This window comes from Paralichthys olivaceus, chromosome 18 (genome assembly GCF_024713975.1).
Source record: "Paralichthys olivaceus isolate ysfri-2021 chromosome 18, ASM2471397v2, whole genome shotgun sequence".
Lineage (NCBI taxonomy): Eukaryota > Metazoa > Chordata > Actinopteri > Pleuronectiformes > Paralichthyidae > Paralichthys > Paralichthys olivaceus.
The window spans coordinates 13785358-14070593 of record NC_091110.1 but is presented as its reverse complement, the minus strand read 5'-3'; the positions used below and the strand labels follow the sequence as shown (position 1 = coordinate 14070593).

General features: G+C 41.1%; 20 protein-coding genes across 29 annotated transcripts in view; 6 read left to right on the top strand and 14 right to left on the bottom strand.

The window, feature by feature from the left end:
- Positions 1-2574, top strand: part of fut7 (fucosyltransferase 7 (alpha (1,3) fucosyltransferase)) — a 3027-nt gene extending 453 nt beyond the window's left edge. Inside the window, exons 2-3 of one of the 5 annotated variants that reach the window (XM_020108647.2) lie at positions 847-893; positions 1302-2574. In XM_020108647.2, coding sequence (XP_019964206.1) covers positions 862-893; positions 1302-2391 — 1122 coding nt within the window. In that variant the 5' untranslated portion in view covers positions 847-861 and the 3' untranslated portion in view covers positions 2392-2574. Of the gene's footprint in view, positions 894-1301 lie in introns of all 5 variants that reach the window. The other 4 variants (XM_069514303.1, XM_069514301.1, XM_069514302.1 and 1 more) reach the window with 4 other exon arrangements.
- A 2045-nt stretch (positions 2575-4619) lies between these two features.
- Positions 4620-7232, bottom strand: pou5f3 (POU domain, class 5, transcription factor 3). Its single transcript, XM_020108645.2, has 5 exons — positions 6330-7232; positions 6086-6197; positions 5605-5735; positions 5116-5280; positions 4620-5034 (listed from the first exon to the last, which is right to left on the bottom strand). Exons 1-5 carry the CDS (start codon positions 7086-7088, stop codon positions 4774-4776), a joined length of 1428 nt encoding a protein of 475 aa, XP_019964204.2. The 5' UTR covers positions 7089-7232; the 3' UTR covers positions 4620-4773.
- A 3854-nt stretch (positions 7233-11086) lies between these two features.
- On the bottom strand, positions 11087-30024 carry npdc1a (neural proliferation, differentiation and control, 1a). Its single transcript, XM_069514305.1, has 9 exons — positions 29611-30024; positions 20636-20785; positions 13790-13897; positions 13234-13458; positions 13046-13112; positions 12731-12821; positions 12524-12603; positions 12279-12378; positions 11087-12164 (listed from the first exon to the last, which is right to left on the bottom strand). Exons 1-9 carry the CDS (start codon positions 29714-29716, stop codon positions 12093-12095), a joined length of 999 nt encoding a protein of 332 aa, XP_069370406.1. The 5' UTR covers positions 29717-30024; the 3' UTR covers positions 11087-12092.
- Positions 30025-31623: 1599 nt separating this feature from the next.
- LOC109626468 (ER degradation-enhancing alpha-mannosidase-like protein 3) lies at positions 31624-41175 on the bottom strand. Of its 2 annotated transcripts, none has more exons than XM_020082453.2 (21): positions 40827-41175; positions 40264-40717; positions 40103-40148; positions 39121-39221; positions 38615-38654; positions 38396-38508; positions 38031-38184; positions 37695-37829; positions 37383-37488; positions 37102-37199; positions 36805-36930; positions 36607-36690; positions 36330-36413; positions 36027-36151; positions 35709-35874; positions 35397-35554; positions 35172-35289; positions 34772-34942; positions 34501-34666; positions 34205-34396; positions 31624-33941 (listed from the first exon to the last, which is right to left on the bottom strand). In XM_020082453.2, the coding sequence occupies exons 2-21, from the start codon at positions 40419-40421 to the stop codon at positions 33670-33672; spliced, it is 2613 nt and encodes an 870-aa protein (XP_019938012.2). In that variant the 5' UTR covers positions 40422-40717; positions 40827-41175; the 3' UTR covers positions 31624-33669. The 2 variants fall into 2 exon arrangements, with proteins under 2 accessions (XP_019938012.2, XP_069370399.1); XM_069514298.1 differs by having other exon boundaries at positions 35202-35289; positions 40827-41151.
- A 1759-nt stretch (positions 41176-42934) lies between these two features.
- On the top strand, positions 42935-47239 carry anxa3b (annexin A3b). Its single transcript, XM_020082413.2, has 14 exons — positions 42935-43067; positions 43467-43506; positions 43596-43643; positions 43842-43929; positions 44150-44244; positions 44369-44482; positions 44589-44679; positions 44787-44866; positions 45375-45431; positions 45513-45606; positions 45903-45998; positions 46133-46191; positions 46514-46636; positions 46782-47239. The coding sequence occupies exons 2-14, from the start codon at positions 43495-43497 to the stop codon at positions 46839-46841; spliced, it is 1017 nt and encodes a 338-aa protein (XP_019937972.2). The 5' UTR covers positions 42935-43067; positions 43467-43494; the 3' UTR covers positions 46842-47239.
- Positions 47240-47279: 40 nt separating this feature from the next.
- rcl1 (RNA terminal phosphate cyclase-like 1) lies at positions 47280-56545 on the bottom strand. Of its 3 annotated transcripts, none has more exons than XM_020082409.2 (9): positions 56326-56545; positions 55785-55856; positions 55012-55187; positions 54221-54295; positions 53944-54068; positions 53588-53713; positions 53317-53473; positions 48802-48905; positions 47280-47456 (listed from the first exon to the last, which is right to left on the bottom strand). In XM_020082409.2, the coding sequence occupies exons 1-9, from the start codon at positions 56453-56455 to the stop codon at positions 47303-47305; spliced, it is 1119 nt and encodes a 372-aa protein (XP_019937968.1). In that variant the 5' UTR covers positions 56456-56545; the 3' UTR covers positions 47280-47302. The 3 variants fall into 3 exon arrangements, 2 of the variants coding, with proteins under 2 accessions (XP_019937968.1, XP_019937970.1); XM_020082411.2 differs by lacking the exon at positions 56326-56545 and adding an exon at positions 56159-56269; XR_011239183.1 differs by lacking the exon at positions 47280-47456 and having other exon boundaries at positions 48802-49702; positions 49760-53473; positions 56326-56544.
- A 1222-nt stretch (positions 56546-57767) lies between these two features.
- ak3 (adenylate kinase 3) lies at positions 57768-62566 on the top strand. The gene is made up of 5 exons (XM_020081785.2): positions 57768-58176; positions 59887-60006; positions 60155-60327; positions 60933-61051; positions 61577-62566. The coding sequence occupies exons 1-5, from the start codon at positions 58029-58031 to the stop codon at positions 61686-61688; spliced, it is 672 nt and encodes a 223-aa protein (XP_019937344.1). The 5' UTR covers positions 57768-58028; the 3' UTR covers positions 61689-62566.
- A 142-nt stretch (positions 62567-62708) lies between these two features.
- On the bottom strand, positions 62709-72131 carry cdc37l1 (cell division cycle 37-like 1). The gene is made up of 8 exons (XM_020082148.2): positions 71996-72131; positions 70246-70494; positions 68688-68987; positions 68446-68539; positions 68172-68287; positions 67800-67922; positions 67410-67583; positions 62709-66667 (listed from the first exon to the last, which is right to left on the bottom strand). Exons 2-8 carry the CDS (start codon positions 70348-70350, stop codon positions 66551-66553), a joined length of 1029 nt encoding a protein of 342 aa, XP_019937707.2. The 5' UTR covers positions 70351-70494; positions 71996-72131; the 3' UTR covers positions 62709-66550.
- exd3 (exonuclease 3'-5' domain containing 3) lies at positions 71409-106742 on the top strand. Its single transcript, XM_069514059.1, has 21 exons — positions 71409-71716; positions 73262-73300; positions 76487-76551; positions 77339-77500; positions 77982-78167; positions 78299-78352; positions 78488-78627; positions 78725-78831; positions 78922-78995; positions 79606-79644; positions 79752-79918; positions 80231-80384; positions 80507-80705; positions 80802-80911; positions 81474-81657; positions 81825-81994; positions 82749-82967; positions 83081-83134; positions 83265-83396; positions 105092-105158; positions 105328-106742. The coding sequence occupies exons 2-21, from the start codon at positions 73273-73275 to the stop codon at positions 105696-105698; spliced, it is 2682 nt and encodes an 893-aa protein (XP_069370160.1). The 5' UTR covers positions 71409-71716; positions 73262-73272; the 3' UTR covers positions 105699-106742.
- A 5770-nt stretch (positions 106743-112512) lies between these two features.
- nrarpa (NOTCH regulated ankyrin repeat protein a) lies at positions 112513-116922 on the top strand. The gene is made up of 2 exons (XM_020082406.2): positions 112513-112686; positions 112887-116922. Exon 2 carries the CDS (start codon positions 113397-113399, stop codon positions 113733-113735), a length of 339 nt encoding a protein of 112 aa, XP_019937965.1. The 5' UTR covers positions 112513-112686; positions 112887-113396; the 3' UTR covers positions 113736-116922.
- A 12366-nt stretch (positions 116923-129288) lies between these two features.
- On the bottom strand, positions 129289-135992 carry ambp (alpha-1-microglobulin/bikunin precursor). Of its 2 annotated transcripts, none has more exons than XM_020081626.2 (10): positions 132092-135992; positions 131561-131703; positions 131106-131182; positions 130894-131010; positions 130597-130698; positions 130422-130477; positions 130175-130259; positions 129890-130057; positions 129543-129716; positions 129289-129432 (listed from the first exon to the last, which is right to left on the bottom strand). In XM_020081626.2, exons 1-10 carry the CDS (start codon positions 132209-132211, stop codon positions 129404-129406), a joined length of 1071 nt encoding a protein of 356 aa, XP_019937185.2. In that variant the 5' UTR covers positions 132212-135992; the 3' UTR covers positions 129289-129403. The 2 variants fall into 2 exon arrangements, with proteins under 2 accessions (XP_019937185.2, XP_019937186.2); XM_020081627.2 differs by having other exon boundaries at positions 129289-129429.
- A 511-nt stretch (positions 135993-136503) lies between these two features.
- Positions 136504-141396, bottom strand: LOC138405444 (protein AMBP-like). Of its 2 annotated transcripts, none has more exons than XM_069514060.1 (8): positions 141117-141396; positions 139847-140055; positions 138937-139082; positions 138766-138842; positions 138508-138627; positions 137482-137583; positions 137309-137358; positions 136504-137202 (listed from the first exon to the last, which is right to left on the bottom strand). In XM_069514060.1, the coding sequence occupies exons 2-8, from the start codon at positions 139964-139966 to the stop codon at positions 137140-137142; spliced, it is 678 nt and encodes a 225-aa protein (XP_069370161.1). In that variant the 5' UTR covers positions 139967-140055; positions 141117-141396; the 3' UTR covers positions 136504-137139. The 2 variants fall into 2 exon arrangements, with proteins under 2 accessions (XP_069370161.1, XP_069370162.1); XM_069514061.1 differs by having other exon boundaries at positions 139847-140020; positions 141117-141248.
- Positions 141397-141527: 131 nt separating this feature from the next.
- ptgdsa (prostaglandin D2 synthase a) lies at positions 141528-146742 on the bottom strand. Its single transcript, XM_020081843.2, has 6 exons — positions 145331-146742; positions 143209-143348; positions 142966-143042; positions 142213-142323; positions 141990-142091; positions 141528-141878 (listed from the first exon to the last, which is right to left on the bottom strand). Exons 1-6 carry the CDS (start codon positions 145421-145423, stop codon positions 141847-141849), a joined length of 555 nt encoding a protein of 184 aa, XP_019937402.1. The 5' UTR covers positions 145424-146742; the 3' UTR covers positions 141528-141846.
- Positions 146742-163949, bottom strand: slc27a4 (solute carrier family 27 member 4). The gene is made up of 14 exons (XM_020082522.2): positions 163516-163949; positions 161208-161369; positions 158348-158558; positions 158041-158224; positions 156458-156616; positions 155234-155303; positions 154969-155060; positions 154246-154355; positions 153788-153997; positions 153439-153565; positions 152875-153012; positions 152624-152788; positions 151677-151823; positions 146742-151240 (listed from the first exon to the last, which is right to left on the bottom strand). The coding sequence occupies exons 2-14, from the start codon at positions 161366-161368 to the stop codon at positions 151083-151085; spliced, it is 1932 nt and encodes a 643-aa protein (XP_019938081.2). The 5' UTR covers position 161369; positions 163516-163949; the 3' UTR covers positions 146742-151082.
- A 2100-nt stretch (positions 163950-166049) lies between these two features.
- swi5 (SWI5 homologous recombination repair protein) lies at positions 166050-170999 on the bottom strand. The gene is made up of 5 exons (XM_020082523.2): positions 170805-170999; positions 170121-170169; positions 169899-170002; positions 169534-169628; positions 166050-166738 (listed from the first exon to the last, which is right to left on the bottom strand). Exons 1-5 carry the CDS (start codon positions 170900-170902, stop codon positions 166674-166676), a joined length of 411 nt encoding a protein of 136 aa, XP_019938082.2. The 5' UTR covers positions 170903-170999; the 3' UTR covers positions 166050-166673.
- A 6446-nt stretch (positions 171000-177445) lies between these two features.
- Positions 177446-197852, bottom strand: fam163ba (family with sequence similarity 163 member B, genome duplicate a). Its single transcript, XM_020081677.2, has 3 exons — positions 197713-197852; positions 181040-181155; positions 177446-178032 (listed from the first exon to the last, which is right to left on the bottom strand). Exons 2-3 carry the CDS (start codon positions 181130-181132, stop codon positions 177595-177597), a joined length of 531 nt encoding a protein of 176 aa, XP_019937236.2. The 5' UTR covers positions 181133-181155; positions 197713-197852; the 3' UTR covers positions 177446-177594.
- A 5760-nt stretch (positions 197853-203612) lies between these two features.
- dbh (dopamine beta-hydroxylase (dopamine beta-monooxygenase)) lies at positions 203613-217563 on the top strand. Its single transcript, XM_020081821.2, has 13 exons — positions 203613-203886; positions 204003-204373; positions 206076-206222; positions 207245-207502; positions 207932-208108; positions 210704-210806; positions 211590-211756; positions 211867-212010; positions 213821-213859; positions 214329-214388; positions 214580-214707; positions 215047-215206; positions 216958-217563. Exons 2-13 carry the CDS (start codon positions 204005-204007, stop codon positions 217069-217071), a joined length of 1866 nt encoding a protein of 621 aa, XP_019937380.1. The 5' UTR covers positions 203613-203886; positions 204003-204004; the 3' UTR covers positions 217072-217563.
- Positions 217564-218928: 1365 nt separating this feature from the next.
- sardh (sarcosine dehydrogenase) lies at positions 218929-251877 on the bottom strand. The gene is made up of 22 exons (XM_069513594.1): positions 251641-251877; positions 249716-249906; positions 249203-249339; positions 248607-248785; positions 247642-247821; positions 246575-246698; positions 246250-246350; positions 244316-244420; positions 241546-241675; positions 239932-240018; positions 236530-236620; positions 236199-236340; positions 231821-231904; positions 231494-231607; positions 230876-231014; positions 229435-229548; positions 228863-229010; positions 224820-224913; positions 222572-222734; positions 222191-222359; positions 221716-221851; positions 218929-220851 (listed from the first exon to the last, which is right to left on the bottom strand). Exons 2-22 carry the CDS (start codon positions 249898-249900, stop codon positions 220723-220725), a joined length of 2751 nt encoding a protein of 916 aa, XP_069369695.1. The 5' UTR covers positions 249901-249906; positions 251641-251877; the 3' UTR covers positions 218929-220722.
- Positions 251878-253531: 1654 nt separating this feature from the next.
- On the bottom strand, positions 253532-262661 carry cercam (cerebral endothelial cell adhesion molecule). Its single transcript, XM_020082636.2, has 12 exons — positions 262299-262661; positions 260871-260981; positions 259978-260095; positions 259713-259847; positions 259409-259613; positions 259174-259293; positions 258928-259004; positions 258545-258651; positions 258158-258290; positions 257693-257820; positions 256820-257023; positions 253532-255499 (listed from the first exon to the last, which is right to left on the bottom strand). The coding sequence occupies exons 1-12, from the start codon at positions 262499-262501 to the stop codon at positions 255265-255267; spliced, it is 1776 nt and encodes a 591-aa protein (XP_019938195.2). The 5' UTR covers positions 262502-262661; the 3' UTR covers positions 253532-255264.
- Positions 262662-276192: 13531 nt separating this feature from the next.
- urm1 (ubiquitin related modifier 1) lies at positions 276193-285025 on the bottom strand. Its single transcript, XM_020081787.2, has 5 exons — positions 284944-285025; positions 284270-284340; positions 279932-280013; positions 278032-278080; positions 276193-277435 (listed from the first exon to the last, which is right to left on the bottom strand). Exons 1-5 carry the CDS (start codon positions 284976-284978, stop codon positions 277367-277369), a joined length of 306 nt encoding a protein of 101 aa, XP_019937346.1. The 5' UTR covers positions 284979-285025; the 3' UTR covers positions 276193-277366.
- Positions 285026-285236: the final 211 nt, after the last annotated feature.

Sequence of the window (285236 nt, the reverse complement as noted above, 5' to 3'; positions counted from 1 at the left end):
ACGATATCAAAATTACATTAAACAATAAAAAGACACCAAGAACTAATGCAGAGCCCTAAAGTCAATAAAAAGTATGGACAAGAGAAGTAGATACATTGATTCAAGTTGATTTACATCAATAATGGTTTATTTTCAAACTTGAATATAAAATGAAATCCTTTAACTTAGATTTAACATTGCTTCCTGTTGTGACTGATTGTTTTTACAAGCAGAGAACAGAGTGTCTGATTTAATGTTTCTCTATCCTGTACACACCTGTATCTTCCAGTGGGTCCCCTCGGGACTGTGTTCTTTCCTGCTTATTTCTCTTGTACACTAATGAGGACTAATGAGGACTATTACAGAATGAGTCTTTGTTGGTTCCATATTTGTATAAGGTTCATTTACAGGTTCTTATGCATAGTGAACTGTTTAACATCATTTTCTGTTCATCTTTATAATGTCCCATATACTTTTCCAAGAGAAAAACAGAGACAGCATTTAGCAAGTTTTAGAAGGAGGATAAGTATTACAACCACAAATTACTTTTTTCTAAGTTAGCCAGCAAATACGTTGAAATGTCTTTGTGCCACAATCTGATTGAAGAGAAGATTGATTGCTTCCTGGGTTATCAGGAAACATTTTTATTGTAATGGTGGATATTAATGCATGGTGATATCTGTGAGTACAGCAGTGGTGGCAATTTAGAGCTTCTCTAGAAAAGAAGAGCCTGCCCAGCAGTAATGTTGAAAAGTGTTGAAATGTGGTGGTCTCTGATGGGAGTATGTGTAGGTGACGCCTCTTCATACTGTAAGTCACAGGCAGATTTGAGGTGACAGCTCGTCTGTACTTTCACACACTTTACAGAAGTGAAGCCGAGGGATGGAACCTCCGCCGATACACACCAATTGCAGGTCAGTTGTCAACCAAGTTGTTTGACACCATTTGCATAGCATCAAATAACAAATCAAAACCAAACGTACTGGAATAACGAGCATGTGAACATAGTGTGATTAAAAAACTACATAAAATGACAAAAGCCATCTTTGAGAAAAGGTCATTTGTCGAGCATGTTGAATTTTTAATTTGGTCAGTCACTCACATGGAAGAGGCAATATTTATGACCAACTCTGCAGATAGAGATGATTTGGTTTCCTCCATCTTTATAGACATTTATCTGTGGTGGGGTCTTGTGAAAAACTTTTAGTTTCAGTAAACGAGATTAAATATTGTCAATGGATTGAACATTTGTTTCAGTCAAATGTTAAAGACACAAATATTACTCCCTCATAATCCTACTTCTTGATTCCCTTTTGTGACAGGGAGGTGATAACACTGAAAATGAAAAGGTTCATCCTCATCCCCATCCTTTGTGTTTTAATGCTCTGTCTTTACAACATCTGGCTGGGAGGGCTTGATGATCTGACAGCCAACAGCAGCAGCAGCAGCCGCAGCTGCTGCAGCAACAGCAGCAACAGCAGCAACAGAACTGTGACCATCTTGATGTGGTACTGGCCCTTCGACATGCATTATAACCTCAAGGGCGACGTGTGCTGGGACCTCTACCGCATCCCTCGCTGCAGACTGGTGGACAAGCGCACCTTGTTCTCTTCAGCCGATGTGGTGGTCTTCCACAACAGAGAGCTGATGCAGGGACGCCAGAAACTGCCATTAGCTCTTCCACGGCCGCAGTTGCAGAGGTGGGCCTGGATGTCCCTGGAGTCCCCAGTTCACAATGGAAATTTGCATCAGTATGCAAATATTTTCAACATGACCATAACCTACAGGAGGGATTCTGATGTCACGGTACCGTATGGCGAGCTGCTACCAAAGGAGACCAGAGGACATCTGGTGACAAACAACCTTCAGAATAAGAGCACTCTGGTCTGTTGGGTGGTCAGCAACTACCAGAAGCACCACAAGAGAAGCCAAGTGTACAGCAAGCTTAATGCTGCAGTTCCTGTGAAGGTTTATGGGCAATGGACAAAGACCCTCCTTTCATCCGCTGACCTCTTACCTACAATCTCTCGCTGCTACTTCTATTTGGCTTTTGAGAACTCAGTCTCCAAAGATTATATCACAGAAAAGTTGTGGAAGAATGCTTATCAAGGTGGGGCAGTGCCTGTTGTCCTGGGACCGCCGCTGAGCGATTATAAAGCTGTGGCCCCACCTAAGTCCTTCATCCACGTTGATGAGTTTGCATCAGTAAAAGAATTAGCGAAGTATCTGCAAGAGCTGGCAAAGGACAAAAAACGCTATGGTGAATATTTTACCTGGAAACAAGAGTGGAAAGTGAGACTGTACACCGACTGGAGAGAGAGACTCTGTAGCATCTGTTTAAAGTACCACAGTTTACCTCAGCAGAAAGTTTACTCTGATTTAACGGCCTGGGCCAATTCTGATGGCGTCTGAGTTGGAACAGTTCTGGCTCAGTATTAATCAATGAATGGCGAATTTAACCCTATTGATGACATAGACACCATGGCCTCAAATTCTGCAGCAGGGTGAATATAGTTTCTTTTTTATATTATTTTTAATGAAATTCTCATATTTTTTGCTGTGCTGCTTGAATAAAGAGAATTTGTGCAAAGTGAATTTTACTTGTAGAAATATGATAAATCACATCCTGGAGACATTTCACAGATTTATCAGTAATCCCTTACATACAGAAGTATTCAGATAATTTTCTGTGACAATTCTACTTGTGATCAGAAGCGTTCAGTTTGCTTTAATTATCCATAAGATCCACCACTGGCAAGTCCACTTAACTGGTTATGAATTAGAAAAGCACAGTCCTGTGTAAATGTTCCCACAAGTCACCCTGCATATCAGGTCAAAAACACACCATAAAGAGGGGATGCACAAGTCCCTAAGATGAAGCGTGGCAGTGGCAGCATCAGACAGAAACACAGGGGGCCTCATATTCAGCCCAGTAGGCAGAGGGTCACATGTCTCATGCACCCAGGGAGACTTATACCTGCTTAACTTGGTCTGGTGCTGAAAGCTGTTATACGATCATCTATACTTTATGTTATGTTCACCAAAGTTGTCACAGGCCCTCGTGGCACAGCAATCAGACAAGGTCATTAGGGATCGTCCCTTGATTAGCCACTCTGCCCAAGACTGGTCCAAAGCGAGCGGCGGATGATACATTGCCTATGTGAGTGTGAAGATGTGAGGAAGAGGTGACTAATGGAAAGGTACAAATAGTTACAAAGCCTGGAAGTGATGACACTACTCTGCACCGCCTCAGCATCAAGATTCAGTGATAAGCACATATTGCATGACAACACTGTGTTTGTCTCTTGCATTTCCTTCCTGTTTATTTTGTCTTTCTCCTCTTTCAAAATCAGTTTTCAGACATGCCTCATATAGATCAAATAAACCAGCTCACTCTCTTAATAATTATTCATAATTCATATTATTCAGACAAAGTGGATTGTAAGTCCACACTGGTCTAGTGAAGGACTAAAGAGGCACAGAATACAGGACAATTTACTTTTGGTGGGACATGTGCAAAGATTTACTGGGAAAAAGAACAATTTGGTAGTTTGCATATACAATTTTTCAAATAAAAGTGTCCGTTTTACATTTAGGTCTCAGGTGGTTACAGTCAAAACATCTCAGCTTAGCCAACATTTCAATAAATTATAATGAATCCATTTACAATCTGTCGAGACAACGTGTTATATTAAAAGTTAGAGATTAGTCCAATGTTAATGTGACATCTCCAAGTTGATTTGATGGTCACTTAGGGACTTCAGTCATGTGAGGTATTTTGAAGCAGAATGAGACATTTGATGTCTTCTTTCTAAAACTATGATCATTCCACTAAAAAGCAACTTCTTAAAATATATTTCAGTGAGCACTTGACACGGTGTAATTTCAACATTAACATAAAAACCTTTACAATAGGGTGGGAATAAAGAACACAGTCAGTCACATTGGCGATAGCTGAGTCAGGTCGGATATTTATCTCACTGCCACTCACCTGAGACATGAAGAGAAAATATTGACAGAGTGCAAATGGCAGATTTAGCAGCTAAGACACTGAACAAAAGATTCTTCACATTTCATCAAAATATTACTTTGAATCCCTCCATCGCTGCCAAAAATACTTGCTCAAGATGTCGATGACAACCAACAACTATAAGACAAAAAAATTGGTTTGGTAAACAAACGGGAACATTTTTGAAAAGAATGTTCAACATTACAAAAGCAACTTTGTGCAAAATAATATGGAAAAAAATTAACCCCAATAAGAAACTGTTCTCCATTTCAAATGGAAGACAAATACCGTAGCTGCTCTTTTCAGATTGGTGACAAGTATGGCACAAAATACTGACCCAACTCTAAAAAAATTATTCTATTACTCACATTTTGGTTCTCTTGATAACCTAGACCTGTTCTCACCTGCACCCCCAGAAAACCTACCCAGGATTTAGTATAAGTGGAAGGAACGTTCAGGTTCTTTACATCATTCCATAACTTGCCTTTGCTGTACAAAGCTAAATCTTAAATTGTTCTAAACATGAACTGAATAAAGCCAGTGGATTGATTTACTATGCTTAATCCAAGACTTGATCCAAAATTGTTGGTGTGGAGTTTCTGGTCATGGTTAGAGGATGTGGACAATGCAATTTGTGTAGTTTCAGAATAACAGGAAAAAGATCCTCCTCCCTTGAACGGTTTGTCCTGTGATCCACTGATCGTCCCTCTCCAGTTTGAGTTGGCCTTTGACAGAAAAGCTTGGGAAGGTTATCTGCGGGATTGGCTAGGCCAACCGGAGCGTGTTTATCCAGTCATGTGACCAATAAGTCCGGGGTGAAGGGCCTGTTTCAGGACATCGGGCCGGTGAAGGGGGGGCATGTACAGTGTGGTAGGAGTGGCTCCGGGGTAGCTGGACACAGGGTAGCTCTGACTGGGGATGGGGGAAGGGGCCATGTTCAGTGGGGAAGGGCTCTGCTCGTAATACTGGCCGTCGCACTCCTCATCCAGTGGCAAAGCCAGTCGTTTTCCTTTCTGTCTCCGGTTGCAGAACCAAACACGCACCACCTGCCAAGAACAAGATTTCTCGTTTACAACCACAACAAGACACATACTTTAGAAGGCAAACTACGTCACTTTTGTTCTTACGTCTCTCTCAAGGCCCAGGTCATCTGAAATGTGTGTAATCTCCTGGGTGTTGGGTTTGGGACACTTGATAAAGTAGGACTCCAGAGCAGAGCGCACTGCCCCCTCCAGACTAGTCCTTCTCTTCCTCTTTCTGGTGTCAACAAACACTCTCTCGATCTTGTACATCTGAGGAATAACACATAATTTGAGAATATGTAAGATGTACAAAAAAGGTATGACAAGCCCCAACTAGGACTACCTATGTACCGAAGCAATTTGTGTCCCTTTTGGTTTAAGCCTTGTATGGATGGTTATGGTTCAAATAATGTTTCATGTGATCTCTAAAGAGACCAAATTAATGTTGCCACTAGATGGCAGGTCACACTTCCTGAGAACAAAGTGCTTTGGTTAAAGTCAGCTCAGCCTGAAAAGACCAACTGATCCCATCAGGCTCAAGGATCATCTGTTGTCTTGTAAACTAGCTGGCAGATGTCAGTGTTGCAGACTTACATCCTGGGGATTGTCTGAGGTCTCTGCCTCATTCAGCCATCTCTGAAGAAGGGGTTTCAGCTTGCACATGTTCTTAAAGCTCAGCTGCAGAGCCTCGAAGCGGCAAATGGTCGTCTGGCTGAACATCTTACCTGCACGCAAATATAAATCATCAGATTTCACATGCCATTATCTCTGAATAGACAAGACTCATGCAACATGTATCTGTCCAAAAATCTCAACACATTGGATGGCTGATGATTCAGCAAGATTTCAGGAGTGGCAATCAGAGATACTTTGCCAAACCAGTGACCTCCTGCCTCAACACACAAAACATAACAAGTAACCTTCTACTGACGTAGATAAGAATCTGAACTGTGCAACATACAAAACCAATACTAGAAAGTCCATCATTATTACTTCAAATAAGAATCTTTGAAAGCATTAGGGAGGGAGTGCAATATGACCCAATAGGACGTTTCCACATGGGAACCAAACTTACCATAGAGGTTACCCAGGGCAAGGCCAACATCAGCTTGAGTGAAACCCAAAGTGATGCGTTTGTGTTTCAGTTCCTTGGCAAACTGCTCCAGTTCCTCAGTGGAGAGGTTCTCCTGTGAGACAGGTTGAAAATGAAAACCATATAGATGTAGAACTTACAGAAGTTGAACACATGTGTGTTTGACTTGAAGGCTCATATTACAACTGTTGGATTAAATGGTTGGTTGAAGGGATTCTAATCTTACCTCCTCTGAGTCGCTGCATCCGCCGCTGGAGGAACCGCTGCTCCGCGTGGAGGAGGCCGGGTTCTGCGTCTGCGGCCCGGGGGCGGCTTGGGTTGGGTTCACGCTGAAAAACGCGTTTCCTGGAAGCCCGTTGCTCGGGGGTGAAGGGGACATAGACGGCGACGATGCAGAGGATGTGGAAGGATTTTGATTACTGATACCGGGCGGGGTGATGTGGGCGATTCCAGGCCAGAAGGACGGGTTCCAGGCCGCGGGGTAGAAGACTCCATGAGCCATGGCGGCGGAGGCTGACGGTGTCAGATACTGTTGACCCTTGATCTCCGTTGAGTAGTCATCGCCGGTGTCCTTCTCGGTTTTGATCTCGGGCATTTTGATTTGCTCCCGGGTCTCGGCCATAGGGGGACTCAGGTTAGTAGGCTGGGTAGCTGCTGTTACGCCGGGTACCTGGCCGGTGTACTCGGGCGCAGCGAAGGGATACCAGTGTTTGGGTTGCCCAAACTCCCCAGCCTGCAGGTCGGTTCCCCTGTAGTCACTGGCCATGGGTGGGAATGGGAAGAAAGTCTGCGCAGAGGCCGACGTGATGCCACCATACGCCGTTTTGTTATAGAGGAGGCTCGGGTCTGGCAAAACGCCGTGAGGAAGCTGGAATGACGCAGCGTTGCCCAAACCATCTTGACCCAAAACCTGAGCGCAATGGCCGACGCGGCTGAAGTCATACGGCCTGCTTTGGCACTCCGGACTCTGAGATCTTTCAGACATCTTCCAAACGCTGTGGGAGATTATTTAACAAGAACAAGTCCGAGATAGAAAGTTTTAAAAGAAATAGTTAATGGGAATAAAGTTAAACGTGCACATCCGTTTCAAGTTTACGCACAAGTCAAAGAGGAACGAGCGGAGGACGCGCTCCAAAATTCCATCAACTGTTTGCTTGCGTAAAGTCCGTTTGGGGAGAGTTTTGCAAAAGGCCTTAGCAGCTGTCGTTTTGGTGCCACATTACCACCAACACGCCTCCGGCCTACTCCATGAATCCTTGCCCTTCACGCCGCTCCACCGTCAAGCTCAAATGCTGCTCTCCTCCAAGGCTCCACAGGTTTTCGTGGGCACAGCTACGGGTTTTGGATTGCGCCTTATCTCTTCGCCCATTGGCTGGCGCAGACAATTGCGCACAGCTGACGGTGAGTTTGTGAATGACCTTGATTCCTCCCAGAGTGGTGGGCGTGGTTTCACACAAACTCCGAGCAACTTCTTTTGCTGAAGAACAAATTCTGCTTTTAAAGTTACAACCTAAGGTTTTGAGGAAACTCGGGAAAACTTTAATAGACTAATTCAACATTAAAATACTTGTTTACATTGCTAAGTAGGCACGGGTCACAAAACTCATACTGTAACACTATAACATGCTCACCTCATACATTAATCACAATGTTGGACTTGTTTGAATTATTTATCTTCAAGGAGATGGCTTTGATATTAAAATCACCTCTAATGTTTAAATAAATGAAGTGAGCCTGTCACCCTGAATAAATGTGATAAAGCAAATGACCTTAATTAATTGAAAACAATGTTTGATAGCTCATAAATCATTCTGTCTAAAAGAGGAAAATGGCCTGTGAATTGTAGCCAACCATTTAGAAACAATGTGATCTAACAAATACTTTAATGATGATTTAAATGTTATTTTTATTTGTTCAAGTTTTCAATAGATAAAACACGTTTTTGCACCTTAAAAAGTAAATGTAAAGTGAGATTTGAATCTAATAAAGATCCGAGGATTCTTTTGGATCTGGGCACTGTCAGGATGTGTTTGGGTTGGATGAGGACGCACAGAGTTTTCTAGATTTCGGATGATTTTGGATGATAAAACCACCAACATCATTCAGGTGAACTTCTCCCGTTCCCTCATTGAAAAGCCTGGATGGTCGATCCACCGGTGCAGATGCGCTCCCCCCAGCGAGAGTCGTTGGCCGCAGATTGCGGCAGGAAGACGCACTGCGGGGAGGGAGGGAGGGTGCCATTGTACGAGCTGGCCCCGGGGCACCCCGTGGATTTCAGATGCCGAGTTGCGATGGCCGACCATTAGCTCCTTTTCAGATTGAAACAATAAGTCTCAACTCTTTGATTCCGCCCCACACCCACCACATCCCCCTCCTCATCCTCATCCTCCTCCTCCCCCTGAAACAAACACCAGACACAAGTTTCACTCTGGTCTGCGCAGAAAAGCCCTTAAGGTCCAAAACTGGTCTGAGGAGCACGGTGTTGTCTGCAGGTGCAATACCCAAGTTGTGAAGAAAACTTATGCAATTATGCATATTGGTGGAGTCCAGCCTGAAATAACAGTCTATCATATTCATTTTCAGATTCTTCGGAAGTTTTACCTCCTGGCCTTTAATAATGGAGTGGTGCCTGACTCCTGTACAAGGATCAGATAATATCTCACATTTAATTTCTCATTTTATAGAATTATTATTGGTTTAAATATTGATGTGAATTGTAAATCTGTTGTGTATATTATAAACTTCCCAGTTCACATCAGTAGTTCTATTGGACACTGATTACAACAGCCGCCTCGAAGTTTTCTACCAAACCACAAATCCCAGTGACCTTAAAAAAACTACAATGATTTGATATATAGTAAAAAACACTTGAGCGCTGGCATTTGATCAACTTATAAATTGTACTGAGGACGTTGCTGTTTCCTTGATGTTTCCTTTTTTGTAAATATATGTAAAATTTCTCTGTGACAAAAAATACAAGTCTGAATAAAAAGGATAAACACCAGAAAATTATGACAAAGCAGATGCCAGACAGAAATCTATAAATATGTTACACCTCAAATTTATATCGTGCCCTTATGGTGTCCTTGTGAAGTGCCATTGGCCAGAGTTACTTTTAAAAATCCTCCCTAACCAGCAGATCATGCTTCTCTCTGTCCTCTGATAAAGCACCCATGTAGGTCAAGGATCAGGGGACCTAGGGGATACCACAAGGGCCCTTGTCAAAAGCTTAAAAGACATCAAACCTCAGCCATGCAAGCATTGTCCTGGGCCATGGACTTGGGGGTATAATTGTCATGCAAAAGACAGGACAGCAAGAGAGATGGTAGACTTTAGGCTGTGCTTCAGAGAGAGAGAAAGGGGCAGTGGAGCACAACTCTCTCGGGGTGGAGGGGTCAGACTTGAATAGCTGGGTACAGTGAGGAGGAGATGTGTGAGAGGAGTATCTGGTCCCCCCCCCCCCACCGCCTTTTTCAGATGTCTCAGGTCTTGTCTTCAGTTCTTTTTAAGTGGCCTCTTCAGAACACCTCAGAGGTCTGCTCACTACCCGCAGATCAGGTCCAGTCAAACAGCTGAGGGGGGTGGGGGGTTGAGATAAAGGAAATAGAAGAAAGCCTGCTGGTGAAGTAGACTAGAGTCACACTAGAGAAGAAACAACGCTGCACCTCTGACATGACCAAAATAACGCTGTGAGACTGCAGCTGCACAATCATTGCCACTCACTCTTCTTCTAACCACACTGTACATTTAATGGAAATATTGTGGGCGTACAAGTGCTTTGTTTGCATGTGGGGCTTTTTAAATTTTTGCAGGAAACTTGCTGATGTGAACCCTGAGCAGGTTTTGTTGAGCTGTTGTTACCTCTGCCAAGGATTTTTCATTTGTATGTTTGTTTCTAAGCAAGATTAAGGAAATACTACTAAAGTTTTGTAAAATGTTTGGGGCATAACCTAACCCCTACATATTGAGGGAACTGATATCTATCATTGTGTAAAATATGGTTCAGATTCATTGAATTTGAAGGAATCTCTTATAGAGACTTAAAATTCACTATCAATGAACCTCAAGGGCCTTTTACAGTCATGTTCAGGAGGTATCAGTGTCCTGGATCTGGGGGATGGGGGAAAAAAAGGATTAAAAAAATGAAGGCTCTCGTCTTGTCCACCTTCTCAGCTATAGAGGGATTTACTGCTTAATAATAATAATAATAATAATAATAATAATAATAATGTTGTTTAAAGAAAACACATGATATCTAAACTTTAAAATCTCAGCCACTCACCCGACTGATGAAATAATAAGAGTGGAATTTAAGAGCCGCACCTCCTGTTGAGCAGCACAATCGTCTCCCACAAACAAGTCTGATGGCTTCTTGATTTCCTTCCTAACGGCCCTGCTTTTGACACCCACCTTCACCGACCCTCCACCCGCTCAAGGTTTTCATCTGACGGCCAATGGCTGCCTTCTTTCTACTGTGCGCCAGCACAAAGGGCTTTAATGGCCGTGTGTGGCTCAATGGGGACACAACACTCTCCATCCCCTCCCCAACACACACACACACCCTCTTTCTGGGTGTAGTTGCAGAATCGAAAATAGTTTATTGATCCCTGGGAGAAATTGAGTTTTGTTAGAGTTGCTCCAGTGAAGAATATATAAATATTACTGGTAAGAAGCATGTAAAATATGTGCAGTATACTACACTATATAATGAAATAATATGGATAAAAACATGTAAAATACATATAATCTTAAACCAAAATTGCCTCAGTGGACATAAAAAACACACTTTCATTACACTTATTGCAGGGACCTATAACCCCCCCCCCCCACCCCCTCTATGTTTTATTATTTCTTGTCCAGGGATCTATCTCTCCCTAATTTCCTGTAATTTCTACATCTCCTTCAAATAAATGTCCAAAAATAGTTTGAAACTATTGGACGCAAACCATGAATAACAAAAAAGAAAAGGTAAGAAAGGTCATGTTCACGTGTGGTAAAAAGTTTTATTTCCTTGGTCTGCATGTACAAATGTCTAGAAAAGGTTTCACTCTTCGTATGTACATTTTGCAGCACAAGGGTAACTTGGTACCGACAAGAGGAAAGAGGGACGATACAAGAGAGTGATATTTACCACCAACACATCCATCAGTATAGTTTGTCTCCAAAATTTCATTCAAGTGCTCAGAAGTCACCTTTTACTGTACATTCCTCCTCCGTCGTCAGGATGCGTACATACCGGAGGCAGAGTAACTTGCTGAAGCTTTGCCATGATTCAAACACGGTACAGTCAAACCATGCACACAGAGATCATCAAGTACTTCATTCTCATTTATTTTTATATATATATATATATATATATATATATATATATATATATATATTCCATTCTATCATCATAAAATCTTTATGTGCAGCTTATATGACATGAAATTCGCAACACCACTGGTGACATTCTCAATGCTTAACCTTGTTGTGTTAGGGAGCCTTTACAGAAGTGTCATCTTTTAAGTGTTTCCCTGGTATCTGTTGGGAATGTGTTTTAGCCACTAGCTATGCAGGATGAAATGCAGGGGAGGGCCCCTGGTTTTCAGCTTAGCCCATGTATGCGTGTGTGTCCGTAATGTTCATACGTTTGCTCCTGTATCATATTCTTTGGAAATAGCTGCAGAAACAAAGGAAAGTGATAAAGGAAGTTTAAAATCAGACTTTAACACATAAATATGATAAAACACCTATAGGATCAAACCTGGGTGGGGGGGCTCTGTAAAGCATATATGATAAAAGACAGGAAACAGAAAATAAATTAAAAGGGAACCCAACATATAGTACATTTGTGTTTAAAGCTGAGCCAGGGAAGATTATAGTAAAAAGGCCTACAGGAAAATTATCAATTTTATAAACCCCATCAGTTGTGTCTTACAGAGAAATCGCTATAATGCCTGTGCGTGTGTGTGTGTGTGTGTGTGTGTGTGTGTTGAGTCTTCAGCATTCACTTGTGAGTCCCCTGATAATGAAGAGTCGAGTCATCAAACAGAGGGTTCTTCACTTCCATCTCTCCAGTCTGTCGAGGAGGAAAAAAAGGAATAAAACAAACACCAGAAAAGATTAGTTTTTTACGTGTGTGTGTGTGTGCGTGCATGTGTGTGCGTGTGTGTGCGTGGGTGCGTCTACCCACTGGTGCAAGTCCAGGACACTCGTATACTGTGAAGTCTCCTCCCACCTCTTCCTCATCTGATGTGGCCTCATTGTCAAGGACTTTTGGTTCAGGTTTGTTACTGCAGAGGGAGAAAAACAATCATCTGAGGTTTTGCATAGAGGAACCACAGTGGTTAAAAATGTTGAACCTGCATGGAGGGGTGAGAGGCAGGAAAAGGTGACGTGACAGGAAGAGTGAAGACAAACAGACAGGCATAAACTCACTTTCCCATTGAGAGCATCTGCTGCTTCTGATGTTGGTAGTGATACATTTGAGCGTTCTGGGCCAGAGTCTTATCTCCCATCTGAGGGGGAAAACAGAAGAAATGTGGAAGTGTGAATGACACCAGACATATTTCAGGGTTATTTCAAAAGAAGTGAGAAGTGGCGAGAAAAGCAAGCGCAAAAAAAAGTAAACGTAAGATTGCTTACAGAGGAACCTGCGGCCGGGGCAGGGGGCTGGCCGCCCCCCCCGAAAGCAGGGTAGTCAACCTTCTGTACCAGACGCGCTTCTTTCTGTGTCCTGTGGGGGACATGATTGATCTGAGTCTCATGCAATACTGATGCTTGTTCCCTGCATCTGGCCTAAAAAAATCCTGGATGATGATACATGAAAAGCCAATGGACGCAGGCTCAAACCCACGAGTGATTATTATTTGGACAGAAACACGAAAGCAGATTGAGCTGGTTTAGTTATTAAGTAATCCTCGTCTTGCTTTACTTGTGTCTCAATGTGTTGAGACTTACTTGATGAAACAGACAGTTGCCAGGATCACTGCCACGGAGCCAACAGTGACACACAGCGAGATCAGAACTGCACAGCGATACAAACAAAACAGGGAGGGAGTAAATTTAATCTTTGCTGCTTTCAGTGCATTTGGCATTTATGGTCATCTTGAGGTGTCGCAGTGTTTAGGGCATCGAGTCGTACTCACCGACGATGATCATGTCATTCCTGGGTCCGGCGACCAGCGAGGGATCCGCTCGGTCATCAGCTACACTGACTCTGGGCTGTGGGGTCGGTGGGTCAGAGAGGGTGGGGCCTGGGGCAGCGGTGACAGCATGCAGTCTTACATCAGAGGGACGGGTCTGGTTTTTCTGGTCATGTCTGGGAGCATCTGTCTCTGTCTTTTTAACATCTGTCTTGGAGGTGATGGCACCTAAGAGAGGGAGAGGTGACAGAGTTATAATCAGAAAGATAAGATATTCCTTTATTAGTCCCACAATGGGGATATTTGCAGTATTACAGCAGCAAGAGTCAAAAAGGCATCAGCAGGTAATAAGTAATACTTGAGTGTAAGGGGATCAGGTGAAAAACCCAAAAGAGGTACTGGTTTTAAAGCAGCAAAAGAAAAGGTACTAACAAAAATATTATTCTATTCAAGAAAAACTGAACTGAAATAAAACATCTTAACTCAAACAGGAAGTGATTCATGTCTTGCTCATTTTAAACATACATTTTTATCTAAAGATCGTTCTCTTAGTTCTCACCAGGATGTTTGGACTGCTTCTTCGGAGTTTTGATCTCTGACACTTCCTGTTTTTCGATGACAGACTGAAGGAAATCGATCTCTTCGTCCAGGTCCGGGTAGAGAGTCACTGCACAGGACAAACAAGATTCAAACTTATCTACAATTTTCTTTTGAAGAAAATGTTGCCTGTATTAACAATGAAGAGTAACTGTGAAATCAGGAGAGAGTGGGGGAAGACATGCAGCAAAGGGCCAGGTCGGAATCGAACCTGTGGCTGATGCAGGGCAGCTCAACTCTCTACACTGTAGAGAGTTGAGCTGCCCAGTATGTATAAGTCTGGATAACACAATTATTGAGTCTTGTCCAAAACCCATGAAGAGAGAGAGAGAGAGACAGAGACAGAGAGAGAGAGAGACAGACAGAGAGAGAGAGAGAGAGAGAACACCTATGCTGAATCGGGCAGATGTATACATGTCTATTCTCAACAAGTCTGTTTCAGGGCCTTGTCTCTGAAGTGATGGACGGGGAGTGTGCCCATGTGTCTTGTTTGTTTGTGGACTGGTTAAAAAAGAGGGGACAATACTAAACGGTTGTTAACAGCCCTTAAGGCCAGACAGCGAGCCACATTCCTGCAGCGCTGTCGTGGTCACCAGGGAGACAACAGTGTGTGTGTGTGTGTGTGGCCACAGGAGGAAGCACCGCAGGGGGGCAGGAGCAATCAGCCAAACCTTTGCCTCACGGAGCTCGAGTCGCCACGCTCACAATAGTGCCCATAGCTCGCTGTTAGGGAGGCGATCAAAGTGTTGTTTTCCCTGTAATATATCAAATATCAAATCATAGGGGTTTGAACTAGAAGCTGATGACGCTGAAGTTTGAGATTAGGTAAACTGCAGAAAAATGAAAGGTGCTTGGCATTCAAAACAATTTTTTTGAATGTCAAGCCTTTCATATCATTCTGGACCAGTACGTGTACAGTTGATTGTTTGACATTGTGATTAAACCAAAAGTAAGAAGAATAAATGATAAACACAAATGTGTTCATACAAATGATTACAAACCACCTACATGACTTTTAATGATTACAGTGTCACCCTCCCTCCAGCAGGCTGGCCATCTGGCCGGGCTAATGTGTATATGATATGACATGCCAGCACTTTCGCTGTCGGCTTTGTTATTTTCTTACCCCCCCTCCACTAATGGCCATTTAGTGCACTTCATAGCAGGTGTCTGCGGAGGCGGGACGCACCATCTGTACTTTGCAGGTGGTGAGAGAGCTCCAACCGTGGCCGAGCGCTCGCCAGCAACGTGCGCTAATGCAGGTTTAAATAGAGGTGACTCGAGGAAAGAGGAGACATTTACTGGTGATGTGTCTGAAGAGCGGGCTGGTTTTAAAACAGCCTGATAAAGTTGAGAAATCACGCAACAAAAGTGTGAATTGTGTACGTGTGTAGTTTGTCACACACTGACTAAGCACGCACACCTCTCCTTGTGTAAGAGAGTTTTGTCACCAGCTCGATAATGACCCATAACCTCTTGAGAGGCTCCCAGGGGGCTGCTGGGTACAACAAACAAACACTAAACATCTCAACAGGGATTGTGGCTCACACACATCTGTGCTCTTTTACCACTTAAAGACCATTCACGTTTCTTCCTCCTCCGCCCCCCCCAAGCCACATGCAGGAACACACACACTATACTTTCACTACCCCCCGCTCTCTTCTGGTTTATAACAAAGACAGATACCACAATGATTTCGCAGATGTTGTATTTGTGTTGTCTGAGTAGAAATGACAGGATGCACTGTGATGTGATTATACGGTTTAGTCCAACACTAGAAAAGAATCTAAACAAAAAGGAAAATCACCTCGGATGAATTTAAACACTTTTAGATGAGATGAGTGAATCTGTACTAGAGTGTTATCTATAAGGCCAAACTAGTCACCTCAGCTGACAGTCACAAATAATAATGAATTTAACTGAAGAATATTATGAAATCTATTATTTAAGAAGATTTAAACTGTGGACATTAAACTACCTAAACGTGCCAGCGGTTCAAAATCGGTACAAAAAAAAAAAGTATTAGTAAAAGTATGACGTTTTTTCTGTAAATTGACTGATTGTTATAAAGACAAATATTTGATTGTTTCAAAACTAAACCTAGTTAATATTTCCTATGTTGACTTCTTGAATCCCCTCCCTCACTGAGACTGTCTTCAGTCCTATTCAGTGACTATTTATACTCTAGAATAGATTGTCATGCTGCCCTCTAGTGGGGAAGGTAATGCATGGCACACAGATCTACACATGATTAACACCTCTTGGTCATAAGAGCAGTTTGAGTGTAACAAAGATTTATTCATATAAGACAGCGTCACACGATTAAAATGTGCAGCGTGACTGTGACTCCTTCTCCCACATGCTATGAAAAGTTAGTCACAGCTGAACGCACAGAGCTTTGAGTCAATATGAGAAATCTGACCAGCGACGCTGTAACCTTTAATAAACACTCCCACCTGTCTTTGTCATTGTTTTAAGAATTAACTCACAAACCAATGGAACGAAGAAAGAATGTGTGCAATAAAATTCAGTAAATGTTTGACTGTGTTTTCAGGCTGTTACACACATTGAGACACTGGTCAGCTGCCAGTGTCACGTGCTGATGAACACATTTATTTTTAATTTCTTCAGTATAACTGAAATTAAAGGATAATGGTTGAAAATATGAATATCATTTCAATAAGGGGAATATTTAAAAGTAAAATAAGTATTGCAAAGAATTTGACTATTGTAATATATTCCATTTAATATTACAGAAGCACAAAGCCTATTATATTATACAGTTACACTCTGTGACAGTTTATTATGAAGGACAAAATTGATGTAAATATAAACAAATAATAACCAATTACATAAATACAGTTTATTTATTAATTAATTTACTTATTTCTACATTTACTTATTTATTCATTAATTTATTTATACTTTTTGTCTTTTAGTGGAACAACCACAAATATAAATAATAATAAATGTAACTTGTTAATTATTAAAACAGCACTATTAAGTGTTATAACTCAAAGGGTAAATAACCTCAATTACATTGTTTGTTTAGTGAATTTGTTGTTTGGTTTTACATCAGCTTATCTGATTGAGATCAGATAAGCTGACAGCAAAGTAAACGGCTGCCGGACGATTGTGTCAAATGTTCCTGTAGCTTAAAAAAACAGCTGTCACAGAGTGTCTTGGTCTATTGTCACTTCATTGACAGCTATATAGAATATTATTAAAATACAAAAACATAGGTAGACAAAAGAAGAGAAACAAGTTCAGTAGTGTGCAAAATATTCTTTGGATGTAAGAGTAAGAACGAGCAACAGGTAGAGAGAAACAAATGAGAAGCCACTTTTCAAGTTTCCACAACATTAAAATACATGTTAATAGGGACATATTTTATCATTTTTGTGTTAACACACGTCTGAGACAACAGGTTCTTCTGCTCACTACATATTAGGCAGAAGTGCTTCCTTAATGTCTGACGTTAAGTTTGTTATTATGATGTAATGTTTGTCTAATTCAATATCAATCATTTCCAAATCTCTATTTAATATGCACAATGACACCACTAGGTGTCCCTATTCTCATTCTCATGCTAGAGCCATCAGAGAACAGAGAGGAGTGAGGAGCAAGTAAGAGCAGGTGTAGTACAGTCAGGTCTAAAGCTGAACACCGGATCTTTAAAATCATATTTGTCGGCTATTATCGTTTATTTTTGTACTTTGTAATATTTTTCTTCATTTGAAGCAACAACTGAGGAGAGGGAACGGGGTAACTTCAAACAAAATGAGAAGCTCGTGCTTTAAACAGGGGCTCCCTTTGTCCCGTGATTGTTGTTTGGGTCTGGAAAGTCTGACACATAACAGAAAATAATACTTATTCAACTGGTCCCCAAAACAGACTCAAACAAACCCCAGACTCTCAGGAGGCTCCTGCCCGTGACACAACGTAGGGCTGAGAATTCCAAAAATGGAATCGGAGGTATCGATATCAAGATATCTTATGACCTCTCTCGGGAAATGAGATTTTGCTCATATCACGCAGTCTCACTCCAGAGAAAAATAAAACATGTTCTATGGTTTCTACCATCCTCATAGAGATGACACAGATTAAAGCTCTTGTCAACAATATTAATATAGAGGGATTTTGTCAGAAACACTCTCAGCTCCAATGTATGTCAGTCTTCACCAACTCCTGCTGAAACTTTAAATTCAATTCTTCAAAAACCACCACTCTGGACTTTGCCACAGATCATTTGCGGTGCATGTAATCGCCTGTTACGAGTGCCTTTTTAGCCCACATCAATAATTTATGCCTAAAGTGCTGTCTTACATTGTCGGACATCATTGATGGAACCCTACTCATCACGAGTTCCTCGAAAAAAATGACGTGTCTGGTTGTTTTTGATGTTAACCCATAACAGTAACGCCTCTTCACATGTACTTTGATGTCATCTAAACAGGTTATTTTACAAAAAGGTTCCACAGGAAGAGACAGTTCAATTTACCAGCATGTAAATATCTTTCTTACTGTGTTTATGCGTCTTCAGAGCAAAGGACATGGCTCTGAGGCATACTGTATGTTTACCAATGGCAGTGCACGCCTCCATGACAAACACAAGCAGGTCCTACTTGCAATAAAAAGAGCCGCCTGCCTCGCTCATTCCTCTGCCGTGCACTCTCATCCTCAAAGGAGTGGAAATATGAAACACTAGAAGACAGATTTTCAGTCAGCGCAAATATCCTTGAATTCCTAAAACGTCCAGGAAATTAAAATACATTACAACACTGTCGGGAAGAGAGAGCTGCACACTAGCCCTGCCTGACTGATCATTGGTCAGTAGAGCAAACCTGTAGTTCCACTGTGGAGGTAGAGAGGGCCGACTCTGTAAACACCGAGGCAGCAGCTGGACTACAGCTGTTTATTGTGTTTTAATGCACTCATAGATGCACCCTGCCACTGACAAACCAAACACTCCAAATACAGGTTATTCAGTGTGTTACACTCTGCGTGTATTTGTGTGTCTCCCATGTGCATCCCTGTGTTCTGTGGTCCCTCGGGGGTTTATGTAACCACTTTAGGGAGCTTATCTGAGGCCTGAGATCTGCTGGATTCACAACAACACACAGACACACACACACACAAGTAGGCTACACAACAGCAAGATATGTTATAGTCAGCGTCTTCATCCACAGACCAAATTAAAAAAAACACCCTCTCCTCATCCTTTCTCGTACGTTGCCACACTCATCTCCCTCTCATGTTTACTTCCATCTCTGGTGCTGCCCCCAACAACTTGAGCCAGGTCCATACTGTATCCTCTCCAGACCCATCTAAATTATTTATCCTGCAGAGATCACACACACACACACACACACACACACATGTGCCTGCAAATAGACATCAACACACAGGAAAGCCAGCGGCACTAAGACACCAACAGAAGATGTTTCATTTCCCTCTTTAATTGCCGGCGCACTGTGTGCGTGCCATGCCGTGGAAATCCGAATGATAAGATTTATTTGGCTCTTGCAATGGATGGCATTGGATGCAGTGATGGAGATGAAGGGCCAGAGAAAGAGAGAGTGAGTGAGAGAGATGCATGTCAGCTAAGTGATTAAAGCTGGCAGTGTGTGGGGGTGGTGCATGTGTGTGTGTTGCAGACACAGCAGGGGCAGGGGCGGATTAAAAAAACCCACAGAGGATCAGTCTGCACCATGGTTCTCAGAGATATGGATGGAGAGGACACAGGATGTAGATAGAAGAGCAATGGACAGAAAAAAGAATGACATTTATGACAGACTGACAGGAATCGGAAATAAAGACATGAAGCGCAAATTGATAGAAGAGGAGAGCACAGAATCAATAAGCAAATGAGAGAGAGGGTGGAACGGAAAAGGTATATAGAGAAAAGTGACTGTGAAAGAGGGGTGAAGAAAATACGAAGAGAGAAAGACATTTGTTCATGCACTTAGTTACAACCAGAGAGAAGCAGATGTTCCAGCTCTCAGTCATGAAGTGTAACATTGTGTGTTTTTGTAATTAATATTTTCATTTTAAAAAAGGGCTGCACATCAGAAAACAGTGAAAAATGCCAATGAGAATTTCTTTTAGCACAAAGTGACATCTTATTTTTCTTTCTTTGTTGTGTCGGTAGAGAAGTAATGCTTGTGTTAAGGTGCGTTACTGAAAACACCTGAGGAGATGAATAAATGAAATAATCCAGTACTCTATCTTTGTATCTCTGTCAAAGCCTGAGGTATTGTATTGTATATTATAAAAATACAAGAGGATGTCGTAAGCAATCCAGAGCAAACTAAATCACGACAGCTCTCTGAACTCATACGAGAGATTTAAGAAAGATAAAGAAATCAGTCAATCCATTCTAATTCTGGCAAAAGCTTCATAATGTTACAGGTTTGGTTGAAGAGTAGAACGTCTAAATGTGTGTGTATGATGTGTCTGGGAAACTTTACCACTTAAATATCATTAATGTATATCATGACCTTAGTTTATCATTTTGATACAAGTAGAATGTGGTTTGGTCATTTGGTTTGGATCGAGGTCGGCCCCTTCAGGCCCCTTTGGCCTGAGGCCCTCAAAGTCCCTTGGAACACTCCTGCATCCTTCCATTCTTCTCAACCTATCTAGTTATTTGGGTGAGAGACAGGAGATCTGGGAAAAGTTGCCTTCTCTCAACCTCAATTCTTCATCAGTGTCTATGTGGTCAAACTAACCAGCGTGAGTTTGTCTGTGGAGCGAATGCAGCGTCATTGGAGTGTGTTTCTGTGTGCAGTTATCTTCCTCCTCTTACCATGCTGATGGTGCCTCCTCCTCTCTACACAGCGTCCCTCCTCGTTCTCCTGCAGCGGGGAGAGGCAGGGGCCACAGTGGGAGGACCCCGGCTTGCAGAAGTGGCGTCCCTCTTTGGCACAGTCTAGATAGTGAGGGCATGTATGGCCAGCTGGGTGAGAGAGACAACAACAGTTTCATTAGTATCCCCGCCACACTGCTGCCAAAGAGAAACTACGCTTTTCACGAGACAATTGAATAACAGCCTTTGTGTGGGATGACGTTCTATGAAAATGCCTCAGAATTACAGATGATTCACCTTCATAACAGACACTCCTTTCATCTGTGGATGTGTCAGCTCCATTCAGGAATAAAACGTCTGAGTTACATCACAGCTTCTTTGCATAAACATTTGCTGGGACGTTATCAAGCCCTCCATCTGGGCAAGGTTTTGTCAGATAGGACAACAATGTTCGGACGGCAAGAAAAGTACATTTTGAATTATTCTCTGCATTTCGCAACGTGGCGAGCTCCACCTCTGTGTCAATATAGGTCAGGTTAAACCAAAGTAAAGAGTGAGCCACAGCTGCTCTCAGAAGGATCTGCCTGCAACCAGGTTAGATAAGCTCTTCATCTGATTACTGCCAGTTTAACACAAAAGTGGAGTCCAAACACACACACACACACACACACACACACACACACACACACAGAATTATATCTCATAACTTTGTGCTTTTGAAAATGAATATGTGTTGTTCAATGAACAGTATGGAATTGAGCTGTTGTGTAATTTAATAATTTGTAACTTACACAAGTTTTTGTTTCTCATATAGGTATTTAATGTAAATTGTATGAACTGAGGCTACTGTGGTTTAAGGTCATATATGTATTTGTATAATAGCTACATTTTCATTGAGTTAATCCATCCATCCATTTTCTATACCACTTATCCTGTGAGGGTCAGTGTGGATAATAGACGGATGTCAGCTGGAGCCAATCCCATCTGACATGGGTGAGAGGCGGGGTACACCTTGAGCAGGTTGTCATCATACAAACACACCAACATATAAAAATGTAGAGTCTCCAAGTAATGTATCCCCAACTTTGTCATGTGAACATGGGGAGATCTTTAAACCTCCACACGGAAAGGCAGGATTCAAACCAGCAACCTTCTTGCTGAGCACCAGTATGCTGCCCTCAGTTAGTTAACGATGCACTGACTCTGAACTACATCTGGATGAGTGATGATGATTTAATTTTTACCTGCTGACCCTTCCCTATACCAGGAATACTAAAAACACACCAGACTACAAGTGTGCAAACAGCACAGACAACAACATAAATACTAGGACACACAAATCCCAACAACACAACCATGAAAACAACTAAATCCACACTTCATGTTTGCAGCACATGGAGATCAGCACCCACGTCATCCACACATCCACCGACTGGTCCGATGCCCGGGGGAGCGAGCGGTGTAGTGACGCTGGAGGTAATCTGAGAAGCTTTGTTTTTCTTTCTCAGGCTGGTGATGGCAAATCATGAGCATTTCTCGATTTTGTGAAACGTCTGAGAGCCAACGGTTTAGTCACCGTGGGTAGAAAAAGCGAATTCCTTTTACTTTGTGCCACAACAACTAACACACAGGTGGACAACTCCCTCTGTGTCTTTCATCACTGCTGCTTCTTCTTTATTGACATTATCTGTCTCTGCTCCCACAGTCGCCTCTATAAAGTTTAACTGCTGCGTCACTAGCTCGACCGCGTTGCCAAGTTATTCCACATCCCTGAGAGTGTAACATGTGCCGAGGCAGGCGCCACTTATTCCTGATTCTCGCTCCTGTATTTTATTATCAGTGTCCTTCTTCAGCTGTCGTGGCTTCTATTTTTACCTGCCACGTGTCTTTCTTTCCATTTCCCTCAAGATATCATCCACTTATCCATCCATCAGTCTCTGTATAATCCATCCATCCATTTGTCTGAGTATGTGTGTGCATGTTGATGCCACGTGACAATGCAAAAATGAAAAAATAACATAGATCCTCTTACATTCAAAACATGTCAGAATCAGCTCATGTCCCTTGAGCCCTGTTACTGTCACACAGCCATGGTTGCTGGTTCAGTCTGATATCTAATGCAGTGTTTGCTAATGCAGTCATTTCATTTTTATGTTATGTTAAATTTTGCAACATTGGAGTGAGCGACACAATCAAGGCCTCCTTTAATTACAACAAGCCAAGGCTCAAGACATAGCACCCTTCGTTCTGCCCTTTATAAAAACCTTTCAACTTAACAAGCTCCCTCTCTCCTTTGATTCTCCTCCCCTCAGTCGTGATTCCTGTTTTCAAATCAGTCCATCATAAATTTTTTATGACTCTTGCGCTATCTGTCCGAGGATCACAGGCTGTTCAGGTGCAGGTCTGCTGCCGATCGCGTCAGATCCGATCAAACAACCCTACGACGTCTTAACTACAACTATCTGACCTTATCGCATCATGAGGATTAGAAGGCTCATGCCAGATCAGGCCTGTGTGTTTACATGTGTTTAAATGTCAGTTGGTCAGAACTGTCTGGACCAAAGTTAAATATCCTTTATTTTGGGGGGCGATGCCAATATCGAAATGAGAGAGTAAAACTTTCCAATACCGACATATCAGCCCCTATGAATACAGACTGTGTTAAAAATGGCTTAATTGAGACTCGATATTTTACAGTTTAAAAAAAATGTTAATATAAAATATAGGTATAAATGTCACATCTTTTCTCTTTGGTTCATTCTTTAAATTTAGCTTTCATAATGGTGCATATCAGCAAACATAGAGGCCAACAACTACATGTCTGTTTGCATCTTCTACACTCATCTGCCGAGATCGTAATGAGATAACTATAGTGAAAAATTACATCGCATGAGAGTCTCTTTGCATGTGCGTAATAATTTACTGTAATTATAAATTTCACTGTGCACAAAAGAGATGTAGAATTTTACATTTGTTAGTTCTGCCAAATGAAATGAATCACTGGTGTCTAGAACAAAACAGGAGGCATTTAAGCCCTGATAAGAAAAAAGAAACAGCAGGACGGCGTACTTTCTAAAATATCCGCATTGTTGAATATGAAAATGCAACTTGAGTCTCAACACCTCTGGTCACTGCTGCATCTGTCATTCATCACGTGGGAAGTTAATGTGGTGGAACTTATTGCAGTCTCAGGAATAGATGCAATTATTCTCCTCACGCACATCCAGCTCATACATAAACACAAACGCCCAGGAACAAAACCTGTCGTGTGTGTACTTTATAATGAACATGTGAGGCAGGGCAATGGCGAGAACAAAAAAAGGTGGTGTGAAAAAATAAAGTGTGAAAATCAGGGAAGAGCTGCAGACGAATAAAAACTGCATTCAGCCCCACTCACCTGTTGTTGTCATGAAAACCATTGTCACCGCAATAACATGGTTTTGGTGAATCGGTATTAAATGTGAAAAAGACTAAACACAGGTGAGTCGATGAAATACACTCATCGTGATAATCAGACGACAAAAGCAGCCCCACAACAAAACGAGTCACTGAAGTGAATGTGAAGTTGCCATAGGAGGCGGCCTTGCACCGACGAGCCTCCCACATGGTGCTAATTAGAGGGAGATGGACAGAGGAGAAGCTAAAAAACAAAACAAACATGTCACAGCAGTATATCAGGTTGATTTGGTGTCAGTGAAGTGTGATTAAAAAACATTGTGTAATGGGGGGGTTGAGAAAGTAGTCCTTGAAAAATGTCTTTACTAACCATCTGCTGCTGCTGTCTCCAGGCTGGTGCACACCTACACTCTCACACTTGTGCACAGCATCGTGTCACCGTTCACTTTGACTCCTACAAAATGTACTTTAGATGCAATGGAACAAATGTCCCCCCCCCCCCGCTCTGTAATTGTGTGAGGGAGAGATTGTGAGAGTAAAACAGGAAATGGGTCATGCACTCCCATTGTGTGCGTTTCCTGACCCTTCGATGGCAGACAGGAAGTAAGCCAAGCACTTCAAATCAAGTGGAAACCCGCTCCGCTGGGTGCTCTTCACTTGATACGTAACCACAGTGTTCATTTCAGTGTGGTATGTGTGTATGTGTGAACATTTGTGGGACTTTGTGTGTATCCATGCTCCTGATTGTTCACCATGCATCGCTCTCAAATGACAAAATCAAACAAATACCAAGCAGCTAGTTGTGAATGCTTTGTTTTCATCAGCTGACAGACTATTCTGTCGAAGCCATGAGACAATATGAATTTCTCATTGTCAGAGACTTCATTGTTTATTCAGTGTCAGTTTTCCTTTCCGCTCTCTGAACCTGCACTTTATGGAATTGATTTTTCTACCAAGATTTCTTTCCAATACACAAAGCTGTTTTTATAAATTATTTAATTTTTGTTGCATCAGTACGATGACGTTAGGGAGGTGTGATGTGTTCAATGGAAGGAAAAAAAAAACGGGTTGAATTGTTTTTCTGAAGTAACAAGATAGCAATCTCGATATTTATCTTGTTAATTCAGAAAACCATTCTTGGAAATATGAGGCGGTTGATTCCGAAAAACAGAGGAAGCGCCTGGATTTTTTTATAATTGGAAACAGATTTTTATATCAAGATCTCCTCGCTACGGAGTTTTGAACGAAAAAGATGTAACCCATATTATTTAATTTCTCAGAAAATGAAACAGACAAATTCGTCTAAAGTAGAGAGATAGTTTCATCTTGACACATTTCCCACTATGATCTGATGCAATGACTCCTACGCGTACATTTTTCTGCCATCGTGGCTTGAAAATAGGGCATGACTTTGCACCTGTTTAGGCACACGCACAGAGACAGACACAGTAAAGCTGAGGCAGGAAATATATGAATAGTTGCATTGTGCAAAAAGGTGAAAAGGAAGTGAGTGAAAGTTCCATCTCAGTGGAATGTAAGTTTGTAAAAGAACAAGCAGGATCCAGTCTTTGTTTTCTCGTCTTCTCATGGTGCTGTCATGTCTCTTTGTCCTTATCGCTTACAGCTTCTGTCAGTCGTCTTTTCTGTTGCAGTAACTTCTGTCAGAAAATGGCCGGCCTAATGCATTACACACAGGGATAATTACTGTGTCATTATGATGAGAGTGGAGCAGAGCAGCACACCCTGCAGCAAACAGGACATCAGTGAAAGCTCCTATACAAAGATGATTGAGTTAACCTTATTTTCATTTTGTTTGTGGCGGTCCTGTGACACTTTATTGAGTATTTCTTTCACTGGAATGATCACAATAAACTACTTTGTGAAATGGACTGGACTACTTCAAATATTTCACTATAGCTGCTTTCAGACATGTACTGAACTTGGATGTTCTCCTGAAAATACCCAGAGATGCTGTCTGTGAGAACGCAAATGTCTGAGTCATTAAAAACTGCCAAGTGAGCCCATGTGAGAATATGGCCGAGGATTTACAGAAAGCGAGCGGGCGTGTTGATGACGTTTCAAGATCTCTTGGTCATAATGGCTGACGCACAAAAATATGGCATTATCGCAGCAGGTTTCTATGATGCTTCCTGCGTGCTTGATGCCACATCTCTCCCCTGTGTCGAAAGTGTCTGAGCCGCACAATCTCCTGCTACGTTTACGTGAACGACAAAGTCCGGAGAAAGTGTCGTTTTCTCACTTCATGTCTGAAATTTAGATTCCTGCATATTTCTCTATATAAGCATTAAATAAAGAAGTGTCTTTCATGCTTCTGTTTAAACCTCACTGACATTCTTGGTGAGGATGTGGCTTCGCATGAATACAAACATTTGCATGCAAAACAGTTGACACAGTAAATTAGCTGTGTTCTGACTGGTAAAGGGCAGATGAGGTTGAGGCAGCAGAGTATTTCATTGCAGCTGAAACTCAAATGTCTGTGAGCAATCTGTGAGTTGATTAATCGTGGCCCTCTCATTTCCTGCAGAGCTCCGGTTGCCAACTGTTCACTCTCGGACGAAGAAGCCAAATGTTCGACCAAGCGAGAGAGAGAGATCAGAAACCTTGGCTGACCACCTTTCCCTCTGAGACCACCGAGGGACCACAATGACACCAACACATATTTCCTGCTGCGTAATTTCAACATGATGAATGAGTAACACCATGTGATTGGGTGGTAATTTTCCCTTTCTGGTCTTCAAACACCACAGGAGCAATACCACACCTCAAGTGCTTTTTCTAAATGACTTCCTGGAAACACTGAGTTCAAATGCAATATATAGTAAGTCAAAGATACCATCTGAAAAAAGATATGAATAAATGTGGATGTGTAGAAGACATTAAATCACTGTCCACAGCCATGTAGCACTAAAGTAAGCTCATTGTCAGCCTCTCTTTACAGCTTTGGAGAATTTGTAAATCTTTTGTTAAACCACTGCCTTGTTCCTCATTCCAGCCAAGGCACGATGTTCTGTTTCCTGAAGTCTGTCCGTGACCCTGCAGCTCACCAACTCTTCCTCGACTGGGACAGAGCACAGTTCAAACCCACTTCAACCTGACGCCTCTCAGGAGGTTAAAAATGACCCATAACCAGCCTCTTCATTACAAACGTACACTGCACTTATTCTCCAGTCATAAGTGTTGGTCATCCACTCAGTGTTTGTGTGTGCTCTAAATCCCTAACTACAATACAGGTGACTAATTTAGCTGCAGGGCAAAAAAAAAAAAGGTTGCCGGAAAACACTATAGCCATTAGCTGTGTTTGTGTGAGATATGGATCTTTACAGTTTAATCCTGGTGGAGGAAAAGGTTGGAGGCAGCAGCTCCCTAAAAAATCATCACACCGCTTCTATGTGGGTTTGCTGAACTACAAAGTTGAAATACAATCAGACTGAATTTGAATATTCAAAGGTGAAGATAGACACAAAGATGAAGCTGCTTCCAGACATGCACTTAGGACATTCTCCTGAAATTTACCAGAGGGGCTGTGTGTGAAATGTCGCTTGGACATTCTGTGGAGTTTTTTTCCTTCAAGCACCCCGTGCATAGTGTCAAGAGAAGACGATGCCGACGAAGATGTCAACTTGAAGAGAAACAAGATTCGATAGCTTGTATACGGTTAGATGATGGTGTCGATGAGCTGTAAACTATAATTTCCGCAAAATAATTTGTACATTATGTCCTGCCTCCTAACATGCAAAAGATTAAGTCTGGACAAATTGTCTGAACATTGTCTGAATTGTTTTTATTCGTGAAGAAAGTGACTATTCTGCTGCTACTAATTCAAAATGCACCACTGAACCTGAATCAAGAAACTAATTCTGCAAATGAAGGCAATTAATTCTGTTTATCAGCCTGCAGACCAGACACAGGTTTTGTAATTAATTTGGCTTTATGGAGATTTTGGATTCCCTCCATCCCACGAACCCAGTGTTCTGTGAAAACGCTCCCTATGTTTACACACGATGATGTGTCGATATTTGCTGAATCAAACACCTGACCTGCTATGCTCTTCATGCTGTTGCCACACTCTGGCATGATTTGCCCAGAGAGCGCTGACTCGCTGCAACACTGGACGTGCTTTTTGAGGCTTTCCAAGCGCCTCCAATATATTTAATGATGTTTAATTAAAAAAAAAAAGGAAATGCAGATACGACTTAAGGAACATTGCTCTGCAGCTACAAAGAAGCAATTTCAAATTCGAGTAAAAGAATATTGTTATTTCCCCTCGTTTTGTGTTTACAACACATCATAAACATACTGACATATTTTCACTAGATGCATTCAAATGTAACAGGTGTCATGTGGAAATCACAACCCCCTTCACACAAGCAGAACCCTATCACTGCAGATGAGGCCTAATATTATTCTTTTCAGCGAGAGACACAGCAGCGTATTCACGCTTTGTCTGTTTCCATCTTTCAGACACAACATGAGGAATTGAAATGAAAAAATCTATTAACATTTATAAGTTCACATTAATCTGTGCGCAGGCCGAAGCTGTAAGTGTGTCGTGTGTGTGTGTGTGTGTGTGTCAGATAAAGGCTAAAGATCACATGTGACAGTCCAGCTGTTGGTTCTCCCACACTGTTTTAAAGCCGAGATGCTGTTTATCTTAATGCCCATAAACATGTCCAGCTTCCAGAGGAACTAGTTGCTGGAATGATAAATAGTTGAATGTGTTCATAAATGTCACTTACAGTTAATATAAATACAGTTTAAAAACACACAAACTGAGATTAGTACTGTTCTTCAAATATACTATAAGATTCTCATGTTTCACAGGCATAGGGTTGAATTATTATTTGTCAAAACAAGACAAGCTTAAGCAAATAAAGAATAAAGTGCAGCCATAAATCACAACAATAAACATATAGCTATTTCAGAATCAGACCATAAATCCGATTAAGAAGAGAATACTGCAGTTCAATGAGAAGGAACCTAAAGTACAAGAGCAATAAGTGAAATGCTACAGAATAAAATCTAGTAAAAAGTATAAGAGTAAAAGAGTATTAGTAAAAGTAACAATGTTAAAATAAAGTATAAGAACCTTAAAAAGAAAATATGTACGTAATATGAAATATATGTGATATATTGCAGACAGATCTGCATATTATGGTCTACTACTACAGCACTAAGTGAAAAGCTGTTTACTAAAGTTAAATATATGAAAAAAGGAAATAAAAGTATAAGAGTAAAAAGAGTTCAAGCGTATAAGAGTTAAAAAATGTGTCTATACAATAAAATTAAACTTCAAGTAAATGTAGAAGAGTAAAAAGAGTAAAAGTACAAGGAAACGCACCAAGGAAGCACCATTATCTTTTCCTTTTCCCACAGAATGTTAGTAAAGTATGTATACAACAACACAAATGAAAAGAAACACAGAAACACGACTGCCTCTCCGAGAGGTTCACTTTCACAACAGCAAACTACTCCAGTGTAATGGACGTGAACTCTAAATCTACGGACATTGTTTTGTGCTGTGCTGGTTGTGTGTCAGTGTGAAGAGTTGTGTATTTTACCTGGAAGGCCACAGCTGACGGACACCACGCACAGCAGCACCGCAGCGAGCAGCAGCAGCGAGGCCCGGCGCAGGCGTCCGCTCCTCGGGCTGGAGAGCAGCAGCATCCTCGGACTCTTCTTCTCGGGCACGGAGAACCGCAGACGGAGGTTGTTGTCATTCCCCCATCGCAGCTCTCTGCTCTGTGTGGTTTCGACGCGTCGACTTGTTCTACGTGACGGAGGCTTCAGCGAGACGCGCGACACGGTTAAGCCGAACAGGTCGCACCGGAGCTCCGTCTGTCCACAGTGCGCACAGGGTAATCCACCGCTGCGCTAAAGATAGAGGAGGAGTGTGAGTGTGTGCGTGTGTGCGTGTGAGTGAGTGAGAGAGTGAGTGTGAGCGTGTTTGACTTGCTGCCTTCACGGTCTACTCCGAAAGCAGAGTAAGGTAAATAGAATAGAATAAATCTTCATAGGCCTGTCACAGAGGTATGTTTTATTTCAGAGGTATCACTTTATTTCCTTAAAAAGTTCAAATAGTAGAATTGTGAAATTAAATAATAAATATAATCAAACAAATATAACATTCTGGAGTTATGAAATACAAAATAATAAATATTAATATAAATTGAGTATAAAAAATGATTTACCTCAGACAGACAGATACTGGCGATCGCTCTGTAACGCTCTTCAGTCTGATTTGTTGTTCATGATGCTGTAGACAAAACTCTCACATGGATTATTCATTGGCGGTGAGGGGCACAGGCCCATGAAGGGGCCTGAGGGTGAGGGGCCCCTGTCTTCACCTGTTGGACATCCTTGGACACAAAAACATACAACAATGACCACAAACCATTTGACAGCTTGTGATCAGACTGTGCTCAAACAATATTTATTTAAAAGAAATTCAATCATGCATTTCATTTAAAACTTCAGTTGTTCAATGTATATAAACTAATACCCACTTCTACCCTGACAACTAAAACCCCAATAGAAGTTTCCACTTTTAAATTATTGTCTCGTAATGTAAAGTTCCTTTTTCCTTATAGCACCTGAATGCAGCACTTTAATGAGCGACAGGACAACGCAGACATTACGTGACGACGTGATGACGTAGAAAGACCGGTGACGTGCATTCATAAAAATTGATTTAATGGTTTATCAACTCATCATTCATTCATTTGTATTCATCAGTGTAACATGAAGCGGACGAGCTCATGATAATGAAGACGATGGTTAATGAGCAGATGAAGCGAGGGTTAGCCAGTTCAGCAGAATGAAGCAGGTGCAGTGAGGTGATGCCTCAGGAGACATTTTAAAGGAATGAATATACCTCAGATAAAGAAACAATACGTATAATCCATCCATTAACTCTGTTCTTCTTTCACAGTCAGTCAGCTGACAGGCCCGGCCTGTTTGTTTGGTCGGAGCTGAAAGACACTGATATCCAAACAAAGAGCAAGGACAGAATTAGAATAGAATAGAATGTATTGTCATGGTACAAGTGAAAGCAGTGCAATAAAAATTAGAGATGCTACTACAGAATCTGTGCAAATTGATAAAAATAAAAAACAAGCTTAAAATCTGATGAGACAACCAAATAAATACAATAAAACAGAAGAGCGGTTCCCTCTTTGTTATCGCACAGAATATAGATTGCACTTGAAGATGTTGTGAATCTATGAACTGGTAGAGTTTAGAAACTGGATACTTCCCTGTTCCAGGGAAAGAAACTGAACTTGAGTCTATTTGTTGGATGCTCCTGTAACAGAGGTGAACACCATGTGACCAGGATGAGGAGAGTCTTATACTGTATTACACAACCTTTAACTGTATAAACTAATATGCCAGAATTCATTATCACAGGAAGAGACAAAATTCCACGATCACTATGGCTACTTAATAAAAAACACAAGGTAGGAACACATGGAAACAGCAACTTATTGAAGAATAAGTCCTCAGACATGCAGATTTCTTGTCTCAAACAAAGCAGACTAAATCCTCAAATACAGAAATAAAGAGGGAAACAGGTGTGAAACTGGGATTTTTGAGTTTATTGACGGCAGCGCCTCAGCTCACAGTCAGAAACTGAACAGATAGACTATATGGAAATGGAAACCGCAGCCATGTCATGCATCTCTTTTGGCACTTATTCACCCTCAGCCACTGATCAACAGAAACCTTAGAAAACAGAATTAAAATTAAATAGCTTGAAATATAAGAAAAAAGAACCCCCCCCCCAACTTCTTATCCATGGTCCTTTTTCCTGTGATCACTTAGATACACAGTCCTGAGGTATACGGGTTGGGCAGTGCCCCACACAGGCTCAACACAAAAATAAAATGTCATGTTGGATTAAGACTAGAAATAAACTCAGCAGCATCGGGAAAAAGTCCACTGTACAAAACATGACAGAAAACATTCACTGCTTTTCCCACAAAAACTACAGCTCACATTTCATGTACCACAAAACCCCCCAAAACACATGCGACAAATTATTAGTGAGAAAAAAGTGAGTGAATATGAACAAACTAATTAAAGCATTATGCATCTTTCTCAACTGTCGCGTAAAATCATTATACTTAATAATGCCCCGAGAAACAATTACATTAGTGTGAATGAGCGAAAGACTAATATATTTCTAATAAAAAAAAAAAGTAATCTATAATTTAAATCTGGAAAACACTAGTTAGAAAATCCTTCCAAGAGATTGGAGAGAGTACAGTTGTATTAGTCATGGTTTTGAAACAATTAGATGACAACAATTGGTCTTTACAGTTTGCATTTTGCATGATGCAAAACTTGCTGTACTCCAGCATTCCTCACAGACATCACTACAGCAACACACGCATTCTTCTACTTCTATATTAGTGAGGACACTCATTGGCATAATGACCATCGCAAACTAAATGTCTAACCCTTAAAACCAAGTCTTAACCCTCAAGCAAGCCTTTGAAAAAGTGAGGACCGGCCAAAATGTCCTCACTTTAGAAAACTGTCCTCACTCAAGGTCTATGCTCAAAATGGTCCTCACACACACACACACGCACACACAGCAAAGACAGGCTGAATGGTCATTTCTGTTTGGATCTCACACAGATGATCATACCCGTGTTTCAAAGTGCAAAGCAGTCAGAGACTGCAGACCAACCTGTGGTACTGCATCTTGAGTGAAGCAGAGTAAATTCAACACTTCATATTTTTCAAGAAAATCAGCTTTGGTCATTTTGATGATGTTTTTAAAATGAGATGATTAATTACGACTTAAAAAAGATTGATGATGAATTCAGCGGATGATAACTTTGTAAAGATTTCAGAGGGTTTCCAATGATTGCAATGATGTTTTAGGTTAGATGTTTTCGCAGGTATTACAGTGGTTGCACATCTTGCACAGACATTATAGCAAAACACACACACACATTTCCCTGAAGTTGTTTACTGTTAAAAAGTAAAATAAACTTTCCAAATAGGCCCCAGTCCTTCTCCTTCATCTACAGACATTATAGTACTGTGAGCTAAAAGTCGCTAACACCACCTACTGGCCAAATAATTCATCATCACGGAAAATTTAACAGTACTTGTTCATGTGAAAGGTGCAATCGAGATCAAAAACAAACTGCATTGCATAAAAACATGTTTTTTGTTGCCTTATCTATGTTCTTCTCCTCCAAGGTGAGGTCATTTTTATTTTTTGTTTAATGATCTATGTCATAATCACCATGTGCACCTTCTATGTGCCTACAGTAGCAACACTACAGGCGAGGTTTAGGAAGCACCAGCCCACTCGTCCTACAGTTTTTGGCCTTTAAACTACTTTAGTTTTGTCTCATGAGATCATAAAACCCCTCACTTCCTGCTCCACACAGAATAAAAGCTACAACTGACCGACCGTCTAATAAATACAGAATCATGTATGTTTCAAAGTCAAGGCAGGATATGAGTGTGGCCATCACACTGCTTGGCTGTAAACATGCAGGCTGGGTCAGTTAGGGCTCCATGTGGGGCAGTGAGGGGCTCCGAGGCACATGCCAATCTGAACCTGACAAGGATCAGTGTTCAGAAACTTGGCTGCTTCATGGTCAGGGATTTGTGTCTGGTCCGGAGTTTGTGGGCCGAGATGAATCTGCTGAACATGGTTCAGTCCTGTCATTCTCTGTTGCCTGCGAGCAGAACTGCTGCGGCTGCTGCTGCTGCTGCGAAGCACCTCTGAGCTCATCTTGCTCTTGAAGAAGCACCTCTTCTTTATCCAAGATAAACTCCAGTGTGGGCCCTCGGGCTGCCCCATCCTCCAGCACCCCCTCCTCTGCGAGGCGGAGTTTGATGTTCATACCAAAAGGTTTGTCTGTCTTATCTGGACAAGGAGGAGAAAAGACAGAAAATTGCAAAACCGTATATATACATTTGTTGGATTTACGCAAAATAATGGATTCTCAACAATTATGGTATATAGATATATATATTAACTGTGTTTTAAGATGTAGGTCTTCAGTACAAAGGACCTGGGTGCTGTTGCAGGCAGGGAAGGTTGAAAAGTATTGAAAGACGCTTTGGTTGCATTTGTTTAAATAAAACAAATATAGACTATCATTAAATCTGCCTCCTCCTGCCTCTCACCGTGTCCCAGCTGCCTCTCCTTGGGCAGCAGCAGCACGTCCACATTGTGATGTTCCTCCAGGGCAGCAGTGAGGACTGCACCCTCACGGCTAAACAGGAAGACCAAAGCCAGGGTAATGTCTTCAGTGGAGTCTCCATCTCCAACCATCTGGAAGAGGGGAGTCTCCTCGCTATTACTTCCTTCACGGTGGTCTAAAACAAAAAAGAAATTGCTAGAGTCACTTTTGACAGTGTCTAGAAGTTATACTAAACTCTGCATACAAAGAGTTGAAGGTTATCTCATTTCAGGTCCTCACCTATAAAGATGACTCCTATGGCCCCGGCCTCTTGTAGCCAACGAGCCTTTGCAGCAAACATGCAGTCGCCGCGCAGCGCCAGAGCAATGTGGCCTTCAAGTTCCTCTGCGTTCTCTATTGGCCCACAGGCAGTGTAGGGGGAGGCTTTCACTATGCTGCCCTTCACCTGTGGCAGGATAAGTTGTTGTGAGTTATTGTGCAACTTAAATGGGTGGAGTTTAAGTGAAATGCAGGAGCTGCATATTATATTACTGTCACACTGGAAGCCTACCCCATGCTCCTGTTTGGAGAGGTCCATTCCAAACTTCGCAGGTCCGGCTGTGAGGACGGTCCGACCCAGAAACGGGGGTGATATGAGCTGAACAATATGAGGCACCACTTCTTCCTCCTCCAATGTCTGGCTCACCTCTGCCACAAGTTTTACCCTGTATACTCCTTTATGCTGCAGAAGGGATTCATATTTAAATTTCACATTCCAGGCATTTTTTTTTAAAGCAGTAGGTTCATCATCATGACCCAATTTTAATTTCATTAAAATAATTAACCCAAATACAGAGGAAGCATACACACTGATGAAGAAAACACAGTGCAGAGCACGGCTAATAAGATGATGAAATATTTTGATTATAATTTTGGCAGTACTTCAAGTCTTGAGACGAGCACACAAATACCTTCCGACTCCCAGTTTCCCCTGCTGTTACCTCGTTCAGTGGAGTGAGAGAGATGCCCATGCTTTTCAAAAACTCCACCGGCTCCATGCCATTATCATGGAGAGGCAGTTCGAATTCCCTGTAAAGTACAAACACACAGGTTACAACTCTAAATAATAACAACAGCTAACAAGTTCCTCCAATGATTTCACTCTAAAATCGAAAGCCCCATGTGACTGGACAGACCTGACAGGTAAAGGTCGGAAGACTCGTCCCACCCCAGTGAGATACTTGAAGCTGTCCCGGATGGTTTTGGCAAATGAAGGGTTATTAGGAAACAATGTTTCTGTGCTGGGGCAGGAGTGTGTGAACAGATCTTCTTCTTGGGAAACAGGAACAGTCTCCTGGAGAACATAAGCCACAGTTTAACAAACCTTTTCAGGTATTACATTCTGACACACGTCGATCTACTGCATTACAAATACAGCCATCAGTCAGAGATTCAACATTAAACCCTGCACTGTAATGTTTGGACCTGTGTAAGTGATGAGTTCTCACCGTAATGTTTCCTTGACAGGGCGGCTGGGTGATAGAGAGAGAGACAGGGAGGAGGTGAGCCTCTGTGGTGAAGATGTAGTCATCAATGTCGATGGGCAGCTGGCTCTTCTCCGAAAACAGCAGGTAGAGGTATTTAAACATCTCTGCCAGAAAGAAGGAGTCCATCCTACAGACATTATAATACAAAAACACAGAGGATTTTTAAACCTTCATCAGAGATGTTCTGAGGTTCGACAACAACATTTATATCATCAACTTTGAAAAACTACACATTTATGGTACATTAATGTCTGAAATGACAATTTTCTCACATGATACCTGTCTTCATGTGCCCCAGTGCGGACATCTTGCACAGCAGCAAACCCACAAGGCACCCTGGTGTAGGCATTGAGCTTTTCCACAATGGACTGACCCACCCTGAGGTAGTAGGGGTCACCAGTGGCCTGCAAAAATCAAATTCAATTCAAATAAATGTTTTTCCCCACCAATATGGACGAATACCTGCCTGTACTTTGCCTCTGAGTGGCTTATCCCAATATTGTTACCCAAACCTCCACCAAACATCACTGAACACTGTGGAGATTATCTCTGTCTGTGACACTGTCCAACCAGCTTCTTCACCTTATAGAGGTAGTAGGTGCTTTCTGCAAACTCTGGTCTCAGTAGGTGTTGGCCCCAATGAACTCTGAACTCTGTAGTGAAAGCCTGCAGGGAGATCCACCAGTAGTTAGTGATATTAGCTTCTTCTAAAATATTTTCCTTGTATTGATAAATATCTTCCCAAAAAGGGAACTACTAGAAATAAATGTCCACTCATTTGGTCAATTTACACATATAATATTAATATTTATAGAAATTTTAAATTTGCCAACTAAAACTCACTGAATCAATTATTTACCTCTGGAAGAAACTTGTGCTGTTTGGTCACTTGATAAAGCATCTCATGAGTCTCAATGGCAGGCTTCAGATCTCCTCTTAAAACCTGTGTAAAATAAAATATAATGTCACTCCAGCAACATGAAATAACAATCACTCCAGTACCATGTTTGAATGGATGTGATTAACCCAGTGCATGTATGGAGTGCACCTCTCTGACCTGTAAGCCGGGGAAGAATGCCAGGAGGGAGTCCATCCAGCTGCGCACGCTCACAGTGGGGTTGTGCATGTGCACATTGAGCAGCAGGGGAGGCTGGCTGATGTACTTCATAATTGCACTGTAGTGCTGTTATAGACAAACGTCATGAAAATTAGATTAGCAAACCTTAGGAAATGTCTCTAGTCAATAACAATGTGAAGAAAATCAATGTTGCAACACGGAGCACGAATACTTCAGGTGCCAGATGGAATGGACAAGAGAGTTATATACAGGTATGTGGAGGGATGGAAAACTTACAATGTTGAACCTCTGCAGAAAAACATTATCTCCGAGAAGAATGTAGGCCTTCATCAGATATTCATAGTACGAGTCGATACCAGCACCAACTCCACTCTCTGCAAACACAGAAGTGAGAGCGTCGATGTTGGACAAATATAGAGCTGTTTGTAATGTAACTATCAGTCTTCAGTATCGTGCTGAGTGTCAATTTAATGTGTTACAACATGTGTAGTTTTCATATCTGTCCTTTACCAAAGTTTTGATGTTACCATGTATGTGTGTGTATTAATTCGCCTCACCCCTGCGGACCCATTCTCCGTTATGGATGTTGATGACAGTCCCAACCAAGTCACTTCCTCTCTGTCTCCTCTCCCACAGGACATCCATAGCCTTCCTGGCATATTCCTATATAACAGAACGTATTGTATCCTTAAAAAAACAAGTCCCTATTTATTATGTAATTTTATCTTTGAAAAACTGGCATCCGTACTGTATATACTGTGCTGCATACTGTATTCCTAACTTAGATCTGTCTCTACACAGGTGTGTATTAGTAAAACACTGCAAACATAAAAAAGCCTAATTCATAGAGAGGCAGTGGGAGGTAATACCTCAAACACAGACTCTCCTGACATTCTGCTGAGGGCAGCAAACTCCAGGATCATTGTTCCTGCGCAGGCTGTGCAGGTGTCTGATTCAGTGCCTGTGCGTGAAAGTGGGTTTAGGACTCCATACCTCAGATTCACCTGATAAACCAAAGAAAGAAAGATTAATGTCTTCTCACTCAGTTCAAACTATTTTTTTTAGTGACTTACTAAAATAAGAAATGTGTTCTTCATTACTTCTGTTCTCTATCAATGCAATGAAAATGATAATGATGATGTTGTATTTGCATACTTAAGATCCAGAACGAAATCCTGTGATATTTATAAATAAATAAGCAGTACCTTAGGGTAGGGAAGGCCACTCGTGGTGTTGAAGGCAGGAAGTAATCGATGACCCAGCTCTTTGGCCATGTGCAGGAGCTCGTCTTGATACCACTGCATCCTGTCCCCGCGCTGACGGAGCAGGTCAGCCATTACATGGGCCCCCAAGAGCCCTCTGAGGAGAATTAAATGAAGGAACAGAAGAAATATTATGTTACATTAAGTACAAAATGCAGTAGAAAGATACAACACTATATACAGGAGGACATTTCTGTTAAATGGTATATTGTTGTACTGAGGTGGAATCAATTCCAAAACCTTTTACTTTTGTTATTAAAACGAATCTATTAAAAAGAACATGAATACATTAAAGACATGTTTCATACCCCAAAACCCTGATGTTGGTCTCAAACACTGACACCACCACATCGTTGTCTAGGCGTACTTCACTCACAGCCTTCCTCACTCCGTCCTCAAACTCATCAAGCTTGTTTAACACCTGCTCACACAGAAAGACAGGAACACATATATCTACTGTTAAAATGAGGGGGAAAAAGTAAAAAAACTACACTTTATGCTAGGGAACAGGAAAAGCATTTACTCACCACCAGGGTATCAAGGGTGTCAATCAATGTGAGAGAAAATCTACAGGAGAGGAAGAATTGTTATGATGGGGGTGGGGGGATTGCACAGTGGAGTTGGTGTCCCACTTTTCCATTGATCCACTTTAATTTATAATGAGCTACAGACTGTTAAATGTCAAATCTGTTGCATCTGCAGTGAAATTACATAATGATACGTGTTATAAATAAAGCATATAATTTACAGCCTTCAAGTAAATATAATTTTACAGGTAAGTATCATTTAGATCAGCATCTGCTTCAAGTTTTCTTGAAAAATGTAAATGTACAGGTGTTTTTATATGAGTTTCTTTGTGGTCTGCAAGACACAACTTTAAAACACTGTCGCACAGCACTTTGAAGGAATGCTGTAAAGAGACACAGCAGTCAAAGTGAAACCTGAACTAATGATGAAGGAATTTAACTGCTGTGACCTCATTAACCTCCCTGGATCTTTCTAGACTGGTGATACCAGTGGATGATGAACATACTTTCCCAAGGAGTCATCGATATCTCCTCTGTTGGGTTCCTTGCCACGGACTCTCCCCCTGCAGCTCAGAGGCATCAGTTCATCTGCTGGATAGGCATATTTCTGCCAAGGAAACAACAGTGACTGTTTAGGCTTCATATAATGGTATATTTTAAAAATGGGTCATTAAGGAAACATGGCTGGAGGGTTGAAAATTCTCTATAGGGAAAAAGGAAATGAGCAGTTGTATGCTAATGCAACTGCAGGATCACTAGTGGTACAGTTTTTTGTTTCTCACATATTCCAGCTGGTCTAGGAATAAGATTTAGGACAGGTTGTAACAGAGATTTAATTACTAGTATGTGGCTTGAATATAAATAATTAGTGATCTGGGTAACCTACAACAAACCACTTAACACGTGGCTTTTTATAGTAAATCCTTAAAGACGTGTGTTTCTTTTCTCACCTCTAATAGACTCTGGCATATTTTGTATTTACACAGACCTAGACTTAAAACTCTGAACCACTAAATGAATTAAGTCACACATGACCTGATCATCCCCTCACTGCTTGCTTGACGTGAGGAAAAGCCTGACTCCTGTATCACAGAATATTTACTAGCATCTGTTGTAACAGGCTAAGACAGCAGCTGTAATCAAATCCCACAGAACTGGGTCCAAAAGCAGTGAGGACTTTGTCCTGCCACTGATTCAATGTATAATGGATGTAACTGCTGAAGGCCACAGGGCACAATGTATTGGTTGTGAGCACTTTAAAAAAAAAAAACTTCCTTCCAGAGAACAGGAACATGCTTATATATAAATGTAAAAATAATAAAACCTTTATTTGTATAGCACTTATGTAAAAAAGGTTACTTAGTGCTTCAAAAAATCCATGGGAAAAAATGAACTAACATAAAAGTTATTCAATTTAGTTCAATTTCAAGTGTCAAATCTGAACAAATTATGGTTGAGATTTATATATTATACAGAGAGACACCTTACCATGTAACTCCCGTACGCATGATCAAACATTTCAACTATTTGGTCCCTGCAAAAAGTGGAAAACACAAATTAATCAAATGGGAAAATGCCAGATATCTTTTTAAATAAGTGCAGAGACTTTGATAACCACAGATTAGGAGCATCAATATGTCCTTTTTCACCTGATAACAGTCTTCTCCTCTGGTGTCATGCTATGGCTCTCCTGACATTTTACCCAGCCCAGAAGACTGGTGATCAGAAGGGTCTTGAACATCATCATCGTCATCGCTCCAGTGTCAGAAGGGTGGACCCTGTGATGTGTACTTCTTATCCCCCTCATGTGTTCTTGCCTCGGGGGAAGCTTTAATGTGGACAAAGAAGCTCCGGTCCTTTGTCCAACGCCCTCAGAAAGTCAAGCAGTCCAGCGGGCACAGGTGTCCTGCACGTCCCCAGTGTTGTTCATGTGTGTGGAGAGTCCAACTCCATCTCCCATGTCTCCACTGTGGTTGTCCTGTAGTTGTTGCTGTCTTGTTGCGTCCATCACACACACAGACACACACACCTCCAGCTGACCGTTCCCCGTGTTAGAACAACAGGCTACAGCTGATCCACGACAAACAACCTCTTAATGTTAGCCTGTGGAGAAAACCAGAGGCTAGCTGGAGGAAGCTAAAGCGGGGCTAACGCTCCTTAAATATATAAAACGTTAAGATAAATGGAAAGTATTGAATAATAAGGTAGTTACCAAAGTGATGACAGGGTGACACAGTGTGGATGCTAACACTGGCTAGCCACCACACCGCCGCTAGCCAGCTAACAAGTTGCTAGTTCAACGTCATACTTTTTTTTTTTTTCTTTTAGCAATGCTGCCGGTTAGCTTCAAGCTTATTTTTAGTTCACAGTTAGCTCGAGGGAGTTAGCTCCCCCCGAAAACAAACCGTGTAAACCGGCTGTGTCACACGGTTCAACGGTCGCTGACACGTCCGCACAGAGCTGTCAAAGTACGGGCAGGGTCTCCTCCTCTACCCGGAGGAGGCTGATGATGCCTGGATCTTTTTTTTCCAGCTCAGTTTACATGAAATGAAACCGCTCTCACTTCCGCATGAGTTGCTGATTGGCCAGCTGGTCCTGTCAACGGCTCCGTTATGCGGAAATGGGCGTGGTTTGTTCATAGTTTGTTCATAGTTTTTGACAAATGTCCTCAACTTGTCCTTCATGTGCTTGAACTTTAGATGGAGCGAGTTAAGGTTATAAACTGACACCTCACAAAATAATACAATAGAATAGAATAGAATAGAATAGAATAGAATAGAATAGAATGCCTTTAATGTCATCACACAATGAAGCATGGCGAAATTTACAGCAGCTACCACTGAAAGGTGCATTTTGTAAAAGAAGAAATAAAATATTAAAAAAAAAAAACTTGCTTACAGGACGTTAAAAAAGAGGTGCAAGAGGAGGTAGTTGTGGTCTGATATGTAATATAATATAAAATGATATAATAACTTGCAATTAAACGAAGCAATTCAATTATTAATAATTTAATAATAATCAACATAATCATTATTATTATTATTATTTTACTTTGTTTTTTTATTTCTTTTAGAATAGAACACATCAGATAAGTATGAAAAGAACCAGCAGTGCCAGTTCTGTCAATTAGAAATGTGTGACCAGTCGCAGGCAGCAGATAAATCAAGAACAATTCAAATAGAGAATTCATCTTTGTCTGCCCTTAGTGACTTTAAGCAATGCTGTTTCAATGCTGTGTAATTTCCAGACTGAAATTGATCAAAATGTTATTTCCCTCCACTAGCTTGACAAATCACAATATTATGTTTCTGTCTACATTTTTACACCCATTCTATATTATTCTGTAGGGTATTTGAATAAGAGCACGATTAATAAAAAAACAACCTTTCCTTACAGACAGACAGACACTCATGAAGTTCACTTATTCGTCTTATCTCAACACTTGGTCTGGTCAATGCAGTGCTCCTTTAGGGCCACATGATGTCACAACTGTTCCTCTTCAGTATCACGTTTATTCCTCATCTGGATTTTATATACATTTGCATATTCATATAGAGTGTTGACCTCAGGCTAAATACACCACTTGATTAATAAATAGCAAAAGCCGAGTAGTGACACACACGGTATGGATCTTCATGCTGATCTGACACTAGCTACATTATTTTGAATGATTGCCCAGTAGTCTGCATTAATCTAATATTATTTACACAGAGGCTTTTTTTGTTTTGTTTAGTTTTGCAACAGACAGTGACAATGATGCAAGATGTAAGTCAGACTGAAAACAAGTTCTTCTTTCTCTGACTCATACATGCCCCGTCCCTGAAATCAAACAAGACTTCAGACCCACTGTCACAGAGGTTAAAAGTTTATTATGACTTATGATGTCCAAATATAAAAAAAGGAACTAAACAGGATGAAATGCTTTTGTTTATTATTATCCAGTGCCATCACTTAATCATGCACTTTAATAAGACATGATCTGATTTGTAATTTGATCTTTTCTATACTTTATCAGAAATGTAATGTTTGGAATGTTTTTAAGCATTTCATCTGTACGTCTATGTTCGGTTTATTTCCCACAGAGCACAATGAATGACCCCTGTGTATGATAATAAGATGCAAATAAATTTGCCTTGCCTCCCCTTACCCCATTTGTCTTGTGTTTTAAAAGTAAAAAGAATATGAATGTGCAGCAGATGATGTCACTTTATAATCAGATCAGATAAACTGTTTCACAAGTGAGTCAAGTTACAGGATAGAAGTCTGTAAATCCTGTTGCTGGGTCCGGTGTCATAGCAGCTCTGTGCACACATGAGGAGGAGTCAAACGTCAACATTATTCACCTCCCTCTCGTGGGTGTTGCCTTCCGGATTTGTAGCTGAAAAAGGTGTGGTGAGTTGAGCAAACTGTGAAATTCCTCCTTGGACATCAATCGTTCATAATCTCGCTTTAGGTAAGAAAGAAAAATGTATTATCTGACTTCTGATCACAGTTTTTACGCACGTACACGTTTGTTCTCTGTCCTCCTCCATGGTTTGGTGCGTTTTTACGCATTGTTGATCGAGGAACATAATCATATTCCAGTTTGCTGCGATCGACATTAAACACGCCATGGGCTTGATTTTACTCCGCCTATGTTGACTGTGAGGGAAGTTATTTTAAAAGGATTGTCCAGTGTGATGTGTAGATTTGACATAAGTGGGGGACAAAAGTGACAGTTAGAGGAGGAAATGGGAGAAACGTGTGTGGAGAGACAATCACAAGCAGGAATCTACGTGTGAGAGAATATATTAGATCAGTGTGTAGTGATAAAACACATTTTAATTCTGTATCATTTTTCTCCTCCCTACAGTTGAAGACTTTTCTCTAAATACTCTACAATGTCTGTGTGGGTGAGTAACAGCCTATATGAGTGGTTTAAATTGAATATGAAAATGTATAGGTGATCATGTGTATAAATGTGTGTTGACTCATGCTGTAGGATGACTTGGATCTGCTCTTGGACTCCCCCTCCTCACTGACTGTGACAGTAAGTTCTCTTCCTTTTTGGAGATGCATTATAATAATGATGGTTCTAATTATTACCACAGTTTGCTAATGGTTTCTGTTAAACGTGACAGCGTCTCATATATAAAATTATCAACAGTGAAATAATATATTGACCTCTACATGCAGGGATGTGTTATTGTACTGTGGTGATCATGTGTCATGTACCTGTGTTTATCAGTCCGGTTCAAGAGGAACTGTGAAGGACAAGCCAAACTTTAAAGTGGATGAAGATGTGTCTGCACTGAGGAAGGCCATAGAGGGCCTCGGTAAGCTATTGATTTATCACTATCAGCACACTTTATATTATAGATACTAAACTAAATCAGAGAAAAATTTGAAGTACTTTAATCATATTAAGTGTTATATTTCAATAAGTGTCTCATTTTCTGGAACAAGCTTGACGTTTTATGAAATGTTGTATTAACTATAACTTTCCAAGTGCAGGGTAAGTCGTAAGCCTGTTTCGTGTCGTCCTCTTCTTTACAGGTACGACAGAAAAAACAGTGATTGAGGTGTTGACCCAAAGAAGCAATGCTCAGCGTCAGCTTATTGCCAAAGCCTACGAGAAGGCCACAGGAAGGGTATTAGGCCACTGCATGTTTATTTAAAACCTCTCATATTCTCCTGGTCTCAGAATGAATATTCATTCTCCGAGTGAATGAGAGGTGGAGTAATATTTGTGTATCATCAACCTACCTCCATCAGAAATTAGTAGATGACCTGGAGGGCGACACCCACGGAGACTTTGAGGACTTGCTGGTTGCCTTGGTAACGCCTCCTGCTCTCTATGACTGTCACGAAGTAATTGGAGCCATCAAGGTGAGACTGTGTGTCACAAAGTTTGGATTCATGAGTATTCACTTTTCTAAAGAACCAGATGATGTTTATTATCTCTATCATCTCCCGTTTTGTGCATCACATAAAGGGGGCAGGCACCACAGAGAGCACGCTGACAGAAATCTTCTCCTCGAGGTCCAACAGACAGATTAAAGCCCTGTCTGAAGCATACCTGGCAGGTCTGTGTTTGTAACGTCACAGAACTTTCCAATTATTGCGAAAACAGAAAACAGATGATCGTCATCGGATTATTTTAATCTGTTTGTGTTGTGCTGTTTCATTCAAGAGACGGGAAAATCAATGATTGAAGATCTTAAGTCGGAGGTTTCTGGAGAGTATGGAAAAGCACTGCTGATATTGGCTGAGGTATTGTACATTCAAATTAAAACATTGACATGGTATCAGCAGGTTTTTCCAGAAACACCAAAACAACACATTTTATTAGGAATCCTATATTAAAAATGTAATTGTAATAAATTCATTTTCATATTTTTCTTCAAGCACAATTTTAACGTAAGGGTTAGTAGGTACTGTTTACTGTAAACTAATACTGCACATGTAGAGAACAGCTTACAGTGCAGTTTATATAGTATTTCTACTTTATCTAATTTATTTTAGATTCTATTTTTATTCTTATTTTATTTCTAATTACATTTCCCCTTTTGCTGCTACTTTCCAAAGTGTCAACAAAACTATCTTTTTCTGATGTGACACGAAGTGATCAGACTTCAGTTAAAGGCCTCAATAGTAAAGAGAAGTTTTTGTCTACAACGTTAGAAATCTCAACCTCAGATGTTGAATTGTGACAAAGATATTTTTTATAAAGTCTCACAACATTCAATTCATTTCTGTTTCCCTCTGTTCCTTGTCACAGGGGAAGAGAGACGAGAGCCCCCATGCGGATGCTGCCAAAGCTCGAGCAGATGCAAAGGTACATTTACTATATTTGAACCATTGATATGTGTTTTTAGTCGACCCGTGTTTCTTCATCCCACCTTTTGTTGCCGCTCAGGTGCTGTATGAAGCAGGGGAGAAGAAGTGGGGAACGGATGAGGAGAAGTTCATTGACATCCTGTGTCACCGGAGTATCCCCCAGCTCCGACAGAGTGGGTCACGTTCTTTCACTGTCCATGAAGACTCAGTAGTTTTGAAGACATTTAACCAAAAGCCAAAAATATCTGCCCTCATGCTGGTGCTAAAGGTCACACAGTCATTAGGGTTCAACCAGTGAGATTATAAACATCTGTACAAAGATGAATGAAAGTTCATCCAACAGCCATAGAGATATTTTGGACTGGACCACTGATCAGGACAACACAGCCATTCCCCATAAATTCAAATCTGTCACATTTTCAACAAGACAAAAAAAAAATCTGTATTTAAATCTCTGTTGTTTTGGCAGCTTTGGTCGAGTACAAGAATATTAGCAAGAAGACTCTGCAGGAGAGCATTGAGAGCGAGATGTCTGGAGACCTGGAGAGGCTGCTGGTGGCTGTCGGTGAGAAAAATGTGTCACAATTTCTCCAAACAATATTTAGCTGTGGTCCATTTTTGCTCCTTTTTAAAAAACGTTGTAAAAATGAACCACAGCACGTGTGACACACATCTCACCCGACCTATTTGTCTGTGTAGTGAAATGTGTGAAGAACGTTCCTGCATACCTCGCGGAGATACTTTTCAAGAGCATGAAGGTAAGCTGGGAAATGTCCAATCAAATCCACACATTGTTTGGTTCCTCTGTGCCGTTTTATGCACAACAGACAGTTGTATTGATCACTGCTGGTGTGGAAGGGAATGTTAAGCCACCGTTGTATTGCTGCTGCTGCTGCTTTGACTAAATGCACAACAGTGGTTGAAAAGCAGATTGAAAATAATGCAAAGTTGTGGAGGCACAGAAGCAGAAGTTCTTGCACAGTACAGGGAAGAAAAATAATAATATAGGTCATTGCTACTTTTCATATATGGTCATTGCTGAAAGAGCAGACATTTGATCAAACCTTTTCATTTATCCAGGGTGCAGGGACCACGGAGTCCATCATCACCAGGATAATTGTCAGTCGCTCTGAGATTGATTTGTTGGACATCAGAGCCGAGTACAAGAAGCTGTTTGGATATTCCCTCTACTCCCAGTTAGAGGTCAGATTGAAATATCTCCATATTAATATTGATAATATGGCTAAATATGAATCGTCTTATTTTAAATGTTGGGCAAGAGTTTTGTTTACGTGTTCTTAAACCAGACACAAATCCCAGTTTTGTTTTTTTCCCTCCGTTTCTGCAGTCTGAAGTTTCAGGCAGTTACGGAGACGCCCTCAAGCATCTCTGTGGCCAAGATGACTAACTCCTCCCGACTCCTGTGATGAGAAACACGTGGTGTAGAGTGCAGCATTACTCCATTAGGAAGGAAGAACTACATGTCACTGACCGTTTCATGCCGATGATATATTTTTCTAACACTGGCGATATCTTGAACTGATCTAGAAATGCTTTTTAAAAGAATTCCAGTAATGTGCAACCAGACATTGATGTAACTTCAGTACTATGCAGAAAGCATCAAGAGTTAGGAAGCTGATGTTCATGGACGTTAAGATCCTGATAAATATCTAAATGTAAAGTTGTCTGTATTCCATGTGACTAATATAACAGATATCTTCTTGTATATTGTCAACAGTTGCACACGAATAGAGATTGTCCTAATTTTCACATTTAACTAAATAAAAGCACTATATTCTACTGTGAGATGTGAGTGAGCAATGTGATACAAGACAAGACCACAGTATTCATATAAAAAATATACCTATTTTATTTCAGAGTTTTGTTCATGTTGCTGTAACCAACTCCTACACAGGTCATCAGGACCTTGTCTCCTCCTTTCCTTTCGTCTTCTAACGGCTTCTGGACTTCGATCTTGAACATGATCTGGAAGAAATCTCTAATGTGTTTGAGGAACTCGATCCTGGAGAGAGGGCAAAAGAGAGAGAGAGAGACAGCAGAGTCATTAAGAACCAGGAATACATGGTTCCAAGTTGCAGGAAATACAGTCACAATCTATAAAACGTCATCACTTCATCATTTTATCCAATTTGACATTTGTGTGAAAATGTGTTAAAAAAATATGAAACTATATCTTGAATGATGGCGACAACCCAGTTTTGCGTTGTCTGAGTGACGATGTTTGAGGAAGCGAACTTGTCGTTTTTCCCCTGAAGATATCACGTTCACGAGAATGGGACGGACAACCTGAAGACGTAAGACATGCTGCCTCCGGCCGCGGCTTTTGCTGACATAGAGGCATTAACATAGGAAATTAAATTCCAATTTCATTTTTATGCATTACTGCTTAAGGCGAATTCCAATATTAAAACTTCATTGTCCTAAAGGAGAGGAGTTTACCCTGTGGTGGATAAAATATTTATTAAAACTATCAATAAATGAAATACACTGAGATTCCAGAACATAGTGTGCTGGTTCTACTTCAGGTTTTCTCTCTAATGCACAGTACATTCAAATCTTAAAATTTGGATGTCACACACTATATTACAAGACAAGGACATTCTACATTAACAGAGACAAGCAAAAACAAAGATTTAAATACATTCAAACTGTATTCAAAACACCAGTGACACTGTTACCTGTGTGACGGGAAGAATGGTTTGTGATGGCACTGCCAATCTTCAGTTATCATAGTACTGTACTTGAGAGGGACACAGCACCGGTACCATGATAACTGAAAATGGACAGTTCATAGTTCGCTGCTCGTTTGTGACGATGATGACGTCTGAAATTCACTGTGTTCATTCAATCATTAATCCCATTAAAAGATTTATTTTTCTTTCTGTCATTTATCATAGAAACGTTTTTACATGTAAATATCTTTCACACATTCAGCAAGAACCTTTGTATCTTGTACTGTAATGATGCAAGTGTTGGAAGCATGGGAAACATTTGCAGAGGAAAAAATAATTAAAAAATACATTTATTTTTTATCTTTACGTTTAAATAACTTTAATGTACATCAGCAACTCCTATTCATTTCATTTTCACTTAATTAGACTTATTCAGTTGTGCTTAGTGACGTGTTTACCAGGAACTGCACTGACAACTACAACAATCAATAATCAAGGCTTATGTATTACAAACCCATGTGTATTTATCTCTACTGTTGTTCAGTACATTGTGTCCGACAGTGGGACAACTTTTCAATCACTGTCCAGGAGAGGACGAGTAGAAGAATAACTAAATGTGAGGTTGTGCATTTGTTTATTAACTTGTTTGTAAAGTTCACTGGGACAATGACTTACGTGTACGGGGAGAGGGGTCCAAGCAAAACCTTTGACACGTCCTGCTGGCCAAGGGTCATCAAGAGCAGCGCCAGGCTCTGATTGGACGAATCCACGCAGCCACCCTAAAACAGAGATAAAGGAGGGGCGACCCGTTTCAGCAACAAAAACAACAGAGAGATACGTCATGGAGGTGGAGATGTTTAGGAAGAACTCAGCAACCCCCTGATGTCCAACAGTGGATATCTATGTTTGCAAAGCACAGTCGGAATCTCTGGACACAAGATTAATGTCTTCAACTCAAACACAGATGAACTTAAGAGAAAACTTAGAACCAAATTAAAGTCAAATGTTTGCCCGGAGCTTGAAGCACATTTGAGGAACATTTGTTTACGGTTTGATTGTGGTTTTCCTGAGGGGGACTTTGTGGCTTTAGGTCCCAACTGTGGCCGATCTCCTCACACGACACTTCCTACCTCTCCCTTCATTTATCCTGGAAAGCAGTTTCTAAATTTTTTTCCAAATAATAATTTTCCGGTTCCCTCAGACCTGACTTGTCCTCTCGGCCCTTTGCCTAATTGTGCCCATTTCCTTCTCCATATGAGATATTTAGAGGACAGAGGATCCACTCTCTGGGTCCAAATGATCACATGCCATCGTGATTACTCAATATGCTATTTCCCAGCCAGTATGAAGAGGAATGTTCAAGACCGGACACACCCAAAGAGCATTCTGGAAACTGAAAAATGGCCGTCCACTGATACACATGATGTGTAACTGCAGCTACACAGGATCACTGTGCATCCATTGCCAGACAGCATGTGGCGCAGTCACTAATTATTATGTGATAGGTTGTCAGCACAAATATGATTTAATTACATAATCAAATCACTGGGACAGCGACAGAAAAATGGCGATGTGGCTTTAAAAGTTGATGAAGTGGAGATTTTGATAAATTCATCCGTTCTTCGTTGATTACTTCTTAACAATATTTCTAAGCTGAGAAAAAAAAAGTCTGACAAATCCAATTCAACTTTTTATCCCTAATGGACAACTACGCCATTTACTATGAGAGTAAAGTATGATGATAATTGTATGATAATTTGATCTAATCCATCTGAACGATTATTACTTAATATTACAAATGATTTCAGTGTATATTTCCTATTTTCTAGATGCATTGTAAGCATTTATTTTCTAACGAGACATTTTAAATCAAACAAGCTGTGTTCCTGCAGTAAAAACTCAACTGAGAGCAACAATCTTAAACTGACAGGTGAGGGTTTATCCAGCTTCAACGACTCCTCGACATTTTCTACTACAGCACGTTGTGGTCGGCTATGGAGATAATGTTGTGCCCGAGCACCCTACCTTGCCGAGTTGCTGATCCAGGCTACACAAATAGAAACTACATTATCTTTTTTATCTCAAAATAGGTGTCTGGCCCTGCCTTCCATAGAGATGTCGTGGTTAAGATGTCCCAAGAGGCCCAGAGCCAATCAGGCACGAGGCCTTGTGGAAAAAGTCCCTTGACTCCCTAAAGGAAATGGCAAAGTCATTTCGAAACCATCAAAGAATATGTGGGTGCAGACAAAGAAAAGTAAAATAAAGTAAAACAGAATAAGGCACAATTAAGCGAATAGCAGCTCTGCAAAAGAAAAAAGGAGAAATCTGATGTTTGCAGTGACCATTAGAGTCCTGGTCAACAGCTTCTTTCTCAAACACCGACTTCAGTCCAATCCTTCAAAACGTATTATTTTACTACTGAAGCAAAACAACAACAGATGTTCTGAAAACAACAACGGAATTTTTTCCTCTCGATTAAAATAAAAACAAGAATCATGACCATCATCAAAACCTGGGTAAACCATGATTTTAGATTTGACCTTTGCATCCAATATTCACGGTCTTAATATTACTTATCTACTTATTTACTGCAAAAACACCAGAGACATGCAGATGAGAAAACTCTCATATTTAAAGACAAGATCTTGCTGTAATAAACGATTCCAGAGAGCACAACTTACATCAGCTCCTGTCCGGTGTTGACGTTACTTCCAAAAACAAAATGTCCATCGCGTAGCTTTGGTTTACTACAAGCAGACTGTACTGATTAACCACAAAGCAAACAGACCCGCGCACAAACACCGAACGCCCATTCCCTTTAATGCAAATCCAGCTAATTTCTTTCCCTTTCTCAGTTTTTTTTTAACTACTAGTCCGAGCTGGATAGTCACACGTCCATTTTCACTCTGGTGTCATCCTCTCTTCTCTCAGACGTAGGAATCACTCTGTCCTCCTGCTACAGTACGAAAATCATCAGATAGTTAAAAGCTGTTACATTTTTCAAACTTAAAAAAAAGTTAAAAATTGGCAGATTATTAATGATCCACCAAGCTCCATGTCGGCTGAACAGAAACGTTTGCTCCTTGCTCTGTGGCTTGGGAGTTAAGAAGATGCATCCAACAATATTGCTCTTTCAGAGTTAATCAGCTCTACCCTGACCAGCTAACTGGACTCACATGGCTCCTATGAGAAAGGGCTGAGAGGCAGAGCCATGCAGAAGCAAACTGAAGTCACAGAGTCACTGGATCTAATTGTGTATATTCTGATGAAGTGAGCTCTTTTTTCCCCCGTGTGACATTATCTGTGCCTGTCTGCGTTTATTGTAATCCCCTTTATCTTGCAGCTGTCGTGAGTCACACCTGAGGACACACGACATGAACAGAGAGATCACGGTACAAATAAAATGTGATTTAGTGAGTTTTCTTGTGCTGTAGCCTCGGACACAACAAAAGTCCACTAACAAACTTTAATGAAGTCTATTTGATCAAACACAGCTGATCCATCACCTCATCCACAGAAACGCTGGTTAATCTGATTATTTTTAAGAGCCCAGTCACTGACTGCGACTTCAAAGTGGACTCCTCCAAACAGCAGATTACAAGTCAGTCCTGGACGATACGGACCACGTTTATATCAAGGTAAAAATATTCAAATATTCCTCTTTAGCTGAGAATAACTAACACTTGATAAACAGCAAAACATTTGATAACTTTTGTTAAATTGCTAGAAACACAAATAAAGGGAAGTGTACAATTTATAAAACAAGGGTTCTCTTTGTTCATTTAGTTGACTTTGCTTTTTAAGAAAGGCCCCTTCAGTCGTATATTTTGCCCCGTCTGTTTAAGAGAGCTGCCAGTCGTCCTGATTCTGACAGAGAATAATTCATGAATTTAAAAGATAGCGCTGTAGTGCTCCTTCTAATATGAGAGCTTTTCTTCTTTGATTTCGAAACAGTAGCTTTATGCTGTCATTAAGCTTTTTGAGAGTTTTGCATGGATAACACAATTATTTTTATTTTATGAAAGAAAAAAACCCCTGGGTAGACAGCCTCCAACCAAAGTAGCAGATTAAATGTGTGTTCGTTCTTAGAGAAATAAATAAAAACATCTGCCATCTTCAGCGTCTCTGGATAAAACAATATAGTTTCAACTTTAACATCTGGACGATACCACAGATTTTTTCCAACACTTACACACTTACACGGCGGCTTCATACAATGGAAACACCCTTAAGTTGCTTTCCATGTCGTAGGTCCACCCACAAACTGTTTCTCAGTTGAATTCCTGACCAGGGTTGACGCTCATTATCCAGAGGATGCTGGTAAACAAGGGTCTTATAAGGTATCGTTGCACGTTGGGTTCATTATGTCTGTGCATGTCAGGTATTCCCCAAGAATTCTGAATTGTGCAGTGATGGAAAAACAGGTTCTCCAGCTGCTGCGTGCAGCGTCTTCATATCATCTTACAGAAATAATGGGTATTTTCCAGTAAACGAAATTAAAATTGTTATAAATTATAACACTATCCATATCAAAATGTATTTAATAAGCCTTTGGTGTGGGAATATTTTGTAAACCAATATGAGGCTTACGACAGTATGAATGGTGGTTGCCTAATAGATCAGTTAGTTGATCAAACCGACCTCAGCTGCCTGAAGCTTTAGAGAAACAGAGAAGCAGCAAATGCACCAATGAGCAAAGACTCTTGTTCACTAAAGCCCCCCTGGTTTAGTTCTGTCTCCCACCTTTCTAAAAGACAAACACAAAGCACATTCCTTTTAACTAAAGACGCTCCCCACGCTGGAAATCAAAAGAAAGACGTTCCTTCAGTCGACAGATTCATCCGGTCTGATATCTGGCATTTTGGCGTCTGTGCTCATGAGGACGATAAACACAAAATGTCTTGAGACAAATCTGAAGACTTCATAATAAAGATAGTTTTTTCAAATGTTTTTCAAGTTAAGATAAGTGGAGAGGAAATCTCATTTTTGTATCCATTTCAAAACAGATGATTAAATTATTAAATGTTCAGTTAATTTCAGCAAACTTGTGTCGTATTTGTAATAAGTATTATACTGTAGTATATTATTAGATTTGTTTGTTGACTGGATCTGATCAAATATTTTCTTTGAACTTTAAAACACAACAACTGAGAAATGTGTATAATAAATGTAGGACTTCACTGTTCTTACCCGATGAATCTCCTCCAAAAGCAGCTTGGCACAGTTCCTCCCGAGGTCCTCTGGCAGTATAGTGTCTCCCTGCCCCTGTGGCGTGGACGACATCTCGGCACTGAGGAAGGAGCCGTTCAGCGTCTCAGCAACTAGCGTCAAGCCGAAACCTGGAGACCTGAACGTTAACAGACATAAATCACTGAGCGGCTTCTTTAATGAGACTAACAGACACATACAGAAAGGCTGGAAATCACTAGCTAATGTATATAATGTACATTGAGGTACTCACTTGCCGGAGTTGGCTCCTTTCATGTGGTCCGTGTAGATGTAGATGTCTGGGATGAACTGGTTGAGGACGGCTCTGGTGGAGTCCACTATCCTGTTCGCCATCTGAGGAGAAACTCGCACCGAATATCTGGGTTTCGAAAGTTAAGGCTCTTTCACAACTCATTTAACAGAGTGAGTTTGTTCAAATGTAATTGTGGTCTTCTGGGGTAACAACATAATCATCACACACACACCAATATTCACTAAGCTCAAGAAACAACTCCCTGGCATATTGTATAAAGCAATTATTACAGGAAATGAATCACAATTCTAGCTTGCTTGTACAACTTTATGACTGTGTACAGATGACAAGGATACGCCATTCCTCGGATCCTCTTGATCTTTCCTGGGTCTGTGAACTGCACTGGTTTGATGGTTCTGCGGACAGGACATGTGAACACCACCTCTCCTCCCCCACCTGGTGCCATCCCCCTCCTTACCACCTGAGAGAGCAGAGAGAGAGAGAAGGGGATTGAGGCAAGCGTCCTATTTTCTTTATTGTAACAGGAAAACAATATATTTGCTGGAAAAATGAATGAATACAAAAATGATAATAATATGCCACCCTTTTTAAAAGGCAACACGATGTCTTCACCTTAAGATCAAAACCCTCTCCATCAATGCCAAACTTCTTCATCAGAGGAAGAGCGGTGGACTTCAGCAGGTCGACCTGAAGCAGACAAACAGCGTTAAAATCCCAAAATCCATACCAACGTGTCCGCAAAGGATTAAACATCGCAACTACCTAATGAAAAACCAAAATAAAAGTCTGCACTGGACCATTTCTCATCACGGCAACAACAAGCAGAGATGCTGCTCAGTGTTTCCATGACAACACGTCTCTTCACTTCTTACTGCCTTGTGTCTGGTTTGTTGACATTATGCACTTAAAAAAAAAGCAAAGAGCAGGAAATGGCTGATGCAGTGTCTGAGTGCTTCACTATAACGAGACATAAAACATTTAAACAAACTCAGTGGCCACAGATTTAGAGATAAAACTTAGAGTCTCAGCAAAGAATAAGGTACATTTTTGTGAAACAAAACTATTGGATGATTTTACAGTCAATATATCAACCTCTGAATTGTTTTAAATTCACCCTGGTGGTGACCCAGACTGTTGTGTTCCATTCTACAGACATCAGCTCTTCTCTGCAACACTGCTGACTCTGGCATATAATTGCACATAATGATGTGTGCACAAGAGGGCAGTGTCCTTTTGGATTTAGGAGGCGTGCACTTATCCACAACATAGTTTACATATTCTCTGCAGAGGCATGCTTCAGCGCCACACCCAGTTTGATCACGAGAGTTGAGTCATAATAAAATCAGAGGGACAAATGCGGGAGACGATGAGTATTGGTTAGAGGATGATGAGCGTGTCCTCACAGACGGGTCGACTGGGTCGTTGGTCACTCCCCTCAGAGTGGCCTTCAGGGAGTTCTTCATGAACGGAGCCAGCATGAGCAGCGCTTCCAGGTAGTAACCGATGGAGCGCTGCGGGTGACAGTCGTGTTCTACCGTGCCTCCATACAACAAGCCAGGCTGGTAGAATAACACAGTGCCTAGAGGGGACAGAAAATGAAGACAGTGAGCTGTATGTAAGAACATTGTCTTTAATTATTAATTCCTTTTAGCAAGTTGGTGTGTTGATGACTTTTCTAACATGTGACGGATGTGAAATTGACAGAATACAAATATCTCAGGATGAAAAAGTTGGTGTCATACACACTGAAGATGCAGATGAAGATGACAACTTGAAAACACGAGTTAGAGCCTTTGGTGATAAGCACCGATACAGAGCTGTCGTTTAGTTTATACAACATTTCCTGCCCCCCTGCCCCGCCTGAATATTCTGAACATTATCCCCTTGTGAATTTATATCACAATCTCCACCTGCGTTGGAAAAGCAAACACCAGAAAATATCCACATTTTCCAGACTTTAGGAAAAAGGCTTGAAGCCTTGAACTAGAAAAGAATGAGAATGACACAGCATGAAACTACATGATTATAAGAGGGAGAAATAATGGAAAACACTGCACATCTTAAAAACAAGTATTTGTCTGTCGGTGACTCCCTCAACACACTTTCACAACCTGACAGTAAACCCAGTTATTAGATGGACCCCATAGTCTGCAGCTTCACCTCACATCCTCTTTACCTGTTTGGTTGATCTCTATTCTGGAGCCGTTGGTCACTTTGTCCAAGAGTCTGATGAAGCTGGCTTCAAAATCTGCAGAAGAAAAGGACAAACACAGTGAATCAAACAATGAGACACGTTTTCTTAGTTTCAGCAAAGTCTACGATAACTTATTAAATGTCAGCAATAACAATAACAATAGAACAATAGAAGTGTTTTCCATATTTCCCCAGAACATATGGAGTCCGTGAAGTAAAATTCTGGATTCTGGTCATTACACTGGAAAAACTTCTGACGATGTTCACTCACATTTGTCGAGTTAAAGTCACACGGATGAAATCAAAACGCAGCTCAACAACATTTCCCTTTCGTGCAACATCACCACACAAACTCACTGCATCACGCCGTCGCTGCACTCGTCCCCCATTAACCACGCCATCACCCTCGCCTCCCCCACGCCCGACGCCCTGTTGACCAGCCTCACTCCCAACTGCGTAACAGCTAGCACGTTAGCCTCGGTGCTAACTGCGACGCCACACGCGGAGCGGGGGCAGAGACTCACCGCGCAGCCCCGGGTCGTCCTCCTTCCAGCGGATGCTCTTGATCTTCACCCGCTTCCCGCTGAGCGTGGACAGCACCAGCCGCTGCCTGAAGAAGTTGCAGCCGTCGTAGTCGAGCCCGTGGCTGGCCATGATGTTGTTTGTGTTCGAGCGTCAGTGGGAATCCACGTGTGTTTGTCCAGGAAGACGCGTGTGGTGGGAGGGGACGGGTACGGCAGAGCGGGAGGGACAAACGCGATTGTTTTGTTTTAAGGATGCCGTGCTGCGGCTGGACGCTAGGTGGCACCAGAGCAACATTCAGGAAGACAATATCATGTGGGCGTGGTTGGATTATGACGTTAAACCTTAAAGGCACAAAACCGGATTAAAATGTAAACAAAAGGAATTATCAATATTTACCCAGATTATTAGATTTGAATTGTCAAGGGCTGTAAACAGATGCACAATATAGTGACTTCAACTGAACATTTAATAAGATAGATAGATAGATAGATAGATAGATAGATAGATAGAAAGATAGATAGATAGATAGATAGATAGATAATTTCAATAAGATACAATAAAACTATCAATCACATGCTGGGAACAGTCACTTGTTACAGAAGCAGATATTCAAAACCAGGTCGACAAGAGAACATGTGAAAGTATAAAATATATATATATATAAAAAATGTTTTAAAGGAAAAAAAGAAAAGAAACAGAGAATATGTATAATATAACATACACAGAATATTAGGGGTAGAGAAAAGCAGGCTAATTGAACAAAGTGCAGTGGCACAGGATGATTACACAGTATGTTGTGTTTGTGCTTCATGTATAAGGAGATAATGATATGTACACAAGTGCATAGATAGATAGATAGAATATGAGTATAACAAAGGTGTGTATATGGGTATAATAGTGTATTTTATATTCATATTATAGTGTTTACTCATGTGAAATTACTTGTCTATATACTTGTTACGTTATGTTATATAGACACAATATAGATGTATGATATGTACTGTATATACATCGATATTATATTGGCATGATTTCACAATAATAACTAACATAATAATTAGAGCCAGGTTTTCTTAATGTTTTTCATTACTAGTAAAGTCATATTGAGATTAATGATGTATGAAAACTCCTTGAAAACACGTATCTGAAGAGTCTGTTTAATGAGAGAGCAGGTTGTAGTTCACCTCAGGTTGCGTGTAAACCTGCAGCTCTGTGCACTGTATCGAGGCTTGGAAAGGATTAATCAGATCAACCTTGCCAACAAGCTCTCCCCGCCAGTAGAAAAGACCAATTACATAACCGCATTATACAAAAAACACATCTCCACTAAACCGTAAACTGTGACCAAGCCGGCAAGTTTGGATCAGTTCAGTCCGTGTGCGTCAACAGGAGACCGTGACCGCATCCTCCTGTTCTTCTGCTGGTCACAGCTTCATCATCTTCCTCCTCCTCCTTCATTCTCCTCCTCCTCTTCCTCCTGTTTTCTGCGGAGCGGAGTGAAACACAAGTCAAGGTCCACGGAGAGTTTAGCTCCGGTGGAAAAGACGCGCCCACTCTTGGTTACGCTGCGCATTTCTTAGGAGAGAAACCTGCTCGGATCCGGACTTGGCTGCGCATCCAGAGGAGGAGGTGCTGCTCGGGGCTTTCATGGGGAATACACGGATATTCCTCTTATAGCAATTCGATAAGTAGTCGTTGAATAATGGCTCTTCAAAAGATTTTCCGGGCTGTCATCATGGGGCCTCCTGGATCGGGGAAAGGAACAGTGTCTGCGCGCATAACTAAAACTTTTCGACTGAATCACCTCTCGAGTGGGGACATCCTGAGAGGCAACATCAACGCTAAAACTGGTGAGACACGGGGGACATGTACACTAACAAATACCGATACAGTGTTTAAATGATCTGGAACAACATCTGCACATGTTTTTTTGCCTGTTAACCTGTTTTTAATAAATATTATCCTTTTCCTCCCAGAGCATAACAAACTTATCATTGTGCTCAAAACACAAAAAATATTACACTTAATTAAACTATTTATATTCACTATGAGTTATTGTGTCCAAAATACTAATACTGCTGTCTAAGTTTGTTTTCTGGGCTGCTGTGATAAAAGGTCCACTCCTAAACTTTCACATCTTATCTCTACCGCAGAGAAATAGGAGTAGAAAAGAAGCAGGCATCTCTTCAGTCAAGGTCAAAATGGGTAGCATGTACTAATAGAGCATGTTTGTACTGGAAACAGTTGAGCCAACATTACCTGGTACCTCTCAAATTCACCTTGAAGAAAGATAAAGGAAGGTGTAAAAAGATAAGGAAAGCCTGTGCACCTTTGTTCCCTGAGAGGAGGAGCAACAGATGAAGAAATGTGTGACGGAGTACAACTGCAGGAATGGTTTAACCCAGGGGTGTAATGCCAGGGTGAACTGAGGCCGTGGTGACTCCTGCAGAGATTGCTCAAGCTTTAATTATTATTTATGCATGCATGCATTTCCCCTCCTCATGCCCATGTTGTAGTTTCATACTGCAATGTCTCTGTGCAACAGTTCAACTGAAATTCAGCCGAGCAGCAGTTAGAGCAGTGGAAGCATTTTTCCTGTTGACTTTTCCCCCAAACAGTTGTTGGACCTGCAGCCGTGACCTTCCACTTCCTGAGGCCTGTGCCACACCATCCTCGTCTGCAGTAAAACCTCTTTTCGGTGTGAGCACTGCAGATAAACTCTAATCTATCAAATAGTCTAATCCATTTACTTGTAGAAAAAGTTATCTCTAAAGCAATATTTGTCTTGTTAAAGCCATGCAGCAATGTCTTTGCTTTCTAGACACCTTGCTCAGGGTCATGCAAAATGTATTATGCAACATATCATTTTCGTGTAGAACCAGATCAGAGGACGGATCAAGTATTTATCACATCCTAAACACAAAATAAGCATAAACTTATTTAGCAGTTTTTGTCAGAGCAATGCTGCAGAACACCATTAATTATTTTACCTGTAAAATTCTAGTCAACCTCTTTATGTAAGTTTCCTAACCAAGTTTTATAGCCTCTTTTACCCTTTGCTCTGTCTTACTGACAGAGAAGCAGTCAGGTCATTTCTCGAGGCTTGTCAGGAAATACCTTTCATTTGCTGGACTCAGACCAATTAAAGTGGAAGAAACAGGAAAAATATCTCATGCTTTAAAATCCTTACCCTGGATTATACCTTTAAAACGTGCATTTGTCAGTTTTGCAGTAAAGAATGTCCCGTTCTGTGTCAGAGTCTGTACTCAAATTCCTCTGTTTGCTTTTGCAGCTTGATTACAGCCACAATATAATGACATAAAAATATGCCAGATTTTCCATGCATCATTTCAAACACGTTCCCGGGTAAACATCTGGTTCTTTTTTTCACATTTTAAATACAGTTCTATGGTGTTGCCCAATGCTCAGCTGTACAGCATGCACTTATAATAATGGACACATGAACAGAGCTGAAGCAGCTTAATAATTTCTGCAGGGTGATTAAAGCATTAGCTTCTTCGTATGATCAGCATCTACCCCCCTCTGTGTTTTTGTGTCAGAGCTCGGCCTGTTGTTGAAGTCCTGCATCGATCAGGGTCAGCTCGTACCCGATCACGTCATGTCTCGTCTCATCCTGAGTGACCTGAGAGCCATGGGCAAGAGCAGCTGGCTGCTTGATGGTAGGTGTGTAGAGTCGTTTGGAGAATCCTCCATAGGGATGGGAGGATAAGTTCTCTTTGACCTCATTCACATCCTGGCACAGTTATTTATCACATCCCACGTCCTCGTCCCTTTGCTTTTCCTCCATCTGTCTCTCTCGCTCTACAGGTTTCCCTCGCACAGTGTCCCAGGCGGAGGCGCTGGACGACGCCTACAGTGTGGACACAGTCATCAACCTCAACGTTCCTTTCCAGACCATCAAACAGAGGCTGACCTCTCGCTGGACTCACCTTCCCAGCGGCAGAGTCTACAACATAGATTTCAATCCACCTAAAGTCCCAGTAAATACATCCTCTCTTACTTCATTAAACATAGATGTGTCTTTTCAAGCACAGATGTTTAAAAGCATTTTGGATATAAACTCAGAGACTCAAACTCTTGAGCAGAACATTAATGTTCACTCTGTCGCAATGAGGTCAACATTAGCAAGATGGCCAGCTGCTCTGCTGGGTATGTGTTTAAGCATCACAAGAATCCAATGGAAACACAGTGATGATGTTTCACACCGGGTGAAACTGCAAGAAAATCTAAAACTCGCTGAGAAATGTTTTGACATTCTTCAGCTTTACTACTGTCGGCACCTTCCCTCTGGCACCACTCTGTGTGTCTTGAGCAGTGTTTATATTCCACATTCTGTGTATCTGGCTTTGAGCTCGACACGTCCTGCTCTTTGTTGCACAACAGACATTCACATTTAGCAACTTTGTCTCAGCAGGTTCACTTCTCCTTTTCCCTCTGCAAAACCCCCACTGTATGAGATCGCTCATTATTCTTCAGCAGTTACAGAAGCATCTGAAAATATATAACATATACAGTGTGTTGTGCATGGGTCTTTTTTATGCAATTGGGTCACTAACAACATCATTTGTTCCTGTGTTTTCTCCAGGGTTTCGATGACGTCACAGGAGAGCCTCTGGTCCAGAGGGTCGATGACACACCAGAGACAGTAACACGAAGACTGAAGTCCTATGAAACCCAGACAGAGCCTGTGTTAGAGTACTACAGGTAGAAAAGTACAGACAAATCAACCCATGAACACTTTTTAAAACAGTATTAGAATACTAGGACTTATATCTCAACATAGGGTAAAGGCTGCAGCCAAATGCTATTGGGCTCTGACCTCTCTGCACATACCTCACAGTTGCTTATATAAATTATAAAAATATATAATTAATCTTTAAGGTTTACCAGAAACAACAAAAGCTTGCAGGCAAAAGCTGAAATACTAAACTTGTGAGGCTTCAGACCCAGTTCACAAGTACATGCATCATAATTTCTATTTCTGGATCAATTAGGGCAAGAAAACATATTACTCTGTGTTCCCTAAAACCACAGGGGTGTATGCTCAACTAGTGCTCCACTTATTCTTATTTGATCATAAAGTTTGAGAGGCCATTTATCATTTGAAGAAAGTACAGGAAACTACAGAAGAGAAGGATGCCTTTTATGGAAGTAATACTGATAGATCTATAGTATCTGCAGGTTTTTTCTGATTGTAAAAAATGATTTCCGTGTTCTTTGCCTCTCCAGGAGTAAAGGTGTGCTCGAGACCTTCTCAGGGACAGAAACCAACAAGATCTGGCCACACGTGAAAGCGTTCCTCCACAGAAAACTTCCCTCTATTAATCAGGAAGCTGCTTAGAAAACCTGAAGAGAAAAGACCCAGGAAGTCTTAACGTTTACCAGCGGGAAACACTCTGTACGCACTGTCCAATCAAAGTGCCACTTTCTGTGAAACAAGAGGAGTCATCCGTGTGGTAATATAACATGATGAGAGCAGTTTAAGTCAGGTAGGAAGGGTCCGACTCCATATTTCGTTGGGATCCACTTTTGAAGTGCTTATTGTACCACTGTTGCACTGCTTTCACAATGTTGCTGAAAGTAGTTCAACATACTCTCAGGACGTGTGTATAAACTCCTTCAAACGCTAGTTGTTAGAATTTACCCAGATTATATCTCTTCTATAATGTGCCTTTAAATAAGATTTGAGTAATAGATCTTTCACAGTGGAACAATAAGGTTCTTAAGATACGTTTGCAATATGATGATGGGGACAGTTGTAAATGTTAAAGCGTCTGTGTGTGAAGATACAGTATGTTCACATTTATAACTTTTAAGTTTCCTTGACAGCCTAGACTTCTCTCCTTAGTTGAAAATATTGTAGACATAACAAAGGTGTTTATATCTGTTTATGCCCTAAAGGGAAATGTGCCATGCTCTTATGTAAATTAAGTGCACTCAAGTGCCTTTAGCTGCTTTTGGAAAACGTACTGGTGAATGTGGACGACTATTTAAAATAATTTAATTTAACCTTACAACCATCCAAAGTCTTAAATTGCCTCTTAAATAACTGATCAAGCCTGTTTAATGTGACTTGACGAGTAAGAACCCTTATTGAAAAATGACTGTTCATCCACAGTCCTGTTTAAATGCACTGTTTCACCATCACAGTAATGTTAACCTGCCTTGTGTCATGAATTGTACTGTAAACACTTGAATAAAACACATCTCCTCTTCATAGCTCAACTCTAATAACTTGAGTATTTATCATGAATGACATTGAATCTCTCATGCTAGTTTCTGTATTTAGTGATATTTAAAACCAGACTGTTTCAATTTGACTGATTATGAGCGTCAGAAGTATCAAAATCAATGCAACAGATCCATATATTTATTTATTTATTCCACAGTTTTCTTTCTTAGCAAAACCTGGAGCCTACATTACCCACGATACAACTTGACAATCGGTTCATGAAAGCTTTTCAAATACAATTTAAATGTTTAAATATTAAGCACTGGTGGTTTTATATTTGAGTGTCTTACAGTGGAACAAGAAGCCAAATCTTACTGCCGCTTGCTGTCAGTGAAGAAATGTTACACCAAGATTTTTCCTAAAAGCTTAGCGCTGACTGACAGAGATACAGATACCAATTTTACACTTTGTGCTGATAGCGTCAAAAACACAGGATATATAGTAGAAAGACTCCAGAGACACTGGCCACAGGTTAAGTACAGCAGTTTAAGCCCAACAGTTGTTTTGCATAGTTGACAAGTCAATGTGGACCATATAAAAAGAAAAAAACATTGAAGTCCACTACGGCACATAGTTTTAACATCACTGCGCACATTACCTGTTTGCATTAACAGTATTTATGGTGCTTTTCACGTTTCACTGCAGAATCAACGATGCATCACACAGAAGCTTGTGATGAATTGTACATTAATGCATCGGAAGTTATTTCTAATGTTGCAGTCTTGTAAAAATCTTACTGTATGATTTCGTCTTTCAAAATAAAAAGCAGGATTGTAGAAGTTCCTTGGAAGCCTAATGAATGTGGCAAAAGCTCCCCTGAACAAAAAGAAGATGGTCAAATAACACAAGTTAAAACAAAAACACCACAATTCAACCCACAAGCTGAAAAAGAAAATAAAGATGTTCTGAGTTTCTGATTCAATTCTTGATGACTGGGAGCACAACAAAAATAAAATACAAAACTAAAATCTGCTAAATTTAAAGTGCAGGACATTCAAATGCAGAGAGCTTCCTTCTGCACACAAATATACAGTAGAAGTCTCTCGGTGGAGAACACAGCCCTTTTATTCCTCCCCTTCACACTCCAACTCAAACCACACACACTGACAACAGTCTGCACAGAGCACTCGCTACAACTGTGGTTGTGACTCTGTTTCAGATGCTGGGTCAAAGAGAGCAAGCTTGTACAGAAATATAAGTTAGTTTCAATCTAGAACATAACAGAACCACAGAAAAATAAATACACAAAGCCTACACAGACCTAGGAAAATAAAACATAGAGAATTTGGCAAGATTTGCACTTTATCTACTGTACTCAAGGTTGAAATTATATCATCTGTGTCACAGCAGAAATGTGAAAATAAGATGCACCGGATGGAAAAACTCCACAGGAGAACAATTCAACTGATGAATTATGTGACAAATGTAGTGCTCTCTTTACAGCTTCCACTGCCTCTTGCACAGATAATACCTGGATGTGAAATATTTATCATTACTTATAACTAAAACTGGGTTGTCACTTTATGTATTATTGTACGTCAAACTCTGAACGCTTCGTCATGTAAAAAATGCTGGGTTATCATATTGTGTCAAACATAATCTTTCACACGAATAACAAACAGTGTGAAATGTTGTTTTTAGTGTTTGTCGTTGCCTTATAACCAGCAGCTAAAATAAATGGAGACATAACAATAAGAGCCAGAAGTGCACAACACTGATCCCTTTTAAAATACAGTATATTGTTGAACTCTGTTGTTGTATGTTAAATGGAAACTCAAATGATTTGCAAGTGATGCTATGGTTCACGGTGGGAATACAATAGTGTATATAGAGTGAAAAATATACAGTTTAAATGTTTCCTAAATAAAATCTGTATGCCACAGATAGTTGAAGTTAGTTAGTGGCACATGTGAATGAGCTTCAAGTTGGATTACTGATTCACTTTAATAGCTTCTTAAGCCTCTCCAGACAACACTAGGAAGAACCTTAAACATTAAAACTCAGAATAAAACCAATACTGCTAATTAGCAAAGAGTTCAAAGCAAACCATGTAAGGCAACGCTGTTTAAAAAAAAAACAAACTCCCTTTAAAACTTGTAAAAGCTGTGTTGTAAGATAAAACCATGGATTTTATACAACGTTGGTGCTCTTGCTTCACTTTGAGCAACAAGTCTGGTTGGTCTTTGCAACTTTTCCGGCAAAAAAGAAGGAACTGCAACAAAATAACGTTTGACAAAAGCCAAGTGAAAGTTAAAGGTGCAATATGTAAGTGTACTCTGCCGTTGAACATAGTTTCTTGCAGGAAGCTGTAAGTGCTGAAGTCGTGAGGGGCGCTTGTAAAATGCTTTAGCACTACTTCTTCAGGACAGGCTGGACACTACAGTGGGTCACTGTTGGAAAGTTGTGAAGATAGGCCAGCTGGGCCAGAGCTAGCTGGTTAGCATGCTAACTTCAGTGGGAGCAAAGTAGTCATAACATTGGTGTTGCTTTCCACCTTTTCAATAAGTCTGAAGGTTTGAATTTGCAGCGTTTCTGCTAAACTGGCAGGTGAACAGCTGTTAATGCTCACACTAGCTATGAAGCAACAAACACTTACATGTAGCTCCTCTAAAACATTTACACCAAACATTACAACTCCTGTTCTAACCAAGTGACCTGTGCCACCCACACATGCTGCATTTTGAATCCTGGCCCAACTGTGAGCCTGAGAGACCTTTCAGATTGTGTTCAACTCTTTAACATGCAGATCAGTTGTAAGCCTGAACGAGCCGCAGGCATTTGGTGAATGTGACCCACTCCAGAAGAGCCTTCAATCTGATCTATAACTAACTGTTCCTTCTCTCTGGTGTCTTAGGTTGAAGAGGGCTTGATGGAAACATCCAGGTAACCACAACCGGAGCATCTTTACTGCCTGTTTATGTCAGATATTAATTATTAATTCATAATTATTATTCAGACATTAAATACATTCAGACTGCAGATTAGCATGAAGTCAGCAAATGTAGTGAGCCACTTTAAAAAAAAAAAAAAAAAAGAAGTCTTATGTAACACAAATCCTTAAGATGTGAGGCCGAGTCTTAACCAGATAGTGTATTGTTTGATCAGTTTACTTTTTTCATTTTTTTTTTATTTCTCTTCAAAGTGTAGTTTGAAACACTATGCAATTTTTGGTTTGCATTGTAACTGATAGTAAATGCATTCATCTGGCAGTCAAGAGTCTCTCAAACTTTCCATGTTTCATTTTAAGCATCTGTGACATTTTGCTGAGAGATTTTATGCAGACTTTGTCGAGTAAAATTGGTTTAACGTCCGGTTCGACTGATTCAGACACATGAGGATCCTCTGGGTAATGAACAGGGTTGCAGTGCATTCTTAAAAGCAGATTTAATCTCTCGCATACCACACACCCTCCGCCTGGGTATAAAACAGCTGCTCCTCTCTGGAACTCACTGAACAGAGCAGATGCAGGTCAACTCACAGGTCGATACTGGCAGCTCTCTTCTGGGGCAAGTAACTATGGTTTGACCAAGAAAGTGCTAAGTGTGTTACATAATAGAAACAATTCTCAGAGGCGGCCAATGAGGAGACTTCCTAAACTCAGCCGGTGGACCAACGGTGTGACTTGATCACAAACTAATTTCTATTACTCACTCACGGATGACACATACACAGATGCCAATAACCATCTAGATAATGAGAGGGTCACAAAACCAGTGTTATGGCACAACTCATTCATTTAGCTGGCAAAAGACACTGCAGGAGCGAATAGCCAGACGCTGCTAACGTGCTAACAGAAAACCTGTCATCAGTAAAACATTATTTTCTGCACTGAAAAATTAAATACTGATCATGTCTCTGTCAACTCCTGCTCTGCGTTGCTGTTTACGAGTATCTGCTGTCGAAGGAGGGCTTCAAACTCTTGTTCCTGGACAGGGAGACGATGGAGATGGAAGAAAAGCTGGAGCCAATCACTAGGAGGTCTCCATCATGCGTATGTCCTCTGTTTCTGTGGCGTCGTCCTTTGTCCACCTTCCTGTGCTTGTCCACAGTCCTGCCTCTAAACAACGCTTCATATGATACTCTGCCACCTGGTGGAGGGAGACAAAAGGAAGAGGGGTCAAATGACAGTAAACAAATGAGAGTAAATATCAAAATCGAAAATAGGTCAAAATAAACAGAGCTAGGGCGACAGACTCTGGGAGGTTAACATACTGCTGCCCAGTTAAAGAGGATTATAATAGTTATGTAACAGCACTCTGACTCTTAAACATTTCAAATCTGAGCTGACACTGAAGTTCTGATTTAAAACATTGCTCTGTGCTTTGATTTTATCACTAGCTACAGCAAATCTGTGAGGGTAAAACCTCGTGTTTTTCTTTTAAAAGCTGAGGTGAAGAGAGACGCTACAAGAGGAAAAAAAGCAAAACTGCAAAAGCAGGACCAGAACCAGCTTTAGGCTCGATCACATTCCTCTGTGGGAGAAGAGGAGGAGCTTTTTCTCCTCTTTTCTCTGGTGAGTAGATGTTTGGCAACTTTTCAAATTGTGAGGCCAACAGAAGGGGGAGGGTCTCATTCTCTCCTGCTTACAAACCAGAGATTAGAAAAGCCTGTGGAGTATGCCATTTGGAAACTTTCACACTAGACTTCATCTAAATATTGAAATCCTTGCCCTCAAATAAAAATCTCTCACCCTAGTTTAAGGGTTAGGAGAGACTGATGTTCTCGATGACATGTTCTATTGTTTGTATTGAGAAAAGGAGATCCAAGAAGAATACAGTAATCGCTGTTACCTGTGTTTCAATAGCAATGGGGAAAGTGAGAAAAACTTACTGGAGTTAAAGTGTCCAAGGAGTCTTTGGGGTCAGGTCTGCAGTTTGTGTCACTGCTCTGGATTTCAGTGTTGTTGGGGGTATCACCTCTACACTTCACTGCATATTCTTTAACTCTGTGTTTGAAGGCCTCGAGCTCTGTATGGAAGACTTCTAAGTAAACATCTTGTCCTTCCTGTAAAGTATTAAAGACAACAATAAAACAACATATATCTTGTCTTCCAGTTTCTATTCCAAAAACAACTAAATTCAAATGTTAAAAAAATCATTTAGCTATTTTCCTTTGTGGTCTTCTAAATGGACCGCTGAAGCTGATTTTCATATCCAACAGTATGAAAGCCTAAAGTAGGTACACAAGTAGAGGTAGGTAGCATCTTATCTTGCAGCTTACTTTGGTTTTGTGGAAGAACTGCCTGAAGCAGCCTCTGGGATCCTGCTGAGAGTTCTGGGCCATCTCCAGGATGAACTGCATGACGACAGCTTGGTGCGCCACCTGCTCCATCAGTGCTTCTTTCTGCAGGAGCGTTAAAAAACAACTGTTTCTCAACAGGTCACCCATTAAAAGCACTCAAATCGTTCAGTCTAAAGATGTTGATTCAACTGTGTGGTCATTCTGAAGCATTTACACACTGATGCTATTCAATTCTATGGAGTTATGTTGACAAATGTACCAAATTGCTTCGGTCTTGTGATGGTGTTGTTAAAAAGTGGTTGATGATTAAAAAGACAAAATAGTATGAGTCTTATCTCATCTGTACGTTACCCCTTCTTGCTGTAGTCTCATGCACCACAGAATTAAGTAGTTGGCTGTTTCCTCGCAGATGAGCTGAGGCATGTCTGCAAGGAATCGCTGACTGTCGTCCCATCTCCTCAACATACCTGAAAATGTTAGTTTGTTTTATGAAGATGTAAAAAGGTCCTTAGGATAGGAAAGACGGTATATTATTAAACTGAAAACAATGTAGTCACAGTCTTTTTCAACCGTTAATCTGCAGGCAAAACAATTCCTACTACATCTGACTTAGTGTGGGACTTACCAAAATGCCTGAGCTCATTCTCATACTTTTGGAGAAACGTATTGCACTTGTCCTGGTCCATTTCAACAGGCTGAATTTGGGCATTAATTATACTCTGTGAGAGAGAGAAGACATAACTCAGATTACAACGTTACTACATGGTGAGCAGACAGAAGCTAACCCACAGGAAAATAAGTGAAAATGTTAAATCACAACAGCAAAATGGATCTCTCTTCTTTAAATCTTCTAATAATGAATGCTACCTTATCAAAGACATCCCAACTTCCGACAGCTCCGACCACAGGACTGCGGTTTGGTTCTTGACCTCCCAGCATGCTCTCCTTGCGGCGCCACTCCTCCTCAGTGTGTGTGAGCTCTGTGGGACAGGCCAGTGTTCGAGCGCGTTCCTGCTCCAGGGACTCAGAGCTGTGGACCCCTAGAGAACATAGCTGGTCCTGTGCTTCAGCCAATCTCCAGCTGGAGACAATTGAGGCCTTAACACAGCGCTGCTGGCTCTGACACAGTGACGCCATAGGACAGTCACAAAGCTGCGATGATAATGTCTGGAGTGAGGTAAATGGAATAAAAAAAATTTTTAAAAAAAGAAAAGGAACAAACTGTCAGTGACTCAATAAAATTCGTTAAAACATATTCCTCAGTAGCTAACTGTTAATTGAGATTTTTAAAATCCTGCCTAGACCTAAAACAGCTAGAAAAGGTATCGTTGTTTATGTTTCGTGCGGAGAAAAATCTGACTTGTGTTATGAAAGAAACATGTCAGACTTTAAACAGGGGACGCTGAAAGGAAATATTAATTGTTGCCTCAGAGGCTAATTCAACATTAGACTGTAGCTGACGGTCTGATTGAGTTACTCCATGTATTGCACGAGCAGATTTGAGAAAAGTGTTTCAGACTTCAGACTTATTTGCTGATGCAGGCACATATTCCTGTGGTTGTGCAGGATTCTTATTTCAAATGCAGTCAGTCTACACTGTGTTAAAGAAATATGCAAAAGGATCCAAGATAGCTTCCTTCAGAGAGATGGATTATACCTCATTGGTTTCCCATCAACCAGTTTTTCCACAGATATATCTCCTATCCTCAGAGTGAACGGCTGGTAGCAACAAACTGTGGCCGAAGCACATAAAGCGCAGGCCCATTGGCTTTTAAACCCTCATCACCACAACCACGTTCTATTTAGGAGCAGGGTGGGGCGAGAGGGCTATAAATAAAATAAAACTTGTCCAAAGCTTCATGGCTACACAAACAACCAAATACCTTATCTAGTCCCCAACAGCAACCACACACAGCTGTCATCAGTGTCAGAGACCTAATGCAGGACCTGTGGGACAGTGAGCTGCTGCCTCACGTCCACTTCTGTCCTCTGATCTCACCAACCATCCCACACAGGGACGAGCTCTGTCCAGAGCTGATTTTAGCAGCGTCCTGACAAGATGGAGACATTGCCAGTGATCCGTTCACCTCAAGGCAACATGGTTAAACAGGTTATAAAGGGATCTGTGTTTTTAGCAGGTTAGCATTGACACTAGGATGAACACTGACGTTTACCGACCACACACACAACAAACTAACAGATTAAACAAACCCACTTTAAAGCGATAGAAACTGGGCAGCAGAATAAACACAAGACGCCATTGCAAACCCATCAGTTGCCCACACGTTGCTAACTATCAAGCTGTGAACTTCAGCTAAAACTCACTGCAAACATCTACAGGGTTAGCTAGCTAGCATGTTTTTAAAACCGTTAACTCACCGCTGACTTCAGACACATCTCTCACTAACAACACAAACTCAGTTACCTGCCGCTGAGGATCACCACCCCCGTGGACCCCGGCTGCTGAAGCTGGGTCACCGCCGGACTCTTCCACGGGGTAAACCTTGGCTCCGGTGCCCCGCCACTCCATCCCTGCTTAGCAGCTAGCCGTTAGCTCCGCCGTGGGACCCGCTAGCTAGCATACGCTAGCTGAGGCTTGGAGGGGATCAGAGGCAGAGCGGCTCTCTGCGCCGGGCGGTCAGCCACGTTTTAGACGAGAGGTCAGCGGGTCCGGCTGGAGGAGGAGGAGGAGAAGGAGAAGCACCAGCTCCTCAAACAACAACAACCAGAACCACACTGACTCCTGCTGGGACCGCTAGTTTATTCTTTAATAAGTGACACACAGAGCACGTGGTAAACAAGTTTAACCACGTGACAAAGTTTTTCTCACGAATGTATGATTGTTATTATGATTATCATTGTTACACGTACATGGTTTCCTCGTGGCCAGCATCGGGCGTAAAACTATCCCCAAAAACATTAACGGTAGAGTTAAAATAATCACTGTTGATGAATACATTTAGAAGGACCACCATTAAATAAACAGTGTTTGTAAATGCTTAAACGAAACAACTCTAATATCGTTGTGGCCAGATTCCAGAAGGGTTTGTTGTTGCTTGCTGTAAAGATTTAAACTTTTATTCCAAAGGCTTTACATACACTTGTATTTCATTTTATATGTAAGTAAGATATATTTTCTCATAGGCCTCTCTGGCTCTGATTTGAATCGAAAGCCTGACTGTTATCTAAATATTTATCCTAATAAACAAGTACAACCTAAGTAAAGCATGTTTTTGAATAAATGTAAAAATATATGCATAGTTAAGCTTGTGGTGGACTTATATATTCCATTAGTTATTTAAAACTGGAGATATAAAAATATAAAATCAAATAAAGATAAACATAGGCGATAGTGGTGACAGACTATACTAAGAACATGATCAATGCATTTAAAAGTATATAAAGGATAAATCTGCTCATATATATATATATATATATATATATATATATATATATAATATTAGTGAAATCAAATATTTCAATGCGCCGCTCATGAGAGAAAGAAGTCACTACAAGTACTATGTAAACAAGTCCAGTAGGGGGCGGTAGGTAATTTTGTACGAATGCATGAAAATAAGTAGTAGATGAAGAATTATGTTTGGTATTTTTAGCTCTACATTGAGACTTACAGGCCGTTTTATTTACAGTATATACGGTTTCTGGCTCAAGAGATCAATCTGCAGTGATTTGTGTTAAAGCCGAGAAATGTCTCAGTTGTTGTTGTATCCTGTAATTTATCGAGATTTGTGTACAGTGTGAGGTTTAAATCTGCCTGGCAGGTTTGACCGAGGGCACACTAGCGTACCACCAAAGTCCATTCAGCCTCAATAGCTAACCTGGAGAAAGTCTGGCACCAGTTTACCTGACAGGAGCTCACTGCGAGGAAGTGTCACACGGTGAGAACTTTCCTATCGATAATACACCATCACAGCAGTGACTTTAAAAACCCGACGCTTGTCGACACGTTAAAAACACAAATAAAGTCGACGGTGCAGTGGAGAACAACAGGGAAAGCTAGCATCGATGAGTGTGAGCTAGCTTAAAGTGAGTCGCGATATCTAATATTTACTCGTTTAATGAGGAACGTATCATCGCTATTGTGGGGTTTAGCTAGCTGCTGTAGCACAAACACTACGGGAGGTTCGAGATCGACATGCTAGTATCACGAGCCTTACCTCAGTGGATGGATCAGACAAGCTGATGTTTGTTAGCATGGGAGTCTAACGTTGAGGAAGTAGGACGTTCCCTTTCCTAACCTCTAGGTGGGGGTAGAAGATAACAAAAGTCCATTTTGCTTTAGGAAGCTTCCTGGCTGAGTGTGAAGACCCGGAAGTATTTATGCGGCTGCTTCAATAAAAGTTGTTCAAATTCTCTAAATGATGAGGAAAGGAGCATCAGTGCTTCCTAACTTATCTCCTTTAGCAGAGGAAACATCGGACCATCCTTTATGAAGTCAAGTAAAAAATATTAAAAACAGAACAGCTGTTTTTTCTCATGACACGATCCAACCATCTTCTGCTATAAATATATTTCTATGAAGAAAAAAAAATGTTGAGAGTGAGTGAAGTCAGATTTTCTTCGCACAGTGGTTCTCCATTCCTAACTCCTAACTCCTTACTCCTTACCTCTTCTCCTTCACATCTCTCCTTGACCCCGTGAGGTATTCCATCGGGGTCAAGGAATAGTGGTTAGGAAAGGAGATTATTTTCACATTACGAACGCAGCCTTTGACTGCAGGTGCTCTTCCTCTTCCTCCATTTCATCCATCCCGGTGCCAGGGCAGTGAAGGATGCCAAATCCCGCCTCTAGAGCCTGCAGACATTCAGACAGGGAGAAACAACCAGACTTCAGGCCGAATAACAAAACATCCTCAGCCTGAAATTTAGTCTCATAGCCAGCTGGCATCCTGCCCTTTCTCAGGCCGCTGTTCCCACAAGTTTTTCCTCTGTGTGTGTGTGTGTGTGTGTGTGTGTGTGTGTGTGTGTGTGTGTCAATCAGAGACATAGAGTCTGTGATGATGATCACTTTGTCTGCAAAACTGGTTCATGTTGTTGGATCGGCTTCCATGTTGTGGTTTTAATATGTACGTGACACTTCCTCATTTTCTTTTTATATGATTGTCATTTCTTTGCTGTTTTTGGTACCGTGACATCAGTTTAAAGAATTTTCTCCCAACACAGCTCAGAACAAATACACCAGGTACAACACAGTGTAGGGTGGGATATCATGACCTATTAGTTCAGTCTAAAGGTTTTACTATATTATGGCACATAATTACATGCTTTTAAATTCAAACAATCAAATCATACTTTCTTTCTAGATACAGCTCTACCCATTTTGTAAATGAAAGCATCTACACTTTTAAGTTATATATATTTGAGCAAATGTGGTGGAGACCTCCTATTTACCCTGTTGTGTTCTGTGTTCCCTCTTCTACATAGTGACAGCAGAAATGAACCGTCAGGCTCCACAGGCAGCAGGTTTGTGTCACAGTTTTTCTACACACACTTCTCTCTAGTTATAATGCAGAATATATGAGGGTTAATTCTAATTGCATGATGGGTACAGTGTCTTATATGTTGCAAGAACAATCCCTGGAATGAAATGCAAACTCTCTTCTAACTTTAAGGTCACTAAGGTCAGGTCACATAGCTTTTATACTGAGTGTTTAGTAAGCATTTGAATTCGTATACAATATATTTGTATATTGTTCAAAGAAACAATCAGGCTAATTTGCTGATTGCTTTGCTGAAACTGGTACCTGACAGTGTTAAATCAAGTTTATGTTTAATTTAAAAAGAAGATATTGAATTTAGTATGAAACTAATTGTGTTTCCACTTTATAGTTAATAACTTTGATTCATTTCTGCTTTGTAGCTTTGTTTACACATTATTTTTGGCTCAAGGGGCTCAGAGTTGACAATGATATCGACATCATCATAGTTGTTATTTCCCTGTAGAGGCTATAAGTATGTGTCAGTCCTCACTGGCATGGAAAACAAGCTGTAGTGGGTCACTTCTGGAGAGGTAATTAACATACAAAAGCTGAATCAAATTCTGTAAGTGCTGGCATGTTCCTCATTTTCAAGATTCAGTAGTAGCACCTTTTTTCCAGCACCTACAACAGAAAATAAGAAAAGAAGCACTTGTAGGGGAATGTTGTGGCATCCTTCCAGTGCAGTTGAGCGCAACCTCTGCCAAGTCACACTGGTGGCTGCAGTGACACTAAATGCCACATTTAGACACTTGATCTTTGTGTTTCCTTTATTTTGGCAGCTGCCTGGCAACAGGCTGTTAGACCTGCCTGTGGATTTAATCTCTGTCTAATTTTACTGAAATTTAAGTGTGACTTTTATTATTTTGTAAAGAGTGGGAGACGAGGATAGTGTCCGATTACTTTAAAATCCACTTAACGAAAACATAGTATTTTTTTCCTCATATTTCAAATTCTCTTGCATCAAAGAGTAAAGAAAAACATTTGCATTCCCAGAGTTGAGTGAGTGCATGTACTGTATGTGTGTCCATGTATTTGTATGTGGTGATGGGGTTATTATGTTGTAATGAATGGGGAGCCTCCAGCTCTGTCATTCACCCACCATTCAAGATTATAAAGAAACTACTTGCTGCACATTCCTCTACTCTCCTCTTTGCTACTTCACTGTCCTCTCCTCTCACAAACGGCAAGGCTGGAGTGAAGTGGGTTGTGCTGTTTGTGTTTGTGTGAGTCCCTGTGCACGTACGCATGTTCGTTAGCAGGATGAATGGGCTGGAGTGGGATTTATAACAGCAGAGAAACAGCAAAGGCAACTTTGTCATTCAGATGTTTGAAATTAAAGGCCCTTTCAGTGTTTTTGCACATCAGTGTATTTGCTACAAATCCGGTCCTCGCTGTTGTTGACCGTTTTCTATGGCACGCTGTATTGTTGCTGTCAAAGCTGTGACATCATGGTGAGATACTGAATGTAGGTTATTATGAAAAGCCAGCAACAATTGAGCATTTCTTGCAAAAATAAAAGCTGTCTTCTCATGCAACGTCTAATTAACTCACCATAGATTCTCATATCAAGTAAAACCACAGATTTCCTGGAAAAAGGACATTCATGAATGGCTTTATACTTTGAAAATGACTGACACCAATGTGAAGCAATGCAAAAGTCTGGCATTGGCACAACTGGAATATAATAAAAACACTGAAAATAATCACAGAGGAAATGATTCAGTGTTTGTTTTATAAAGGGGGAGATTTTTTCTTTGCTGTGATGTTAAAATGAGAAGGAAGGAAGAGAAACTCGGCACCAAGTGAAAAACAACTAACATCTAAGTGAGACAAAAATTTTAGATAATCTTACAAGAGTAAGAGAAGTATGATTTTAAATTGGGATTCAGGTGAGTTTGGAAAGGAATGTTCAGAAATCAAAGAGATGTACACTGTCTTGTTTGAATAAAGCTGAAAGAGAGGGTGTCTGGGAGATAAATACAAAACAAGGTTCTCTGGGTTCAAGTTTAAGAGACATTACATGGAAGACATGGAAAGTGTCATACCAGGACAGATGCAGTCAAGAAAGAGGCCACGGTGGAGTGAGAGAGGGAAAGGCTTTTTGGTCTGCGTTCCCAGGCTGTGCATCAGGAAGGCTGTATTTTTTACACCATGACCACCACATAGCCCTTTCCTGGGGAAATCCGAGACAGAATCGAGAGAGGCTGCTGTGGGGAGGGAGAGTAGAACAGGAAAACCAGCCCTGGGAAGGAGGGAGGGAGGGAGGGAGGGAGGGAGGGGGGCAGGTACCTTGTAGCCCACACAGCAAGAGTGACAAAGAAAGAAGCTGAAGCTTTTGGGAAGACTCAGTGGAACACACGCACAGGCAGATAGACACAAAACGTGAAACATGCATGTACACATCTCCTCTTTTGCCCACTGTGGCCTTCCAAAACAAATTCTGAAAGAGTCTTCTCTTGAGTATTTTGGCTGCAGATTCAGCTGGAATGCAGAGCCAATGCCGCGCTCGTCTTCTATCCAACCAGCCTCAGCTGTTAATCCGATGTTACGGCTGCTCTGTTGTGCCTGTTAAAGAAATAATATTTGACGTTATGGCTACTCTGCTATGCCTGTTTTAACAAACAACATTTCCAGTATATTGCATTACCTATAAGCTAAGATTTAGGTTGGACACAAAACAAGGTATTTCAAGACAGTTTGGCAAAAGGTTCGACATTTTATTAACATGACCAGTTTTTAGGAGCCAGGGCAAATCAACATAGTAGATTTCAGAATTATTATTGTATGAAACAGTGCAAGGTAACACTATAATACTCAGGAAGGAGTGTGGAGGAGTTGATAAACAATGTTAATTGTGCCGTTATTGGGATAAAGGAGACCTGTAAATGGTAGAAATATTAAGTTGGTTGTAATAATCACCCAAAGGACTTTGTACAAGATTTTTTTCAATTAATCATAATGTCAAGGTTTAGCTCTGGAGGTTTTAATCTTGCATTCAGTACATTTCACTTTGAAATCCACAAAATGAGCCTCTAAGATTAAAATATGAAAGTACTACAGAGGCCAAGAGGTTTGATTCCTTGTCAGGTTGACAGAGCTCAAAGGTCAAAGTGAAACTCCACCTCATCTGTGTGCGCGTGTGTGTGGGTGTGTGTATGTGATCCCACAGGTCTTGACCCTGCCGTGCTGAGAGACCAACTCTTCGAACTATGGAACCGGAAAGATCTGCAGACGGTCAGAGTCCCTTTCACAGCGTGTGTCACATATGCAATTTTGCCTTAGTGTGTTTACAAAGGTAGAGAGACATAGTCTTTGTGTCTCAACAAGGAACACTTGCACAGGAGAGAGAGAGAGAGAGAGAGAGAGAGAGAGTGAGTGAGTGAGTGTGTGAGAGAGTGAGAGAGAGAGAGAGAGAGAGAGAGAGAGAGAGAGAGAGAGAGAGAGAGACCATGTTTAAATAAAGTTCACCAGTGTGAGAACGCATGCATGTGTGTCTGTGTGTGTTAATGAGGAAACCAGAGTGTCTGTCAGTAGGAAGGAAGGAATTTGCGTTGCACTGAATGAACTTGAGATGTGTGTGAGGAGGATATTGAGTGGATGACATCTGTTTTGCAAATTAAGACATGGCGCGAAGCATTCTCACACAGATATTATTTTCTCATGTAGGAAATGTGTTATGCCAGAGTTTGCATTCTTAAGTTGAGACTCAAAATGTGTCTCAAGCCTGTGTCTGCTGAGCCCAGAGAGGGAAGTTAGTTTGTTTTCTTCATACTATTGTGTCTAAAAGTTCCCATTCCAGGGAAAACTGTGACTCAGTCGCAGATGATGATTTATTAGAAAATAGAGAAACACATAAAATCGTCCAACCTGGTTCCTCCTTTCATATTACACTCTAACATGATTGTTGTAAATTCCTCAACAAAAAAAACAAAACAAATAAATATAATACACATTCTTTGGAAAGTCCTTCCAACATGATCCTTAGTTGGTACTCACTCCCTCCCTCTCTATCCCCTCATAGCTCCATTTGGTGGCCATCCAGGGATTTTCCAAGCTGTCTGAGCCTCTGGAGGCCTTGCTAACAATTGTAGAGGGCTGTCCGGACAGACAGAGGGGTCGGAGCAACACCCTCGGCCACCACATCCTCATGGAATTCCAGAGGTGGATGAAGGATCATCCTCAGGTAGATGAAATTCATCAAAGTAACTGCAAGACTAGAGAGTCTAGTCCAATCAGTTTCAGATCTCTTCAGGACACTTCAGCACTTCCACTGCGATGTTTAGTACATATGTAGATGTGCATTATGTACAGACAGAAAAATATTTATTTCACCTGCATACACTGTACACATGTATGATATAGGTTATCTATATATCTATGAATTTAGCCCTTATTTAGGCAGATACCAGTTCCAATATTAGAGAGTAAAAATATCGATATATCAGCCGATATATAAACATATATTATTCCCAAGATTTCTTTTTTCAAACCATTATGACAAATGTAGTTGGAGTTTGATATTTTACTGTTTAACCATAAACCTTATCACAAATAACTATTCATAAAAAGAAAACACAAAAACAACCAAATATATAGAATTTGAATTAAGAACATGCTTTTTTGTATACAACATGCACTGTTTATTTGTTTTGTTTTGCCACCAGGTCACCCTGAGTTCACTCTCAGAGCATCAAGCACTGGAGCTCCAGCATCGTGTTCTGCGTTTACCTGCGGACACCCAGGTCAGCTTTGTTGAGAGCCTCATAAACATCTACCACCTTGGCTCCCTGGACCCAGCCGTGCTCAGACTGCACTTTGTGAAGCTTCAGGCTCTTAACTGCTACAAAGAGGTGGCGTGATATTGACCATTTTTTATGGCAGAAAGATTTCAGGCAAAACTCTAAGAAGTCAAATTAATGCTGACACTAAAGGTTCATTTTTTTAAGTTGCACTGAATTTCTCTCTCTTGTTTTTTTTACAGGCAGCTGTTCTCTGCATAAAGCTTAATTTGCAGAAGGAAGTGAATATGGAGCAGGTGAAACTAATCTTTGCAGCACATTGGTCCAAGTTACATTTGTGTTGAGTACATGAGCAAACTTTAGATTCGCTGTATCTGAATGTATCCTGTTTCAAGTCTTTAACCAAGTTTATTTAAAATGTTCCTCTGCAGATGTGCATACCGTTAATCTTGCAGGATAAGCTGCCACTGGCAGAGTCCTTCGTCACGGGCCACAATCATCTGGAACAACTACTTGTCACACTGCTGGACTCCTGGTGCCACCCCAGCTTCCGTGTAGAAGAGTTAAGCAAGTATGGAACATGCGTGAATGTATGATCTACCTATGTCGTACATGTAGGCATCAGTGTGCAAATGTATAAATCTAAACGTGACTGTGTGTTTTCACAGGCAGTTCCCTCGTCTCTCCCTGTCCAAACACAGCATGGGCCTCATCGCACCCAAAATGCTCACCAAACACATCTTAAGACTTGCAGAGAAATTCCACATCGACCAAGGTGTGTGATGAGGCATGTGTGCAGTTTTACATGAACTGTGTGTTTGAGTGCGTATAGAAGAAAAGATTATGATCTGTGTTTTTGATACAGGTCTATATCCCAATGCTCTTCACAAGAGGAGACTGGACTCTTTACGTTTCCTAATGTACAAGAGGTTTGTGGAGGTAAGTGATGCAGCACGCTTTCAAGTCTCATTTACCATCATAACATACACCAGGTACATAAGTAGGCTAGTACGAACTGGATGTAATAGTGGTGATAGTTTGATAGAAAGTATAGCCTCAACAGTACAAGTAAATATCCTTTTTTGTTTGGTTCACACTTTTCCCACTGTCTGTATGACACTTATTTTCATTGTTGACTGTATTATTTTTAATATTTAGTGATTAAGACCATTTGCAACACCTATATGGAGTAAATTATTAAAGTTTCATCAGCTTTCTTCACTTAATTCTTGGTCATACTGAGACCATGCTGAGAATGTTTGCAGTGTTGTTTCCTTCTGTTGAAAATGCAAATTAACACATAACTGCCAATTATCGCTGAAAGATCTGTCTTCAAACTACTAATCAGACCTTTGAATTAATAACAGCCTTTGATTCACTGGGGATCGTTTCTTAGTTATTACAGAATTTAGGTGAAAGACAAGCAGAGACTTTAATGAATGAGTGTAATATATACACAGATATGCTACAGAGTAGATACCTTCCCATCAAGCCCACATCCCTTTCTGTCATTTTCAATCATCTATATTTCATTATATTCTTCTTTCAGAAAAGCATGACCGAGGAGAACTGGAGTGACCACGTACAGGTGAGTTGTGTTTATAGCTTAGTCTTGGCACGACGATGTGTGGATAATCTGCACTTTAAATATACATCAGTTTAACATTAGTTCATGTGTGTATCATTTGTATGTAGAGTGTAGTGGCAGATGACCTTGAGCTGCAGATACAATTGGTGGAGATGTTGGTAAAGTACCACAGTCTCCAGAAAGCCTCTCAGTGGTCTCTGAATTACAACGTCCCCAGAAATCGACTTCCCTTTGGGGTGTGGGACACACAGCAGTGCTTACCACCTGATCTACAGTAAGTTGGCCAAAATAGATGATCCTATTACAACTTGTGGTATGGACAAGCTGTACTTTTTTTATGAAGAGGAATATTTGAAGCTCTAAAATGTTATCGAATTACTTTGACGACGTCTTGTGGCCACATTTCCCATATTTCATTGAGACACTATCCAATTCCATGTGATGTGTGACAGATGAGTCATTCCATATTATCAGCTTTTATTCGAGTCTTTACATCTCTTTCCTTCTTTATAATGAAGCAATCTATCCACTCCAATTTTTTCAGTCTCTGTCACTCACAATAACGCAGTTTCTCGCCTCTGCTCAGACAGATATGTCCGAGTGATTCAGCAAAAACTGAGGAGTGGATATCATCTCAGCATCATTGTCAAAGGTTCTACCAGGTGCCACTCACCAAAGACAAGGTTTCCTTTGTGGGCACGGCAGAAGCTCTCCAGAGATGTCGAAACATTGTGCTGAAGGTACAGAGATTTAAAAAAAAAGTTTTTGTGTTATTAGACTATTCTTATTATTTTTTGGTTAATCTGTTTTAAAAAATATATTTCTGTCGCTGACTTGCAAACCTGTCTTTATCCTTTCCAAGGACGGTGGTATAGTGGGTATTGACATGGAGTGGCAGCCCACATTTGGCTGCATCGTGACTCAGCAAGTGGCCCTGATACAGCTTGCAGTCAATGACCAGGTTTTTTTATTGGACCTTTGTGCAAATGGATTCTGTCAACACCCAGATACCATTAGTTTCATCAGGAGTTTGTTCTCAGAAAGAAATGTCCTTAAACTGGGTAAGAAATAGTCTTGATCAAGGTTAAAGCAGATTTATTTAAGGCCTTTCTCTTAATGCTTATATTGCTCACATTTCTCCTTTTACTTCAATTTAGGTTATGGAATGACTGGGGATCTCAAGTGTCTGTTGGCCACCTGGCACCAGTTTTCAGATGAGCCACTGAAGATGGAGGGGGTGCTCGATCTTCTCAGTGTACACAAAAAGGTAAAGTTATCTTGTCATTCAAACTTCAAACAACTACAGCAACAATAGATTTTTTAATTTTTTTTCTTTAATTAGTAGCGGTGTAATGTTTCTGATTTATTTGAAAAAGGATATTTCTAATTTATGACAAAGTTTAGCACACACAGCCCTGGTACATACACTGCTGTGGCCCAGCAGTTTGCCTTAGGTGAATGTAGCTGAACTTACAGTCTCTGAGGGGGGATAGGAATGTGGAAATGGTAACAAGGTCCAGTAACTGATGAGGTTTCTTCACCATCTGCTGGAGCAGGCTGCATGTTGCAGGACAGGAGGAATGCAAGACATATTTTGCAAAATCACAAAGAATGTCCGGTTGAAACAGGATGTTGTTGCAGGACATAAGAAGGGAGGGACTGTTAAAAATGAAGAAAAATATTTCTCCTTGAGCCTGTAGAACGTGTTGAGTAATACAGTCATGTACGGTAACAAACTCGTAATTGCATCCATGGAAACAGGTTTTAATGAAGACACTTCAAAGATCGGTCCATGCCATTTAACAAAAAGTTTATCATTCCATATGTAGATCCAGAGTAGTAAGGTCAAGAGGACTCAGAATGGCCCTAAAGAGGTGCTGGTTGGAGCACGCTCTGTAGAGAAAGGCCTCAGTCTGCTGGTACAACAGATCCTGGGAAAGCCCCTGGACAAGACAGAGCAGATGTCCAACTGGGAGAAACGTCCACTGCGCATCAGCCAAATTAGATATGCAGGTAAGTTATTACACATGCACGGACACACAATGACAGGGACACAGATGGTCACTGTTCTCTTCACAATATCACAGATTATTTTGTTTGCCCCCTGATGAACCACAAACCAATAAAGTCACCCCCTCCTTCGCTCTTATACTCTCTCTCATTTCTTACTTTCCCTCTAGTGGCAGATGCCTACTGTTTGCTGGATGTGTACTCAGTCCTCTCCAGGAACCCAGCACGCTTCGGGCTGCCGGCTGACCTGCGCAGCATTTCTTCAAGCCAGTCAGAGAAGAGCGGAGACAAGACGCAGAAGAAGAAACTGGCCAAGCAGAAGAAACAGACCCTTGAAGAGGTCAGGGGTCATTTGCTATTTCTTCATAGCAATTTATGCCATTGACAGAGTTCATTTATTTTTATGTGGTTGCTATTAACACCAAATGCTTTGAAGTGATAGAGTGACAGAGTGAAGATAAATTAAAGACAAACACAAGGTTCCTATAAAGTTAAAACCCAGTAGACGACTACTTTTTCTAGATAGCTATCAGACAGACAGATGTTTATCTAAAGAATGTTGATATTAGGAAATCTTTCATCATGAGAAACGAATATGTAGAAGCCAGATGCAATTGTGACTAATCCTGTTCTTGACCGGACCACGGCCATTTGTGTTTGATTCTAAATAAGTGTGGTTTTTGCACATCTGTCTGTTCAAACATGTTCCTGTCAAAAGTTAATTTTAAATCAACAGGGAATCTGTGAAAAAACGTTTAGAAACTATTTTGAATGAAAGGTACACAATGCAAACAAAATTTTCAAATTCTAGTCCTTTTCACAGGGTGCAGTCATGAATTTGAACCAGTCCTTTTTATGCTAATATATTTAACATCTCTTAGATATGCAATAACCTTGTATCTTCCGAATGATCCGACCTGCAGGGAGGGACAATGTGGGTTTGACTGAGACTCTTCAGCAGCCCCTATCAGCTCCAGGGGTGCACTTTTATAGCTCACCCTGTGCTTTGTCCTCCTTGCACTGTGATGCGAGTGAAAAGAAAATCCCCCTGTGGGGATCAGTTAAGTATCACATTTTTGTCTCTGTCCATTTAGGAATGTCAGGGGGCTCAAAGGGTCAGTCCCCCTCGCTCTGACATGGAGAAAGGCCTCCTGTGTGGCGAGAAGCCCTCAGAATACCCCCCTCCTCTGCTGCCCCAGCAGTTGCGGGTGGTGTGTGACAACATGCTACAGGGACTTGGGAGGTACCTGCGCTGTCTAGGAGTCGATGTGATCATGTTGGAGAACACTGATGATCACAGAGAAGCAGCAAGGGTGAATTATTAGTCTGGACTGAGAACATACAATTAAACACAATCAGAAAGAAGATAAAGTCAAACAAAAAGACACGTATTCATTTGTTTTGATGTGTATCTGTTGTGTGTCAGTTAGCACAAGCTGAAGGCCGTGTCATACTCACATGTGGACAACCGTTCCAAAGTGTAAGTAATAATTAATGTGACGGCAGAAACCAATTTCAAGTTTACAATCTTCTGATGCATTTTGCATGTGTGGTTGCATCAGCTTTTGTTATTTTGTTAAAATGTTGCCTCTGGCTTTCCATATTTATAGTTACGTTCCCAGGTGGGTGAGGGTCGCTGTCTGTCCCTAGAATGCACAGAGAAGGCCAGAGACCAGGCTGTCCGAGTCCTCAGACACTTCAACGTCCAGCCAACTCCCAGCGATATATTCAGCCGCTGCCAGGTAGGAAACTTCGGGCTGGCTCTGAATAGATTTCGTAAATGAATGTTTAAACTTTGTTGGGTGTTGTTGGGTGCATCCTAAATACTAGGATGTCCAGTTTGAGCAGCAGAATTTGTAGACACATCAGATGCAAAAACAATTCACAGCTCCACTGAAAGACAGAACTGTACATTTCTTCGTAGTTATCACAGCTGAAATTTTCTTTCTTACTTGTGCGATGTAAATGGTAGAAATACCATCTGGAATTTGTGTTTGCATAAACATGATGGCCCAGCACAGAGTGGATGATTAGTTAGAATGTCTTGCAACTCTGTTCAGTCTGAACGCAGCCTAAAACCGAACAGGCAGATAAAATAGGAAAAAAGGAAGATGATGATATACAGCTGGCTCCAAAGAGGTAAACACTGAGGGCGAAGTCTGTACACAGGATTACACAATCATTCCATATATCATACCACATATATTTAGCTGATGCTTATACACACAACAGTGAGAAAGAGGAAACTGCTTCTGTTCCTACACCCAACTAATATTTCTGTGATTATGAAACACTGCTGAACTGGACAAGTTCCTTACTTTATATAAGAAAGTGTGTGGTGGCTGTGGTGTTTTGTCTTGAATCCTGAATGAAAGGGGAAGAAATGAATAAACGATAAGGGGAAATGGAGAAACAGGCTTTTTAACAGCCCCCCCCATTGTACTTGTTTGTTTGAAGTGAACAAACACTGGCTCTTTTGACTGAGTGGAGTCATTCCTCCACACAGTTGATATTCATTAGTTAATCTCTATATTCACCAGAATCAAACTCATGCATAAAGCCTCTGGCTTGTTTTTCTAGTGTTGCCTTGGGGCAGATAGTTTTGCACCTCTGTGGGACTGGGTCTTGGGGTTGTATTTAGCTGAGGTTAAGATGGAGTGAGAGATAAGCAGGCAGTTTGGTATGGCAGTGACGTGGATGTGAAAGAAATTGCAGATTAATGCCGCTAAAGCTAAAATGGGCACTCTTTTACTGACGGGATGAGGGACTCGGACATTCAGAAAGAGCTGCTACACCTTCATGCTGAATGCTGCCAGCTGAGGCACTTTGGTAGTGTAATTATTAGACCTCCTGGTCCCTTCCCTGTGGAGGTATTCTGGACATTTCCAACTGGCAGGAGACCCCAGGGCAGACCAAGGAGACACTGGAGGAAATGCATATCCCATCTGGCCTGGGAGTCCCTCAGGACCCCCAGGAGGAGCTGGAGGATGTTCCTGGAAAGGAGGATGTCTGGGTAACATTGCTTAGCTTTGTGCCTCCACAGACAGGACCTGTGTTCAGTGTTGAACTATTTGAATAGAAGATGATAAGTTTAACTATGCAAGAGAGTTAAACCTGGAAATGATACGTTTCCTCAAAATCCTTCTGATATCATGTTCTTTCTTCAGAAACATTCATGTGAATGGATTTATATAAAGGGACCAGAATTACTGTAATTCAGGTACTATCAAAGGTTTGATTTACTGTACCTGACCAGTAGATCTACCTCCCTGGGTGGCTGTTTAGGGAAACCTGTGTGTTCTCTGACAGCTATGTTTGTGTGTGGTAGCAGTGGTGGTGATTGGGAGGTCATTTTCTTAACTTGGGTGTTCTGGTATGCTCCTAGTAGGGGGCCCTAAATGTGTCAAGATATGCCACTGGGTGAATTTGCATTAGACACAAAATGTTTAAAACCTGGACCACCTTGATGAGACCTCCTGACCTGACAACATGATGATGGCACAGACACACTTAATGGCCAATAGCCAAATGGGCACCCATCTACCTTCCCTATTTATTGGCCTCCCTTCACTTCTAGAGGAAGTCGCTTTGATATATTATGACCAAAGGAAGACCAAATGTGACTATAAAATCATTCTAGTAGCAGCTCCACCTGGGATCTTTCAGTAGAGTTGAGCAAAACCATTCTCCTGTGATGTATATGATTGTTTTTACAGCCTTGACCAGGGCTTAATATCTGCTTTAAAAATGAAAATGACCACTATCAGAAGACCCTACCTAATCTTCTTAATGTGAACATAATATTTACAATATTATCTAAAAGTGTCTTTTCTATAATTCAAGACCCAAATGAATGATACTCAAACACTTTGCCTTGAGGATGCAGGCTATACAATCCAATATTCAATTGAATGTTGATTACTGTTAGAAAAGTAAAATTTTGCATGGAAATTGTCTGATTAGAGTTCATACCAAATTAAGGTGGTCATGATCTGTGTGTATAGGTGTGAGTGACAGAGTGAGAGAGTGTGTGTCTCACCCTGGGGGCTGCTCCACAGCCCACCCAGGCAAATGTTAACCCCTTTGTTATCTGACTGTAGAGCTCTGTGATTAGCAATGGATGGGTTTGTTTCTCTCCCTTTGTCTCTGTGGGCTTCTCCCTCATGCACTCACACCATGGATGAATGTCATGAAGGCAGAGAAGAGGAGATGAAGAGGGAGATTAACCACAAACTTGTGTAAAGATGGTGCAGGCAAAGGGTTAATTTTTGTGTCTGTGTATCAATGGGCCACATAGAGATTTTAGATGCAAAGGAATGTGTGTCCACCATGGAGACCCCAAGAGTAAAGGGGAGATGTAGGAGGGCTTCATGTGTATTTGTCATTGTCTGGATATTTGTACAATGCATACGTGGTGAAAAAAAGGAAAAAACAGCATGAGCTTTTTTATATTTTATTTAAAATCTCGAGTTTGGTGTTTATCAGTTTAACAGTTTTATCTGCAAATTGCTTGTCATAATTGCGAATTCGAGAAAGTCTGGCCCGTCCATCAACGCACAGACATTGAAAAGTTGTCCAGGATGTAAGTGCTGTGATCCGTGTTATTGGTGCACTCTTTAAGTATTAAATAACATAAACATGGCAGAAGCAGTCAAGCAAAGGATGAACTGGATAATTCATAGAGAAACTTTTAATGACAAATGGAGTGTTGCAGGGAGAATAGTTGACAAAAAAGTAAAATACAGTTTTGTTTTCATCCATATTAATTTTCTGAATGCACCTGCTCCTAGTTCTCTGGCCACATTATCATTTTTTGCTGAAAATCAGTCTAACTGCAGCCCTAAAGTCTTGACTTGCTAAAAACTATCATTGTTGTTACGTGACTGTATTTTGAGCTTCAGTTTGTGATTGTTCATCTGAGTAGAATGTAGCTTTGTTGATCCCATCTGGCACAAATTACATATACAAGATGTGAACATGATTTAATACTAATTTGTGAATAAACCTTCTGTTTTTACTAAGAATACCGATACATTGAAAAAACACATGTTTGTTTATAGTTTATCCACAGAACAAGAAATGTTTATTTCTAACCGCAAATATGAAGTGAAGGATGAGGGGACAAGAGGGTGGAGTTGGGGATCTGTCTATCATGGTTTCCTTATTCAGCCTTATCCTATCCCCACCACCGACTGCTGCATCTATGCTTTCCATGCACACGCACACACACACTTCCGTTGGGTTGTACATTTCCATCAGATGTCCTGTACTGGCCTTTTATAGACATGTTGAGATAGCACAGATTGCCTCTGAGATAAACACACACACACACACACACACACACACACATACTGACAAACATACTGACACCATCATACACACAGACACAGTCACCTCAGCACCTTTACACACACACATACTCAGTCCAAGAACCACAAACATTCAGCCTCACACTCAGCTGTAGACACTACTGCAGCAGAAATGCTGGTTCCCACGCACCAGACTAATAGGGAAGTGAAAACAAGAGCAACAGGAACCGCCACACCATGAGAGGGAGGGGTGGGAGAGATGGAGGGGGTTAGTGAGAGGAAAAGAGTAGGGAGGGAGGGAGCGAGAGAGAGAAGTGAGAACAGAGGTGATGGCAGGGAGGTAAAAAAAAAAAAAAAAGACAGAGAGAGAAAGCAAACAGCGGTGAGAGAATATTCAAATGAGCATGTCAGTCAGAGATTAAAGAAATAACATGAATTAGTTGTGAGGAGGAAAAGCAAGAAATAAGCAAGATGAGTGAGAAGAATAGAGGTGGCCCTGGAGGAAGAGTAGGGATGGAAGAGAGTTAGGTGACAGAAAGACTTGATGTCTGTCCTTTTGATCTACAAAGAGAGCCGGGGGATAAGAAACAGGAATGTGAGAGGTTGAGACACGTTTAAAATTACCCTTCACTTCACTTTGTGTGAACGCTTGTATATTTATCCACATGAGAGTATGATTGACATATTCGTCAGTGTGTGAAAAATTCCGCCTAAAAACCGAAGAGGAAGTTCTTCTTATAGACTTGTTTGTTCTCAGACCTTAAGTCGCATACGCTGCTGCTTTTTAAATAGCATTTGTAGATGACCACAAACACACAGTGTCTCTCACACATTTTCATTGTTTGCAAGTGTGTTTGAGCCCTGTGGCTTCATCTGACGTCTCCTGTGAATGTACCGCTCTTTGTGGTGACAAAACAGGAGTCGAATTTGTGTGTCCCGCCTATTTCCCACTCTCCCTCCCCTCCCTCTCTCTCTCTCTCCGGAGACAGGAGGGGAGCGACAACATGAGAGGGGTGGTGGGGAGGGGGGGGCATTCCATAGGCACGCCAAGACATTCCGAGGGAAACCATCTCAAATATTTCCCACTGTGTGTGTGGCGAGGGCTCTGCGTCTCCTGTTACTTGTGCGCGCACACACACACACACACACACGTATAGAGTTTGAGAAAGTGCTAAAAGTAAACACACACACACTTGGAGAAAGTGTTGCTCACATTTAACACAGGTCACTCTCACAACCACTCTTTGACGTACACACATGTCAATAGTTTGTGGGGGCTGAAATGAGTGACGGATGATGTCCGTGTCCTTCGTCTGTTCTTTTTTTTTTTGTCTTGGGGGCGACGAACTGTCTGTCTTTCTGTCTGTAGGGGAACCAGATCAGGAAAAAAGCCATAATAGTTGTCGTGTCATTCCAGTTTGTGAATGAGTGAGCAAATAAGACATGACCACAAATATTAACTACTCAGGGTGTAATGTTTTCTCTGGAGATGAGTCATCCATCACACATGAAAGTATTCCTGTGTGCCTCACTGGGAAACTGCAATTCATAAAAGTCGTGGACAGGGGAAACAATGGTTCAGTCTTCTGCAAGGGTAAATATCAGTCATAGTTGGTATGATATGTACAGTACAGATATTTGTACAGTATTCGTTTGTGAATTGGATTAATTTGGGGTAATGTGGTTCAAATCAACATACCAGAATTAATATGAATATTCTTTGATATATGATATGCCAAAAAAATTAGACGACAAAAAAACTAAATGTGGCAATTAACATTGTACCACTAATGCACCTCATGTAAATGGTCTGTAGTTATATAGTGCTTCTAGTCTTGATAACAGTACACACTCACACTCACACACACACACACACACACACACACACACACACACACACACACACAAAGTACATACACACTTATATTTATATTATAATTATACATAAATTATATATTATGATGAATTGAATTATCCACGACCCACAACGAATTTCATTTGATGAAAACATTAATGCTTGTACTCAATAACGTTATTACAATTGTTTTTTGTCTTTATCTATTAATATTTTAGTTTTTTGTGTTAATAATAGATTTGTCTGTGTAACACTGCCACACCGTTTCATCTTTGACGTAGTATGTGAAAGATCTTTTATTTTGGTGGTTTAGAATCCCTGTGCAGCCAAACCTTTATTGGATGTAATTTTTACATTATAGATATTCACATTTGACCTTATGGCAGATATGAACTTGCTGTTGCTGTAGAATCACAGTTATGATAAGTCGTTAAATTTGATGAAAATCCCCCAGAAAAACCTGCAGCTTGTGACCTGTGGGAGGTGTCTGTAACAATCCCTGACTCATTTTGAAGTTGATTCTCATGGCTGTCTAAGCAGACACAAAAGCTGATACACACACATACAGATAGATAAGGAAGATGATGAGCCATCACTCACTGAGTGTCTGGCCTTATGAAATCATGCCTGCTCTCTCTTTTTTCCCACAGTCAATTTGGCCCCAGGATAGCATAGCAATGCAATGACACCTGTGTGTGTGCGGGTGCATGCGTGATTTGTGTCTTTGTGAGCGAGCATGTGTGAGTGAGTGCTAGTGTGTGGATTTATAGTTGCTCAAATACTGCCGAGGTTTTCTCTTCATCTTTCCATGGGGAGTGATTAGTATGTGCATTTTACATACTTTAATTATAGTTATAAAGATAACAATCGCTTTAAAAGGCATCTTCCTTTTCTAGCTTTTCCTGTCATGCACCTCGTTGGAAGATCTCAGGCTTAAAACATGGTTCCATTTGTTCCACAGAGGCCTGTCGATTTTAATTACACCAACCTTGATTTGTCAGGGATTATATAAAAACACAATGTTAATGTCAAACAAAAAGAAGAAATTTAGCTACTGGTGGATTTCCATCTATTGTGGCTTGGCAAGTACTCATCATATGCCTGACCTAATTATATCCATACCATAATAAAACGCATGTTCTCTTTGACACATGAGGACAGGGACTTCATGATAGTCTGTGTTACCTGTTTTACACGGTGTTCTGGGACATTCAGATTACACTTGCTCATCTGCCCCAATGTCTTTTTCCCATATGGTTTATTTTTGAGCTTCAGTGGCCGACAGATCAACAAATTTTTCCCAGCCCCCAAAAGTAGAGACCTTTGGAAACGCTGCTGGCCCTGTTTTTTTTCTTCAAAACCCTGTAGCTCCTTTAGTGTTAGGCAGAAGCAGACACTTTGGAAACAATGACACAGTATTTTCGGGAAATTAGCCATTGAACTGTAAATGGAAAATTCTACCTGCATGTGCATGCGAAGTGTGAACTTGCTAAAACTGGACGGAGATCGTTTTCCAAATAGGTATTAGTGTGGCCGTAGCTTCAACCTCTGCATAGCCCTGTCATTCTCCATCTCCCCTGCTCTCCCTCACCCACTGTTCTCACCCTGCTCCCTGCTTCGCTCCACTCCCAGTCTCACTCTCCGTTTCAGATTAGCCAAGGCGAGGAATCCGGTGCAGCCGGCAGCTGGAATGTCCTGTTTGTCTTGCTCTCTCTGTGTGTGTGTGTGTGTGTGCGTGTGCGTGAGAGAGTGCGTGTGTGTGTGTGAGTGAGAAGTTGGTTAGGCTGGTGCTGCTTTTTGATGTGTTCCATTGTCTGAGAGCCAAGCTGCTTCCTGCCCTGCTTTCCCCAAAAGCCTGAGAGAAACCTAGACAAGGAAAAAGAGATGGGAGAGAAACTGTAAGAAAACATGACTTTAACAGGCTGATATGGAGAGAGAGAGAGAGAGGCAAGAAGGGGGAAGATAGCAGAAGGTAATTAGAAGGAGATGTCCAGGAAGAGAAAGAAGAGGCAGGAAGTGATGGAGGGATGGAAAAAGGAGGAGAGAGTTAGAGAGGGAGGAAGAGAGGTGAGAAGGAAGGAGGGAGAGCTTCAATAGGGCTTTTCCTCCGAACACCAATACAATGAAGTAGTGCGTAATTTCCCATGTCCCCCACACCCACACACACGCACACACACACACACGCATGCATGCACGCACGCACACACGCACACACACACACACACACACACACACACACACACACACACATGCACACACGCGCACACACAAGTTTGTCATAGGTAACATAGTTTTATTCACTCAGGTGCTTTTACATGAACTAGCTCGTTTCTCACACTCTTGCTCTCTGTGTCTGTGGTCTACGTGTGGTCTGAAACTGTGAACTGCACCGGCAATGCAGATATGAGAGAATGAGAAATTATGGTGAAGAATGAACACAACACTGTGATAAAGATCTGGCAGGAGATACAGAGGAAGAAGAGGTCTGTGAACGGTGGAGAAATGAAAAACAATGGCCAAATAAGAAAATGTCTGAGGAGTGACAATAGCTCAAAATGCCATTTGGGTGTATGTTGAATATAGGATACATCTTCTCCGTGAATATGTAGACGTGCATAAATCATTCAACAATGTGTTTTTGTATGTGTGTGTGTGTATGTGTGAGTTGCTGGCTGGCGGAGGGGTTTTGACAGGGCAAAGCAGAGCATTCCTGCTGGGTGGTGATGTCATGAGAACTAGCTCTCTGCTCGCAGACAGACGGCCCTGTTTATGTTCCCCTCCAGAGGAGAAACCACACTGTGTGTGTGTGTGTGGGTGTGTGTGGTTGTGTGTGTGTGTGTGTGTCTCTCTCAGTCTCTGTCTGACTGTGTTATTGGCTCATGGGGGAGGTGGGGGAAGCCGAGAGGCACTCGAGAGGGTCTACTTTTCCCTGCCGCTCAGGGAGAGGGAAACACTTACCGATGCCTTCCTCTCAAGCGTACACAGAAAGAGGAAGTTTCTCATGTTTTGCGGAGCACAGTAGCTACACGGCTAGACTGGGCTGCTTTGAGTGATTGCCCTCTGCTTCTTAATAGTGTCCTAAGGGAGGCAGAATTTTTTTCTGTATAATAACAAAGCTTGGGTCAGCTAATGACAAAAGTACCACACAGATAGCAGGCATTTTATTAATAATGCATTATTTTTTCAATTTGTAATACAACTAGAAGGTTTATGCATTTTTTTAGGTGAATATGTTAAACATAATTGTAATATGTAATTATGGAATGCTGAGAACTGAACTAAATAAAACAAGGTGCAAAAATGCATCAAGATTTGATTATATTGCATAATATTGATTTTGAAGAACTGCATTCAATTGTTTTCCCTGACAGTGTATGTGCCCATCCAAATGGGTTGGCTTTATTTTCGTGAAGGTTATCCACAACCTTTGCTTCAATTAAGAAAGTGGAAATCATATTGTGAGAACGAGTCCTAACATCATGTTTTCCTCTCCCAGACACTGCTGGCATGAGCATCTTTGTTTCTGCGGCCACGGTATAATGGTTTCCCTTGCGATAGTGAAATACGATCTTTGGTCTTTGCAGCTTAGTGAATCATACATCATTCTCTCGCACTCAACACCCAGTGCAACATAGCAAATCATCCAAGCTCACTCGGCCAGCGCTGCACACAACTAGGGTAATAAAGATCTCTTGGCAGTCATGCTTAATACCTGCCAGTGAGAAATAGCTGAGAGGTTTTCGGTTGTTGTCACAACTCTGTGGCACATGGGCCAGCTTTTAGCCACTCAGGTCTCTATACTCCACATGCAGTCCTGCCATTCTTGTGATATTACGAATGAGCCCTTTCAGCAGAACCCCATTTTTACCTTTTTATTTTATTTTTTACTGTGATCTGTTTGCTGTGATTTTCCGAACCCAAATCAAGAACCAAATCAAGACTGCACAAGAGATGAATTTTAATGGTCATGTACTGGCGTGTTCCTCACACATTTAGGACGCCTGGATAAGCTCCAGCAGACAATTAACATTTATAAAACAATATTTGACTAGTAGAGAGATAGGCAGGTTTGTGCTAACGATAATATCCCCAGTGGCATGAAGGAGTTTTAGCAAGCAAATTATATGACCCTTCCCTGCTGTGTTCTGCTAATGTTAGGTTACTGGCTGCATAATTTTAGCTACCTTTCAGTTCATGATTGCTGTCTCTCTATGTGATGAATGTGTGTGGTCTGTTGTCTGTGTTTAGAGTCACACAAAAGATGGGGTATTGAAGGTCTGCAGTTGTATGGGTCTTCCTGTCTCCTGTTTATGGAGTTTTGCGACTATTGAGATGAGAAAAATACATGTCTGACATACTGGATGTTCCTCATGTAATTTGCGCTACTGTAGATTTGCTACTGCGTCTATGACAAAGTTGTGTAAAGAGCATCTCCTGGTCCACAGGAACCAGAGCCATGCAGGTTTTTGGTTCTGATCATCAATGGACAACTTATTTACACCTTCAGTGTCATGTGAATGTGATTAATGTAACTGATAAGGGAGAGGCCTGACAACACTGGGGAACCACTGACCTATTTATCTTTATAACAATAACCCCTTCCACTGTGGGCTGAGTTGTTTTATTTTTTTCCGACACCCCTGTGTATGTGCACGCTGTGTGTTAGTGCAAGCTTGTGTGTGTGTGCAGTTTCCGAGAATGAGTTGTGTCAACAATTAAATTTAAACCGCATGGAGACAGAGATAATAGATGCTAACCCCCCACATTGTCTGCGGTTTGTGAAATTCCACAACTGTACTTTTTATGTGTGCATTGTGTTGAGTTGATTTTGTAATGATGCCTTAATGTCTTTTTGTTTTTACTTGTCTCTCATGTGTAGAACTGCGTATGTCATCACTGTGATTGCGTGTTTTCACAGTTTACATTCTAAATGTAGGTCTGAACATTCTTTAAATGTCTGATCTGTGTTCATGTCCGCTGCTTGTACAAGCATGTGTAGGTCTTGGGAATGTGAGACCGGCTCAGCCTTAAAAGTTTAAAACTCTGTCTTGCTGTGGTCCTTTCCAAAGCCGGCACTTTGCGTGATGTGATGCTATCAGGAGGTTAGAAGTCTGTTTGCTTTGGGAGCTCAAGGCTTGGTGGGCATGCACGCACGCACTCACACACACTTAAAGACACACACTCTTTCTTGTTCTTTCTTTCTCCTCTGTTACCCACAGAGTCAGATTAAAGTGAAAGTTTTTGTGGGTTGGGAATGGTCGCAGGCAGACACCCCCCCAATCCACCCCCAGGGAGCAAAGAGGTAGAAAGCTGGAGAGGTCAGGCTTCTTGGCCTGGGAAAAGCCTGAAAGAGCAAAGGGTGGGGGTGTAGATGGATCAAGAGGGTAGATGAATTGATAGGAATTGGAAAGAAGAGAAGGAGAGAGTACAGAGACTTATATGGCAAACACACAGCTATAGTGGGGGAAGAAAGAAAATAAAATAAAGAAAATAGACTTGAGGTTGGTCCAGTGTACAGAATCACTATCAACAATATAAAAGATGAAATGTAGAAGAATCGTAGAGAAATGCTGTCAGTTCTGAGGTTAAGTTGAGTTGCTATTGAGAGACTTGAGAGATAAAAATGGAATGGAAAATTAGACCCACAGTAGGTATTTAAAAAAAAAAAAAAAGCCCATGATGCGCAACTTGCGTCTTTCCCCATTTCCTCCTCCTCCTCCTCTTCCAGGCCAAGGAAGGCCAGCATCTATGTTTCTCATCGGAACTGCACCCCGGCGTTTTAACTCATGATGTGAAGGTTAAGGCGAGTGTTTAGACTTGTGTATTCTTGTGTGTAGTCTCTGGTGACCAGCAGAATTCCTTATGGACAAAGTGTGAACATACCAAACAATTAGATATGAGATAATCTTTGGTTCCTGCAGAATAAAAAATCAACAATTGTGTATACAATTAATACTAGAGAACAATTGTGTGGGTATGTGTGTGTGTTTGTCATATTAGAAAAATGACACCTACTGTAGCAGGAACTAACACAGAGGTGATTTGAAACCGTTTATAAGTCTGTGGAGAGATTTTTGAATTGCAATAGAGTCACAAATGTTAACATGTGTGCAGCTAAGGTCAAAATGAAGGCCGAATTTGATGATGGGTGTTTACCGGACTTACTCAGTGTTCATGGGCCAGAAAATCAACATGTTGTCAGGTGTTGCAGCTGCTGAGATCCCATCGCTGGGCTCTGGTTACAGGAGAGCTCAGTGGTCATGGATTGGACTGCTCGAACTCAAACTTAATTTTGATCTCAACTACACACCTGTACGTTTTTGTGACTACATCTTGCACCGTTGGATGCCGGTCCACAAACGTGCATATAAGCACCTGCCAGTAAACAGCCGTCAAAAATCCCCCTGTGGTAGTTCCCACTACTGTAGGTATCTCTGGAACCGCACACTGCCTTAATATTGTGACATACTGTGTTACATACAAGATTTGTTCTCATTAAAGAGCATTTCAGTGCTTAAATTCTTTGCAGTGTTAAAACATTTTAAGTTAATCAGAGACGTAGTCTTTGCACTTCTACTCTAATACTACTACTATTTTTGAATGCCAACCATTCCACTCATCTCATTCCTGAACTTGCTATGTAAACTTTCAGTCTGAATGCTTGTATATGCAAGTGAGCCTTTAGAGGTGCGGGGTTGCGGGTGTGACTGGGTGTGTGATGGTGTCGTATTAGTATGCAGTTTGGGTGTGGGTGTTTGTGGTTAAGGGTGTAGCCTTTTTGCATGGTACGCTGTTATCTAGGAAATATTGGACCGTTAAAAGTGGGACTGTGTAAGTGTGTGAGAAGCAAAGCTTTCAACGTGTCTCACCGACTCAAACCAAAGCTGCATATCCTTTAATGAATTAACGCAGCATCTCAAGCCACCCATCATCCGTCTTTGTTGCCGGTGGAAACCAGAGGTGACTGGAGTGCCTGAGTACCTGTCTGTCTGGGTGATCCCATGAATCTCCTAACACACACACACACACACACACACACACACACACACACACACACACACACAGGCCTCCTTGGATGCAGGGAGCCCTTTCTTTCTTTCCCTCCGTTTTCCTGCTGTCTATTTTGGTCAACTGGTTGCCTGTTCCCACAGTGCTGCTGTTCCCATGGTTATCGCCGCGGAGATAGCGAATGGGGGTTGGGGTGGTGGTGGTGGGCTTGACAGAGAGCGGGAGAGACAGCGTTGCTCTGTTCGAAGAGATAGAGGACTCTGTGGCTGTAGGGGAGGCGGGGGTGAGGTGGGCTGGGGTGGAGCGGCGGGGGGGTGAATGAGGGGTATGGGGTTGAGTGTGTGTGTGTCGATGTGTGTGAGTGTGTGTGATGTGGGGCTCCCATGGACATCACAGGTGGTAGAGGAGTCAGAATGCGTTTTGGAAAGACTAATGATTTTTAATTGAGCTTGACATTAGGAGATATCATATCTTTATAAAATGTCACTTAAAACAATCGGTTGTCTGTATTTGAAGATATGTATTATATTAGAAACAGATTAGACATTCTTGCAACTATAATTATCTATAAATACCGATGTAGGTACAGATATAAGGTCAACCTCATATGTGACCATATTTCTTACCCATGTCCATGTGCGTCTTGTTTCTGAGGGTATGTAGCACTTCCTGAGATCAAGAACGGAGGTGGGGTACAAAATGAGAGGTGGCAAAGGAAGTGCAGGGGAAGGGTTGGGGCCCGGAGCTGTTTTGGGGTTGGGGAGGGTAGCACAGCAAAAGGAGGGAGCGAGGGAGGGAGGGGTGCGGGTGAGAGTGCGGGGCTCAGAAAGAGGGACGGATTCAGTTCCCACACTTCTAATTACTGTGTCACTGGAGACTGAAAGGGGACTGCCCCTGGCCCTAGGGAATTTGCTGGGGCTGGTCGCAGAGAGGGAGCAGCGGTGGCGGAGGGAGGGATGGAGGGAAGGGGACCGAACAGGGGAGGGGAGGAAGGGTGGAATTAAAGAGTGTGTATGACACAGGAACTCTCTCCATCCTCCTTTCTTTTGGTTTTACCTCATTGCATTCACACTAGAGGTGAACCCCTTCACCGGGAGTCCCCCTCTGCCTCCCCCTCCCCCTCTGCTGCCCACAACCTCTCACCTCCGACCCACTTCTCCTTAACCCTCTATTACCCTCCTCCACCTCAGGCCTCCCTTTCCCTGCGGCCTTTGTTCGCCATCCCACCATCATGTACTTCTTCCTTTTTAACCCCCCTCCTTTCTACCTCTCTGCTTTTCTAATGTTGTGTTCCTCTCCCGTGTCTCCTGTTGACATGAACAAGGCTCCCAGAGACACTTTGAAGTGAGTTTGAACTCACACACACACTCACACACACAGATGCCTCCTTATCCTGCATCATTACTGCCACTTAACCCCAAAGCCCTCTCCCTCTTTTATTTGGCTTTATCTCACCCTCCCATAGCTTGTCCACTGTGAGTTATGTGTGTGTGTGTCCTGATAATACCTGTGATGTCTGTGAGAGTTCCTACACAATCTCACTGTCGTCTGAGTTTGAAGTATGAAGCAGTAATGACGTGTATCTGGTACTAAATGTTTTTCCCATCAGTTGTGGTCTGAGTAAAATCACATCTTTACAAGGCCCACCATCCTTTGTTTACTGTGTTTGCCTGTATTCTCACTCTGACATTTTCAGCTTTTACTCGGGGCTGGCAAAAAACACTGCGGAGAATGTCAGCACCAACTGACTCCGACATTTGCATTATATAGCCCCTCCGAATAATTTCAGGGGAATATCTGGAGTTCAGCACATGTCAGAGCAGCGTCAGTCTACTGATTGTTCCATTTGATTTCACCAAAATGAGAAACCGTATTTGTATCACTTGGCTTCTGTTTAGGTGCCATATCCCACGTAAATCTCAAGCTGAGCAGCTAGAAATGTCTGCTTTTCCACAACAATGCAGCAGGTCAGGTTGAAATAACTTTAAAAGCACTTATACATGGTGCTGGATAGTGAAGTACAAAGAGAGGAATGAGGTTTGACGTATTAGTTTCAGTTCTGGAACATTTAAAGGGAAATCACACGTGTTTGAAACAATGTCTTCACAGAGGAACCCAATCATTTTCACCATCATTTAACTTTGTGGTTTCTGCTTAAATCCCGTTGTGACAGTGCAAGATATACTACCATGTGTTTGCTGTTAAGGAGAACACACATCTGGTTGTGCAGGCATTCAACTTTTTAACCAGTGGCCACGTAGGCCAGCCTGCATGTAAAATGATTTTCTGGTACCCCACCCGGACACCGACACCTTATCTGTCAAGAAGCCATGTGGGAGAGTCACTCCCTCCGTGTTCTCTCAGCTTTTTAGGAGAGAACAGCCCAGACCAGCAGTAGCAGCCACTGTCAATATTTACCAACCTGGATGATTTACTCTGCATTACAATAACATTCCCTGCATGCCTGCGTGCCTCTACATCAGGAGGAGATGAGAAAGATGGAAAAATAAGAGAAGCGGTGAAGATCGGGGCTTGGGGGGGGGGGAAATATGCACCAGCAGCGATAAACGTTGAGCAGAGGAATCTGCCGGTGGCTCTCCCATGACGAGGCTGTCTGTTTGTATTCGTGTCCACATGTAGTTCGGGCTGATGGATTCAGGTTGAGTGGGTGGAATTTCTGTTTGGGCTGCGTGTGGGCGTAGTGACAGTTTGAGAACTGTTCGCGCATGTCGGGAAAAGCTGTGGATGTCGTAATATGGGGTTGAATGGGTGCATTGAAGGCATGGGAAAAATGAGCATATTTAGACTGTTTTAGTTTGAAGTGCGTGTAAACGTCACACTTCAGCGACAGACGGCAGGGAGACATTTGGAACACCAGGTCTGACTCAAAAAGACAAATGTTCACTGGCATTTGTGTGTATGCTCTGCATTTGAGAGAACCACTTGTCTTTACTGCACATATGACAGCAACACAAAACCCACCATTTGCCTCAACATCAAACAAGCCCAGGTTTACCCCGAAAACATTGCAGTGAGGAAGGTGATGTTTTCTCTCAGGTTAAGTTCTACTTTGTTTCATGTATGGAACAACAAATACCCATGATTAATGATTCTTCAGGCTCAAAACAGTTTGTTAAAGTGGACCTACTTTTTACATTTGCAAGAATTCTTTCAATAGTTTTTCTTTTACAGCAAACTACAGCTTTCAACCATTTGTTTCTGAGACATGAGATAACTTCATCAGTCTAACATCTTTTAGCTGCAATCTCTTTTAAAGTGGTATAAAGATGTCTACAGATGCAGTTTTTTTAAAATTACTCTCTGTTCACTGTGTCCAGACAAGCGGAGTTTACTGCACTATAATCAATCTATTAATCTAATGTACAAAATGTCACAGTATCAATTAAAAGAATAATAATAATATGTTTATAAATCCCATCATAATGTCCTGAAGACAAATGTATCCAAATTATTTACATATATATATATATATATATATATATATATATATTAGACCAGTAGTTTCTGATCTACAGTTCTTCTCATAGATCATTCGCAGTTGTTGGAGGCTAAATTCTTAAAACAGAAATGCTTGCGGCTGTGATATCCCAACACTGAAATTCAAATGAAATAATACTTCAGTTGAAAAACACCTAAGGGTAAGTGTTTAATGTCATGTGCCATCAATCACATTGTCCCCAGTACCTGTTTAGCCTGGCAGTTTTATTTTTAACACATAAAAAGCAACACATCAATGTGGTTTAATCCAGCTTTTTATGCTTCTTACATGAGCTGTTTTTATCCCACTTCAAAACCCCATTGCCCAGTGAACACTATTGTCAACGGATCTTTTCAGCATGCTGTTTTCCTGAGCTGTTTGGCTTAGGCTGGCCCCAGCTATCTGGTGTCTGAAGAGAGAGAGAGAGGGGGAGAGAGAGAGAGAAAGAGTACTTGGAGATGGAAAGAGAGAAAGAAAGAGGTTAGAGGTGAGAGACAACCAGAGAGAAGGAGAGCCGGAGATTGAAGGGAAACTGCAAGGGGGTAGAGGGAGGGAGCTTCTAGCAAGACATTTAACAAGAGAGGAGACTTAGGTTTAACTGGAGAGACGGAGAGATAGGGGTTGAGGTTGGGGGTTGAAGGTTGAGTGGGTAAAAAACAGAATTAACTGACTGTGCCGAGCCAAGGGAAAGCATTAGTGCTGTTTGTGTGACCGCTAGACTGTTATCTGCTGGACTCTAGACTATTATCTTCTTCATTACCCGTTTTAGTGAGCAGCAATAAAGAGGGAGTGAGGCAGCAAGGGATAGAGGGAAGAATAGGCAGAAACGTTGGGAGCGAGTGGAGGGTGAGAAAACGGTCGAAAAGTGGAAATCAGAGTTGACAAGAGGAAGAAACAAAGAGAGCTTGAGCAAGAGTTAAAGAGAAAGAGAGCGAGGAAGCACGTGATGCATGAAATTAGAAACGTTTCTTTACATATTGTGAAGCAAATAAAACACTCTTTTATATCTGAGGAGTTTGTTGCTAAAAAAAAAAGCACAATGGCTTTGATAAACATAAATAACTGTAGCACCTTTTAAAATAAAACATATAAAGAAAAAGGTGCTGTTAAAGTATAACAGTGTCTTCAAATGTACATGATGTTTGAAAAAATATATGAATTTTAATGATTTTCCGTCTTACATCGTCGGGTCTGTATTTGATTTTCCAAAAGGTTTCTGGTTTTGTAATATCTTCTTCACGCACGCCAACATCCCCATTGCTTTCCTACACAGTACAGGAACAGTATCTGTGCAAACCTGCACTCGCCAGAAAGCTTTCACTTTCAAAACACAACTGGATGATTTATTTCCACTGGAAAATCAGGAAAGGAAATTATATGACTACTGTAGTTTGTGTTTCATGCAGGTAAAATTAGTGGGTGCAACATGAGTCAGGCACAGGGTGAGTGAGAAAGTTACATGTGAGTTTTTACATCTTCTCCATGCCTTTTGTGGTATGTGTGTGTGTTTGTGCATGTATGCGTGTGAGGGTGAGTCAGAGGAAGGTGTGTGTGATGTCAAGCCCAGACAGGCTCAGCTGTGGTCCAAGTTCAGGTTGCTGTCAGGTGGTAGTGGTTAGTTAACACAGTTCATAATTACCTCAGACTGTGGGCTGAGACACTGGCCAGACACCCTAAGGATACTGTGGGAAAGTACATTTACTGGGTCAAAGCAGCGTTTCTCTCATGGTTGATCCTGCTGCAGCAGAGAGTTGACCCCTATTCAAGGTATTTTATACCTTATTTACAGGAATGATTTTATTTTCAAAAGAATCGAGTGAAAAATTAAAAAATGCGCTAATAAGCTGCAGCGCATTCTCCATGCAAGTACAAGCTCAATAGTAATATAATAAAAACCGTTACCTGCACATTGAAGTAGTGCTCTGCTCATCATTCATTGACTTAATGCATTTAAGGGATCCACTGCTGTGTCCTCATATCGGATTCTCCTGACTTTCTACAAACTTTATACTAGGGGGGCAAGCACCTCCTCCGGAGAAAATATGGAGGTTCTGCGGAGCTCAGTGCAAATCTGAAAGCAGCTGTACAAGCTTAAATGATTAATTTCAAAGTCTCACACCAACATTAAGAAATACTAAAAGTTATTGAGTAAAGGAACACTTGCAAAGTAAAAGACATAGTTTGCGATTTATTTGTATTGTTCAGAAACTATGATATTAATTAGGAGCAATGATCATTCAGTCAAAAAATAAGATTTTGTGACTCACCTCTTTGGACCAACTAATCGTATTCAGGCTTGTTTTTTACACCATTAACATAAAATCCTCTCATGTGAATGTGATTGACATTGAAATCATGTGTTTCCCTCAGTGGGAGAGTGTTAAAAGTAAAACGTTCCCAGTCCCTTCTCCTTCCTCCTGTCTCACCCAAAAAACATTTACATTGGATTCAGACCTACATTATTTCACACCAGCAACGAAAAATGTTATATGTGCCCAACAGAATGACAGGGAAGCAAGAGACAGCACAACATCCCAGACATGGAATGATGGGAGCCAAACAATGAATCTCTACAGTTGTGCATTTAATTTTTCTGTCATTGGAAGGGATACTGTCATTTCTTTTTATATATACTGTGTATATGTTTTAGACCACAACCTTTTTAGACATTAGAATTAAGTATCTGCAACCTTTACTTGGAGTGGGTATTCATGTCGAGTAGGAAAAGACAAGAATTTCAAGGGTAACGACGACGCAGCTCTTGCTCTTCTTCTCTGTTCCCACGCTGCCCCTTACCTGACTTACCACAATTTGAATCAAATCACCAGTGCCCAATTGGCTGCTCTAACCATGTGACCTACATCGGCCCTAAAACATTTTCCCATGGGAGCTGCCTACAGGGCAAATGCACTGTGTGTGTGCGTGTGTGTGTGTTTGAGCACATTAGGGAAAAGTCTCCCACCTCCCCCCCTCCCTCCCTCTCTTTCCTACCTCCTCTCCACTATCCCCCTGTCTCTCCTCTTTTTTCCACCACCTCCCATCCTTTGAAACACAGTATCACACTTTAGATAGCCTTTGTTGTCACGGCAAGTAGCATTCTTTCTCTGGCTCGGCCACACGGAGTGTGAGAATGCAGGAGGTTCCCTGAAAAACACAGAGAGGGAACAAAGGGCAGACAGAGTAAGGAAATAAATCCATGTAGCAACTGCCTGAAATGTATGTAGGGTTGAATTAAAATTAAATGATTTTTTCTTATGTTTAATTTGGTGGAATTTTGATCTTAAGGCTTTTCTGTGCAGTTATATTACAAGAAAAATACCACCTTAAAGCTTTTGGAACGAAATATGTTGTTCAGTGAGGAGACGATTACGAGTTGCAGTCAGAGGGGAAATGCACTTCAAGAACATTCCTAAAACACAATCAGTAACATGGCCGTGCTTACCGATCGCAGGTTAGTCCAGCTGACCGTCCTGCACAGATTACGGTGACTGAAGCCACATGCTCGTCCTCATTATGATCACATACACAATATTTTCCCCCAAATCATCTGGTCCAACACAGTTTCCAGTTTTCAATGAAGGCACAGAATGACCATCTGTATTCATTCAAATATAATTCTTCACCACAAGGCTCATTTTGTCACATCCATTAATGCATTGAACCAGTGTGTGTGTGTCCTCAAATATGTTTTATCTGTAAATATGTTCATGTCATTCTGAGCTGTGTTATGTCACTGAGACATTTACCATACTCTCATTTATTCAGTTTCAGTTGTGCAGTGTATTTCTCTGCACATCTAACTCCCCGCGTTTTGATTAATTGCAGATAGAAATATTTACATCCATGTTGCGTGTGTGCGAGGCCGTGTGCATGTGTGCCTGCCTGTCCGTGACTTGAGAGTTCAGAGCAGGTTCTGGCTTGCTCAACTCTGGGAAACTTTGAGCTGAGCAAATAGCTGGGTCTGTTTTCCTGGCTGCAGCCACACACTCGTATGTGTGAGCCATGTGTATGCGCTGTGAGCATTTGCAAGCATGTGGTTTATGTGCACTGCAGTGTAACCTGTGTGAATCTTACAGTGTTTTGTCTGTGAATTGTGTGTGTGTGTGTATGTATGTGTGTGTTTGTGTGTGTATGCATGTTAACTGTGTGTGTGAGAGAGATTAAGTTCAGATACAAAGAGGAGAATACAGAATGTACTGAGGGACAGATGAGCTTCATTCCCACAGACAAGACAGGAGATGACACCTCTGCTATTCCCACACCTCCACTGTCTAGCAGCTTTCTCCAGTCCTGACCTCAGTCGCCACAGAGGCAAACACTGCTCTGCATGTGCACACAGAGGAGACAATATAATTTTGCGTTGGGTGGGTCACTGGGTGTATGCTCCCCATCCGCAGTCTTCATTAAACATTTTCTGGATAAAGAGACAAACTGGCTTTAGGTGAGCTCAAAGCTTTTGTGAGGTCTGCGAGCCCGGTCTGATTTACAGCCCACCTCTAAGTGGAATGCTGTTTGCTGGGTGGAGCTCAGGTGTGTTGACAAGGCTTTTAGCACTGACATGCTGTCAGGATGGCTTACAGACGAGTGTGTGTTTGCATGTTAGGGGCCGGCAAACAAGAGGTCACTAATGTCCCACCAAGGAGACCTTTTACTGTGGAGAAGGATAGGACGGCATGCACATGTGAAAGTTACTGAGGCGTAAATGCTGTCTCTACACACACACTCACACACTGATCTGATCTTCCTGTAACACTTAGGCCCCTTGACACCGAAGCAACAACCAGGGAAAAATGTCTGTCTGCCATCAGTCTGAACGGATCAACATGTGTCAGGTCCTGCTTTAGACCAGGGCTTTACACAAGTCCAACACTTTTTGACTTGAACAGAACGTTTGCCTGCTATGACCTTTACTGGCATGTAAATTGTGTGATTGGATGTATAAAATAGAGCGTGGGTACCCGGGAGAAACAGTTTGAATTAATATTCGAGTTTGGACATGTTGGCCGGGCTTTCGTTTCTCTGGCTTGGTTTCGGTTTGGTCATAAAAAACAGAATGCCTGTCTGGTTCGGGGCTGGCTCTGTTAGCTGTCTCTCTGCCATGGTTGGATTCCGACTGAAAATTACGGCTTGAGCCACAATCTAGTGTGAAAGTAACCAATGACTGAAGTGATCATACTAAATATTTCATAATCGATAGTCTATATATCGATTATCTACATCGGACTCCATCATATAATGTGTTCTGGTAATAGGTTTAGATGACACTGTATCTAATAAGTTGGCGTCCAGTTCTTCTCCCGTTCATTCGAAGATGATCATACCACATTTTGAATAATAGTACTTTTTTCAACAATAGGGAATTTGAATTTGAAATGTGCCAAAGGACTTTGTGTACTAAAGCTTTGACTCACTTCTTTTATTACAACTTACTTTCACATGTTCTCTCCAAATTACAAAATAAAGGTTTTACTGATTTGATTTGATTTTTCGAGGGGGTTTACCACCTCAACACTACTTTTGACATTTTCTTAGCAATGGAGCTAGTTGATAATGCTAGAATTACAAATCATGACACAACTTTATTTGAATGTGTTTGTTTTTGCCTAGTAGAACACAAACCTGCACACGTCCCAGTAATTATTTACAAACCATGTAACTACATTATAGGGGAAATTCCTAAATACCAACTTTTCTTCAAGCCTCTTTTGTGGAATGGAAGCTCATTTCTTTTAACCTTGCTTCTAATGTTTTCTTCTCTTTGTCCAGGCGTGTAACAGTGATCAATATGTGGCAGTGCCCAGAGAAGACATGGTCAGGATGCTTAAACAGAAAGGTCAGTGACACCTCAACTCTCTCAGTAATTTGGGAAGGGCTTTATTTTTACTGGGCTCCAGATGTTACAGTACAGAATACATGAGGACATATCTACATGCCCCAGCTGTCAGCGTGTCCGTCTCACTCCATTTTCAAGAAGTCACTTAATTGTCATGTTTTGCCTGCAGGATTTCTGCAGGACCAGGTGGACACTGAACACACACAACAGACGTCCCGTCAACAGGAAGACAAGAAGCTTGGTGACATCTTGACCCCTTGCATGACCCCTGAACTCCCCAGGTATGCTCTTCAGTGTCGTTGGGCCCCCCTCTCAGGGCTGGACCCCGACACCCTGACCTTTCCCGGGGGGGCACCCATACAGCTCCATACCGTGCCCCCTGCCCTCCTGCCGAGAATACCACTCTTCTATGTCTGCACCAGATGTGGCAAGGTGTTCTGGGAAGGCTCTCACTTCGGCCGCGTCCTCTCCATGTTTCAGGAGGTCTTACATGTAACAGCTGAGGACACTGATTCAGTTGCAGCAGCACACCTGAGCTGACTGATACAGAGCCCATGCAGTTTACCAAACCAAAAACACATCCAGAATCATACACATCATACACATACAACCAATTCAGTTGCCTCTTACTTTGGTTCTGATAATTGTAGTTCTTAATTTACTTGATATCATAATAATAAAGGAGGCATAAAGACAACAGATTAACACCGATGTTTCAAATGCATCTTTAGATTTGTGTCGCTTAGAGAAAAGGTGAGTTCAAATATTTCTTTTCTACACCTGAATCAGCTGACTGCCCTCAGAAGTCGTACCTCCTCTTACCCATCAGGTACTGCTGCAGTAAAAAATCTCTTCCACACCTGAATGTTCCTTATGATAGGTGCGTGGGGCAGAGCAGACACGCCCGAAGAAGAATTAACACCCACACACTTGCTCTTTAAAGAACATTTAATGCAACGTTATAGTCAGGTATTGACTGAAATGTTGAATTAAATGACTCATCTGGAACTAAAGCCTGACAGTCATACAAAGAAATGAAAGGTTAATCATTGTTATTATTTACTTTTACGGTTATTTTACATATCTTTTGTCATCCCCAGCTGCTTTTCTATAGTGTATATATTAATGTGCACATTGCAAACGGTGGTGTTTTTAATTTCAGTGATCCAAAGATGGGTCATGATCGCATTTTGAGTTTTCTTATTTATTGTCTTCATTATTGTAACCTGGCACATTCATTGTGATTCACGGTTTGAATCAGATTGAGATAATTTCTGTTTATACATTAATCTTTCAAAAAATGCTCTTCAGGTTATTTAATCTTCAAAATTTGAAAGCACATAAAGTTTTTACAGTTTATAATGTTTTAAGTTTGTTCCGAACAAGAGTGTCAATTACATTCTTTTTAATGAAATTGTTTTGACTGTAAAGCTAAATAATGCCAGGACTCAGTTCTTCTGCATATTTAGCAGTCTGGTACTGTACACGTTCATTCTCTATTATAACATTTGTATATATTTTTTTATTATTTAGGTGTAAACTAAGTATGTGTTAATAAACAAGAGTTTTCATTTAAATGATCAATCTGTGAGGAGTTACTATAAAGGTATTGGTATTATCTGAGAAACTGGAAGACACTGACGAATGTGTCAAGAGAGTTTGTGGTGATAAGAGCTGACAACGGTGTTGGGTTGCTGTAAACAAAATCCTCTCTCGAGCTGATAGGTCACAGAGAAACCCAACACATACTCCACCTGAAACCATTCATATTTTCTCATGCTCCCCTCTCCTATGTTCACAAATCCCATGTTGGATTTTGTGTAATCGCAGGAAAATGCGATTGCCCAAAAGGGTTTTAAGACATCTTGAGTGGAAAATTCTACAATTAAAGATTTTCCGGCGTTTTGTCGAAACTCCAGCAGAAGGCTGAGTTTGAATCTTTTTACACTCATAAAAGAAGCTCTAACCAAAGCCAGATGTGCAGTTTATTTTATTGATCACTTAACTTGCATCAAAAAAGCCACAGCCGTTTCCAGAGACAGGTCATACTGTGAATCACTGATGTAAGTGTGTTTTCCCTGACTGCGTTTGAAGCACAGCAGCTGCAGTGGGAAGTCACACATTTGAATCACAGGATGATAAAAACATCTTCTTTTGTCTAATCTTGAAGCCTTTTTAAAAACATTGCATAACATTTTTATCTTTAAGGAGGGAAAAGTTGCCACATTGAAGCTACAGATTCGAGTCAACAGGACCAGTTGAATAACCTCAAGCAGAAAATGGAGGAGGGGGGCCGTTGAGCTTTTTGTTGAAACAGGTAATGTGACACCCTCCATAATGCAGTTATCTGTACGGACATTATACTTATTGTCACTTGTTAAGAACGATCATACAAAAGTGGGCGTCTGTAGCTGTGAACGTGAACTTCACTGCTCATTGTTGTGAGTGATGGGTGAGCTCTTGTGCTCTGGATGTGAACCTAAGTGAAAATCTATTGGCCGTCACTCCGACAAGAAAGTGTCTCGGACAAAGATCATGCGGCTTAGTCGTGTCTCAGACAGGATTTGTGACCTATTTTCTCAAGCGCAGCATCCTGTGATGAAATGAGAGGTTTTAATTACAATCCTTAAGCTTGAATGTTTTAAGGATATTTGTTGAGTTTGTTTATTTGACCAATTATGTCATATCTTGTGTTAGCTGTGGTTGGCTGCAGCCCTCCTGCTACCCTCAAAGGATAAGCTTGATTGATGGATGGATGATAACAAACCATTTGCGTTATTTTACGCTAAAATGTGATAAAGTTGTTAATATGATGGAATGGTTCACTGATGGTTTGCCTGGCAATCAGAGTGGATTATTTTGTTCCTGTTATGAATTTGAATAACTGTAGATTTGGGCTGTAAGGTGCAAGGAACCACACTGTATGATCTTCATGATATATTCAATATCTTAAAGACAAAGCAAGTTGGAGGGCAGGTAGCAGTTAAAGGCTTTTGTCACAAGTATTGATGATTTGTATATCTATACAAACCCAAAATGCACAGTACTGAAAAGTGACATTATTGCATCATTGGAATAACTGATCATGATGGTATTTGACTGCAGGCACTGCTGAAGCCACTATGAAAATGAGCAGTCACTCTTTTTGTAAAATCCTTGTTCAAGCAGGAATTTGCGTAACGAAAACAGATTTCCAGCTCTTCCAGTTTCAAGTGATCTCACGTCCGACTGTCAGGTGTGAGAAAAAGCTTGGTGATAACCCGGATGCGTGACTGATCCAGCCTGCAGAAAAAAGGTGGTGAAATCAAGCTGTCTGATTCTCATCCACAGGGAAAATAGCTCCACAAAATGAGGGTTGAAAAAGACGCCTCTGGTTTTAGTTGACTATAATAATGTAGTCATATTTATCACCACCCCCTTTTTTTTTTAGCTTAAACATGCATCCAGGAGGGCAGAGACATGTTGGCATGTTGCCATGCATGTTCATTTTTTGAAGCAGACCGTGTAACAACTACAGTAACATTAAGCTCCTCATGAGTATTTTTATTGCTATGAATGAAGCAGAAACCCAAACTCCCCAATAAGCCCCTCAGTGTGCGCCCGGTCCCGTCCTTGTCCGGGTGGTCGCAGCCCCTGCCTCTGTGCAGAGCGCGAGATTTCTGCTGCAGCACCGTGTTATTTGATCCTTGCTCTTTCTTTGCTGGGAAGAAAAGCTCGCCTCTTTCCCACGCTCTGAGGACACGTGGTGCCCGGAATGAATTGGATTCATAGGCCCCTCCCTCCCGGTAAAACGTCACCCACCTCTCTCTCTCCCTCTCCCTCCTCTCTCTCTCTCTCTCTCTCTCTCTCTCTCTCTCTCTCTCTCTCTCTCTCGCTCTCTCACACACACATCACAATCCGAGTTCAGTCCAATCTGCTCCCTGGCAGGAAAGTTAAAACACACTATTGCCAAATCGTAATGATGAAAAATCGACATATTTTCATGACATCTCCACATTTATTTTCCGTGCGCGTCTTCCTCTCTGCGCTCCTCTCCAGCGACGCGCACGCACACATAAAAACATCCCGGGACGCGACGGGACGGGGGGCTCCTCCTGTCTTGTCTGGCCCCGGCTGCCCCGGGTCTCGGCGCCAAAAACCCGGCCCCTGCGCACCGACACTGCTCTCACGGCTCTGGCTTCTTTTCTGTCACTAAATAAAACACACGTCTTGTTTATCAATACACTGCAACAGAGGGGAGATATGTCTGCACAAATACAACCAGGATACACTTTGATTTTCTGTGTGTTACGTGACAACTTTCCATTTTGTAGTTGGCGGAGAGTTGGTGCACCCACTGTGCCTATGTGATTGGCGTGCGTATTTACGCACAAACGGAATGCGCGTTAGTTCGTTTGAAATCGAACTTTTCTGTTTCTCTGATATGTATAAATATATTAATAATCATATAATATTTAGATTATCAAAGTAGCCTGTCGTTTATTTCATCTCTACTTACACCTTTACAATAATCTCAATAACTGTATCTGGTTTTGGATTCTTTCCAGACAAACTTTAGCCAAAAGTGTGTCTGCGTGTGCGTGTTAAGGGGCATTTGCTCTCTCAAGAGGGAGAGGAGCACAAATGCCACAGAGTTTGGGGAAGAAACTCATCCAATCAGAGAAACTTTTGGCTCCTGTGGTCTGTGCAAATGTTTTCCAAGTGTCCAGACGCTCTGCAGCCAAAGCTCTGATAGTGGACAGATGTTTCTAATTTTCCAGAAGATTTTTTGTACCATTCAGTAACTGTAGGAAATAACCACACACACTGACATCATTTAAACAATAAAAACCTACACTGATCCAGTCAAGTCTGAAAGTAACCATAACCTTTGTACAGTTTCTTATGCATGTGAAAGTTTTGAACCCTAGAAGAGGCGCACAACCAGTGCTGTGTGACATGAAGAACATGGAACACACATCTGTTATGGCGGCCTACGTATTCACCACATATCTATGAATGACTCAGAGCCACCGTCTTTGTTTTGGAGCATTTGCAGCTGTGGGCCACTTGTTGCAGAGGAACAAACAAAAAATCTGTAGCACACAGTCACCTGCAGTTAACATTCAAAACAGATGCAGTCAGTCCAACAAAGAGTTTGACCTTATTGTCCATCCTTTAATTCTTTAAAGAACGTGTCCTTCAATCAATTCTGTAAGATAGGGACGCCTTTAACCAAAACTCAGGCCAACAGTCAAACCACCTTTCCAGATGTATAAAATATATGTTGTCTTTTTAAATGTAATGTGCAAATAACATAAACTAGACACAGTTTGGACAATGCTCCCAAGGCTCCACTGTTTCCTGTTATTGACAATAATGGATCCCAAACCATCCAGTTGGACCTTTTAAACAAACTCTGAGCAAGAGTAATTGGTGTAGGTTGAATGATTGATGAGCTCTGACAGATGAGCTGCATCATTTTGTGCTTTAACCAACTTGACCCACAAAAATAAGGGACGATTATGATGTATGAGATATTGTGTCACTTTTAAAGTGTGTGTCTTTACTTTAAAACATGTGGCTACGTAACTTAAAGCACAAGTGGAATGCATTGACTTGGAAAGTTTACTTTAACAGATCCAGACAGTTTGTAATGTTCTACAAATGTCTACATGAGTCAACCTGATTTTATCTCAATTTTTTCTGCTGCAGTCATATATATATATATATATATATATATATTATTTTTTTTAATGAAGTCAAATATTCTGTGAGCTTCGTGGGATCTCTGCTTCCGTTTCTCCCACGCTGATGCGCAGGCCCGGTGCACGGCCTTCACACTCACATGCAGGCAGATGCAGCCACAGACGTGCGCCAAATGTAGAGCTCAGGCTGTGGGAAGAGAGGACAGTGTGAAAGCCGCCGATCCACCGGAGCAGGGAGCGGTTTTCATAAAGTGTCACACGCAGATGCAGAAGCAGAAGGCCCCATGAAAGGGAGGATGACATACGTGTACCTGGTACGTGTGGTTGACACATATCTCAACCCGCTTCACTCTGAGTGTCCTTCTCTGTCACGTTCACATGCATTCTTCTCTGTGAAGCTGTATATCTATCTATATCTATCACCACCTCTCTCTCTCTCTCTCTCACACACACACACCCACACCCGCCCGCTCTCTCTCTCACACACACACAGGCGCCCAGTTCCCACGGTGGTGGGGGTAGCTGAGCTTCGTGTCAATCTGCGCACAGCGTCACCTCTTTTCACTTGCAAAAAGGAAGTAGCGCAGGGCTTTTGTTATTTGAAGTCCCACCATAGTCATTCAGAAACAACTGGAATATATCCGCAGTTTATGATTTAAACAACCTCCTCCGAGGTGTTTCTTTATGGAGCGGTGCGTCTCAAAGACTCCCGGCCCGTTGGAGGGTTTTTATGATTATTATTTTACCATTTGGTTCAGCAGACAGGCAGACGTTTTAGATATTTGGCTGTAAAAACAAAACCCTCTCTTTAGATAATGTAACTAAACTTTAAATGCACCTGCAGCCTGTGGGTTTAGAATAAGCATTTTTTGTTTCATTTCATATTTGCCCACAAGTTAAACCAGATGTTCACAGTTCGCTGGATTGGGTAACATAAGCAGCAGCACGCAGCTGTAAACCATACCCTCTGTTGGATAGTGTGTCATAGTAACCTGTCACCTTTTCTGCCCCTGTGTAACATGAAAGAGTGTGAATGAGTCCACATGGTTTTCACTTTGAAAAGAGACATTTATGATCAATTTCGGAAAATATTCAGGAAGCAATAGTTAGAGAAATGATTTCCTTAAGTAGTGAAATTCACATATTGTATGAGTCAAAATAACAGCGAAAACTCAAAAAATGTCACATATTAGTTTGTGCGTAAAACGTGCCATTCCGAATATATGATTTTTTTAAAACCAACTGCCCATTTTGGTTCATTTTTCATTATACACGTGCACAGGCTGAGGAAAACCCCTCGGATGCCAGAGAACATTAACATCCCTGCCTCTGACATCTAACTTGACTTTTAGTTTCAAGATCTGGTTGATGTTGAATCCACTGGACGATCTTTCACATGCACGTCCTCTCAGCGGTTTACAGCCCTGACAGCATCGTGCCTTCTGGCTTCGAGTCCACATCCTGGGGTCGGCTGCAGGAGATCTGATACAGCGCTCACCATCACACTGCTGCGGGCGGCTTGGTTAATATTTCTGCAGTTACGCTTGGCTTCCCACCCCCCAAGCCCCATCAGAAGAAAACCCGCCCCTTCCTGCAGATTCACAGGGCACTGGTCCCTCCCACTAACCATGCCGGCAGCCTATAACCTCCCCGGGTTTCCGCCCATTCCTCCACAGTTGATTCTTTGGGAAGGTATTGTCATGCATATAAAGGACGCGTAAAATATTCCCCCAGAGCGCAGCGCAGGGCAGAGACTCGAGGACCGCACGGAGGACACAGACCTGGGCCACACGGTGGATTTCTATCGCTTTCGTCGCCACCGACCCGTCCATCTGTCACAGGTAAGTCAAACATCCGCAGCGGACCACACTTCCAGACATGTTTAATGGCTAAATCGAGCAGTGTGTCCGTGCGTAAAACGTGCGCTCGGAGTGCTCCTCTCTTGCTCTTGGATGTAGCGGTATGTGAGGTCTCTCCTGCAGCCTGTAGGTCTGGAATCGGGATTCATGCGGACTTTTCTTGTCTTTTTTGTCTTTTCCAGACACCCTGGCCACATAAGCAGCGACATATAGCCAGGACGTGTAGCCAGGAAACAGGTGGGACCGTTTAACTAAAACCTGTGGGGACCCGGCAACGAGGAGGCTGCCCTGTGGAGATCCTACTTCCAGTTTCCCCCAAGTGAAGTCGGAGGTGTCTCTTCTCCATCTCCTGCGATAGGCGACCTGCTGCTGCTACAGAAGGGGAACTTCATCCAGAGACCCTGGACCTCTTGAGAGCACCCCTTAATGCTTTAGGGATTTATAGGATCTCTCAATTTATTTACATTTTTGCACACCGAGTGTGTTATTTTCCCTATTGTCCTTTTTGGGATATATACAGTGATCGTTTTTGTCTTTTAGTACCTTAAAGTGCCTTAATAACTGGTTGTAATCCAGTGTAACTGTGGCATTGTTACCAGACCAGAGACGCTCAGCAGGGAGAAGACGTTACTATCCGCTTTAGAGCTCCGGGCAGGATTACTGGTTCCCCCACCATCCAGCGCGCTGCAACCATGAGCCAGGCGGATGTGTCGACGTGCTCCGCGCCGCAGAGGGTTTTCCAGGAGGCGGTGAAGAAGGGCAACACCAAGGAGCTGCACTCGTTGCTGCAGAACATGACAAACTGCGAGTTCAACGTCAACTCCTTCGGGCCGGAGGGACAGACGGCCCTGCACCAGTCCGTCATAGACGGCAACCTGGAGCTGGTAAAACTGCTGGTGAAGTTTGGCGCAGACATCCGACTGGCCAACAGGGAAGGGTGGAGCGCTTTACACATCGCCGCCTTCGGGGGCCACCAAGACATTGTGCTATACCTCATCACCAAGGCCAAGTACTCCTCTGGCGCCCGGTGATCTGTCTCTGCTGTCAGGTAAAAAAAAAATAAGACAAATAACAGAACAACAGCAACAATAAGTGGAAAAATCAAACTGCAACACATGCGGGAAAGCCAGGCTCTTTTTCTCAAAGCGTTAAAAACTGCCATTATCTACATAGTTGTGCCAAATTATATATATACATATATAAAAGGAAATGCATAAACAGGCCTGCACAATAACCTCCCCTCACTGTAAACCAAACGGGGCCCTCTCTGCACTTCTGAGTGAAGCCACCACATGGTTCACGCACACGCAGCGCTTCAGCACGAATCTTTAACAAAAAAAAAGAAAACGCCACTTCGGTGAGTTTGTTGGTACTAAAGCTTTTACTCTTGAATGTGTCTACTATAGATCGTGTGGTCCACTATAAGAGCAGCCTGTGTGTGTGTGTGTTAGGACTCAGGAGTGCAGATGGTCCAGTTTTCTCTCCTCTATCCATGACCTCCCATCCTCAGTACAGTTGAATAGTTTCTTTGTGGGGGGGCCACAGATCTGACCTGTTGCCCCTTATGCATTGTTCACTTGTAAAATCCTCTTAAGTTATTTGATATGAAACATGGCACTTGATGCTATATGGCTGCATGCTGGAATATCTGAAAGGGAAGACACACGAGCAAGAGAAGAAGGGTTGCCCTCTGTTGGCTACCAGAGGCCTATATTTCTTTAATGAATCTTTATTTTTTCTTTTTCTCAAAGAGCGGCATTATGGCTATCCAACACGCTTTCCAGATGTGTAATCATGATGTAACAACAACTGGCTTCATCAATGTTGTGAAGTACTGTACACAATAGCTTTACTATTTTTTTTTTTTAAGAGAAAAAGAAAGAGACAGTAGCTGAGTGCACTGTGCCTCCTCTGCAGGCAGATCTTGCCGTGCTGGCGTCCAACTCTTTCCAGGCCAGTGCGACCACTTTGCCAATGGTCACTGTGTTACTAAAAAGAAAAACCGCTGCTTTCGCTTTGTATCAAAAAAGAAAGAAAGAAAGAAAGAGTCGCATTTGGAATTCACTTTATAATCTCCTTTCAGTATTTTATTAACACCCTAGTCATCACTGTGAAAGCAGGCTGGGTTTTTTTTTCTATTTATGAAGGTACATTGAGAAGATGCATTTTTGAATATGTTGTGGTTCTTCTTTTAAAAAACAAACAAAAATCTATGAGTGTAAGAATATCTATAAGGGTGACTCAAGCTGCTTCAGACTCGTAGTATATAAACTGTCCCGTGTGGAGGTAATCTCGCCACCCTCACCCTCCTCACCCTCCTCACCCACCACCAACACCACCCCAGAAACCCAACTCCCCCCCTCTGTTATAGCCTGTTGACCCACCAGAGGACTTTCTCTCTCCCCTCCTCCCATTTAAAGGACTTTGTTTGGTTGCCTTTTGCCAGCTACCTCGACTTATAAAGTATTCTCAAGTTGTTCAGCTGTCTCACCACTCTGCCACGTTGTTTTGGAGTCTGAAGAGATTCACTATTTGTTTGTGATCATCCGCATGCCAGTATGTTTTGTTTTCTTTTTGCTATGAAGCCTGACAGACAGACGGACTCCAGAAGATGCAATGAACCCATCCCTGCATCCTCAGTCGGGACAGTTTTATTTTACACTACAACCAAACCAATTCTCACAAGCAATGTGTGATTTTCTGCAAAGGAGTCTGTGGTTTCTCTCTCTTTCTGTCTGTTGTGTTGTTTTTCCCTATAAACCTCCACCTCTCTGTCTCTTTCTCTCTCTCTATCAGCCTGTTTGGTCATTTTTTTATTTTCAGTCATACAAAAAAATGGAATTGTATCGCATGACTTATAAATGCAGGGAGTTTTATTGCACAAAAAAATGCGGAGCCTTGCGCGCCCCCAGTGTTTGTACGGGGTAACTGCAGGAGCCAAGGCTTTGGAATAGTTACTACTACTGAGCAGGACCCTAATACTGTTGGACGATGAAGACAAAAAAAATCACATGACTGTTGCAGGATGTCACAGAAAAGGAAAAAAAAAATGGTTCCATCAACTTGCCTGCTGCATTTTTGAAAGTCATGGCACCCTAACATTTGTATCGATGCTGCTTGTATGTTTTCTTTTTATTTTGTTGGTGTTGTTGTGTTGTTTTTTTTAAAAGCCTACTGCTCAAATGGCCAACAGTTGTGTAGAAGCTTCACAGCAGCACTAGTTCACCTCATGAGAAGCTGCTGAGAGAGTGTGAGTGTATATTTTTTTGTCTTTTTAAAATTGAAGTGTGTGTGTGTGTGTGTGTGTGTGTGCGCTTCTCATGAGGCTCCGTGCCGCTGCATTGAACAGTCGTCCAGACTGAGAACTTCCCATTTTCAACAACCACAAGTAACGGAAGCGATAGATCCACAACATCAAGGTATAGATTGGTTATCAGGCAACAAATGAAATATGCATCGCTTGTCTTAAACTTGATTTTTTTCTTTGAATATTGCACTGATGACTGTTGTTGAAACGTTGGCTTTTATGTGTCAACATTTTTAATTTTTTTTCTGAATAGAAAAAAAACAAACACAACAAAATACTATTGTATAAATATATGCTCCAGGTGATAATGTCCTAATGTGTGTGTCACTTTGTGGAAAAAAAGAACATGATGTTTTTTCTTTTTGACAAAGATGCGTGTATCTCTGTGATTGGGTGTATGTATATATACATATGGATATATATATATCAACGCTGATGATGATGATATCTTGGGGCACTTTCTTTTCTGAAGTGCTGTCTTCCTGTTTTTTTTGAAAGGGGAATAATACATTTGATGGTAAGATCATTGTAACATGATTAAAAATTGCACGGTTGTGTGGTTGTCTGGCTCACGATGGTCATAACATTTATGACGTAAGGAGCCAGCTGCCGGATTGGTGTACATGAGTGAGAAGATTTTTGTTTTTTTTAATAAAAATAAAAAAAAGTGCTGACTTCTTTGGACCAAGTTGTGTTTCTGGTCTTGCTTCATTTCAAGCAGGAGAGAAACAGCTGATTTTATCATGAGTGATGCAGATGTTCCATCATGTTTCATTTTTGTTTGTTTGTTTGTATTCTTTTATTTTTGAACGTTTGTAACACTGTGATGATGACGTGACGTCATGTGGAGATGAGTGCTGTATTATTTTTGTACGTTTGTGTACAAGCCAGTAAAGAAATCATTAAACTCACTGGTGTATGCATACATTTCTTCCTCATCCTCCAAAGCACAAGCTACGTTTTCTCGGCCTCGACACCCCCCCGTCCTCCCTCGCTCTCCCTCCCTCCTCCTGCATTTTTAGTAGAAAAGGTTGGTTTGGGAAACACCACCCCCCCCCCTCCTCCTTTCTCTCTTTTTCCCTCCCTGTCTTCCAAGCCCGGGCCCAACCCAGATCCCCATTCTCTCCTTTTGTCATTCATCTGGCCTCATCCTTTCACTGCCGGGATAAAAGAGCCTGGTGCATTGTGGGTAGGTTCGGTTTAAAGAAGGGTCCCCTCCCCTGTGTCTGTTGTGGGAGAGCTGGTTTTATGTTACACCCCCCCACCCACACACACACATACACACCCTCAAAAACTTTCCAACACACACTCGTCTCTTGTGCTCTCTTTTCCAACGATTGAGGCTTTGCTCCCTGCTAACAGCTCTGCCTCTCAAACTTAGCTCCCGCATGCACTCGAACGTGTCTTGTATTCATTATTTATGATCTTTTTGTTTTTTTCTGTCTTTGAATTTGCTCACCTTTTCTCCTGAGCTCTATTACTCTACGTCTGCAAAAGATTCCCCCATGATTTCACTAGAAAAAAAAATTCCTTGTAAAAATTTCAATGGCTGTTTGATTTTTTGTTCCTGTGAAATGTGAACTTTGAAGCCTCCTGGCCTGCTGTGATGAAATGGACCTGAAAATGTCTGGTTGCACTGTTAACCTCTCTCACTTTATTTGGAGCGGTCATGAGTCAGAAAAGGTCGAAGGGAAAAAAAAAGCTGGAACACACTCACTCATTTGCAGCCAAAAGCGTTAAACAATGTGTGCGACTAAAAAAAGATTATGAGATTTTTTAATGTCTGACTCGGATCCGACATAACATGCACATGATATGTTTGGACTATATTTTGGTCTCAGCACCTGTTTCATTTGAAATTTAGCCTTTGAACGGGTCGTGATCTCCCTGTTTCACAAAAATGCTGATACGACTGCTGGAGGATCGTGGGAAAAGAGACGCGTCTCTACATCTTTCTCAGTCCTATTCCCGTTGCAACATCTACTGGGTGTTGACCCAGCAACTGCTTGAGGATTGCAGATGTGATGGGAAAAGCTTAACGGCTGTTTTTTTTGTGCAAGTTTTCATTTCAGCAAGAGCTTGAGTTTGAATTCCGAATAGCGGCTGCAAACGTCTGGTTTTCACCGACAAGTAAAAGTTTGCGCTATTGTTAGAGCAGCTGTTGAAGCCGCCTCTCAGAGCTGCAGCTGAACCATCTGTGACCTCAGCGCTGACCACATCAAGTGCACTGGACTGATGTATTTCTTTGTCAGATACAAACTCAACACCAGGAGAGTCCGCTGCACTAAGCTCCAGCCTCTCTGTGTTTTGATACCGTGGCAGCCCAACAAGCTATCTGGCCTGCTGCTCGCTTGTCCTCCCCTCGCCTCCTTCCCTCCCTCCCCCCCAGTCTCTCACTTCTGCAGGATGTTTTTGTTGAGCTGGGTTCCCATTGTTCACACACTGAGTTGGCAGGCCTCCCAGGGTTGCTGCTGGCTGCTAGGCCCCCTAATAGGTTCTTCATGTGCCTTGGCTTTCCTCACCCCGTCTTGGGTCTGGCCTTTTGCATGGAGCGGCCTGCTTTAGTGAGCCAGACAACACAAGGCATTTTTCGGATTTTGCAGAGAGGACAGAAAAATCAGCTGAAGAATTGTTCAGGGAATTGTATCAGGTCCAGAACACGTAGGGGAGCATCATCAAAAATCACTTAAGTAAAGACGTAAACAGGCCGAATTGGCCAACGTGACCAGTTGCATGATAGTGTGTGTATGGAGGCATCGTCTGATTGTTTTGTATTTTACCAGTAAACGATATTTAGTGTCGTTGGAGCGTCTATGTTGCAGCAGCTGTGTGATTATCTTTCATCGCTGTTCAAAAGACCCTCATAAAATATTCATACCTCATTCAAAGGGGTGCACTCGATCTGTGAGACACAAGCTTAAGAGAACATGTTGTGATACGTGTGAAAACACAATGTAATTGGACAATTAATTCAGTATCAGCTTTGATTGTGAAATCCTGCACTTCCCCAAAGTCGCTGTCTGATTTGGGACAAGAACACACACGAGGAGGTTTTTACAGTTGCTGCAGGAAAACTTTGATTGACGACACCAAAAGAGGAACTCAGAGAAACGTTTAACTGTCTTTCCCCTTGCTCGAACCACAGCCCTCACGATTGCGTTGTGTTTTCGTTTGTTGTTGCCCTCCACATGACGCCTGCCGTGCTCTTTTAATGACCCAGCTTGTGAAATCGAGACTTGTATTTCCTCACATAGTTTGTAACATGCCTCTTTCGTGACTTGATTCATGGTTGCGATAGGATTTTGCTGCTTGAATGTGGACACGCTGTCAGCCTCTTGGATTTCTGTGTTTTCCATGAGGACATTTCAGAAAACACTGAGGCTCAAGATCAACTTACCAAACAACACTTAACCTAACTTAATATTACTTATCAGACATATTTAAAATAATTCATCTGTGATGGCTCAGGAGTTTAGAAGCTCTGGCTGGTGCACATCTCTCAGCTGTTGTGAATTGTCCACAACACACACTCTCTGTCTGAGGTGACACGTTCTTAGACACCTTGATTCTGTTGTGAGATGAATGACGTTTGTTTACTGACTCTTTGGCCGCATGTTGGCGGCAGCACCGGAGCTCTGGAGACAAAGTTGATATAGTGAACTTGTTGAATCAGTTGTGTTTGTTTTCACCTGACAAATTCTCCTTTCAGCTCTGTTTTGGTCTCCATCGACTCCTGAGGGGAAACAGTGTTTGGCCTCTAAATGCTCTGTTATGTTCACCAGCTCATCTCTGACTCTGTCTGGTGTTTGCTGACAGTAGAAGTGGCCTTTTTCGTAAAAAAACAAAAAAACATCTGAGAGCAGCGTTAACTAAAACAATCATTTAATAAGAAGCTAAAGGCTAATTTATTTTAAATTGTGCTGATTATAACAGCTTTAAAGATGATGCTTATCCACGATCCTTAAAACACTCAATCATATTGTTTCATTTTCCCTGGAGCCCAACAAACAAACTGTTTATATTATCAGCTGATCATAGTTCGTATCTATAGGTTCTTTTAGCATTGAGATCAACACAACACAACTCAAATTGAATTTTTCTCCCATAATTCCCTTGAGATGTTTGTGCAAAAGACCAGACTATCCTCTAGAGATGAGCCGTGTGCTCTATCACGTTTTACTGTTAAATAAGTGAAAGACTTATCTGACACATAGCGACACAAGTTCCACCAGAACAAATGGTTTGATTAGCGTCAGCTTGTTTGGTTTCTGAAATCAATAGTCACATAAACGTGCATTCATCCAAATTAAATGCAGCATTTCAGCTCATAGCGATGACCGATACATAAATTATGCAATATCCAAAAATCTTGTGTAAATGAGATACAAAGTTTCTGATGTATTACTGATTCGGATCTTGTTTCTTTGCGTTAACTATCATCCCACAGTGTCACTTTCTAACTTGTCAGCACTTTTTCTGCTCAGCCATCCTTTCTGACAGTCTCACGCCATGTTGCTCACTGTTATTACTTGTTTCACAGTGTGGAGCAAGAAATGCTTTAAACCACAGCAGCAGCCCGTAGAGTCAACGATGCTGGGGAATGACAGTGAGCAGTGAAATCCTGCTGATACTGCACTTTCTCCCTGAAAATAAAAACATGTCTGTCGCTAAACACGTCCAGTGGACACCCCCTCCCCACAAGTCTGCCTCTGAGTAAGAAGGGGAGTAAAAGGAATAAAGTGAGAGAGAGAGACAGGTGGTCGGGCCGGTCTTTTCCTTGCCCTCCGCTCCTTTTTGAACTTTTCTTTCATTCTTCCAGTTCATTCTGTGCTGCTCTCCATTGCGCCAGTGACAAGGCGCTCCATTCACTGCCTCATTCTTCCACCCCCTCCCTCCTCCCTCCATCTCCCTCACACACCCCGACCCCATCCCCTCCCTCCCGGCTCCTTTGTCTAGCTCGCGGGGGCCTGCTTTAGCTGCTATTCACCAGCCAGACGGACCGCCATTGACTGGACCCTGCAACCCCCCCCCCCCGACATCCCACAAAACACCCTCACACACACACACATATGCACACAGCAACCTGGCCATTCCCCACCCTACGCCCTGTATCAGGCAGCTGCTATGCTAATAGGGAGGAAGGGATGGATGGAGGGAGAGAGGGGGGTGAGGAGGAGAGACAGAGTAGCCAGCCTATAGTAAAGGAACAGAGGGAGGGAGAGCAGGGAGAGTGACCCCTCTCCTCCATCTCCATAGCCATGCCAGAGCAGCAGCAGACCTCCTGTTACACAAAGGGAGTCCCCCGGCCCTCCTCCTTCCACCCCACTGTTCCCCTTTTTCTCATTCAAATCCATTTTATACCCCAGTGGTAAAGGGAGCTGTAAGTGCAGTATGTAAAGTAACCTTACTCCTGCCCCGCGGGCGTAACCATTCAGGGCTCAATACACAGAGAGCAGCCTGTGTGTGTGCGTGTGTGAGTGTGTGTGTGTGCGTGTGTTTGTGTGTGGAGGTATGGGCTGCAGTCCTAAACAAAGCAGGGGAATGGATACACACACACACACACACACACACACACACACACACACAACTGACACCTGTCCTTGAGTTGAGTTGCATCTCCCTTCAGTCAAATAGTGTTAGACACATTAGAGGCGTACGTGCCTCACACACACACACACTTACACACACAGCAATCATTGTTTTCCTCAGAGCAATTAATAACGAAGTACATGCAGTTACCACTTTATTAGGTACAATTAGCTACAACCTGCAGTTTAAAGTAACAGCCCCCTGCAATAAATGCTAACGTCATGAAAGTCAAGATCTAACTGAATTATGATCATTCATGTCAGTGACAGTAGTTTAAAATCAGTTATATTTTGCAATGTTTGCAAAAGAAGCTTGTGTAATTTAATCACATGCAAATTAAATGATATAAAACACAATTCAAATATTAAATGAAATTTCAATGAATGCAGGATCTTAAGGAAATCGTTAACTAAAGAGTGATCATACATGGTGGCTGCATGTTTCTGTTCTGAATTTATAGTGAAAAATGAGACTCTAATGTTGAAAATGTATTTTACTCACAGCCATTGTAGCTTTTCATGTTTTTTCCCTTTAATTTTTTATACTTTTCATAATTTTAAATTGTCTCAATGCCACTTAGAAGTGTGTAGTTGTGTGTGTGTGTGTGTGTGCCCGTCCCTGTGTGTTGGTATGTTTGTGTCAGCAGCTTTTTTTCTCTGGTAGCATGTGTACACATCTCCTTCGGTGTGTTTCGGGGTGGGGGTGTGCTGGCAGGAAGGCATCTCTCTCTCTCTCTCTCTCCGTCCCTCCTGTTCTGTTATTTACCCCTGTGCAGTGTGACCCTGTGCCCCCTCAGGGAGGCACGTCCCATTTGACATCTGCCTGTTTGCAGGGGGGAGTTGGGGGGGATACAAGGGGTGGGGTGCCCATATGGAGCTTCAACCCCCTCAGACCCAGCTACCCCCCATCCCTGACACACACACACACACACACACACACACCACAGCTCCTGCTGCCAGCACCCTTTGTTCCACCATGCGTGTGTGTGTGTGTGTGTGTGTGTGTGTGTGTGTGTGTGTGTGTGTGTGTGTGATGTCATGCCATTCCAACACACAGACCTGCTGTAAACTGAGTGAGGGGATTGAGATTGTGTTTGCAGTTATAGAAAGATGGGTGGATAGATGGATAACATGGATAGATTGATGGATAAATACATTAGTAGAAGGGTGGAGATATACATGCATGGATGGATGGATTGGTAGGTGGATTGATGGATGGATGGGTGGATGGTAATAAAGTTCACATTTCACACTTGTTAAATGCCATTTTCATGTGATGGATCATCCTGCCCATCTATCCATACCTACAGCCTGCTGTCCTTATATGTTGCATGATAGAGTGCACCAGTTACCCTGTGTGGATTATCCTCCCACACAATGATTCAGTGTGCTGGACGCACAATGAGCAGGCTGGCCGCAGGGCTGGATCTAGGCTAACAAGCTCGGTGGAGTTTAAATTGCTCAGTGCAACATTGACAAGAACTGTCGGTGATACTGCACTCTGTGACAGCACTGTCTTTGTCAAGGTCTGCTGCCTTTGTCTGACAGGCTGTTTAGTATAATTCCTCTTGTTAAAGGGCTTACAGTGAATTAGGTTGTTAACACAAATTGTGACACATCTGTTGCATCAATTTTTCTATTACGGCAAAGAAATTAGGCTTAGTTGGCTTTGGAAATAAATCTCTAGATGCATTGTCTGAGTTGTTTCTCTCTGGGGTGATGGGGTACACATCCTCTCTGATATTTAGGCCAGTCAGTGGTTACTGATCAATGTTTCAATAGGACCAGGTCTGCAGACAAACAGCTTGCAATGACAATGGGAACAAAGATTACGACTTTGTCTATGTCGTGATCAGCTGTTCAGACAGAAACGGTAAATGGCCTTTATTTATATTGTACATGTCCAGTCTGAGAAGGTTTTTGGGTTCAGAATGCAGACTGAAGGTGCCAGGAATTAAATAAAAAAGCTTCTGGTCAGTGAACGACCCTCACTTCCTCCTGAGACATCATGAGTAAATCCTGTCCTAGAATGACATTGTTTTTCTTGCAATATTGTATTAGAAATTTGCTTCACTGCAGACTTGCACTGAACTCAAGCAGACTTGCAGATCCTGTGTGCATGTGTGAACACAAAAGTCTGAGTGAGAGGCTCCAGATTATCTGGGGACTTTTTCAGCCTGGCCCCTTAAGTTCGTAGAAAGTCAGAAGAACTGGATGTGAGAACACAGCAGGGGATGCCCCGCTGGATTCACTGCGAGAGAGTGGGCAGGGGGTTGATGATGCTTCAAACAGCCACAATCAGACAGATACAACAAAAAAAGGAGAAAACAAATATGTCCCGCTGAAAAAGCGTTGATACGCACATGTCACAGAGAGAGTTTGTGTTGATTAGAGCTGACGACAGTGTTGGGGTGCTGTAAACATGATCATGTGATCTCCATAGCAGAGTTAATACATCACTTCCTGCCTCTGTCTGTCTGCTGCACCGGGCTCCACCACCTGTCGCCTGAATAATGCAGAGGTTTTGTTGCTGTTGCTAATGTGTCTGTGCAGAGAACCTCCCTCTGTGCTGTGCATCTGTGAAAAGCAAACTGCGGGTAAACTCTATATCCAGTTCTCTGGAGTTTACCCGCAGGTCATGTCTGATAATGGCTTAAACTGCAGACCATGTGCCTGCCAAGGACCGTAACGCCTTTATGGATGTTTTTATGGCCACCGGCTGCAGATATTCACCCAGAGAAAAAGTTTGATTAATAAGCGCCAGCAGATGATTATTATGTGCGTTGACAAACCTTTCTTCACATACCGTCATGATAAATGAATAATCTTCTGTGTATATGACACAAGAAGGAAATGCTCCACTTGAGCCTGTTGTAGTCTGATATGTTCTCTAAACCATAACAGTGGAGCTCTCAATCTGTGGGCATGCACTAGTGCAATTTCATGAAGATTACATACATGATTTTTCTGCATGTGAACTTAAAGGTTAAACTGTTGAAGTATTGCAATTTGAAAACTGTGACTCTTGACATGTCTTTATGTGTCAAGAGTCAGTTATTTTTCTGATTCGTGCATAATTTATTTATATATAAGATATATTTATGCATCTTTGTGTGTGTGTGTGAGTCTGTGTGTGTGTGCGTGCATGTGTATACGTGTGTGTCAAGGAGTAATTATGGAGAATAAAGGCCTGGTTGTACAGAGTGAAACTGTGGGTTTTGAAGTGAGATGGGAGATGCTTTTCTGTTTGGCTGAGCAGACTCAATGGTCCTATTCAGCCAGCCCCCTTACTGCCCATTGTCCTACCACCACGAGCCCTACACACACACACACACACACACACACACACACACACACACACACACACACACACACACACACACACACACACACACACACACACACACACACACACACACACACACACACACACACACACACATAGCTGCAGGGACCCAGTGGAATAGGAGTGGAGGCCTGGAGGAGAATGGAGTGTTGGGGGATGAGAGCTCCTGCTGAATCTGAGAACTGTTGAGGAAGAGAGGTGATCTGGTGGAAGCAATTGTTTGACGTAGTACTAGTAAATAGGTGTGACGTAGGTTTCTCCAACATGAAATCTTTAAACCTTAAACCACAATTCTCCTGCAGGAATCAATGTTTGAAGAACAGCGTCATTGCAAATTCTCAAATAACGAAACAGTTTAATATAAAAAACGAGCTGTTGTAACCATCTCTACTCAAGACAAATGTAAAGCCTCTGCATGGGATGCCGTTATTGTCCATGTGTCCATTAACGTCCATCACTTACGCAGGTCAAGAAAACACGTTGTCACCATCTCAATTAGACCTCTCGTCCAGCGGTTAACCAGCTCCACACAACAGAAAACAACCCACACACCACTATGGTCTGTATGTGAACACACAGCGGTCACACAATAGTCTGGCCAGGCGTATGAAGAATTCACACTCATCCAGGGTTAATGATCGTCGGCCATTGGTCCGGGGCCCATTAGGCCATTGATCTGGCTGCGTCTTTTATACCACCTGGGGAAAGGAATGTGCCGGGTTGCCTATTGAGTCTGTCTGGCTGTGTCACAGAGTGGTCATACACCAGTATGTGTGTGTGTGTGTGTGTGAGTCAAAGAGAGGTCAGTCAAAGCAGAAAGGGTTAGAGCATCACACACTGTGCAGAGAGACAGTGGAGGGTTGAGGTCTGGTCTGGTTGAGGTCACACGGTCTGGATTGACTCGAAAATATTGACCACACGCTGTATACGAACACAAATATTTAAACACACACACCGATGCCACCGCACTTAAAAAAAACCTTTGTGGAAGTAGATGTATTATAATGCAGAGCTCAGCACCTTTAGCAGCTACGTGAGGCACATACACACACAGCTCACACACACACAGCTCACACACAAAGGGAAGAAAGGAGCTTCTTTCATAGCTACTTCTTTAAGGTTTAAAAACACTAGAACTTCTCCACAGGTGGAAAACAACTCATTACAAGCACTCTCATTCTTAAATCAATTATCCTCCACTGTCTGGAGTGGACTTTGGATGAGGTAAACTGTCAGTGACTAGCATGGCATTCATTAAAGTGGGTGTGTAGGGTTGTGACCACCTTAATGAATCATTTGAGAAGTATTTATAGATGCAGAATATGACATTTATTTGAACAACTTGCATGTTTACACAGTGAAAACCCTACGAATCTTTGTTAATAATCAATTAAAGTAATGGGATATTAAATATCATGTGTTTTAGTTTTAGTGTGTGCAATTAAATCCTTAGAAATATTTTTAAGATTTCTAAAGTATTCCTTATTATACACTGTTATGATACATCAGCTGGATTTTCCATTTAAATGTTGCATTTATCTTTTTTTTGCTTTTACGACTTCTAACATTTGAGTGATTTTCTTGCTTTCTATCCAAACTTTTTATCCATTTTCTTCTGAAATCAGTTTGGTTTTGGAACAAACGACTGTTTGGATCTCAGACTCTTTCTTAAGGGACACAGCTGGGATTGGGGGGGGGGGGTTAGCAGGGTCTTTAAATGTTGGGGGGGCTGCCAGTTGGTCAGCCATGTAATCAGAGTTGAACTTGAAGAAGGAAAGAAAGTGATGTCCAACACAAGATGTGTGTGTGTGTGTGTGTGTGTGTGTGTGTGTGTGAGGGGGGGGTCCTCTGTGGGAAGGACAATAGTCAGTGGCAGCAGCAGCTGACCAGAATCCCTTCTTCTTTTGTCATCCTGCATAATGACATCTCCACCACACACACTGTCTCTCCCTTTCCCTCCCTTTCCCTCCCTCCCTCTCTCCCTCACTCCCTCACTCCCTCACTCCTTCGCTCCCTCGCTCCCTCTCTCCCTCCCTCTTTACCAATCACTGCTCATCCTTCTTCCGTCAGGACACTCCAGCCTCTTCCTCTCTCTCTCTCTCATTACATTTTTTCTCTCTATATAATTTGCTGTGTACATGTGTCTTCTTATGTATATGTATGTTTATGGGGGTTTGTATATGTATATAAATATGTGTGCGTGTGTGTTTTGTAAGGAATGTAACCTCTGAGACACTGTCCAGACTCAGTAAATATCTCGGCTACAGTCCATATGTTCAGTGTGTTTATGTCCAGCTCCCATCTGTGTGCAGCCTGTGTGTATTGACATCTGTTTCACTTTAATCACGAAAGAGACATCACTTCACTGATAAGGCTGACAGAGCACAAATACTATCAGCAAGTAACAGTAAATGTTCTGCATAAAATCATCTTTATATAGGACATAATCAGACTTTTAATACTCATGCATGTTTTATTTGGCTGAGATTTAATTGCTTCTAATACTATTTGGTATTTAAGTCCAGTGGCTGTGACAGAGAACACATTTTCTTTACAATACATTGTATTTTAGAAGCTCAACATAGTGTATGTGTTATAAATCAGATTTTCTTCTGGCACATATTACCATCATATGATTGTAGCAGACTAAAAACGACATACTTTTCCTCTGAAATATACCAAGCATGACCTCACCCTTATACTTCAAATTATACTAGGCAGAAGTTATAGTTTTACAAGTACAGTACCTGCAACAACAATAAACAATATTCACACGCTCATTCATTCCGGCAGCTAGAAGAGAAGCAGTCCCAGGAGATGGAACCGGAGAAGGTGTCACAGTCAATGGACGTGTGAAGGCCTGGTTGAGGGTAAACCAGGCTTTCTGTAGAGAAGTGGGCAATCTGGAGATGTGTGTGTGTGTGTGTGTGTGTTGGGGGGGCAGTGTGTATATTGTGTGGGGGCTGCTTATAGTCTTCTAATGTTCTCGAACGTTAAATAAAAACCCTCTCTTTCCTTCTAACCTGTTTCCATTTCAGATTAATCAGAAGTCTGAACATCAGTAGTCTTGCAGAACACATCACACTGTGGACACAGCAGCATTTTGTTAAAAGAAGTGAGATGTCTTTCAGAGACACGGGTACAAGTCAGATGATGAGACAAACCAGCTGAAGTGTTGTGGGGATTTTCCTGTCTGTAACTCGGCCCATCTAAGGTACTGGAAAGTTTTGTGCATGACTTATTCAAGTTATCGCTTCCTCTCACTCTTCATGGGAACCTGCTGAATTCCTTTTCCTCTTCTCACTCTGTCTATTCTCGTGGTGTAAGAAAACCGAGGTTTGAGAGATAGTCCCAGAGAATGTGCATGAATGTGTGTGTGCTAAAAAACAGAAGTATGTGCCTGTGACTATCCGTGTGTGTTTGTCTGTGTGTGTGTGTGTGTGTGTGTGTGTGTTTGCACTTGTTTGGTTGCCCCCCTCCCTCCCAGCACCAGGTGATATGGCCTGGTACGGAAGGTCACCGCCGTGATGTCACTTCCCCTTCCTCTCCGGATATTCCCAGCATTCTACTGCCAGCAACCGGGAACTCTGGGAACTAAGAGCAGGAAGCCTGGCTCCTTCGCTGGAGCAAGAGAGAGAAAAGAGAGAGAGAGAGCGAGCACAGTGATGAGGTTATATGTTGATTCAGTGAATGACTCATTTACTGTAAAAGAAACATAAACATTGAGGGGAGAGTTAGTTAAAATGGACAGAGATGCAATAATCACATAGGGATGAGGACGTATGCTGTTGTGTATTGTTTATGTCTTTTAATGTGTGTGTGTGTGTGTGTTTGTGTGTGAGAGGGAGAGTGAGTGAGAGTGTGTGGTTATGTGTTAGTATCACAATGAAACTGTGAAATATGTGAATCAGCTGTAAATAGAGAAATATCTCCCCCTACTGGTTGTATTCACACAATGAAATTCTACTGTTTTGGATATAACCACAGACCCAAGTGATGTATATAATAACAATAATAATAATAATAATAATAATAATAATGATGATGGTTGAAGGTGTTGTTATTGCACCAGATAAGGAAATATTTCATGTTTTATATGTAATGAGGGAAATGCATGAGTAGATATTTATTTTTGTAGATACTCTGCAGATAAAAGCATTTTACTTGCGTCTGATATCCATCAGAGACAAAGTTCTTACACCTCCAATAACATAAATCCAAACAGGATTTCCTGGATCTGTTATGTTGCATAAAATAAAGTATCAATCAAATCAAGTATATTACTTTTTTTTTTTACAGTGAGGTCTCTAGAAAGCAACCTTAAACAATGAAAACACCAGTCAAACTGATCAATGACGTTTTATTACGGTTGTGATGTAACTTGAGCAATGTTGGCAAATGTTGCATCTCTGTACAGTTTGATGAGATAAGATGAGCAGCGATGTTTCCTCGTCTCGCTCAATTCGCCCTCAGGAGCTCTCCATCTGCTAAAGAGAAGAAAGATGGGTTTTTCATCAGCTGGGTCTGTGTCTGTTTCTATGTACAATCTGCTTGTGTTTCTGTTCCGTATTTTCTGTATTTCTTTTCGATGTCTCACCATCTTTAATCACGTCGCAGTACTCCTCACACTCTGCCTTGCTGTAGAACTTGTTGCCGTTGGCCTGGCAGAAGCCAAATTTGTAGGGCATGCACAAACCGCTGACGGAGTCAAAGGCCCAGATGGACGGCTGACCTGTGCAGGGATGAGGGGCCATGGGCAGACGGCAAACAGCTGCAGAGACAGAACAGAGATATTTGTATGTGTTTCACCTTTTCTTTAACCATCATATTATTTAATTCTGGCCAGTGGATGTGCCTCGACACTTCTGTACTGGACAAAAACACCGATGCTCTGTGTGATGCATGGATATCCCATATGCAGGTGTTGTGTATTTCACTCCTCACCCTCAGTGCGACAACTCTGCAGACATGCTCTCTCATTTAAAAAGTTGTTCTGGTTGCCCATACACCCTCCGAAGTTAAAGAGGTGACAGCTCATCGAGGACGAGTTGTAGTAGAAACGCTGGAGCAGCCCAAAGCACGGCCCGATCTCTGGTGCCGCTTTACAGGCCTCTGTGGAGGGAAAGTCTTGGTTGAAGGGTGTAAAGGAAAATAATAATTACATCAGAACAGAGCTCTGCTTGTCCAGTCAGCTTGTCTGGGTGAGTCATTGTCAAGCTCATGTCCTACCGGTTCCGTCGAAAAAAGCTGTACCATCACCAGATCCCTCCAATTCTGCTGGAGCCAAAGACGGCACCACCTGTCTCCTCAGCCTCTGTATCAACACACAGTGAAAGAAATATTCTTAAAAAGGATTATCTTGTCTTATTCTTCTCTTCTCTTCTCTTCTCTTCTCTTCTCTTCTCTTCTCTTCTCTTCTCTTCTCTTCTCTTCTCTTATTCTTATTCTTATCTTATCAAGGGTGTTACTCGGTTACCTGAGGCTCAGGCTGAGCTGGCGTTTCTTGCACCTGTTCTCCAGGAACACAGTCCCCTGTAAAGAGAAATAAAATAAAAACACAGCATTAGGCTCCTTTAACACCTTCTCTGGTAATGGTGCATATTTAGAGGCATGTGGTGTTTGGGAAATTGTGTGCGTCTGAGTTTTGTTACCTTTGTTCTGCAAGATGACAATAGTGTTGTCACTCATTCCCTGTTGTCTGACCAGAGTTTTGAAGTCATCCAGCACAGTGTCTCTCACAGACATCGTCCGACCTGAGGAGGTAAGAAATTGAACACAGTGTCGAGGGTTTGAGGTAGAAAGATGTTCTGAAATTTATTCAATAATCACTTTGACTTAGTTTGAAATAATGTACAAATACACAATAACACCAAGCAATACCTTTCGATTACTTTTATACAAACAGCAAAAAACAACAGTGGAAAAAAAAGAAATTTGTGTCCACTCACTGTACAGCTTAACTGAGGTGCTCTTCTCCCCGGATGTTTTCTGTTTGCTCATTATTATTATTGCGTACTCGTTGTAGTTGGTGTGAACCACGTAGGCGTCCACGTCTGCGCCCCACCCTGCAGGAGAGAGAGAGAGAGCGAGCGAGCACAGAGTCCCGGTGCAGACGAGCATCACTTCACCAGAATGACCTGAGACAGACTGAGGTACCTACTCTCAACATGGTAGAGGAGTCGTCCTGGTGTGCTGGTTAAATCATAGTCTCCAGACATCTCCCTACACGTTCCATGTCTGCACATACACACACACACGCAAAATAGAACAACACATGTTATACTTTGGGTTTGATGTCCACAGCTATAAATTCCTCTTCATGAAATGAATAATGCAACAAGCATCAAACGCTGACTAATCTGAAATCTAAATATATGTGATGAAATCAACTTCAGATTTTATTATAAAACTGTGACCCCATGTTGTATATAGTTAAATCTGATATAACTTATGATTTCTACCAATTTAGCCGTAGTAATTATTCCTTACAATATTTTGACTGTTGCTATTTGCTGAAATGTAATGTAGCAACAATTGCATTATTTCTGTCATTTTCTTTTTCTTATTTTAATCTCTTTGATGAACAACTACATATGCACCACACTTTTCACAAACCTGAGTGCAGATCGTGTCACCTTGAGTTTGCCTTCAGTGGCCCCTCTCTCCAGAACCAGTTTACCAATGGCTGCTTCTCCTCTTTGACGCTGCATATAGGGGCAGCTGCTCGCCACGACAACATCGTGCCATGTTCCTAAAAACTGTCAAAAAAGTCATGACACAAAAGTTAGCAATTTACAAAAAAATCCATTACGAACACACTCAAAGTGCGGAAAATTTGCATTTCTGTTGCACTGCTGTAATGTGTCTGGATCAATAATTGTCTGCAGGGGGAAGTTTACCTTCAGATGTTTTATTCTTTACTGAATATTTTGACATAAAACTAATATTTTCATCCGAAATATGTCGACATTTGACATTTCATCCCTAAAATGTTAGTACATGTATGTAGAACATATAGGAAGTTCAAAAGTGCCTTTATGTACTTCTACATTTAAACTTTATTTACTATATACATTATAAGTAAAAGAATATTGCACACAAATGAATAAAAAATTAAAATTAAGACAGCAGATCTCAGTCGCTCACCTGGGTCAGATCGAAGTTCTCCTGTGTTGTGTAAAGAGGTTCAGGCAGCACAGGGAGGCCCTGGAGGGTCCAGGTCCATCCCAGGAGCAGCAGAGGAACCAGAACCACTGTTGTCTTCATCCTATCAGCCAGCTGTCCACTTTTCTCTGAGAGGATAAAATTCTGACACAGTGAATCCCAGGAAAAAGTATCAGCTCTTCAAAAGGGGGACAGGACATTGACCTGCTGTGTGTGTGCTGTGGCCCCCACATGTACACACTCCCACACACCAGAAGAAAACAAACAAGTTACAGAGCAAAGTTCTCCTTGTGTGTGTCTCTCTGTCTGATTCCCCGATCAGCTGACCTCTTCAACAACATTAACAAATCAATACACTTCTTCATCTAAGAGACTAATGAGCAACGGCTGCAGGATCATTTATCCTGTTATATGCAAATGTCACATACATGTAAAGTTTACACGGCAAAATACTTCTGATGGTAATTAACATTCTACATGTCTGTAGTTTCATCTCTGGAGCAGCAGATCCACATTGGAACTACACAATGCTTTTGGATTCAGTTTTTCTGTTTTCATGAGAAACAATTCAAAGTTTTTCAAAATCAACATAATTTCCATTTTCCTGAGAAAAAAATCTTCTCTGCTCTTCTGATGTAATGAGATAATTTTTCATCTTCATGAGTAAAAATCTGCTCTTTTTTCTAAATCAACTAAACATTTTGCTCAGTTTTTTTTAATCAATGAGATAATTTTCTGTTTTCATGAGAAAATATTTGTCGTGAATCGATGAGACCATTTTCTTTTTTCAGAAGAAATATTTCTTTGCAAATTTTTTCTGAAGTAACAAGAAAACTTTCTATTTACATGAGAAAATGTCTGCTCTGTTTTTGTGAATCATTGAGAAAAGTTTATTTTTCAGAAGAAAAAGAAATTTGGAAATTTTTTCTGAATTAATAAGATCGTTTTCTGTTTCATGAGAAAAATTTCTGCTTTTTTTAAAATTATACAAAATCATTTTCTGTTTTCATGAGAAAAGTTCTGCTCTGTATTTTTCCAAATTAACGAGAAGGTTCTCTGTTTCAATTAGAAAGAAATCTGCTGTTTTTCAAAATCAATGAGATCATTTTCTGTTTTCATGAAAAAACGTGAATTGATGAGAACAGTTTCCTTTTTCAGAAGAATCTTTTTTGCTGTTTTTGTGAATCGATGACAACAAATTTTTTTTCTCAGAAGATATTTTGCTCATTTTTCTGAATTAACAAGATAATTTTCTGTTTCATGAGAAAAGTTCTGCTCTGCTTTTCAAAATCAACAAGAATGTTCCCTGTTTGAATGCAAACAAATCTGCTGTTTTTGTGAATCATTGAGAACAAAATTTATATTCAGAAAAAATAAATTTGCAATTTTTTTCTGAATTAACAAGATGATTTTCTGTTTTCATGAGAAAGATTTCTGCATTTTTTTTCAAAATATTTTTTGTTCATTTTTCTGAATTTTTCATGATGAAAATGTTCTGCTTTTTTTTTCAAAATATAAAATTTCTCATGTTTTCATGAGAAAAGTTCTGCTCTGTTTTACCAAATTAACGAGAATGTTCCCTGTTCCAATGCAAACAAATCTGCTCTTTTTGTGAATCGATGAGAACAATTAATTTTTTCAGAATTTTTGCTCATTTTTCTGAATTTGTCATGAGAAAAATTTCTGCTTTTTTTTCAAAATCAACAAGAATGTTCCCTGTTCTAATGCAAACAAATCTACTGTTTTTGTGAATCGATGAGAACAATTAATTTTTCCAATATTTCGCTCATTTTTCTGAATTTTCCCAGAGAAAAATTTCTGCTTTTTTTTCAAAATATACAAAATCATTTTCTGTTTTCATGAGAAAAGTTCTGCTCTGTTTTTCAAAATCAACAAGAATGTTCCCTGTTTTAATGCAAACAAATCTGCTGTTTTTGTGAATCGATGAGAACAAATCTTTTTTTCAGAAGATTTTTTGTTCATTTTTCTGAAGTTTTCATGAGAATAAATTCGTGCTTTTTTTTTCAAAATATACAAAATCATTTTCGGTTTTCATGAGAAAAGTTCTGCTCTGTTTTTCTTAATTAACAAGAATGTTCCCTGTTTGAATGCAAACAAATCTGCTGTTTTTGTGAATCGATGAGAACTATTTATTTTTTCAGAATTTTTGCTCATTTTTCTGAATTTGTCATCAGAAAAAATTTCTGCTTTTTTTTCAAAATCAACAAGAATGTTCCCTGTTCTAATGCAAACAAATCTACTGTTTTTGTGAATCGATGAGAACTATTTATTTATTCAGACTTTTTGCTCATTTTTCTGAATTTTTCATGAGAAAAATTTCTGCTTTTTTTTTCAAAATCAACAAGAATGTTCCCTGTTTGAATGGAAACAAATCTACTGTTTTTGTGATTCAATGAGAACAAATTTCTATTTCAGAAAAAAGACATTTGCAATTTTTTTCTGAATTAACAAGATGGTTTTCTGTTTTCATGAGAAAAATTTCAGCTTTTTTTTTTCAAAATCAACCAGAATGTTCCCTGTTCTAATGCAAACAAATCTGCTGTTTTTGTGAATCGATGAGAACAATTTTTTTTTCAGAAGATTATTTGTTCATTTTTCTGAATTTTTTCTGAGAAAAATTTCAGCTTTTTTCCAAAATACATGAAATCATTTTCTGTTTTCATGAGAAAAGTTCTGCTCTGTTTTTCAAAATCAACAAGAATGTTTCCTGTTCTAATGCAAACAAATCTGCTGTTTTTGTGAATTGATGAGAACAATTAATTTTTCCAATATTTTGCTAATTTTTCTGAATTTGTCATCAGAAAAAATTTCTGCTTTTTTTTCAAAATCAACAAGAATGTTCCCTGTTCTAATGCAAACAAATCTACTGTTTTTGTGAATCGATGAGAACAATTAATATTTCCAATATTTCGCTCATTTTTCTGAATTTTCCCAGAGAGAAAATTTCTGCTTTTTTTTCAAAATATACAAATTCATTTTCTGTTTTCATGAGAAAAGTTCTGCTCTGTTTTTCAAAATCAACAAGAATGTTCCCTGTTTTAATGCAAACATCTGCTGTTTTTGTGAATCGATGAGAAAAAATCTTTTTTTCAGAAGATTTTTTGTTCATTTTTCTGAAGTTTTCATGAGAATAAATTCGTGCTTTTTTTTTTTCAAAATATACAAAATCATTTTCTGTTTTCATGAGAAAAGTTCTGCTCTGTTTTTCTTAATTAACAAGAATGTTCCCTGTTTGAATGCAAACAAATCTGCTGTTTTTGTGAATCGATGAGAACTATTTATTTTTTCAGAATTTTTGCTAATTTTTCTGAATTTGTCATCAGAAAAAATTTCTTTTTTTTCAAAATCAACAAGAATGTTCCCTGTTCTAATGCAAACAAATCTACTGTTTTTGTGAATCGATGAGAACAATTAATTTTTCCAATATTTCGCTAATTTTTCTGAATTTTCCCAGAGAAAAATTTCTGCTTTTTTTTCAAAATATACGAAATCATTTTCTGTTTCATGAGAAAAGTTCTGCTCTGTTTTTCAAAATCAACAAGAATGTTCCCTGTTTTAATGCAAACAAATCTGCTGTTTTTGTGAATCGATGAGAACAATTTTTTTTTAGAAGATTATTTGTTCATTTTTCATGAGAATAAATTCGTGCTTTTTTTTCAAAATATACGAAATCATTTTCTGTTTTCATGAGAAAAGTTCTGCTCTGTTTTTCTTAATTAACGAGAATGTTCCCTGTTTGAATGCAAACAAATCTGCTGTTTTTGTGAATCGATGAGAACACTTTTTTAAAAAGATTTTTTGTTCATTTTTCTCAATTTTTCATGATGAATATTTTCTGCTTTTATTTCCAAAATATACAATTTCTCATGTTTTCATGAGAAAAGTTCTGCTCTGCTCTTTTTCCAAATTAATGAAAAGGTTCTCAGTTTTAATGAGAAACAAATCTGTTCTGTTTTTGTGAATCATTGAGAAAATTTTCTTTTTTCAGAAGAATTTTCTTTTTTCTGAATTAACAAGATAATATGATTTCATGAACAAAAATTCTGCTCTGTTTTTCAAAATCAACCAAAAAAAAAATCTGTTTTCATGAGAAAAATTCTGCTTCGCTTTTTTTTCAAATCAACGAGGTAATTTCCGGTTTTGTTTTTTGTAATTTCCTTGATTATTTTTAGTTTTTATAAGAAAAACTTATTTTCAGATGTTATTAAATAGTTTTTGTTTTCATTATTCTGAATCAACAAGATAATTTTCTGCTCAGATTTTCAAAAATAATGAGATAATTTCCTATTATCATGAGAAACAAATTGCTCCATTTTCAAAATTAATGAGATACTTTTCAGTTTTCATGAAAAAAATGATGCCTTTTTCGCAAATGAATTATAATACATTATTTCGAAACTTTATTTAAACCCCAAAAATAAATATGATTCAGTACTTTTATTTACAAAACAATTTTACAGACTAATGTCACTTACATGGCTTGATGTCAGAATACACAGCAGACAGAGATGAATATTCATTTTTCAATTTTCTTTCAAGTTGTGTTTGTCTTTATGTGATGTTCTTTCAAACATGTCCCAGCAGTTTTTTATTTATTTCATTCACTGTATAATCTGAAAGGTCAGCTGTGCTCAACTGAATCACTTTTTTTTCAAAGCAGCTACATCACAGATTCATTAAGTAGGTTTGACATGTATCCTTAAAAAATCTTGAGTAAAAGCTGTTTTATCAATTAAAGAAAAAATTCTTCTTCCTCAGTTGATTCATTGACGTCGATTTGATGAGTCACTGATCTTGTGACCTCAGGGCTTGTGTGATGATCGTCCTCTTCAGTTGATGACACTTATCATCTTGTATCACTTAACAAACATTTATCAATATGCTCTACACAGTATTTCTCCTACGTAAAAACAAGGGTATAAAATACAGACAGTCACAATGCTTCTCTCCACAGTTGTACATTATCAGAATTGTTTTCCCAAATAAAAAAAAAAGGTTCTCTCCGATGGTCAGATATTATGAGAGTCCACAGGTGGCACCACATTTCTCTTGGACTTCTTGGGAGCAGAAATCTGAATGATGGGCAAACAAGAATTCCACACAATATTAATGACCACTTTTTATTCCAGACACAGATGTGTGGTTTCAATATTTGCAGTTGACATTTCAGGTTTGTACCTGAGGCTGAGTAGTGGGCTCTGTCACCAGCTGCAGTGGAGGACACTCACCTGGGAAGACAGGAAAGATGAAGAGGAGAGTTTATGCTATTGATAAAATTTTCATTGTAAAAAAAAAAAAAAAAAAAAAAAAGAATGTCGCTGGACAACAGAGAAAAAACATCATTAAAGTACCTTTTTCCTGATTCATGATGATGGCCTCATCACTCATTCCATGTTGTCTCACCAATGTTGTGAAGTTGAGCAGCACTGCAGGACTCACATCCACAGTCCGACCTGAAGAACATCAGTAACACACACTGATTTACATATCAAATGAAAAAACAAAACTCTGAACTATGCTGTACACTTCGCCACAAACTGTGACACTGACACATGCACAAAAGAGATATGGGGCCGCTGACCGGCAACTAAATCAAACGTGCAAACACTTTCATTAAAATCAAGATTTCTCCAGGTTTTTCTTCAGTTTCAAAAACAAATTTCATTCTGACTTTGAAAGTTTAAACTAATGTTTATTCACATTATCTATTGATGGACATTGATTGATTTGTTGTTTGGTCTTTAAAATGTCAGAAAATATAGAAAATGTTTGTTTTGTCTAGAAAGAGAAAACTTAAAACATTTTTTACTTTAATGAAGACTCAAACTGATGAATTAACTATTAAAATATTAGCAGCTAAAACCAATTTTAATGTGTTAATCTATTTATGATTGATTTGTAGTTTGGTCTTTAAAATGTCAGAACATTTTTGTTTTATCCTGTGAGAAAAAACTGAAATACTGAAAACTTTCTTTTCTATTTTCTAAAACTTAAACTCATGAATCTATTATTAAAATTAAGAGTAGCTCAAACTATTGATAACTTTGAAGATCGACTAATGGTTATTGATTGATTTGTTTTATGGTCATTAAAATGGGGAAAAAGGTTGTGTTGTCCTGCATGTAAGAGAAACTTTTTTCATCAATAGAAACTCATACTGATGCATCAAATATATTAGCAGTTAAGTTATATATATATATATATTCTTCATTATTATTATCATTATTTGTCTGTCTGTCTGCTGTATGGGAAATGATAAATTTCCAAAATGACAAAATATATATTTTTTTATCTATGCACCCACATCAAAAGAAAAACACGTTTTGTAAAACAAACAAAAAAGTACAACGAATGATCATTTAGTTGGATCCACTCACTGTAAAGTTTGATGATGGTGGTTTTATTTCCTGATGGTTTCTCTGTGCTCAACAGAAGCATCATTGTGTACTCATCGTAGTTGGTTTTAACCACGTAGGAATCAACCTCAGCATTGAACCCTGCAGAGAGGACAGAGTTTAACGCGTGACAGATCTGTGGACACATATTAGTAGTAGATTTACCAAAGCTGCTGCATTTTAGTATTTAATGAAACCTTTTTTATTTTGGTGTGAACTGTGCTGAATAAGAAAACATACTGAAAACATGGTGAAAGAATCGTCCTGGAGTGTTGGTCAAATCATAAACTGTGGATGTCTGCTGACATGAGCCATTCCTGCAGCAAATTAAATAAACACACACAGGTGACACTGGGTTTAGTTTTTCCCAATTGGTGTGTGTGTGCTGATGTGTGTGTGTGTGAGTCTGACCTGACAGAAGTTGCCGTCATTGTGAAGTTGCCCTGTAAAGCAACATGTTGCAGCTGCAGTGCGACAATGACAGGGTTCCCCCTCTTGCGTTGCATGTAGTGAGGACAGGTAGAGATCACTGCCACCTCGAACCACCGCCCCATGAACTGCAGGGAACACAGAAACATTTCCTAGTTACAGTGGAGATAATATAATATTATCTAAAGCACATGGAAGGGCATACAGCTGCAATAGAAATCAGTTAAAGACATCATTTCTACATGTGCTTGACGTCAACTAGAACAAAATTTGATAAATTCACAAAACTTTGATCTCTCAAAGACAGTCGGGATATAGTCTGTAATGGTTTATAGTGGAATTGAGCTTAAAGGACTCAGAAACTCAGTGGAGTTGACAACATCACGTGATGACAGGGAACACATAAACAAAATGATTGTATATATCATCATTTTAACAACATTTACAACCACATTTGAAATAATAAAAACAAGCAAAGAAAGAAAAGTGCAGTTGGTGAACTAAGAAAGTGTTAAAATGTTGTATATAAAAGGTGGAAGAAGAATGAGAAAGATAAATATGACACCAGGAATTTTAAGTGTGTTTTTTTGGCCCAAATAAATGAAATAACTCAAATGGATTTCAGTAAAGTGCATAACTCCACCCAGGCCAATGCATCCTACGTAATGATCTAGATTGTATAATATAAAAGAAATAAGAAAGTGGTCTGATACGAAAAACATCCTGGATGTGCCCATTAATTCTCATTCACCCCAAAATTGATTAGTTCCCCCTCAGGCCAAGGACCCATACCCCTGCTAAGTTTGGTAGATTTTGCGTAATCCTGCCAACAAACAAACAAACAAACAAACACAGGTGGAGAGCTCCATGGCAGAGGTGAAGAGTCACTCACCCGGTCCAGATGGAAGTCCTCCTGTGGGAGGGGTAGAGGTTCTGGGAGTATGTGGACCCCCTGCAGGGTCCAGACTGACCCCAGGACCAGCACAGAAACCAGACTCACTGCTCTCTGCATCCTGTCTGTCCACCTGACACTCCGTCCCTCACTGACCTCCTGCTGCTGCACGAACTGACACAGAGTTGCGTAAATCTTCACCCACAAAACTACAAGACAAAAGAGTTGGGATCAGACCTTTATCTGCTTTTGTGTGTCTCTTGTGCATGTGTGCATGATATTGTGTGTTTGTTCCTCTGACTTATCAGTGAATCGCTGGACTTCAGAATTTGTCGCTAAAACAAACAACCAATAAATCAATACCTGGCTGAAGTGAATGGCTGATAATTAGTAGGGAAAAGGCTGCAGTGTCTAAGAGTCTATAGCAGTGGTCACCAACCTTTTAAAGCACAAGATCACTTTTTAATTCAAAACGTAAGCTGAGATCTACCACCCCTATGTCTTGCAAAAAAAACCCACTTAGGAGGGTCATGTTTATTATTTTAGTATGAATTCATGCATCTTCAGCTCCTGCAAATATTTCACAATAAAAAACTTTTAAACAAAAGAATGGATTTGGTCAACAGAAATGCTGGAGTGCTTTTCTTTTGTGTTTGTGACATTAATTCAACAGATAAACATTCAAAGTAAAAGCACTCCAGCATTTCACTTCTGAATCCATTCATTTGTTGTAACAGGGCTTTGATTGTTGTCGACAGACCAGAGGATGCAGGACTTCATACCGTAGAGTCCTGACATTTAGTTCAATGCATAATCTGACTTGTTTTGAAGGAAATGCAGGAGATAAACCTGCTGCTCCACCGCCAGTAGCGGACACACAGCGGGTGTGAACAACAGACAACCGACCCACAGCTGATCTGCCGCGCAACCGCAGACTGTGAGTCCAGAGAGTTACAGAGATCGACGGTGAAGACTGTTGGGATCGACCACTAGGTCGCGATCGACGGGTTGGCGACCACTGGTCTATAGATACGTCCACAGACAGGATCTGAAGACGCACATTATTCATTAGTTTCTTCTATGACTGAGAGGAAGAGGGTGGGAAGTGATTATAAATATTTTCAGTTTGTTCTGTCCGATGTTGGTTTACACAGCCAGTTTCAGCTTTATGTAGAGGTCACAGAGGTCAAACTGATGTGTGGTGAAATGTGCCCCCTGGTGTTCATGTTGCAGTACAACCAGCAGATACACATTGAACCTCTGTACACACCTGGTAAATGGGATGTGACGCCACTCACAGGCGACTCCTTGAAGCTCACACTTTGAATAAAACGACAGATTTCTGCAGTTGTGAAGAAAAGAACAAGAATCCCTTGAACATAAAAATCAATGAAATAAAATCAACAAAACGCAACAAAATAAACACAAAATAAACACCAAAAAAAATCTACAAAATATACAAATAAAGCAAAAATAAATGAATAAAGAAAACTCAATATAATAAGTCAATCAAACAAAATCAACAAAACAAATCAACAAAAAAAAAAAAACGAATCAATTACAAACAAAATGTATCAATTAAACAAAAAATAACAAAATGAATAAAACAAACCACAACGAATAAATCAATAAAACAAAAATCAACATAACAAATCAATTAAGAAAAAAATAACATCTGGAATTTTTCTATTTTTTTTTTCTTTATTCAACTACGTCAACACAGCACAACCATCAAAATTAAGTAAAATGTTACAGGAAATAGTTTTTAGAAAGTATTTATAAACTTATTCTTCATAATGTTTGTAGCCAGAAACATGATATTTTTCTTTTCTGTACTTCAGAGTAAAGGCTGAGGAAAAAGTACAGGTCTGCAGCAGAAAACACTCGATCTCAGGTGCATCAGGGAACCTGGAGGCAGAAACAGAAACTCACACACACATACACACACACACGTGAATCTGAAATGAACTGCCTTTGGTTTTCAAAAGAAACAGAGCGACCTAACGTCCAGATCCAGATGGTGGGCAGTTTTCTGTGGGCCAGAAGAACACAGAGACATCAATTAGGGAACAGAGATTTAATTCTCCCTGTTAGATAAGTGTGTGTGTGTGTGTGTGTGTGTGTGTGTGATTTCCTGCTTTACCTGCTGGAGGAGGAATCAGAATAGATTCTCTAGATAAACCTTGGGACAAGGCGAAGCCCTTAAACCTCTGAATGATATCGGTCTTCATTTTTAGGGAACGACCTGCAGAAGCAGAACAGAGATGAGCAGCAGCACTGAAGCTCAAATATGTATTGAAGAAAAAATAAAACATATTTGTGTGTGTGTGTGTGTGTGTGTGTGTGTGTGTGTGTGTGTTTCTTACCGTAAAGTGAAACCTGTGTGTACTCCCTGTTGAAAACCTTGTGTTTGAGAACCACAGCGTATTCATTGTAGTTTGTGTCCACCACTGTGACGTCCTTCACAATGCCATGGCCTGAAAATATACAGCATTAAATATTTTACTTAACCACAGAAAAATAAGAATAATTAGAAAAAATCATGTAAGCGACATCACAACAGACGCTGTAGACAATTCAGTAAAATCCTTTCGAATGTTTCAGAATCATTGTTTGCCAGAATAAAAATGAGATTCAAAACAAAAAGAGCCAACATGGTATAAAAGGGGTGCACTAAACCAAAGGCAACACTATTAAAGACGCACTGAATATGAACGAAAAATATAAAAACATGCAATAAATATTATACAATGTACAGCAAGATGACAGTTAAAAGAAAAAAACAGGAAAGAATGAAAACTTTAAATACATACAGTTTGGAAATAAATCTGCATGGATTTGCAATTTATTACAAATCTATAACAACTCACTGACTGAATGTGTCAGAAACTGTTATGTTTGATAATATTATACATTTATATAATTTAAAAAGCAAAATATCAATGTGCTACATTTTAAAAAAAAGAGTAGACTTGGAGTCAAACAAGCAGCAATAAACTACTTTAAAATCCATCATGCTGTTGTTGATCCAGAATCTCGACTTCGGCAGCAGACACCCGCTGAGGGCCCGTCAAATATTTACACTATCACAGGATGAGTAGAGTCACAGAGAGACTTACGTTGGCTGAAGTAGGTGAACTGTCCAGGAACGCCGGTCGCCTCATAGTGGTACGAGTGACTTCGACAGTCCCCAGGCCTGAAGCACACACAGGAAACACAATGTTCTCCAACATCCCTCAAACCTCCTCTCTCATATGTCTGTTCCCCTTCTTTGACTAACACACACACACACACACACACACACACACACACACACACACACACACACACACACACACACACACACACACACACACACACACCTGGCTTCCCACATGGTGAGGTTAGCGTTGCCGTTGGGCAGCGCTTTGATGATGCCCATAGACGCCTTCACCATGTCTCTGTAGGGGGCAAAACTTGGAGAGTCATAGGCCAGACCCACACGGTACCATTTCCCTGCAAACTAAACACACACACACACACAAGTTTACACACTAGAGATCGGAGTATACTGTACATTACATTACTTTACATGAAGTATTTTTAACAATCCATTTTTGCACTATTTTGACTTTTTGGACTATTTGCTCAGCAGCAGTGAACCATGTGCAGGGATTGTTCTCAGCCTCAGTGAATATATCTGGGAGCCTGAAGTTTTACGTGGGATCAACTCTACAAAAATCTCAGAGCCTATTTTCATCCTAATGATGGAAAATGTATTTTTGGAAAAAAATGTAAACTTATATTTTAGAAGTTGGATTAGACTCAATGTGCTTCAAGACAAAAAGCAAAAAATAGGCAAAGAACATACATGTGAGTAAAAAGTGAAAAATTAGAAGGTTATTTGATTCAAGATGTTTATTGGTCACTCGTCGTTTTAACAAACGATTGAAAAGGTTTTCCAGGGAAGTTTCATTAGCAATAAAAAGGTAGTTATGTTAGCAATAAGGACAAATGGTTGTTATAATAAGTAATAATACAATAAGATTTAAAAAAATTATTTAACAAAATAATATGTAACAATAGAATAAAAATACCTTGTACATATAGAATTGAATAGATATATAAAGTACGTCATGTTATTATTATCATTATTGTTTTTGTTGATGATACTAAAAGGAGATATCGATTATAATAAAGTAAAGTCTAAATAAATAAAGAAGTTTTACCTTTTAAATCACAATATTTAAACCTAAACAAAGCTTGTAAATATGTTTTCAGTTTGTTTTTAAAAGAGCAAACTGTTGTAGCTCACATGTTGGAGAAATGACGACAAGATGACGTCTGTGAGGAATAAGCTGTCAGGTGATACTGAGACTAATCTTTCTGATGCATCGTTGGTCTTTTCATGAGATTTGTTGATGATGAGAAGCAGAACATCAGTAGATTCTCTGTAGGCTGGAAAAAAAACCTTTCATACTATTGGAACATCTGCCATTTTGGGGCTGTTTTACATGTATACATACATTTTTAGAGTCTTTATTTTTTGCGTAAGTCGCCGCAGTGGGGAGAGAAGGGAGCTGTGTTCATACCATGTTTCCAACACTGCTGTGAACCACAGTGTTTCCTCATATCTGTACACACTGTGAATCCTTTACAACACAGACTGAATGGAGGGACTGTGATCGCTGACTGAACATCCTGACTTCAACTAAGAAACTAATAAAATAAAATAATTATAATGCGAAGGATAAAACATGTTTGTTAGTTAGCAGGATTTCAAAAAAAATTCTCAACAGATCAAAACAAAATTTGGTGGAAGGATGTGACGTGGCTCAGGTGGAGGCATGAAGTCTGAGACTATTCTAGTGTTTGAGGACTCCACATGTGGGGAAACCAAAAACTGAGAACATCAAAGCAAAAAGTCCAAACTCACATCTTGTAAAACTTGTAAGTGACCTTTTGGAAAAGACGGAAAATCCCACTATTAACCATTAAAATGCCTCAGAGATAAATCCAGTCGCTGATCAAACAAGTCACGAGAAACGAGGGAAGATGTTCCTTCTCACTTCTCATGGTGTGTATCTGCACACCGAGCTCTGTCAACCTCCAGTGTGACGACACCAGAATAAAACTAAGTGTATCAATCATAACAATTTGTGACTCAGCTGTCACCGAGGAAGAGGTTGAAGAGGAGGAGGAGGAAGAGGAGGAAGAGGAGGAGGAGATCAAACCCATGACTGTTTGTTTTGGGTCATCATGTGAGGAACACACACAGAACACAGTGTTCCCTCACGGTGGAGTCACTTGATAAACAACAATCAGTGAGAACACTAACACAGAATCGGTTCACTTTACTAAACTGATTAAAGGACATGACAAACATAGAAAGCTGAATGTGTGTGTGTGTGTGTGTGTGTGTGTGTGTGTGTGTGTATGTGTGTGTGTGTGTGTGTGTGTGTGTGTGTGTGTGTGTGTGTGTGTGTGTGTGTGTGCACATCTTACCCTCTGCAGGTTGAAGTCTCGCTGTGGCTTCACATCTGCGGCCACCATCATCACACACATCACCATGACAACAGCGAGCACCGTGGTCCTCATGGCTGCAGGTTGAGGAGAAGAGAAGGTGCTGAAAGGTTGAGAGAGGCTATCTGAGAGGAGCCTAAAGTGAACTGCAGGCAGTCCACACACAGGTACAGAGTGGCACAGCCTGAGGCAATGTTTGTTTTTGGGTCCTGATCCACCCACCGGCCTGCCAGCCAATCAGGACGATCAGGGAACAGTGGCCAAGTGTTGAAGATGTGTAGTTCCAGAATGAGCCAGACTTCCCGCAGGTTACAGGCACGTGATTCGTTTTAGCTTCAGCTGAGGCTCATTGAGTCTGAACACGAGCTCTGACTGAAGTTTCACAACTTATCCCACACTGAGGGGCAGGGTGTTGATACATTTTGAATTTCTACGAAAGATAATCATGTTACTTGTCTACAGAACGTACTCACACTATTTACTTAGATGAAATAAACATGCTGAGTTACAAGCCTGCATATGAAAATTGGACTTCAGAAAAGCCCAGAAATATAAATAGATCACAAAAGTAAATTATTCATTTTGTAGAATTCTTTAAGATGCATTAATGAATGATTGAGTTGTTTTATGTTGGATGTGTGTAACGTTTGTAGGGGAGTTTAATCTGTATCAGTAGCAAACTCTAGAAGTTTTCTACGTAAAAATTAAATATTTCTCTCTAAATGTTGGGGAGTAGAATTATAAAGTGGTAGAAAATATAGATCCTCAATTGCCCCAGATTTGTAAACACAAAAGTTAACAGGGATAATTATAAAATCAGTCAGTTAAAATTAGATTTAGTTCATTAATCTATGAATACGTGGAGTTTGGGGCTGATTTGCAGAGTACGGGCAGGAGAGTAAATGATTCTATACAGAGCATATGATCGATGTGGGGGTTTAGAGGGAAGCGTGTTTGACATGAGAACAAATGTTTTTTTAGAGGTTTTGTCGAATTCAATCAATCAATTCAAAACTTTTCACCTGTAAAATAATAATCACCTCAGATTAACATCGTCTCTTTCTGTTTACCTGATGTTTTACAGCAGCACATACAAAACACACAGAGACAAGAGTTTGTTGTTTTTACAGAACTGAGAGGATACAGAACCGTGAAAAATTTACAAAAACTTTAATTATATTTATGGGAAATTCCCTTACAGGAAGTTCACTACAACCTGAAGTGACCTGCTTAACCAAATATTGTTGCAATAATGAAACAGGGCCTTTCTGGGTAAATGACCATGTGGCTTGTGTGGAAATCAGTTGCTGCCAGAATGAAACAGCAAAGAGTCGACGTGGATCAGGAGAAAAGTGTCCGATCACACGGCTGAAAAACAACCAGGGGCCAAGTGAACAATTTAAATAGTTTTATTAATAATGATTTTCCATTTGCAGCACGGCTTTTATCTCATCTTCTTGAAATGCACGATGTATACAGCTCGCCTTCTGTGGACAAGAGGACATCAGTGTGTGTGTCTCAAACTCACAGCACACCTCACAGACCTCCCCTATATACACACACACACGCTCACACAGACACACACACACTCGGACATATACAAACCAGTTTCCTTCTTTAGCACTTTTTTCTGAGGAACACGACAGCAAGAAAATGACAAAAAAGCGCAACAAGCAGGTTGAGTGATGTCGTTCGGAGACATGAGGAGACCATGAGACACACTTAGACACAGAAGTCCTCAGTTAGGGTTTTGATCTGTGGTCTGTCTGCTGTGAAATGACCCTCACACAATAATCATGAACTTCACAAGTCATTTTGTTCATCGAGACTTCTCTTCACTGATCTCAGTATGAGACGATTGAAAAATATTTTCACTTTCACTAGAGCTCAACTGAAGAAACTTAAACATCAACACACACTTCAACCACCACAGAGTGACACAATGTACGATCTCAGGGTTTCTGGGGCGGGCATGAAATAGTTTTTCATCTGTCGATTCAATAATGTGAATAAAGTAAATGTACAAAGAACCTGGGTGATTAGAACTTGTTTGACAAACTCTTGAGTCCAAAATGTAAAAGAAAAGATTCTGAACATAGTGATATGTACAGGTCAACTGAAACATTAAGAAGAAGAAGAATTTGGAGCTGAAGCTGAAATACACGTTAGATTTCATTTAAATCAAGAGATTTATTTCTATTACAGTTTGATTTGAAACAATTGGGTTGTTTTAATAGTTAATCCAAGGGCTGCACGATAACATGATGGCTTCTCTTCAAATTTTCTTGTCTGAAAAAAAGTATAAGGGAAGTCACAGTGCCCCCATCTGGTAAAAGAGGCGACTGAAAACCTCAACGCACCCCGTCCCACAGACCCTTCACTCACTGCAAGCTGTTTCCTGCATTGACCTACAGTATCTGGGAAATGGGCAACAGGCTCCTGGTCAAGCTCATCTAGAAAGGACGAGTCCTGTCTGCTTCCATGTGCCAAACATTTAGAATAAACAAAAAAGAAATCAACAGTTTGATTGTCTTCCACTCACAAATCCCCTTTTTATACCAAAGCCACAAAAGCTGCAATTTCACGCAAAAAAAAAAAGAGCGAACACAAACACAAGTGAAACAATCAAAAGTATAATCAACAGTTTCTCAAAAATAATAATTTAAGCTCATAAAAAATAAAATAAAATAAAAGGAAACTTCTTATTCAGAGTGCTCGTCTATGAGGCTGTGTAGTCACGCGCCCTCTGGTGGTCAGGCTCGACAAGCGTAACCCTCAGTCAGAAGCATCATAACAGCCCAACTGTGTTCCCTTCGATACGTTAATGACACTTTACAAAATCATCATCATCATCATTGGTCGCTCATTTTGCTTTTTAGACATTCATGAGAACATTTCACACTCATCATTAAAGAATAAATACATGTGAGAGAGGGACTCAGAACTAAGACTACAGAGGAAGCAGGGAGGAATCTCAGTTTCTGCCAAATGGCTTCGTTGGTCTTTTATTCCCCACAGAACTGAGAAATGAGGAGTGAGAGCAACTTTGATGAACAGCGTCAGCAGACAGCAGCCATCAAGGTCAACAGTCAGTGCAAAAAATAAATCAAAGTAAAGCCATGGAAACAGATTGAGAGTCGGTCTGCAGAGAAAAAGCATCGCCGGAGTAAAACGTATGAAGAATTACAGCCAGACGTTAAATGTTGGCAACAACCTGCCTCGCTTTACAGCCACTGACTGAGGATGTGGTCAGGTGCGAAGATAAGAAAAAAAAAAAAAAAAAAAAGTAATGGCAAACTACACACAACGCACATCGGGAAGAGATACTTGAAAACAGATTCTGAGTTGGAGCTTTGTGTTGATGAACAAATAAGGACAAACTTTTAAAGAACGCCAATATTTTCAATGAATTCAACTACGGTTTTTACCTTCGAATGAATCAGACGTGGCCGAGAATAAGAATCCAGACGAGGCAGAGGATCCAGACAGGAGTCAGGCACCTGATACCGGCTGGATCCTCTACCTGCTCGAAAGAAATGAAGAGCCACAGTCAGAGGGAGAGAAGGAGGGAAGAGAAGACGGAGGGGGTTGGCAGAAAGACTAAAGGCTTAAAGTAAAGGTGCCGAGCAAACGGTCACGTGGGCGAATTATATTGTCAGGACAACTAAAGTTACAGTCAGGACAGAGACATCAGAGGGAGGAAGACAGACAGCTTGAAAATGCAAGCACCCTCAAAACATTAGGACTCTTGTGCAGTGAAACGTGAACGCACACCCGTCCTGTAGCTGACCAGATGAAGGGGTCAGTTGCTGAGCTCTGTTTCATTTTCAGAGTAAAAACCAGCTTTGAGAGGCCCCTTGGATAGAAAACTACAGATAATGGACGATAGAAGCTGAAGGAGAAGAGTGAAGGTAAATATCCAGCGCAGGGACCATATGAGACACTATGTGTGGGCCAGGGCCTGTGAATCTGTGAACTCACAGTAAGGCACAGTGCTCTGCTTGTGGTTGATGATGCTCATTCATGCTGCTGCGACCTCCGATAACGACTACTTCAAACTAAAGACAAATCTATGACTAAGCACATTTTCCTCTTCTTCTATTTTGATACAGTGTCCCTCCTCCCTGCCTTTGAATCTTTGGATCGTTCGGCTCTCCTGAATCCAGCAGAACATCCGTCTTTACCCACAGAAAATGCTTAAAAAAAGACAAAACACAAGAGCTTCTCTCTCTTCACTCACCGGTTTCAGAAGAATATTCACACACCATACGATAAGTCTACGTTTAACGACAAAACCTGCACAATGCGGCCGCACCTTCTCGCTGTACGCCAGCTCAGTCAGTGACCTGCGCTGTGAGTGGAAATAGCTGCATGTGTTAAGCCCAGGGTTGAATCAGTCGATCACTTTAGTATGTGTTATTGAGCCACTGATATTAAATGCATACGGCACCTTCATTTAGGATTCGAGAGCTAGCAAGAAACTGATTTGGATACACATACAAAAAAATTAAAACCCTGAACCATTAGCATAACAACAAGAGAGAAAGCTATTACAACATAAATAACTAAAACTATTCTTAAATATGTAAACAAACACTACAACTTAAATATATTTGGTGTGATGCAGACATATTTAAACGCAAAGCTTTGATTTATATCAGCTCTCGTGTGGTGCGGCTGATTATTGCACTGCAGGAGCAAAGAGCCCTATTGCACTTTAGTGAACCGTTCAGCTGAAACCACCGGTCTGATTCAACCTCTGTGCTTCACATGTTTGTGAGTTCCCTTTAAAATAAATCACGGTGTCCTTCCTTCACTTTCAGTGCAAACTGGCATTGAAGAAGAGGAGACCAGAGACTGCTCCAGCTAAAGGTGAAGTTGTCACAGGTGTGTCACTGCTGGCTAATTGTGCAGGTGAAGTCAATGCTCGAGGCTCCAGTCTTTTAAAAAACACAACATTGCTAAAATAGCGTCCAGAGAGAGAGAAAGAGAGAAAGAGAGAAAGAGAGAGAGAGAGAGAGAGAGAGAGAGAGAGGGTGAGAGAGAGAGAGAGAGAGAGAGGGTGAGAGAGAGAGAGAGAGAGAGAGAGAGATTAGGTCCTTGTAGGTCCCTCCAACATGTACTGAATCCATATTCCTCTTCACTGTCCATAAAGTCTGTGGTTTTCTGTAAGTTTCAAGTTCTTGCATTCATGATGCCAGGCAGCCTGCACTCCTGAAGACCCCTCTCCTCTCCCAGCCGCCCGTGGTGTCCCCCCCCATGACATATGGTTCAGTGGATCATGATGAACACACTGTGGGGGGGTGGGTTGTTTGAGAGCTGTGTGCACCGGGATTATGTGGCGATGAAGTGTGGTTTCAAGTTACCAAATACACCTGGTTGCTGGGTTTGTGCATCTCTGTGTTTGCTGAGGTAGGAAGAGGAGTTGCCGGGGAGATCTCAGGAGGGATGAACAGAATAGTGCTGTGTGTGGGTGGGTGTGTTTGTGTGTGTGTGTGTGTGTGTGTGTGTGTGTGCAGCTTGCTAAGAGCTAAGTGAGCTTGGGAATAAAACATGTCTGTGTGTGTTGGCATCAGAATGAGCAGATGTTAATATGTATGACTATTATGTGTATTATATTTGTATGTGTATGTGGGGACAAGGTTCTGCATTCTGCTCTCAAAATATGTTCCTCCCTCTGTATGTGTGTGTGTGTGAGTGTGTGCGTACATAGATGTGGTCGTCAGCCTTGTCATCACAACTTGTGTTTCCCTGACAGTATTGAGCGATAAAACTCCTCATCCAGCCGCACATAGCGCCCTCTGCTGGAATCCAGGAAGTAGAGTCTATCTGACACTGCGCTCGGGTCAAATCCATCCCTACGCATGTCCGTCTTCTGAAACTTAAATGTTCCTGAGAAAGGGAGACACGAAGAAAACACTTAGTTATTTCAGTTTATTCAGGAGATAATAATTAGTCTGAAGCGATTTTTTCCACACTTACTTTGTAAAATACAGAATCATGTTCAAATTGTCAAAAAGTTTAACTAAACAAAAGGAGTTTGCATTTTGGATGTAGATTTTTTATGAACTCATGATGTAACAAAAGCAAACTCATTTCTACACTTTCAAGTGAGATTTAAGGCAAGAATACCAAAACAAAATTCCACAAAAGAATGTGTAAAAAAAAAAAAAAAACACTTGTGAAACTCTTTGATTTTTAAAGTTTTTGAGGGGAGAGGGATTTAACGTCTTCTTCAAAACACATTTTTTAAATTGCAGTTTAGGAAAGCCTGTATTTATCTTTTCTTTTTATGTTTTACACAAACAGAAATGGAAGAGCATTGTACCTGTCTTGTTGACTTCTGGAAGGAAGCGGAGGAACACGGGTCTGGCGTACGGAGGCAGAGCCTTCTCCATGTCCTTCACAAACTTCTCCAGGTCTGTGTTGTGAGACGGATCGGCGATGGCTGCCATTCCAGCCTTTCCCTCGGCTCCTGCTCACACACAAACAGGCCAGTTAGAGGTTAGAGCCGAGGAGTCAGGTCAGGCAGATGCTTGGGTTTATGCAAAATACTGTCCTCATATTTTTACACAGTATATTTCTCATAGATATACTGCTGTATAGGCAATGTCTTACAGCAGATAAGATCTGTCTGCCTGTGTTCATTTACCTCTATAGATCATTGCCTGATTCTATTATTTTTTGTGTTTTATTTTAGTGGCTCAATGGGCAGAGCGTTTTTCATGTTATGACAAATTATTATTTGTTATTTGTCACTGTACTTTTCTGAACAAACTAGTTCCCCTCTTCCACGATTAATACAGTTCTCTAATCTAATCATAGTGAAAGTGTGGTCTGTCTTTAGAGTCTGCAAAGCGTCAACTCCAGCTCAGCTTTATATGTGGTGACATTTCTAAATGGTAGAATTCATTTATGGCACAATAGGTCAAGAGTAAGCAAAGACACTGCAGCTGAAAAACAATACAGTTTGATTCATTGCTCTCTATTCAGCCATCTGGTTTGTGTCCACTCCCTGCATGTTGTTTTAAAAATCAATGTTAGTTTTCATGGATGATTTGAATTGAGACATGTTTTACAATAATATTGAAATCCAACTGAAAACAGAAAGCCATGAAGAGGACACAACTAAAGCACATTTTGAGTGTGAATGAGAAGATGATCTGTGTCAGGAAGGCTGCATGAGAATTCTTACACAAATTGACTTTTTTTAACCTCAAATTCATATACACACAAAAAATATTCAAACATGAACGATATGTTAGAGGACGTTACCTGGTACTTCCACTCCGTACACAACTACATCTTTCATTTCTAGCAGCCTGCTGAGCGTTCCCTCCACCTCAGTTGTGGAGACGTTCTCTCCTTTCCAGCGGAAAGTGTCTCCTGTCCGGTCCTTGAAATACATGCTGCCGTAAATGTCCATGATCAACACATCACCTGGTGAGAAGAGGATCATATGAATTAGTTTTACTCAAAAGAGAATATGGTGAATAACTTCATGTGTGTGTGGTTGTGTGACTAACCAGAGAGATAAGCACTGTCTCCCTTCTTGAAGACACTATGAGCAATCTTCTTGCTGGTAGCTGTTTGGTTGACATAGCCATCAAACCTCCTGAGAGGGTCGTTCTGAATGATCCTGCCTACGAGCTGGCCAGGCTCGCCTAGAAAAAGAAAGAGAGAGAGGGAAAGAGGAAGTGAAAGAGAGAGAGAGAGAGAGAGAGAGAGAGAGAGAAAAAGAGCCAAAGAGAAAAGTGTGAAAGACCAGAGATATTAATAAACGAAACTTAAACTGTAACTGTTATTTCAAAGTGTTTTATTTGATCTCCACCAGGTGTATCAGAGGTCTGTGCATTTCATTTTTATGTCGCATCATCAGTCTTAAGTGAGGCCATCAGTCTTTGTGTTGAAAGACAAACGCATGCCCAAATAAACAGAATCACCACAGAGTAAGCATTCAGCTTTATTCCACTGTTAATCAAACATGTGTTGGTGAATGTATTACCAGCTGTGTACTTTTCTTCTTAACACCACCTCTGTTTGTTCACTAAAGCATTTAATATGTGTAAACACACATACAGTACACATACCAGGTTTACAGGGAATGCAGACGCCGTCAGGTCCCCTAATGAGTTCCATGGTCTCTTCATCAACCCTCACCAGTCTGATGGGGTAGATGAAGGGTAAAATCTGACTGTTGAAGCCGCACGCTCCGACCTAGAGGACAGACAAACCATGTCAACAACCACAGTGTGGATCGGTGTGGTGAGGATGATGAAAAGGCTTTTATAGCACTAATGAAAAGTAAAGCCTTAGATAACATTATGAAGTTCTCTCAGCGTAACCTCTACACATTAATAGTAATTTTAGACCGAACGTTTCCTCAAAAATGACTGTGATGTTTGGTCAGAGCATCAGAACTTCAGTGCACATTCCTACCCTGTTATCGAAGTTGCCCAGGCTGCAGTTGCATTCTGTTGCTCCGTAGAACTCTGCAATCTGCGGGATATTGAAGCGGTTCATAAACTCCTCCCATATGCTCTGGCGAAGGCCGTTCCCCAGTGCCATGCGCACCCGATGTTGCTGCTCTGTGTCCCGCAATGGCTGGTTCAACAGGTATCTGCAGATCTCACCAATGTACTGCACAATCTGTTGGAGGATGAGGGTAAAAAACAATAATTGAGTGATGAGACATAACAGAGATATGAATACATTTATTACAGATTTAATACCTTTCTTGTAACAATGAAAAATCCTTCTACAGAAGGGGAATAACATTACATCTTGAGATTACTTTTATAGGCGGTGACATGCAATAAGTCTTCAGCGACACTGAGAGGCTATAGCGTGCTACTCAATAACTAAGTCTGTGGCAGGAGTTTGTAATTTACGCTTACAGTGCAGTTGTATTTGACACAGTCGTCCCAGAAACGCGAGGCAGAGAACTTCTTTCTGATGACTACAGTCATGCCATGGATCAAACACTGGCCCACTCCCACAATGTTTCCTGTGGACAGAGAAATATGAGCTGTCAGAGTCGAAGGGTACCAGTCACAACATGGAAATATAGAAAGACATTTATAATAATAATAAACTAATATTATACAGCGTTAAAAACTGCATATTAAAGGGACAAGGCTCCACAGTCAAACGTTCATTGTTTAGTGCGGTTTAATTGGACTTATTTTCCCACTTGGTACAATTTGTTTGGAGATATCTAAAAACAGCAACTGTACAGATCTTCTCAGAACAAAGTGGTGTCAGCATGGTCACAAACAAATTCTGGTGTAGCTTGTTTGTGTTGGGAATGTGAGCCCACTTCCATCTGAGCCAACTACATGGCCGACTGTGCTAGTTTGAGCTAAACGGCTCCTGTAGCCAGCTGTGATCTGCATGATGTGGTGTAGATGAGAAAAATCCAACAGTCTCAAGCATCTAGGATGTATCAAGGTCTGATCTAAAGAAAGAATGAAGTGCGTTGCCTTCTTGATGCAGTTTTATTAATGCATTTTGGTTTGGAAAGTTAAGATTATAAACTCCTCCACTGATTTGGACCAGAGCAAATAATATAGAAGTCTAAAGGAACCTCTAATCTCAACGCTGCACAGTTATGACTTTACCTGCAGAGTGGTAGAGTGGAAGGCAATCATACAGCACATCGTCTGACGTCATCCTGAAGCCATAATATACCAAAGCTGCCATGCGGTAGTACCTGAAAACCAGGGTGTGGTGAGGAGAGAGAATAAAGTAAAAATAAGTCTGACACGTTTTATGTTGTTTCTCCTCCACTACAATACTTGAACTACACATGAAAGCAGCAAGGATCAACAAAGAGAGCAGCTGCCATCCTGCGTGTCTTTAGTTAGCTGTGTGGCTCCTTCCTACCTGCTGTGCACAACAATGGCAGCTTTAGGCATCCCAGTGGTTCCTGATGTGTAGATGTAGAATAGGCGATCTGAAACAGAGAGAACAGTGAGAGTGAGAAAACACAGACGTCAAAAAGCAAACGCACTGACAGGTCTTAGTGTATATTTGAGAGGGTAAAAATAAAACAATGGGAGGTTTTACTCCACATTTTCAGTTGACGATTTTCAAATTAACATTTATTAACATATTATTATTATTTGAGCATTGATTAGTTATTGTTTGCATATGGACAGTTTATGTTTCCCCTACACTCCCCAGCAATACACTCTTACCTCCCACCCCAAAACACAAACCTTCAAGGTAGAACCCATAGCACAGCACATTCTTACATGCACAGTGGGCTTGTGTTTGGATTTCACTTTCCTGCTCACACTTGATCTTACCTGGAACAACCACCAGCCCCTCTGTGGAGCGATACTTCACATTCACACTACATACTGTATGTGTACACTTGCACATGCTCTAATCACATCTGAATGTGACCTTACTGTTCTAATCCTGATGCGTTTTGTTTGTGTCCAGATTGTCGGAGAAACATTTTACGAGTATGAGCAAAGGTCGCAGGTTTTATAGCAGCACCTGCCTGCGTGGCTGCCATGTGATGCTGAAGTGGCCGACATAATAAATATGAATCAGCAGGTGGGACTTGATTCATTGTTCTGAATCACACCTAACTGATTAGCTCTGCAGATACAGAGACAATATTGAATACCATAAAATATTGAATACCAAAATAAAACAGAGGGTATGTTTTAAAGTGTTTTGAGGCAAAGTTGGGATTTTTGTTTTTATCAAAAATTGTCTTTGCTTGATTAATAGGATTCAATTCATTCTGTTGACCCAGATACTGTATATGAGTTTCCTTAGAAACAAGCAATGCATATTATCCTTAGTGAGGCATCAGTAATTGCCTGTAACAAGAAAAACAGAGGAATAATTTCTCTCATTTAGCTTGTGACCAGGCTGCCCAACTATCAGTGAAAGCAAAGAAATTACTTTTTGAAATGCTGTATTGCTTTGGTTTGAGTTTGCGCTGACAGTTTGACAGGAGGATTTTTTTTCCTGATGAATTGGACACCGGTTGTTGGTTGGTGAATTATAATTGCCCCACTGAAAAAATATCACATAAATTAGTCCCAAGAGCAACCGTTAAATGTCTGGAAAACTGATGACGGTTCTCACCTGTGAAGCAGCGTAGGGGCCGGCTGGGCAGGTGAGACGGGGCAGCAGCCAGCAGGGGCTCGAGGCACTCTGTGCCCTGAGGGACTCGTTTGGGGTCCCAGTCTCCGGAGCAGAACATCTGCACCGCCTTTCCCATTGAATTGTGGACCTCGCAAACAGCTTCGAGAGGGAGACAAACACATTAGAACAAATTAGGTTATTTCCCATCAGCGACTGCAGGAGGACGACCAGAGCAGACAAGGAACAAAGGAGAAAAACATTAAGGGTGGAAATCGGGAGAGTGAGAGAGAAAAAAAGAAACATCTTGAATATGTTCCCCTTAAAAAAACTGACTGCATCTTCCTTTAAAAGCCCTGTGTCATGCTGGCTCAGTGCTAATGCTAGTGGCTTGGCTTGGCCTGGCTCAGGAGCCAAGAGGCTGCGTTTCTAATTACTTAAAGGTAAAAAGCACATGACAGGTCCAGCACCCAACACAGAAACTCTTCCATCAATCCTAACACAGTCTCCACAGTGCTGCGTCAGCGCTGGAGAATGGTCTGGCTGCACTGTCATCATTCTCCTACGGGGGAAAAACACTCTGGCTTGTTTGTATAACTGGTGGTGGTACTAATCCCAAGATGCAGCAATGGTGTGTCAAGGTGGGGACTTGTTTTGGTGGAAAACTTGCACGTGCAAATAGAGAATTCCCAAAAAGGAAAGGGAGGAGAATGTCAGCAGAATCAGGCACCCAATACCTTGAGTTCACATCATGAGACAGACTAATCCCAGGATGACCACCTCCAAACTGATTCACTCAGAGCTGATGAGTGATCTCAACAGCTGTAACTGTATAGCTGTTGAGATCAGGGCTTTTCAGATTATGTAGGGTCCCAGAAGGAGACAATGAGGAGACTGAAACAGATCCCTTAATTTATGTTTGGCCAATCTACTGAGCTGCTGCAATTTTTTTTTTATCCATTAAAACAACAGGCTTAATGTAACAACGCAGCTAATTTATAAAACACAATAGGTGAATCATCAGGGGTTTACAGTGGTATTAAATCAGCTCTTTTGTTTTAGTCTGATAGTCTAATCTCTTTTTAGCTGAGTATGGTACGGTACCTATCTGTCTCCATGTCAGTGCTGTAGGTCACCCCCCCCCCCCTTACATATACAGTATCTCTTATCTATTTCATGTTATCAGTTATCAGAAAATCGTCCATGCTCAGACCTTGAACACGGCAAATTGAAGGCGGTGACATTTCTCCACTTCCTTCTTCATTATTTCTTCTCTTTCTTTCATCCATCAGCCATTTAAAGCTGCAGTGACTGATATTAAAGAGACACCTCCTCCTAAAGCCATCAATCTTCTACGACCTCCCTGCACCACTCAGCGCCCTCAGTCTCATCATAACGGAAGTGGAACAACACTCATCAGCATGAGGCGTCGTCATATAGATTGTAAAGCCCTCAGAGACAGATTTCTAGCTACAATCTTGATTTTGTTGCCGTAAGCAACTAAATCCGTCACATATCCTTCAGATGCTTCTCTAATCTATCCCTCTACCCCCACACAGCCCTCCTCCATTCTTCCCCGCACTCACCATCAGTCAGCTCTGCGCCAAACACCACAGCCTTGGCATTGGAGATGGTGACACAGTGGACCAAGGCCTCTAGTCTCAGATTGAAGTTAATGAGAGCGGCCTCTACTCCAATCTTGGCCATGCCCAGCCAGAGGCCCACGTACTGGGACCTGTTCTCCATGAAGAGGGCCACCACATCACCCTCCTGAGGAGAGAAACAACAAGAAGAGGGACTTGTGAAGCTGACAGCCATAAACTGAGCAACTGACATTAAATCATACATTTGTTTCAGTCATACTTTAAGGGAAATGTTGTTCAATACAAGTACCTTGAAACCCCGTTGTAGCAGCAGGTTGGCCACTCTGTTGGAGTACTCGTCCAACTCCCGGAAGGTCCACTTTTCCCCCGTACCCTCGAAGATGAGTGCCGTCTTGTCACCGTGGCGACGCACTGTCTCAGCAAAGATCTTGGGAATTGTGTTTTTCTGTTTGAGGTGACGTCTGACGTTCATCTTCACCCGCAACAACACACTTGCCGCACTGAAGAAGCAAGAGAACATTAAATATTAAAAGAGAAAAAGGCAAAAATACGAACTGAATATTTATTGCGACCTATGATCGGGACTTTTACAACACTTATCTCAGACAGGTTTAGGAGTCAGTTGATTTTAACTACGTAATGAAAATTCTGAAAAACAATCCCTTTCCCTGTAAAATAGATGCATGGGTGGTAAATGGAAAATCAGGAATCAGAAAAAGGTATAGTAATTATTTGTACTTTGAAGCTTATTTATAGTTGAGCAACTAATGATATCTATCTTGCAGTTTATTCTATTTATCTTACTTTGCTGTGCAAAAGGTAACCAGATATAAAAGGTTATGACAGAGATGACTGAGTGGCAATACATGCAAACATCCAGGTCAGTAGATTTATGGTGTAAAGGTACAATATAAAAATCTATCCAGCCAAGTTACTTCACAGCAAAAAAAAACTTTAACACCATCACAGTGATGGTGTTAAAGTTTTTTGTCTTTGGGGATTAGTTTCACGTTGGTCACGATTACCACAATTCATTGTTGCAGTGTTGTCCATTTATTTCATTATCTCCACGAAGGAAGTATTGCTTTCATTGCTGTTTCTCTGTTAGCAGGATTACACAAAAACTATTTTATTGAAACTTGGTGGAAGGATGAGTTATGAGCCAAGGATTTTTTGAGTGGATTCAATCTCCTTCACATTATGATATGAGATGGGGATTTTTTTTATGTTTTTGTGTTTTTTTCAAAAAAATGTATGATCTTCAAGAAAAGGTGTAAAGTACTAATATTTATGAATAGATGAAATTTGGTGTACATCCGGATAATTATGGAGATGGATTGGATCGCAATGTGTATGCAATATGGTGAAATAATGGCAAATCATCCTTGAAGGAGGTATGCACTCTCCGACTGCCCAGTAGTTTATACACTTGACCGCAATAAGTTGCAGCCGTTTCTAATGCGACACATGAGCTTCGTGGACTCTAAACTATGTAAATAATGTAATGACAGGTTTGTTTAGACTAGGGGTTGGTTTAGCACAACATATACAATAAGATGTGAAGCAAACAGCTTCTGACACTGAAAAGACCTACCCCATGTCACCACAGATTGCACAACAAGAATTTATGAGTCACTGAGGAAACAGACTCATTCACCCAGTCAGATATGGTGAATTTTTAACCTTGAGTCTTCAGACATTGCCAATAGGGAGACGTTTAACTACAGCACTATCGGAATTATATACTTAGAGGTATTTGTAGCCTGGCAGATAAACCCAACTTGGAGGCTGAACATTTAGGTAGTAATCGGTCTTAAGAAGATAACAATTTAGCTGTGGTAAGATATTTATCTTTAAAACACGAACTGCGATCTTTGCCTCTTTTGCTGTATAAACTGCTGTTTAACTTGTTATGTCACTTTGTCTTATTTCTCATGGAGAAAAAAAATGTTCAAACGTAAACAATAGCTTTAGATAAGAAAGTCACTTTGCTCCCTCGTTCTCCTCTCTGTTGTTTGTCTAAAATACTTCGAGCCACCGGTTTTGTCACATATTTTGGAAACAGACAGAAATATGCAGCTGGTTACAAACAGTGGCTAATAAGCCAGGCCTGATGACCAAGAGCCTCAGGTCCTGGTCGTTGAGTTCTAAAAAGCTGCTTTCAAGGATGTCAGTCTACATTTTTGCAACGTTAGAGATGTGAAAACCTGTGCACATGTTCCTCCGTTGGACAAACCTGTTGACACGTGAAACAACAAAAATATATAAAAAACTGCAAGATACCTTTCTGGTTTTCAGTCAGAGTGGAGTTTGTGAGGGATCTTGACCTGGTGTATGGTTTTAATAATGAACTAAGACGTTACAACATTTCTATCAATGAGTGGATGTCATTGTGATGTGTCATCACAAATGATTCCACTGAGGGGTGACAATGATCATTCTGATTTATAGCCTTTTTAAAAGGCTCTCAGCAAAGGTATGTAAAGAGCTTTAAAGTTTTTATCTGTCATATTCTGACTTTTCAATAACATATGACGTCGTTTTTATGTTAAATATTTCTCTGCAACTACAGTGTGTACAAAGGTCTTATTCAAATTACTCTGTGTCCAAGGTTTTGTTCTGGATGAAGGAAACTATCCCCAGGAACATTGATTGAGAAGCATTGAAGTATTTTTACAGTGGCACAGTTTATTTTATTGTGGCTGTGTGAACTGCACAATAAATAATAGTAGCTGTTCTCCCACTGAATGAACACTGTAAGAATTAAAGCTCTTTTTTAACATAAAAAAGTACAATTCCCTCATTTTTGAAGACAGTGATGATGCTATTGTTCTAATACTGCTCACACAAGCTGGATATTAATACCTCATTCAAGTTGAAAGTCAGAACTCAAAGCCATTGTTTAAATTGAGTTCCAGTGTTCTGGAGTACAGAGCAAATTTGTCATTGTCAAAATACAGACGGCACAAAATTGTGCCTCACAATTTCTATGATAGCGTCTGTGAAAGACTTAATCAGTTGAAAAGCAGTAAATAAAAGAAAAAAGAAAAGAAAAATCAATGGCAGTATTTTTTTCCCATGCTTGCAGAGACTGAAAAGCAATTTTCACTTTTTTCTGGGTTTAATTATTCATCATTAATTACACTTACTGTAAGTCTCTGCCGATTGTTTTGGCAAAAATTTGCAGGAAGCTCCATCCTCCGCTTCCCAGATAGAAGATCAATATGGCCGGCAGAACCTGGTACCAAGGCAAGCCCACCAGTAGCCTCAACACAAACAGCAGGGCTGTGCAGCACCCTAGACGCATCATCCTGGAAGAATGCACACACAAAAATGGAAAAAGATTGTGACCGACAGGCTGCAGATAGTGGCTAGCGACTCAAAACAATTCAGACTAAACATCAGTTCAGTAGGAGACATGTTAAATGTGGTTCAAGCAAGTTCGTAACAGTGGTATTCAAACCAATTGACTGCTATTTAGCACTTAGAAGAGTTGAATCGAGTGCAACTAAACTTGGTTGCTGTTATTAAACTCATGGCTTCTGCAACAACAGTTACAGCTGTTGTTTACCCTTCTACTACAGTTAGAAAGGAAGAAGCCTCTTGGACAAGAAGTGAAATGTCTTCAAGATTATAAACCACTAACTACTAAAGTACAGCTGCCCATACAAGTCACATATCCCTGATATCTTTTGGTTGCATGGCTTCAGTAAACTAAACAATGGCTGCCCTGATAACTTGTATTACAAAGGTTGTGTGACTCTGGGTTTTCAGCTGTAAGAGGTGAAGTTAGTTTTTAATATGAGAAGAAACCCTGATACCTGCCATTAGTGTCAGTTAAAGCTAAATCTAACAGTGATATTCAACAAAATGAAATGCACATAATGGTCACTTAACTAGAATTAAAAAAAAATTGTAGAAACAATTTTAATCAGCTTTTTAAATTAAGGCTAATGATGAACTGTAAATATGCATAAGAATATTACTACTTATGGAATTTTTTGGCTTTTTTTTTGCCTAATGATGAACAAACTGAGATCCATGACTTTAGTCTCCTGATGATCTGATTGGTTATTAGTTTGGGTGTTGACAGGTTTCAATCAACCTGCTCCAGAGCAGGTTAGGGATTCAGCATACGTTGCCATGGTTATTTACCATGGGAGGAAGTGAACCAGTTTCGCAGGAGTGAAAACCAGAATTAAAACCTGAAGTAACCTCGATCACCACACACCCTTTGTCGTGGTACAGACCCCTGGATGAACCTTCACAGACATCCTGTGTCCATTAGCCTCATATGAAATACTTAAGAGGCAATAACATAGGAGTGTGGTACATTTGTTTTTTTAAGTGTGCGCTATGAATGAAGCCAAGAAATCCTTTTGAGTTTCTTTTTCTCTTGCAGTCGAATGAAGCCCAAGGCTGAGGAGACCTTGGGGAAACCCTTATTCAAAGAAAATAGTCTTTATGTGACAGCTAAGAACAACAGAGCACCGTGGTGCTCAGTGACACCTGATAGCTGGGAAGATGATCCTCAACCAGCGAAGGATAGGTTTACATTGCATATTATATATTCATTAGGCTGCTTAGAAAAAAAACTGAAGGGTAGAATTATGAGACAACAATTGAGCTTTTATAGAAAATGGCTATTTATCACAGGAGGGTAGGTTTTCTTAGAAGCTGACTGGATATTTATTGCTCTGTCTCCCTGCATGTAGCTATAATGGTGATGATGGCTTCATCAGGGCAATTCAATAACTCTGCTGCTATTTACACCACAGCTCTGTGACTGGACGATTAAATTACAATCCAGCGGATCAGCATGATAGAATATGTGGCACGTCAGGGGAAAGAAATGCAGTAAAAGGAGCAGCAGCCACCTCATGGAGAAAAAAACGTTTAGCTGCCATTTGCTGCTGCTGCTACACTCGTAATGTAGCAGGCGCATAGCATCATATTGCGGTAGATAAGGAGGAAATCATAGGGCGGCTCAACCCACTGATGGTGAGACTACACCTCACCAACCATGTGCGCGTTCAGGCAGGGCCTTCAACCGCAGCCCGGCTGGAGAACATCCATCGGGCTAACGCTGGCACGATGGAGGTGATCGTGGTTGCATGCGCGCCCAGAAGAGCAGGATGCGCAGCGTATTGTGCGCGTCGGCTTATGGCAAGGAAGCGGATGGTGACAACATCAGCAACCCGTTACAGGATGAGGCGCCACGCTGAGAATACATGCCCGCATTAAAATCACCCATCACGGGCATGGAGAGTGTGACAACGCGGAGCCACCTCTCGAGTCCCGTCAGTGGATCTTGCGTTTCACAAGGTTGACAAAGGACAAGAGTCACTGCCGGCTCCGTCTCCCTTTCTCCGAACGGATAATAACCGGAGCGATCGGTGGTGAATCATCACAGGGGTGCTCGGTGAGCCCGGGAGGTTTTTTGGGGGGTTTACATACCTTGCACTGGGCTCGCACCGTCACAGCATGTATGTGCGCAGAAATCCCCTGACGCGTAAATTCGTTGTGTGCGATTCCACCTTGATCGGCTTACGCGTTAGCCCGGTCGCCCCCTCCGCCTCTCACAGCCGCTCGCCTGGCTCCACAGAGGCTCACACGGACGGAGACACACGCACCGGGATCCCCCCCCCTCCTGCTGTAGATTGCCACACCGAGCCGCTGCTCCTCTCCTCCGGCTGATCGGGAGTCAGATTCGCGTGGCGGTGCGCATCGACTTTGACCCCGTGATCATCCTCATCCCGCCGCTGATAGCATTTCTGGGATCATTGTGGCCGATCACCTCGCTGGCAAACGTAATTCAAATGACCTTACAATTTTCTAAGCTGCGCCCGCCCACCACCGTCAACGTCCCATCACTTGTAGCAGGAATAAGCGCTGACGAACGTGCGTCTCAGCCAATGGAGAGCTGTCTTTTATTTACATCTCCCATCCGGCAGGGGCGGGTTTGCGGCACTGGTGAAGAGGAAATGCGGCGCGGCCCTGCCTGCTCGCCTCTTTATATATACAGAGCAAGCTGCTAGCTCACAACAGCAGCTTCCACCCAGCAGACATCAAGGCCCTGATGCGGAACCGTGGTGCGTAAAATGAGCCTTGCCTCTCCCCGTAGAGTCCGCCCAGCCACGTCCATTCATTATTCCGCGCTCAGCCACAAGATGTGCCTTAAATGCCCTCCTGTCTGCACAGGGGACCCGATGAATGAGGAAGGACACGGTTTCAAACAATGCTGCTATCAACTGCCACTGTGGGTCAATATAGGTGGAAACCATTAAAGCCATCAGTCTGCTGGTTTCCCCTGCATCAGCTGATTACATGGAGTAAGTAGCTCTTTGGGTGGAGGCTGGCTGTTCACTGAAAAACCAGCGATTGTCTTTGCACCACTCACAGGTTTTACAACAAATAATAATAAATAAAAAAAATACAATTGACAACAAAGGCACACATGACTGAAAGATTGTAAGAGGGCCAAGTGATTTGCCAATGCAATGCTACAAGTTGGCCCCTTTCTGCTGCTTTTTTGTAAGAGAAGATAAGTCTTGCAGCCCGTAATGTCAAAACAGAACTAGAATGGCTCTCGGTAGAGCACATAACTCCAACAAGGCCCAACAGTCTCCTTACATTCAATCAAGATGCACACACTCACAGAAATCAGTCCCCTAAAAGTGCCAGATTTTCCCATCAAGATCCATGGAAAAAGTGAAAATGCCACTCTCCAAAGTTGAAGTGAAAAAAAAAATCCTGGATCCAAACCTAAATTTGGTTCTTTCCTGACCCATACCACATCCTTCCACCAAGTTCTGGTGTACTCTGTCCAGTAGTTTTTTGTGTCCAGTAGTTTTTTGTGTAATCTTGCTTACAAACGAACATACAAACCAACAACCCCACAGACAGGGGTGAAAATATAACTTCCATTGCCAAATAACTTTGGCCTAGTTTTTCATGACAGCAGCTTAACATGTCATTAAACACAGTGTACACTATAACAGATGTGTGTCACTACTGAAGGTCTGGAGAGCTTTATTTTAGAATTCTTACAGAACACTGTACAGAATTAAGTCATATTCCTACTGACCAGCTTGTAACTCATTGTCACAGCTTCCATCGTGTGCAAGAAGACATGAGCACATAGAAGTCAGCATTTTACACCATGATCAGAGCTTATCACCTGGTATCATCCTGTATGAACATGTACCACACTGAACACAGTATGACTGATAAGCTCAGAGATCAGGATAAGAAAATAGGATGAGCTTTGACCTGTAAATGAGAGATTAAAGTGTACACACGCGTCACTTATTCATCATACACTCAGAGAACTGCCATGGAGATACAGACACACAAACACACACACACACAGCATCACCAGAGCTGTGCAGCTCCTCAGCCGCTATCATTCCAAGTCCAAGAAGACACAATATCAGTGGTTCTCAGACGGATAAGGGCACACCCATTATATTATGCCACTTGTGTGCGTTGTCTGTGCAGAACATTTACTGAACCTTTCAGGCAATCTGAACATATTTTTTTTTAAATAAAGGAAGTTATGTAGATACCAAACCCTTTCTCCTATGTTCGACTTTTGGATTATCCCATTGAAATGACAGGGAAACTGTAAATGAGTGTGACAGTTGTCTGATATTTTTTGTGAAGTGAGTGACGTTAACTCTTTAGGGGGATGTTACAACATTCATCTGTCGCAACTGAGATTGATTTCAACAGTCACGCATGTTAAAAGAGTGGATTATTTTTAACTGTTACACTTTTACTTAGCAAAAAGCATGTACTTACAATTTGGAGACTGTTGATAACCTAGAATAGTTAAACTCAGATGATTAATTTCACAAAAACTAATGTTGCATCCACAATGTATCCGTATCTCTTAAGTTTCCTTCGTGTGCTAGGAGGTGGCAATACAAATAGAAATATACTATATAGGTGGTACATTATTGTATGTTGTTGTCAATATACAAGGCATATTATACTCGGAGCTGAAGCTGTTTATTTCACATGTTAAGGTCCAGCAAACAACTGATAATCATAAAGTCATCATGCATGCATACCCTTATCCAAACCCCATTTAGATAAGTGCAAATGTAACAACAAAACAAGTCCTTTCAAAGTTGTGTCTCGGAAGGATTCAAAGATGCAAATGCCTCTATTAAGGCTAGGGCTCACTGCTTTTATAGGAGTATGACAATTAATTACATGTTAGCTTTGAGTTGAGACTGGGCGTCTTTTGTCATCGCCACTATGGAAATATTTCTATTTTATATGTTCACGGCTAAGTCGTGGAGGAGCAGAGCGGCGTTTCTACGTAAACCAAATAAATACTTTCTGGAAAACCTCAATTTTTCCTTAAGGCTCCATCAGCCTAACCCTAATGGTCTTTGTCTCCATATCTGAACCCAACCGAACACCAGAGAGAGATTTAGGAATAATGTGTTTGAGGAAGTTCAGATCAATATAGTTTCTTCATCTTTAGTCCACATCCAAACTCCTATCAAAAAGTTATTCTGCTCCTTTTTCTTTTTTATCTTCATGCCTCCCTTCCCCTCGGTGTTTGGGAACCGTTCTCACCACTGTATTTTCATTCTATATTTTCAGTCATCCAGCTCCAGACCAAAGTGGCTGTAGAGATCTCGTGTGGTGGTCCCCCTCAGAGCAGCTGCAAGACACAGAAAAGTGGGGGTTAGGCCCCATTCTGCAGATTACATGGTCAACTTCCTCTTGTCCTTCTTTCAAACAAACCTCAAAACACTAAACAGACCACAGCCAGATCATAGCAGTGAACAATGGAATCACTCAAGATAAAGGCCTGTAGTAAAAATAAAACCAAGCTCTTATATTAGTCTCTATGGTCATTTTCACTGCATCTTAAAAATGTAAGATCAGGCTTTTTCAAAGTGAGCCCCTCTAGCTAGCCCTGGTTTGATTCATCCACAACCAAGATATGCTGAGTTGTGCTGCTCTGACCCTGATACAAAGCCCAGCTTGTTTTCCTCTATACCTTGTTCATTTATACAGTGCAAATGTACAACATTTTGAGTTTAGGTTTTCCTTCAGGTTTTTTAATTATCCTATTTGTTTTAATTCCCAGACATTTAATGAAATTTCAGCTTACTGTACATGAATACTATTTGCCAATTGATAACATCTAATAGTGACAAATTGATTGTCATATCTTGCAACAAGAAAGTTAGAAAATTACATCTGCAAGGCACAACACTGTTTATTATAAACTGTCAGAAACATGATTAATGATCTTTGACAAAATCTTAGAATGGAAATAAACACTTCCTCTATAAATGAAAAAAAATAATTTATGTACCACTTCTTGCACAAAGTTGTACTTTTCCTAACCCTTAAAGTTACTCCAAGAGTTTCTTTTTAATTTCATGCACAAGATCAATAACATATATACACTAATCTTGAGGGCAAACTTCTTGTGGGTGAAACCATGTTATATAAATGGCTCTTCACTTGTGAAAACTAATAATTTACATCATATCAAAGCAAAAAGGGACGACTCTAAGTGATAATGACCTTAACCCTGACTGACTGACGAACATGGTGACAGACAAAGGGACAGTTGTCTTTAAAGGCTACTGCAGGGCATCTCCACTTGTTCCATCTCACTCCACAGCCAGCCCACTGATCTCCTCCCTCTCAGCATAGCAGCATACAGTACAACAGAAACTCAGTGTTTAAGTGAAGATGCTTTGTGAAAGTGTGTGTCTGTGATTGAGAGAAAGCAGAAAGGGGGAAAGAGGGGGTTGAGAGGGGGATGTGTTTGTATTTAAAGGCGTGTGCATGCATTAGTGTATGCACGAATCTGTGTGACAGACAGATAGAGAGATTGTGTGTGTGTGTGTGTAAGTGATGTAAAAGACTGTCATTGTGTCAGAGGGGAAACGCCATCTCCATTCACTAAGAGGTCATTATCATCCTGACTCTCCACTGTAGAGAGATAATTTAAAGAGACAGCTTTTAACTCACAATACCATTTTAAAATAAGAGCTCACCCAGTTTATTTCTCTATTGGTTACTGCAGAAGTGGAAAATAAGTGACATTAGAGCACGAAAGGTATAATTGTATGTGTCCAGATTTTACTTTACACTATGCACACAAACACATGACAAAGTGGGTAAAAAGTCATGTTTGTTATGAACCATGCATAAATCATGATGTGACTCATTCACCATCACTTCCCTAAACCGTATGAAAAACTCCTCAACATTTCATGCAGTCGCAGCACATGTTCATACCTAGACTTGACCGACACTCAGACTTATAAGACTCCTTCATGCATTGCAAAATATTCGCTCATGTGATAATAAGTGATACAACAGCCAATTACAAAGTGTTAATCTAATAGAATATTAAATGACCTACAGGCAGTCCAATTAAGTACTGATTACACAATGACTAAATGTAATAAAGATAAATTACAACATAAATTTATTTTGAAAGACTTGGCCTTTGTACAGACACACTGTGCTGTTGCCATCTGGTGGCTGATTGCAGAACATCTTTAAAATCAATGTGATCGAGCCTAGCTCCTAATTTTTAGTTCACATTTTTCCCAGATGAAATTGCTTCTATTCCTAAATCTGAAAAAATTGAATTCCAATGTTTCCTTTGAATTTAGTTGTTTTATAAATCCACTGACGGGATTATTAACTATAATATTTTAATATTTCCAAGATACTATATGTTTTAGATTGAGACAACAATGTCTGTATATGATAATGTGGTAAATCAGACATTGTCTCTGTTTTTAGTTATATTCAAATCAAATATTATTTGTATGGCCCACATTCATAAATCATTTCTCAATATATCTCATTGGACTTAACAAGGTGGGACATTCTCTGTCCTTAGCCCTCAACAAGAGTCAGGAAAAACTACCAAAACCAAGCCCTATTAACAGAGGAAACAAACGTAAAAACCTCAGAGAGAGAAACATGTGAGGGATCCCTCTCCCAGGACGGACCGAAGTGCAATAGATGCCACGTGTAACTGAACACATCACAAAATAACAGTATTTGCAACATTGATTAGAAGAAACTGTTTGTATTCATCTGAGTCATTGATGATGTCTTAAAGGATGTGATAACACCTTTGTCCAGTTTGTTTTCTAACAGCTTAATTACATCAGGGAAAAGACATATTGTTGTATCTGTCATCCAGTCTGTTCAGGGTTCACACTGACTGATGATAAGTGAGCCAAGAAGTGTAAACTCATATGAGTCACATAGACAAGACAGACAGCTCACTCAGCTGACAGTTTTGGTTTGATTGATTTAGTTTATTTTTGGTGTGAAGTGTTTAATCATAAGTCATAACTGCAAAAAGGCTGGACTGTACAATATACAGGCCCAGTACTATTTGTGCCTTTAAATGCCACTACAAGCTAGTGGATAGGAAAGATATGCTGTCTATATGAGCAGTGGTCATACCAATACGGCCCAGGAGTGACTGTCCAATGTCCTTGATGTCATTGTATTCATGCAGCTTATCAATATGATGTTCCAGCTCCTCTACTTTGTATCCCCTGCAGTAACACACACACAAAAGCAGATCTTTGCAATTACTCATACAAAGGCAAACCCATTACATTTTGAAAAGAGGCAAATCGATTTAATGCTGAAAAAACTATGTGTCAAAAAGATCTGTATTATGGGTATTTCAGGGTATTACTTCTGAGTGTCATCACTGTCCCATGTACTCTAATACTAAACCGAGCATCAACAATCAAACACTATTTGAATTGGTCTACAAAAACAGAAATACAAGACAAACACACACACACAGCTGTACTCACTCAGCCTCCAGCTGTGCTATCTCTGTGTCCAGCTGATCTCTTCTTGTCTCTAGCTCTGCCACCTCCTCTGCAGGACTAACTTTAGCCCTCTCAGTTACTTGAATCTGTGAGGTGCAAAACAGGCAACCATGATAGGGGAATGCACATGTGGCACTAAACATAGGATTTATCTGTGTGTGTGTGTGTGTGTGTGTGAGACAGACTGAGAGGGGGTTTACTTACAGGTGATTTGAAGTTGGAGTGCACCCTCTTAAATTTGGAAAATGGAGTTCTAGGGAAAGAGAGACGGAAATTATTATTAATTATTATTAAGACATGACATTCTTCATGAGAAGGTGTTGATAATATAACAGAATAAATTGTCTTGCAGGACTGGTCACTTGTTATATTACTTGTCAGAAATAACTCCTAGTAAGAGCACTCGCTGTCATAATAAAAATCGACTTCAATTTGACAAGTTCTGCAAATGTATTTTACAAACGAAAGATGAAAGAGAAGTTGAGGGATTGATTTTAAAAGAGGATAAATGCTTGTTGACTTTGTGGTCAACAGAAAGGAGGGTAACATCTAACTAAGAGGGGGGATGTCATGATAAATGTATTATTGTTGGCTTTTATATATTTATATGTTAGTGATGTGTCTGCATGTTACCATCTGTACCGATGACGCACTTGAATTCGTTTTACACTGCGCAATAACTCAATGGGATCTTCAGGCAAGTCAGAGACACAAGGGACAGAGGAGCTACTTATTTTCAAACATACTTTAAAGGCATTACACTTTTCCAATTATCATCCAGTGACTGTAATGTAACCAGGCGTTAGCGCTAACCCTAGCTAGCTATCGTCGGGTTTGCTTGCTAGCTCGACAAACTGATAACAGAGCTAACGCTAGCGGTTCAGTCACCGTCTGATGGCTGCCCTCTTCACGTCGTTCTCCTCCGGCGGTGAAACCGAACACTTGTCCTCCCCACGGTGTGTCTCAGCCGGCTGCTCTGAGTTCATGCTGCCGTGAATGTTACGGTCGATTCATCGCAGTAGAAGAGCCGCGCGTGAAGAGCAGGAAGTTTGTAGTTCGCGGTTGACGGCAAACAGACTGACGCTGCAACGTGATTGGTTGTTGAGACCGAGAGGCGGGGCTGCGATTGGTTTGGTTACCCTGGTAACAACGTTGCGACAATGGCGTAGAAGAAGGAGTAGTTTTGGGAAGACTCAAATATTTATATAAAGGCTAAATAATAATAAGTTTAATTAACTTACAATATTATTCATGTTTTCCAGTCACACCATGGTGTTCATCAATCAATTTCTAGAGATAATACTTTTGTTTACATATCATGCCAGAGTAAAAAGTGTCCATGCCAGTTTTTCAGAATCCAAGGTGAAATATTTAAATGTTTTGTTTTGTTTTACTTACAGTCCGAACCCATCAACAAAAATAGTCAGAATTCAGAGAGAAATCCACTGAAGAAAATGATCAGAATAGCTCCACCTGAAGTTTCAGTTTTACAAACCCACCCCTCTTACTGACCAGCAGATGGTGTCAAAGCACTGCTGATATTGACTCTTTCATTTCTCTGCTCATCTCATCTCCTCCTTGATTCCCACTCACATCACTTACATCCAGACTCTCTCCTTTTCACCCTCTGTCTGAAGCAACCCACACACTTCTTGACTGAGAAGAATATTGCATAATCAGAGAGTGATGCTGTGGCACATATTCAGGCGCTATAATCTAAACGGAGGCCACTGAGGACTGCTCAGCAACCAAGCTGCCTCTCAGACCGATCCAAAGCCACCAGTGCTCTAAATCTAAATCGGCGGTGGATTAGCAAAGTAAAAGGTCACGTTCAAACCACCAAAACACACACACACAACCCCCCCCTCACACACACAAACCCACAGGTTTTTCCACTGCATACACTCTTTTCAGTACGGTTCACTGGGCAAGTACCAATGGAAGAGGAATACAGAAAGATTTAGCTCTCACAGCAGAGAGAGAGAGATGGAGAGCAAGAGAGACAGGGTTTATGGAGACAAGAAGAGGGTGAGAAAAGACAGAGGAAGGCAGACAGAGTGTGTATCCAGAGTTGATGTCGGGGGAGTGGAGGACATAAAATTGAGTCCATTCTTGCTTTATGTCCTCAAGAGTCATTGCTTATTTATCAGTTGTTATACGGAGAGGGTGGGGAATGAAAAATTCAGACAGGAGGCATGGCCTTTCCTGCTTTTAGAAATCAAAAGATTACACACACCGGGCAGTAACAGCAATTGTGTGTGTGAGACGTGGAAATATCTTTGCACATCTCTGACAGAGCCATAAGTGTGTACTCTGAATGGGTGCCATGATGTTTGTTAATTAAAGACACCAAATCATCAAGATCACAGATTACGGATTAATGTGAAACTCAAGTATCTGTTTTTCCTTGGACTTGGACATAGCTGAGACAGTTTCAACAAGGCCTTAATTAATAGTGATTGTTATTTGTGTTTTTGCTCAGAGTAAATAGCACATGAACAACCACAGTTTCAAAATCATATTTTGAAGAGTGTGAGGGAAATCTGAGTATCATAACAGGACAGCAGGCTGAAGCAGCAGGACAATAAGAGGAGAAGGGGTAGGAAGCTTTGGTTTGTAATATTAGTTGGAAAGCCCCCTATCTGTCGTGCCCATAATTCATGGAGTCCCAGCCACTCATCTGTGCTGCATCTAAATTCCACTGCTGGGGAATTATGGGCTGGAGCCATAAAACAGACCAACGCGCACACACACACACACACACACACACACACACACACACACACACACACACACTAGAGAGTGGGGGGGGCAGCAGAAGATGAAGGGATAGATATATAGAGAGAGACCATAATAAGATGCAGTGGACAGACAGAGAGAGAGAGAGAGAGAGAGTCAGCACAGAGCTACAGAGTGAGGGCTCGATAATTCAAAGCATGTCATAAAACATCAATACACCTCTAAAGGCCGCACGACAAGCTCTGCTTACACTGGAGACGATTATGCCTCTAAATAATTCATTTAGCCAGCGCAAGTGCTCATTCATACAAATACAGTACAAACAAATGCAAGGATACACATCACCAAAAAAACGACGCGCATGTCAAATGTTTGCTGGACAATGTCAGTCAGGACAGAAGGATGTTGTTTACTTACCTGCCACGGTTTCACCTTTTATTTTTATTTGAGTACTATTTAATCTGGCTGTGTCATTAAGATTTCTGATCTCTTGAGAATAGGAGACATCCACAGTCAGCTACAAGGACTTAATTAAAGCAATTACAAGAATCATGACAGGTAGCAAATATTTAAAAATCACCCAGGGGAAGGTAAGACTGCAGTTGGAGGTGAGATTGCAGCTCATTCCACATAAAAGGTGCTTAATACTTGAATCCAATTCTGCCAACGTTAGTGAAAGTGTAGGAGACATCTAAACTAGATCCTGTACTGTAGTAACAACTTTGAATTAAGAGAAGAGAAGTGAAATAGTTTGGTAGCTTCAACAGTAGAACTTTATAAATGAATAACATAGGAAGACACTTTCTTCTTGACTGTAAGAATAAGTCAAATAGTCCAGCCGAGTGGGTGATACAGAGAAGAATGATGAGTACAAAATGTGTGATGTTTTGATGTTTGATGTTTCATTTCCAAGTCAATTGTTGAATATGAAATATGAAAGAGAATCTGCTGTCAAACCAAATTCCAAAGTTTTCCAAAGTATTTGTATGAATAAACCAGAGTAATTTGGGGTTTTCACAACAATCAAAATCCCTGATACTGTACATCCTTCCCCGAAAACATGTGTCATCTTAATGCCACCGATGCTTCCAGTCTCTTTAGCTGAGCTACAATGTGCTACACACGTCTGAAACCTGAAACAAAGAGGATTTCCCATGAATGTCACATTGTTCATTCAAGCGTGCATGTCGACAAATGAAAAACCCTCCAAGCCTCTTCAAAACGGCCAGACAGGGTTTTAAAAAAGCCATTTGCTGAACCCTTGGCTGTTCCAGAGCAACTCACACTCCAGCATCGCCTGAAGTGGCTGTGATATTATTACTCGTAAATTACGGCGACTGTAACGAGAACAAGTAAATACATTTCCATCCAATTTGTCTTGTGGGTGGAATGCTAGTGTGACAGTAATTCCCTGGTACAGTGCTCACAATTCATGTAGAAATAAGTGGGAGGTTGAATATATCTACATCAAAGGGAATCCATCATAATGTGAAAGGGTTTTCATGTCTGAAGCGGCGCTGCTGTATTATTGCCATCGCAAAATGGCTATTCATGTCCTTGCCAGCGAGGCTTGGGTTTGATATCCGCTCCTGTGCGCCTCCATCTGTCTGCATCTATCTGTGGTATGTGCTATTTCATTAGCTCTGACTCATCCTTCTAATAACTACCTCTATTTCCTCCCTGGAATAGTTCTCACTTGTTTTTTTCTATAGCACGATTAGTCTCCTTGCCGCTGTGACTCACTCAGTTTATTGTCAGAATAAAGCTTCCGTAGCCGTGTTGCGCGGGTGACATTTCATTGTGGCTGTCATTTCCTCTCCTCTGCCAGGGCGGTTTATCATCACGCTTAAGTGTCCCATTCAAGATGCTTTCACGCTCTTGCATTCAAACATGTTTGCTGTCATGACTCTCACCTTGTTGCCCCACTGGACGAAAACACACTTTGTTGCATGTGTGAATACGGCTTCACTGTTTTGATCAGTCAGTCAGTCACTGACATTTGATCTTTTACAGTCTGCCTGATGTTTGACTTTAAACATAAAAGAAAAACACATTATTTGTTTCCCTGGTTTGTCTTATATATATTCACACCAATAAGCATTGAGTAAGTAATATATTTGGCTTCTATACTAATGATGATTATTTCCTCCTCTGAGTTGAGATGTTGAACAGATGTCAGTTTATTAGCTTCATCTGAATCAAATTTCCAACATCATCTGCATCAAACACAGCAGAATTTTTAGTTTGAGTGAAATCAATAACAATAACAACAAAACAGATGAGAAGCATTTTCACAACATTTTATTAGCAACAATGTGTCCGTTAGTTATACATTAGAAACAAGGAACATTTCTGCTGTACTGTACTGCGTCTGAAAAACAGCTGGCTCATAAAATAAAGCAAGTAATTCAAATACTTTAAGGTAAAAGCAACACTGCATTTGAATATACACTAGTAAACATAATGATAATGATAATAATAATAATATTTCTCTAATAATTCATTATGGCACTACAATTCCTGTGCAACTGTCACATAGTTTCAGTTTCCAAAATAAGAAAAGCATAGCATTGAGAACTATTGTGTGTCCGTGTAAGTGTGTGTGTGCATTGTGTTGTAGTGTATTTGCAGGAAAGCACATGTCACAAGAGGAAAAACTTAAAAACAAAGTCAGTTACTGTTTCACTCTTTGGGAAAATAAATGAGCATGATTTTAAACCAACAGAGAGACAGAAAAAAGGAGAGAGAGAGAGAGAGAGAGAGAGAGAGAGAGATGGGGAGAGCATTAACCATCCATTTGGGCAGCGCTGTAGGGGGGAGGTGGGGGGGGGGGGGGGCAGGGTATCCAAGAAAGGACATCCAATCAGCTCCAAACTCCTCACAAAGCCACCAGTAACTAATTCCTTTCATTAAATGTGTGTCCATAAAACTCAGCCACTGCTCCTCCAGTCAGAATATCAGCACACCAGCCCAGTCAAAAAAAACAATCCCAAGAAGACGGAGGAGCAAAAGCAAATACTCCTCAGTCCAATGCGTCAAGAGAAGAGAGAGACTGCAGTGTATGTTATGACCCGTTAAATATTTATACATGTGTCTTTAAAGGTGAATGAATCTTTAGCCCATGAACCCAGACAGCAACAAATCAGCGACAAAACACAAGAAAGGCAGTCCACAAACTGAAACAAGAACGATAATGAATTTAAAAGTGTTGCTGTAAAAAAACTGTTTGTGTCTGAGTGACACCCACAGCTTGAACCTGTGTTATAGCTTTAATCAGGAAAAAAAACATTTACAACCTTGTTGAAAACCCACTCAGAGTTTGTCCTATCTGCTGCTCTGGTCATTCTGTGCAGTGAAATGAATTATGGAGGACTTTAGGGTAAAGTGGCACATGTTCCCCTATTTCAACCAGAGTGAACCTAGTGCCAGGGCTGATTCAGAGTTTGTTCAACACTTGAACCTCTTAAGAACCAGTATGTTGGGGTCCAACCGTTTCATCTCTGATTACCCAGCAACACTTGCAGCGACTTCAAGCATCAACATTGACGATGGCGGATGACAGCTTCTCTTTTCAAGTTTTAGTCCTGGCTTTGCAAACGTACATTGGCATCTGAACATGACTGGACCGTAGTTAAAAATATCCAATCTTTTTAGCTGACTACACAGAACGCAAGCTCAGTTTGATTTTCTTAAAAATGGTGGTTGCAGTGTGTACGTTGGACTTATTGGTCACAATAATCCCACCCCCAGCCTCTGACATAAGCAAGTCCTTCTTGTACAAGTGTTGGAACTTAATTCAAGAGTCTTTTCTCTTTTCTGGTACAAGGTTACATAGCCCAGAATCATCCCTTGAACCACCTTTTCTGAAAAAAAGCGGTACTAGAAACTTTACCTCAGGATTTACACTTTATGATAAATGTTTAAATTGTTATTGCAACCCACCACTGGGTTCATAGCGGTGACAGATTGTGTTTAATGGTATGGAATAAGTATAACAATCAATCAAGTCGTACACGCACGCATGCAGGCACGCTCACTCATATGCACACGCATACAAGAACCCAGCCTCTTTCAGCACCTATCGTCCAAAGTGCCTGCAAAAACACTGAGGTCTTTCTCTAATTAAGTGTATGATATTGTTCACTTACTCAGTGTTAGCAGGCACTAAGAGAAACAAGCCTCTCATCAAACCGGAGACCTCGATGACGGGATGTGGAAAACAAGCCAGGATTTTTACATCTTCTGCGAGCCCTTTATGTCTTAAAATATCATGGCCTTAAGTTAGATCCATCTAAAATGTCTGTGGGTGGCAGCTAAAACACGACATCCCCCCTGTGTTCTCTAGTCCTTCCACTGGTGGCGAGTTATTACTTTATAATCTCAATAATGTGTGGATGGAGGAACAGACAGATCATCCCAATAGAAAAGGAAAACACTGGACTTCTCCTAATCGTATTGTGTTTGTAGCAGCTGTGGCAGAGAGCAAATCCCTGCCGAACATGTCATTTTGACATAGAGGGAATCTCTCTGTCTTTCAGGCCATGGGTAGAGGAGGCCAGGGGGAGTAGGATGACGCAAATGTGCTCAAATCTCAAAACTAATTCCATTCTTGTCAAAAAATAAAAGAGGAAATATTCAAAACATGTCATGTTATTGATAATCTAACATTTTTAATTCAACAAATACTTTTAATTCTATATTGGTCCAAGTGTAAGGTCCTGGACCGGAGCATAGTACCTTTAAAAATGCAATCCTGAGAGCCATCTGAGTCCTCCATTCTGCAAGAGGTGACCAGGAGAATGAGACCAGACTACATCACACAATAGAAGACTGGACTAAACTGGTCAAGATGAAGAAAAAACAAAGTCTGACTCAGGCCTTGTCCATCTTATGCCTTTATGAGCCATTTAAACATAATCTTACACCAAGTACCAACCAGCTACACATCAGTGCTGATGCTGCAGCTGCGTGCGAACATGTCCCTCATGGTGACAGACCGGGCGAGGTTTGGTTTGCGATAGTTTGAAATGTTCACAGGCACTGGCAGGTCCAGCTCCTGCTGCTGGACGCTGCGGTAGCTGATCCGGTCGCCTCCGTTCCTCAACCCATCAGGTTGGTGGTGGATCTGTGGCTGAGGGGGCTGGAGGTAGAAAGGCAGCTCATAGTGTGTGCAGGATGGACAGAAGGTCTGTGAGCGAGTCAGTTTCCTGGCCAGCGGAGGGGTGGAAAACAGGGCAGGGCCATTGTGGATGGAGGAGGCGGCGGCCGTCGCCGCCACAATGTTATGATTGGAGTGGACCGGCGGGAGGCGGGACGTAACGGCAAAGTCTGGCTCCTCCTCCTCCGACTCCGACTCTTCCTTCTTACAGCAATAATACTGATGGTGAGAGATGGAGGTAAGGGAGAGGGGACCACAGAAGAAGTGATAGGAAGGGAGGAAAAAGTATCGAATTATGTAAAATGTTAAAGAGAGATGAGGTAATGGGCGTAAACAGAGAAAGACAGAACATTTGTTATTGAAATGCCAATATCTGTAAGATCATAGCAGCAATAGAGCAAAATAAATTCTTTGTCAAATTAGTTTGTAGGCGCTCTCTGGCCAACATTCAGCATAGAGTGGTTTTATAATTCATAATTATTGAAAAGACAGAAACAACTAATAACATTCAATATAGAATGCATAAAACCAAAATGATTAAGTAGACACATTTATCAGCAATGTCACACAATGACAAGTGTTAACGATTTGCACTCTATGGACATTGGAGGAAATTGACTGTTCGAGGAGAGGATGTCTCTGATCTTTTGTCTATTTCCCCATGAGGTGGTACATGTTCATGTGTGTCACCTTCGTAAATCCTCAACAATAACAGACTGTTCAGAGTCACGCTAAGTTCTCAGAGGGGGACTAGTGTTTGCTATTTCTGATCCACAGCTTTCAAATCTATTCCTGGTATCCTCCCTATTCATATGAAGCCATACTATGAGAATCACGTTTCATTGCACTGTGAAATTTAAGAATCTCATGAACTGCAATCAGCTGTAAGTGGAGAGGATCGTATTAGGTGATTTACCCTTCAGCAAAGTTAGTTTCCAGTTGAGCTCACTAAAATGCACTTTTATATAAAGTGCTTTACAATTTTCCTCTGACTCACTTGCGCTCTGTTCACTCTCCATACATACCGAGATACAACTCATACACCTGGCATCATCAGGGGCAATTTAAAGTTCAGTGTTTTGCTCAAGGACACTTCAGACAGGAGGAGCCAGGGATTGAATCAGCAGCTCTGTGATGAGCTGAGCTACTGTTTCAATCAGTTTTTAAATAATATGACATTTTAAAATTTCACAGGTGCTGTTCAGAACTTCACAGTCCTTGCGTGTCATCTTTACAGCCAGATTTTAAAGCCAATATATTCATATAAGTGCACACACATAAGCAATAATGGTTATAGCAATACCCTAATAACAACTTTATGCCCCATTAATTAAATTTTGCTGAATAAAATATACTCTGAAAGTATTTAATGTTTCCTATGAGATAAGTTTATTTGGAGCAAAGCTTTTAAAAAATACTCCAAGGAGATTTTTTGAACTCCGAGTGTGAGCTTGAAATCGAAGTTCTTTGAAATGATTATTACGCTCCCTCAGGGAAAAGAGATGTATTTTTCATGTCCCTAGACTAGCAGACAAACTGATGCAACTCCTGGCAGCTGGCTGTCGAGAGCCCAAAAGCTGAAGAAATAAGTGTTTAATGATTCCCAGTTGTCCAAATGAGGAGCTCAGCTAGATGGTAACGAGATTAAACTACTCTCACACATATTTTCTGTACCTTGACATACATGATTAAAGCTGATTTCTTTTCTGACAATAGCGCACATGTAGCACACAGGTGTGAAAGTGCCTTTTATATTTAAAAGATGTGATAACAGCAATCAGCTCTGCTAACAAAAGCATTTGACCCTGAGACAGAGGGAGAGGGGGCAGAGGGGGTTAGTTTCTCAGTTCAGGGAGGCATTATCATTGCGGGGTTCGTTTGTAGCACCTTAGCACACTTATAATTAGAGCTTCACATGTTTTGGAATCAAGGTTGAACTTGCGATATGTAACCATTAAGGGTCTCTCATTCAAAACAATGATAAAAGTCCTAGTTTGATGACATCGTGAGGCAGCATGCAGGGATAAAGTGAAAAAGACGCAATTAAAAGGCGAACAAAATGAAATGTCTTTTAACTTTGCTAATAAGTGAGAATTTGAGATGCTGGTATGTACATTTCATTGTCATTTTACACAGAAATGTTACAATTGTGACTGTGGCATCAATGTTTTCATCAAACTCCTCTCCACAAAGCAAATGAGCATAACTTCCAAAATGTTGAATTGCACAATTATAAAATTGACTAAAATGTAATATGTGTAGGTTCAGTTGTGACTCATTCTGTTTGATTGTCAGTGCTCTATTGCTGTCAAAGCAGCTGAAGGAATAAAAATAGTTACTCCCTAATGTTGTTACTGGTGTGATGGTTCGATTTCTCAAGCATAAAACAGTAGTTTTTTTTACCTAATTTCATGTTTTATTATTACATTGTTATTTTATTCTGACACAGAGGACCTGGTCCAGACTGCTCATCTGAATACATGACAGAAACTTTTAAAATCTTTCCACTGTGTGATTTCCTCAGGAGGAGATGAAACATAAGTCTGCAACACAACTAATGTGAGACAAGGATCAAAGAAAGGATTAGCTAAAATTTAAGAAGACTGGGTAAAGAAGCTGGGTTCAGACTGGAGACACACTGAGGAAGAAGTGCTGATGAAAGCCGATTGTTAACACACAACCATTTTTCTGCTCACTGGTGTGAAATGAGTATTGGAAGTTATTTTTCTGAGGATAGATATGGTTTTTATTCCTCACACTGCTGTAGCAATTTTGGACAGTTTCTATTCTTCCAGCTGTAGAATAGATGATTTTTCTTAATGGTTCAGTTATAATCTTTCTCCATAGTTTGTTGATCAGAAGGCTCAAGTCACAAAGACGAGGATCAAGAGCTTCTGATATCGATTGAGTTTATGCTTGGTTACTGCATATGCTCACAGCATGGATCTTTGAATGACCATGCTCTCCATAGGGACGGTCAGCCCAACACTGAGGTCCAGACTGTAATATCTCAACAACCATGAGATGGATCATCATGAAATTTGTTTCAGACATTCATGTACAGTTGTACGGACATTTCACTTCCTGCAAAGAGACCCTATCATCTTTTGTAGAGTCAAAAACAGTTGAAAGCTACACACTTATATAACACAATACTGTGACAAAGTGCCGAAGGTAGGGGGATTAATTTTCTACTAAAGACCCAATGGGTGTAAGATAGGCTCACCTGCAGCCTGCAGTAGCACAGTACTGCGATGATAAGGAGTAATATAACAGTAGCTAGAATTCCACCAGTGATGACCACTGTCCCGGCTGTCATTCGAATGGCTCTCCATCAACACCCTGCAGAGAGCAAGAGGAGGGAAGGATGAAGGAGAGGGTCAGAGAGGTTAGGAGTGAGTGGACAAGAGTAGAGGAGGGAAGGGAGGGAGTGAGAGGAGGAATTAAGGAAGAGAAAGCACAATTCATCAGTACAGTGGCTTTATTAAGTAGATTATAACTGGGTGTCATCTCAGTGGTGCTTATTGAATTATCCAGCAGTTAGGAGACATGTAATTGAATCATCCCACAAATGCTGCTCTTAATATAGATGAGATCTCAGACAGGAAAACATAGAAAGTGTAAGAGAGGGAGGGAAGCAGCATTCAACAGCAGAGCGGCAATTAAGATGAGATGCAGAAATGACAGGGGAGCAGAGAGGTAAAATAGATGGTGGGTGTGAGGGGAGCTGAATTGAGCAAGCGGGCGAGAGAAGTCGAGATGAACAGAGAAATATGGAGAGCAAGAGGTTCCCTTAAATTATTCCTCAGATGATGCGTTCACAAGAGCACAAACATGTTTTACAAGGTCCCAGTGACCTTGACCTTTGACCACCAAATTCCCTTCAGTTCATTGAAGAACTGAAGAAGAAGAAATTCCTCTGAGATGTTTTGCATATTTAAGAATGGGAAGGATGGACGGACAGACAGAACATACAACCAGAAAACAAAAAGCCTCTGGCCAAAGGCTGCTACGGAGGCATTCAGGTTCACAAATAGCCAACTGAATATAGTTAGTTCTGCTGTCACACTCTTGTGACACACTTGGCACTAGTTCCACCTGATGCATCAACTAAACACAACCAATATGTCATTGATGCATCAATGTGTGAAGTCAGTGGACGCTCCCGAAGGAGCTTTCAAAGTCACAATGAAACAGCTGTTTGAGAGCGTTGCTTCCTTAATCAGATTCATCTCCTAATGAAACAGGGATCATTTAAAAGTCTAGACCGAGCTGATATCAGACGAAGGAGAGAAAAAAACAATCATGACTGGATTAATGCTTTGATTCAACGAGCAGAAACAATACGGAAATCAGACAGAATAACGTACGGGTACAGTGCAAAGCAGACACAGAAAGATCATGACCCTCATTGCATTAATCAACTGGAAACGTTCAACAGGGCAGCTGACCTATGACCTTTGACCTTTAAATCAGAGTCATGACAAAGACAAATGGAGGCGATGACGGTGAGAGCCAAGCTTCTTCTCATTGAGCTCTGCTGAATTACAGTATCTATCTTGTGTCCATGTGATTGATTTGAATTGCTTAAATCCAGATATTTGCATGTTATATTTACTTTTATATGTAATTTATTCCAGTCAAGTGATGTAGCTGTGGGTTTAGCATGTTGTCCTTTTTGCATGAAAAGCTGAACCTTTGCTGTCTTATCATAATGTAAATGACAAACAATTTTTCCTCGATTCGGGAAGGGGACATTTGTTGAGTGAACACTTGATGAATCTTTGGCACACAATAAGGACTAATGCTGCAGTACATCATAAGAACATTTTCAGCAGTATGATTGACTTGAGAGTGAACTGACCTCATTCTGGGTTTATTATATCAATGCTTCCCTTTAATTGCCTCTTTTCAGTCTCTGCAGCAGCTGGATTACCGTGAGCGCTCAGAGGCTTTAAATATTCACTCTGTTCTTGTAAGTAATGTACATTAATCACAAAACATTGTAATAGCATTCAAATTGTCAAAAGCAAGTCCTTAATTTGAGCATGAAGCAGGAAAAGTGCCAGTGTGTCCATCAACGATTCATTCAACTAATACAGACAGACACCGGTTCAACAGAAAGACCAACCTAAATCCTCAGTGGTTCAACAACACTGTACTGCACATGGTGAAGAGCTGAGAGAGGTATTCAATCTGTCTTTATGATAAACTAGAAGGACACTCAGTAGAGCACACACCTCCACCACGGCCCCACTGTCCTTTAAATTCTGCACCAAATCCAACATTTTAACTTGGTCCTCATTGTAAAACTACTTCTAACTGTTGATTCCTTACGGAATCCACATTATCTCAGACTCATTGGTGGTAGTTACAGGTTTGTAGCCATATTTGTTACTGTGGCTGCAAAAAGCCTGTCCCCTGAGGAAATATCATTTGCATCAGCTAAATCCAAATTCTTACTTCTGTCACACCTTTCTTTAGATTTCATGTGACCTCTAGTTCCTATAGATCCATATTACATATGTTCTAAGACATTAACTAACAGTAATTTTGAACTGTATGACAATAATATATGTTTTTTAAAATATTGAGGTTAAGAGTTGAGAACTGTAAAACATGCTGCTTAAATAAACATCAACCAAAAACTTGACTATGTAAAAAGCATGAGGCAAATATTGGAGAAGTAAAATAGAAACACCTTTCAGGTCAAAATGCTCTGTTCTATGTTGTTCCTTTCTTTTGATGCTATTTTAATAGGAAACAGTTTTTTCCCCCTCATCCATATAAGGGAACACTGTTTGTCTTGTCTGGCCTTCTTGCCTTGTTACCTGGCATATCTCATTATGGTGGGGCAGACACTGATTTGAAAGAACAAAAAGAAAATAAACAAACTGTCAAGCCAGGTAAAGTACATTTAGGGGAGGCCTGCAGATATTTGACAGATGTGGGTACAGACCTCTTCCCTTCATTTCATCCAATGTGCCACAGTGACCCACACAATCACATTGCATTGTGGATAATTGACTGAAACCAAAAATAGGCCAGAGGGCTTGTTGCTAAGCCGTGTTTCAATGGTCTGAGCCATTATCAGCACCGAGCACACAGCAGCATGGGCCTGTGTTGTCAAGGTCTATCTCTGCTGTGACACGGACACACCCTAAAATAGAAATGCTGAGGAGAGACGTCAGACTGCCACAGTCATCACACAGAACATGGAGCATTCTGGGGTAAATATAAATGAGCTATCACATTATTTCCTGCCTATTCACCAAACAACAGTGACTTTGCTCGTCTTACCAAGGCTCTCCATCAGCCTACACACATTGACTTTACTGTACAGAGTGCACTATTTACCAAATGACCGACAGCTCTGACCTTTTCACCCTGAGAGAAACCCTTTAAAAACCACGTAGAATTCCTTCATGGGTAACTTGTCTCAACCACATTAGCTCTCATTCTGATATTCCTCTCCAGAGACGCTCTGTATACAGTTAGAATGGATCAGACGCTCTCTACGGTAGATGTTTGTCCAGTCGACAAACATGAGGCAGCTTCTCTTCCCTCGAGCTGTAATGCAGCTGGACTCTAATCCAATCTGCAGGCCACACAGTCCACCAGCCAAATCAATAGAGAGGAGAAACACAGAACAGAACCTTTTGGCCTTTAAGGCGTCGAGTAAGTATGAATTGTGCGGAACGTGGCAGTCACTGAAAAGTCTGTTGCTTGTGTTGGAGCTTTATTAATTAATAGTAATGTGTGAATTCATAGCAATGAGTCTAAAGGTACAATAATCAATACTTTTATAAAAATAATAGATTGAGTGAATTGTGAAAGAGCGTAAGAGAAAAGTCAGTCGAGCATTTATCTATTCCAGTCACTGACTGTATGTAAGATGGAAGACACGACTTCTCCCTCAAAGTGAAGATAGAGCGTCTCTATAGCAACCTGGTGGTTAGGTCATAAACCCGCCAACTCCAAGTTAGTGGATGGGACATGAACCAAACTTAAAAAGTCAAAGTACACGTCAAACACATTTTTCTCAAAGAAGGTTCCACTGACGTTTGGACAAGTGCTAATTTTTCCTGTCAGTTTGGTTTTAATTAGTTATTTGATGCAACAAAAACGGAGCGAAACGTCATGATTGACAGCTGAGACTATTTGGGCTTCATGTCTGTATAGTGGGAGGAAGAGGAGACAAATTGTCCATCTTTATTTATAGTGCATGGTTTCAGCTCATTGTTAGGATTCTATGGTGCATCTTCACTGTCGTTTCTCACTTTCAGCAGGATGTTACAGACAGCTGTTTGCATACAGAGTTTTATAAGGTGATAATATGGCAGTGTTTTGTTTACAGATTGTTCCTCGGATTGTTATTTTCTAAAGGCAGAGCCACATTTTGCATGAAAATGGATGGTGCCATTTTTACAGTTTTATAAATAACACTTCAAATAATGAATAAAAAAGCCAATGACTCATTTTTTTCCTGCATGTTGCTCTTTGGTTAAACACATCTTTGTTCTGTTAGCTTCTTTCCTGTGGAGGTATTGAGCTGGTTTTTAAAAAAAAGAAAAAGACGATACATAACCTCTAACCCACACACACCCACACACACACACACACAAACACACACACAAACAATAGGGATAAAACACACAGTAGATTAATATTAAGCATATTTAGGACGTCTGTGTATTACTATAGAAAAAACAAACAAACATGAACCCCCTCAAAGTCTTGACAAGCGTACAAACACTAAAACGATCACAACCAGTAATACAGGAAAGTCAGTACTCATGTGTACACACAGCGTCTCAGCCATCTTCAAATAAAAATGCACACACACACACACACACACATGCATGCAGCATTAGTCATTGTGCAGGGTAGGCATGCAGTGAGCGTCTCTTGGGGCTCCCTTAATCAGATCAGTGTCTGACGGATGTGTTGCAGCAAGGCGACGAACAGCGTTAATTATTTAACCGCAAACACAAACACGCAAATGCACTGTGAAATAGTTCTGGGGAAACTTGTCTGCTCAGCTCCTTCTGCCGGTATTCGTCTGCCGGAATGACAAGTGGGTTCGGAGTGAAAGGAAGAACAGCAGTGTGGGCACATGCACAAACACTCACATGAAATAATTTTAGTCCTCGCTAACATGCTCAGACAGTGGGCTTTAGAATAAATTGCCACGCATTGATAGAACATGGCAGGGATCACAGCAGAGGTCTTGCTAGGAATAATGGCTGTTGACAGGCTTTCAGTTCAGTGGGGGAGAAGTACACAGTAGGTGGCGGATTCCAGTCATACACAAGAGACAATAACATGCCCGCAGACTGTAGCGTCAAAGAGTGACACACACACACACACACACACAGACATAGAAAACTCATACACATATAGTCCAAAAAATATGCTTTTGTTAAAAATGAATGGCGTCCTTGATGCCAGGAGTTTGTTTTCAAGCGTCACTCGTTGGTAACAAAGCTCTAATCTGATAAGAAGATCCGATGACCAGTGCTTCATCAAGTAGTTTTTCTCTACCCTATGATTAACTGTGCAATCAGTGAGTATTCATGAGCATTTGCCAAAGGATAATTTACAGCTTATCGGTTTCTATCTAAGTTTATTCAAATTTGCATTGTGCAACATTAGTCATATTCATCACTTTCTAAATACTTATATGTGATGTGCATCATGAAGATGGTTATCAACTTTGCACATGCTATTAAAGTTTCTTTGGAGCACAACTTGTCCTGGTTTGATGTGTTTGTTATACTGAAGCTGGGGAGTTGTGGATATTGAGAGTAGGTCTGTATAATAATGTCATATTAAAGGTCCAGTTTGCTGCATTTCACAACGTCTGGCTCTAAAATTGCTCACTGCTATTCATTCCTCACAAGACTGCAATTTCAAATTTTAGAGAAATATTTATCGACCATGTATCATCAGTCTGTCCAGTGGTTTTCTGGCAACCTTGCTGTGATGACAGCAGGAAATCAAATCACCCAGCTGCTTTGTTTTGGCAAAAACTATTTACAGCACGTAACTCTCCTGAACTGACAATCTGACATTCACCCCCACAGCACACCACCACTGGCCAGCTGTGCAGGTGGGAAAAGAGGTACGCTGGGTTTGAACATCTGTCTCTTGCTCTATTATAACTATTTATATCACCTTTTTTCATGCAAACGTTAAGTGCAACACCCTAAAGTCCTCCTCCTGGAGATTGTCTGAAAATATGTGTTATCCCCTAACTTTAATGATATCACTCCTCCTCTATGATGTGAAGCGTTTCATTCCGCCTTCACCTGATAAAAATGATAACTCCATGAAAATGAGCTTGTGCGAGCAGAACTATTGACTCCTCATAAATCCACCTCTCCCTCACTAATGCACTGAAGTACACACTGTTTTTTAGATAAGCTTACAAATTCCTCCTTAAGTCTTGTCACAATATTATCCTGTGTGGATGCACCGACCCTGACAACGGCATCACTTGAATCTCCCTCTCAGGCTGTTGGCTCACCTTGTTCCTGCATAAAATTTCACAACACTCACAAATGTTTCCTGAACTGCTGTTTCCTTGTGTCCCTGCACTGCGCCTCCAAGAATAATGGCAACACACAGCTATATAGCCTCAGGTCTGCAACCTTCAAAAAAAGAAGACCAACTGTGAACATCCCCAACTCTGACCTTGAATCAGGTGCCTGAAATCACAAAGGCCGTCAGGGGGGGGGGGGGGAATTTAGAGTTGTGGCTGAAGAAAAGATAGGAACTGGTTTTCTGTGGTAGCCACGGACAGCCAGGAATAGGTTTCATCCTTCTCATGTGTCCTAGCAACGTTAGCAATGTTTCTGTAATTAGAGCCCCTCTGTGAACAATATATCATAAAAATGGCTCTGGGCTAGTGTGGATATAGCACCACGAGGACATTTGCAAAACCTTAACGGTGACCCAGGGGTCCTCATTTAATTATACAGCTCAATAAATGTCTCTCATCCATCTGAATGACCTTGTCTCGCTGTTCCTCCAGTTCAAATTGCACTGATGTAAGAAGCACCGCTGTAACTTTATAAACATGTTCTGCATGCTCTGGAAGCAAAGTGTGACAGCCTCTTTTTGTCAGTCACATACACAATGTACTGTCTTTTTTAAGCTTTACACTTAAGTCTCAATTAAATTAAAGTACAAATATTCGGGAATTGATCATGTACCATAACAATGTACAAATTAGGTCCTGCAGCCACAACAGTCAAATACTGAAAACTTCAAACAGACAAATCTGCCATAAACTACCAAAAAAATAAATAAAATACACTCCATGGTATGAATAAAACTTAACAGCAACTATACAGTTGATTTATTTATTTCTTGAATTTTGCAGACTCATTTTACTGTAATTCAAAATGTTTCTTTTAATTTTGCTTTAAATAGTCACTTCTGTAAAAATCATCATCTCTTTTATTCAGATTTTCTATCCCTATTAAACATAGATAAAAATGTCTGATCATTATGCACAGTCAACATGGAACTATTGTAGTTAGCTTTAATATTTTTGGACAGCGATACAACAGAACATGGATTGTTAGTGATTGTAAGTGGTGATGCTGCTGGTGAAAATCACAGGGTGATGTTGCAACACTAAAGAGGAATCTTAAAAGAAGCAGCAGTGTGGTGTCATGTGCCAACAAAAGAACCATTTATCTGTCAGTTTTCCAAAAATATCTCTTTCGCTCTGCATAGTTAAAAGAAAATGAACTTTCACTTTGAAATCATCACAAAATAATTGCATTTAATCACATTTTGCCAGTCTTTCACTACACTTCCTGCTCCGCCCCTCTGCCATGCCGTGCTCTACCCTCTGCTGTGCAAATAATACCACTGGTCTGTGTTCGACAGCCTATAATCTCGGCTCCAGCAGCTGCAGCAGAGTTGTAGTTGGCACAGAGATATTACATTTCTCTGAACTTCACCACTGACGGACTGAAGAGCAGCTCCAGGACCTGATGCAAGGAGGTAAATATGTGTTCTCAGTACACTTCGTCTATTGTCAAGGAAATATGTGGAGTTAAAGGGCATATCCAGGCTTTTCAAAAGGCATTTACTGCATTGTCTAATTCTTCACTTAATCATAAGCAACTTTAATCAGTTTACACAATAAGCCTGTTTCATAGACCACACAGTTTAGTCCCAGACACTTAAAGGAGCCATGCAAGTTAATGGGAATCTGGCTACATAAGAACGTTCACAATAAACTCAAACAACAAACAGGTCCATGGCTGCAGCTGCTGTAATCTTAGGTATTTACCCCGTGTAGGTCTATGAAGTATCTCACTGACTCCCTCCACCATGATTCATCATGCTCAATCAGCCACTGATGAGGCATGACTACCTCCAGCAGAGCAGGGCACACTGTCAGACCTACATCCAGCAGTCTCCTACAGAGGCAGGATGGTGGCTCCATATCAGCTCAGCGGGTCAAGCAGCGATTGCAAAACAAGATGCTGTTTAATGAGATTTTATTTTCACTTTCCATGCATACTTTGTTTCTCTTGGTTACACCCACACGTTGGATATACATCATCAGTGACGTTTCTGCCCCACGGACGTCAATTTAATGGTTTGTGTCAAGAGAAAGTCATGGTCGCTGCATGTTTACCTCAGGAAGCCTCCTCCTGTGAAATATAAATAAGGAAATAAATAAGACCATGGAGTCTTATGTCTCTATATAAAGTCTACACAGTCGATACAAAGGCTCACACATCCAATCTTGATAAACACTGGCTGCTGGAGAAGTGACAGCGTACACCAGTTAATGCTCAAACAGTAAAACTTATTTATTCAACCTCCCGGGTAATGTTTCGAGCACAGGCCCTTCTTCAGACCCTAAGCATCCTCTGCTCCTTCACTGCACTTCATCCAGGAGGTCGGAACAGCCAGTGGGTCCCACGCTGGGTCTAAAGAAGGGCCTGTGCCCAAAATATTACAAGTGCAAATAAATAAGTTCATGGCAGCATTAACTCGAGAGTAAACATTGACCCAGCCCAGTATTAAAGTGCCTCAACTGAGAATCATCATCGTTTTGTGTGTCTGAACTGAATCTTCTCATCATCATGATTAAAATACTCTCTGTAAATAACTCTGACAGAAGTTTACCTGAGATTACAGAATGTTTGTGTGTGACTATCTGTGGTTTTGATGTATCTCCAGTCTCAGGGACAGCACAGAAATAAACTGCTGTGTATGACAGAATATCATCCAGACAGAATTTATGCAAAATCTCTGTGCTCTGTTCTTACTGTGCTCCTCCTCTGAATAACAAAAACATTAATGGAACAACAAAAACGTTTCATAATCTCAGGTGTGTTTGTGTTTGTGTGTGTGTGGTGTGCAGCAATCTCTGTCTATTCTATTCTAACTCTAAACATGATGAATCTATCAAGACGCTGCCTGCAACTGGTTCAATCTTGTTGTGAGTATTCTTTTTTATTCTAGTCTATTCTGTTCTATTCTAACTGTCCGATAACACTGGATCCTGCTTTTAGCTGGTTCACTCCTGGTTTATAAATTTGCTGTCAGTCACATCTGCTCCTGAGGAACTGCGGTGACAGAGGAGACAGTTTGTTGTGACACTCGGAACCAGGAGCTCCGTAAAGAGCTCCTGGTGTGAAGAAACGTTAGCCATGCAAACACAGGTCTCCCACTGTGACAGGTTAATATATTACTGCAGAACACTCAAAAGTTGTATCATATGTATGTAGGGAGACACACACACACACACACACAGACACACACACACACACACACACACACAGCCCTTCCCTCTGGCTACATGGTCTGTTCAGGGTAATACGCTGGCCCTCAAATAAATGTAATTCCCTTTCCTCTTCCTGAATTAGATAAGACACCAATAAATTACATTTGCTCCTTGACACTTGACAATGGGATCATTCCAATTTTAGACTTTCTCTTTACTTTGCTCTCTCTCCCCAAGCAACAGCGAGGTATATATAGGCCTATATATTGTTAGTGCTGGGTTGGGGACTGTCTAGAAACATCCTCTTGTGATTCAGATAATATTATTAAATATAATGTCACTACTAATACTACTACTACTACTACTACTATCAATAATAGTAGTAATAATAACTTTTTTTGTAAAGAACTTTTCGTAAGGAAGTGCGAAGATAAAAAACTCTGGGAACTACCAAACAACCAATATCAGCTGATCCAAGATGGAGTGCAGGCTCTAATAGGGAGTAAGTCAATCTTTCATACACACAGTTGCTTGTGAAACAATAAAATCTGAAAATCAATGCACAAACAAACAGGAAGCCAAAACAGCTCAAATCTGTCTCATGTTCACATTTGGCTTTTGTCCGGATGTTTGGCTTCACAGCAAAGTAAATTTAGAGTTGCACTACATGTCCTTTTTCTATGTTCATGTTATCTGCACGTATCAAACATCTCAGCTCTCCTTCAGAGTTCTTCCCACCTCCCCTTGTTCTCTAAGTTTGGAGTCTGTAAACTCAGAAAAAGCATCTATCCGCAGGAAGTCAACTCACACATCACAGGTAATGGTGGGTTTCAAATTCTGTCTTGTTTGTTGCCGTGCATGTAAACCTCCTGCTGTTAACAGCTGTCATGCATGGTCACCCCTGGTGTGTGATTGGATGTCAACAAAACATGTGGGTGTAGGAAACCAGCATTTAAAAATACATTTGTGGTGACATTACTGCACTTTGTATTTTTATGGTTTCTATCTTTTTTATCTTTTCTCTAAAATCAGTTCTTTGTGAGTGAGAATTTAAATGTCTGCGTCTGTGTCGCCTGTGCGTTCGAGAGGAGAGACGAGAGATGAAAGAGAGGCAGGTTGTTTTTGCAGAGTGTGTGAATGTAGAGTCCTGAGCTGATGCTAAGTCAAGGACGCGTAACCTGACCAGCCATAAAATCCTCATACTGCATAATGGATATTTCATCTGATGTTTAATCTAAATGTGTGCATTAAAATGCACCATACAGAGCCTGAAAGATAAGAAGGTTGCAGTAACACACACACACACACACACACACACACACACACACACACACACACGCACACACGCACACACATACACCTCAAGAGGCCACAGTAAATGTAGTGAAACAAGAAGGTGGTGTAGTGAAGGTCACGTCGTATAATGGCATCCTAACCTGGTTATGACAGCGCTCACTGCTACTTAACCCCAGCTGCTGCTCCTCATGCACCCATCTGACAAAGCATATGGTTTGTGGGCAGGGGGGGAGAGGAGGAGGAGGAGAGGAGTGCCAGTGACCTAAGCAGAAAGTTATGCGTTTATGTATTTTTTATATATAAATAAAGGGGAATGTGCAATTTAATCTAAATTGCGGTATCTTGTCTTTGTGTATTTGTGTGCACTGTAAAAATTATCTATTATATTATTTATATAATGTTCAAAAAGTCTGCCAGCAAAATTGCCAAAACTGTTTTATTTATATTCACAAATTATAATAGTAACCCTACATACATTTTTTTTTAATACAAACACATTTGGCAATATGATGTATATTTTTGTGTTTTTACATAGAATTCAATGTAATTTATCATTAAAACCCATTGGAAAAATTATGTTAATACATTTTAAATTTCTAGTTATCTACATTTATTGATTATAACTCATATTGTATTGTTAATATTGTTCATTTAGTAATTTACTTTATTGTTTATTGCATTCACTTTACTAAAACAGTAAATGTATGATAACTTTCTCTTCCTCTGTCCCTGTGGCTGTTTTTCCCACTAGTGTCTGTTTAGACTCTTTCTCCATTTACTTTGCTGTCTTTCTCTCCCTCTCTGCTCTCCACCACTCACTCTCAGTCTGTACAGCTGATGCTTGCTGCCCTGAGGAGCGTAGACAGACATCACTTTGAGCGGCAGTGCCACTCACGAGCAGAGACAAGCGTCTCGGACACGGAGACGGATCAATCCCAGGGCGCGTCGATTTGCATATCAAAGCAGAGTTTGTCAAGCAAACACGAGATTTACAAGAAGTAAGTCAAGTCAGAGGAGTCTCAGGAGAGTCCCAGGTTACTACTAGTATCTGAAGCACTGATGAAGTCATCGCACAGCTGTGGCTACAACAAAATGCCATCCATCCATCCATCCATCCATCCATCCATCCATCCATCCATCCATTTAGCCAAGGATCCACACAAAATTATTATCATAACTTTGGAAAATTTGGGGACACAATCTTTACTTCTCTATTCCCTAACTTGCTCTATTACCCGGTCAGCATCATATCTGTGAAACCAGATGCAGGACATGAAGTTCAGCCTGTGTGTCTGTGACCTGGTCGTCGCAGGTGTGTGACAGAAGGTGCATAATGCAGCCTAACAACACGAGGTTTGCAGGACACAGATGTGACTTCCTGCACAGGGAACATCTGGTTTCAGTGTTCGCCATGGTTAAATTGTGTGTTTTCAGTTTGTTGCTGGTTAGTTCATCTGCTTCTGTTAAGATAAAAATCTACTCATGCAAATCTCTAGTGTGAGAATTAGTCATCTCCTTGCATTTGTCTGTGCCTCCGAAGGTCAAAAGGTCCTTGCAGGAGCAGGAGCAGATTCGTACGATTAAACTTTACAAAAACAATCAAGAGGAGATGGTCTAGATGGAGAGAAACAGAACGGAGGAGTGTGATTAGTGGTTGTGGGCAGGAGAGAAAAAAGCTGAGGGCAAGAAAAGACAGAGAGAGAGAGAAAAGAGCGAAATAAGTGATGAACAAAGAAGGAGAAAAGGCTGCAGAGATCAGCTTTGAGAGGATGGGAGGGCTGATGAAATGTATGGATAATTGATGGGAATGTGTTAAAAGCTCAAGGCAGGTGGTTGCTCGACTGTCAGTGCTAATGGTCAGCGCTCAACAGGGAATGTGTGTGTGTAAAAGTACCAATGGGTCTTCAGTTACTATGGCGACGAGGCTGTTACAGACCAACATTGCACCACGGTCTTTTCTGTTTTTTTGGGTGGGCGGTTTTTACGCTCCTAAGTTCTGCTCTGATTGTACTTGAACAAACTTTTTACCCGGCTCGCTCACTGTATGCTAATGCCGACGCTGATGGAAACGAAGCAGAGTGCAGCCGGGCAGAGCTGCAGAGACGCATAAAAAGATACGACTCATCACAACAGTGGAATTTATGAATGAAAAATCCCTCATTTTATCTGCACGCTTGTTGTGATCAACTCTCGTGGCAGTGAGTCACGACCTTGCTGAGCCGGCGCGTCCTCATTCCTATTGATTCATCACTTTCCAAAAGGATGTTGACGATTGCAAAGTCTCAGATTTAACGTTTTACAGCTTAAATTGGTGAATGAGTTTGTAATGAGAAAGCCCTGAAGCATCTTTAAAATAGGTTACACTTACAAGATGAAATGCAAATGTAAACTCAGTCTGAGCAGCGTGCCGTCTGGCTTTACATTACATTTTCATAACATACAGTCAGCCAACAGTCCAACAAGTTTTAAAATTTAACTCCAACACTGAGAAACAGTAACAGCAGTAGTGATAAGGTTTGAATTAAATCCCCGAGTTTTACTTCGTAAAATTCAAACAGGAATATCTTACATAAATGATCTGCTCACAATATCCATTACAAACACCTGAAACACTTTGGATGAACATTGTGAGCATCCAGTTTTTCACTGTAATGGGTGATTGTAACAGACAATTTGAATAAATTCATGGTCTCATAGGGCTTAATAAGGTGCAACATCCTCTGCCCTTCACCCTCAACAAGAGTAAGGAAAACTACAAAAAAACCTATTAATAAGCAAAACAAACGTAGAAACCTCAGAGAGAGAACCCTGTGAGGGATCCCTCTCCCAGGACGGGCAGAAGTGCAATAGATGCTGCATGTTACTGAGGGCATCAACAACATTAACTCGGACAAACTGTGGGTTTGATCACATGACTGCTGGTATAACTTGGCCAATGCTGCATCCATGTTGTCCACTGAATGGGGAGAAACTGTGAAATTAGCTGAATCATTCAGGGATGACTTGTATGGAATGAGAACTACACAGAAAATGAAGGCTTCTGTTTCCCATAACTAATACAATCATTGGCACTGTTCATATCATGTGTGCATGCAAATTAATTCAGGAAGGACAAGCAGGGAGGAAGCTTTCCCTCTGCTGCTGTTCTCCATCCCCACCTCCACTAGCCTCCCCTCTAGTCCTTGGAATGAGATTCAGTTTTTTACAATCACTCACTGGGATGAGGCCAGCTGACCAGCGACTTGTGCACACGCATGCATGTGTACGTGTGGGTGTGCTGGTCACATTGATGTCTGCACTGGAACCCCTCTGTGCATGAGCATGATGTGTGAGCATGCCAGGGTGTAGCTGCGAGGGGAGAGCAGTGCCGGGGGAGGGGAGAGGAAGGGAGGAACGGGTGGTGACTGTTTAACATGATCACTGAGCGGCCATATTCCCTTCCCCCCCCAGCCTCCATCCATCCACTCTGCTCTTTATCTCGATCACAGTGGATTTATCATGATGCTGCCTCCCAAATGTGCATTTTAAAGGTAATTAAGCTGATATGTGAGTACACTTTAAATGCCCAGGAAAAAAAGAGAAGTCGATATGCTGCCTCAGTAATTGCATTCACTCTTGACTGTTCAAACCTTCCTTCCCTCCTCCTCCTCTTCTCCATCCCTATCTACCTGTTTTATATGCACCTCTCTCTCCACACCTTTCCTCATCTTTCTTCAGCATCCATCTGTTTTCTAATTTTGCTTTTACATCCTACTCATCTGCCTGTCCTTCAACCCTCCCTTCCTCTCCCACTGTAGTGACTGACGGAGAGGCTGGAGGAGCAGAGGCAGCAGCAAACAGACCAATAACACACAGTCACTCATAGTCATGCTCCGAGGGGGTCTTGAGTGTGTGGTTTTGTGTGTGTGTGTGTGCACGAAGGAGTATGACTGATCTCCCAGGGGGGCAAGGTTGTTGCAAGTGTCACTGAGGAAGTTGTCATGGGAACACAGGCCCCTCCTTGTCCTTCATTGTTGTAGGCCCTGTGTGTGTGTGTGTGTGTGTATATAAGAGACCACAACATGAATTAGGTTCCAGTTGGCCTCCATATTATAGCATTAGATCACACTGTCTGTGGCTATAGGTAACAGGATATCTGTTGATTGCAGCAGATACAGCAGAGAGAGATGTGTCAATCTGAGTTCAGTCTTCTTTCCCTCACATAAACTGAAGGATGTTAATCATCTGAGAGACATCCTGGTCCTCCACAAGCCTCCAAAGTCTTTATAAAGCTCTACCGCACAAATTAACACCATTCTTCTCAAAGATGTTCGCTCACTATGGCTGAAGACAGTGGAGCGCTGCAAAACATCCCTCAGGTTGTTTAGTTGGGTGGAGGTGACAAGTCAGAAAGCAGCTTACTTGTCTCCATTCATTTAATCAGCTTTACTTCTTTCTTTTTAGAATTCGTCATCATTCTGTATGTGGTGAAAATGATTCGGGGAACATGCTAAGATTTAATTTCCAACTCGAGTGCATGAGGAAGAGGTGAAGCATTTTAGGGTAAGGAGACACAAGAGGTTAAGCTTGAGAAACAATTACTCCAGATCACTTCTGCTGATACACAAGCACGGAAGAGACTAATGAATATTATTCCTCATTGGATAGTTTAAGCACAATAGAGGCTGAACTGAGAATAAACTTTGGATTGTCAAACAGCACAATGGAGGTTTGATACTCTAGTAGGTGAAGATACTGAATTACTTTATCTCAAACCAATAAATGGCCAATTTGGACAACAGGAAATACTCTATCTAGCAAATATCCAAGAGTTTTAAGGTCCATCTCTCCACTATTTACCCAAAATATCTCTGCAAGAGAGATACATAACTATTTCGAATCACTTTTATGACACATCAATCACAGAGGTGACGAGTAGTCATCCCTACATTTAAAATACGAGTCATGTGCTGAGTATTTCTTTCTATTTTGATAAAGTGGGATCCTTAAGTTCCTTAAGGTGCCCTGAAAAAAAACATTTTCTCTCATCACATTGAAAAACTGTTGCAACAATTCAATCTTCCCGGCTTCACTGAACATTTTCATATTTGAGTGGTTACTACATCCAAACTACCCAGCAGGGAGTATATTCCTCTACTAAAGCATATTTTCAGTCTAACTGGATTTAGAGAATTTGGTGGGAGGTTTTAGTGATGCACAGCCTTAACACTGCTTGAGAAGCATTCCCACCCAGCCTAAAAATATCCAGAGCCAACAGTTTGGACGTGACCATGGCTAACAGTTGGTGACAGTAGCTGTGGCTCACGAGCCATGCTGTTTTGTCAGCATGTGGTGAGCCGGGGCCAGCCAGCAGGTCTGTCGTACGGAGGCACTGAACCTCTCCCTCGTCTTTCTACCTCTCTCTCTCTCTCATCTATCTTTCTGCCTATCTGAATCCGCTAATCCCCCCACCTGCTGTATCTTGACTATGTTTTAGCTAATGATCCTAGAAACACTCTCATGTATATATTGCTGAGAGTTGAGCTATGATCAATTATACATGTTCTGGGTGAAATGTGGAGAAGGAAGAAGATTCCTGTATAAGATAAGTGTGGTGGTGTCCATGGTGCTGAAATGGAAAAACTCTATCCTTTAATCTATCCATCTATCTATCTATCTATCTATCATTTTCCAACATGCAGCCAACTTCTTCTGACCCCTCCACTGCATGTATGACTCGACAAGCAGATGCATCTGATTTGCTGCAATTTACATGTAATTCAATTTAAAATCCAACATTTGGATGAATGCATGCAGCAGAAGAAAAACCTCTCTTTCTTTCTCAAAGGACTGAGGAGTCTTACCTTCAGAGATAATAGGAATTCATTCCTGTCACATCGAAGGTGGTGGGGGCTCTTGGAGCTCAGGTCCTGACCTCTGCTGCTCTTCAGCTCCTGAGTAATGAGCCCAAAGGAACAGGAAGAAGTCCTCAGTGTTTGGTAATGTAATCAGCAAAACACTGATTTCAATAGGGGGTGCAGAGATCTAGAACAACTGATCCTTTCCGGTTGTTGGTTCAAAAAACAAAAGCAGATGCTTCTTTAAAATCTGTAAAAAAAAAAAAATTCCCCTCCTTAATGTTTGTTTCTACTTTTCCAAACACATTCTTGTCATTCACATGCAAAAAAATCTCATGTCCAATTCCATACTGGCACAAAGAGAAGTGGAAAACTCTCCAAAACGAGCTCCAATAATAATAACAGCAGAAATCAAGCTGATTTCTGGGAGGTCTGTATTGCAACCTGCAGCCAACCTTGCATCCAGCGCTTGTCTGGAGTTGTTTGAACAGTACAGAGACTAGATAACCAACGCTGGCCGCAAAATAAAGCACTCCTACGCAAACACCATCATCATCATCGTGAGCAGCCTCAGCAGCGCGTGTGTCGGAGGAGGAGACGCAACTCTCGACATCTCCATTTCAACAACCAGTTTTGCCACCGTCCGAGGAAGAGGAGGAGGAGGAGGAGGAGGTCAGATATTTGCTGTGGAGCTGCTCCAGGTCCCGGATTTTTATTTGCACGCTCCTCTTCTCTCACCTTTTTTCTTTTTCTAGGCTACCTCCTCCCTCTCGTGTATGTTTCTCTCATCGCGTCCCATCTCTGCCGATAAAAACCGACCTGCCCAGATGCTCCAAAGTGCTCGCAGCTGCTGCCGAGTCCCACAGAATAAAACCTACAGACTATCTTTGCAGGAAGGGCTGTTGTTGTTGCCGGAGCTCCGTGTAATTGTTGATTTCTGCAGAGCGACGTCCGGCGCTGCATGCGTGCGCGCAGAGGCGAGTGAAATGCGCTTTCGATCCAGAGGTGGCTCCTCCGAGTGCCTCCAGAGCCAGTGAGTGAACGCAGCCTGGAGAGTGCAGCCTGGGAGATGGCGCTTTAGTCACACAGACAGATTGGCTATGGGTGCAGGAGAGAGGAGACAAGAGAGAGAGAGGGAGAGAGAGAAGGAGAGAGAGAGGGAGAGGGATAAAGAGAGGCTGGATGAGGTCCTAGTAGATTTTGGTGTACTAATTTGTGACATGTGTGCGTTTGAAGGAACCTAAAGACAATGGAGCGATTGTAAATTACACAGACATCTATACTGAATATAACATGTCAAAAAGTCATCGTCATATGTCTGCAGGAATCACAAATACAAAGTCTATGATGTGTGTGTGAGGTCCAGGTTAAGGTTAGTGATGATATGAGGGATAGGTATAGATTCTGGTTAAGTTTAAGTTAGGTTAAGGTTAATGTAAAGGTTAGGTTTAGGTAAAGGTTAAGGTTAAGTTTAGGTAAAGTTTAGGTTTAGGTAAAGGTTAGGTTAAGGTTAAGTTCAAATTTGGTTAAGGTTTATGTTAAGGTTAGGGTTAGCCAAGCAGTAACAATAGTTGAGGTTAGGGGTAAGATAAGAACTGTGGTTAGGTTAAGTTTAAGGTAAGGTATGAACTGGCCATGGTCAAGTTTAGGTGTACAGTTAGGGTTAGGTTTAGGGGTTAGGTGTGTGCGTTTGTGTCATTAGACAAACTGCACAGCACATAAAATCACTTTTAAACTTCCTATTTACTTTTATTAGATTTATAACCTTTACAAAACAATTTGGCAATTGTCAGTATAGAGGCTAGATACGGTGACGTATGTGTGAACAGTAAAAAGATTATCAGTATAACAGAATGACGACATGTCGACATCCATAGAAGATAAAACCTTCAGCGTTTTTTTCAAATGAAGAAGTGATACATGTGTAACTATTCTTTTGATACTTCTTAATCTAATATCAATTGTGTGTGTGTGTGTGTGTGTGTGTGCATGTGCACGCCTGTGTCCTCTGATAAACCCTGCGAGTGTATTACCAGCCACCGTCACACTGCAGCCTCCTGTGGCCCAAACCTGAAAGTCAACCTTCACTGTGTCCTCCCATCTCTGCAGGAAACCAGACGCTGCTGCAGAATTCAGAGTGGATTCATTAAACTCAACCACTTACAAGTCCCTGCAGTTAATCACTCAAACTACATGAATATGTGACAGCCAGCTCTATAAAGATAATTTGAAAAATCACACCTGTCCTCTCTGTGCGAGATTTAGCCAAGGTGGGCAGACATAGTTGCTCAGTGTCTGGAACAAAACGTTCATTAAATTCAATTTGGACAACGTACGGACTCAAGTGGAAGGATCATTCTTCTCTCTTTGCATCTCTCTCATGTCATTTCACTCCGTCTCTATCAGTCTATCAGCAGACTGAGGGACACATTGGGACGATTGTTTCCCACTTGTTACTCTGCTCCTGTGATGTGCTGCTGCTGCTTCTCTTTATGTCACAGTATTCTCATCATGTCAGCCTCCGAACCGTTCTCCCGCTTGTTTTTACTTCCCCCCACTCTCCCCCTCTCTCCGTCTCTCTCTCCTCTCCTCAAATTCTTCAATCATCGTCTCCTTGAATTATCCAGTCCACCCCTACAACTGCTCACCTCTCCCATTCACATCAGACCGAGGGCAGTTTGAGGCAACGCTAAGAGTAGCAGTGTGAGTTTTTATTGCATTCATTATTCAAAGTCACAGAAGTGGAGATTAGAGCACTTTGAGAGTGTGTGGTGTTGAAATATTTATACTAGGAGAGAATGAGATGGTTGGATGGGTGGTGTGGAGGTGAGTTTTTTATCCATCCCTCTCTCTCTCTCTCTCTCTCTCTCTCTCACTCTGTCTGATATACCACAGTGGCTCACCTCATATTCGTAGTTTTTGTCCTTTTGTGCTCAAAAGAAAATAAGATTCAGAATTTCAATTAAATTCAATACAAATTCGATATCAACAAACGGGTGAACACAATTATGTTAACAGCTGTTTGATTTATTGCAACTCAGTTTTTAAATTAATTTGTTTTCCTGGATTACAAAAACAAGCATAGGTCCTCCAAAACCTCCCTGATCCACTGCATTTTAGGGGAATAATTTAGCCCAAGGTGACCACAATGGGTGCTGATCAGCAAATCATACACATGCTCATTAAATGTCAACTAAGACGAGTCTAATATTTTAATCAATGTCAGCAGGGATTGACTCCAGACCCCCCACAAACCTCAAACAACTACGCACACAGAAATCTAAAATTGTGTATAATTGAATTCCTGCAATTTTCTGCAGGAATGCTCTTTCTATATAACAACACCGTCATATATAGTGTGTTTAACCCAGAGGTCATAGTGTACAAACACAGTACATACACAGTGCACACAGGGCAGATGGTGGTAGGGGTTCATGCTTCGATTGGGGTCATGACCTTTGGCCTCATAATAATGTTAATCCAGTTATTTTATATTTATTTATACAATAAATGCAAAGAATATAGATTCTATTTCTAAAATTACCTTGACTATATTTACATTATGTATCTCTAATGCAGTGTCTGTAAAATCTGAAGATTTTGCAGGACTAATTATATTATAATATACAAATAATACAATACAACCGGAACCTAAATACAAACCCTAAACTAACACAACACAGCTAAATGACATACCACAGTGAATATGAAGTGTACTTATGGATCATTTGGAGCATAAACGTCATCTGAGTTTCTGCATGTCCATGTTTGTCCCAAAAAGAAAGCAAAGCATGATGGGAAGGTTTTTGGGGTAATATCTGGATTGTTCTTGGCAGGATAATGTCACATATACCCCCAGGCTTTGTTTTATTTATTTTTTTGCATAAATACACCCACAGACACGATTACACAAGGGCCCATCATTTACTCCCTGAATCCGTTCCTCCCACCCATCCCCCATTCCTCCCCCCAGATCACTGCCGACTTTATGGTGTTTCGTCTCATTTGTGTTTGCTGACACATCAGCAGCAGCAGCAGAAAGATAAGTGTGTATGTAAGAGAAACGAGAATGCAGGACGACAGCGAGAGAGCGGATGCTCAGCAGTAATAGAGAGTGCTGCGACAGGGGGGAGACAGACGTGGTGAAGAGGTAGAGAAGTGATGGTGTAAATGATAAAAACAAACAATTATTGCACAGATACAGAGATTCACAGAGAGAGAGTGAGAGACAGAAGACATGAATGCCAGAGACATTAGAAGGACACACAGATCTCTGTTTGCCTCAGGGACAAATGGTCTTTATTACATTAACCAACATGATACCAGTCTATGCCTTTCTGCTCTGCTTTCTGCTCCAATACAAACATTTTTCTCTGAGCTGCTTCCAGAAAATAAGATTCAGTGGTTTGACGTCATGTGCAAAACATAGAATTTGCATTGACCATACAGCTCATTTAGAGATGGATTCACAGAAAAAGGACATTTATTGAATCGTCCTATAGAATCAGATGTAAATGTGCAGAAGTGACATATGAGGTTGAATTTCCTGTAAACTGGATGATGGATGTGGTTTTTGGATTACACCTGCAGTGTGGTGTGGAGTTGCTTTTCAGGAGTGTTCATTTTTGTATTCTAATGTTCCCATGAGTACCTCCCTTTCATTGTCTTCTCAAATCCCATGAGCACCCGCTGATCCAGGAATGGTCTTTGTACGTGTTTATACTTGTGACTTCATTTACTGAGGGGTGGGGGGGGGGATTTTGCAGCTGCAGGTTTACTGGCCCACCAAAGACTTTACCAGCGGATTAGCAACTCAATCAGGCAGAGAAGAAGAAGAAGAAGAATCTTTTGGTGTATTAGAATAAAACTCAACTAGATGTCTCAGTTTGGAAATTGTTGTCTGATTATATAGTTCTCTGGTTGATGGACAGTGTCATCAAAATGCTGAGTTAGCAAAAAGGTCAACTCTGACCTGTGACAGAAGCAGCAAAACTAGAAGCACATGCTTAAAAAGCTGTTAATTGAGAAATTAGTTCAGCCAACAGAAACCATAATAAAAATCACATAATAACAATATATACATCAACAAATAGAAATATATGATGATGGCCTCTCCTTAAGACTCTTTCTTTCCTGCCCTGTAAAAATAAGGTATTTTCAGAGAAGGTTAGCTTAGCCTAGCATATTGAGTGGAAACAGGGTACCATCTGGACTGGCTCAGGACGTCTTTTAATACTTTCCGAGTAAATGAAAAACAAAAAAACAAACTATTGATTGGGCCTGGAACAAAACCATGTTCCCTTGAGGTTCCCTCTGCATTCTCACCTGACACTGATTCAGTCTCATCGGTGGGGAACATTCTAAAGAACAATATTTGATTTCTCTTTAATAATCTCTTCCTAATCCATTTGTCCGATGTAACCAAAAAACAGACACACAGACTTAATCACAAATGCTTCTTTTCCACAGGGACTGTTCTAACCTTTGAAACCAACCTGAATGTGTCCCTCTTGTTTTGAAAGCCATAATTGACAGTTTGATTAGGTCCTCTGCAGCCTGAGGCGCTGGCTTAAGGAAACGGCCTAATACATTAATGCCTTGTTTACGGGCCTGCAAGTGCTCGCTGCCCCCTAAATCCACTTTCAATCAAAAATCCAAGAGAACAATTGGGCTTGGAATATTCTTTTCTCAGGCAACACACATGGAAACGTATGATACATGTTCCCCAAAGCACAAAAAGACAAAGATGGAGCGAGTGATAACATTAGTTGAAACTGATCATGATAATGTCCATGGTTGGGCTTGGATCAATTAGGGGCTGGCAGATGTGCAGAATCATGGTTGACCTCAGGGCTTAAAGAATACAATCCAATTTCCCTCAACAAATGTAATGCAATTTGGCTGGATAAAAAACAGACAAGTCAAGAGGGAGGGGTCTCTTAAAAAACCCAGTTGAGGAGAAGAGACAGGACGAGAGACAAAGCAGTTGGTCAGAAGAAAGAGACAATAACCGCAAGGGCGGCTTGGACATAGAAAAAGACTGGAAAGTTAAAGAAACTTCCGAAAATTACAGCCTGAGAGGACAGAAAACATGAGAAGAAAAGAATAAACCTCACCTGATCACTACGGGGGAAGATACTGAGTCTGCTGAGGCTGAAGAAGGGGAGCGGAGCTGACAAGGTAAGAAGACCAGAGAGTTCAGAGAGCAGATACAGAACTACTGAATTGAACTCAAGATACATTCTGGAAAGTAGTTTTGTTCATCACTGCTCATTGAAGCTGATTCCATCATTAAGGAATGAGGATCTTCAGCAGAAACCTTCGCCTTCAGGACATCACCGTCATGTATTTCACCGCCCTGGCTGCCCTGATGGTCATCTTGGTGGCTTCGTACCAGGCCCCCACCAACGCCGTCAATGTGTCCGACCTCAAAATGAGCCCCTCCACCCCTCTGCCACCTCTGCCCATGCCCTTCCGTGTGCCCCTTGACCCACGCGGGGAGCTCCAGCTGTCCTGGAACATCAGCTATGCCGCACAGGAGGTGTTCATGGCACTGAAGGTTGCGGAGCTCAGGTATGGCGTGGTGCTGGGAATGTCCGACCGTGGGGAGCTGACCAATGCCGACCTGGTGGTGCTGTGGGACTCTGGGACCAAGAGCTTCTTTGGGGTAAGCAAGCCTATTGTTGGTATAAATCTCAGAGTTTGTGTGAGAGTCTTACTGACACAGGATTCACCTCAATGTCAAGTTTCTCAACCGAGGGTGTAAAAAAAACTTCTTACAATCTTTAAACTTCTCTCTTTGTTCATTTGTGAAATTCATAAATGAACAGGGATTACATGAGAGTCTTTAAGCGGCAGAGGATTCTCTTTTCTGTCTGTGTTCCCCGAGGCGTGAGATTGGTGTCTTTGCCCGAGGAGCCGGCGAACAGCTCGCTTCGTGATCACATACGCAGTCGCAAAAGGATGTTATCGGGCCCTGCTAATTGAAAATCAGTCAGACTGCACAAATAGCTGAAGTTCATCTGGGAATCATTAGCAGACATTAGCATATCAAAATTGTGTCCTGTGCTGATTAAGATGAGTAAAAATGCCAGATACAGGCCAGGGCCTTTTTAATAAATTCAAATAAAAAATGTTTAAATTGCTGATAAATTTTTCTGGAAAAGTAATTTATCTTATAAGAAAAATCCAATTTACCTTGTTTTTGCATTTGCATTTCTACCTTTCTTTGTTTTAATGTTGCGATAGGACTATATGTATAAAATGAATGAGAAACAGAAAGCTCAGTGAATAATAATTCACTGTAGGTGAAGAAATGACTTCAAACTTTTGAGTCTCACGAAAAATGTTTCATATATGTTTTGCTGTCACATTTTGAATTCAGACTTGGTCGAGACCTTGTATAATACGTGTATGGAATGTGTACGGTCATTGCTCCTGCTCTCTGTGCACATATAGGCCTATACAGTATTTTAATAGATGCAGCTAAATCCCCTATAAATTATAAAATTGTGAATTAAACTCTGTCCATAGAGACTAAATGTTAACAAGGCATTTTCAAGCTAGTATGGACCATCAGCATTTTAAATAAGACAAACCAAGAATCTTTTGGTATGATATTGCAACCCACTGTCTCTCAGTTATCTACTGAGGTTGATAACTGAGGTTGTATTCTCCACATGGGCATGTAACACGCATAACACATACTGCCCACATCTTTTTCTTTTTATGTATATATACTGTCTGTATGTATTTTCAAAATTTTTGCAGTTTGTGCAGAACAGTTATATAAGAGGGACAGAGAGGGAGACAGAAATAATGATCTTAGGTGCTATTCTGGACAGATATGAATGTGATAAAACAGAAGAGAAGCAGAAGGACTGAGCTGTTGCCTCCTGGCAGAGAAGAAGAATCTTCTGCACCAGGTGGGGAAGGTTTCCCACTCTGCGCTCTCTCTACGACTCGTATCCTGAGCCACTGTCAAAGACTGAATTGAACAGTGTCCATTTCTGCTGGTTTTAAAAGGAACAATATCTTTGGTCAGGTGACATTTATTTGACCTGTGACATTTCAGCACAAAGCTCCTCTTTTTGTCTCTGTAACCATTCAAACAGTTTATGTATATTTTAGATCCTTGTCACTTTTTGCATAATTTGAAATATTATTATTCTGCAGCCTGGTTTACATGGACAAACAAATCCCCTGATATCTTTCCACTAATGGTTTCAAACATGACTACAGCATCTACACCTCCTTGAAAATGGAAATGAGCTGTGAGAGACAGGACTGACCACCGTCTAATATCGACCCAACTCAAATCATCCTGTGTGTGTGTTTGAATCGTCTCAGCATGTGTGTCTTTCCCACAGGATGCGTGGAGCGACAGTGAGGGTCGCATTTCTTTGGACAGCCAGCAGGACTACGAGCTGATTGAAGCCAAACAGAAACCTGACGGATTCTACCTGCTCTTCAAACGACCGTTCAGCACCTGTGATCCCAGAGACTACCTCATCGAGGTGTGTAGAGTGTGTGTGTGTGTGCACATGTGACTATGACTGAATATAAATCATTCATCATTTTTTGGATTTTAAGTCAAGTTCTGCAGTGTGCATTGCTCAGGAATATTTGGGTGGACCTCTGCTCCTCTCTATTTAGCTGTGACTTTGCTCCTCTATTCTTAAGTTAAGTTTGTTCCTCTCGTTTCAGCTGTATAAACTGCTACAGAGAAAACATGGCACTGGACCTTCAGCACACAAGAGAGCAGTCAGACAAATCCATAAAGAGCTCTAGGCAGAGGCAGGGTCAGAAAACTAAAAAAAAGTTAAAGAGAAAGAACAAAAATAAAATGTTAGGGAACAGGGTTGAACTTACACAGAGGGACGATAGCACAGAGACTAAATTCAGAGGCAGAGGACACAGGTGCAACACATCAGACGCACATGAGGCGAGGAAGTGGATCTGAATTGAAAGGAAAAGGTGCGTGACACAAAAACCAAGCAGGAAACTGCTTCAGAACAGAATGACATGACCCAGGATGCAGTCTGGGACATTACACCTACAACCTCAAGTTGAAAAATCAGTTCTGTCAGTCCTGAACCAACTCGACAGTCAGATAACGATGGAGGAAAAGAGGGTGTTTGTGTGCAGCCTGAAGATCAACACAGCGTATCTAAACATTACGTGTTTCCATGTGTGAGTGAGAAGGTGCGTGTCTAAGTTCAAGGGATATTGTATTTGCTGTATTTGGTGCGTATTAAAAAGCAATGAGGCTGTTCGTGCAGAGCTCGTGGTTTCAGGTGCGGACAGGAAATACTCACAGAGTCGGAATGATTAGCACAATTTCCACTGGAGCATTCGTTATCATGATTATGGTTTCCATGGTACCACGTCAGGCCACTAAGTTGCAGGCACAAAACCGATGCCCATTGCTATGACAACACAATAAGTTCTCTCTGTTAATAAAAATCTATTAGTTTGAAATGCACGTTCTGCTTTGTATCCATCAAACATCCTTTCTCTTCTCATTGTTTTTGGTCAGGAGGGAACCGTGCACGTCATCTATGGCTTCTTGGATAAACCGCTCGCCTCGCTGGAGCAGCTGAACCTGTCCCGCATCCACACAGGGCTTCAGAGAGTGCTCATGCTGCGCCCCGACACCCCGGCCCCCACCCTGCCCCCAGGCGTGCAGACGCTGGATGTCCTGGCGCCAAATGTCATCATACCAAATCAAGAGACCACCTACTGGTGCTTCATCCAGAAGCTGCCGGAGAACATGCCCAAGAACCACATTGTTATGGTGCGAACGTCATAATTAACATGGAGTATATTTAGAGTGGGTGTTTTACATTGAGGTCGAGTGCAGGCTGCTCTCACTGCTCCGTGTTTCCCAGCTGGGCCCGAAAGAAAACATGAGCTGCAGTGTCACGGTCAGACACAAGATACATGAATCAAAGAAAATGTAAAACACTCAACAAACATGTTACCTCACATCTGTGGAGGAGCTAATGTCGTAAATTTACTGAACAGATCCAGCATGAAACACACATCATTTCACAGCATGTTATACATTATATAACTAATTAGTTTTTGTTAATTTCTATTTACTTGCCTAAAACTGCCGTAGCTTCTAGGGGTGGTGGTAAAAACACGTGAAACACGACTTCCTCTTTTTCACTTCTCTCTCTCTCTCTCTCTCTCTTCCTCTGTGTGTGTGTGTTTCTGTCAGTATGAGTCAATGGTAACTCCAGGTAACGAGGCCATTGTGCATCACATGGAGGTGTTTGAATGTTCCCCGGATATTCAAGATGTTCCAGAGTACAGCGGCTCCTGTGATGACAAGATGAAGCCGGGCAAGCTCAACTCCTGCCGCCACGTGCTGGCTGCATGGGCTATGGGTGCTGAGGTATGATGGGAAACAGACACACGCAAACGCTCTGCAGGTTAATGTGTGCAGACCACAGAGAGCCTAATTGAAAGAGAGGGGCTTGGAATGAGGCTTGATTCTGGTCCAGTCCTCGAATCTATTATAAGAGATAAACAAAAACTCCTACGAGAGTAATATCCACTCGTCGACGTGCGAGCAGAAAACATTGATCCCACACGTGGCACAAGTTTATTAAGAGCCTGGAGACAGTCTGCGTGTGGGAAGCACACTGACACGGACACTCACATACACATGAATGAATCCACACATCGCATGAACACTCCGGGGCCAAATCATTTTAGAGTGTCACTTAGGAGATGGCATACCTCTGCCAAGGCACCAAATCTGTCATGTTCATCTGGATACAGCTCTAAAACTATTAAATATACATAGAAACTGTTAATTCTCTTCTAAATCCAACATGATCTCAGCAACATGTGGGGATTGTTACAGCCATATTTGTCACCAACATGAATCCACGTATATCTCGCATCGACAAAGAAAGAGAAAAAAAGCTAAACTCATCAGATTCTTTGTTGGTCCATGTCCCATTTTTCCATCAAGTGTCATGGAAATCCATTGAGCAGATTTTACATAATCCTGCTGACAAACAAACATTGACACTCAGTAGATTGAATATCTCCGCCAAGGCCCAACAGTCTCCTTAAATTCAATCAAGCTGCAAACAGTGAAAATATTGTAATCAAAAACAAACAAACAAACAAACCGACCAACAAACGAATGGACAGGGGAGAAAACATGGGTGGACGTGAAAAAATATATTCCACCAGTTTAGTAGTTTGAATTTTATTTGAATTATTTTACATTTATCTGTATAGGGAGAATATTTAAGTATATAGCTATACAACCGAGGAGTGTTTGAGAAAATAAGGCCTCAAGGCGAGCCAAGGAGGCGAACCAGACCTTTGTCATTGTTGGTTACAATAATAAACACACGGTCATGGTTATGGAAAGTTCACAGTTTGGTGTGGTTAACAGAAAGGTCACAGTTATGGTTATATTACTATCGTTTTCACATACAGCTTTATAAAACTGTCATCTGACTTCCTCCTCTCCTCCTGTCGTAACTTCTCAAACAGTAACAATGGGTTGTAACGAGCTGCTTGGATAGACATTCTACAAGGTCGTCTTTTAGGGGCGGACAGTAACGAGCTCCCAACTGGAGACGAGCACCTGTTCATCCATTCACTCAGTCACACATCAGGCAGTAAATCACAGCCATTCACCTGGCCACCAACCAGCCGGCTGACCGGGCGAGCAGCAGGCCGCCCGCTAGTCGCATAAAGCAAAGAGGACAAGGAACAGCGAGCCTGTCACCATATTTCTCTGCTCTGCTCACCGCTGTATCACAGCCAGCCGGGCCCCTCTCCGATTGGATTATCTGCCGGCCAAACACAAACAAGTAAAGATGCCTTCTGTGAGCTGTGAGCTGCGAAGACAAGATTAGGTGGGAAATATTCAGGCCTCTTTCATCACCTCTTAATAGTGTTGTTTCATTCTCCACGGCACCGCATCAGAGGGGCCTCACGGAAACAATGGAGGAAGAGGGAAGAGGAGTTGAGGAAGTTTGAAGGAGGAGAGAAACAATCATAAAGGATGCTGACAGAGTGCAGAGACAGAGGCTGAAGGAGAGAAGTGAGTGTGTGTGTGTGAAAGCAGGGAGAACGCGAGTCTCTGAGGATTTCACCATTTCATATTAAAGCAAGATTAAATAAATCAATTCTTTCTTCCATCACATACGGTATCATGAGTAGAGACTTAAGGTCGGCCTCTCTCAGAAACAGACGATGAATCAGGATCAAATCAAGATTTCTCGATAAACAGCATGGGAGGTTTGACACCCAGGGGGATGGCGGTGACTCAAAAATGATTTTCTTGCTTTGATAGGCAGAAAAAAAAGCCTGAACCCAAGGACTGAAAGACGAGGAAAATGAAAGCATAGCTCACAAATGCAATCAATGTCCCACAGGGTGGGTGCAGATGCTAGAATACAAACTTTTCACCACAGAGAAATAATTGATAATCATTGATTCCCAAATGGTCTCCAACTAATTTGAGGAAACTGTGTATATAGCAAATAAAGTGATTCAAAACTTCAGTTTGCTGAATCATTGAAATGTCATTGTCTCTTTCTTTATAATCGTCCTCACCAATCTTTCCATCACGTAAATACACTCCTGTTTTTCCTTTGTTTGAGGTTTGATTGGAGTTCTTTTAATAATGTAATCTCAAGTGGACAGAAACACAAAATCCAAATTATTTGATTTTCTGAAACGTTTGTTAAATATTCGCACCAAACGAATGGATGGAAAACCGACCTCTTGTCAAACACCACACGTGTCTCCTCCACTCTTAAATGTAACATGTCTCCTAACAACAAACCACATGTTTGGAATCAGGAGGATGATATTAAATCTAAAAAGGTTTTTACTCCACGGCCCTGAATCGTCTGTAAGATATTTGAACAGCCTTTGCTACAACTTCAAAGCAACTCCGCATAAATGAAAGGATTAATGAATTGTGTGTCCTGAATTTGTGTGTGTGTGCTTGCAGGCTTTTTACTACCCTCCTGATGCAGGGCTGCCTATGGGTGGACCAGGATCCTCCAGGTTTCTTCGGCTGGAGGTTCATTATCACAACCCTCTACTTATATCTGGTACATTCAGTGCACGTGTACACGCGCACACACGCTCAGTCTTCAGATCATTCTTCCTTACTAACACACACAGAAGCAGCAGGAGTCTCTGTATCTCACCCGAGGAGCCCGGGGCTTCTCTTGAACAGAGCGATTCATTTAAAATTTTTGCAGATGTACTTTTTGATGTCGGCTGAAAAGAATCACTACAGACTTTTCTCGTCCTGATCTGACCTTACAGTATGCACATCTCCTCCATACCGTCGTCCAATCCTCTGCACATCTCTTGTTTCAGAGTTTAGTTATTTTCTTTAAAGTTTTTGTGTATCTGCTCATCTTCAAAGAGACTCCAAGCTGAGGCAACAAAAGATCACTGAAAAACAAGCCCAAAGAATAGCAACAGCAAAGCCCTCTGTGATCTATTTAAATTTGTTTTCTGAGACGTTCATCAAAGTTCTCCAGCTGGACTCTAACTGAGATGGTGGTTATTTAACTTCCAGGCCACCAATCACTTCTTAACATTTTAGGAATGTTGACAGTGAATGCCAGATGCATGTGTGCTGACCTGAAGCAGATGGAGAAGACATATTACAAACTTCACACCCCTGTGAAATATTTATAAAGTGTTTCTTAATTCTATCTATAAAAAAATCTAAACTTGCATCTGAGATTCAGCCCAGTTTACGTGTTTATTCCTTTATTCAGATACTTCATGCAAAATATAATTCTGGCTGTTACATATTTTTAAACGATCTAACTAAGAAACAGACTGCATTTTAATATTCCATGATACTGTGCACACAGGCCGCCATGACTCATCAGGGATACGGTTGCATTACACCCCCAGCCTGAGGCGGTTTGATGCAGGGATCATAGAGCTTGGTCTGGTTTATACTCCGATCATGGCTATCCCACCCAAACAACACTCCTTCTACCTCAGCGGGTACTGCAACTCCAAGTGTACCCAGACAGTACGTACACATAATGTCCACGTATTTTAGGTTTTGTGTCTCTGGAGTAAAATTGTTTTGGTTGGAGCTTGGGCGAGGAAAAAAGTCTGTTCTTTTGTTTTTCTTTTCAGGCTTTGCCTTCAGGAGGAATCTATATATTTGCCTCCCAGCTACACACCCACCTGGCGGGGCGTGGGGTGCGGACAGTTTTGGTGAGGGGAGGCAAAGAGCTGGAGGTGGTGCAGGAGGACCAGCACTTCAGTACACACTACCAGGTGAGCAGCAGCACTTTTGTGTAAAGTCTCTCATATTAGAGAGAAATGAACAGCACCTGCATCGATTTCCTTCCTGTGGCTTCTATAACTACATACGTTGAATATCATGAGCAAATTCTTGAAGGTCGGTAGTGTTATTGTTATAGACAAGGTGTTTTTATATTATTTATGACTTGAGCAAAGGGACTGTTATTGTAGTTTTTTGTAGTAAAGAAGTGGAGCTACACAAAGACAAAATAATGCTGTGTTGTTTTATGTTTTTCTTATCAAGAAAAAGCCTCAAAACATGTGTGCCCCTTGGTTCCTGTGAAGGTCATCATTTAAAAACAGCCAATAAAAAATGTAGAATATCAGTCTTTAAAAAGAGAAGTGAGTATTTATGGCAGCATGGAAGGTGTGCACGATATTGACTAAAGAGTGGTGCAAACCTCAGACAAGGGACATCAGTTTACTTACATACAATCAAGCTGCACCAAATCACACACACTCATAGACATCAGTCCCCCAAGTATGCCTGATTTGTGATTTCCTTGAGATCCATGAATTACTCCTGATAGGAAATCATCCGTCCACCAAGTTTTGTGCTAATCCCTCCTGTAGTTTGTGTGTAATCTTGCTGACAAACAAACCAACCAACAAACGGACAGGAGTGAAAACACAAATCTCTGTGGCAGAGGAAACTACAGAGCCCCTGTTCCTCATAATGAAGGAACATGTCTGTCAGTATTTAATAATTTTTGAATCACATGGATGAGCCACAGAAAGTATCTGCCTCACAAACAATGGGTACTTTAGGGATCAGTTTGTAGAAGGTTTTATAATTCAGCCTTTGCTGACCTTAAGAAAAATGGAATAAGAATATCAATAGAGCAGTTTTGGAAGAATAGTTCACCTTTGCCAACATTCACATTTGCATAATTCTTTCTCCTTTTGGCTAAAATACTCGATTTGGTCTCTTTGGTCAGAAAACATGAGAGATAAGAAACTAACGATTGCACATGACCTCTAATACAAGTGTTAAAGATAAGAAAACACACGTGAAAAGAGAAGGCCTCCTCGCAGGATTACTTAAGTTTCCAGCTGATCTCGATTTTCGGACCTTTAAAGAAAGTTTAAGCTCTTAGTGAAGTGGATACACTTATGAGTCATGAGTTTATGCTTCAGCACAGAATAATATCCCAGTTTCCATCCACAAAGCCTGAACCCTCCCTGCCCATCTACTCAACCTCCAAAAACTATTAACATTGTTAAGAAACAGCAGTTGACATCTGTTGTGTTTTGTTTATGCACAATATCCCGAGGCAGGTACACACACACACACACACACACACACACAGAAAGAGTGTGAGATAAAGTGAAAGAGGAGGAGGACATCTGGCCGACCGCCTGATAAAATCTCCAGCTGCCGTTGATGTCGGACTAATGTGAGTGAACCTGTATCATTAGAGCATAAACCATTTTCAGCAAAGATAATAGGCCTTTTCTCACACACACACACACACACACACACACACACACAAGCAACCGGTGAGTCATCTCAATGTGTGTGAAATAAATGAGTTAAAAGCAAGTTAAAATGCTACAGATGAAAAGGCATTATATAAATATATCGAGTGCTAACAAGGAACTCTTTTTTGAAATCACTGGCAGTAGTTCACAGATTACAGCCTCAGGTTTAGGTGCACACAAACAAAATTACAGTACTTTACAACATTAATGAGAAAATGTATCAACATGTGAAGTATTCATAGAAAAGAAAATATACGTGTATTTTCCTTTTAACGTGTTACATTTGTGTTCTTTCTTACAGACAATTCGAGTTCTAAGAAAGATGACAAACGTTTTACCCGTAAGTATAAAGCTGGTGACCTCGCTTGCATTGCAATTAACAAAGGCTGTTTTGTTTTCCTACTGCGCAGATTTTACTTTCAGACAAGAATAAAAAATGTAACTATTCTGCAGTAACCTCAGCCGAGCTCCCCTGAATGGTGGTGATGTATCTTTCCTTCACCTTTGCATTTAAAGTATTGCATTAGAACGCCTTGCTGCTGTGTGAGGTGCTTAAATTGAGTGGAAATAGGGACAGACTGTGAAATCAGTGCTGCGATATAGAAAAACTCCCCATGGACGGACCAGATTAAAAAAAACGCAGCAGCTGAGCTTCACAGAGCAACATCCTGCAGAACAGCAGTGAACTGGCCACTGGCTCTCAGAAAATAATGAATCCTCTGTCAGTAACCTCAATTTATCTGCAGCCTTCTTTGTCGAATCTCACAACATGGTGAACTGCTGGTGTGTGTTTGTGCTCGGTCCTGCAGGGCGACGTGCTCGTAACAAAGTGTACTTACAACACAGAAGACAGGAGCGGGCCCACAGTGGTGAGCAGCACACCATCATTACACAGCACTATCTCCATAATGTTTGAGTTTACCTTTAGAGCTGAGCACAACACAATAACCCTGGATCATCTCCTTTATCCTCCTCTTTTTCGCCTACATCTTCACCATATTTCCAATGCTCTCATCTCCCCCCCTCCTGATATTCACTTTCCCTTCCCATGTCTCCTCAGGGCGGTTTCGGCATCATGGAGGAAATGTGCGTCAACTACATTCACTACTATCCTCGGACTCAGCTGGAGCTCTGCAAAACCCACGTTGACCCAGGATACCTGCAGAAATACTTTAATTTCATTAACAGGTAGCGCACACATCCAAAAACCTTCTCTACTTCTCTCCTTGAAATCCTTTGCTTGGCCTCCTTGTCCCTCCTTCCCTCCGGTTCCTTCCCCATCTCCCCTGTGACTAAGCAGTTTTTGTTTTCAGCATTCATCCCTCCCCTTCTCCATCCTTCACTCCCCGGGACTCGAGTGGTGATTACTTCTTTTAATCTCGAGAACCAGATGCTTTATTTAAAGTGAGACTGTTCTTACTGCTTTCTTTCAATCTCTCCTTCCTTCTCTCAATCTCCCTCTGCCTCCCTCTTTTATCGACTTTCCTTCAACCTCCCTCTGCTCATGCCATCCCATCCTCCCTGCAGGTTCCAGGGGAATGATGGGTGTGTGTGCGGCGAGGTTAGTGTGACGGAGCAGTATTCTCAGCTACAGTGGGATGCGTTCACCGGAGAAGTGCTCGACTCGCTTTACAGCACGGCCCCCATCTCAATGCACTGCAACCAGTCGAGCGCACGCCTGTTTCCTGTAAGCCCCCATCACACACATACCAACACTCACACTCACTTCAATGGACTGTCAAGCCCCCAATTAAATCAGTTCAAAAGTGGACATCTGTTGGACAACAGTGTCAGACAAGGCTGAGCAGACATGATCTTTACTTGTAACACACAGGTTGTTGTACTTCCATCTTAGTGAGGACACTCATAGGCGTAATGGACACCCTGATCTAAACCTAACTTTAACCTGAACCTTAAAACCAAGTCTGAACCCTCAAACAGCTTTTGGAAAATGTGAAAAAATGTCTTCACTCTGTAAGATCTATGCTCATAACACACACACACAAACAACACACAAACACACACACACAAACGGCCAGAAAAAAAGTGTTTCTTCTCAATATAGGTAAAATCAGTTGCAAGAACAAATGACAGGAACAGATTCTAGTGTTTGGGCTCATCCATCAAGAAGGAAAACATAATGTTAGATGATTTAGGTTTGGAAACAAGTATATAATATAATAGATCAGGCAAACGGTGGGTGCCCACACACATATACTGTATATCATATACAGTGATTAGTATGTTGTGAGGAGTCATTTACACTTTTTTTGTGTAATGTGTTTCTAAGGGGAAAATATTGTCCACTAGTATTTGTGAAGTGTGACGATAAAAAAAAAACAACATCTTGATTCTGGCAACAGCAAACCTTCCAGCAACCATCCACACATTTCTAAGTCCTGATCGCTGCACAGAATGATGAGACTTTTCCAAATGACCAAGCACAGACAAGAGAAACAGGACAAGAGATCTGTCATGTGAAGAATCTAATACCGGTCTGGTTTTGGCAGAAGACATTGCATTAATGTGGGAGCCAGTCAGTTTTGAGAGAAAATGTTTCCAGGGCTTTTAAGCTCAACTGCGTGGGCGGCCTTTAAATAAACTGACAGTAAGGGGGTCGCCGCTGAAAGGCATTTTATAGACAACCATTTTCAAGATATTTTGAGGGGAATCCATCATGTGAAAAATATATTTAAAGTGATGCAGCAGTTCAGCTTGTAGTCTTTGCAGCGTTCACACTTTTATACTGAGAAATATGGAATATATGAAAGGTGGAAAGGACAACGATACAAAAACTTGAAATCAACAACAACAGCAGGCAGCCACCTACTCAGGTAAAGAGAGGCTGAGCTAGAGAGGAGCAAAGAATAAAACAATGATTTGAGATTCCTCAGCTACATTTTGCTATGAACACGCAGAAGCACAACAGGTATCTAATGTGACACCAGGAGCTAATGATGCACGAATGTTTTCACTGTCGCTGCAAGAGCATAAAATCTGCACAGACATCATGATCGGAAAAACACACACAGTGAGTCATTACAATAAATAACACAGCGCAATGTAAACAAGGTTGTATTCTATCATCTGTGTAAGTGACTCATAAATTAACTGACTTACTGGAGAAGCACTGTAGTGGAATTAATCACCTTGGATGTAAAAACGAATGTAGACAGAGGTTCTGGTGAAAAGAGAAGGAAGCAGCCTGTGATGTCCCATAAAAAACACACTCAACACAACAAAAGTGTGTCCTTGAGTGTGTTTTTTGAAGCTGCACAATGATGGATATATTGCCCGGTGACAGCTGTGCAATTGCCTCAATAAAATCAGCCGTCTAAAATATCAAGGACGGTGCTTATTTCTGTCATTATTTGAAATATAGGACGAAGCAACACATCAGGTGTCAGAAGCATTGTGTATATGTGTGTGTCTCTCCAGGGAGAGTGGGACAAGCAGCCCATACCGGTGGTGACGGAGGTCCTGGAGAAACCTCGGTACCCCTGCGAAGGAGGACCACTGCCCACCGGTCGACCCCTTACACCCCCGGTGTGAGCTCAGTCTGGGGGAGAGGGCACTAAACCTGCAGCAAGATAAATGTGTCCTGGTTTTATTTCTGTGTTTGGGGGATTAGCTTCAGGCTTCTATCTGGTTTTCTGACAAACGCTGTATTTATAGGCTTATTATAAAGACATCCACTATCCAGAGACACAAGTTAATGAAAAAGTGCTTTTCCTGTGTCATGTTTTAAAGCAGCGGAGCTGGACGTAGAAGTGGGACGGGCATGTACTGAAGAAAAATATGTGTGACTAGCAAATTGGTGCTATGGACATAAGTGTTGTCAAGCTTTGCTTTTGGCTTATTCACTTATTTTATGTAAATGTAAATGAATTAGTTTACGTCTCTTTCATATTGTGTTATTTTTTCTTCCCCATGATTCTGTTGATAATGATGACAAACATTATTAAGACATGAAAGATTGTTACATGTCAATAACTGTAATAAATCCATAATAAATACACATTATATGGCAAATACATACAGTCACTTTATCTCTATTGTCGTTTTCTACATGCTGCTGTGTTTTGTGTATTTTCTATGTGTAAAATAATGTCACAAAAATGTTGTAGTTAAAAAGGAATTTATTCACACATCACTTCAGACAGAATAAATCCCTAAATTAACATTAGGTTCATAATTTAACTGGTCATCACAACTTGCCACTGATCAGTTATTTTGTTTTTAAATTGGTCAAACTGTTAGACGACAAAATAACAAGGATGCAACATTAGGAAAACAATATTTAAAAGCTCAGGGAAGAGACATTATTAATTTTGTTTGCACTTGAGGGAAGAAGAGAAACTTAATGGCGTGAGGAGAAACCTGTGGTTTAAAGAACCAGCGGTGATAGCGTTTATCAGTAGGTTTCACATTTCCCATATAAATCTTGTTATTAACCTGAGCTACTCCTGAGAACAACCGTTTCGGTTATTAATGGTCGTCTGGGCAGAATCCATGAATCATCCCACATTAGTAAACATTTTGGGCGCAACACACACACACACCTGAGAGGCGAGTTAAACACACAGACGCCTTCCTCTAGTTTCTACCACTGCTTTGAGCTGATGTTCACACAGTGCGTGTAACGAGCATTGGTTCTTCTTTGGCCTGAAGAGCGTTAATATAAACACAGATGGAAAATGTAATCAGGAATTAAATTAAATACCAGGTGTCAAATCAAAATCTATAAAGCACACTGTAGTTGACTCGTAAGGCACTCATGTAAACACAAAGAATTATCAAAATAGCTTTAATTACTGTACATGTACCAGCACTTAAGACATGAGTCAGTAAACAAGGCGATAAACTAGTGTTTTTTAATTTCACACTTTTCCTGTTGACACTGAAACAGGAGCCATGGGGAGCAAGCTTGTTATCACTTATTAACACAAACAGTTCACATGTAAAGGCACCAATAATTCTAAATATAAAGAGTTTCTCCCAAAGAACCTGCACTGACTCAGGCTGTGATTCAGCTCAATTAATGTAAGTGATTTTCTATAGTCCTGCAGTTTAGTCCCACTGTACCCATCACCACTCCAATCTAATAAGCTTATAGTTTCAAATGTTAAGTGTTAGTTAATCAGGCTCGTGTGGATTTTAATGCACACCTCATAGATGCTTCACAGTGCTATTGGAAATAAGGCCAGCTGAACTGTTCTATTAAAAGTCAAGTCCATCGGCTATATCGTCTGACGATGAATTAGCCTCTGGGGCAGCAGCCAATATTTCGAGGCTTCTAGTTTAAACAGCAGATATCGGAGCCAAGACTTTTCATCTTCCATTTGCTTTACACCGTTTACAGTCCAACTTGGTTCTTTTTTAAAACACGGGTCAAACCTTTCTCTGCACAAAACACATACAGAGATACTTTCTGTAGGTGTTTTAGGTCCGGATGACATTTTGGCTCATTTCAATTAATAGCTATACCTGCATATGAAAGCAGGTGACTTAAAAAGCGGTTTCAAGCCTGCTGGACGAACTAGACACAGAAACCAGAAGACTTCCTGCCTCAAAATCTCATCCCACAGCCTGTATAGACTCTGTGTACAGAGATCACTGTGAAGCAGACACACAAAATATTAGGTTTGACTTTAACAGAAAAGTAAGACAAAGGGGATTTCTTTAACACATCAATAGTCAATGCAAATTCTCAAAAAGCAAGTTACCATCAACAGCTGCTTCTTGTTAACTGAAGTTTTTTCCTGTCATCATTCTTCCTCAGCTGTGTTTAGTCCCTGGTTGTTACGCTCTGTGCCTCAGGATGTTTCTCTCCACCTTCTCCTCCACCTCTGATGAACACTCACATTTAGACACCACATGAGTAAAACTCTGTTCAGTCATTATTATCAGCACGAACATCAGTCATTGTAATTCACTCCAGACACCTGCGGGGCAACTGTGTAGTTTGGGAATACTTTGTATTGTATTCCTTAATGTAGTACAATATGGTCTCACAGGAAAAATACACGACAAGATTACAGCACCATAATAAACAGAAAATAGAATCAACAGCCTGAGTTTGACACACACACACATGCACAAATGTTGTTTTTAAAATGAGAACCGTCCTCAAAATAAAGACAAACTTTCTCAGAATTTGGACTCAGACATGTGCACTAGCTAAGGTTTTCCAACATTGCTTCTGGAGAAGAGGAAGACAATGGTTCTGGAGCCTCAATGTACAGCCAGCAATGTTTTAGATACTGTTGTGCTGTCTCTCTCTCTCTCTCTCTCTCTCTCTCTCTCTCTCTATATATATATATATATATATATATATATATATATATATATAGGTAAAATAGTGTTAAAGGTACAGTGTGTAGAATTTTGTGATATCTAGTTTTGAAATTACATGTTGCAGCTGAATACCCCTCTCCTCACCCTCTTCTCACCCTCTCTTTCCAAACTTGAAAAATAACCTGTGGTAGCTTCAGTTGTGATAAAAACTCAAAAGGTACTTTTTACTACTGTAAAAATGGCAGCCTCTGTAGAGAGGACCCCCTCGATGTAAATTTTAAATGAAATGAACTAGTGAAAACATCATGAGGATTATTCTACATTCAATTTCTGCCAATAGTTCCCTTTCACCTAAATCTTACACACTGGACCATTAATCTGGAAAAGTCTTGCTTAGTCAATATTTCATGAAGCCTTCTCATTATTTTACTACAATAAGTTTTTCCAAGGTAAGCAAGACTGTGGGCACGTGCAGAAATCTAGCACTTCCAACCTGCGTGTGTCACTTTCAGCCCTTCTAGCTGTGATATAGTCACAAAGCCAGCAGATGTTTGAAGTTCATGTTAAACTTTACCATTGCACCTACAGTATAATCATAGGAGTGAATCTGAATTACCACTGTGCTAGCTTCTTGATTGCAGGAGATAACAAGACATATTTACCTTCGTCATGTTCACCAGAGAACTCGCAAATCCAGAGTGGGCATCAATAATCTGGAGCTGAGACCTTAAATCACCTTTAACACAAAAAACCACTCCGACATAACAGACTCAAATCAGATCCTCTTCAACATCTCGATACAGATTTGAGACCATCCATGAAAGAAAAGAGAAAAATCAGCTGCTCCTCTCTCAGCCTCCGAGCAGAATGTGTTTGTTTCAGTTTGTTTTTTTTCATTTGTGGTCCTCAAGCATAGACGCCCTTGATTCGTTTATTCTCAGGGTCAAATGGAGTTTTGAGGTGGGCCTTGGCCTTGTACGTCACTCCCATCCTCTCCAGGGTGAAGTCGCCGCTCTTTATGAAATCAGCACTGACCTGATAAAGACAGGAAGAGAGAGTAAAAGAATATATATATAAATAAGAGGGAGAAGAGGACGATGAGCATGAGAAGGAGCGAGGAGGGAATTTTAATTTCGGGGAATGAGGAGACGGTGGAAATTAAAACAGTGGCGGCAGCAATCAAGAAATGACAAATTCACCGTGTTCGTATTTGACACCGGAGGACGACACAAGAGTTATAAAAGCACTGTGAGCAATTAATTTTCTCATGAGTCAATGTCAGGTCCCTCATAACACAGAGAGGTAATTTTCACTGACTGACTCCCTCTTCCCTCATTGTAACTCTCAACTGACACTGACACACAAGGAAAATCTCTCCCTCGCCACCACTTGCGAAGCCTTCTGTGCTCACAGATTCTGTCCGGCTGACAATCTCATCCAGGGACAAAATAAAACATCTACAGACGTATGACCTTCCTGCAGAGGAACGCCAGGAGCGACAGTGATGCTTTGGTCTCAGTATAAACGGACACACACTTGTTACACGTCGATAACCTGAGAAGTCTGGGTAGGATCCAAAGTTACATGGATTTGTTCATTGTTCCCTCACAATCCTCCCAAGCCCTGATTTTTAAAGGCAACCCTGCTGCCTGCAATCCGATACCAGGTTTCTACAGTGAAAATGGGTTCATTCTATATCTCAGTTTAGTCTTTATGTGGCGAAGCAGCTCATTGTATAAACCCACATTTCATCATCGTCTGGTAGCGGGTTGTAGTTGCAACTTGTCTGTAGTTCCCTCTGTTACGTTGTGTTATTATCAGCAGAGCAACACAAAGAAAACAGAAGAAAAATGAGGCTAAATATGAAACTAAATGAGAAATAACAAAAGTGAACATTACCACTCCTCCATCAGGGTTGCGGATATATCCATAACCAATAGTTTTGTCGATAAAGAAACCGTAATCAGAACGCCTTAGGTGACCGACAGGAACTCCATTACGGAACACGGCCTCCAGACCGAACATTGGTACTTTCCTATGAAAGAGAGACAGAGAGAGAGAAGGAAAAATGTAATTACATTAAAACACACACCACACAGACCCTTTCACACACTCCACTCATTTAAAGTTTCATTTAGATGTTAGATTACATTCCATGGCCTGCACAGACTCATACACAGAATATAAATGCATTCATCTTAGCAAATGAATTAATATTAAAGCTTCTGATCTCTGATCATATTTCAGATATAGTTATATCAGTTATAGAAGTCTTCACTCCACCTATGTATTTGTTTTACGTTAATTTAAGCAAATTTCGTTCACTCCATTCCCTTCTCTCTATCCAGTGTTTTTATCTCACGACTTTACTGACTCGTCAATGGTGAAGCAGACGATGCGCCTCCTCAGCCCCTCCTGCTTCTGTTTCTCCAGCCTATCGCGACCCAGGAATGGGATCGAACTCTTCAGTTTGCAGGTGAAGGCTAGCCCCGCCTCCAAGGGGGTGTCATCCGGGCGGAGATCAGCGTGCCAATGTCTGTAACCTGGTTACGAGAGGACGACATAGTGACAAAAATAACAGAGAGAGAGAGATTGAGCTTTCAGCTAACACCAGAGCTCAAAATGAATGCATAGTTATCGGTGCATGACACGTCAAATACAAAACCTTTTCACTTTTGTGTTTCACTTGCTTTTCAGTTAACCTGAAGCCACGGCTTGATTTTTTTGTTAGGGTTACTCATCATGACCTTATTACCTTTCTCTATGCTGAGCGAGTCGATGGCCCTGTAGCCCGAGTTGATGATGCCGTGCTTTGCACCAGCAGCCATGACAGCATGGTAGACCGGAAGGCAAGAGTCTTTGGGAATGTGCAGCTCCCAGCCGAGCTCCCCGACAAACGACAGACGCATAGCTCGCACCTGGAGGAGGGAGGAGGAGAGAGGAGGCTCAGAGAGTCGGAGGAAAAGGCACGCAGAGGACCAAGCTGCCACCACTCTGCTTGTGCTCACTCTCTTTAGCTCACACATCACCACACACACGCACACAGTCTTCTTCTTCAAGGACCATGGACTTCAATAAACAGCATTTTCCATGTGCGGCTGCTGCAAGAAGGAAAACTGGACTTCCAGAGAGCAGTAAAGAACAAGATTAAAACTGATGCAGGGATAAGATAAATGTTTAGAAATGAAAGTGTCCAAATTTATTTCAGTCGCCAAAGAGATTATTGCTTCTTGGGGTGAGAGGTGAAGATGATGGAAGTAGAGGGGACAGAAAATACAAGGAAAACATAAAAGAGATGGCTGACTGAGGAAAAAGACCTAATAGACTTAATAAAAATCGAAAGGAAAAGGTTGAGTTTTTGTCAGTCAAAGATTTTATCCTTCATGAATACTGGCCATGATGACTCAACATCTCTGTTGTAAAGATCTCAGAGCACTAGTCTCCCACAGCTTTCTAAAAAAAAACTTAAATAGATATTATCTCAAAATCCTGTCTTTCTCCCAGAAGGCAAACACAGAAAGTCGTCCCCTGGAAATCCCTGCAGCTGCTGTAATGAACTGATGAGCAGCTGTAGAGCTTTACCTGCAACTACAGCTTCTCCCCAGAGTAAAGAGGGAATCAATGAAAAGTTATTCTTTTAATTTGGAAAGTTGCAGAAACAAACAAACGTTTCTTTCTGAGCTTAAATCTAAGCTTAAGCATTTAAAGGATCAACTCTAATGCAAAGAAACTAGTGGATGCACATTTACATGACAGACAGCAAACAGGGTTTGGATTTGAAGTATGGTCACAATAGAAACAATATGAGAATAACATCCATACCAAAATAATGCAAAATTATATATGTGAAAGACAAGAGAAAGCAAAGGAGCGGAGGAGAGGGGAAGTAAATGTGGAAGTGAGTGAAAAATGAGGAGGAAAAGAAACTCTCTCCAACAGTTTCCCCAGTGGGTGCTGTGACAGCCAGGCCATCTGGCCAGCCAGAGATCACCCTGGGCCCCATATGTACACCATGAAACTCCGGAGAGGACGGTACATGTAAACCTGCGAATGATCATAATACACACTACGGCAGATACGCGAGCGTCAGACTTAAAAACACACGGACGCCTCTTGCACCACTGTCTGCACCACAAACACAGCACAGACACGAGCAGCAAAAATTCAAACAAACATGATGTGATCTAACATTCATACCAGAGAGAGAGAGAGAGAGAGTCTAATGAGCTATGAGTGGAGCAAAGGGCAGAGAGTGAGCACTGTTCTCGCAGCAGTGCAGCCATTAAAATGTCACCCGGACAAGGCCAGCAACCAGCTGGGATGGAACACAACACAAACAGTTTGCATGCGCACACACACACTCCTGCAGAGCTGTGAGAAGATACTGACTGCCATCAATGGAGCGCTGCATAATTCATGCAAAAGCAACTAAGACAGAGCCAGTGTGTGTGTGTGTGTGTGTGTGCGCGTGTGTGTGTGTGTGTGTGTGCGCGTGCGTGTGTGTGTATGCACAGTATGTGTTGAGGCATGTGCCAGAACAACATGCTCTTTGATTCAAGGCATGAGACACTGTGGAGGTCAACTCGAGAAGCTGAGCCTCCATACCTCTCAGCATTTTTGTTCCTGTTATTGCAAAGTATTATTAATGAATATGTGATTTCCATGCTGTAACCAACAGCAAGACAAACTTTGTTTTGAGTTGCTCGACCTGAGGGGCAAAAATTTAAAGAGAATGAAATTGGAGCGAGGAGAAACAAAGACCGTGGAGAGAGAAGACCACAGACATGTCATCTGTCCCTGTTGACTGAACCTTTGAAATAATAAACCACCTTCACTCAACAGTGTGTGATTTGAATGGAAGTATTTTTTAATTAACTATGCTTTTTATTTAACAAGCAGTGACAGGGTTATTATGAAGCGGACAAATGCACCACATCCAATTAATGTAGAAATGAGTTGAGACATCAAGTGTGTGTGTGTGTGTATGTGTGTGTGTGTCTCACCTGATGTCCTGCTGCGTTTACAACCTTGTGGGTAGAGAAGGGGAAACTTTCGTTGCTCAGGTCTGCGTCCAGCACCTCCTGAAGTACCTCTCGACTGCACAGAAACAGAAATCACAGAAAAATATAAACTGCATCAGTATCAATACAAATCATGATGATTGATCGATAAAACAAAATCAGAAACATCTGAAATGTGTCTTGCGTCACATCAGCAGCTCCATTTTGAACATGACATTGATATATTCAATCATGGAGTCCTTTATCTGTGGTTCATCAGACTGTGCATCATCAATACTGGAACTTTAAGAAAAGTAATCATCCATTTTTAAATAAAATAAAAAATTACTACAAAACATGTTTTTTGTAAAAATGACAGTACTCCTACACACACACACACACACACACACACACACACACACACACACACACACACACACACACTAAAATCAATATTACATAAAGATGAGTCAACAGAAAACAGGACTAAGTTTAGATTACTTTGCTCCTTGCACACTTGCATGTTTGTGAGTGGACTGCTAGAGAAAACAGTGCGTGGGGCCTTTTTCTAGAAGATATTTTTGCAGCAGCGTGGCGGAGAGCCAGGGTTGAAGATATTTGGGGAAGGGTACAGGTTACGTTTGTGTGCACATGTGTGTGTATCTGTGTGGGTGTCCTTTCTACAAAGCAAGTGATGTGGATGTAGAAATGTGTGTATGCCGCTATGGTCTCTTATATGTGAATAAAACATTTCTTGCATATATGGATGTGTGCAGGCATCCATGTGGGGATGATTCACAGTCTGATGTTTTCTTCAGGCTGTCCTCCGGTTTCTGTTCTCCCTCATGCAAGGCTTTGTTCACTGAACTCAAGAGCCCAAGAGCAAGGCCAATTAGCGATATATAATCAGTGAATGGCTCTCTCGGTCTGTGTGTGTGTGTGTGTGTGTGTGTGTGTGTGTGTGTGTGTGTGTGTGTGTGTGCGTTTGCGTGTGCGTGTTTGGTACAGCGGTCTTGCAACCACCAATTTGTTTCACTGACTTGCTAATTAAATGAGGCTCTGCTGTGGATCCGAGGATGGATACGAACACACGTGACTGTTTTTTTAAGGATATCACATAATCTCACATGTTAGAAATTATGATTGTGAAACATCAAACCGCAGCAGGCACCAGTTTTGCCCTTTTGGTCGCACTGCCAAGCTGAGTGAGAGGGAGTCTGCTGAGTTTAGTGACTCCCCCTCTCCAGAGTATTTAAATCAGACGTTTCTGGGAAGGAAAACACTGACAAACACATTTCCATAAACGCTGTAATTTTCTCTCTCCTCGAGCTTTAAAGAGATCAATTTGCTTCATGAGACCCAAACATTGGAGGCTTGATTTTCTCCAGTTCCTTGTGTGTGGTGGAAACAATACGGAGGAGCTGAGAATCATTACAGCGCTGTGCAGAGAGACGCCGATCTTGTTAAGACTGTACACACACACACACACACACACACACACACACAATAGCTGAGTATGCTTTGGATGCTCTAGAGAACTCAATGAGCTCCATAATCAGCATCTTATTGTGTGTGTGTGTGTGTATCTATAATGAATAGCGGTGCAACAATTCAACAAATCCATGGTTCACCACAAACCTGTCTTTTTTAGTTTGTGTTTTTTGGATGATCCATAATGTACCGACACAGCTGAATTAAATTTATCCTGGAGTCTGCAAACTCTAGGTTGGCATCCATCTTATTAGCTAATTAAACTAACCTCCGTCGTACTGTGGGCGTGACTGGACCAAAGTCAACAAATGTAGTATTTGCTAAATACATGGCTTTTGTTTTGTGACATTAGGAACTAGGCTGTCATTCGTAGAGTGGATTCTTCTGCCGAGCGTAATGCATATCTCTCCATGTCAAACCAGTGTTTCCCATTAATTATCTAGACTGTGGCAGCCTGCCATATTCAAATTTGTCCTGCCACAGTTTCATATTAAAGCAAATGCTTTGCTAACAGAGAGATCTTTAAGTTGGTGTTTTGCTCCACAGTCTTCAGTCTGTGTACTCTGTTGTGCATGAGAGCGACGTTCATAGATTGAATATATTCTGTGGGCTTTGCTGCAGAGACACTGAAATAAAACTCCAGGATCAACCTATTTCATAACAATCTGCAACAAAATTCCTGACGCTTACTGCTTTTTTGTAAGTTTCAAGGTAGTCCATGTTTTATCTATTCTGTAATCATTCTGACTAAAACAAACAAAACAAAAACCTCCTTGGTGAAGGTACCATGAGTTCAGGCTGAACCTGCAGTGGTGACAGAGGGTTGGGTTTTAGAGAATTAGAGTTTCTAAATCCTCTATCATTTTATTGGATTGTGGATGTTTTGGTCTTAGTTTTAAAATCCACAACCTCATGATCCATTGATTTCTGGTTTAATGCGAGCAACTAAAGCAAAAAGGGATAGAGATATTTTGATAAAAAGGGGAGAGGAGGCTGCAAAAGAGCTGGATAAAAATCTAGAGACACATGGACTAAGAAACAAGAAAAAACCTAGGAGAACAGAAGACGCAGCCCACACAGAGAACAGAGTGGCCTAACCCTGCTGCTGGTGAGATGGAGGAACAAAGAGGAGGAGGAAGGAGGTGAGAGGGGAAGAAATAGATAGAAGACAGACGAGGAGCTCATAGAATGAGCTCGGGAAGAGGTAAAGGTGGCCGGCTTGCACTTTGAGTGAAGAACAAAGGAAAACTGTAGGAAGCAAGAAGAAAGTGACAAGCTCGGAGTGCCACCTCTGTCCGACTGTGAAAGACCATCTTCACCTGCTCAGCACACAAGTAGATGAGGAAATCAATTAATGATGGTGCTGATGATGACAAAGATCTGGTTGTTTGATTAGTATCAAATAAGAAAACAACAGAACTGGAGATAAAAACAGGAGAATATATATTGAAAGAAGAGAATATTAAAAAGATGCCAATGAATAAGTTAATTAGGAATAATTTTAAATTTAACTTCAGCTTGAAATATCATGTTTTCTAAAAATTATATTTTAATATGATATTAATATTTATACTATGCTATATGAGTTTCAGAAAAGTGTTTCTGACCATATATAGACAAAATGATAAATCAGGAAATTGTCCTAGTCCGGATGTTCTACGCTACCACAGATCCAGAGGCACATCCAGTGGAAACAAGCAGCTACAGTGTGTAAATACCACAGTTTCACTGATAAAGCCAGTGTTTGATGCTATTCAGATTTAATCCCTAGTTGTCCACATTTAAGGATCTTAAATCTGCAACTTTGAATCACTGCTAAGCCGTATAATTACACCTAATTTAAAAATATTTGATTAACGGTATTTGACAATTAGCTCAGTGTTTACACGTGGGGATAAGCTTCGCCGGCAGTGCAGGCGATGAGACGTGATTCTTTACGATTCATTTTAATTATGGAAATGTAATGCATCAATCTCCACACTAATAGCACACTGCAGCTCATGCTCTGAGACTGAGAAAAGCTTCAGGTTGGATTAGGGTTAGTTGTAGTGTTATATGATGCAACAGTAAAATGAGAGCTGGTTTAAAAACCTGCATCCATACAACTGCATGAACATTTATGTGCATTATTAAACATTTGTTTAAAAGTCAATATTTCTCTTGTCTTTAACATCTAATCCAAACTGCTCTGAGAAACCTTTAAAATCAATTACTCACTTTTGACCTCATTTAACAGCAGATCCCTTCGTTAAAGTGCAGAATTAACCTTGAACCTCGCTACTTCCATCTCCTGTTTACAGTCCACCCGTCCTTCTACTTTCCTCTTACGTCTATTTCTAGATCTTGAGAATAGACACTTAACCTGCTTTTATGGATCCAGCAGTTGGTATTTTCAGTTTCCTTACTTCTTGTGCTTTTTTAGACCAATCCATTACCCTCTTCTTCTCCTCTCCCTCTCTTTTTTTTGTTTTTCCTCACCTGGATACATAAATCACGTCACCGTTCCCATTCATTCGTAGCCATCTCCCCCTCCCACTCCTCCATTGTTTTCCCACCTCTTGGGTCCCTGGATGCTGATCATGCCCATATCCTCAGAGTGGTCTGTCAGCTGGCAGCGGAAACCTTGGTCCTGAAGAACGGTTCTGATGTGGTTCCAGTTGTGCTCAGCAACGCCGCCTCCGATGGCCAGGTAGTATGCATCGCCTGGAGGGAGGGTGGGAGAGAAGCAATGAAAGATGGAGCAACTGACAGAAAACCTCTAAGCAGGAGGACAAACTGAAAACAATAGTATATTAATTTATAAAAGATATTCAATTACAACAAAAGAAATAAAAAATGTAACCTACATAAACCAACAAATGGCACAGAATAAATGACAACACAGCTCAAATATGACACAACAGAATGACAGATGTATCCCACAAGGAATAAAATACAACAGCTGACAAAAGACAACAGAGACAGAATGACAAAGATAAGCAATGCCAGTTTATTAACAAACAGAAGCAGATTCAAGGTGCTGAGCAGATTGAAGTAAATAGGAAAAGATAACAATGAGAACACACACACACACACTCACACACACACACACACACACACACACACACACACACACACAGTTTCCCACCGTTGGATTCTGGTGCCAGGGGCAGCATGGCGGCACCAGGCTCCAGTCTGCTCACTGTCAGGTCAGCCTCCGCCCCTCCTCTCTTATTCAGCATGCAGGTATACACGGTGGAGCCTGAAAAACACACGCGCATTATTCTACAGGCGTTATTTGTCGGCCAATTTAAAGTGTGCGCTCTCTTGGAAACAACTCGACAGCAATCTTGAAATAAAAAAAATTATCTGAATCTGAACCATTTTTCTGTTAATAATGAATATTTTAGTTTATGTGCTTTTGGGTTAGTGTGTGTCTTTCCTGCACCTCATGCAGAATAAGTATTTATCTTTTAAGTCCTCCGTTCTTAAACGTCTTTCGCAATGTTTTTAAAAAAAAAATTTTTTTATAAGGCAGCAATCATTATCACTCTGCCTCCAGCGAACACAGACAGTCGCCCTGACGACACATGAACCTCGTCTCTTTTGAGCAATAGTTACAGAGGAAATGACTGAAATATGGAACACATTAAAACCTAATGAGGGCCGAGAGCATCAATTAACACAGATATTCATAATGAAAATGTCCTCAAAATAATTTACTAATGAATGAAGTCCGTGTCTAATTACGAGAGACGTAAAATGATAACGCATCTGTTTCCCATCGGCCGCAGCAGCTGATGTATGAAGTGACGTGTTAATATGTGACTGTCCCTCAGTCATGTCTCATTTGACTGAAGATTGATTTAGTTTCATTCTGTCAGGGGAATCAAAGAAAATGGTTTAAATTGGCTGGGGAATGAAATATCCTTTGAGCAAGAATCAACCCTGTAATTGTTAAATATTAAGAACTGGAAAAAAAGAAAGAGGGAGAGATTTTCGGGTGAATAAAGCAACCTCTGACTCCTCATGTGTTCCTGCTCAGTGACATAGACTGTATATAAGATAAATGACGTGTCTCCACTTCCATATCCCTGATAAGAACGCCGCCATCTTGTGTATTTGGAGCCAGATTATGAGCAGTAGCTGTTGGAGGTCGGAGGTCCCATCAATACATGCACTCAATCGATCGTGAGTGAGTCTCGGCTGTCATTCATGGCATTTTAACCCGTTATTCTGGCATCAAATACCTGAGACAAATTGATAGATATCTATATCCTGTATGCCCGGCACGTCTGTGACTGCAGGGAGCGGGCAGGTAAGTTACAGATCAGGTGTTGAAGTCTCCCCTGCCACCACTTTCACCAGCGTCACTAAGAGATTATGTTTTATTACATTTGCAGAGGTGGTATTTTTGCGATTTTGTGGAAGCATTGAGTGTTTTCCTACTGTGCTGTCACCTTGTTTAGATTCTCTATCCGTGTATTGGACCTCTTCATTCTGTCAGTCAATCTCTTCCTCCATCTGTCTGTCTGCCTGTGCATGCGGTGTGTGCGCTCGGTGTGTGTATCGGTAGCAGCCAGACTGACCTGGTTTCTTGTTGACATCAGCAGTGAACAGCCAATCAGCCGCCTTCTTGGCATCTGGTCCGGTGAGATAAAACTTTCCAAAGTAGGACATGTCAAACACAGCCACACCGTGTCTACATGAGAGGCACTCGCTCTTAATCTGCATTTAAAGAAAAAAAAATTTAATCACGACACACGTCCAATTATGACATAAAAACATTGCGTCCTTTGTTTGACAAACGTGAGGCTTCTACGATGACAGCACATCTTTGGAGCTCGATCCTTGAAGGCAGCATTCATCACGACACTTTTATATCAAAGGGAAAACTTATAGCGAGGTTTTTACATCAAGATTGTCATACTCTCTTTGTGATTTGTCCCCGTAGCTACTGAGATAGTCTGGCTCTCCCCCTCAAACTCCTTCACGCACCATAAAACTCACAGGCTACACTCCTCTACCCTGTCTGCCGTCCAGGGCCGATATTTCCCAGGAGGACACGCGTTTGTTTGCTCGTCTCGTGGGAACCTTCAGAGAATATTCACACTCATCTGACCGCCCCAATATTTTTCATCCAGTTGATGAACATTGGTCTACTCGGCAGCACACACATTGTCACACACGCACACTTTAATGCTTACCACGTCATGGTGTGGAGGGAAGTTGAAGGTGTACTCTTTGCCCAACAAATCGTTGTATTTGTAGTTCACATTCCTCTGAATGTCATAAGCTCCATAGTAATCATAGTCTTTAACCTGTGCAATGATATAGACAGATAAACAGTAAGAGGCTGATTAATCATTATTAATTATCTATCATTATCATTAAGTGTTGTCTATTGCTGGCAGTCAGTCAGACTGTTCCAAAGCAAAAACTAGCATGTCATTCCTAGTGCCTTTTGTGTATGATGTGTGTGTATGTGTCTGTTTTTGTGAATATGTGTGTGTGTGTGTGTGTGTGTCTCTCACAGGGGCAGGCCCATCTTTGTTGAACCAGCCAGGTCTCTCCCAGCCATGTCTCTCCTGGAACACACAGCCCTGCTCCATCAGCACCTAAAACAAACAAACACACACACACACACACAGACACAGACACACAGAAACACAGACACACACACACACAAAGAGGTCAAATCAGTGCAGAGTACAGACAGATGAGTATTTATGTTGGAACAAAACAAATGCATTCTTGTTTAGTTTAAAAGCACATGTTCAAAAAAGTCCACACATTTGTATGGTCACTCATATCTGTAAACATGAAAACTGTCACTGACAGAGCAAACACAGATATTAAGTATTAGGACATTATGCACTCAATAATGATTGTTGCTCGTTATATAATTACAACAGAGTTAGAAATGTATCTGGAGAAAAGGCCTGGGGGAAGTAAACAAATGTAATAGTCCTGCATGTGATCATTTTCATTTTTCTCTTTCCTTATTAGTGTGTGTATCTTCTCCTTTCTCTTATGTATTTATTTTCCCCACATGTTTTGTAAATGTAATACTGGAAGATGTATTTGTTCTTAAATTAGAGGCGTCCAGTCCACACGCAGACACAGAGCAGCATTAACATTTACGTGGAGTTGTGTTCGACCTCTTAGTGTCCTATTTCCCATCTCCTGAGAACAATGACACCAGTTGTTGGTGATATCTGGTGCTCAGATATCTGGTGCTGAGGTAGCAGCGCTCAGTGAGTCTATCAGAGCTTTTTCACTGGATGCCTCTGACTACAACAAGGTTGACGAGAGCTGTGAGACTAAAGAGTAAAGCCGAACCAACAAGCTGAAAGACTCTAAAACTGTCAGAGAGGAACTGCAGTCAGGTGATACTAGAAGTAATTCTCTGCAGTTTTGTCACTACATGCAATTTAACCTTCCTAACTATTAAAGCTCTTACATGGGAGGAACTGATGAGACGTGATGATAAAACCCTGTTTTAGCTCAAAGTGCTGTAAATATAGGACGCTTGTTATTACTTGGTTTCTTGAAGCGTGTTGAAGAATTTAATATTAGATATTTCAGCGCTCATCCTCCTTGTTAAAACTGACAGTCGCCCACAGTTGGTAGGTATATGTTCTGCAATGCTTTCCTCCTAGCAGGCAGCTAGCTGTCTCTTGCCAAACCTACCCACACTGAGCTATATTTACTGTGCGTGCTACCGAGGTGGTGGAAACGTGTGAGTGTCAGAGATGCACCTGCTTGAGCTGTGAATATAAGCTTATATTGCCTCCTAAAAGTAGATCGTCTAAATACTTCAACAGCTCCCATGACCAATCAATCCTCTAGAATACTTCTTAGCCATAACACATGCCAGCATGATTATATACAAGAGGTGGAATCACGAACAGAGGCTCATTTAAAAAATTTAAATCAGACTTTTCAAGTGTTTTTCAGTTTTCACTGTGTCACCCCCTGGATTTATCTGAGGCTCTGCAGCAGGAGGAAGGCTAGTTGCTAGGTGATGGCCCTCGATGAGTGATTAGCAGGGGCTAATGGGCTTGCAGCTGAGGGTTGGACAAAGCCAGTCTCTCAGGGACTCTGCTCTCCTTCGAGATGCAGTCTGGCTACCTGAGTGTTCCGCTCTGTAGCCAGCTCACATTAAACCTGATGCCATAATAACATTAACCATAACATGATAATGGCTGACCCTGCACTTTATCGGATGGAGAAAAGATGTGATAAAAGTGGGTTTTTGTGCTTTAAATGTCGTCTTATTGCAGAACAGGACAATGGATCAGAAAGATGCTGCCACTTCACTGGCATGATTAATTGGCCGAGTTCAAATTTGGCCTTGACATGCACCTTTGTGATCCCATCAGAAATGGACAGCACTAGGAAAAGGTTTGAAAGCAACAAAGATGCATCGAGGAGCCGTTAACATCTCACCGCTCCGACTACAGTCGAAGGTAATCTACGCCACATGCTGCCGTGTTCTTTTAACAGTGTGGACGCTAATATGTCCTGGGCTTTACTGACAGAACCCAGACTCACCTTTAACTGTGTAAACTGGCTTCATCACGTATAAAATCTTTTGAAAAACCCAGACAGGGAAACAGCAGAGCCAAACATCGTGGATAACTTGGTTTGCTTGAAAGATGCATCATTTCTTTTTCTGTGTCTCTTCATTTCTGGCAGGAAGAGGAGATGTATTGCAAACAGAAACAATGTACTGTTTACAGAATTTGCATATCAAGCAGGGAATTGAGATCCAATCTCAAGTGGTCACTCGAGCACATGGAGACGCATGTCAGGTGTGATCTGACGTACTTGTGCTTTCCACTTGTGGCCTATGATGCACGTTAATGCCCCATAAAAAGAGCGTCATTGAAAACTAATCAAAGATTTCCAAACGGCAACTAGTTTTTAAACTTCTATGAGGAGATGGTTTTATACCTTATTGATTGATATGAACATTTTCATCTTGTTATCATTTTTTTGTTCACTTTTGTTGAGGTAAAAACCAGGGACTTTCTCTTTACAAACTCAGTGAAGTCATTTGAGGACATAAACCACCAACTGAAAACATAAAAAAAACTTTAACAAGCTTCATGAAAGCAGCAGACAAGAGCTACAAAAATGTGGTGACCTGCTCTGAAAGAACGTCTTGTGCGTGGGCATTGCAACAGTTAAGGTAAATGAAGTCTGCAACAGGAATGCATGGCTAGGTGGCTAATTAATGCATGAAATTTGGTGGCAAGTCCCATTAAGAGTTTTTGTTGTGCTAAAGAGAAAAAGGAAGCTGAGACATCCATGGCCGGGCTTTGAAAGCTAAGTCTATCATTTGTAGTCATGTTGGCAGCAATCGTATTAATAAATGTAGCTGCTGGGGATGTGTTACACTGGTAACTGCCTTGTGCATGAATACATTTGCCTGGAGTTTCGACCAGAGGAGATAGGGGGAGAGAGAGGAAGGAAGGGGGGAGGCAGACCGAGGAAAGAAACGACAAGGTGACGGAGAGCTCCACTCTCTCATCGCCTCTATTTATTGTCTTCTCTGTACAGATGTGCATACAGATGTTCCAGCCCGGGTTTCCACATGGTTTAATCTGTTGATTTGCTCCGTCACCTCATCAGCGCCTCAATTAGTCAACCAGACAGCGAGGTTAAAGAGGCTAATAGAGCAAAGGAAACAGCGGCACCTCTTCTTCTGTCACGGAAAACAGACTATAACAAGGACAGACACCACAGGAAGAGCGAGACATGCACAGGGTGAAGAGAGGAAGAGAGGATTGTGTTGGGGGAAGATGTGATAATGAGAGAATATCAGAGGACACATGGACAGGACAGAGAGCGGGTGCTAAGGTTGAAGGAGAGCAGAGAAGAAATGAAACAGGTAAAAGGGAAAAAAGTGAGTCATGCAACCTCTGACTGGTTCTGTGACGTACTGACGTGCACTAGTTTGTTCTATATTCGACAGACTTATGATTCCTGTGGTATATAAAGAAACCTCGGCCACAGGGATCCAGAACGTTTCCAATTGGTGTCTGTCTAAATCCTGGGTGAACACTGCAGACACTTTGTCTCATAAAGTAAAATCCCTTCTTATACTAAACTGAAAGTGTTTGGATAAGACCAAGGTTAAATTAAATTCTCATCAGATATTATTATGGTTTCATAACATTTCACAGAGAAGGACAAGAATATAATCTATTATCTAACATTTCTGCTTCTAGTTGTTTCTTTATATTGTTAAAGAAATTCAGAGGATATGATGTTACATTCTGCCTAACCATAACTTAATTAAAAGTACATTGAAAATGTGTCGTAACTGACACTTATAATGACTTAATTTGTCGCAGCTCAATTACTGTAGGTCACTTTTACAGATTCAGAAATCTGCACCCAGCATTTACACAAGCAAACAGCCCGAACAGGCAGGTTTAGAACAGGAACTGCACTAAACTGTTGAATCTGCTACATAAGGGGAAGGGAATGAAATCATCTCATCATTGAGTGAAGTCCAGATACTTTAACCGATTCATCAATACCTATCAATCCCTTTAAAGCAGAGAAACTGCAAAAAAAATCCTGGAAGCTTGACATTAATAGTTCAATAATGTAATGTGTATATTCAGGATATAAATAAATGAGAACACCCTTCAAGTAATACTGTGCCTGCACAAAGGTTTGTGTCTGTGACGTTATTTCCCCAAAGGGTCTAATAGTAGAACATGTTATCTAATCAGTGAACCTTTCACTCTTCTTTTGAAGAGATTTCTTTGCTAATGAAACCTGTGCTGCCCTGAAAAATGACTCATCAAGCCACTGAAAAGAGTCTGTGTAACCTGCAGCTGAGAGATGTAGTTTGTTTCCTTGAACTCCTGGAGATCAAACCGCTCATTGTACCTGATGGAAAGGGTCTTTCCTCATGTTTCGACTGGCCAGCGGCTCATCAAAGGGGAACACCACAGAGTAGTTTTTAGCGTACGACTCGTGGCTCCTCTCTCTGATCCAGGAAGCGTTGTCCGTAAGTGAGTTGTGGAAACGCCTGAGACAGGAGGGAGGGGAATTCAAAAGATCAGCGCTCATTGAAAGTCACATTGAAGCTTTGGTATTATTCTGGTCTCTGCTCCTCTTTGATAAAATCAGGGGCTCAAAAATGATTTGCGGCTTTGTAGAGTGACACCAAACCAATAAGACCTGTGTTTTTATAAAATATTTTAATGGACTGATGTACCTGATGTCGTATCCATACATGTCCTTCTCAGGGCGGCCGTGTATGATCCAGTGAGCCAGCTCTCGACCACAGCCTCCTCCCAGCATCATACCTGACACACACACACAGAGAGCAGAGAGGACACACAAACTGTCAGTCACATTCAGCTCCTCACGTAAAACACATTTACAACTGGTGAGAGGATTCATTCAGTTAAAAATCAATGAAACACTGGTTCCTGTGTTTGAGATTCTGAGAATGTCATAATGATATGAGAATAAAGGATTTACTGAGAGGAAAGTCACAATATAATGAGAAAGAAGTTATAGTCTGATGAGAAAAAAGTCATAATATTAATAGGAGATAGAAGCTTATCACTCAGAACAGACAGTTTTCCCACAATCTTTTTTTTACAGTCCTGATACTTATGATAATTTGGTGCAGATAAGCCTAAAGATTACGTATTTTTCTAATTGTGAAACCTTATGTAAAAGTGTAACTTTTAATAATCTCTCTGTATATCCAATTTTGAATATAATATATTACTTTTGATTTGAATTGCAACAAATATTATGTTTAACTAATTATTATTATTATCATTGTAAATCTGACAGAATGTCAAACAAAACAAAAGACGTCACCTTGGACTGAAAAACTGTGATGGTCACATTTAATATTTAAAAAATTAAATGATTGAAGAAATAAATAAGATGATTCTTTCAGAATTACAGGTTACACTGCACAAACACTCCTCTGGAAATGAGATGAACAACCTGAACCAAAAACAACATGACCGGAGCAGATTTTGTTTCCTCCCCCGCAGCCTCTGTATGTCACATGACCTACAAAGGATAGTTTTGACCTTTGTACCATCATTTGACCCTCGCTCACAGCTGCCCCCGGGCCAACTGACCTCATCAGCTGCACAGAGCGGCTGCAGCAGTCGCTTTATCTCAACTCACACAGCAACACTAGGAATTCAATTCATGCAGATTAAAAACAGCTGGTTTAATATTGCTTGTACATATAGAATTACGACCAGCGTGTTCTTGCATTACTCCTTCATCCTTCTCCCTCAATCTCTTATCACTTTACTCAATCTTGGACACTGTCACTCCTAGCACAGCCTGGGTGGACATTTGAGTGGCGGGCAGGATGGATGGATGGATGGTGGAATGACAGAGGGAGGACAGTGAAAGACGGAGATGATGGAATTGTCCAAAGATACAGTGGAGACAACCAGCAGGGCGTGGTGGCACTGATGAATGTCACCAAAGATAACCACGCTCATGTGCGAGAATTTATGTGCATGCGAACCCCTCATGCTTCCACGCATCTTGTCATCCCTCCTTCACCGCCTCTGTACTTCCTCTTCTCCTCCCCTGATGTGGGTGTCTCACTCCATCATTGTTTGTTGATACAATTCAAAAGACGCTTTTTAAGAGGGAGAAATGAAACGTTGCTATAATTATTCATCTCTCTCACAGTAATCATGTATAGGCCTACTGTGTATATTTGCGTTTTGTAAGTAAAGGTTTCAAAAGAGGCTTAAAGGAGACGCTAAATGACTTAGCAAATTGAACAGCTAATGGGAAAAGAAAAATCAGTGGGTAAATTGAAATGGAAAAGTAAATGGTAACCGAAATTGCCCTTTTAAATCCCTGACAAAAATTAGTATTTCTAATTGAGTTTGTACATTTATTTCTCTTGTACTTACAGTTTAAAATAAATTTAATAATTATTTCATTTGGAAATGATTCCTCTTTTTACTGGACATTAAAATATGATGGAAATATTTATATAATTTTCAGGCCTAACTAACACAAACTATTTCCCTGTTTACAGTCTTTATGCTAAGCTCAGCTAACTGGCCGATAGCTTCACATTTCTTGGTTCTTGGTATCAAATCAACTGTCATTGCTGTTTGACTGTATTCAAATCTGAGGCAAAAGCACATTTAAATTTTGCCACTGAAATTATGTCGTTACAAAACTTACAAACAACTTCAAACCACCTCATTGCTTTCATGTCTACCATGGTTCTCTGCACCTTCCTCCGGAGCACAACTGTGACTAGATGAGAGAACGTGGTCTCATTGCAAAAAAGCAGCAAGAAGCATTATGCCACAGAACCCAATGGTTTTTTTCAGCCCTCGTGGAGCAATTTTCTGAGTCTTCTAATGTGATGAAAGGACTCAGCTCACCATTATACCGGGGAAGGTGCTCATTACTGTAATTATGAGCATGATGGTGATGCTGCTGGGTCAGAGGTGCAGCAGTTAAAAGCAATTACAGAAGCATAGTCACAACAAATAAATGCACTCCCAAGTTAAAAAGAGCTCAGTGTCGAGGTTTCGACGACAAGAATCAGCAACTTAAGGTTGCCAGGCAACGAATACAACTTGTCATGTAGGAAGAATCAGTGATTGCTTGGAAGCCTGAACTAACCACAGCAAAAAAATATTCAATTTAAAATGATGAACAGGTACATTTGTGGCATTTTGTTTTTGCCACAATGAATCAATAATCATTGTTTATCTGTTTTTGTGTTCTGTTTAATGTCTAACAAATGAATGTGTAGCGGCTCTGAGATTGAGGATTTGATTTGAGCCCTTGTATTTTGAAACCTGATAACAAATAAAAGCTATGATCAGACTGATGGTTAGAATAAAGTCTCATTTATTCCAAATATAAGATACGTATTTGGAAACAGACAGAGGCTTCTGTGCTCTCCTACGTAAGGGAGGAGGTGCTCAAGAACTGCAAGAACCACTTTATGCTCACTCGTTGTGACTCCACCTCTCGGCACCTCCCAAGCTATTGTCATAACTCCTATCTCGACCCCTGGACTCATTCGCAGAAGAAAGCTTTCTCCCAACACTAATGGCGATGACTTTACCCTTTACGCCCACTCTATCTACATTCTGCAGATTGTCGAGATGCTCGCATTACTCCCTGTGCAATTTCAGAGGTAAGCTCATCTCTGAGTGAAGTAATAAAGTGACTTGGGATTTTGTTGGTATGTGCATGTGTTTGTGTGTGTGTCCTCCTTGGACTCAAAAAGCACTGCATTATTCATTTGTACGTTGAGTGTCCACGGAGATTGGCGGCTGCTGGGTCGAAACACTCGTCGAACATTTCTCCATGCTTGTTTTCGTCCTGTTTATTTTGCCATTGAGGATTCCTCTGACCTTTCCATCTCTATCACTTCAACGTTTCCTCTTGGGAAAGCTCTAGACCAAGCACTTTAAAGTACATCACAGTGAGTGATATGTAGGTAAAGATAATGAGGCAAACAATTCGACTGGAGATATTTTACACTGTTATCATCATGCACCCTTCATTTCTCTATCTATTCTTATGTTTCTTTTAAATCCCCCTCCACCTATGCTCTTTTCCATCTCTCTGCCGCAGCAGCACGTACCTGCACTGTTGAAACCGCATCCCAGGAAGAAACCTCTGACCTCTGGTGCTTCTCCCATCAGCGGCTTATGGTCGGCTGTGAATGATTCTGAAAAACAAAAAGAGAGAGAGACTTTGTGTACATCAGGGGAAACCACTGCAGGTCACACAAGGTAAACACAGTGGTGAAATATAAGAGGTGAGGTCTGTGGCCTGAGGTTTAAGGACATGATGTGCACAGCTATGTACTTCTCAATCACCCCTCATACGGCCTTTAAAGTTCTTTTCAGACACGACCTCCAGAAAATCAAGTCAAGCAGGAAACTGTCCAGGTCGGACACATTCACAACAGGAACGTGTCTGGGACGTTCAGATGAGGGTGAGCGTGCAGAGGCAGGATATGACATATAAATTTCACTGCTAAAATTGTGTGTTTTTGTTTACAGTACATAGACAGATGTCAGCCCTCATTGCCAAAATATCTGGAATCTCGTCGTCTTTCAGAGTTGACATCTTCCTCGGCTAGAATGCAAAAGGGGAAAGTTCCAGAAAATGTCCTGAGCAACGCAAAGTTCTCACATTTAGCTCCTCCGTGAAAATATTCACAGTGTAGTGACTGAAAGCAGCTTAATAATAATTTTATTAGACTCAAGTGACATTTTAAAAACTTTATTTTGTGTAACGTGGTCATTTAGTGAGTATTCAAATAAATACATTTACACTAACTGTACTAAAGTCTGCATCTGCAGTTATTACTTGCCAGGGTAAAATAAGAGAGTGATTATGTTCAGTGAGCATAAAGAAGTACTGATGTTGTGCTATTGAATGGAACTTAAAGAGCAGAAGATCCAAGGTCAAGTACTTCACTCACTGAGGCTAAAATACACAGATGCACCTCTCTCATGTTCTGAATGTGTTTGTTTTATGGTACAGAGGAAGTGATTCATCAGCCATACTCAATTACCTCTTGAATGTGCCAAAGGAAACACTTTGAAGTAGTTAACTACCTCAAAACTTTACCCGAGTTTTATTTTAATCATTTTTCTTTCCTCATGAGAACATATAGATGATACTCATCGTACTCTGTGAAGAGTTCCTCTCTGTTCAGGCTGCTATCTCCCCAAGTAAAGAAGTCAAGGGCTCAGTAAGCTCACAATGAATATCTATCACTTAGAGTTGTGTTCTTATGTAAATTCAACACTTAAATAAATAACTTATTCTTAAAGTGACAGTATATTTACTATACTTCTACTTTATCCTTTTAATTTCCTACCTCCCTTCATCTCAACTTTTCCTCCCCTTCCTTCCGTCTCTTTATATTCGTGTGTGTATTTGTGTGAATGTATTTTTCAGCTGTAACTACTTCTACCTCACAGAATCCTTCACTTTCTCTCAGATCCCAAACATTCTATTCCATTCTGAAACTCTTCAGGCTGCACAGCGACAGATTGGCTTGGTCAACTTGGCGACGTGATAATTCCTTGAACTAATCAAACTATCTCGTCTACAAACATGACACATAGCCGGCCGAACACGATATTTTACAGATGGATACGTTTCACCTTTAAATTAGAATATATCCAATTTAAAAAAGTGCCATTACAGTTGCTTGTTCACCTGATGTGTGTGAACATACCTGGTCCACAGACAGTGGACTTGATGCCAGTCTGCTCCAAACTGGGGACTCTGTTAATCGCACCCTCGATATGTTGCATGAATACATCCCAGTCCAGGTCAAACAAACTGAAGGCGAACTTATCAGACACCTGGGAGAGGAAACACAATGTATTTCATTACATTTAAAAAAAACAAATACTAAGCCTAACCCTGATTTTATGATGATTTTCTGCAGGTTTCAACAAGTTCAATTCTTCAGACCATAATAAATAAAATTTCACCATCAGAGTCCAAGAATTACTTAAACTTCCTCATAATTGAAAATAAAGTCAGGTAGCCTAGAAAAGAATAATCCTTTATCTCACAAACTACAGACCATCTTTGTATATTTATAACAGAATGCCGACAGTTCTGTCTCTCAGCATTTGGTCCAAGCTTTACTTTGCTCCCATCTGCAGGACCTCTGCAACTCCTTCCTCGTCATTCCAGGCCAAAACTTTAGCTCCCACAACTCACGCAGAGCAGCATAGAACGCCTCGCCCTCAAACTTCTCTCGCTCCTACACAAATGTGGCTGACTCGAGGAGCTTAAAATCTTCAAGTGCAGCTCACCACCTCGTGCTCTGTGCTGAGTTTATCAGCTTCACTATATCTCCCTGTATCCCCGCACTGATCTGGTCATCCTCTCCTCTCAATCCTTCTCCATCTTGGATTCACAGCTGATCTTCTCCATCCTGGATTCTCTGGATTGTGAAATGCAGTTCCCACTTACATAGCATTCACTTATTCCCTAAAATCCTAAATATGTTGAATATGAGCAATTCTTCAAGTTGAAAGTCTGCGCAAAGGAGCTACAGGCAAACTGAAAGCACTTCCTGTGGCTGTACAATGAACATCAGTGGTGACTCTTTCAAATTTTAAATAAAGACCTGAATGTAACAAAGAAAGTATAAGCTGACGCCAGCCGCTTTCATGTGAACAAAGAGTTGTGCGTTATTGCTGAGCACCGACTCTGGAGTGTCTTAGGAGCAGTGCTCTTTGTCCTGGATGCCAACACTTCTCCTCTCAATCCCTCCCATGCCATCGATCTCGTTCATCTTCACTCAGTAGGCATCCTCCATTCTCTCCCTGCTAATTCTCCTTTCTGTATCTGCTCTTTCTTCCTCCATCCGCCTCGAGACATCAAAGCAACGCTCAGCTGCAGAACGAGAACAAAAGACGCTGCTTCATGCACAAAGAAATCCTCTCTCGTGCAGATAGGAAGGCAGCCAGACGGAAAGACAGACAAGTCTTCAAGTTACAGAGAAGCGAGAAGATTTTATCTGCGTCCACTTTTTATATAAGCTGATCATATATTCTTTAATTGTTTACATTATCTCAACATTTTTGGGGCTGAATAGGCCTTATCTAATTAGAATTAGATTTCTGATATTGATATACCATTTGAAATCCTGTGCATTTCAATAACTCATTCTGACACATGCGGCTTGACGCAGATAATAATCATTTCTTGTGAATAGCACAGGAGCAGGGTTACACTGCTTTCTACAGATTTGAAGGAATAAAACCAAACAGGAACGACTGAGGAGTGAAGAACTGTTCCCCAGGGACACCAGGACAGGATCAGAGACAAACTGAAAAGCTGTCCTTGAGAGAAAGAACACTTCCATTAGGACGTAGACCACCTGTTGATTCAAAGGCTTTTACAAAGATCGATGTCCAAAATGAAAAATAAACCACCACCTTTAAAAGAGTCCGTACGTAAAATAACTGCCTGTAGAGTTGCTTTTTTTTTTATAGCTGCCAAAGGACAGTTTGAAGGATTAGTTTTTTCACAGCCACTTGTTATTTCCATCTTTTACAGAGATGCTTCGGTTTTAATGTTCCAATAAAAGTTATTTTCCCCCTAGTGAAGCTAAAAATAAGGTTTGTGGGTGTTCAAACATTTGGAGCCTGGATTATGCTCATCAGTCTGCCCATTAAAAATTAAACATATCTAGTGTGAAGGTAATAAGACACTTGATAGTCCAGAAAACTCTTTTTGAGACTATTTCCAAATATGTTTCCCTCTAACTTTTCTAAAAGCCATGAATCGCTCTCAGTATTTAAGTTCATTTTCAGTTCTCTTAGCTTTTTGCATTTCTCTTAATGTATGAGTTAAATATTTTGGCTTTAGACCAGGCCTGTATTTTTTTTACCTTTGCAGAAGGTCAAACTAGCTGCAGACCCCACCTCCTGATTCCACACTAATATAATCAGACTAGATATCTGGAAACAGTTAAACCACATATACTGGTAACAGTGGTATCATTCTGCTCATCCAACTGGCAAGGAAGCAAATTAGGATATTTTCCAAACTTTTCCACTATGGTGTATTGTGGCACTTTAGTACTTTTACTTCAACTAAATTTTGAGTGCAGGACTTTTACTTATAATAGGGTAATTCAAAATTATTACACTAGCATTAAATACTTCCTTCCACACTCACACAGTTTTATGAGTCCTGTAAAGAATAAGATTTGACCTCCAAGTTAATACAGCAGTAAGTAATGAAGACAAGGGAAAGAAAGACAGGATGAGGTCAAACGGACAGAGAGAATGAGAACTACATAAACAGGATTAAAGTTTATTCAGCTACCTAATTGAGGTATTTGATTTGATGTCGATCGAGGCAGATGCTACGTCACGTCTCTCACTCAGACGCACGCACGTCAATAATTGAGGTTTCAGAGTCTCTGAACTATTGACCGAGAACGAGATGGGAGATCATTAGTTCACACTCCAGCTTACCTCGTCCCAGAAGATGGGGTTTTGTTCGTAGCCGCCCACAGACAAGGCGTCACCTTGGAGCCGCAGGTACACAGATGCATCATGGTCCCTGACATTTGGCATGTTCTGTAAGGATTAAAAGGTTAAGCATCAAAACATGAATTGGTCAAGTGAAGTTTAAGATAATGATAATGGAGTTTTCACTTGTTTTTTCATTAAATGTCATTATTTCTTCAATCAAAAAAGCTCAGTTTGTGTTTGCTGGCAATTCAAAAACATTGATTCATGATGATGAGACAGAAGGACAGACTTTAACAAATCTGCAAACATTCCACCAAATGTTTTTTGGCTTTTTAAACCAGATACTCGACTAAATGAGTAAAATTGTCAGGAAATTAAGCTGCTGAGAAAAAAACAATGTCGTGCCATCATCTTAAAGCTGGTTTTCCCATTATATCACTCTAAGTCAACTTTATTGTCACTTCTGTCATATGTGAAACGTGAAATGCCATTCTCTCTGATCCCGGTATAAAAATACAAAATGTATTGAGAACTAAAGTGAGATATACAGTAGGTACAAAAGTATGCAGTAAAAAAGGCAGATTGAGCAGTGAAATTACTTTACGGCTACTGTGCAGATAATGTGCAGCTGTGACTCAGACTCTGATTTGGTATTCAGCTGCAAGTGTGCACAACTGTGTAAACAACACGAGACATAACAACCATTCAAATCTACAGCACCAGTGGCACATACCATGACAAACCTTAACAAGCCTCAGTGTTTCTTTATGTATGTGTAACTGCAGCTGACAAACCATGAAATCTTCTTTCAACAACACAACAGAGGAAACCTTCACCCTCTTGTATCACGGGATATAAGTGTCCGATGAAAAGTGACACCTAAAGGATGTCGTGCCATTTGCATTCATCCTGTCGTGAGTGCTGTTCGTTCCAAAGTCAACTGGCTCTGGGTACAGAAACCAAAATACCAGTGAACGAGCTGACATTTGGAAAAAACAGCTCACCACATTTGATAAAAGCCAAACTGCTCTCTGCTCTGCGTGGAGCTCAGCCAGGCGCCTTCTCCATGTGATCGATACTGAGCACTGCAGTACATTCTGTCCTTCATGTGCTCACACAGAGGAAAACCAACACTGGTTACCGTCAGCTAGCCTGCTACATTCTTTAACTTAAAGGATTCACACACAGATCTGAAGTCAGCATGGGAGGTTTGATCTGAAGTTACACAGCATGATGGGAACATATCTCCTCATGGCATCCCAGTGTGTGAGTGTGTTGTTCTGTGTGTGTGTGTGTGTGTGTGGGCTCGTCAGTGTGCATGATGTAGCAGTAATGCTGGTTAAGCTGCTCTTAAACTACATAACACAGGGAAGCTCTGACAGCCCATCTAAAACCACCAGCCTCTAGAGGATGAGCACAGTCATGCATGTGTACACTCAATAAATCGAACACACACACACACTGAGTTACAGTGGATCACGAGCAGTGCATACATATGCCTCACTGATGCTCCTGAATACATACACATTACTGACATTTATGTGTTAAAACAAATCAATCACCCTCTATCTCTCTCACACACACACACACTCACACTCACACACACACACACAGTCTGAAATGTCCTTGGCCATAGTGCCCCCTATTGTTCACATGAAAGTAATACATACACAGGACAGAATTTCTGTCTCCAAGGGAAATTAAAGGAACATTTAAATCTCACAGTAGACATTTGTCTGGGCGCATTTCAAATAAAGCAGCAATAATTAATAGGTCCAATCTTTACAATTATACAGCACAATTATCTCATGAGATAAAAGTTCATGTGATTGTTACATCCAGCGTGCGACCAGGAGACTACACAACACTGTGCCAATGGTTCATTTGATGGTTAAATGTTTTTTTTAGATATGACAGGTGGCTGCTGGTCCTACCTGTATGCCTTCAATTCTCTCCGTCACCACATAGGCATGATGCATCGCTATGAGAGGCACCTTGACTCCGGCCATTTCCCCCAGCTTGGTAGCCCACACACCTGCAAGTAACAAACAGAGACAAACATCAAACCACATTGCATCCAGGAGAGAAGCAATTTGAAATTGACTCTCTGAGCTGCTTTAACATCATATTACACAAACTGTCCAGTCAGTGCACAGCTCAATGTTTCTTTTCCATCTCAAGCTAAACCAAACCTCCTCGTCACCTGTAATTTTTTTTCGTCTTAGGAGGATTAGTTAGTTAATCTCCTCTATATCTCACCTGCACAGTTCACTACACAAGGTGTTTCAATTGTCCCGTGAGGGGTCTCCACCGCCTTCACCCTCTTCACCCCTAAGTCATCTGTGCGCACGGTGATTCCAGTCACAGGGCAGTTCTCAATCACCTGGTTTTAAGAGAGAAGGGTGGAGTTATGTGCATGCAGCTTGGAGATCCAGTATTTTTGGCTTCTCCAACCCTTTAAATCTCACCAATGAAAAGATTGGAACATGTGAGTGTAGGCTTGAGTTTTCTGACGCTACTGTGATAGTGGTATGACATAATTTTGCAGTACTCAATTATCATAATCATGCTAAAGCTAAATTATTATTATACAATAAACTGATGTAAATTGATATAATATGCAGTAAATATATATGTAAAGTAGTTCTCTGAGAGCAAAGAGCTCACCACTAAAGTTTGGGTTGGCTGAGGTCTTCAACATTTCAACATTATAATAACACAATGATCGCATGGCCTCAGTGGTTTTACGTGATTTATGAAAAGTGACATCACTGAAAACGTGTTGGTAACTTTGTTATTTTTTTATTTTATGGCCTGAATACTGATCAACCTGAACAGCAGCTGCCTCCATGATGAATAAAAGCCTGATAGTAAAATACATAATCCCCCAGGCTGCATTTTACCAGTATTACCACATGTCTTAAATACTTTATATAAAACCAACATTTTGTCTCTCAAATATTCATGTAAAGCACTTTGGAATACATTTCCTCAGAGTTACTGTACACATTGTGCTTATTTATTGGACTGGACCTCAAACTGCCCCATAAAAGCTGTGACCATCATAAACACAAAGGTAATAGATGGACTATCTATAAGTTAAAGAGGAAATATAGTGGGACTCTTTGAAACCGCAATCTTCAATAGATTCTGTTGTTCAGATAAGGACACTATTTTTGCACAGTACTGTGTTATGTCACACACACAGAAACACACAGCAGCAACTCACCTGACTCACTAACACAATGTGCACATCAACAGTAATATATGATGTATATTCATGGTCCAACCAGAAGAGAACTAGTTAGTATATCACTGCAGTTTACCTTGGCTCCCCTGGCGGAGGCAGCTCTGGCCAGGGTGGTGCAGGTGCCAGCTGGGTCCATGGTGCCGTCTTTTGGTACATACAGGGTTCCATACAGATCATCGACGTTCATCAGAGGATACAGGTCCTTGGTCTCAGCAGGTGACAGCACGTGGGACTCAATACCATAAACTTTACCCAGCTAGAAATAAGAGGAAATGACACGTTTCAGTGTTTCTGGTTTTAACTGAGAAGAATGGATTCATCTCAAGTAACCACGTCTCGGTCATCTTTCATATAATGATGAGTTAATGCTACATATTCACCAGGGGCAGATTTAATTTACGGATAAAAACAGATTTCAATTTGCAAAGATAATTTTCCACTAAAATCTTTCTATCATTCATCACAGTCAGAAACGCACTTTGACTCTGAACATCACAACTTGAATATAAATAATTTTAATCTCAAGCAGAACAAAGATTCAGCAGTGGATGTGTGCATCAAAATGGAAATCACATCCATTCCTCTAATACAACCCTTCGTCAAAGTTTTCTGTGTAACTAGCAAGAGCAACTGGTTACAAAATGAAAACATTTCAAAGTGAACTATCTGAGGAAAACAAAACTGGGAGTTGTTGGTGTTGACATTTTACCTTTTGTTTTTCCAGGTGAACTTTGAACGTGCAACATGTGAGTCAAGGTAAACAAAGACTTTTCTCGTCATGAGCCATTTTGAGCTTAAAGAATATGAGCTTAACATATTAAAGCCCTGAGGAGTGGAAACAGTAGTTGAAGATCTGGTTCAATTCTGAAAAACCTCTTTAATAATTTGCTCAACAGGGGGGAGACTTAGGTGTTCGCAGAGATCGATCAAAATCGACCCTTGCACCAAACAAAAAACTTGTGTCCCATGATGAACCTAATCTCTTTACCACACCATGCAGTTCTCTTTTCCTCCCTGTGGCCAAAACATCTCCATTCATACCGACATGAGGCGCTTGTACTCGTCCAGTCTCTGCTTGTTGGAGGCGATGAAGAGTCCTCCATTCTGGATCCATCCGGTGTGGAGGCCCGTCTCCTCTTCCAGGTCTTTGCTGATCACGTTCCTGGTGTGGGCCAGGAGCTCCACCTCAACGTCACTGGGACGGAGCTGCCACAGCAGGCCTGGTGAATACACAGACACATGAGCCGATGTACAGAATTACGTGAACAACAAGGTCCAGTATGTGGACACGACCAGAGCAGGAGAGGGCCGGTCCGGATTCAGAGAAAAAACTTAATTGGCTTATGCACATGTCTGTAATCAGGGTAAAAAACACAATAACCACAATCTGTCCATAACCATGGACAGAAATATTCAGAATGAGTCTAGAGAAAGGGAGGAAAAAACTATTTGACTTTATTGTGAACAAACTAACCCACAGTTCTTTACTCATTTATTTTACTGGACCTTGAACCGTGCCACCATTTCGTTTTACAATAATGAGAGAATCTTTGGATGTATTTCAGCGTGCATGATTTCAGGTACACACACACACTCCTCACACCTTATCCTCCCACTCTGTTCCTGCAGTTTGTTACCTGCAGTGTGCCAGGTGGTGCCCGCGGTCAGTCTGTCTCTCTCCAGCAGGACTACATTGGTCAGTCCCATTTTAGCCAGGTGGTAGATGGTCTGACAGCCCAGGCTGCCTCCTCCGATCACCACCGCGTCCGCTGACCTGAGGCAGGGGACAGAGAAACTACAGGTGAGCGGACACTTTCAAGGTGGGACTAGGACGACACCACTTCAAGCTACTTTCAGTTATTCAGTGGAACAGGCTGATTTCCCTAAATGTATTTTTCACCGAAGTATAATGATTGTGTTTGAATTTATTTTGAATTAAAATCACTACTTGTATTCATAGGTGCCATTATTTCAAAATTATCTTTCTAGCTTCTACAATATTTTCAGTCATCGTGACCATTAGTCCTTCAACAACTGGTCCATAATCAAAACCACATATTGATCCATTCCTTCCTCAACACTATGAGCACAATCCTCCTCCAAATCCTCCTATGGAGCTCTCCCTCTTTCCGTCCATCTGCTGAGCTGACCTGGGCAGAGGTTTAGTGGGTCCAGAGGACGATCCATCCTTCTGTTGGAGCGTCTTCTCGTAGGGGACACTTTTTTCCTGGGTGGGTGTTGAGCTGTAGGACCGAGCACTCGTCCGGCACAGAGGAGAGAGAGGGGGGCGTGCTGCCAACACCAACCGCCGAGCTGCGCTCCCAAGGAAGGCCATGGTCGCCTGTGGACAGTCAGATGTTACAGAGGGACAGAGTGTGACACAGCAGAGAAGTGTTTTACAAAATATTTACAAACGCATTTTTTCTTATATTACATTTCACATTTGTTTACAGGCTGCAGAGACAATGTTACACTTAAATCCAGAGTTCAGGTCACCTTTTCACCAAATGGAGTTGAGCTTTATTTCAAATACAATCTGGTAGAAAGGTTCAAGAAATGTCAGATAATGTGATCAACTCCAGTTCCAGTCAGAAAACACCTGCTCCACGCACTGATCTACAATCCTGCAATGACCCGAAAGACAACAGAGATCAAGGTTCAGCCGCGAGTCGCATAATGCTCGTCAGTTTGCAGAGACATTATCTAACAACAAGTCACGTGTGCCCGACACCGAACACAAACAATATTCTGGTGGCGGCTGGCACTTCAGATCGTCTTATCTCTTTCTGTCCTCAGACATGCAGTGTGTCATCCAGAGATTGTAAAGAATACTGTGTCTAGGACTGCAACTATTTGAATAATTGATTAATCTTTTTTTGATTCCTCAATTATTAATCGGATAAAAAGTCAAAAGCTGCATTTTATCCTGACCTGCAGTTTATTCGTCTTCTTACACAATGTTCTTCATGTGCAACTTTTTTTTGTTTTATGTCTATAACTCCAGTTTTCAGCTACTATTTAATTCTGATTGGTCATAGTTCAAGTTCAACATATCTTTAACTCAATTTAAGATACCTTAAATTAAGTTTTGTCAGATATCATGAACTTGAATCATAAAGAATAATAATTTAACTGAATGACAGATAGATATTTATAATGAGAAACCCCACACGAAAGGCAAACGTAGATTAAACATGTCATTATAGATGCTGACAATCTACATTTTGAATGGATAAAAACAGAAGCAGAGACGAGTCAGACTCAACTAATCAATGACTACAGTAGCTGCCAACTCTTTTTTAATAGATTATAATTGATTGAATGGATTAGATGAAGGTTTACAAACATTTAGTTCAAAATGAGGGTTTAACGGCTCAGTGTGTAGAATGTTGTGATATCTAGTGTTGAAGTTGCATGTTGCAGCTGAACACCCCTCACCTCACCCTCTCCTTCCAAACATGAAAAAGACTTTAATTGTCATAAAAACTCAAAAGGTGTTTACTTTGTTCAGTCTGGACTAATGTAAAAAACATAGCGAGAGAGGACCCCCTCGTTGTAAATGTAAAGTATTTGAATATAAAGGGCCTTGTCTAAAAAACTACAAAGAAAACTACAATTCATACAATTTAGATGAAACAAACAATGAAAACATAATGAGGATTATTCCACATTAAATGTTTGCCAATAGATCCCTTTCACCTGAATCTTACACACTAGACCTTTAACAAAAAGTGAACTACATAGAGCTTCACAGGAAGAGTGGAAACTGCCAGATCAGGTGCAGTGACATCACACACACACCTCCTGCACTGCAAAGTTTTCACAACATGTTCACAACACCTGAAATAAAAAATACCCACAATACAACAAACTAACATGTTCCACCACATGCACTTGAACGCCACACGGCAGTATAACAAACACCAGTGTGAGCAGCTGCAGGAGGCAACGTGGCATTAAACGCAGCATGTGATCTCAGCTCTCACGCGAAACGACAATCTAACACAAACCAGACGTGTCCTCGTGTTGTTAAGTCTGTTTGCATGACAGCTCGGGTTTGGTCTCCACACTTTACCTTCGGTTCCTGCTGACTCACACCGACCCGGCCACACCCGATACAAGGAGGAGGAGAGGCAGACGAACAGTTTGCAGAGAAGGAGTTGCAGGAAAAAATGGCCGAGAGGGAGAGCTTTTTTAAAAAGTGCAGCGTGGGAGATGAAGAAGCTCAGAGATCTGCTGTGGTAGTTCCTGTGTTCACTCCTCCTCCTCCTCCTCCCCACTCACACGCACACTCACGCTGACTGCAGCTGAGACCAGTACACACAGGGATTCCTGCAGAGGGAGGTGCTGGGTAATAATTAGGTCACAGAAGAAGTTGTAAGAAACAAAGCAGGAAGTCAAGTCCTTATAAAACTCCTGCACATTTCAATCCTTCCACTAAATCTCACTGTGCAGAAATTAATACTAATGGTTCAAACATGGGAAATGCATTGAAATCTCAGAGTTCAACACATGTTGGAATTATTTAACTATACATGCACCTTTTATGGATTTAATAATCTAACTGTTGTTTAGAGTTATTTGCTGGTTAGGTCTGAACAGATCCTATATAGGCCCACATATAGAAATCTATATTATACTTGTATTAAATTTCACATTTGTACTATGTAACATAAAGGTAAGGTGAAATGAAGTGTGCGTAATACTCATGAGAGTGAGGACATTTTGGGAAAGTGAGGGCAAAGTATTTCGGACACAAAAACACCCCTTTATCTTTTTGTGGAAGAGATAACATCATTCAAAAAAAATATTTGATTTGCTCCAAACTTTAAAAAGCACAATCTCTATGTACTGTGTGTGTGTGTGTGTGTTGGGGGAAGTGTGGTAGCAGCTGTTAAAACCACTGAAGTCCTCAAGGTCCACAGAGCATGGATCATGGTTGTAGTGTGTGTGTGTGTGTGTGTGTGTGAATATGGTGATCGTGCAGAGGGGGAATAAATGGTGCAAAGAGAAGACCCTCAACATTATGAAACCTTACGCTCGGAGCCATATGCAGTTTCTCGTCTTGCCAAACTGACCTCTTTTAACTCCACTCTAAGCCAGCAGCCAATGAGCTGCTGAGTCTGTGTCCCCTCCTGTGACAGGTTCTGTCCAGTCACTTCAAACAGCCTCAAACTGGACAGGAGCTGAATCTATGGCAACCTTTGAACTCTGTGGCCTGGATTTCATGTGGTTAAGTAACAAGCCTCTCAAGTGTAGTATGATATGTACACATAAACATGCATGTAGTTCTTTAAGCGTGTGTTTCACTCACTCTAATCTTAAAGAAAGTATTCCAGAGAGAAATAAAGTCACATTATCTGCTCAGATGCATGAGCAGACATGCAGCTGTGCTACGCTCAGGGGTAAATGTATGTGCTTACAGTCCGCCTCGTGCATATATCAAATGTTTGTGGAGACGGAAATAAGGATTAGACCAAAGTGAGTCATCATGCACCAATTGCATATGCTTATGTTAATAATGTTCTGACATGAAAATAAAATCTTATGGTAAAATGTGTGGGTCTTAAACACACAGCTCACTCTCGATGTTGCATTTGACTTGAGAAACCATCTGAAAGTTGAAGGAAATATTACATCAAGTTTCACAATAAAGAGCTAAATACAGAGTCTCAAAATATCAAACAAACAGACTGCACAGCTTTAAGCCAAAGTTATTTTGCAACAAGGAAGTTTAGGTCAATGTTTGACATTACTTTAATTTGAAATATGGATCATACAGATAAATAAAGTCAGCAAAATAAATGGCTAAAATAAAATAAAAGTTTTTTATAATAAATTTGGAAATCTGCATGTGTCCAGGAAACATTCCCAGCACATCCTCCTGGTTCTTGCATGAAATACGATATTCCACCCTCTTGTGGCAGACTTTGGTCAGTACAACATGTTGTTTTCAGATGATGAAAGAATGTGCAAAATCTCATTTTTATTAACATTTAAAAAGTAACACTTATCCTCGCATTTTTATAACGTCTAATTACAAATGTATCGCTCAAAAACAGAAAGAAAAGGCCTTTGCTTGAAACGACATTCCACTTTGGTGACATGTTCATCGAGTTAAGCAACTCGTCTGTCGACCACGTCAGAAAGGCTCAATAAATAAAGTAAGACAAATGCAGGAGGAGTAACACGCACACCAACTGACTAACGAACACGTGAAACCAGATCATCGTACATGCAAAAACATGAATGTACCCGGCCCCTGTAATTTAAATCCATGAGGGACATCAGAAGAGTGTCAACACATTCCTGGATTGAAGATGATCCAAGTGATGCTACGACAAGGTTATTATAGGCTGCGTTTCAATATGGCTTCATGAGACATCTGCTACAATACGTGTGGGGTAGTTCTTACTTTCCAAAAAGTAGCAGCACTCAGCAAGAATATAAGAGGTGAAGTTTAACTCCAGATGAACCAAAGCTGCTATCTTACAATGCTGGATATCGGCATCGACATCTTTACACGCTGCACTGATTTAATATTTTGGATTAGTTTGTTTATTTTACCAGACATTAATTTTTCCCATTGACATTTTCAGCTCATTATGCCAAGATTAAAATTACTGTTTCTAGTTTGTTTCGAAATATTACAGATGGAAAGAACACTAATGTTTTCACAAAGTTATTCACTATTTCAATCCTCAAAAAATGATTAAAAATAAATATAGAGTAATGCCTTATATATTGGAAATATACTCTTCTCTCTCTGGTTGGTAAAAGTACAATTATGATGTAGGGTTTTACTTATTAAGAATTGAAAAATACCTTTTTTTTTGCAATCTACATAAATAGAAAAATGTAAATAGAAAAGTGAGAAATGAAGATGGGTGGTAATCCAGGCGTCACACTAGCTCTCAACCATGATGTTCAATTTGTGTGGCAAAATATGAAAATAGAGCAGAAGGGTTATTTCAGTTCCAGGAATGAATTGATATCAAAAATACACATTTTTAAAAAGATTAGATTGTACAATGCAAACATTCAATGTGTTTCACAAACTGAAGCCAAAGGGATAAATTAATCAGGATCAATCTGTCTCTGTTTGCATTCGACTGTCCCAAATATTAGATATGCACAAATGGAGAAATGGGTAAACAGACAGATATAACAAAATAGAAATAATAGCATAGACAGTATCAGACTTTGGTCCAGACTTGCCAGAGGTTGTGAGCAGTGCAGCTTCTGGAGCCTCAGTCTGGGATCAACAGTGAAGCCGTTTTAAAACCACTTCTCCTGTTTTAAAAGCTCTGTAATTTGTATTATGAACATGCATCATCACAAACACACCGGCATACATTCAAGTAAAAATGCTAATCTTAGCCATACAACTGTTTAAACTCTCAGAATATTAAAAATGTCTTCTGAGTAAAGTAAAAAATGGAAAAAGGATGGACTGTTCGAGAAAAATCTGCTGTGCAAGTTAAAGCATCTGATTATAAAAAAATCCTCCTGTGCCATACACTTGCTAACACGCTTTGAAAAATCAAAGTCCAGGTGAAATGACACTGAGCGTGTCGGTGGTGTGACACAGAGCCGACTCAAAATAAAGTCTGGGTGTAGTTCCTCCCTCTCTGCATCTGTCTCTCTGACCCCGTGGCCTCTTCACCTGTACTTTCTCCACAGCTACGTCCGCTCCGCACTAAAGTTCATCCTTGTAGGCAGCTGACAGCATCTCGGGTGGCGAAGCCGCTCCTTTCAGGGTCTTGTGGGAGCCCCTCCAATCTGTGCGTACAGAGTCATCGTCCCACAGCGTGGACGTCTCTGTGTCGCTCACCCAGTCCGGATCTCCGGCGTAGTGGCACGGCTGGACCACGAGGGGGCGTGTACTGAAGGCTTGTAAGTTTCTGTTGGGGAAGTGGGACTTGTAGGCATCACTGCGGAGAGAGGACAGTCGTTAGAGATCACATGGATTTCATTTGAGACTATAAATCCTAATAACAGTTTGTAAAATTGCGTCACAGATTTACTATTTGTGCACTTTTACCTACAATTCACTGTTAATCCCTAATATTATTTTGGACCTCATTTAAAATACATGCATTTGGCTGATTGGTAACTTTGAGCATGAAGGACGTCAGCAGAACCGACCGTGCATTCTTAGCAGACCAGTCAAGCATATTGAATTTGAATCACAGAGGTGAGAGAGGGAGGAAGAGACAGAAAAGAGAGAGGGTTGGTTTGAAGCCAGTTTTCCACACATGATGAAGAATGTCGTCACTGCAAAACACTCCGTTCTGCCGGCCCCACAGCCCTGGGTCCATTTCATCTCTTACAGTCTGCAGCACCTCATATGCGTCTCATTTACTCTGCTCCGTCATCACTGTGGCATGATGGGAAACGACCGAGACTCTCAGAGCGAGCAAGGCCCTGCCAATACACACGCTCAACCAATGACGAATCAGTTCCATGGAGGAGGCGGGGTGTATGATCTATACTGCAGCCAGACACCAGGAGGTGATGAAGCGGGTTTGGCTTCACTTTTGAGGAGCTGTCATGTCGTCCTTCTTTATTTACAGTCTATCATCATAAAAAGTTTTAGACAAATCAAAAGTTTGACCTGATGGTGTTTAAGTTATTGAAATTCACAAAGATGGGGACATGAATGTATGGATCAAGTATTTTTCAGAATCCATCCAGCATGGCTAAACATCCATATATTTTTTATCTTTCAGCACAAGTCTGCCACAAGCACATCTGAATCCCGTCTGTCTGGCAACCACACTGGCTAAAAAAAGTCAACATCCATATGGCCAAGTCAAGACAATCACTCACAGAGAGAGATGCAGCCAAGAAACCTGTACATCATAAAAAGAAAAATGTTCTGAAAGAGATTTATTTTGAAATGTGGTTTCTTTGTCTATCTTGGAAAGTGCTGCATAATAAACTGACAAGAATAGAGATTGTGGCCGTCCTCTCAAAGAAACCACAGACTTCACTATAGCTCTTTAATCTATTCCTCATTAAAAGGTTAAATATATAGCGTGCATACAAGTTTAGGCAGCTATAGGGAACGTTTGCAGGAATTGTTTTTAACTTTATATGTCTGGGGGCAGAGGAGGCGGCTGAGAGACAAGGTTTGCCTGAGAAGAACATGAGTTACTAAAACAAGATAAGAAAGTTAGGAGGTGTGCATGCATCAGTACAAGAAATGAGCAGGTTCCTGCCAGTGGCATCCGTTCTGTTGTCATACATACTTGGGATGCTTGTCATACATGATGGGGAGGAACTCATCCACAGGCAGCATCTTGGAAAGCGGTTCAGCGTTGAGCAGTTTCTGGGCTCCTTGCAGAGAGATGGCATAAGACAGAGTCCAGTACGAGTAGTCGGCGTACACCAGGTTACGAACGTTCTCCACCTCCTTCTCGTTCCCAGGATTCACCTGTTTCCTGCCAAAGTATCTGCAGCAGAAAGACGGAGGGTAAAGAAGAAGATGAAGGAGTGATGCACACACTGAATGTGCTGGCAACTTTTTATTTGCAGCATTTGTTCTGCTCATGTGTCGTGACTATTTTAAGAAAGTTATGGAAACAAAAATACACACAAACAACAATCTGGTGCACTTCCCGCTTCCTGCTGATACTTTGAAAACATTTTCATCATGTCTCAATCCGAGAAACTAAAAAACAAATACATGCCTGAACAAGACTGTTTAAGTCTGTATTAACACACAGTGTGTATTTTTCTGCCACTAAGAATAACAGGAGAGGGAGTTTGTTGTCTCAATCACCATGGCCTTCAATGCACTCAGCTTCTCCCAGTTTGGATCCCTTCAGAGTTTGTCCGAGTTAACAGAGTTAAAACAGCCCAAAAAAGATTTATAGTAAAAGTGTGGCTTAAAACTGGATAAATATAAATACACAACTCAGTTAAATATACTACACAGTTGTTTTTAGACAATATAATGCTGAGAATTTCAAAGTATACCTTTAAATAAGCTATGAGTGATCTGTTTTGCTTCTCTGAACTTGGATTTTTCTTCTGGCTCTCTCACACAACTTTCCTCTGAGGATACTTTATATAAACCTGATGTTATCCGTCTTAGAACAGGGGAGTAAAGGACGCCTTACATGATGTCCCAGTCGAGTTCCACCTGCTGCACCTCCTCCAATAGTCTGAGGACCCGTCGTTTGAAGTTGGCCTGGAAACGGACATCGTCTTCTAAGACGAGCGCTTTATCCATCTGCTCGTCCACCATCTGAGATGAGCGGAGAAAAAAAAACCACATCATGTCCTGTCAGGTTTAATTTTAGGATCCATATTTATTTAGTAATTAGCAAATATACTAAAATAAAATCGCCTATCATCTACTTGGCAAAATCTTAGTATTGGTTCTTGAAATTAAACTAAAAATGTCAAGGATGGCAATGAATGCCATAAAAAATAAAAAAAAATCAATCTGCCCATATAATCTTACTACACCCTATCCCGACAAAAGAATCCAATTATTTGTCCCATTCATTTTATTGTTCACTACACACAGCGGTCGGCCGTGTCCATAAAGACCCCCATGTGTACCGTGTGTGTCCGCTCACCTCCTTCCAGATGAAGTAGTGGCTGAGGAAGCAGCCCACCTCTCCTTTAGTCAGGGTGCGTCCAGAGAACGGGTCGTAGTAGCCCGGTAGCAAGTCAACACCCAGGATCTTAATGTCACTGCTGTTCAGTGCACTGCACACACACACACACACACACACACACACACACACACACACACACACACACACACGCACACGATGTTATATTAATCATGGTGGAAAAGATAAAGGATCCATGAACCTACAGGAAAAACAATATTCCTGTGGTGAATTTCATTTTCTCTCAGTATCTGCTTTGATTTTTCTCTTTTTCTCATGGAAACACTCCAAACACACTTTCCAGTGAAGCCAGTTCAGCGTCGTCACTGTATTTAGTGCTGCACTTACTTTCCATCCACAGCATCCACCACCTTCACATCGATCTCCAGCTCGTTCAGAGAGAACAACATCCGGTCTCTGCGGTCCTGACGGCGCCGCAGGTTTATCAGATATATCTGAGACGAGGACGACAAATGGACATTTAACTCTATAAACTGCAAGTCCACTGTTCTTTTATAAACTCCACTCATCCAGGGACAACTTTTCACTTCCACTTCTATCAGCATCCTCACACTGGATGCAGCTAAAACTCCTCACATGCTCACATCAGTCCATACTAGTGAGTAAAAATATATTTGATCAAAAGGTTTAATTGCAGGATTTTAATTGATAATATTAAGAAAAGAGGAGAACATTGTATTTTTGTAAGTCCAGTTGAAAATATCTTTTACCTCATCAAAACCCATGAGGTCTCTCTGTTTGGGGAACATGTGGACATAGCGAGACTGGCGCATGGGAGGACCGTCAACTATTTGACAAAGAGGGTTCATGAGTTAGAAGACAAGAAAATCAAAATTTAAATAAAGCTAAAGCGACACAAGACAAACACGTGGAAACGAGACAAGGATTACGAATAGTTTCTTGTACATAAGATGGTTTATGAATATAAAAAAGTAGTGAATTCAGTCTGTTCTTACTCATGGACTCAAGGTGGATGTGAACAAAGTTGAGGCGATCATCCTCCAGGGTATGGTGAGGTTTGGCCGGGACGTTCAGATAGCCGTAGCGCTCCTTGTTGCACAGGTACATCTGTATCTCTGGGGATCAACACACACAAAATGAAGAAAAGATGAGACAATTACTGTGTCAAATCCTTGTTTTCCCACTTGGACACATTGAACAGAATGAAAAAACATAAACGAAGCAGCGAACCTTCAGCTCGACAGGAGAAGGCGAACACGATGATGTCGTCGTAGGGCCAGGAGTAGTCCTCGTGAGGAGGGAAGAAAGCCAGGTTCTTCATGCCCTCCTTCCTTAGATCCAGCAGCACAGTGGAGTGGACCATGGGCACCGGGAAGCAGCCCAGTCTGTGACGGTGACGGGTGGGGAAATACTCGGCTGTTCGACGATAGTATCCCTGAATAGGTGCAGTATGATAACTCTGAATGTAAATTAACTCGTGTCCATGCGTCCAACTTTTTCTTAAATTTTTACTTTCCGATTTATTCACACTGACCTGCGGAGTGATGCCGCACCAGTAGTTGGAGTAGGCTCCCTGAGAGTCTAACATGGGAGCGATGACAGACTTGTTTTCTGCGATCATCAGGTTGAGTGTTTCTGGGTTGGTGAGGATATTGTCAGTGTCAACGTACTGACGCAGAGACGCAAAGAGACGGAGGAAACAAAAGAAACAGGAGAGAGATTGTATATAACGGCAGCAAAGGAGGAAACAAATCCAACCATAATGTACCATATGAATTATTAATTATTCTATCAAGTACCAGGATGTAGTCGGCCCAGCGTTTCCGGGCGAAGTTCAGTGCTGCTTGCTTCAGCTTCATCACATACTCGTATCTGCTGTTGGGCCAGTGCTTAGGACCCAGCTCTCCTGCATAGGACCTGAGACACACAGAAACACAATATATGTACCATCTAGAGCTTTCGCAGTCTTATCCACCACTCACAGTGCTTTACAGCACAAATTGTATTCACCTGTTTACACCCGTTTCATATACAGCACTTTTTCCTATCACACAACATTCATACACTGTCGGTCGCAGCACCAAACCATCAAACCACCAACCTGCTGTTTAAAGGACGACTCTCTACCAGCCACAGCCGCCCACACACATATATATAATCATTCTTTTCTGTTGTACTGATTTGTTGTAATTTGTTGGACTAGAGGTTTTCCAGGAGTCCAGACTTTATCATTGACATGCAAACACAAATTATTCCCACTAATGGCCTCCTGGGCTCAGACAGGTGTCCGCACAGGCAGACGCGTCCGGACAAGCAGCAGCGTGCGGCATCATTCCTCATTATGCAAAGACAAAATAGAGCGACCCCACCGAGGCTGATCTACAGAGTGCGAGGCTATCAAAGTGTCAGCTAATAAATTTTCCCCGTGCATGTAGGATAAAAATCCTGAATGAGCGAGAAGGAAGCTTCAAGTACAGCTCTGAGCTGCACCATTAGCAAGGGGCTTAATTTATTTCATTACTATGTGTATGACACTTGAGGGAATCTTTCATTAGAGTCCTGGTGAAATAAAAGAGAGGCACCAAGCTTATTACTTTCTCCTCCTTCATATCAATGCATCTACGCAGATGTCTTTTGCTTGTTGAGCTGCAGGATCAGTATTGTAAGAAAAGTTCAACACATAAATACTCACGTGGGCTGATCCATGGGTCTCCACTCGACATAATGGTAAAACTTCTGTGTGAAGGTGAGCCACTCTTTCAACATGGCTGTGGTGTTGTCAGAGTTGTGATCCGTGGCCGCCCTGAGGACACAGAGAGCAGATGGTTAAAATAAACAAACGTGTGTGAAGTGCTGGTGTAACGGAGGGGATGGGGGCAGAACTTTGACATATATGGAGGATTTTCACCTCATACGACATCAAGAAATATAAAGAGAAATAAACCGGTAGATGATTCAGAGCCATGAAACAATACTGAGATTTTGCCATCATGTTTGTTGCGTGGTATTCTAAGACTAGAATGTCAATTCAAAAATCATTTAGCAGAACGACTCTGTGATAAATAACATTTTGAACATTATATTGTATATTGTATATTGCATTTGTAAGTAAGCAAGTATTTTTCTGGATTATAAAAGATTATTAATCTCTTTTTTAATTCATATTCTTTTAGAAATGTCACTTTATCCTGACTTTAATATTTCAACGTAAATTCAAGTTGTGATATTTTCTCAGATTCCTGCCTCTAGTGGAAATGGATATGAACATATCACCTACAGAACCATTATCACATTTATGAGTAATCATGTTACCACATCATGGATCATTTCAAGTGATGACATCACTTCATGTTTTGACAAATTAAACCTTAATAATAATAACACTATTTATAAAGCACTTCTCATACATAATGCATCTCAGAGCGCTTTTGAAAAATCTATTAAAAATAGATCAAATGAATAAACAAAATCAAGTAAAAGATACGAAACAATAAGACGTGCAGAATAAACATAAAGTAATTAAAGACCAGAAAAGCAAATCCACAAACAATAAAAAGGAAATAACACAAAACAGGATGGAATCAGGATTAAAACAGAGCAGTGGCATAAATCAACTGAGTGGAACAATCTGGTAAAACAAGGCTCTGGATCTAAGGGAAAGCCGGAGAACAAGAGTGTGTAGAGGGGTTTCATGGTCAGATGTGCAGTGGTGGTGTGTTCCATGGTTTGTTTGTTTGTTTGAGGATTTACAAGCAGAGCTGCATTGAAATGAGGGACACTCCGTGACACATCACCTCCAGCCATGTACACAACAGGAGGACAGCTCAGTTTGAGGGGTTCGATCTTGATTTTGAGCTGAAACAACCTCTGCAGAACACGAACCCATGAAACCCACAGAAGGAAATGAATGTGGCAGAGAGAGAGAGGGGGAGAAAGACAGCCTGGACTGAGAGAGGCATAGGGGGGAGAAGAAAGAAAGAAAGAAAGGAGGAGGGGGAGAAGAACGAAGGCTGCTGCATTCACAGACTCATTTAAATGCCGTTGACCTTTTGAACGGCTGCAGCAGAGGGATTAAATAAGCAGGGGAGACCCGAGCAGGGGGACACGGAAGCAAACCCACCACACGGAGATGCGCTCTTTGGGGTAGTTGAGTCTCTCCAGGGCTCCGAGGTAGTAGGGCAGGGAGTGAGCGGTGTTGCGGGCTATGATCGCGATCACCACGGTGGGAGGCTGCACCTTCGACTCCTCCGGATACTTTTCCTCGGAGAAGTAGGAGTCTGCCTGGAGGAGCAGGGCCGCTAACGCCAGCAGGAGCGGGGTCATGGTGGCGGAGGCGCACAGGACTCACACGGCGGCTCCGCACTGGACGCGTCAGCAGCGAAGGTCCCAGGAAGAAGAGGGAGAGAAATCTGGGCTCTCCCCAAAAAAATCTCAACTCCACCTTCTGACTGAGCGAACACACTCGTTTTTCACGAAGTAACACGAAGTCAGCCGAGAGGTTCACTCACAACTTCCGCTTTACGCCCCGAGGCCCCAGAAAAAAGTTTTTAACCCAAAGACGAAACTTTTTCAAACTGTTATGAACCTGTGAGACACTGGAGACATGTCCTGCAGAGGGAGGACGCGTTTACACACTCAACAAACTACACATAAAGATTATTATCATTTTTATTATCATGCTCTCATGGGCCTTCTTTTTTTTTAATGAAAAATGAAAAATACAACGACCAAAAAAATTGCACATAGGTTTTAAAAATAAAAACGATCGAAATAAGATCGATTCAAGATTCAAAAGTCCTTATATCATCATCATTATTATGAATATCATTCTTGGTGGTAGTAGTTATAGTAGTTACTAATGGTAGTGATGGTAGCATCATGATGATTATCATTTGATGATTATTACCATATCTTTTTTTTTCCTAAAAAAAAAATGGCACATTTTAGTTTTTGTCTGAAAATGTACTGAAGATCTTTGCTCCTTATTTAAGATTCAAAGATCTTTATATCATGATTATTATTAGTAGTAGTAGTAGGAGGAGGAGGAGGAGGAGGAGGAGTTGTAGCAGTAGTGATGGTAGGAATGGTGATCATTATTATTATTATTGTAATTATTATTATGTAACATACTATATCATATATATATATAAATATAGTATATAGTATATAGTCAATATTAAATGTTTAGTCCACACATAAATAATTCATATTTAGCTTGAAGTGATTGCGGTTTCATCCACACTAAGAAAATGCACTGTATTTAATGCAATGAAATATAATTTATAAGAAGCATGTTTGATTGCTGGATTAGTTTGATTTGTCTGAGATGGTGAAATGTTGAGTGGGACCACTTCATTTAGTTTTAAATGCATTACAGAGGCTGACCAGCAGAGGGAGGGTTTGATCCAAGAGAGGGCCCAAGAGAACATATGGCTGAGGCCCTGGACCATGATGGTTCAGCCAGTTAATCACAATTACATGGAGAGGACACACACACACACACAACTTTGAATGTGTGAGGGTGAAATCTTACTAGTTACATTGCAGTTTAATATATATAATGCTTTGCTATAGCATGAGCATACAGTAATTATTGAAGTGAATTTAATTTTAAAACAAGACTCTTGTTTGCAATTCAGTTTCTTACACTGTGTTATTAACACTCTTACTTCAGTGAAGTATCTGGGTCTGTGCATTTTGAACTGGGAGATTGGGAATCGTTTGGCATCATCCCTAATTTTCCCAGGGAATAATTCATGGATCTAGATGAAAAAAGTCACATTTAGAGGACTGATATCTATGAGTGTGTGTGTTTTATGCAGCTTGATTGAATTCAAGGAGACTGTTTGGCCTTGGTGCAGGTTTATACAGGCAGCACCATTAAGTAGGAGTTAAAATTAAAGATCAGCTCCACATGTAGCAGGGTCAAAGTTGCTTCCTGTGTGTGTTTGGTGTAGCTCTAAAACAAACCTGTAGTGTAGGCTCACTTATACTGATGGAGCAATGCTAAAAGTCACAATATGTAGAGATGACACCTCTAATGAATAAACAGATGTTTGTCAGTCAACACTGTTCTTTGATTTATTCATGATTTATTAATATTTCCTGCAATGTGCACTTCAGATTTTTTGCTGCAGGGGACCACCTTGAACCTCCTCCATGATCCTCAGAGGCCCCTGGGGCCCAGACCGACAAACACAGTGGTTGACAGATTTGTTTTCTAAAGAAATTAAAGAAAAAAAAGAAAAAAATCTCAATCCATCATTGGTCATACCCAGTTTAAGTCATCATTGACCAGTTTGTAGATGTCGAAAATGTTAAATAACATGCATCGTACCTCTGTATGATCATTCAAATGAAACACGTGTTAACATAATTGGAACCAATCATCTAAATTAGGCTAATTAGCCACAAAATCATTCAACTAACGATCTATATTACAGAAACAATATCAGATCTATCATCATCAGTCACTTCCAGCAGTTCACCCTCACACTGTGCACATATACGCACATCGTTAGGTCTCAGAGGAAATCTTATGTCGAATGCAAAAATTTTAAAAAACATAAATAAAGTAGGAAAAATACATTTTAGTTCGAATGTGCAATCCACTCAGAAGTCAAGTGAAAATTCAACATCGGACGTTGAGGTTGACGACAGGGAAACAAGGAGTGATGGGAGCAGGAGGAAGAAAATGCTGAGGAAATAAGAAAAGAGGAGAAGCAGAGACGGTGGAAAATAATAAACAAAGTGATATATAATGAATTTGGCCTCTTATGGTGGGCCGCTGTGAATAAACTGAGGCAGCCACCACTCACAATAGTGGCCGTGGGTTAAAAGGCTCGTTTGTGTGGACAGGTCAGGCGGTTGAGGGTCAAATCTCTCCTATTCATGACACCCCAAGTGTTTCCACAGTCGCACATAAACACACACTCGGACACACACAGATATATGTATGACAAGGGGCACTTTCCCATGCGTTTGTGGCGGAGGCCGATCTGGGAGAGTTCAACCCCGGGTGCACTAACTTTTCACAGCGAGGTCAAGGGTGGAGATGGCGTTTGTGTGTAGGGGGGTGTGTGAATGAGGGACAGAGGGAGTTCGGAGGAAAGGAGAGAGAAAGAAAAAGGGGAGAGGGGAAGACAAAAGGAAAACCTGTATTGTTTTGAGCAGATTGCACAGGACAGATTGAAAGAGACAAAGTGGATGGATGGCGTACACGACCATCTCAGATGTGTAGTGTGGCTTCATTTGACTTGTTAAATGGTCACTGCAAAAAACACATTATCTCATTTATTTTATTTGTGCATGTTTTGAGATAAAAACCCTTTCTTGCCTCTGTCCAAATACAATTTTGAAGTGGGGACATCATTAAAAAGTAGAAAATCTAACCTCAATGTTTCCCACCTGAAGAATTGTACATATAACTCTGGATAATACACAGACCTCAGTGTAATTAGTTTTTAGCGGAACTGTATATGTTTGTTAGTTAGTCAGCAGAATTACACAAAAACTTTAGTTTATTATGAAACTTGGTGTGAGAATGTGGAAGCTGTCAGGACAGAGCCTGTTATATTTTGGTGAGGATCCAGATCAGGGGGTGGATCTTTAAAATAAAATCTGAAAGACATTATATGTATATAAGTGTTATTTTCTATAAACTAGTATAGTTTTTACAGGTCTGGATAACAATCCAAATTTTGTGATCTGTATTCAGTTACTGTACGGTAACAAATATTTGATAAAGTGATCGCTCAGCCTCTCGTTTGTGGATCATACTGCGTAACACTAATGATTTTTTCTTGCTGGACACAAAACCAATGAAACCTAAAGTGGAATTGTAGCAGAAATCTAAAAATTTGTGCAAATAATAAAACCAAAACCTTTCATCGCGGCTGAAAAACAGTTGTTTTCTGGAATGTGGGTGAACTGACCCTTTAAAGCATAGTGGGATGGGTGGGGGGTCTATTAAGGGCCCACCACTCATCCATGTTCACACACATCCTCACCCAGCCAGGCAGTCACCATGCTGCCGTTCTCTCTTTCATCTCTCCTTTGTCCAGTCAGAAAGCTTGAGTTAGTGTGAGAGAACTGCAGGTTGGGATGTGTCAGAGTGAAAGTGTTTCTGTCTTTGTGTGTGTGTCTGTGTGTGTGTGTGTGTGTGTGTGTGTGTGTGTGTGTGTGTGTGTGTGTGTGTTGGGACCTGGGCCTGGAGGCAGCAGAGAGTCGTGACATTCTCACAAGCTTCCGGGACCTTTATTGCTGTGGCAATAATCAATAGCATTCCCACAGAGACGTCTTTTGGCTGGGCGGGTCAATACCTGTCACTCAGGGTCTGAGCCATGGCACATACCCTCTTACTCAGCAGCTACAGCAGCAGCTCTGCTCCTCCCATGTCAACATATGTGTGTTTTCAGAAGTGGCATGTTCTCACCGTGTGAGGAGTCGTATGTTTCATTTGAACTCGTATCCATTTGAGAAGCTGTATCTCTGACTCTTTCTGCTTGTGTGGAAATATCGAGTGACTATTATTAGTTATTTTGTCTGCACCAATTCATCTTTTGTGTATTCATCAATTTAACCAAAACACAATGATATTCTATATACATAATGTCATAAAGAGAGAAAAGCCACAGGTCGTGTTCCAGGAGCTCGAACCAGCTCCACTGGAGATATTTAGATTATTGTTGAAGATCTCGAGGGTGGTGCTAAGAAGCTCATTCTGTAAGAAAGAAGAAGAAGTGCCCACAGTTAGATTATGACAGGATCTGGTCAAATTGTCCTCATCACTGACAGTGTTTACAGTTTGTATTTCCATTAGCATGATTGTTTATGTGTAGTGATGCAATTTTTCTCAATAAACAAAAACTGTCAGCCCTCTTTTTCTTAATAAACGTTTCATTAATTTTTAACTAACTGGTTCCTTCTTATCTCTGAATACTTGAGGTTATTATTTTTTATTGTAGATTCATTCCATGAAAACGAAAAAACTCATAAAACTCTTTTAAATCTCGTTGTATGAACTTAAAATATTAAAACACTATTAGTGTTAAGTAAGAGGCAGTATTCTGCAACTCTTACTTTTATCTGATGCTGAAAATCTGTTAACTGCAGTGCAAGATGTTAGTGAGGAGAGGAGTTTCTATTGAGTAAGAAAATTCAGTCAGGTCACTACGAAAATCTAAACTCATAAATACTTAAGATGTGATTAAATCATTGAGATCATTCATAAACTGTTATCATCTCAGCTATTGCATGTGTACAATATATTTCCTATCATTTTATGGGATGTACATTTTGTCGCAGATGACTTCACTTACAGGTTCATGAATATAAATACCTGATGTTCACTGACACAGTTTTCTTGCAAATCAAACATAAGTAAACTCAGTGTTTGTTTTTCTGTGTGTAACGACAAATTCTTGACTTTACAGATGTTAGGTTTCTGGACATGGTGTGATGACGGGATGTCGTGAAAGCAGGATCTGGATAAAGTGATATTCAGGCTCAAGCACGATAAAAAAAAAGCCAGTGCTCATTGAGTCCAGACTTTACACAACACCACTGAAACTGATGCTCACACTAATGCTCTGGAATAATTACATCATGAGGTCAGTGATACAAGTTTGATTGTATTATCTGTCGCATCAATATGAAACAGATCATATTTAATATTTAATATTTTCTTATTTCCAATTAGATGTTTATATAATATATTTTCCCACACAAAAGTATGACTCAGTGAATTACTTTTACAATAGATATATAATGTGTTTTTTAAGATATGAATCTGGTGTAGAGAGAAGCAGAGGGTTTGAAATCTCATTATAATTACACATCATCACCTTTATATTTCTATAGTTCTCAGTCAGTTTAGAGCTGCAGGTGCAGATACGTAGCTTTTCTTTTTACTTTTAAGAACTCAGATACATTATTCTTCATATGTTCATTTACACGTGGATTTTGCTTTTAGTCTCACAATCATTGATAAACACTAACAATTTCCAGGCTCTTTGCAAACACCCTGATATCCCATGATCCCCACACAAAGTAATGGTGAGATTAGTGCAGACTTCTCTGCTTCTCATCTTCTCTGTTACTCCCTGGATGACGCTGTCCGTCGCCCCGTTGCCAAGCAACAGCGCAGCTACTGTCAAAGAATTCTGGGGGATGTTTAGGCAGCGGCATGCTTGGGGGGAAGGAGTGTGTGTGTGTGTGTGTGTGTGAGTGTGTGTGTGTGTGTGTGTGTGGGTGTGGGTGTGTGTGGTTGTGATGGCGGTAGAGGGGGAGTAGGAGGGTGAGGAGAAGTGTGTATTGGTGTGAGAAGGGAGAAGCAGGATACACTCACTCTGCGTTTAAAGGAGAACTTTTCGCTTTAATCTTTTAATCTCAGCCATTATGCCAGTTGGTGATTCCTTCAAGATTTATTTTCCAGCCCGGCCTTTTACCAGGAGTAACCCTGTAATCTCTGATGAGTCAACTTTTCTCATTTACTCACACAAATGCATGTTTGCAGTGTATTTTCAGTGGTTGAGGTCAATAGATCAAGTCACTCACGTGGTGGATATATTAAAATAACATGAAAAATGAGCTTTGTCTTTTTCAAAACCTCATCAAACTCATCAAATATAACATTATAGCCTGGCAACATTTGCAAAAAGCAAAAAAAATGTGCATGTTCATATCAGAACGTGGCAGACAGAATGAATTCATAATGAAAACTAAAGAGTGTCTCTTGTGTGTCACGGCCTTCAGACGGGTATGCCTCTCTGTAATTGGTTTCCTGCAGTCGCTGCCTGTCTGCTTTTTAACGCCCCTGGTTGTGCATCATTATTTCCTCCCTATCTCCAACATTTGCTCCACTAAATATTGCAAGCAGCCAGTACAAGTCTTACTGTTTTAATGCTGGCTGAATGAAACGAGCGTAAAGAAATGAACAGTGCATCAGCAGGTGGATGCACGGACAGAGGAGCTGTTATAACCTTTTCAGAAACTCTCCTCCCAATTTACTTCTTTGTCCGTTTGACTCTGCGTGCCCCTTCTTGCCTGAACATCCTTCCCACTATAAATTCCGGTGACATTCCCTGCCACAGCGTTGCCTCTCTCTCTCTAACCTCTCTACTCTTGCTCTCCATCCTGTGTAGCTGTGCCCTAGCAGCGGGGAGGAGATGCCTTCACCAGAGGAGGTTTATTTTAAGGATTCCCCTGTTCCCTTTGTCCTCCCTCACCTCTCCATCTCTCGGCGGCATGGTTTCATGGCCCACCCCGCCGACTGGGCCTCCCTCTCCCCTGCCAGGCCTTTTAGCCACCGGGTTAAACATTGATTTGTGAATGGAGGGAGGCACAGTGGCCCCCACGTCGAGTGCAGCGGTTCCCTACTGTTTCTGTGTGTACACACAACATACCCCTACTATACACCACCAAGACTAACAGCCAGCATGAAAGCCACTGAGCTAAAAGGCCTTAAATTCCACAGCTGAAGACATTCAACAGTTTTTAGGTTTCTTTTTTTGTTGCTCTTTAATCTTTTTGAACAGTTTTATGAGCTTTTATTTATTGCAAATCACACAAATCACACAAATATATTTAATTGAAGCCAAATATGCACAACAGTGAAAAGAACCTTTGGAAGAAACAAACCTTTCTTGGGCTTCAGAGGGGAAACTAAGATTGCTGCAGATTTGAAAAAGTTTCTTATCCACAACCTAAAAAGTTTAAGAGGATCCCACATCATGTGCATCACTTGTTGAGCCGTCAGTCACTTTTTGCGACACATGGAAGCAGTTTTAAATGAAAAACTAATTCTTTAGCAAATGTTTCTGTGATCTTAACAATAGAGAGGCTATCATGAGGTGTGTTTTTGTCCACTTAACTAAGTGTATCAATGCATCCATATAAGACCATATGAGGGGTGTAAAGGTGAGAGTGAGAGTGGACCCTCTTGACTTCTCACCAGCTGGTTTCCCGCCTTTAGGAGAGTCAGAGCATGAAAAGGCAGAGGGAGAGGAGAGGAGAGGAGAGGAGTGGAGATGGAGGGGTTTGTTTTTCACCCCTTCAAAAAAAGAGCAATGAATGAGTGACTGGCTGTGTGAATGAGAGGCGGGCTGAGGCTGAGAGAGGCTCTGGCCCTGTGGATCAGCAGAGGTTAACTCGGCTTCTTCAGAGGGATGAAAAGGGAAAAACGGATTGAGCTTTAAAGAGGAGGACCCCCTGCGCCCGGGGCGGGATCAGTCAGGATGATTTATTAGTGAGGGAGAGAGGAAGAGAGTGAGAGGAGGAGAGGGGGAGAAGAGGAGGAGAGAGAGAGAGAGGGTGGCGTTTGTAAGCATCAAAAAGCTGCAGCGCAAACGCAGCATTCACAAGTGCTGATATGCACGACATGAGGATGGGTTTGATCCTGTTTGAGAGAGAGGCACAGGCTTACAGCTGCTTTTTGAATCTCATTTTTCAAATTATAGCCGCTATATGTTGGTGCATTTACACAAAACCGTTTTACGCATGAGCACCAAAGTGCGCCAGCATGGACAGGGTATTACCACTGTGCGTAAAATGCAGTTTTAGAGCCATTCAGAGGGAAAACTCTCAAATAATCTCGTTAATAAGCTTCTACATTTTTACTCGTTTTAATTCTTGTAAAAATACCGAATTTTTTTATCTCGTTAATCACCGTGTCCGTGATTTAACGATGCAGGTGCACGAGTTAACCTTGACATTTGAAAGATGAATAAAAGAACATCGGCACAAGTGCAACATAATGAGTATTTATATTTCAATATAGGACATTGGATCGCTGCATGTTTGCACTCGATTTTTTTACTTTTTATCGCGTCTTTTTGCATGAAATGTGCAGTTTGAATCAGGATCCATCCGTAATCAAAGCCAACGTAGTGTCTGCCCCCCACCTCAATCAATCCCCTGTCACATGAGCGTCATATAATCCTCTCATTTTCTGTCACTTTAGAACAACACTGCTCCACAGAGGCCTTACAGTATAGGCTGGCCTCTCCGCAGCAGAATGGCTGCACATGGCGCTGAAGGCACCGCTTTATGTCCAAGTGCCTGGTCACAGCGTTGCACTAGTTTGCTCACACCGGAGAGGGGGGGCACCAGAGAAACACTAAACGTCATGCAGTGCGGTCAGAGAGTAAACAGTGTCGGGATTGTAATCTCTTTTTGGGGAGAAAATAGGGCTGTTGTGTCTTTAAGAGGGGCTGCTGGTCCCTCATCGCAGCTGCTGGCGTGTGTGTGTGTGTGTGTGTGTGTGTGTGTGTGTGTGTGTGTGTGTGTGTGTGTGTGTGTGTGTGTGTGTGTGTGTGTGTGTGTGTGCAGCACAGAGGACAGCGGAGATTCATTACTTAAGCAGTACAATGGACATTTATCACCCCGTGGTGTTATTCAAATTCAGTACCAAGCGGAGGACCCTCTCCACTCCTCACTCCGCCTTGCGTCGTGGCCGTGCTGCGTTTTTTTTTTTTTTTTCATTGTTGGAGCGGCGCAAAGAAAAAGGCAGGAGGGCAGAGAGACATCCATCCCAGTCGGTCAGTCAGTCAGTCAGTCAGTCCGAGGGAGTCGTGGAGGAAGGATGCACGGGGGAAGCCAGGAGCGTGTGACCGGAGTGAACGCACCAAGCCCCCGATGCTTCTCCTGCGCCTCAGCCTCCTTCCTTTTTGTCACCATCCGACGCCGCTCGCTGGGGGGCATCTGGACGGAGCACAGATCCCAGAGAACGCTCGTCTTGGAACCAAGGACGCACCATCGGGAACTAAGGGGTTTCCTCCTCCTTCTTTTTTTTTTGCATTTTCTTCATTTTCACCAGAGGAAAAGAACACTAACGCTCCAAGTATCTTTCCTCCAGATAGGAAGGGATTTTTCCCCCTAACATCCATGGAAAGGCTTTGTGCAACCTCACAACTGATAGTCTTTCCTTTTAAATCGATGACAGAGCACAGGTGCAGAAATGGCGTTTATCCTGCACACCGGACTTTAAAATGAGAGAAAGTGTAAAGCTGCAGCTGTTTCATTCGTGTATTGTGTTTTCACTGCGCCCTCTCGAGATACCTGAAAAGTGCAAAACCCTGCTGAGGCAAAGGAGATGACATTTTACTTGAAGATGCAGCGGCCATGCAGCCATCTTAACGCCCCCAGAGACGTGGGCAGACTTGGGGTTAAGTTTACAACTAGCAACCAGTGTACAGACATGGATAGATAATAGATAGAGGAAAGAGAGGGGGGTGGGTAAAGGATGAGTGCATTTTGAAACAGCAATGGAAAAAGTCAGAAAGTGATTGAGAATGCAAAGATGCACATTTAGCATCTTCCAGGATAAGTTTCTATCCAAGTGTGTTTGCAGGAGAGTTGCACCTAATCAGGTTTCTGTGAAAACTAGGCTATGTTGAGGATTTGGTGCAACAGCTCAGTGTTGGAAAAGCTGATTTTTCAGAAAAAGGGGAAAGGAGGCAATGCTGAGCAGCGAGAATGTCAAAAATAATGCACAGGGCTGCAACTCTCCATCTTGTAGGAGGAAAGAAAAAAAAACAGAGAGGAAACAGTTTTCAGTACCAGACACTGCAGCCAATACTGTCAAAGAGCATTTAGGCAGCAGGAGCAGGTGCACCCAGGGGCCTCTCCATGAACTGCCCACAGTCACTTCTGATTTAAACACTCAAATGTTTTACTTCTTCTTCCTTTTCTTTATTTTTCTATCCTGGCAGAGGGTTTACAGAGTCTCTAGCGGCTGATTGTCCAAACGCAATTCTTGAGTAAACTCCAATTTAACCCCAAGAATTGTGTATGGACATCTGTTGCTGCAGACTCACATTCATCACTGCTTGTCTTTGGCCAAGCGCCACATAAAGGGACGTGTGGGCCTCCGCACCACAAAGCAGGCTGAGGCCTCCTCTCCTTGTGTTTGTGTAACTGTGTCGTTTGCAGGTAAGATGCACATCACAGTTTGCATGTTGTGGAGAGAGAAGGGAAGAAAGGAAGGAAGAGGAAAAGGTTGCATGGGCCAATAAAGTGGAGGAAACCTCACTCTGCCTCCTGTACTGTGTTTTTCGTGCGTGGCGTCGTGTGCGTTGCGCTTTGGCCCGATTGGTATTTACACTTTGTCGAAGATCTAATGAAGACTGTTTGTTTTAAATGGCAAATATCGACTGGAGGCGTCGATGTATCGACTGTGTTCGACAAACAGTAGAAAGCTCGAAGCTGAAGGTTCACACATGCAGCACAAGACGCTCAGTGACGAGCATGAGCTATAAAAAAAACTGGAGCATGTCACAGACTCATGGAGGATGAGGAGTAAACACACATGAAGCAGATTCCATCCAGGTTTCTAATTTAGTTTCAGTTAAAAACCTCAATTTGGCTGAAAAATCATTTCTAATAATTAAACTATAAATGTAGAGCCTTTTAAGGCTGAGCATCCTGCAGTAGGACACTTTAACACACAGGCCTGTATTAGCTAAACACTAGCACCAATTCATATGTGTCTGATGCTGTATTATTTTTGTTATTACTTTATTATTTAATCAAATTAATTTTACAGCTCGTTAATTGCGTAATTCAATTTTTCGTCCAATTAAACGTGATAATAAATATTGTACACTAATGGTTTTACAGTAAATAATAAAAACAAGGTTAAACAAATAGTGAAACATATAGAAAATATTTTAACTCTAATAGATATTTTGTTACTTCAAATTTTGTTTGAAAAAAATCATAAATACTTCTGTTTTCGATTTTAATTAATTCTAAACAACACCACGCAAACACTACACTACACACACACACACACACACACACACACACACACACACACACACACAGAGAGAGAGAGAGAGAGAGCCAACGTGTGTGTGTGTGTGTGTGTTTGTTGTTGAACATTAAAGGCTAACCTTTCTTAAATCCTGGGGATTAGTGCGTCATGTTTGCTCTTGTGCAGAAATTCTTCAGTGTCCATTGTGGACAGGACTCGTCTTTTATTCTGTTTTTATTTAATTTCTTACAGTGGGTTCGTTTTTAATCGTTTGTGTATTTTATTTTAAAGAACATTAGTAGCCTCTGAATTACAAGCGCATAATTTTTATTTTAACAACCACGATGAAGCATGTTCATGCAGGTTTTCACACGAAAAACCAAATACTCTCTATCAACAACGCTCTATTTAAATAATAACAAGCAGCAGCTTGTAGTTTTCTGTCGTAAAATATGTCAAATAGTTATTTACTTTGATATTTTTGATTGAGGTGACAGATGCAAAAATGCCTCTTAGCTTTTGGAGCGATGCAAACAAAAAAATCGGTTTTCTATGGATAGTTGAAATGCACATTTCCAGCTATAGTGTTTATTTCCCTTCACATGCAGCTAACATGTCTGTAGTGAGTAACACTGGATCCACCGCAGGGAAGAGAGCCCAATGAGTGAAACAGCAAACACACGATGGACATTCAAATTTGATTTTAAGCATTAAAACGAGCAGGTACGTGTTATTTTATTTAGGAGAGGATCTCAGATTATATGAGATTACGCACCAAATTAATTCAATTTACTAATAGTTGAAATTATGTCAGTATAATGGATATATCAGTAATAAATACTTTATTATAGGGAGGTTTTTTTCCATACATTATAATCTAAAGAGAGGAGCAGGCTGTCAGCCTGATAGTAATAAAGAAAACACTAAATCAATGCTGTTATGTATAATCATAGTCTAGTGCTTTATTTTTATTGGCTGGTGTTGACTTTATGGCTATTTACCGGATACACAGGCGCTTTTTATTCCCACTGTTGCAGCCTGAGCTCTTCCCAGTCGTTGTGAGAACACGTGGATGGGGTGTGATGCTGCATGAGGAACAGGTCGAGTCTCTCTCCATCACCACCACCATGCACCTGCAGCCTGTGGGGCAGTGTCAGAGTGTGCAGGCCCCAGGTATTAGACCTGACCCTGCAGAGAAAAGAGAGAGATAATAGAAAGAGGGGACGAGATGTGGGTGTCTGGAGACTCCTGTTACATAAGATGAGGTACAAAAGGTTATACACTTTAAAATACCAGGAAACTTTGCCACATTTGATATTCTGGATGTTTTATCCAAATAATTATGGCATTGTGCACACACACACGCAGTTATGTTCTTGATCATCTTCTCCCTCTCAAGTCTCTCTCTCTCTCTCTCACACACACACACACAAACACACCAAATGATTAGAATAAAGTGAGATTTTAAAAGTGGCCTGTAAGAGGCATTATGCACGCACACACACACACACACACAGTTATGATCATCATCTCCATTACAAGTCTCTCTCTCACACACACACACGCAGACATGCAAATACATGTTCTTGATCATCTCCTCCTTCTGTAAATCTCTCTCTCTCTCTCTCTCTCACACACACACACAGAGAGAGAGAGAGAGAGAGAGAGTGCTACCTCCACTCTCCTCCCTAACCCCCTCACATGCAGCCTCATTAGCATTTCCTTTCTACCGGCCATTATCGCTCGGTTTCCCGTTGCAAATCGGACTCCACAACCGAGAAAAGGTTTTAGGTCGCCCCGGGCGTTCAGGGGAGGACAGCCCGGAGGCTAGAGCTCGACCTCCCGCAGTGGTCCTGTGCTCCTCACCCCCCACTCTCCCTCTCCTCCTTATGAATATTCCAACTGAGGCTGCAGGACGGTACCATCTCCCCAAAGTCTCGCCTAATCAGCCTAAAAGTGCAGTGTGATCACAGAGCTGGGTTTTAATCGATCAGATATTAGATATCACCAGCAATTATTCAAAGCTCATGTGAAATCCTGATGGAGAGTTTGGCTGCAGGCCTTCTCGTGTGTTTGTGTGTGTGGCACAGGCTGCTGCTTCCAGCTGACACTGTGTTTAGAGTAAACTGTACATCTTGTTTAAAGAAATTGTAATTGTAAGAAAATAGCATTTTCAATAGATAGAAAATTCATTGATGTTAATATAAAGCTGTAGAAATATTCTACAAAATTAAAATAATTAAACAGACAAATACATGAGTAGCCTAAAACATTTTCCTGATTTATTATGTACTTAATTCCACATTTTAACATTGAGGCCATTATTGGAAAATATTCCCACAAGACAGGGATGTATAGCAAAAAATAATAAAAAAAATAAGAGATAAAAAAAATAAAAAAACAAGTTGTTTGAGTTTTTTGAAAAGAAAAAAATAATTTGACTAAATTAAACCCCAGAATACAGAAACTTCTGGGTTTAATGCTTTTTTTAATATCATTAAAAATAGTAAAAAATAGAAAAAAAGATGTAGAAAAATAATACATTGATTCTAAACAGCACATGGAACCCCCCCCCCCAAAAAAAGAATGAAAAACATTTTTTTAAGAACACTTAAACATTAGAATTTATAAGCACTATATCAACATTTAATTGAAGAGTTTTTTGAGACACAATAATATAGATGTAAGTAGATTTATATGCAGATATTTTAGGGTGTTTTTTTTTTAATAGTAACTGTATATCGCTATAATTTCACCTGAGAACCATCAATCATCAGTGTATAGACAGGTGATTAACATCGATATAACACAGTTATAATAATATTAAAATATGTATAAGGTGTACAAAAACACTTAAAATGCCAATATCTGCATACAGCTACATTATTATGTATATACTTCTATTTTAAATGCATCGTATAAGTGCTAATTCATGGATGTTCAAGTGTTACCCTTCATTTTAAATTCTCATGAGCAGAAAACCGTCTTAAACTCAAGATGAGGTCCGTTTGTCTTCTATTATCAAGCTAGACGAGAAATTGAAGGGATGCAAACACACACACAAACTGTTGGTGTTTACACTCAAGTCTGTGAGCTGACCAGGACAACCCGAGCTTTACATGTCTGCCCCATGAGCCTCTCCAATTTGATCTAAAAAGAAAAAAAAAGTCAGTATTTATGAATAAGTCCGCAGAATTCCCATCTCACACCTTCCTCATTTTCCTCAGCAGCCATCTCTGAATTTCCACTCATTCCTGCAGAGGAACATCAATCACCTCCATCGTCACGGTGCAGGTTGACACATTCACAGTGTCCCAGTGGGTTTAACGTGTTGTTGGGATGTGGGGGGGAAAGACTGAGGAGCGTGGGGGATGTGGGGGGGAAAAGGGTGTTACAGAGAAGTCAGGGATGTGTTTGCATTCCTCGCTCATTTTCTATCCGCCGTGAAGAGTAGAAATAAACACGACGTTGTCTTGGTCTTGCAGTTGGTAATCCAGTTCCCCCTGAGGATCAGAAAACGCACAAAATGCAAAATATTCAAACATCTGCACGAGTCAGTGCAGAAATATGTGTTTACCAATACAAATATGTGCATTACTCCTGTGTTCCCTTTGGGGTCCAATCAATAACAAACTTTTCATTTCATTTACATCCTGTGTCGAGTCCTGTAATTGAATCAATGGATTCAAATGGAAGCGTTCAGACTGTCTGTGAGTGTAAATATGTGTTCAGATATGAGACCCCAAGGACAAACTTGTCTTGCAGCTGCCTCTACATTATATGAAACATTAACTGAGTCAGAGAAAATGAACCATCGCAGCATCAGTGCACACACAGGCTAACCTTCACACACACCAACACGCTTCCTCTTCCTGATTTGAACGTTTACACAAGAATTTGATATAGTAATGGGAGCTTTGGACCTAGGTTTAGGATGTAAACACTGCAGTGTAAGGTCTCAAAACAATTAACACAGTAACAGTGGGATAGTGCATCCTGCAAACACACAGCGAGCTGCAGATGAAAACAGGAAATACTAAATATCATTTTACACACACACACACACAATCTGACAGTGAACATGGCTCCCAGCGCTCACCATTAGTTCCCAGTCTGCATCATTGATAAGCACCAGAATCCCAGGTCTCCTGTGGGAAAACACACCATTTTGAGTCAGACGCATTTCCCAAAGGTCACACTCTCACACACACACTCTCACACACACTCTCACACACACACTCTCACACACACTCTCACACACTTTCTCTCTCTCACACACACACACACACACACACACACACACACACACGTTAAAACAGATATAAACAGCTTACACAAGCACATACTTTGTAAACATTAAACAGGAAAACAACCCCAAATTAAAAAACAATCCTGAAATATATTAATAAATAGAATTTTGAGAAACATTTACACTGGGGAAAAAATGTGTTACAGATATGCTATAACCAAAACTCAAATGAAAAATGATATCTCAGGTTTAATCTCAGGTGTGAGACTTTCATTTTATCTCTGAATGTTAGACTTAAAAAAAACCCCAAAACATTAATCATCAAATTCCTTCTCATTCTTACAAAATGTAATTTCAATTTAGTCTATGGTTGGTGCACAGAGACACAGGGACGATTTGTTTGCTGACACCGCATGTCTAACATTTCCAATCAAATCAAAAATATCTAAGTGATACATATACATGAAAACTAGAAATATGTTCTTATAAAACATATATATGTTGACAATATAACTAAATATACCCCTGAAAAATATATAATCAAATCCAGTGTTAATACACTTCCTTCACAGTCTGAAATTAGTTGACAACTAGTATTACAGATCAATCTGTGTTATATTCATGCAAATGCATATGTGCTATGTTATTTAAAAAATCACCAAACACTTGAATAACCAGTGTTTCTTTCCCACGTTGAATTCTGGAGCGAACATAATGATGATTCTTTTCATATAAAAAGTGGCTCAGGTAAAAGAGAAGAGCGAAAATGGGGGAAACAAACTGTCACTGAAAATTAATAACACACATGTAGCTTAAAAAAAAATCACCACCCTCCCAAAGAGGATAATGGGTATAATGGGGGAGGGTAACAACAGGCACCTCTGGGTGCAGTCTTCTTAACAGATGTGATTGTGAGCCTCTTTTTTTTTTCATGAAGCGCTGAGTTCGTGTGGAGGGTGAGATTACGCCTAAAACAGACACTGTTGCCTCGCGTATCGTTCAAACAAGCTCCTCTGCACCTCGAACATGCTCTGTGACGTCAATGAGCAAGGGCAATGTGAGAGGAGCTGCGAGAACAAACGCTCTGCACGAGCACGCACACAAACACAGCAACACAAACAGGAGTGTGTTGAGAAAGAACAAAAGAACAGGGGAAAAGAGGTGAAGATTGTAAACTCATCACACAAAGCAGCCATAGATCTTTTTAAAAGATAATGAAGAAACATTATGATGGTTTGCTTTAAAACAAGTGTGTGCTGCCGACACACAAACACACACACATCTAATCTATAAGCTTTATAGGTAGCCCAGCTTTTTCTCCATTCATTGGTTAGGTGGTGCTATAAATAGTCCCACACAAAGGCAGCTGTAAAAGTCAGCCAGTCCTATAAGACTGCTGTGAGCCCTGAACCCAAACACACACGTGTACAAACACACAAGCTCACATGCACACACACAGGTAATCATCTTACTGAAACCTATAACTTGAAGGCTACACAGCTTTTTTCTCCTCAGCATTTCAGCAGATTCAGACACAGAGAGAAAATGCTTGGGAAAGGCTCACGTTAAGGTTCAGTTTCATTTTTCAAATTTCCAACCCGCTGAAAGCTCTGCTTAGAGAGCAATTTTATTATTTGACAGTTAAGCTTTGGCTCCAGCATCAGTGTGATGTATGACATGTTCTGTAAGGTTGTATTGTTGCACACAGATCAAGTGTGTGTCAAGTGCACACACCGACGACAACACTCACACTGAGTCTCCTTGGACAAAGAGTTCAGGCCGCTCCTTCAGCAGGTTCCGTTGGATCCAGACCAACAGCTGCTTCACGTCCCCTGAAAAACACACACACACACAGACACAGACACACACACAACCCACACACACACACACACACATACACACAAAGCCCATACACAGGCAGACAACAGAGGTCACAGGTTAGGGGTTAAGGGTCAAGGTGCACGGATCCAGCCCCCTGGTCGATGTGACGCGACAGAGGCACCAGGCGGGACGAGGCTGCATATGTGTGTGTGTGTGTGTGTGTCTGTGCACATGTATATTTATGAGTGTATGTGTATGTTTGGGGGGGAGGACACTGGAAATGGGGGGAGGGTGGACTGATGTCAATGGCCAAGAGTGGCATTGTTCACCTTGGTTAGAAAGAATTTAAAAAAATTAGTTAATAAGAAAGATATTATTGTAGACTATCTATACATATAAATTATATTTTATACCTCTCTCTAGGCTCATACATTGGGGGATTTTCAGTGCAGCAATAATGGAAGAAACAAATAAACCTTTTCCTTGTTAAATTTGAACACTAAATGTTTTTACTCGAGCTTGAATATCAGTGATGCTTGAATTTTTGAGTGTGACCTCTTGAACAATCAGACTGACCTCGTCTCAACAATAGGTTGAGCCTCACTCAGACCGACTGACGGCCACAAAAGCGACAAGGTTGTAGGATAAATCCCCACTAAACAACTGACAATGAATATATTATAGTTACGCCGACGTTAACGTTAAGATTCAAGCAGTTTTAAAAGCCTTTGAGGGTTTGTGGGTGTGTGTTGGTGCTTGGTGTGTTATGATGTGGACACACAAATCAAGTAAATGCAGTAAAAAGACAAAACGCAGTTTTCTTCCCTGGTGTTGAGGTGTGATCGCAGCTGTGTACTTAATGCACACGTGCACGATGACGCGTAATAACTGGGCGCAGAGCACTCACACACGGGACTGAAATAACAGAGGAGATGAGAGAAATGTACAAGGGGAGAGCAACTAAATAGAAGAGAGAGAAAGAGCAAACACACTCCAGGAGAGCAGGAGGAAAAAGAGAGAGAGCGGCAGCAGATGCGAGCGTAATGGGACGACGGTGAGTCATCGCGAGTCAGGTGTAAGAAAGAGAGCAGCGAAGATGTAGCGGGTAGGAGTCGAACCAACCTCCAGTTCAGCTCGATCAAAGGGACGAGCTAATCACACAGCGTCAGCTCTGACCTGGGAAACATTTACTCTTTCAATGGAGGCAAATGTAGATTTTGCTTTATTGTTTGATTAATTACTCTGTTGGATAAAGAATGCAGGTTAACATTTTGTCTAGATCTAAAATGACTGAGATCTTATGGGGTCTGAAATTTTCCACTAAAACTAAATTGATACTATAATAAACTCTAAAAAATGGATTCCAGTCAAAATGAATACTTTAAACATTCATTCAACAAAGTGAAAAAGAAGAGAAAAAGATGCACCTGACTGGTCACTGTGGTTATGAGGGCAGCAGACTGTGTGAATGATATGTGATGTAGAAGGTGTGTGTGTGTGTGTGTGTGTGTGTGTGTGTGTGTGTGTGTGTGTGTGTGTGTGTGTGTGTCTCCAAGCCTGTGTGGATGATGTTCAGGTTAATTGCAGTGTCGGCCAGCTCAGTATAGTATAATGATAGTGCTGGTTTTCTACGGTTCCAGGCCTCCACATAAAAAAAAGACAAATACCCCCCCTTGCAAAAGACACTCACTCACACACACACACACACACACACACTACTGGGCAGTGAATATTGACCTGCACCTCTGCGGGGCTAAAAACAGAACTAATCACTCCAGCAGTCATAACTCCTTCTTTGTGGTGACTCTTTTCTTTCTCTCCCTCTGCCTTTGACTGTTGGTATTTTTCTCCACCATTACCTCTGAATCCCTCTTTCATCCTCTCGTCCATTTCCTTTTAAAATTAGCTCCCTCCGTCTCACACACACTAACACACTCTCTCTATCATTCTCGTAAAACCTGCACTCCTCCTACCCTCTTTCCTCTCCTCCAACTCTCTCCATCTTTTGCCATTTATGATCCCCTTCTGTGAACACACACACACACACACACACACACACACACACACACACACACACACACACACACACACACACACACACACACACACACACACACACACACTAAAAGCAACTTTACATGTTGCCTCAGCACACAGGTTGGTTTTAATTCACACTTTCATTATTTAATCTTTTTATAACAGACTCAGTCATCATGTGCCGCTCTCTTATTGGCCGTCTTGTAAAAGGTGACACGTCTACAGACTTAAGTCACCTGCAGGCTTCTACTCTGATTATTATTAAAACAGGTATCTGGGTTTAATGTTTTAAATGAACTGTGTGAAGGTGAGAGTATAGACAGGAGGGGAGGTAGAGGGTTTTTTTGATCACGCCTTGCGGTCCAGGTACAAGGGGGAAAGAAAACGAGGGAACAAATGGACAAGAGAGAGGGAAAGTGCGTCACAGGCTCCTAATGCATCTTGGGATAGCTGCGTTGCGTAGGTGGAAAAGGACACACGGAGGAAGGGAGGGGGGAGAAAAGGCGCCATTTTGACAGCAATTCAAAACCGTGCCCGCTTTTCTATTGTGCACGCAGTTTCCCTCTCTCTTTCTTGTCTTTTTGCTTTTCTGTCTTCGTGCAATTATGACTGTCATGTGAGGGGGTGAGCTATCCATCTTTCTGCTGATACAAGAGGTAAAAACTGTGTGATCCTTAAACAACGGGGGTTTCGTTCAATGTATGAGCGACGAGAGAGTTACATAAAGAAGGGAAGAGAGAGCCAAAGAGTGGGGGTGGTGTCTCTCAGTCGAGGGTCATCAATCACTGGCTGGGGTCAAAGAGAAATACGAAGGATTCAGAACCAATTATATCTGCCTTCGCTGCACCCCCTCTCCACACACACACACACACACACACACACACACACACACACACACACACACACACACACACACACACACACACACACACACACACACACACACACACACACACACACACCATGATTCGTTACATCAGAATGTCTGCGCTTCAACCATAACATTATAAACTTTGACGAAAAATCACAAACACATATACACACACACACACACAGGTCGGGTTGTGCAGCAAGGTCATATGGCTGACATTCCCTGTTCTGGTCAACTTTTGTCTTTTTGTTGTCGTGGAAACATCAGCGCCATGGATGAACACCCTTTGTTTCGCCAAATACCAAAGACACATATTTCTCATTTGTTCTCTCTCTCATTGTAACACAAGCACGCACACACACAAAATACACTACACTACAATTTTCCTCTTCTCATTCTCTCAATGACCCGGGTCCTGTGCTGGGTTTGGGAATCCCCTCTACAAAATAAAATCTAATCATTTTGGATGATGAGGTTCATTTTTTATGAATTGAGAATTGGGAACATGTCTGCCAAAATGATCTCAGACACGAATAAAAAATGACTTGAGCTCTGTCGCCCCAACACTCACAGAGGCTAAACGAACGTCCCTTTAATCCCCTTTACCTCCCACCTTCACATATACTCACATACATAGGTGTTAAAGGAGGGTGACATTTACCAGTGAAAGAGGCAGAAGGTATGAGTTAAGAGGCAAAGCACACAGCTGCACAGATGTTGAAGCAATGGAAGGAGGAAGAGAGGTAAAGGTGATGGGAGGATAATGGCCATAAGATTAAGTTATGGCAGAGAAGTGCAAGAGTGAGAGAGAGAGATTGCATCTGCATTTAAAACATTCAAAAGTCGCATATAATATATTAATAGACATAAATCTAAAGTATGTCATGCTTTAATAATGTTATGTCAAAAAATTATTTGTCAAGCTGAACATTTAGATTAGATGAAAAAATACATTATCGATCATTCGATCACAAATCAAAAATGAGGCAAAATAAGGTTTATCGCTTGACACAAACTTGACACCAACTGCAAGATTGTTTTTACCAAAACAGCAAAATATAGCTAAAGTTTTCATGCAAATCACCTTAAAACCAAGTACAGAATACAGTTTAGTTCCTACACACTGAAGGTTCTGATGGATGTGAAGGATCAAAACACTCTTGTCAGTGAAGAAACCATTCCATCCCTATTGATCAGGTGAAAATCAACCTGATAAAAGTCTAAAGATCACAGAACACACGTGATTAATAGTGTGGATGATTCATTGCTTTCTCCATAAACATATATATATATATATATTTTGTAATTAAATAGAGTCTTAATAATAAAATGGACAGATAGGTGGCAGGTGATACTCACAAGGCTCTGATTGGCTTGGAAGAGTCACATGATGTTCCTTCACGCCATTAAACAGCAGCTCTGCTCCTCCTCTGGACAAAGAAAGAGTCCAACAGGTGAATTAGACTCATGTGTTTCTGTGGCCTTTAGAGGCATATGCAGGTTTACAATCAGGCATTTACCACTGCTTGCTGTTGTTCGATAATAAATAAATAATGAAAACCCCACATTTCTTTCAGTTTTCAATTTTTGTATTTTCTCAAAAGAGCAGCTTCAAATGTTAAAGCCTGGAATTCAAAATCACAGAACATAAAATCCAGGTAATCTACGACAACATATAAACAGTTAACTAAGAAACACATATCATGATACTTCACATACGTCTTCATGAAATCAGCCACTGATGTGTGAGGATCTGTGCTTTGTATTGTTCAGAGTTCACACACACACACACACACACACACACACACACACACACACACACACACACACACACACACACACACACCTCGGGGCGGTTACTTCATAAACAAACTCCCCACGCGCAGTTTTCTCCACAGATTTCACGTCTTTTAATAAAAACCACACAAGCTAAACGCATGTAGGTGTCGTGTGATGTTTCATTTCATCACAGCAGGAGAGAGAAGCTTCAGCGGCCGCAATAAGTTTTAACAGAGCGTTTTAAATCCACTTACCCAAACTCCAGGTGAATCGCTATGGGCGCCGCCATGTTGTCGGCAAAACCAGGAAGTAGTGGTGCGGGATGCCGGAAGTGACGTAATCTGACGCGTTTTAAAGGAGACTTATTTCCCTGAAACCTCTTTTCTATACATTTGTACCAGACCCCTGCGTCTATATGCTTTTATTTATACTTTTATTTACATTTATTCTGTTATTTCTCTGCATGCAAATTAATATATATAGGTTTATATTTTACATACTATGCTCTACACATGCTGTTGACTCTATTCTTTGTTTTTATGTTTTA

Coding starts and splice junctions, on each gene's coding strand:
- sardh (XM_069513594.1), bottom strand. CDS start 249,900: ATGGCCTTCCTTGGGAGCGCAGCTCGGCGGTTGGTGTTGGCAGCACGC. Junction 246,699..247,641: donor CCTCCGCCAGGGGAGCCAAG/GTAAACTGCAGT, acceptor TCTTAAAACCAG/GTGATTGAGAACTGCCCTGT. Junction 229,011..229,434: donor CCTGGCACCAGAATCCAACG/GTGGGAAACTGT, acceptor CCCTCCCTCCAG/GCGATGCATACTACCTGGCC.
- cdc37l1 (XM_020082148.2), bottom strand. CDS start 70,350: ATGGAGTGGCGGGGCACCGGAGCCAAGGTTTACCCCGTGGAAGAGTCC. Junction 67,584..67,799: donor AGTTCTTCCACAAAACCAAA/GTAAGCTGCAAG, acceptor AATACTTTACAG/GAAGGACAAGATGTTTACTT. Junction 66,668..67,409: donor CCTTGGACACTTTAACTCCA/GTAAGTTTTTCT, acceptor TCCCTCCACCAG/GTGGCAGAGTATCATATGAA.
- exd3 (XM_069514059.1), top strand. CDS start 73,273: ATGAACCGTCAGGCTCCACAGGCAGCAG. Junction 78,628..78,724: donor CGTGTAGAAGAGTTAAGCAA/GTATGGAACATG, acceptor GTGTTTTCACAG/GCAGTTCCCTCGTCTCTCCC. Junction 80,706..80,801: donor AAGAAATGTCCTTAAACTGG/GTAAGAAATAGT, acceptor ACTTCAATTTAG/GTTATGGAATGACTGGGGAT.
- LOC138405444 (XM_069514060.1), bottom strand. CDS start 139,966: ATGCAGAGAGCAGTGAGTCTGGTTTCTGTGCTGGTCCTGGGGTCAGTC. Junction 138,843..138,936: donor ATGACGGCAACTTCTGTCAG/GTCAGACTCACA, acceptor AATTTGCTGCAG/GAATGGCTCATGTCAGCAGA. Junction 138,628..138,765: donor ATTCTTTCACCATGTTTTCA/GTATGTTTTCTT, acceptor TCCTCTCTGCAG/GGTTCAATGCTGAGGTTGAT.
- nrarpa (XM_020082406.2), top strand. CDS start 113,397: ATGAGCCAGGCGGATGTGTCGACGTGCTCCGCGCCGCAGAGGGTTTTC.
- npdc1a (XM_069514305.1), bottom strand. CDS start 29,716: ATGCTGCTGCTCTCCAGCCCGAGGAGCGGACGCCTGCGCCGGGCCTCG. Junction 12,604..12,730: donor CCCCGGCCGCAGGTTCCTCT/GTAAGCAATCTT, acceptor TTTCCCCCTCAG/ATGGGAGATAAGACTCTGGC. Junction 12,165..12,278: donor AGTGTCCTGGACTTGCACCA/GTGGGTAGACGC, acceptor CCTCCTCGACAG/ACTGGAGAGATGGAAGTGAA.
- ambp (XM_020081626.2), bottom strand. CDS start 132,211: ATGAAGACAACAGTGGTTCTGGTTCCTCTGCTGCTCCTGGGATGGACC. Junction 131,183..131,560: donor GTGACACGATCTGCACTCAG/GTTTGTGAAAAG, acceptor GTGTATGTGCAG/ACATGGAACGTGTAGGGAGA. Junction 130,058..130,174: donor AGCTTTTTTCGACGGAACCG/GTAGGACATGAG, acceptor TTCCCTCCACAG/AGGCCTGTAAAGCGGCACCA.
- LOC109626468 (XM_020082453.2), bottom strand. CDS start 40,421: ATGAGGGGGATAAGAAGTACACATCACAGGGTCCACCCTTCTGACACT. Junction 36,691..36,804: donor CATTCTTCCCCGGCTTACAG/GTCAGAGAGGTG, acceptor TATTTTACACAG/GTTTTAAGAGGAGATCTGAA. Junction 34,943..35,171: donor GGGAAACTGGGAGTCGGAAG/GTATTTGTGTGC, acceptor TCCCTTCTGCAG/CATAAAGGAGTATACAGGGT.
- urm1 (XM_020081787.2), bottom strand. CDS start 284,978: ATGGCGGCGCCCATAGCGATTCACCTGGAGTTTGG. Junction 284,341..284,943: donor GCGATTCACCTGGAGTTTGG/GTAAGTGGATTT, acceptor TTCTTTGTCCAG/AGGAGGAGCAGAGCTGCTGT. Junction 278,081..279,931: donor TTTGTCCAAGGAGACTCAGT/GTGAGTGTTGTC, acceptor GTTTTCCCACAG/GAGACCTGGGATTCTGGTGC.
- cercam (XM_020082636.2), bottom strand. CDS start 262,501: ATGACCCCGCTCCTGCTGGCGTTAGCGGCCCTGCTCCTCCAGGCAGAC. Junction 260,096..260,870: donor AGACCCATGGATCAGCCCAC/GTGAGTATTTAT, acceptor TGTGTGTCTCAG/GTCCTATGCAGGAGAGCTGG. Junction 259,005..259,173: donor CATCCACCTTGAGTCCATGA/GTAAGAACAGAC, acceptor TTTGTCAAATAG/TTGACGGTCCTCCCATGCGC.
- fam163ba (XM_020081677.2), bottom strand. CDS start 181,132: ATGACAGCCGGGACAGTGGTCATCACTGGTGGAATTCTAGCTACTGTT. Junction 178,033..181,039: donor TGTGCTACTGCAGGCTGCAG/GTGAGCCTATCT, acceptor TCTCACCATCAG/TATTATTGCTGTAAGAAGGA.
- anxa3b (XM_020082413.2), top strand. Junction 43,644..43,841: donor CCTCCTCACTGACTGTGACA/GTAAGTTCTCTT, acceptor TGTGTTTATCAG/TCCGGTTCAAGAGGAACTGT. Junction 44,867..45,374: donor CACTGCTGATATTGGCTGAG/GTATTGTACATT, acceptor TCCTTGTCACAG/GGGAAGAGAGACGAGAGCCC.
- rcl1 (XM_020082409.2), bottom strand. CDS start 56,455: ATGGCCAGCCACGGGCTCGACTACGACGGCTGCAACTTCTTCAGGCAG. Junction 53,714..53,943: donor AAGAGGATCCGAGGAATGGC/GTATCCTTGTCA, acceptor TTCGAAACCCAG/ATATTCGGTGCGAGTTTCTC. Junction 47,457..48,801: donor GGACCCCTCTCCCCGTACAC/GTAAGTCATTGT, acceptor CCCTCTCTCCAG/GATCGAGTTCCTCAAACACA.
- dbh (XM_020081821.2), top strand. CDS start 204,005: ATGAGGATCTTCAGCAGAAACCTTCGCCTTCAGGACATCACCGTCATG. Junction 212,011..213,820: donor ACTTCAGTACACACTACCAG/GTGAGCAGCAGC, acceptor TCTTTCTTACAG/ACAATTCGAGTTCTAAGAAA. Junction 214,708..215,046: donor TACTTTAATTTCATTAACAG/GTAGCGCACACA, acceptor TCCTCCCTGCAG/GTTCCAGGGGAATGATGGGT.
- slc27a4 (XM_020082522.2), bottom strand. CDS start 161,368: ATGATGCGTCTAGGGTGCTGCACAGCCCTGCTGTTTGTGTTGAGGCTA. Junction 158,225..158,347: donor TGCTACAACGGGGTTTCAAG/GTACTTGTATTG, acceptor TTCTCTCCTCAG/GAGGGTGATGTGGTGGCCCT. Junction 151,241..151,676: donor TCCAGAAGTCAACAAGACAG/GTACAATGCTCT, acceptor TCCCTTTCTCAG/GAACATTTAAGTTTCAGAAG.
- pou5f3 (XM_020108645.2), bottom strand. CDS start 7,088: ATGTCTGAAAGATCTCAGAGTCCGGAGTGCCAAAGCAGGCCGTATGAC. Junction 6,198..6,329: donor GATGCAGCGACTCAGAGGAG/GTAAGATTAGAA, acceptor CCTGTCTCACAG/GAGAACCTCTCCACTGAGGA. Junction 5,736..6,085: donor TGCCCTGGGTAACCTCTATG/GTAAGTTTGGTT, acceptor ATTTGCGTGCAG/GTAAGATGTTCAGCCAGACG.
- ak3 (XM_020081785.2), top strand. CDS start 58,029: ATGGCTCTTCAAAAGATTTTCCGGGCTGTCATCATGGGGCCTCCTGGA. Junction 60,007..60,154: donor GAGCAGCTGGCTGCTTGATG/GTAGGTGTGTAG, acceptor CTCGCTCTACAG/GTTTCCCTCGCACAGTGTCC. Junction 61,052..61,576: donor CCTGTGTTAGAGTACTACAG/GTAGAAAAGTAC, acceptor TTGCCTCTCCAG/GAGTAAAGGTGTGCTCGAGA.
- swi5 (XM_020082523.2), bottom strand. CDS start 170,902: ATGAACTCAGAGCAGCCGGCTGAGACACACCGTGGGGAGGACAAGTGT. Junction 170,170..170,804: donor AAGAGGGCAGCCATCAGACG/GTGACTGAACCG, acceptor CTCTTTCCCTAG/AACTCCATTTTCCAAATTTA. Junction 166,739..169,533: donor GTCACTCCTGGGCCGTATTG/GTATGACCACTG, acceptor TGTGTCTTGCAG/CTGCTCTGAGGGGGACCACC.
- ptgdsa (XM_020081843.2), bottom strand. CDS start 145,423: ATGAGGACCACGGTGCTCGCTGTTGTCATGGTGATGTGTGTGATGATG. Junction 143,043..143,208: donor CTCACCATGTGGGAAGCCAG/GTGTGTGTGTGT, acceptor TGTGTGCTTCAG/GCCTGGGGACTGTCGAAGTC. Junction 142,092..142,212: donor CACACAGGTTTCACTTTACG/GTAAGAAACACA, acceptor CTGCTTCTGCAG/GTCGTTCCCTAAAAATGAAG.